This window comes from Plectropomus leopardus, chromosome 1 (assembly GCF_026936395.1).
Source record: "Plectropomus leopardus strain MGB_pleo_1.0 chromosome 1, ASM2693639v1, whole genome shotgun sequence".
NCBI classification, from domain to species: Eukaryota; Metazoa; Chordata; class Actinopteri; order Perciformes; family Serranidae; genus Plectropomus; species Plectropomus leopardus.
In genome coordinates, this window is record NC_142176.1 from 42,584,998 (window position 1) to 42,801,238 (window position 216,241).

At 39.8% G+C, this 216,241-nt stretch overlaps 3 protein-coding genes across 4 annotated transcripts; 2 read left to right on the plus strand and 1 right to left on the minus strand.

The window, feature by feature from the left end:
- Positions 1-247: 247 nt before the first annotated feature.
- On the plus strand, positions 248-61,701 carry crtc3 (CREB regulated transcription coactivator 3). Of its 2 annotated transcripts, XM_088081450.1 has the most exons (16): positions 248-596; positions 1,314-1,523; positions 14,105-14,212; positions 20,547-20,675; positions 27,418-27,479; positions 35,883-35,945; positions 38,618-38,721; positions 47,196-47,234; positions 47,329-47,417; positions 48,636-48,685; positions 49,422-49,642; positions 51,611-51,846; positions 52,294-52,467; positions 53,792-53,875; positions 54,887-55,100; positions 58,135-61,701. In XM_088081450.1, the coding sequence occupies exons 2-16, from the start codon at positions 1,392-1,394 to the stop codon at positions 58,338-58,340; spliced, it is 1,911 nt and encodes a 636-aa protein (XP_087937576.1). In that variant the 5' UTR covers positions 248-596; positions 1,314-1,391; the 3' UTR covers positions 58,341-61,701. The 2 variants fall into 2 exon arrangements, with proteins under 2 accessions (XP_087937576.1, XP_042341079.1); XM_042485145.2 differs by lacking the exons at positions 248-596; positions 35,883-35,945 and having other exon boundaries at positions 609-1,523.
- Positions 61,702-66,950: 5,249 nt separating this feature from the next.
- iqgap1 (IQ motif containing GTPase activating protein 1) lies at positions 66,951-152,216 on the minus strand. Its single transcript, XM_042485164.2, has 37 exons — positions 151,868-152,216; positions 148,379-148,481; positions 113,755-113,911; positions 112,399-112,476; positions 109,341-109,417; positions 107,465-107,532; positions 106,999-107,112; positions 105,366-105,544; positions 104,015-104,102; positions 103,063-103,220; positions 102,871-102,955; positions 102,555-102,718; positions 99,287-99,447; positions 99,011-99,135; positions 97,609-97,772; positions 89,013-89,103; positions 87,871-88,038; positions 85,418-85,560; positions 85,164-85,334; positions 85,000-85,083; positions 83,793-83,864; positions 83,381-83,450; positions 82,924-83,288; positions 82,637-82,800; positions 80,803-81,027; positions 79,936-80,076; positions 79,733-79,817; positions 77,548-77,780; positions 77,318-77,450; positions 75,351-75,453; positions 72,905-73,040; positions 72,663-72,750; positions 72,342-72,551; positions 72,091-72,257; positions 70,620-70,742; positions 69,494-69,602; positions 66,951-69,377 (listed from the first exon to the last, which is right to left on the minus strand). The coding sequence occupies exons 1-37, from the start codon at positions 151,911-151,913 to the stop codon at positions 69,264-69,266; spliced, it is 4,962 nt and encodes a 1,653-aa protein (XP_042341098.2). The 5' UTR covers positions 151,914-152,216; the 3' UTR covers positions 66,951-69,263.
- Positions 152,217-160,433: 8,217 nt separating this feature from the next.
- On the plus strand, positions 160,434-163,929 carry cartl (cocaine- and amphetamine-regulated transcript-like). Its single transcript, XM_042485530.2, has 3 exons — positions 160,434-160,671; positions 162,407-162,484; positions 163,566-163,929. Exons 1-3 carry the CDS (start codon positions 160,534-160,536, stop codon positions 163,671-163,673), a joined length of 324 nt encoding a protein of 107 aa, XP_042341464.1. The 5' UTR covers positions 160,434-160,533; the 3' UTR covers positions 163,674-163,929.
- Positions 163,930-216,241: the final 52,312 nt, after the last annotated feature.

Sequence of the window (216,241 nt, forward strand, 5' to 3'; positions counted from 1 at the left end):
TAAGGATTAACATGCCACATGGCTTTCCTGGCAAGTTCTGGGACTGGTGGGTTTTTGTATATTTGCCCTGCCCATCCCAGTTATCTCAGACCAATCAAACAATCAATCAGACTTGATTTGTGTAGAACTTTTCATACAAACAGACTGTTACTCAAAATACTTTAAACAGTTAAACCAGAAAACAAACCACAACGTATAACAGGGATGATATAGTAACTCTGTCGCCGCCGTGTGGACATGAAAGGTAATGACTGCGTTAAGCGAGGTAATGTTTTTCTCGCAGTAGTGTAACGAGCCAGCCGACCGGAGTTGCTGATAATAGCCCTGTCAACAAACAGATAATGAACTGGAAACATTCGCGGTTCTTTTTCAGAGGACTTGTGATTTAGCACCGAAGAAGAAGACGTGCTTTTCTGCCGCCGTTGTTTGTTCGTGTCCACCGAAGTCGTCGGTCTTGAGTTTGTCTGAAATCTCTCCGCTGTCCGAGGATTAACACAAGACTGGACTCCGGAGAAGCGCTGCGATATCAACCCAAGTGTCAAAGTGTGGATTATGTCCCCGCATCACATGCGAACATTTGTGTTTTGGAGCTTTCGGTGATTGCGGGGGGAGGGTGGGGGGACAGAAACACGAGATTTAGTTTGAAGTCCGGACAGGAGCGGGGGACACTTGTTGAAAGGCATTTTACCGAGCAAACCTTTGCCTAACTGCTCGGGAGCTTTGCTAACGATAGTAGCAAGCTTTGCCAATCGAGGTTTACAACTTTCTTCTACACCGGCGCTTAATCTGAAACAGACTGCGTCTTGTACATGCCTGTTAGGCTTTGACCTATGTCGAGTGTCGATAAATTGGCAAAGTACGTTAGTGACAAACGTTGATATGGCACTGACAGCAGCTTAGCTAACTTGGCTAGCTGCAGCTGTTACTCGGCTCCAGCGTTGTTAGCAATGACGGCTAACGTTATGTTAAGATTCAAACAAGTGGTTCGCTGGAAATTTGTCAACATGAAGTTCTGTCGTGCCTTTAACCTATTTTAATCGATAGGCCATTCTTGTCAAAAGTTATTAGAGCAAACGTGCAAACACAATTCGCGAAGGCTTGCTGTAGTCCTCTCTTTAGTCACAAGAAGGCAACTTTTATAAACAAGAGCTTTAACGTTAGCTTAGCTCCGTTAGCTCCTAGCTCGGCTTACAACTACACTCTCAGCTGTGACACTGCAGCCAGCAGAGTTCACTCTGAATTCACTTTGCCCCAATAGTATGTGTGTTGTGTTTTTAAAACAATGATGGGTTCATCGCAGTGTTCACTGACAGGGTTTGGACAATAGACCACCAGCACCGTGTATCACTTTCACCCCGAGAAGCTGAAGTTGTAAACCTGCGGCCCGCACGATGTCCGGCTCCCCGGGCACAGGTGGCTCCAACCCCAGGAAGTTTAGCGAGAAGATAGCGCTGCACAACCAGAAGCAGGCAGAGGAGACGCGGGCCTTTGAACAGCTGATGACAGACCTCACTGTATCAAGGGTAAATACACTTAACTTCAGCTAACTTTCAGCCAATTGTCATTTAATAGTGACCTTCTTTGCACGGATGCGGTCATTGTTATTAAGTTTAGGTTTAGTTAATTTCAAAAGGGACAGTGCAAATTAAGAAACACACAAAGTATAAAAATGCCAGACTTACCTAGGGGGCTTTAAAAAAACTGAAGTCCTTTGCCCAAGGCTCCCTAAAAAACAACAAAGCAAAAGAACAAAGAAATAGGGCATACACTTTAGAAAACTTATTTAAACACACCCACTAGAGAAGAAAAACAAATCAACAAACAATCAGACAAAAAAATAACAAAACATACAATTTCAAAACTGTAAAGAATATACAAATTTTACATATAGAACGACATTGCAAGGCAAGTAGGACATAAATAAGCGCATCAAAAAGAGTTAAGTGCTGACAAGTGTACGTATTAATCATCATTCTTTTTAACTGATTACTGAGAGATCTTTAAGTGCTGAGTTCTCTGATAGGATTTTTTCTCTGATATGATATGAATTATGAAAAGGGGAGAGAGAGATGGGGTGACATGCAGCAAAGGGCCGTGGCTGGAATCGAACCTGTGGCCGCTGCAGTGAGGACACAGCCTCTATAGATAGGGTGCCCGCTCTATCCACTGAGCCACCAGGTGCCCTAGTTCTCTGATATGATTTGGAATTAGCTTCCACTCTCCTGAGCCTCTGACAGACCAAGCTGGCTGTGTAAAAGCACTTTTCCACAATGGGATGATACCCTCTCCTCTTATGGACCCCTGAGCAATACGGTTGTTAGTTCTTCGCGGTGACTTTGTATGCCAAGCACAAGTCACTCATTTTATAAGGTCATCCCAACTCAAAATCTGATTTTTCTTTTTGAATTTAACAGTGATGGGGACAAAGATCCCTCTTTGACACAGCCCAGGCTGGAATGAGCTGCCTGTTGATTGTCTCACAGATTTCATCTGCTGACTGACCTCTGTTCAACCAGCTCTTATTGTTTCTCTTCTTACATTCATTCAGGTAGCAATCATATTTGATGCAAACTTATCGATGGTCATTTGTAACTGAAAAAGAAAATGCAAACTTTGAAAACCCCAAATTTAAGATATTAACCCTTTGTAACCTGGATAGACATCGCCTTCTTTGTGCTTTGCTCAGAAACCTTTCACAGGTATTTAAACATTGGAACCCTGAGCAGGGTGGGAGCAGCTCAAGAGGATGGGTCATAATTTGGCATTTCAGTATCATATACACTCAAATTTGTATAAAAGGTGAAATGTGTGAAATTTAGGGGGGATTAATGCCGTCTAGCGGTGAATTACAGATGCAGCCGTCTAAAACTTCTCCCCGCTACAATTTAGGAGGTTTTCATCAGGAGCTGAAATATCCACAGAGGTCTCTTCCTCTCCAAAGCAAACAAACCAGATGATTAAAACAGCTATAAACACAGAATAAAGCAGTTTTATGTTACAAATCAGTGAATTTCCGCCGTGGCTTGGTATCTTGGGGACGGGCTACTTGCCCACAGCATGCTCACACCTCTTCTCTTAGATAGATAAAAAACACAGAATACCTAAGTTTTATCTTGAAAATCCACATATATCTGAAGCACTTTGGCATGTTGCTGTGTCCAACACATACCAGTGTTAAGTCACCTTTTTTCTCTAATAACTTAAGTATCCCAAAACTACATAAATACATCAAATATAACCACAGAAATGCTCAGCTTGCCTCAGTCTTGTTACGACTAAGATATCCACTGAAAAAATAATTCTCCATGTACAGACTTAGTTATTACATTCGCAAACTGTACCTGTATTTTTAAGCTAGTAGCTCTGTGTCACAGCACAGTGGATGGAGAATGCCAGAGGATGCCAAACATTTTCAATAACTCAAGTGCAAGGCAAAGTTCAAAAGTCAAAATTAATGGAAAAAAAACATGGGTATCATCATTTCCAAAACTCACGTTGTTATCTAACGAAATATTCTGCTTCATTCTGCTTCTTGATGGCATTTAGCATTTTACAAACAACATTTTACTGTGGTCCCAATCACTTATATTTCCCATCATGCCTAGTGTTGGACTGAGTGGTTTTTAGTTTGCAGTTAAGTTTGCTGTTTTATATTCAGAAACGCAAATGTCAGTTTTTGTTAGTGTTAATTATGTGTCTGTTCAGAACATAGTGGTTTATGCTGGTTATTGTCATCTTTGTGTTTGTAGTTTACACCATTAGTGAGATGATTATTACTTTTCTTTTGATCAGCTGTATTTTTTCTAGCATTTTGCCTCTTTGTAAAGCAGTGTAATTGATGTTGAACCATATTATTCTGAAGTCTTCCTGACCCTACTTGTGGTAGTACATGATATATCTAAAAGCAGTGCTCAAAGAATACTCTTTCCAGTGCTTGAGATGCCCTGTTGAAAGAGTTTTTTCCCCAATCAATTGTTTTTCATTAGATTACAACACAATTCCCACACATATATACATTTGTAGAATAGCAGCCCAAGTAAGAACGGCAAAAACGGACAAGAAAACGAGACAACATGGGGAAGAGGTGTGTAAATGATAACAAAACACCTCATTTCTTTTTTGATCCCTTCCATACCTCCCACCACCATCAGACCCACCCCCTCCATCTCAATTGACACACACAGTGTACACACACATATACCTACTCTTAAACACACATACTTAAATAATCAAATAAAAACAAGAATAATAAATATGTCTGAGGCAGCTCTATTCAGTGTGGCTGAAGACTGCTCCATTGCTGGATATTCAGTACAGTAGCTATCCACTGATGCATTGGGAGAGCATGAGGATGTTTTCATCTCAAAGCGAGCATATTTTTGCTGCAGTAGTGTTGAAGTAGTGTACAGAGGGAGAGAGAGAGAGATTATCTATTAAAGTGCTCTTCATTTACTTACATTCATCATTTATTTATTCATGCTTTTGTCCTCTACTATTGGTCTTGCAAACAGCAACACAGAGCTGCATCTGATTGCTGATTGAAGAGTTGTGCAAAAGAGTTTCACACAGGTGCTTTATAGATTTATAATCACTAGGTAATTTCTATCAACTGTAAATAAATGTTTTCATTTTGTTTAACACAGTTAATCTAAAAGAGTTTGGGATCTTTCTACAAGACTTGTGTTAACTGCTCTGAAAAAGGCTGTGAAAATGTGTGAAACTAATGAAGTGACAACACATTTGCAAGATGTAGTTTTTAGAGAAGACTTGTGCCATGCAGATAAAGATCAGATGGATCCCAGTTTCTTTAAGTCTTAGCAGTCAGGAAAAACTGTAGTTGATTTTTTAAAAAAAAAAAAACATCACTTGCTTCCCTAAAGTCGAGAGGGACTGACTGTCAGACAGATTATTATTAGAAAAAATAACATGAGCTGTTGTCTTTCAAAGGTTTTCAATAGCCCCTAACCGTACTCATCCTGCATGTTTTTCCCCAACAGTCTTTATAGCAATAAGTACATACACATATCAGTGCATTTATATTTGTGTGCACAAATTTACAGCAGACAGCAAAGAAAAACAAAACATGAAGGGACCCCAGATGTTGTGAAAGAGTGATTGATTAGCCCCAATAGCATATGTAATTTTTCCTAAGGACAGAGTTGTAGTTAATTCAGAAATCCATTTACCTGTACTCAGCTTACCAACCTTTTTACAGGAGGGAGCAATGACCCTTTTGTACAATAATCGTTGACCTCAAATCAGCATTATTATTAATTTAACATTTTACCTCGATTATGATTAAAGGAGCTATTTGTAATTTCCAGCTACCCAGTCCAACCGAATGGGGGGCCGTATTTCACCCTTCAAATGCCTGTCTACTATTGTGTCCATGCAACCACAATTTACAGTCATAAATTAAGGCAGCTCATAACTGACAGCAGAGCCAGAATACAGCCAGTCAAAATCAGGCTGCTGTCTGATGACCTTCACGTGTGACCTTTAGTGTGTAGTTTACTTTATAGCTTACTTAGCTCAGTTTTAGAAACGCCACAGTAACAAGAAAACAGTCCCATCACACTATTTGAAAAGTTAATCATGAACTGTAAGCCTCCAGTTTGTGTTGTCATTAGTTACGCTAAAGATACATTTTTGTAAATGGTCAATGTTAGACATTACTGACCAGTCTTAAAATAACGTTGCGAGTTCAGCATCAAACTGTAACTTTTTACCCTCCACTGTCTTCAGAGTTGGAAATATTTACTCTAGTTTTGCTGCTTGTGATGGGGATAACAATTGTTTTCCTGGAGCTTCTGCCATTGCTGTGTTTCTTTCACAATAACTCATTCACTGAGACTAACTTCTACACTGTATCCATTGACTCCGGTGTTGTGTTTAGGACTGTTTCCCCGTCGGTGTTTTCTCTTCTCCTAAACCTGACCCAAACCCTTAGCCCAAAACGTGACCACCAAGGGGGACGCATTAACATGGGGAAGGCTCTATTTGACAGGAGAATACGTTTTGACACAATTCCGGAGAGCTCAACTTCTTCCTTCTCTCCTGCTGCTCACTAGAGGCTACAGTGACTCACCATCGCCTCTCAGGCCAGGATGTATTATTACAGAGGGGTCAGGCCGTCCCTGGCTGCTTAGCAGTAGATATCTCTGCAATACAATACAAAGGCATCTTGGACATACAGTAACATCAAAGGTGTTACTTCTTCACATTCTGTTGATTGGGTTAGTTCAAACTAAAACTGAACTAAAATTATCCACATCTTATATATAGCTCCTCTAGTGAACAATTTTTTTGGATGTTTGTTTCTTTTTTTGCCCTCATAGTTCACTGAAAAGGTATTTACTTTAAATATGCTTAAAGGTGGGATATTTTTTCTACTGAAAGAGTGTATATTTTATCTTTGTGATTTTAAAATAATCAAAGAAATAGTTCCAACAATTGAAATCAAAGCACACATTGCTTGGAATTAAAAACGTTTTATGAAAAAGGTCACATTTTAGTTTTAATGTAAAAAGCAAGTTCCCTAACAAAGTATCTTCTTGAATCCTTTTCATATTGTGAAGCATTCGCAAATGCTTGTGTTATCGACAGCTGCTTTTAGAAGGCACTTGTTGCTGGGCGCTCGTCAGTCTCTCTCTTTTTTCAAACCATGCACTAATTATATTCGATTTTGTGATTGTGCTCCAAGTGTTGAAACAGATTGTTGATATTACCTTTGGTCGGTGAAACCGTTTTTCTGCAGTGTTTACATTTGACTTATTTCTGTGCGGTGTTGCCTTCACTAAAGCCAAAATGTGTCCAAACGAGGGACATGGCATTTTTCTTTGGTACAAGCTGCTCAAGTTGCTCAGTTGGCTCAGTATTTGAGTTCTTATCCATGTTGCAGGCTGGACAGGGCAGAGTCACATGACTACACACGCCGTAGTTTGTTTTTAAGGGGACAGGAAATGAACACACACAGTGGGGAAAGTATTATGAGAATTTTAAAAAATAACCAAATAAAAATAACAAACATGGGCAAGATGACGTCGGTTAGAGATTCTGAATGATGGTTTCTATTCATTTTTGATTAATTGCCCAGCCCCGTTAGACTGTGTAAAATAATAACAGGCACATGCCTTTTTTAGAAGACCCATTAATTGTTAGATTTTTTTATTTCTTCATCTCAGGATGGTTTCAGACATACACGCTTCACATTTCAAGTAATAGAAGTAGTGGTCCCTGCCGGGAGGATGTAAGAGCCCTTTTCATGTTCTTCTCATGCCACTGGTTTACAATGTGCTCTTTCTATGAGAGGGACAGTCCATGAATGGCCAGCCAAAGAGGATGTGGGTTTGAGGCGACATTGAATGAATGTTGCCACAAGGTATGAACTGTCAGTGACCCTGTGAGACAGAAAAGCCCAGTCAGCGAGGCTGCGGCCGGCCGTGGCACAGCACACACTGCCAGCAAACAGCTGGAATTAGAAGTAGCTGCTTCAACATTTACACCGCTGACCAAAGGACTGAATATAAACCCTGAGGGGCTCTGACTAACTGTACATGGTACCTGAATGACAAATTCAGCCCTCCTCCTCTCAGCTCCTGTGCTGCAGGGACTTGGCATCCTTGTGAACCAGAAGTGTGTGAAGTCTACATGTTTGATGTTGTGTAATATCTATCGCCAGCACTGGAGTAAGAGGTTTAAATGGGGATTTGTTTTTTAAATATTTTTTTCCCCATTTGTCCTACATGGAAAATTGAATGTTACTGAAGGGGCATCCAAATGAATCTTAATCATAATGTCCAAATATGTCTGCCTGTATGTCCCTCTGTTCAGGACAGTGGGGACAGTTGGGATTGTACATTCATTGGCCATCAGAGAATTATATTAACATTTTGGGTCCCTGTTACAATTTGTAATTAAAGCTGCAAGCAGCGAACAGGCCCTCGCACCCCCAACCATATAGGGGTTTCTTACAGAACTCCGTTTGACACAGTCACTTATCTCTGTGAAAGTAAGATAATGCACGCAGAGTTTTCTCCCTGGAGTGAGAAATGTCACATGGCGTAGTATTTCCAGTGGCTACAAGGTGGCAGTGGAGGGTACATAATTTCCATGTCATCTTGGTGAACATCATTTATAGAACAAACCATGTAAATTTCATGTAAATCAAAGGATTATTGTGTTACAAGGTATACATCCTGTTGCCAGAAGGTGGCACATTGAGTATCATGGTTAACTTATATGTTGATGTGTTCACAGCTGCCACCTGATCACACACATAAAATTTGGGGAAAATGGTTCAATACAAAGTAAAGTTATATTAGCTTCCTGTTTGGTGGAGAAAACAGCATTGCCACGGCAACAGCATTCATTGAAAACATATGATCTTCACAAAGGTCTTAAAGCAGATTTTGTTACCAAGTTTGAGCCGAATGTGGTAAACCTGTAAGGGGATGCACCTAAAAATATAAATCATGTAACTAACTGTTTCCAGTAGGTGGCGGTATGCCGATAAGTGAAATGAGCAATGCAGATGTGTTCAGGTCAGGACTCTCATCAAGCATGAGAAATTTGTGGCAGATTGGTCAGTATCTGGCTGAATTACAACTTCCTGTTTCATGGCGAAACATCGAAGTTAAAAACCTAGCCATGCCCACATGGTGTGACGAAAACTCAGAAACTGAATAAGTTGGGATGTCCCAGAATTTGGAACAAGGAGGCACAGAGTTTTGATCCTTCAGTTAGATATTTCATATATGGTAGTACATCCCTTGGCCACTAGGTGGCGCTAGAGACCACACAATCCATGTCATCTTGGTCTACATCATTTGTAGACCAAACCATATAAATGTCATGTAAATCAAAGTATGGTTGTATTAAGAGGCTTACTTGCTTTTGCCAGTTGGTGGCGCTGTGATTATCAGACTTAATTGACATGTTGATGCGGTCAGGGCTGCACCTTGATCACACTTGTAAAATTTGGGGCCAATCGGTTGATGCAAAGTGAGGTTACAACAACTTCCTGTTTGGCGGCAAAGACCATGTTGCCATGGCAACAATGTTCATGAAAAAGCTCTGAAATCACAAGCAGGCATCATCAAGGTCTCAACACCTTTCTAAGTAAGTTTGAGCTGAATATTGTCAACCTGTAAGGAGGTGCACATCAAAATATAAAACATGTAACTCCCTGTCTCCAGAAGGTGGCGCTATGATGATAACTCAATTGAGCCATGCAGATGTGTTCAGGCCGGGACTCTCATTAAGCATGAGAAGTTTTAGGCAGCTCGGATGATGTTTGGCTGTGTTACAACAACTTCCTGTGTCATGGTGAAACATCAAAGTTGGAAACCAAGCCACGCCCACATAGTGTGACGAAAACTCAGTTTTTTTTAAATCAGTTGTTGTGTTACAGGTCTTAAGGTCTGAGAAACCACATATCAAGTCAATTGGCTGAAATCTGTAGTAGATATATATCAAAGAAGAACACGTGATTTCCATTACATTTCATGTTGCTAGTAGGGGGCGCTATAAGTAATGATAATAGTAATCATGTAGATGTGTTCAGGGCAAGACTGTCATCAAATGTGAAGTTTGGACCATGTCCCTACGAGTTATAAACTACTTCCTGGTTAATGGCGTGACATGGAAATGTGTGGCCCAGTAACGGCCACACGGTGTGACGAAAACTCACAAATGTCCTGCCTCCCAAGTTGTATAGCTCTAGGTGAAATGTACCACAGGGGCTGCTTAGTCTAAATCTGTAGGGGGCGCTACAGAGCCATTTGAGCACATCAGTGCAAAAAAAAAAAAATTATATCAGTTAACACATTTTAGGACTTCTGCTGTGTGTGCCACGTTTGGTGAGTTTTGGTGCATGCTTTGCCCCTCATAAAGTGCTTCCATTTTTATGGCGATTAATGCGTAACTTTGGCAACCGCGTTTGATGAAAAGTCAAAAATGTAATTTCTGTGCATCATGAAGGTCTTTACAATTCTAGTTGAATATGAGGTTAATTGAGTTAACCTGCTACAGGGGAAAAATCAAGCAGTAAATAAAGTAACTTCCTGCTACCAAAAGGGAGCGCTATGACTATGACCCCAAATTGCACTGCAGATGTCTTCAGGCGTACATTCTTATCAAATCTGTGAAATTTTGTAAAGATCTGACCATCTTGGGCAAAGTTACAACAGTTTTTGATGTCAAAATTGTCCACCCGACTTCGGTAACGCCTTTCAATGAAAACTCACAATATTCTATTTCAAGCATCATCAACGTTATAAGGATTGTTTGAGACCATTTTGAGATCAATTGAGTCAACCTGCTAGGAGCTGGACATCTCACTGTAAAACTTTGCCTTTCTTGTGCCAGTAGGTGGCGCTCTCATTATCGCTTAAAACTGTCATAGATGTGTTCAGGGCGGGACTCCTATCAAACCTGTGAAGTTTGGGTCATATTGGACCCTTTACAGCAGAGTTACATACCACTTCCTGTTTACTTCCTGGTTCATGGCAGAACATGCAAATTAGATGCCTCATGCAGATCACACAGTGTGATGAAAACTCATGATTTCAATAACTTTTGCTGTCAAAGGCCTTATAAAGGTAGCCATAACATTTGAAGTCAATCTGATAAAAGCTCTAGGACAAGTTCTCAAGATTACGACCCCTGAAAATGGCCAAAAATACACCAAAATTACAACTTCAAATCAAAATGGCTGACTTCCTGTTGGTTTTACAGTATGGCCCCAGAGACTTTTTTGTAGGTACTGGGGTGTTGCACAGGCCTCCAAAGTTTCACAGCTCTAGGTAAAACGTGCTGCGGGGGCTGCTTCGTTGAAAATCAGTAGGGGGCGCAACATTTCCTCCCACCCACGCACGAGACCATTAAAATATCACATTTTTTACCAGATCTAATAAGTCTGCAAAGTTTCATGACTTTTTGAATATGTTAAAGCCCTTAAAAAGGCAATTCATTTGAGAGAAAAAAATAAAAATAATAATAATAAAAAAAAAAAAATAAATAATTCCTTCACTTTCGAGAGGGTCCTTGCACCGTTCGGTTCTAGGGCCCTAATTTAAGTTGTGAAATGTGCCTCCTCTGAATCATCTGTCAGGTTTTGGTGCAGCGTTTAAGGTTGAAGTATTTTCTCATAATTAAAGACATAGGCCTCATGCAAGAAATTATATACAAATAAATTTTCTCTTATTTTTGCTTGTATCCAGGATTTGTTCTTATTTTGTAAGTACCCATTAATTTTTGGGATTCACCAATTTTACAAGGGGCTGAGAGCACTCGAGAAAAACATCTCGCTTTCACAGCCCACAAATTGTTGTCCTACACAAGGAAATGTTAAGTTTTATATATGAGGAACATTATCAAAAATGCATGACTATCATTTAAGCAAATTTAAATGAGGTTTTAGAGTAATTATAATGACTGCATTATAAAATTTCATGGCTAAAGAAATATACTATACCTGATGCACTGATCCCAATAACTGTAATTTCAGTAACTGTGTGTCTCTCTGCTGACCAGAGCTGGAATGTAACTGAGTACATTTACTCAAGTACTCTACTTAAGTACATATGTGAGGTTACTTTTCTATTACTGGAGTTTTTTAATCTCATGCCACTTTCTATTTCTACTCTAAAACACCTCAGAGGCAAATACTGTACTTTTTACTCCACTACTGTTATTAGTTAACTACTTTACAAATTAAGATTTTTGTACACAAACCAAAAATTAAAAAATATGCAAGTGCAGCTGAAGCATTTAGTCAGTTAAATATAAAATGAATTTTCAACAATTTCTTTCATTGTGTAAGTCATTTTTCATGAAAAAAACTCATTTTTTAAAAAGATAGTTTTAGGGTGGTTTTGCTTTTAATTGATAGGAGTGTGAAAGGGGGAGAGATAGGGGGTGAAATGCAGCAAAAGGCTGGGCTGGAATCAAACCCGTGGCCGTTGCACCGAGGACACAGCCTCTATACATGGGGAGCCCGCTCCAACTACTGAGCCACCAGGCTCCCCAAATTGAATTAAAGAAAGAAAAGAAAAAAACCTTTTATAGATTCAACTTCTCATACAAACAGTATGCATGCATCTTTTTCTTCTAATTATATGAATAATTTTGATTTATTAAATTCTTTTAAACCTTTGCGCATGTTTACTTTTACTTTACTCTTAATATTCAATACATTCCCCTGAAATCGCATTTACTTTGCTGAAGTTTATTTCACAGTAGGCCAACGTCAGTTTCACTACTGTACAAGTTCTTCTTTAAGCCTTTTGTGGTGTCATGTCTCTTGTCTTGTTTATGTGTCAGAGTCTTTGCACACGGCACAAAACTTGTCCTAAAGTGTTTAGGGAGCGTTATAGGTGACTTATGATTAGTGGGATTCATCATAGAGCACACCTGGTCAGAGCAGATTTGGATGGAGTGTTGTATCTGGAGTTGACTTCTCTTATATTTTCTCTTACCAAAAAATGAAGAGAAGATATTAGAGAGAAATGTCGCTGCATGAGGCCCATTGTACATGGGAAGTTTTTATTTAGACTCTAAGATTTCTAAGACTAAGAGATTTTTATTAGTATCTCATAAAGCCTCTAAAAGAGATACTTGGCCAATTTTCCACCAGATTTGTAGCAAAACAATGTGGGTATTATGTGTTAATGAACTGTGTTAAACTCAATTGAACCAGTGCCTAGATGACGCAAACTGATGCAAACACGTCATTCAGTGGGGTTTTGCTGATTTCGGGGCTGTTGCCTAAATTACATGCTGTGTTTATGCACTTTCATGTTACCCACCACCCATGCTGCCACTGTAGACACAAAGACTATAGAGGTAGATCAAGAGACAGACCCTGCCCCTCTCTCTTACTCAAACTTGGACCAAAATCCAGTCAAGTGGTAAAACTTGGCAGTGGCAGTCAAAAATAAACCAAGATTCTGTCACTGTTACTTTTTTCTTGACTCAAATGTTTTCAGAAACATGTTTTAGCTTACCGTTTAACTGTAATATGAGATTGTTTCTTGCCTGTCTACTGCCATTATTTCAAAAAGATGGGGACCCATCACGTCACCCACCAGCAGGATTGTTATTGGTCTGGTGTGGCGCTGTGCATTCTGGTAGCTGTAGGCTTTCTACCTCTTAAACAAAAGCAAATGCCACAGTCCTCCTTTTTTTCTGGTTTTGTACCATTTTCAAAAGTATTTGTGTCTTTCTGTTGCATCAACAGCCTAGTTTTAAGTAAGGACATTGTTTATATATAGAGAGAGAAATAGGAAGGTACCCAACATGACAGTTAGGGTTACTTTTGCTCCCTCAGGGCAAGAACTGTATTGTTTTGTTGTTGTAAATATTGCTGCCTTTTGTTTCTGTCTGCTGGCCATCGATGCCATTGAATTCTGATGAACTGAATTGATTGTGTAAATTAGCACAATGTGTCAATGGTTAACGCTTGACTGTAGCTGCTTCAAATACATTTACAAGTGTTGCACCACAGGATAAGATTTTATATTTTTCAAGCCCATCACTATTATCTTGTCATAGGCACAATCTCTTTGAGCAAGCTCTGTCTTTTGATAAAATCAAACAAGGTCAGTCTTTGAGATTCAGATTCTGTGCTTTGAGCAGTCTTAGAGAGAAATGCCCTTCTGATTTGCCTTTTCATGCTAACAGCTCATGATTGGCTGTTTTCCTCACCTTGGCAGAACAATCCACCTTCTGTTTTCTGACAGATAGTCATCGTGGCATCTCCTGGTAGAGTGCCAGTTTGGAGGCCAAGCTGACATTTACTACAATGTTTCCCCTTAACTTGTGTCTCTTATATTGAAAATATCGCTGCATTTTTAACAATTATGTCAGATGTGGTTGTATGTTACTTTCTGTGCTCTATTAAGGAGGGAAGGAAAAGGAAGTAGACATATGTGTGTTTATTTCTGGTATTTGAAATACAATGGCAGTTATTGGAAAGAAAAGCCGTGATTGGCATCTATTGTAATTTTCATCTTGAATCTATATGTCCATTACACATGAACACTCCATGTCCACCATTCATATCGCCTTACAGAGTGTGTTTTTGACTTCCTATGAATGACAGGTGCAGTTTCAGAAGGTCCAGCAGCTTCGTTTGACTCAGTCACGGGCGCAGTACTATGGTTCTCTGCCCAACGTCAATCAGATTGGCAACACCAGCACCGAATTCCAGGTGAGATCTCATCACAGTCAAATATAAAGCACCAGCACATGCTATTCATTAGTGGTGTAAATCACTGGTTTCATCACGATAAGATAATATTATATCGATACTTTTGACAACCATATGATATTTGCCGATAGCACAAAGTCTGCCACAATATTATTTAGATTCGATTCGATTTAGGGGCCTGCGATTGATATCAGACAATATTATCTGCTCATTTAACACAGTCGGTTACAGAAGACGCTGCCACCACTTTCTTTGCTTTTGGCCAGAAAAGATAAAAACAACATGTAAATAATTGTAAATAATTATAGCTCGTTCATTCTTTTGAAAATGCCTTCTGGAAAAAAAAATTCATTTTAACTCTGCCTTTAACTGATCTTTTTTCTAAAACTTCAGGATTATCTGACTTGAAGACAAACTTCTCCCAACATCCTCAAAACCTGGATTAACAACAAGATCTTTTCACAGAAATATAAAACACAGCTCAGTAATCAGTGTCAAGGATCATAGACAAAACAACAGTCTTTTGTAGGTCATGTTTCCCCCACATGGACAACATGCTAACTTTATTAGTATGAACCTATGGCATTTCACATTGCATAAATTAGCTTAGAGGCTAGCAGGCCTCTCCTCTACTCATAACTTTACCAATTTAAATGTATGAGTTATGCTTTCTCTTATTCACTGCTGGTTTAAGCAGCTAATGTAACATTAGCAAGAAGTGTTACTGGATTATGGCTGTTGTTAACATATGACATGCTCTTACTGACACTGACTTTCTCCAAAAACAAAATATTTCCACACTGATAATTTATTCCCAGGTAAATGATGTTTTCCTCATCGTCTTTCTCTCAGCTGCTCGCCATCATCTGCCTGATACTGTGTGACGGTGACACAGAATTTCAAAATGAAAGCACATCTGAAAGAGGATGACATAGATCAATGCTTACACTTTGCATCAATGTTATGTGATCATTGCTCATTTAATCACATATCGTTGCAGATAGATGGATCGTTACACCCCTACTATTCATACATTCAATATACACTAACACTTCTGAGTTAAGTTAATATTATGGACTGCTGTATTGTTTTTGAAGCCTAGTCTGAGACAGTTTACAATTTTAGGAAATACTAAATTCTAAAATCACTTGAATAGAATTTAATTTTAGCATGGTCTGTCTGGGAAAGCAGCCCTTTAGCTTTATTATAAGAGCTTCCTCCAGGGTTTCTGGCAGTGACTCTGCAATGATCAGTGATTCTGCAATACCGGCATGCTGTCTCTAATAACTCATACTGGAGGGGATTGATGCCGCTGTTGTTTGGCTTTGTGTTAAAATGCAAAGGAGGCATGAAGAAGGGACTTCACCGGCTCTATATCACAACCTCTTCAACTAGTTTTTGCATCAGTCTGCACCATCCTGGATGAATTTCTTTCTTTCCACCCACAATCACGCCACGATCACAGGTTGCTTGATGTTCTGTTTGACAACACAATTAATATTGTGTTGACTTTGTTAGTAGATTATTGCAGCAAAAACTGCACTTTTTTTGCTGTAAAGGGGATGCACAGGAATATGTGTTTTGCGCCCATGATGTCTCATTGCGTTACATGAAAGTTAAACCAGGTTTCACTTTTTCACAGGGCGGCCTTACTATTATTTTTAAAAAAAATTTTGTATTTTAAGTTTTGACTGAGATCCTTACATCAGCATCCAGCTTGGCCAACATAGCACTGCAATTAAAATAATTAAGGAGGCGGCATCTTTTTGACAAAGTGAAAGTCTGAGCACATTAGAGCCTTATAGATGTGCTGATGCTGTAAATCTCAGTGTATTTTGACAATGCATTCAAAAGCTTTTCTCAAGATAAAGGATGTTTGATGTAAAACTAAGTGAATATCTCTGTAAAACCATGCTTCAGTCCACCAAATTCAAGATCATGTTCTCATTCAGGGGTTTACAAGGTCTGACCACAAAAACCTTTGGTTCTTGATGGCTAGTTCAGTGGTTTCCAAATCTTTTAGACCACCACATCACTTCACAGGAGATTTTTGTCAATATTGTTACATTTATTTACATTAATTATTCTTTTTAATTATTCTTTATTCTTTTTTTTATTTTTTCTTCTATTTTGGTTTATTTGAATATACAATATAAAACATAACTGGGGTATTAAAAACACATATGAACGATATGATAAATAACTGATCTCACAGCAGAAACAGCAGAAAGCTGTACTGGACCTTCAGAAGTGCAAACAATCTTTTCCTGAGAGTGTTAAATAATTCAGCTGCTGAGTTGAAAAAACATGGTCTAAAACATCAGTGCTTCCAGTTCTCCTTCAAGCAGTGCAGTGCTGTATGTGATCCATCAGCCCTGGGCCTGTAAATGTGTCAGCTCTCTAAGGAGTGGACTATGCTGGGATACAGAGGGTCCAGGTGAAAGTGTCCTTGTTTTTTCAGAAGAATGTCCTTTTTAGGCAGTATTCGCAGCACTGTGCTCAGGTCCAGATAATAGTCCCCACACGGAGGCAAAACAACTCTCACTCACAGAGTCCATTCACCTTCTCTGAATGGCATCTAGATTCCTCTTGATGATAACCATTTGTTAAGGGTTAATTCAATTAAATGAATGCAGGGTACTTCATCTAGCCAACTGTCAGCTACAGAAGTCACATAAATAATACTATTTAAATCTGTCAGCAATTACTGTGCAGTTTGATCTATATTAAAATATAGATCATGTATTCAAATTCAGATGTTTGTATTAGGAGCATTTAAGGAGTGAACTGTGTTGGTCTGAACAGGGCTGTAATAAATGATGGGGCTGTACACTTTTATTAAAAGTGAGTCAGGTTTTTATTTTAATGTACATCTTTTTAACAACCAAAGGCAGCTCAGTTTTTTCTTGAGTATTTTTTTATTTTCATTTGTCTCACTGCTATAATGCACTAAAGATGAAATTCCATCAAAAGTGTTTGGGCTAAGAGGAGACATCAGCAGAGACTGGAGAGAGACCTCAACGGAAACAGCACTTAAGATATGTGGCAGGCTACAAAAGCAGGAGCGCCCCCATCATATGTGAGGCCACGCTGCCGGACGAGCTGAACACATTTTATGCTCGCTTTGACCTCCTCAATAAGGACTCAGCTGTGAAGTCTACTCTACCTCCAGAGGACAGATATGAGAAAACTCCCGCTGCAAGTGAATATTAACAAGTCTGCAGGCCCAGACAACGTTCCTGGATGTGTACTAAAAATTTGTGCTAATCAGCTAGTTAATGTTGACATTTTTAACATCTCACTCTCACAAGAGACTGTTCCCTCCTGCCCCAAGACAGTCATCAGTGTTTTGAGAAAGTGGTTTTCTAGCACATCAAAGACAACATCCCTGCCAGCCTGGACCCTCACCAGTATGCTTTCAGAACCAACAAATCCATAGAGGATGCCATATCTACTGCTCTTTACTCACTTGGAGAATAAGAACAGCTACATCAGGATGCTGTTTGTTGACTTCAGCTCAGCATTCAACACAATCTCTATCATGAAGCTGATTGGAAAATTTAACACTCTGGGCTTCAGTACAATGCTCTGCAACTGGATACTTGACTTCCTCACATGCAGACCCCAGAGAGTTTAAATCGGCAGTCACACCTCCTCCACATTAATGTTCAACACCGAAGTCCCCCAGGGCTGTGTGCTCAGCCCCCTTCTGTTCACACTGTACACTTATGACTGCACTCCCAGGCATAAGGAGAACTCTATTGTGAAGTATGCGAATGACACCACCATTATTGGCCGTATTACAAACAATGATGAGAGTGCTCCACCTCAGCTCCCCTGTCTACACCAGGGGAGCTGAGGTGGAGCAGGTGAACAGCTATAGGTTCCTTGGCTGTTATTATCACTGAGAACCTGTCTTGGTCATCACACATCACCACCCAGGTTAAAAAAGCGCAGAAAAGGCTCCACTTCCTACGGAAACTTAGGAAAGCTACGGAGCAATAGAAAACGTCACAAACTGGCATGGTTTGTGCACGGCCCAGGACAGAAAGGCTCTAAAGCAGGACATTAAAACTGCCCAGAACATCACTGGTTCCCATCTACAGAGCATCAGTGACCTCAGTGAAGTGAGGTGTCTGCACAGAGCCTAAAGGATACTGAAAGACAGCAGCCGCCACAGCCACAGTCTGTTCACACTGCTGCCATCTGGAAAAAGATACAGAAGTATCTGCTGCAGAACCACCAGACTACAGAGCAGCTTCTTTCCCCAGGCTGTGAGACTCCTCAACTCCTCTTTTGATGCCAAAAAGATGTAGCAGGATTTAGGGTCAACTTTAATTTTGTTTTTTCTTAAACCATGTTTAACCATGTTTTTTAGTCTCTGTTATTGTTGTGCTGCTGGACACAATATTTATTCATGTTCATCCCATTAATGTGGCCTTATGGATTTTTTGTTAGTCCCAGTGCTGCCGTCATTGCACTGCTATTCGAGTACAGCCAGCATCTTCTCCGAGAGCGCATCTTTAATGTGGTCTCCATGTAGCTGTCCCTGTATCTTGAGCTGTCACTGTATCTTGAGTCAACGACTGAGGCCCTTCCTAAAAGGTTCTGTGTTGCAGGTGCGCTGTATTTGTCTTCTAAAACTTTGGTCATTTTTCTTCTCTGGTTGCGATTCAACTCTGTGTCTTTAGAGCTGCATTAATTGATTCAAGGACTTGTGCAGCTGTGTCGGCCTCTCTCAGTGGTTAGAGATAGGGACTGTTCATTATTTATAAGGGGAGAAGATGCGCTGAAAAACAGGAAAGGCATTTTTAAAAACATTAAGCACCGAGGAAGGACTTATGTTTTTAATTTATGCTCAGGTGAGGGACATGAAACACGAAAAGGTAGTATTTCATATTTATTTTGTGTAAATGGACTGTACTTGTATAGCGCTTTTCTAGTCTTATTGACCACTCAAAGCGTTTTAACACTACATGTCACATTCCCCCATTCACACACACATTCACACACTGGTGGCTGAAGCTACCGTACAAAGTGCCACCTGCTACTCAGAAATCATTCACACACACTCACACTCCGATGACGCAGCATCGGGAGCAATTTGGAGTTCAGTATCTTGCCCAAGGATACTTCGACATGTTGCCCAGAAGAGCTGGGGATCGCATTGCTGAACTTCCGATTAGAGGATGACCCGCGCTACCTCTGAGCCACAGCTGCCTCGAAAAGTAGAAAAGTCTAACCCCAGCCACCCCCCACCTCTGAAAAATGAAGCACAGTCTCCTAGCACCGACACGGAAGCTAAGCACTGCCTGGTGTGGATGGGGCCGCAATGAAACATATTTTTTTAAGAGAAGATAACGCGGTGATGACGGTAATGAGCTCAATGCTGTGGTCGGCATGTCTTTACGGTTATGATTTCAATCCTGTGGTAGGCATGTCATTACCGTGGTACTGTGGTACCTTGGTATGGTGTTAATGTCGTAATGTGGTCAAACTGTCAAAGTGAACAAAACATGTACATCGGCTAAATGATACAGCATAGGTAACAAAACAAAATAGCTGAAAGATAAACAAGTATGTATGAAGAATAGAAATGATAACAATTAAATAGATAAACAGGTTATTAAAAAATAAATAAATAACAACACCTATTAAAAAAAAAGAAACTGGGGTACAGGCATACAGATAAAGAGGTATATTCAGTCAAAGGATTTGTAGAAGAAAGCTGCATTATTTTACAAAAAATTGATATATATTGATATTGATATCAGTTATCAGCCAAATGAGTTGTTATATATTGGCATATCCTATAAGGGCAAAAAATCCAATCCAATTCAGTCTATCAATCTATTAATCTATCAATCTATCTATCTATCTATCTATCTATCTATCTATCTATCTATCTATCTATCTATCTATCTATCTATCTATCTATCTATCTATCTATCTATTTAGTGCATCCCTACTCTAGTGATTGGTCAAGAAAAAGGTAATACTTCTCCCCATGGAAATTGGTTAAAGTGGAGCCAATGTCAGTCTGAGGATGGAAATGAAAATCGACATTGTTAATAATTCTATTTGATATTAGGCACGACTATTACCGTACAATGAACTCAAATTTTGCATCACTTTATGAAAGACTGAGGCTTTAGACTTTATAGTTTGTGAAGTTCTGTCTCTGTCTCTAAATTAGTCTGTTAAATGTCATGCATCTGAAATGATAACTGTCCTCATTATGAGAGATATTAAAATTCCCCTGCTCTGTGCTGCAGTCACATTTGCCAACCTGTTGCAAACTGCAGTGTTTTGTGTCTGACGTCTCTTTTTTTAGGGTGGCTTCCAATCTGGATTGGATTCGGTCAGAGGGACGCGCCACCATGGGCTGGTCGAGAGGGTCCACAGGGACCGTAACCGCATCAACTCTCCTCATCGCCGACCCATCGACAAGCACGGACGGCAGATATCCTTTAAGCCTAAATCACTGACAGCAGGAGATGTGAAAGGATAATCAGCCATGTGGAAGTGGGTGTTGTGTCTTCCAGGTGGTTGGTCTTCATTGTTGTTTTCCTTTATTTTTCCTTTGGCGGCTTGTGTTTGCGATGTGGTTTCAAGTGTGACAACACCTACCAGTGTAGGCAGCTGTTTTGTACCCTCAGTTATAGACTTAGTCATTATGCTAATTTGAAATGTGACACAGAGGCAGTGCACTTTACTTCTGCCTAATGGACATTGACATTAGGAGATTCTCAGCATAGTCTGAATGCACACTCAGGAAATCTATGCTTGTGTATATATTTTGCAAATAAGTCTAGCTGCAGATGTGAGTTTTGTGAGGAAGCTGCAGATGTGTCCAGTTGTTGTAATTGTGATAAACCAGAGTGTAAAACATTGGTGTGACTACCTTTTAAATCCATTTTCCCCGAGTCTCCTCAACATCAGAGTCAGTAAGAGCAGACAAATCTGTTTCCCTCATGCACTGTTGGTCACAATTTGTATGGTTTATATTATAGAAGCTTTGTAAAGGCCCAAATGCTCTGAAAGTGAAAATAGATCCACCTCGTTTGACGTGCAGTAGATGCTCCTGTGGTGCACTGCAGGCATTAGATTTGAAATACTAACACCACAAAAGATCGCTCTTTGGGTAAAGATTTTGTATATTCTAGATACCCACATTAACTCGCTATATGTTTTCTATTTTAGTAAAATGATAGTAGCAGTAGTAGTAGTAGTAATAGTAATAATTTACTTCTTTGACAAAATATTGCCCTCTGAGGAGATATCCTTACCTTTTATTCCTCTCGCTCTCCAAACAGCTTCTGAAGCTGAAAAAAATCAGCTCTGGTCACTGCATTGCATTTGACACTCCAAATGAGAAACATTGCAAACGGTGTGAAAGCAGCTTCACATGCCCCATAATGCTTTTGGTACGTGTTCGGCCATTTAAAACATTTAGCGTACTTCAGAACGCCCTGCTTATCATTATGTATGCTGACACCACAATAAAAATAAGAAATAAAAAAAAAGAAATAAAAATTCAGAACTGAATCTCGGCCCAGAATGACTAGTGGTGATTGAAAGTTCTTAAATAATGTATCTTCTTGTGGAACTTGGAAATACTGTCCTGAAAATTAAAATGAAAGCACGATCTCAGGATTTGTCTTGTAGTTTGAGCTGCACTTAAGAAGTTGATTGAAGCACTTAAGGAATCATTATGGATTTGATTTGAAGTGCAAAAAGAAATTGCAGGTCCCTGATGTCTTAGCAACAACTCAAGTGTCTGTAATTATTCTGAATGAGACCACTATTAACCCTCTGTACATGATCGCACAAAAACACTTCCTCCTCATCAGTCATCACAACAGCTGTCAGTGGAAACACTCATCTGAACACACTGCAGTCCCTCCTCTCCTGCATCAATATTATTTCTTAGTATTTTTATACTTTATTGTTTTTTATTGTTTAACCCTTTGAAACCTTTCCTTGTGCTGCTTTCAGATGTCTTCACAAGTATCTAAACTGTTGAACCCTAAACACATTGGTGCCATTTCTTTTACAATCATTGGGAAAAAGGCAACGAGCAACTTGGGAAAAATGATTTTGATGCTGTGATGACAGAGTGAACACAGAAAAACAGCCTGTTTCTATGTCCAGGCTGTGTCTACTCAGTCTGTACACTTTCAGCGTTTTTCTTTGTTTTATATCTGTCACAGTGGTCAGGTATTCTGCCAGCACGTATTCTCTGTTTAGGGTCAAATAAAATTCTACTTAACTTCATGACTTAGTGATTTCGTTGCAATATCTGATATAATTTTCGTTTTGTTTTGAGATGATTTGATTGGACCAGATTGTTAAGTGTCTGTTTTGAAGCTCCGGTGTGTTAGGGCAGAGATTCAGGTTCAGTCGGTAGAAGCTGGTCTCTCTCTTTCTCTCTCTCTTTCTCTGTTCTAATAATTTTCATGTCATTTTCTTGTACTTTTAACTAATTTCTAGCTTATTTTTATGCCATTTCTTCTTTTGTTGCGCATGGCCTTCTTCACATATTTTTGAAAGAAATCAAGCCAATTTACTCAGGTTTCAAAAGGTTAAAAAAGGTTATTTATAAATGATAGTTATTTTTTCTTTGATTGATGGCTATGTATGGATACATAAGAAACCAAAATTAAGAAAACATTGCTGAATCCAAATAATCAATGGATACTATCAAAATAAGGACAAATCCTGGATATGAGCAAATATAAGAGAAAATTTGTTTGTAAATCGTTTCTTGCATGAGGCCCAATGATGCGCATTTGCATGAAACCCTTGTTAGCCCACTGATCCATCAGCACGCGCCCACCTCAGAGAGAGCGTTTTAGTAAGCGGATGTGTTTATTCCCTGCCTTGATACAGAGATGATTCAGCGGCCTGTCACAGTGGTGTTTTAGAGCTGGAGAGGAGTTTGACACGCCAGCGTATATTTCTGTGGTAACAGATGCAGAATGTAATGGTTATTAGCATGTATGTGGTGTGTTGAAGAAAACCTTCCACAGAGCCACATTAGGTTTTCTTTCATTGTCAATATGGCATGACATCATTGATGAACCTCGCTTGTTTGTACAGTTTGTATCGAATCATGCATGTTTGTCATGTGTGGGCTGGGGTGATGTGTATAATAGATGAAGTGACCTACATTGAGGTGGATGCTTAACTGTATGAGTTGTAAGTATAGCTCAGCTTTAAACATACTTCACTGTTTCAAAGGGTTCTTGATTGTTTAACAATGCCACTTAAACAAATTTAGGCGATAAAAGCAAGCACCATGGTTTGTCTAAAATGTTCTGGTTCTCTCGTGACTGTGAGCTGTAATCTAGAACACTCTGTAATGTACACAGCGTAGGTGGAGAGACTTTTATAAAAGTCTGCTCTTGTTCTTATTAAAAAGAAGCAGTTGGAGTGGGTGGGTGGTGGTTCCACATATGAGCGGACTGTACATGCATGCGTCTGGACACATATAGATGGTATGGCCAGGATTGTCTAGTCAGCCTTTGGTCACAAGGTGTATGTCTGAGCGGACATCTGGGCTTCTCCTTCACAAGGGTATTCAGTGTGTCAGTCTTCAAATTTTAGCAGAGGGAATGATGAGCACTCAAGTCAAACCTTAATTCAGCTCATGTGTTTGTATCCTTTGAGAAAACAGTGCATTTGTGTGAGCAGCATGTGTCTTACAGAGGAGGTCAGAGGTCATAGTAGTAAAGTAACGTGCAAAATTGACATAAAAAACTAGGTCCACAAAAGACACAAAGAGGTCTAATCTGCAGGTCATGTGGAATGGTGGTTAATTTGTCACTTTCTCTGTTTCATACAGTTAATCCTGACACTCACGTTCCTGTATTTCCTGCATGGAATATGTATTTGCCTACAACTTTTTTGATTTGATTTGTCCTATTTTCTTTAATTTAATTTTAACTGATAATATTTAAGACAAATTACAGACAAAGATCTTGGATGAAGTCTGATAAAGGAGAATTCAAAATCACATTTGAAAAAGGGCTGTAAAATTAGTTAATATTAATTACAATTTGGGCTTTCCACAATTAAATAAACAATGTGTTCAGTGTGTTAATGCTCAGTACGCCAAAGCATTGTGACCACTTTAAAAAATACAGCAATAGATTGTATCCATTCAGCTCTCAAAGACGCACTGAAATAACCAATGCAGTCGCATTCCATTAGACCAAAGATATGTGTCCAACAAACACCGTTTTCACCTGGTTGCATTCTGTAATGGCATATTTATAATTATATATATAATTATATTATAATTATAATTATATATTTAGTAAGTTTATATTTGGTCACAATTTTGCTAATATATTTTGCTTATAAGAGATGCAGTGTATTCAGGTGACGAAGAAAATTTACATAAGTTTTATTTTGATGCAAAGATTTGTTCATTAGCAGCATTGTAGCGCTTGGAAGTGAAAGCATTGCTCTGTTCTTTAATTAATTAATTATTATTACTATTTCTTTAAAGATTATTTTCTGGGGACAAATAAATATTTTGTCACTTAAATCAATGAATAATTATGATCTCATGATAAAAACAATTGTGATTATCATTTTGCCATTGTTGTGCCGCCCTAATGCTACACTATAAATGCTAATTTTTAAGTCTGCCCAGTAAAAATAAAGTGATCGTATATTGATTCATTGATGCCTGTAGGGATTTTTTTGCAGACAATAGCATACTGTAAATGTTAGTGAGCTATGTTTTTGCTGTAAGATTTAAAAAAAAAATCATTAACTTGGGGCCTGCCACAGCTTTTTTGGTGCCCTGGTTAATATTAAAGAAGTATTTCACCAATATATGTCATCTCTGCAGTAGAATAAGCGAATACTTTTGAAATCGGTGCTGTATGCTGTATGTGTAGTAAAAGGGTGCTTTTGCTCAATGTGTAGAAAAATGACAATCATCAGAATGCTACATGCCTCATCAGAACTATAAACGCTCCCACCGGTGAGTGACGTAATGTGGAATGGTCAACAAAAGCGGCTGGCTGGATCTCATAATACAGTCAAACAATAAGCTAAAACATGTTTCTGAAAACATTTTAGGTGAGAAATATGCAACTCAGTGTCTAAATCTTGATTTATATTCCATCAGCACTGCTTAGTTTAACTGCTTGATCAGATTTTGTTCCAAGTTGGAGAGACAGAGAAAGTCCTCTGAAATGTATCTGTAGCACAGACTAATGTGTAGTTTTTGTGGGAAAACACAGAGTAAAGAAGAAAATGGAAAAAAACTGAACAGATCCACTGAGGATCAATTTAGTCTGAGCACTGCAAACTACACTATCATCTGCAATGCTGAGGGGTTTAAACTATGATGATGATGATGATGATGATGATGATGATGATGATGATGACAACGGCGATGATGAGGGGGAGCAGAGCAGCATCTTTAATATGAAAATTCGTAGTTTGGTGTATGGCTTTGACTTCACAGTGCCATATTTTGTAAATGAAGGAGTGGTGTGTGTCTCCGATTGGATAAAATAACAAAGGGCGATTTTTGAGTCATTTCAATCATTTTTTTCCACTGCTTGTGTGAAAGTGTGTAGTTTCTACATACTGGACATACTTAAGCGTGTCATCTGCAGTTTAGAGCTGTAGTTGCTGAAAGGTGTTAAGTAAGATCATGTGAACCAGTGAGATAACCTGTTTGACAGGATTGTTCCCATTACTTTGCGCTGGGAGAAACCACAATAGTGTCCTCTCCACTTGGTTGTGTTTGTGTTTGTATTTGAAAATCGACTTATTCCATGTTTGGTGTGAGGGGTGATAGCAGGGTGATATATGTCTCACTCATGATTATTATTTGTCCAAGGCCTAAAAAGATGCTGTGTAGGACAGCATTTAGCCTTCTGTGTCACCCAGTCTCTGCTTTCATTTGTTTTTGTTGATGGTTAAACTTTTCAAAACATAACCCAGAGAGGAGATGGTGTTCAGAGCAGAGGAGCTCCTCATGCTAAGACTAAAAGAGGGACTGTTAGTGAGACCAAACACCGCGCTTGTGAAGTCCTGCCCTTCAGCAGACAATGCCAGGAACTCTGCCTCTGCCTTTAGTAGTAAATCAGATGATGCTGTCATGTTTTCATTAAGTATTTGAAAAAGGCAGCTCCATTGTTCACACTTATTCGCGCTATAGAGCTTTGATGAGAATGTACTTCCAGTGTGAATACTGTCTTTTTTCTCACATGAATTCTGTTTTAGAACCCTGATTTTATTGGCCATTATTGGCCTTTCACAATTTTTTTTTTACAGAACATAATCCACAAAAAAATGCTACGAGTCATTTCTAATATGAAGTGTAAAATACCTGACTCCAGTACATATCAGATAAGTGTTTGCTAACCATATTTGAAAGATAATTAGATGGATAGATAGATGGATGGTGGAAAAGAGTGGTCTCGCTTTTAAACCGCCACAGGAGGTAATAACTGTGCCGAAACAATGCCTGTATTATCAGGACAGCCGACAGGAAGTGACCATGGGTGGGATGGGTGTGATGTGCTATGACATCTTTTGTGTGCGACTCACCTTGGGAGATTCAAAAAGCAGCAGTAGCAGTAAGCGGCTAAATCAAAAGAAGAACTTCAGCAGTAAATGTTTGCAAACTGGGAAAACAATGACATTTGGGAGCCCCTTACTCTCTGAGCAGAGGAAGCTATCAGTCGCCACCTAACATTGATGGCAAATGATTGTTATTGCGATGTTATGCTTTGATATTGTTAAGTAAGTGCTGCTGACACTTTTGTTTTATGTAACACTAGAAGTGGATACTGTTGTGTTGAACGTCACGCCTCTCACTCAGCGATGCCGGCATGCTATTTAAAATCACAAACCGGAGTGGGATGATGCTGTTGTTCTTTGTAAAAATGCAAAGAACGCAAAAACAAGGGACTTCATAGTGGCTATATAGCTCCATCCTGTGTAGAAAGGGCTATAGATGAATAAAATATTAGCCGATATGTCAATATCTGGATTTTTTACTCCTTAAATAGGTATTGGCATCGGCCCTAAAAATCCAGTTACAGGCTCTGTCGTGTGCTTCTGACATCTCATAACATTGTAATATGTGAATGTAATTTTTATAGAAATGAACTCAGTATCACAGCAATGTTTCTGATTTTGTGCCAATAATTCCCTTAACTAAGACCTACATCGAGAGCTCTCCGTATGGAGCCGTGTACCTGTCCCCACCTCTGGACAACAACTGGAGAAGGTGAGTAGTGTACCTGTTAATCTGCTGTCAGAATGCTTATCGTCCTCTCTTCTTCCTCTAACTGGATCACTGTACAACAGGGACTGTTTCCTGTCACCACCCTGTTTCCTGTTTCAAGCCTCTCTGTACCTACTGGTATTGTCTTTGTATATCTAGGCTGCAGCTGTCTCCATCAAACACTAATCAGAGATGTATAGAATCAGTGGATGTCCAGGGAGAGCTGAGGGAGGCTTAAGGGTAGAGTCGCTGACCTTCTTTGTTTGTGCACAAATGCTCCATGTGCTGTGTTAGCCCTAGGAACACTGCATCTACCTAAAGGTGTTTGACAGTTAGCCTTTTGCTTTAAAGGTCATGCCCAGCAGCAGTCATCCTACTGTTGAGGGATTTGATGTTGTAACAGCACAACTGCCCCTGTGGTACAGAATCTCCAGCTTAGCAGAAATTAAAAATCAGTATCTGCTGGAATAAAATGCAACACTTGCTGGCCTTGATGTGAGCTGCATGATCTATTTTCTCCAGCTTTGCTTGTGCCTATGTAGAGCAGTCAGTGTATTGGTAGACAGCTTTTCCTCAGTGTTTACAAGAGAGTGAATTATTGCCCTGTGTTAAAAAGCTCAGCCAAGTCCTCCCCACTCACTCTCTTTCACTCTTGCTCTCCACACTTGTGTTTTGTATGCGGGCTTGGCTGGCTGCCAATCACCGAGCCTCGTCTTCCTCCACAGTGCAGACACACACATTCGCCAGGCTCCATGTTGAGCGTACTATAACAGCTTGTACTGTAGAGGTGAATAAGGCCCACGCCCTCTCATCATTGTTGACACCACAAACAAGTTGGCTGACAAACGTCCTGGCGGAGCAACTAGACATCAGTGTTCTCAGAGTGGGTGTTTTTCTCAGAGAGCCATGTGGCACAAAGCAATGAATGCAGACTCCCATGTTTATTTCAGGCAGCACTGCTTTGTTCCACACTGTGTTCCTCAATAATAGATTGAGCTTCATGTCATGTAAACTTCAGTTAGAGTATTTCAAAATGTGACAACCCTCTCACTTTATTAAATAATAAATTATCTGTGATGAAGACACCATTATTATTATTATTATTATTATTATTATAATTATTATTATTATTGAGAATGAATAATGATCTTCATGGAGAGTTGATACTTTTTCTTGACAGTCACAGCTATAGACTGCGGGACAGCTAGTCCTGTTCATATGGCCAATAGACAATTTTTTACGGAAACTTTGATTGTAATGGGGATAGTAGACCTGATCCCTATAAGCCTCACTGACTATGCAATTCTGTCTGCCACTGAGCAATAGTGTCACTCAGTTGAGCTAATCAAATCAATTATTTACCCTACCTAGGCAGTTTGCTAGAGAGAACAACAATGTGAGAGAGATGACAGCATAAAAGCAACAGACCTGCTGCTTTCTCTCTACAGACTGTCTAAGCCCAGTAAAAACTGCGATTTTTGTGGCTCTGAAATGGTGGTCATGTGTCACACAGTGAGAGAGGTTCAAGGATGGCCGTTTGCTTGGTCTTGCCCCCAGTGACAGCCTGGGATGCACTAAACTTATAAGACTCTCACAGTCTGCAGGAAGCTTTACTAAAGTAGCACTACACACCTTGACCATGTTTGGATTGACTTACAGCAGAGAGTGAGCTTTCTCCGCCATGAACATGAGAAAAACCGAGCATAGATCCAGGCGCACCATTGATCCCCTCCTCATGTGAATGACAGTGACACTAACTCCATTTTTCAAGATTCATTATTCAAGATTCAAGATTCAAACTCCTGGCAGGGCAGTCACCGGTCCATTCCTCTGTCTAGAACAGGAAGTAGAAAAAAGTATAAAAACAAAATGCAGACAAAAGGGGCCTCTGACAGCTTTTAGCAAATTTGGGGGGGCATGTTTGTTTATTCAGGAGATTCTGTCTGTTTTTTTTGTTTGTTTGTTTTTTGATTGTTTGTATGGTTTTTACTAAAATATAGGTGTTAAGTTGACTGTGCTAGGACAAATTTTATTCATGGTAAACATAACTATTTCTTTGCCATACAAGTAAAATGTGTTTTGGATCCTACTTTGAAAATTGACTGCAAGTGTTGAAATATTAGAGAAATGTAAGTTGTTGATTTAATTTGATAGACGTAGGGGATGCAATTCAGAGATCATGGGATTTGACCTTTGCTACAGGGAAATGTCAGTACCCCTGCTGTAAAGTGATAAACCACAGCAGTGTTTTTTTTTGTTTGTTTTTTTTAATAGCACAGCATTTATTTCAATTCAGTCTCCTCCTGTGACTGTGCTCCTCCACCAGTCCATACACGGAACACTGTGTATGTGATTGGCATCAGCTCTGTCAAGTCTCTGCAGTCCAAGCCCAGCCTCCTGCTCCAACCTGCAACAGATTGTTGTCGCAGTGTGTAACAGGGATAAACTTCCCTCTCAGCAGTCAATTTTGGCCCACTTCACTGACACAGGCAGAGATATACAGGTTTATCCTTTAGTGTTGGCTTACACTGGTTGTTTTTTAGTAGTGCACTGTAGTATTACATATTACAAATATTCCTGTAAACCCTCCTTAAGTGTAAATGAAATGTAAAATGGGATATGGTAGGATGATTTGTGTGATTTAGACTTTATGATTCATGGTTGATTTACAGACTGCGTAAAAGAGAAGAATGGATGAAGGTTGAAATTAATGTTACACAGAAGTAGGAGGATCCAGCTTGTGTTAATGGAGGTGTAACTTGAGATGCAGACACTATCTCCTGAAATCACCTCAAATCACAACAGAGAGCCCTCAGAGACGGGACAAGAGTTCCCCATTTTTCAGCAACTTTCTAGAAACCATTCTAAAACATTTAAAGTGAAGGGTCACATAGAAAAACAATCCAGGATTTCTCTTTAGGAATTGGACAGTGTTATACTATATCATAGTCGCACCATTATTCTACTTACAAAATAAGATGTGCTCACATTCTCATGCAAGTTTTGCATACAGAGTATGTTTATATTCACTTTTTGAGGTATGATACAGCAGCTGTGTAATTCCCAGATGTCGGGTCAATAAATAGCTAAATATCAGTTGCACATACTGTGGGAGTTGCCATTAGGCTTGGGGGAAAAACTGATACAGCGCAGAATCATGACATTTGCGTGGTAGTATTGTATCAATACACTGACCCCGAGTATCAGTTTATTTGTTTTATAAATTATTGATATTGCAAATATAAATTACACTTTTGTAGCCTACTAGAATGATAACATTGATTGGTTATCACATCCATCAGATTGATCTGGGATCTGACATCAGCTTGTCAGAATCAGTGACACCCCTTGGGATCTGAGAGGGTCATTGATTCTGAAAAGCTGATATTGATTTGTTAAAAAGGAAAAGTACCACTTTGTTAATCCTTTTTAAATAAAGTGGTATTTTTCCTTTTTAACCTATTAACATCAGCTTGTCAGAATCAACACCCTCTCAGATCCTAAATCAATCAGCACAGGTGCCTCACAGGGTTGTGTATGCTCTCCAGTTCTTTTCACATTATACACAAATGACTGTATAAGCAGCCACCCCGAGAACTTTGTTTTTAAATTTTCTGCCAACACTGCTTTCCTCAGCTAGCTGCACAAAGATAGAAGTCCATCAGCATATCTATCTGAAATTGAAAACTTTGTGCAATGATGTGACACCAACCATCTCATTTTAAATCTAAACAAAACTAAGGAGATGATCATGGATCCTAGATAAGTGGGGGGCCATACTCCTTGATCCGATACAGGCTGTCAGCATGGTATGGCAACCTTACTGTACAGCTTAAAAGTAAGCTTGCTCGTCTTGTGCATACAGCCATAAAGGTGATGGGTAAGATTGAATACCAGCCCCTCCAGTCCATATATACAAGGAGTCTGTTGTCAGGCCCATTATCTGTGCAGCAATGAGTCCAAGACAAATTTCCCCTGTAAGGACAATAAAGTGTATCGTGCTGCAATAGCAATGATTATAGTGAGATGAACAGACCAGAAGCTCTACCATATTAAATAATAACAGATATTGAAGTTTTCTTTTGGGGACAGAATTTTATATATATATATATATATATATGTGTGTGTGTGTGTGTGTGTGTGTGTGTGTGTGTGTGTGTGTATATATTCATCATATTGCAAAACATTTAGAATCACAATCAATCACAATCACATTGTATTCTGGCTTAGATATTGTGATTATATCATATCCTGGGGCCTCTGATTGATCCAACCTATGGTTATCATGTAAAAGTTTATTCAATTTTTGCAATATTCTTTCAAGTTTTATTGTTTTTTACAAGTATAGTTGACAGACAGCACAACAACACTTATGCAACCCATTAAGCTCTTTCAAAAAGCCAGCATGCAAATTAACAAGACACAAACAAACAAACAAAAAACAGAACAAGCAGACAAAAAAAAGCAAAAATAGCAAGAACAGTGTCTACTAAAAACAAACAAACCAACAACAAACAAATAGATAGTTACAAATTTGAATTAAAACTTAAGATATTTAACTTCTTGGAATTAAAATTTCATCTAATATCAGGTACATGTTTCCATTGCAATTTAAACATTTCTCAGATTTGATCAAGATTAATCTAATTTCAACAGAAATATTTTCCTTGGCCTATAAACTGGACATGTGGGCAAAATCAATGAACAGCGCATAAACTTGCTTTTGTGAAATCGGTGTTGTGTTTTTACTTTTGGACTGCTGATGAAATTTGCAGCTTAAATAAAGACACACTGTAACACTGTTGGAGTAGAAATGGGAAATCAGAGTCTGGACTTAAGTCTTACTAGTTTAGGGAGGCTCTTTATCCAGTGGCCTGTTGGGAAATGCTTTAAGGAAATTATCTTTTGTTAAACTTCTTTACAACAGGCTTTACAAGAGAAAAACATGTTCCTTTTGCCCAAAGTCCACATCAGTGGCCCAGCTTAATAACCATCGATGGAAATAGTCTTTGGGCTCTTGTGTTGCTGCAGTGAGAGACAGATTCTCTGCATGTCTGTCTCAGGGGAGAATGGGGCGGTAAGTGTTTACAACGCCAACTACATCTGCACTGCATTACCGCAGCACAGCTCTGGAGGAGAGCCACAGAGCTCGTTAACTGTTTCAGTGCTTTAATTACCACAACAGCCATCACTAATCTGCTGTCCACCCAGCCTCTCGAGCTCTGATGATTTGCATAATGCAAACATCTGACAACGATGGCACCAAGAGAGTTGTGCACTAAGCATGTGCATTTTGAAAGGCACCAATTGCATATATATTTTTACTGCTGTGTGTTTGTATTAAGATGAGTCATGCCAAAATTCCCAGCCTCTGATAGACCAGAACACAAAGGGAGTGAGCCAGTGCTCGGGGATTGGCAGGCATGACAGAAATGCAGGGGAACAGAGCTGTTCACATAGCCTTTAACCGATCCACGACTGACCAGCAGATTTTATCATCTGGCTGGTTTTTGCAAGGACTTTTTTTTTTTATTTCAGGAAAAGAATAAGTGATTTCCCAACTTTGTCCATCTGTAGTGTGTCAAGCCATGACCATCTGTCCTCTACAGTTTACTCAAAGTACAGTGCTTGTTTAGAAATGTGGTGCATCAAAGAATATTAGTGTACGCTGGGAAGAGAATTTCTTCTTGGGGATTGGTTCCTCAGGCATCAGACCTGAGTACAGCCCTGTATGTGTCCCTTCGGAGACCATCTGTCCAAGGGTCAGAGCTTCAATCCAGTCCCACGCTCTCCTCCCCTTTCATTCACCCATCTTTGGCCTGCTATTCCCGTACCAGCCTCTCTCGGGATGAAATCACAGACCGCGCTCCCTGGAGATGGCTGTGTAGAAAGGCCCTCCAGAAGAGAGATCTTTCGTGTCCTCTTTGGGAGATGTGGTGTGTTGATTCTTCGGGGGCTTTTATCCTCCTGATTGCTGCCCTCCTGTAGAGAGACAATGTGACTACTTGTAGACATCAGTCACGTGACAAACTTTGTACACGACCATTTTTTCACAGTATAAGCCTGGTTTACCCAGTAGTATGATCATTAGTCTGTCTGTTTGTGTTTCATTGTATCCTTTCACCATTTGGGCTAATTTGTAGCTGAGTGTTGCTCCTAAAATCCATTTCCCACTGCACAAAAATCCCCGCTAACACACGCTAACATCTGGCTTTTTAATATAATGCGAAAGGCTACAATTGGCATTCACAACTGGGTGCAATGACTCTGCAGTAGTCACAGACATTTATCCCCCCCAGCTCTGATTGGCAGAGATGGAAACACAAAATCTGTGTGAACATGCTCATTTTAACAAATTACCATTCATTTCCACCATAGACTGTATATAAAGATGGACAACATGACAAACTTCCCCAAAGTGTAGCTTTTCAATCGGGATCCCCCCGTGGTGTCTGTCTGCAGTGTAGGTCATAAAGCCTGCCCGTCCACGTTAGCGAATGACACATAGGCCAAACTAAAAACTCAAAGTAAATTCCAAATGAATTTTTCCCAAAGATGGTTTCTGTCACTGAAGGTAGTTCCCATCACCCTGATGTTTGTTCAAGTGATCGTTTTTTATGATCAAGTTTTGATGAGGTATTAAATTATACAAAAAGGAAATTTCCCACCATGATTGACAGGTGTTCTTTTTGTTTATTTATTTATTTAAATAGTTTCTTTGGTAGGGACAGTGCACATTAACATACTTCAGCCTGTTACAAAAAAGCTGTAGTAAGTGATGTTTCACATACAGAGATTACAGCTATAGCTACTCTCCAGCTCCTGTTTCTAGTCAGGCTTTTAGTGAAGAAAAGGAGAAAAAAGGAAGATATCAAAGTTACATGCATTAATGTGCATATGTTACGTACGATAACATTAATACATACACAAAGAAGAGGAAAAGGTAAACATTTACTTCAAGATTACATAGAATAACAACACAAAACAGACACAAATATTAAGGTTACATGCACTTACAACACTCAACTATAAGACATTCTAAAATAGTTAAAAATGCTCACATCTATGATTTTGCACTTTGGTTAAAAATCTTAGTATGTTGAGTTGATTTCATTTTGGTTGGTGGTGTGTTCCACATTTTAGAGCCTTTTATGGAAAAACTGACTGCCCTTAGGAAGTCTTACAAAAGTTCACAAATGCTTGCTGTGCCCCTGGTGCTCCTACCACTGTTTTACCTGTTGATAAATTTACATAAATTATTTGGTGCTAAGTTCTGAAGGTAATCAAAAACAGTTTAAGGAATGAGAATTTTAGAAAATAATCAAAACTGACTAAATTGTACTGCTTCAGCATTTGACAGTGATGTTATCTCGTGGGTTTTTATCCATTATTTTAAGGCTTGGCTGTACAAAGATGCAGCAGGCTTATGTGTATTCAGAGGTGCTTCACACTCTAGCACAATAAGAAATATATATATAAAAAACATGACCTGCATGTAAAGTTGTGCTGCTTTGATTGGTATGTAATGTCTAATTCATTTGAAGCAATTTAAATAGCTTTTAGTGTCTTAGTAATCTTTATGATATTCGTCAAATTGCAGTTTGGAATCTAGCACTACACCTAAAGATTTAGATTCCTTTACCATCTCACTTTCTTCTTTCTTTCTCCCTGTACCGTTATGCTATGTTTCTATGATTGATTCTACGGTGACTGTCTTTTGTTTTTGTTTTTTTTTAATTTATTAAAAAACACATAGAGACTGTCTATTTCCTGTTCAAGGTGAGCTTATTTTGATAACGCTGCTTACATACCACGTTCATATATGATGATAGTATCTCAGTTGCCTCATTTGGTGTCTTTGCTGAATACAACTAGCACTAATGCAACTAAATCCATTTGAATAAAGTTGTGAACCAAATGTATTTTTCGACGACTAGTTATGCCAGTTTTAAAGAAAAAAATCAAATATCGATTTGTCTGAGGAAGAGTCAATATCCCTTTTTGCCGAATGAGTCACTGCTCCTGCTCCGTGGTTTAAGGCTTTGACAGTGAGCCATCACATCAAGCGTTACATGTTGTTACTGTCTCCGGGCTGCCCATTTCCATAGACTTTCAGCACTTCTCTCTCCCCAGTGGGTCCCCTGCAGTTGCAGGTGTATAGACCAGGCTGGGAGCCTTCACTCTGCTTTCAGTTTATTCGCTCTTGCCATTTTCCTCAAATGTATATCAGTATTGATCTGGATCTGAATATTTTCCAGGGTCTTCCTTTCTTCCACACGTGCCATCACAGGCTCATCATGCCTTTCACAAAGATATTTTCTTTTCTTCACAAACTCAAAGGCAGGAGCCAGGGGTCTTTACTTTCATCCAGTAAATCTGTCATCTTTTTCCTCTGTCTCTCTGAAGGGAACAGCAGCCATGGACCGAGGAAAAACGGCCTGGGTTTAGATTAATATCACAACTCAACAGGTGACCCTTGACCCCCCCTACCCCCCATCTCTCTCTCCTTCCCTCTGTCTATCTTTACAGCTTTATCCCTTGCTCACACAGAGGCCAAATATTCTGTTCTTTGTCTTTTTGCAATCTCTTCGCTACACTGTGTCCTGGTTTCTATCCTTTGTAAATCTGCAGCTGATTTGTAACATCTCAATAATCCCCTCCTTTCTTCCTTTGAAGCACTGCAATAGAAGGGCACAGATCTCAGCTAAGCACTCATGGATGATTTATTAATCTTTTTTTCTGTTTTCCACTCATCTTTCCAGATGGTTCATTTCTGAAACATTAATCAATAGTTGCTCTCTTACTAACCCAGACTTTCAGCATTTGTTTGTCCTTCCCCATGTGTTGTCTTTGTAAAGAACTGTTTTTGAAACTGATTGAGTTGAAGTTTTCTGATTTTGTCCACTTTGAGTTGAGCACTGAGAGCTCATTGGCAGTGCAACAGGATCACTGCAGAGAGGAGCTCTGAGCCCCAAACTTATCTGTTCAAAATTGCCATTAACAGAGTTTATATGGTCATAAACTACCTGGAAAACATATGTAATTTGCAAATAGCAATTTTCAGGCCTGAAAAGTTTTGGAAAATGAAATAAACCATGAAAGCTTTGGAAAAGTCATGGAATTTTGCTTCGCAGGTCTGTGTAATAACATATGATATGTTCAAGGACTGTCAGAAATGTGAAAATCCAATGGTAATTTCTATTTTTACATTTATTTTTTTTGGCTGTGGTAAATGGTGTCAATTTTGGTCATTTAAAGAAAACAGACATGTTTTCTTTAAAAATCACCAGAATTTTTTGAAGAAAACATAAAAATTGCTCAAATCTTTTCTGTCTAAATTGACCAAAACCGTAAAATGGAAAACATAAACATATATTTAAAAAAATGTATTATATAGTTATGAAAAAGAACTGACAAGGTGTATCAGTGGTAGTTTCAGAGAATGTATGGTCTTTAAAGTTTGCCTCAAAGTCATGGAAATGTATTGGTGAACATTTCCATGTATGGGTATGAACCCTGCATAAACATTGTCATTGATTGAAAAGTTTAAAATTGCAACTGTACTTATTGTAAGTGTGTCACTAAGGGTACTTTGTTGTTTCTTTTGTAAACATTCACATAAAATTTTAGGAAATGTGCATATTTGCTGTCTTAAAAGTAGTCAGATGAGAAAAACATTCAAATTTTTACCTGTCTGGTTTCAATACAGCGTTAGCCCTGTGAAATGTTCGTCTTGCGTAAAAACTCTGCTGGCAGGCATTAGTGCATCCAAGAGTCAGCTGGGGTTTTTGGGCTTATGAGCACATGTGTATGAAGTCAGAGGCTTCAATCTGTCAGGACAGCAGAAGTCTCATGCAGCATGTGGTCATGGTGCCCAGCTGTAAGGAAATTGCTTTGTTAGATATATTTTGATAGATTTTAAAGTGAGTAATTTTAAATGTCCTGATTCCAGTGACAATATGATACACGAGTTTCAGCACAGACACTGACACTTTTTTTTAAAGCCTATCTTCTCAACTTTAAATATAGTCAAAACTCAAACAGCTGTTTGATTAAAAAGAAAACAAACTGACACAAACAGACTGTTGGGCTGTTTTTCAAAGTAGCATTTGCTGATTAAGTTATGTTGGATATGTCGGAGTTATTCAGGTTTTAATAGCATTATTTGGACATATAGCACATTCAGAATGTGTGTTTTAACTGGGGTTGTTAACTGGGCAGTTTGCAACGCACATCCTGTCGTCTGTTTACAGTCAGCTCTGTGCGTTGTCCTGGATGCATTGCGCACAAACCAACTTGCCAACAGTTTTTAAGGCTGTGAAGTAGAGATGCATGTAAAATAAAATCCCACATTTCTAAATGGAGGGAGAAATACAGCTGATTTAAAACTTGGAAATCAACAGGTTTTTGAATATGTGCCAATATCGCGCCACCGACCTTTTCAAGAAGGTGAAAGAGAGAGTCCAAGTCCGCCACCTTTAGGAAACTGGAAAATCCTATTTTGATGCAAAGAAGCTAAAATGACAAGCTTCTCCAGCTGTTCTACTTTTCCGTATTTTGATGTTATAAACAACGTGTACTTTAATCATTGTATGCATGGCTGCATGTTAACAGGAGTATTAGTGGAACATTCATTTTCAACATGTAAACAGCTCAGTAGGATTATTGTCTTTTTCGGGATAATGGTAAAAACCTAATTATTTTGTGCATGTTAATGAACTCACTAAAACAACAAGATTCCAAGTAAAAGCTGCCAGAAATGGCTTTCCTTCACCTTAATAAAGGAAATGTTTTTTTGAAGTAAAGTTTTACAAATATTGCATTGAGTCAGGTTCCCTGTATCAATATAATAGGGACTAATAAACAGCAGTGTTTTTTTTTTTATATGGGCGTTAGGGTGAAAATGATTTCATGACAGAGCCAAACTGTTTTCCTCTCAGACTTATGGCCAGTTGGTCCGGTGAGGACTTGAGTGAGTAAGGTCAGTGTGAGGTTGCAGATGAATGCAGTTTGTGTGGAGGCAGAGCAGGAGGCAGAGTGACTCACTGACGTTATGGCCCTGAGAAATCCTCTGCCTCTGTCCAAGGTGCTGGAACACTTTGCATCATTTTCCTCTTCTTCCTCCTCTTCGTTCCTCACAGAACCAACTCAGACTCTGCTCTCCATACAAGCGCCATGAACCCAAACCCCCAGGACCCCTTTGGCATGAACCAGCAGATGGGCAGAGGTCCCCCCCAGCGCAACGGTGAGAGTAACACACACACACACACACACACACAAACACACAAAACCAGGACACAAGATACTCACCTTTAAAGGGAGCATTTTCTTTATTTGTGTGTAGGGCTGGAGCGACGTGTCGATGTAATCGACGTAATTAACATAATCAATTCCGTACATACGTCGATTCACGTGCATCGACACCTCCCACCGTTTCACACAACGCACGCCATGAGCGCGTGAGCAGCACCAATTGTGTTGTTTTTGTTTCAGTGCTCATGTTATCATGTTAGAGAGCGTGCACACTGCTCGCCTGAGCAGCACTTGTCAGGTGCGTCTCAGCTGCGTGTCAGCTGCAGCACATCTAGAGAAACGGTTGCTCGCCGTTTTTTTATGCGACGCTCGCATTTGTCAGCAGGAATAGTCTGCTGAAAAACTGATGATTATGTTGACTGTATACCACTTTATACTGCAGTTTTAAGTCTCTCTCTGTCACAGAGATGCGGAAATACAAAGATGTTAGTTTTACCTCAACTTCCTTGCTTCCCTTTCAAAACAAAAGCTATCTGACTGTGTCTCTGAGGACTGAATGTCATCAGTTGCTAATACAATGCAACTGCACAATGCAAATGCAATGTGGTTGTCAGCTGTGCAGGAGCTTGTATAACTTCATAAATGAGAGGAATATGTGCTTCTAAATATGAAAATACAGCACTCATATCAGCAGGCAGCGATATGCCTTTAAAGCCCAGTTAAGGCTGGTCTATTTTGATGCAGAAAGAATGGACTAGTTATAATTAATTATGTTACAGGAAAGTTATAGTGTTATTTAAATTACTGTAACAAAGAGTACCTTTATTATTACTCCTTCTAAAAGTGACTTGAATTTTACATTGTTTTATTTATTTTGCTGTTGTATTGCTAAATGTGGATTACACCACATTCCTTTTACTTGAGTGGAGAAAGCTCTTGCATTAATTTTATTTTGGAGAGACTTTATATCAGACTGTAAAACACAGATTACCAGTTAAGACTGGGCTATTTTTTGGAGGGAATAATGCCCTGCAGCATTTTAAAATGTTATTTTCAGTATATTTGTTGTTATATTAATTCATTAATAAAAAAAATAATTGTTAGATCAATAAAAAAATAAACGATAGATCAATCAATTAATCGAAAAAATAATCGATAGATTTATCGATAAAAAAATAATTATGTGCAGCCCCATTTGTGTGTCTGCTCATATGTGTTAATATTGTTGTCATCTGTGTTTTGTTTTAATGAGTCTTTCACAACGTGATTGTTTAACCCTTTAAAGTTCATACTTAAAAGAGCCTTTTAAAATAAAATGTTGCTTTTTTTTTTTTTTTTTTTAAAAAGCAACATTTTAGACTGTAGAATATATTAACAACATGCATAAATTTATGAAGTAAAACATTTTTTTAAGTAAAATGCATTGTAATAAAACATAAAATTTAGTGTAATATGATAGAAATATTAAAATAAAAAATAACTTTATATAATAAACATCAGAAAATAAATAAACAAAAATAAAGAGATAAATAAAAATGAATCCACCAAAAAAAATCTATATAAACTATATGGTAAAAAAATGTCACTGTTATATAATAAAAATCTGAAAATAAAAGCATTTTAGTAAAATGAATATGAAAAATAAACAAATTCAAATTACAAATCTAGTTACAAAATCTGTTTAAAATGTATGGTAGAAAAAAAAAGTCGATTTAATATAATCACAATAGAATTGAACAATGTACAATCAGAATACCAAAGTGCACTGTAAATTAAAAAAAAATAAATAAAAAAATCTGTATAAAATGAAATTTGGTTTTGCCAAGCTGCCGAGTGATTTGATTACAAAAATGTCAACTGTGTGGTTACAATGTCTGTTAAAGGGTTAATGACAGTGTGAACTGCACAAAGCACACTGAATCTGATCATTTTAAATCAGATTTGGGCCACTTTCATATGTGGTTCGAAATCAGATACAGATCTAATTTTTTGAATTACAACCTCAGTCTGAACAGTCATACGACCAGTATCGTAATTCAGTGTGACTTTTACATCACTCTTGATCGACATCCTTCTGTAAAATGAAGAAAACTCCGTCCCACTGTCTTTATCCATTTTTTGTGATGGGTTGCCTAATCAATCTGAAATTGCACGTAAGGCCTTTTTCTCATTCACCCTCGGTCCGTGCCTTTTTTTGACATAAAAATACTTCAGCAACTTCTTTTTCTCTCCGCTCCTTTCCTACTCATCATCTGCTTTCACATTCGCCTGTTTCCACTGCAAAATTACTTCAAAATGAAACCGTAAACGGTCACATCACTTGCCTCCATGTTTTTCAAGGGCTTCTTCTCCTTGTTTACTTCCATATAAACAGCTATATTTGACATCCTGTTGTTCTTCTAGGCATGTGGGCCACATCAGGGCCTTGACCAGTTCACACAAGGGTTCCATATTGGCCACATGTCAACTGATAATATGAACAGCTACATTAAAAATTTAGATCTAGAAAAATGTCTGAGTCGAGCACTAAGGCTTGCAGTGTGAACGTAGTGTTGAAGTTAGTACCAGTTTATGTGAGGCTGTACCTTAGCTTCATCATGTGGACATCACTTGACCCCTTTTATCTTTTTTAAAACTTCATCTGGTTTATTTTTATGTTCTTTCATTTTACTCGCTGCTATAGCTGCACATTTTGAAACTTCTTTTGTGGAACTTAAGCTCATTGTATACCAAATAAATATTAGTTTCCAACTGGTCTCAATTATTCAAGTCACTGTCATTGGCAGTCACTTCATCATGACCAAACCTCCATCTTAACAAGCTGACAGAAGCCTGAAAAAAAACAGAAAAAACAAACAACAGAATTGAAAAATTAAATTCCCACTTTACTTAAAATGTGTTTTGTCTGTTGTTACTTCACTTTGATGTTTTTTGCCTCAGTGTGCAGATTTTGACACTAGAAGGCTCCATGACATCTACAAGCATGATATGTGACATCAGAATGATTATGTAAGTTAATCTTGGTCCAATATGCAGCTTCCATGACTCCGGTGTGGAAATCTTTGGTGCATTTTCAGAGAAAAATGGATTTTTTTAGAGTTAAGTATAAAACATCTTGTGTGTGAATTCTAACAGTCATGGATTTTTTTGGTGTAAACCTAAAGTAGAGCAAGTTTGTTCTTAACTGTGTTTTCTCCAGCAAGTTATTATTTCATAAGCAAAACTTTTGACCTGAAATAATGACAATAAAAACTGTAAGGCATGTCTCAAGCCATTGGTTATGATGGTTGCCTGGTAACAGAGCTGCTCCCTCTGACAGTTTCTCACAATATTTATGGGAAGAAAAAAAGAAGCTTTATTTATGAAGCACTTTTCACATAAGATATGCAGCACAAAGTGCCTTAAAACGATGGCATTATAAGTGTCTCTTATGAAAACAGACAGAATTAACATAAAACAGGCCAACAAGGCAGTTCAATATCAAAGGACATTTTTAAAAAGTTTTAAACAAAAAATCAGTGATAAAGCCATAAATCATAACATCCAGTAAGATCCAACATTTTAAAAGAACTGCAGTGTGAAGTTTAGAAAGAAAGAGTTTCAGAAAGTCAGAGTGAGTTTAAAGCTAGAGTGAAAGCTTTTAAAACTAGTTCGTGAGCTGGCTTTTCTGTTTTCTGTGACTGTAGGTTATGTGGTCCATAGATTTGGGACCTATTTGACAAAGGCTGCATCCCCGATTCTCTTTCGGCTGTTGGTGGGAACCTCCAATACACCAGCAGCAGATGATCGCAGTGTTCTTGAAGGCAAATAGTTAACAAGGCAGTTAGCAATGTAGCTTGGTTCGAGGCCATTTAGGGCTGTTAGGAGGAGGACCTTGAAAACAAATCTAGATGTAACAGGAAGCCAGTACAGAGCAGCTAAAACTGGCCTGATGTGCTCTCTCCTCTTGCCCTTATGTTAGTGGAGCTGCAGAGTTCTGAATTAGCTGAAGTCTCTCAGTGGTGTATTTACAGAGGTTTGTAAAAAAATGCATTACAGTAGTAGTCAGCTTGAAATGAAGGCAGAATCAGCTCCTCAGAATCTGTGCAATCTCATCTGGAAAAATTATGATTTCTGATGTTTACTATTTTCCATTTACAGTCAGCCATTATCATTAGCTATTGAATGCATTAAGCTTTTTTTGTAATTACATGCCTATCGCAGCTTTATGGTCTCTCTTTTTTTTTTAGATAATACATATATATATGTGTGTGTGTGTGTATATATATATATATATATATATATATATATATATATAATGGAAATGTGAAGATAGTAGGCATTATGTCCATGTCCATCCCCAAGTATGGAGTGAAGCAAAAGTCGATAGCTTGTGGTATCTTTTGAAAAGATAACTTGCCTACATAAAAAATATGTCTTTGAATTTCTGAATGGACTTGATTTGTGTTAATAGCAGCATATGCTGCTGCCCTCATGCTGCTTCATGGAGTGATTGTGAAAGATCACGAGGAGCGGAGCTGACAACAGCTATTAACAAATGAAAGGCAGGTGGAATATTCAGTGTGACGTGTATACCTCCACCAGGGGCAGGAGACAGCTCAATAGAGTGTCAGATTAAATCCACTCATGTATTTAAACATCACCTCAACGCTCATATATTGTAGGAGAGGTGGCAGACGTGCAGCTTTACAGGAGCAGAGGTCTATGTCATTGTGGCACAGAGTCAACATGTTTTTAAACTGGACCCCCTCTCGGTCCCACACAGTGTGCAGGCTGCTCCTCTGCCGGGCTCCTGTTGTAGTCATCATGCTCGTGCAAGCTGTTTGTGTTTCTGTTCTGCTGGTCATTTATTAACAGAGAACACAGTCCATCCAGCCAGATGCTTCTCACTCTCACTCTGGGCTCAGTTACACAAATCACCATCAGGCTTTTGTTGGTTTGAAATGTTCTGTTTATGCAATGGAGTTGACTTGTTATTCGTCCAAAGAAAAAGATCCAAGTGGAAGAACTGATCCTCCTTCCTCACTCTGCCTCTCCTGAGCTGTTTCCATCTGATTGGTCAGTGTGTTTTTGACAGCGTTGGTCTGATCTGCGGGCTGACGAAGTGTGGAGTGGATGAGAGAAGTGCTCCTGCAGTCAAGTACTTCTCTCTGTTTAGCCAATAAGTTTGAACGGGATATTGCCTCAGGATCTGGGCCAAGTATGAGTCTCCCATACAAACAGAATCAGCACACTGTAGATGAATGACTTACAGCACGCTAACTGTTGGGCTTTAAATGGCTCACATTCTCACCCAGTTGAGAATGGTGTGTGTGTGTGTGTGTGTGTGTGTGTGTGTGTGTGTGTGTGTGTGTGTGTGTGTGTGTGTGTGTGTGTGTGTGTGTGTGTGTGTGTGTGTGTGTGTGTGTGTGTGTGTTGTTTACAAGAATAACTGATATCATGTATTTAGTGTTTATGATTGCTCCATGTTTGTTATACCCATCATGTTCTGTGGAACTCTTGTGTTGGAAAGCCAACGATTATTCTGCCTCTGCACCAGAGACAGCCGCAGCTTGAGGCATAACAATCGTTAGATGTAAAGAAATCATACACTAATTATCAGATCAAAAATTTCACACAAATGCCTAGCAGGATAAAATGATGGGGTGAAGATGTTTCTATCCAAAAGGTCAAAGGTCAAATGTATTGTGACATCATGTTGTTCTGCAAAAACACTTTTCTGGCCATTATTCAACCCCATAACTTAGGAGCAGAAGGAGAAACATTTGGTCAGATACTGAACTGGTGACGCTCATCTTGAAACTGTGCTAAATGTATAAATACTCTGTCTGCTGGTAGGGTTGGGCCGGTGTTCAAATTTTCAAACCGGTTTAGTATTTAGCCAAACACTGGACCAGACCTCTTTGCTGAAATTTTACCAGGTGCCTCCCTCGGCTCAGCAGTAAATCCTCAGTGGGACATAATGACACTGTGTCCTGACAGAAAGCAAATGTCTAACTCAATGTCTAAATCATGTAACACTGCATAACACCCGGAGCTCTGTGTCCACTCTGACTCTATAAACTGTCTGTTACTGTGATGACAGCAGCGCATGTAGATGCAGCAGCCTGTAGCTCATTAAATCCTTGCTACTTTTTTGCTCTATTTTGCTCAGTTTTTCTATTTTTTTAACACTATGGCCCCTTCTGCTGAAGCACAACTTTTCTATGACAGAGAAGCACTTATCAACATCAGGAAAAGTTGTGTGGAGTTTGGACTGAATGCAGCAGACTGTGAGCAGATCTCCACAAACGGCATACGCTTAGCGGCCAGTCAGACCAGAGGCTGATCAACAGTCCATATCAAAATATTTACCATCACAAAAGGCTGTTCAGTATTCTAATTAAACGTCATGGAACCGGTGAATATTTGCTGTAAAAATGAGTTGAATGATTAATCAGTGATCACAGTAATGTCCATCAAGCCACAGCAAATGTATAATTTCTTTGTTTTAGCCGTCTTCAGTTCAGAGCTATATTTCCCCAGAGGTAAAGTGAGCTGTCTGTGGAGGATCATGTAGTATATATGGTACGGTACAGTCTTCTTGTATAGACTGCTGTATATGGTTAACTTGCACATACTATACATGGCTGTACAGGCTGCATATCATTTCCTGTGAAAGAGGCAACAAACTTGTTGATGTAAGGAACAAGCAGCGCACCCTCATCACAGGAGCGCAGAAAACTGTGAAGCCCCAGGGCCTCGTTGACACCTCTAAAGGTTTCATTGGGTTTTGAGTGGTGTTAAGCCCTGGCTGATTAAAGCTGCATCTAACCAGGAATTACAGCTCTGAGTCACTGTGCCGGGGTGGAAACACTTAAAGCAGACCAGTTCAGCTGCAGTCTTTGCCAACGGAAAATGAGCAGCATCACTGAAGAAATCTAATGTGACCTCCGCAGCTGAAAGGCCTCTGATTACTGTGATGCTCGAGCAATAAACACAGACTTTTTTCTTCTTCCGCAACATCCATATTGAGTGCATCGCACAGTGTAAGTCAGGGAAACTCAACTTGCTTTACTTGGGGCCCACTTTTGCTAAGTGACAGGAGGACAAGGGCCTAGGATATTAGGACATTTCTGTGATTTTAGAACATTTCTAGGATCTTAGGAAGTTTTGCGGGTTTTAAGACGTTCATAGAATTTTTGAATATTTCTTCGATTTTAGGACATTCACAGGATTTTGCAACATTTCTATGATTGTAGGAGATTCATAAGATTTAAGAACATTTCTAGGATTTTAGGACATTTCTGTGATTTTAGAACATTTCTAGGATTTTAGGATGTTCATAGTATTTAAAGACATTTCTAGGATTTAAGGACATGTCTAGTATTGTTGGACATTCATAAGATTTTAGAGCATTTCTAGGATTTTAGGACCTTCATAGGATTTAAGGACATTTCTAGGATTTTAGGACATTAGGGATCCTCCACTGTTTTGTTTTGTTTTTTTTATCAACAAGCTCTATTGTGATGCTGTTTCATGCAGTCTGGCACCTTATGTATACTAAAAGTACAAAACAATTCCCAGTGTGAATCACTTAATTTTATTGTGGATTAGAAAATGGTTGGGGACCACCCAGCTGCTATTGGGGGCCAGATTTGGCCCACGGATCTTTAGTTGAGTATCACTGGTGTAAGTTGTCCAGCCAGGGACAGGAGCCAGACATTTTCTATCCCAGTTGTCCTGTTTCCATCCCAGTTGCGTCTCTACGAGCAACAGCGAGCGGGAATGTAATAATGGCAGCCTGTTGTATCGCCTCATTGTCCCGTCTGCTCCAGCAGCCCAAAAGCTGCCTCTCAAAATGAATGAGCCTCAGAGAGAATGAGAGCATGGAAGGAGGAGGAATGGGTGAGCAGCGGTTCAAAGGCTAATGCAGGAGAAGCTGAGTGGAAGTCTGAGCCATGAGGAGACTTGAAGGAGACATCAAGAGAAACAAAATATTTTCCTAATAAGTAACAGAGCGCACTGGAAGTGTTGTTGCTAAACACCAGAGAGTGCAACACGGAAAAGAGAAAAGTTAAAAGGAGGGCAAGGACAAAGTCATGTGTATCTAGCACTGGGTCGACAGTTAGAAGGAAGAGAAAGAGGCTCTTTCTGGCCCCAGAAAAACAATGGCCCTCTCTTTTTTCCTCATCAGTGTATGAAGCTCTCCCATCTCTGTGACTGATAACATGATGCCAGATGCCCAGCATTTGTATTTATGAAACCACACAGTAATTGCAGTGTGTATTCTGAAGGGCCTGTTCCTGTCACAGCGACTGATTATTGTGCCAGACATGCCAGGATCAGTCAAACAGCTGGTTAATACTGAATATCCTCCAATGGTCCTCTGCTTTTTTTGTGTGTCTTTTCTTAATTTCTCCATCAATCACCCTTCTCCCTCTCTCTCTCCTTTATTTGTTTGTTTCTCTGGAGGCTGGCATGCAGCTAGTGTCAATGAGGCAGAGGTGGACGGCTCTGGAAATGGTGAGTTGCACATAAGCTCAGTAATTGAGGGGTACTTTACATAAGTTTGTCTGTGGAACACGTGTTTAATTGAAGTGTACATTCTCCTCTGCAGTCTTCTCCTTCCCCACCCTGCCTACTAATGAGGAGAATCTAATGGGGGTCAGTAAGCCCCTTCCCAAGCAGCTGTGGGAGGCCAAGAAGGTGAGACTGTTGCCCACTTAGTACATGTTACATCAGTGCCTGGTTGATACTTGCTGTGTTGTTTGAGAGATTATTATGTGCCTATCCTCACACTGACAGATGTCATATCTGGGTGATGAGAAGTCCAAAACGATGACTGAGTCATTGCAAAACATTTCTGTCTTTGGAGAATGGTCACTGTGTCAGATCATGTGATGGTGACACCTTAAAGTGAGATGTGTCAGACTACAAGTTTAACCGGTCTTTCATGCATGACCTTAAACAGGTTATTAGGCATGACGGGCCAAAGACACATTTCTGGGATCAGGAATGTCAACAGTCAGGACATTCAGAGCATCACAGAGAAAACCATAGCTGATGTCGAGCTAGACAAGAAAGGCAAAAAGCTCTCATACGTATTAGTCTGTCTGTCCACTGAAGCAACAAATTGTCTTGGTAGATGCTGATTTTAACCCTTTAACACCTGCTGCCTTTAACGCTTGTTGCTGCTGCATTCAGTCCTTCCCCAATCATTTTTACCTCAAAGAAAATTGGTTTGATTCTTACAAAATCACGAGAAATTCATTATGAGCAACTAGGCAAGCAATGGCCTGCTATGCAAAAAATGTGAATGGTTAGAAGAGAATTATCTAAAAAATAGCTGGGATTAATTATTTAAAAAAACATAGAATATTAATAAAAAATAAATGATAAAAATATGTGTGTGTGTGTATGTGTGTGTGATGCATCGTCAATCTATATTTGCAGTCTGTGGTACATATTAACAGCTTCTAAAGTAACAAAAACACAACAATTCCTATTTTGCGGTGATTATAAACTAATTAAAACATAGTTAAGAATAGATATAGATGCTCCATAAGAAGAACTCTTCTTCAGATCCCACACACTGGACCTTTAGGGTGTGATAATATGGATCAAATGTAGCACTATGTACATGTATGAAAATGAGACAAAAGTTTGTAAAAGTGAAAAGCTTATCATAGAGTATTTCTCAAATGTAACGATACAAAGGAATGAGATATCGGATATGCGAGAAAGGAATGAGCACTCTAAAACTCACTCTAAAACCTAAATATGTAGGTACATGAGAAAGAGGATTTGTCTGTGTGTGTGCAACCACCAAGCTGTCTTCGTTTTTGCAACATTCTTTTCTTCCTATTTTGCCATTTTCGTCCTAATGCCATAAAACCTGAAAGCTGAAAAGTGTTTGTGTTCCAGGTCCAGTCTCTGGCATCAAGGCCTAAATCGTGTGAAGTGCCTGGAATCAAGTAAGTCAGAGAGCAGGAGCACAAGGACAATGTGTTTTTTTTCTTTCTTTCCTTTTGACTCTAATTGTACTCAGATGATCATTGGTGGGATGTTAGACAAAGCTGCTGTAGCTGGTCAGCAGAAACAATGGATTTCATGAGATGAAATGCCACACATTCCCACCTGGTCAAACAGGATGTCTGTGTTCCTCTTTACACCTCTGAGCCCCCCCCCTTTGGTTTAATCTTTACTAGCAGCTCATTGGCTGCAGTTATCTGTTCCAATAAGCCAGTAGATGGTCAGGTGTAATATAGAGTTAAAAGCATCACAGAACAAAGACTACATTTTAGGTGTATTCCTGTTTAAGCAGCACCAAGCTGCTTTAGCCTTTTTATTTCATACTGTCTCTGTTTCGGACACTATTTGTATGTTTGTGGAAGCAAGCATTTGTTCATTGTTTTGTGTTATGCCAGTTTGTGTGTGTATTTGTGTGGGGACAGACAACAATGAGTCACTGTTGCTGCTCATATGCTGTTCATGCAGCATATGAGCAGAGATGGAAATGAGAGAAATAATGGAGGAAATGGAGAGTGGATGGATACAAGAAGCGGCTAGAACAAGTGGATTGGAGTCAAAGAAACATCTTGTCAGTTTAAAATGACAAAGGCAGCACATTTAATGACCCTGTAATTAATTATGCACAGTCCTGACATTAATTCACATAGATTCTGAGCATCACTTTTGTTTTCTCTGCAGTATATTCCCCTCACAAGAGCAGAACCTCGGACTGTCCCAGTACCAGGGCTTGTTAAATACCGGAGGTTCCCTGCCCGACCTCAGCAACCTGCACTTCACCTCACCACTCTCAACTCCGCTGGACCCCGAGGACAACGGAGGGTACCCCAACCTCAGCGGGGGCAGCAGCACCGGAAACCTACCGGCTGCCATGATGCACTTGGGCATCGGCAACTCACAGGGTGGGTTGAGCACAGCTTTGTGTTTGTGTGTATGTGATGTCTGCACGGTTCACACCGTATTTGACCTGCTATTGTCCAGTCAGACATCACTCAGTGAGCTCAGCGTCAAGATTAAAATCCGCCAACCCCCCCATGTCCATGTCCCAAATTAACACCAGGATGTGGCTTTGCAGTAGAGCTAATGGCATTCTTTGCATGTTGAAAATGAACCATTCTGATTTATCTACTAGATTAAGTATTGGCTGCCAAATGGGAAAAGTGATAACTTTTATAGCAAAGTTAGTTTCTGCCATCTGGAAGATTTTGCCACAGTCACTGATCTATATCTGCTCACATTTGCTTGGCTAAGTGCTGTTTTCGTTTTTGTTTTTTTTTTTAATTTTTATTCACTGGTGTATAAATATCATACGTGCTGGCAAATGGGTCAGAGTAAGTTATTAATTACTTAAAATAACAGCTAAACTTAGCATGCAATAGTCCACCTTCTCCTCCCCTCTCTCACCTTCTGTCTCAAACACCCTGTGAGTCTGTCCTGAGTCCTAACAAATGTGTTATTAAAATGCATGAAGCTGGTTTAGGCTGGGGACATTCATTGATGCCACTGATTATGTTTACCTTTGTCCCCATCCAAACATGATGAATTAGGATTATCAACATGTGGAATGCCTGTCTTTTAGTACTAGTCACTTAAATTGCATCTCTGCTAATGTTTACTGTGCATCACCCAACATTATTATTTGGACGTTTTATATTTTCTGGTTAGTTCTACATCCATGTACAAGTGAGAAAAAGATAAAGCTCTAGTCTGTTTTTAAAATGTGTGGCTGCTGTTACAGTCTGTGAATTGTTTCAGATGTTTTCCTTGCCCCAAATGATGACATAAGTCCATTTCATAGCTATTTTAAGTTTATAAGTACATAAGAAAAAATATTGATTCTTCAGTTCAGGAAAATGTCTGCCGTTGTTTTTCTTTCTTTGGCATTTTAAGACATCCTCTGCACAGTTGCTACTGGAGAAGAATGAGTGCCATAATTTTTTCGGAATTTTGGCATTACCTTAGGACTAAAGTATCAGTTTCAGTGTGCCTGATGCTCACCTCTCTCATATGAAGTTTCACTCTCCTCCATTACAAAGCTGTTTTTTGGCATTTTTGTGATATGCTAGAAATTAATAAAACTTTGAGTTTGATCACTTGCAAGAATATGTCCCCAGGATTTGGGTTGTTACCTAGCAAAACAACTCTAATCGTAGTCTACCTGTCGTTCAGATTGTTATCTGATTTTACTCAGTTGCTTAACATGTGCCCCCTCTGACTGTCAAGAGGAAGGAATGTGTGTGCGTCAGTGGGACTGAGTCATCATCTGTGTGGTTGTAGTCTTTGTAGGTTTAATAGTGTGAGATGTGTTCCAGGAGGTTCCAGGTTTCATGCTCTGCCAGCCGATCATACATTATGGATCACTTACTGAAAGATCTCTCTGTCTCCAACTTCCTTGCTATTAACTCTGCTGCCTGATCTGATCACACCCACCGCTGCTTCCGCTCACTCTTTCCTCTCTGTGTTTTGGGAGTGTATGTGTGTCTGGGCTCCCATGTCCAGCACAGCTCAACTTGGCTGAGCACCAGAGTGAAAGAGGAACTTTGACCCTTTTTTGGCTTGCTACAATCCGCTCTTTTCTTTTCCCTCACATTCCCTCTGTCTTCTCATTTTCCTTTCCTCTGCTCTCCTTCGTTCTCTCCATCCCGAGTCACACAATAAAGTGTAGTGTTTTGGGTCAGGGACTGGAGAGCATGCTGGAAAATTAACCTCATTCCGCATTATAACTTCCTCATGTTCATCTTGGTTTCTATATCTGCTACGGATTCACAGCTGCCTCATTAGTTTCATTCTAATGAACATTTACACTCTCATGCATTTTCAGTCTGACTGATCAATGTGCCCATGTTTTATTGTTATTCCTGTACCTGCAGGTCTCTCCTCCTCTCTGAGCAATCCCTCAATTCAGGCGTCCCTCAACAACTGCCAGCTGCAGTCATCGCTCAGCAATCCCTCCATCAACTCATCCCTGCGTCTGTCCAGCAACTCCCCCCGGCGGCGGCCCGCTCCCATCAGCCCCCTCACCCTGTCCCCTGGCACTGAGCAGCGCAGGGGTCTGGCCAAGCAACTGTCCCCCACCATGTCCCCCTCGCTGTCCCCCATCACACAGGTACACAAATGGGATTGTTTATTTGTAGTGCACTTGAAAAACAATGTAGACTGGAACTCATGTTGCCATAAAACTGAATAAATAGCACAAGAAACAATAGTAGTTTTTGTGCAGACCAAGAAAAAGGAATCTCCGGTGTCATATCAGTTTGTCAACTAAGAACCACTGCTGTCAAAAATACTCAAACTACAGTGAAAACTAAAATCTCCAAAAACTGACAACTGACAATCTGAAATATGTATAACGCTAGAAAAAAATCTGACATCCAAGTAAAACTTCCTACCATTGCAAAAAGTACAGTGGTGCAGTTGTTTCTGCCCTGCTTAATGGGGAATGTGCCTTTGAGTAATGACGTTACAACACAATAAATAAAGCTCAGTCCCAACTCTTCATTAACCCTGCAGTCAGCCTCCAGTGACTCCTGCTGGCTCTCTCTGTCCTGTGTAGGGAGTTGCTTTGGATACCAGCAACATGCCAAGGGAGCCGCCCCCACCCTATCCACTCTACCAACAACCCCAGCATGCAGTGGACCAGGGCCGGCAACGGCAACACCAGCAACAGCAGCAGCAGCAGCCTGTGTCCCCCCACCAGAGCATCCCACTGGACTTCAACACGAGCCAGGTTATTGCCATGTGTCTTTGTCAGTGTGTGTGTGTGTGTGCGTGCGTGCGTGTGTGTGTGTGCATGCATGGACACATCCTGTGCACCAGACTTTGTAGTGTTGGTGTTGATGTGCATGTGCATTTTTTAATGTTCTTAATTTGCTTCAGTCTTCCTGCAGGACAGAAAAGAAATGAGTGAGGCAGATTAGACAGTCCCTTAGACAGTCCTTATTTGTTTGTTGATTTATTTTGTTTGTTTTTTTGTTGTGTTTTGTTTGTGTGTGTGTGTGTATAGGTGCTAATTTTCTGGTAATTTTCTTGTGCTTTTTACTACTTTCTTGCTAATTTCCAGGTCATTTCTTCTTTTCTCGGTCGCTGCCTTCTTCCCATGTTTTTAAAAGAAATCAAGCCAAATTGCCCAGGTTTTAAAGGGTTAATAGACAAATTAAAAATAGCAAAATCCTTACACTCACCTTTGGCACCTGGATCAGACCCATAATATCTCCAATTACAAGATGTTAGGTTTTTGTGTGACACTCTGAATTTCCGTGCACAGTTCAGGGGAAATACAATTAGTTCAATTAGGTCATTTAATTGGACTACTATCCTTGTCCCGGTATATAAGCACTGGGGGAGAATCCATTTATTGATGAAATATGTCTGACTTTTTTATTTAAAATAAATATAAAATACTACCTTTTCAAGTTGAATATCCCTCACCTTAAATGAAAAGTACATGTCCCTCCTCAGTGCTTACATTTTTTGAAAAAGGCCTGACCTGTTTTACAGCACCCCTTCCCCCCTCATAAGTGATGAACAGTCCCTATCCCTAACAACTGAGGGAGGCTGGAGCGGCAAATAGGAGCATGCGCAGAGCACCGCGTCTAGTTTAAGTCTCACTGTCTACATGACGGAATAGCTCGACTTCCAATGGGTGTGTTATCAGGGTGTGTTAGTCCAATTTCAGTAAAATTAACATGTTTGCATGTATTTTGAATGTTCATGTTCACATACACATTCAAAATACACATTTTGAATGTGTATTTTGAAAAATTCAACATCATTTAAAACATACTGACTAAGATTACATCATCCATGCTGGCATTTCTCTAAGGTGCTGTGATGTAACTCCCTTCTCCTCCTCCCACCTATCAGTGATGTCGAGTTGCCACAATGGGACAATATGAAATAGAAATGATCGCCCAGCTCTAATTTGCATCACGGACGTCAGAGTTGATCTTAGAAACACAAAAACCAATTTGCTTGTGCTAATGAAAACCATTTGCTTTCTTCCCGTTTTTGGCAACATTGTGATATTTTGGGACTCTTTACTTCCCTTTCAGCACAACAACATGGCGACACTCTTCAACGACCCCTTCATGGAGCCGCAGTTCTCCAATCGTCAGACCAAGACACACCCCTATCAGGTACAGGTTCACACACACACACACAGATAACAGTAAACACTAATCCCAAATGAGTGTTTCTACTGTCAGAATGAGTCTTTGAAGAGACATTTTCACCAATGAGGTTGGTAATAGCATCGCAAGAGCATTTCCTTCTTGGCACACACAGTAAGTGATGGCCTACAGATGCAGGATATGAAATGGGAAACAGATTTAAAAATAACCATGATGGGAAACTCACTGCTGCAGATTGAACCTTTACAGAGTTATTGAGAACCTTGACTCAAAACAGAGCCTACTTCTCACATGAATGTTCATCTTTCACACAAAGAAGTTAAAGCAATGAAATTTCTTTAGTAAAGCAGTGGTGAGGATTTTTTGCAGCTTTACAGGAGAAATGACTTCTTGCCTAAGTTCATCACTGCACTGATGTTTTTGCCCTGTAAAGTCAGGTCATCAGCAGGATGGATCCAAATCTTTAGAATGGATTTTCATGAAATTTGGCCAACATGACTACCAGTAGTTGAGTTATTGTTAGACCACAGAGCTGAACAGAGGTTGTGGTGTTTTTTTAAGGTTTTCTATGCACTAGGGGTGTAAATCAATTGTTATATCACGATACGATATTATAATGATTCTTTAAACAACAACATGATATTTGCCAATATCACAAAGTCTGCCACAATACAATTTTAATTGGATTCTATTCAGGGGCCTGCGATTGATATGAGTCGATATTATCTGCTCATTTAACACAGTCGGTTACAGAAGAAGCTGCCACCAATTTCTTTACTTTTGGCCAGAAAAGATAAAAACATCTAAATAAAACTAAAACTAGTTAAAACTGGTTTCAATTCAGGGCTATAGACTTGAAGACCTCTCCCAACATCCCCAAAACCTGGAATAACAACAAGATCTTTACACAAAAGTATGAAACTCAGCTCAGTAATCAGTGTGGACTGGACATCTCTGCTCACTGATCGTTTGCATTTTCTTCTGTCTGCCATTTTCTGTCCACCATGTGCCATCTAGTTGGACCAGTTCAGTCTGTTGGAAAACGCCATGAGCTCCACAGCTGGGGGTTCTTGCTTCGACCCCACCTCCACTTCCTCCTTGCTCTACTACTCCCAGGCTGCCCTCTCGGGGCTGGGTGGCAGCCATGGCAGCCTGCAGGACCCAGTGCACACAAGGTCCAACATGCTGTACTCCAACTGTAGCGGAGGACTGCCCAACATCATCCTCACGGGTAAGTCATGACAGCTGGGTTTATTGTTTACGTGACATCCTGCACTCAGCCCCTCCTTGCTCAGGTGTGGCTCTCTGTCTGTTGAGCATGAGACAGTAGGAGACTACTGCTGTGAGAGTGTGTGTCCACCCACACAAAAACATAAAAGAGGCTAACTGTTAGCTTCACACAGCCAACCAAACCCAAAGGTCATTAATGGGTTTAATGTCAGGGTCGAGCAACTTCCATGTTGGTCTGGGTTTGTTTGGACCATTCCACAGCCGGGTGTCAGGTGGGGATCAGTTGTTGCTGCCAGGCCTTTGTTTTTTGTTTGTTTGTTGTTGTTTTTGCTGTTGTTGTCTTTTTTTTTTTTTTTAATTGTTTTTTGTTGTTTTTTGTTTTGGTTTGTGTCTTAAAGTTTTTTCAAGATTTGGTTGAGTAAAAGTCTGGGCCTTTGGATTTTCTGTTAAAAAATGTGCAGAACATGTTAGCCTTAGAACAAAAAAAAACCCAAAACAAACTGTAGACATTATTGTTTTTTTTTCAGTCATCAGATTATACTGAACATTTCTAGTTGAGCCAAAACCAACAATTTCGGTATTTTAGCCAAAGGTATTAAGGATTAAGAACGCAGCTTTGCAGAAAGTGTCTTGTTTAGTGCTCTGATGGAGGAGACTAATTTAAGAAACACATCCAGACATGAAATATTTTCAGATATACATATGACATGTATTTTGAACCCGCAGGATTTAACAGTGGGCCCAAATGTTCCCTTCATTTTTCCCCCCAAGGTCTGCTGTTGTCATTGTTAACTTTAGCTTAAGTAAGTTACTGTGAGTCCTCCTGACTGCACATTGTGCTGCAGATGGTGTCCGGATGCAGCACACAGGAAACAGAAAAAGAAACAGTCTATAATATGTCATCTCTTTTTATTATGTTTTCAGGCTGTATGTCCCATTCCCTGAACACGATATCTCAGGAACACCTTAAGGGAACTGTTTCAAATTTAGGACAAATGCCTACTTGAACTCAAGGATGAACATATTCGAATTTGGTGGTCAAATGTCACTGTGACCTTATCTGTCACGTTCATGTAAACACGGTATCTCAAGAACACATTGAGGGAATTTCTTCCCTCTGAGCCAAGGTTTGACGTCAGTGCTGTTTTGTCATCATCTCGTCTTCGTTTAGGAACATATTTAGTTCTTGTTGTCATGAACAAACTTAACACTGCTTGGCAGGTAGAGGTAAGACTGTGGGTGTATCAGTTCTGCTGCTGAAAACAACCATTAACCCTTTCTAACCTGAGCAGATTGGCTTGGTTTTCCTTTTTCCAGAACATTGGAACAAGGTAGTAAACAAGTAAAGAAATTAAAAAAGTAAAAAACTAGGAAATGACCTAAAAAAAAGTTTTCCCTAGCTTTTTTCCCCCCAGGACAATTCTATTGTCTATTGTCCTGGGGAATAATTCAAATAATTTTCTAAATCTACTAATTTCTCGCAATTTGTGGGACGTTTCTCACCAGGACACTCATTGCTTTTTTCCCCCCATATTTTTTAAGAAATTGCACCCATTTGCTCGAGGTTGAAGGTTTAAATACTTGTGAAAGGCATCTGAAAGCAGCACAAGAAAAGTGATGTTACTCCAGGTTTCAAAGGGTTAATGAGTGCTGAGACTGAACTTAAGGTAAGTAGCAGGCTAAGACATTTTTAATATTCAATTTATGGTTATGATGAGAGAGAAACAAGGGAAAATAGCCTCAGTACAGTTTGTAGTTCTTTGCCATAAAGCAGTAACTGTCTCCAAGCAGATTGTTGTCATTGTTGACACAGAGTGTCAGCAGGAGCGTCTCGCCATGTTGGTGATTCTCTCCTGAGCCTCAAATCAAAGAGGGGCCAGAGCAGCCTCAGTAGTAGTATGTTGGTATTTCTCACATGCCACCAAGAAGACTTGGCTCGGTGCTTCCTCGCGCTTTAGCTTTATTTCAGCTGCAAGTGCTTATATTTGGGTCCAATCATGTCTGATCACAAAGTTACTGTCCAGTGTCCAACCCGTTGAAAACCAAGAACATTAGCTTGATTTCTTTCAAAAACATGTGAAGAGGGCAACCAACAACTTAACAAGAAATGGCCCAAAAATGAGCAACTAATAAATAAAAAGTTACAAGAAAACTACCTGAAAGTAAGCAACAAAAAAAGAAAGAAAACTAATAACAAACCAGAAAATGACCCCAAGAAAGTGCTCAAGTCGCTCTTCATGTTTTTTCCCGTGTTTCTGAAAGAAATCGATTCAGTTTTCTCAGACTTCTGAGGCTTAACCCTTTGAAACCTGAGCAAATTGGCTTGATTTTTTTAAAAAAAAAAAAAAAAAAAACGAGGGAAAAGAGATTAAATAACTTAGCGAGAAAAGGCCCATTTGCAAGAAATAAGTAGAAAAACAAGAAAACTACCTGAGAATAACCAACAACAACAAAAGAAAAACAAACAAAAAAAACCAAGAAAATGACCCCAAGAAAGTGAAAGGACATTTCTCGACTAGTTGATCGTTATGTTTTTTCCTGCGTTTCTGAAAGAAATCGAACGTTTTCTCAGGCTTCTGTTCAGCTCTGTGGTCTGACAAATCTAAACTACTGGCTTAACCCTTTGAAACCTGAGCAAAATTGGCTTGATTTCTTCACAAAAAACATGGGAAGAAGGGAATGAGCAATTTGGTAAGAAATGACCCAGTTTGACCCAAAATTTGCAAGAAATTTGTAAACTGTCACAAGAAAATGATTTGAACAAAAAGTGCCCAAAAAGATATTAATTCTGTAAAATACTTTATAATATATAAATATGGTAATTATGCACTTGACATTTTCCCTAGCTTATCTATAATGTGGATTCAGGAGTTAAAGGGTTAAATACAGTGTCAAAGGCTGTGGAGTGTCATGTGTTTGCAAAGAGGAGCTGTTGTGATTGATGAGGAGGGCAGGGACTATGTGGTTCTAGCAGAGGGAAGTGTTTGCAGACTTGAGGAAACATTCAGCCACCATCATCTGTGTCTCTCTCTCAGATGACTCCAACCCCAGTCTGTCAAAGGACATCAGCAGTGGGCTCTCCACGGTGCCCGAGTGTTTTGACTCAGAGGGAGGCTTCCCATTGGAGGACGAGCTGCGCATCGAGCCACTCAGCCTGGATGGTCTGAGCATGCTCAGTGATCCTGACATGGTGCTGCCGGACCCATCTGTGGAGGATACTTTCCGCAGTGACAGACTCTGAACATAAGGAACGTCACAGGTCCCAAGAAAGACCACACGCACGCAGGCACACACACACACACACACAGATGGACTTGCAGTGTATAGAGTGTACAAATCTAAATATGCATGTAGACAATCTACAGGGCCACTGTGCATGCAGCCACTGCCACTAAGATTCAGTCAATGTGAAAGACACAATCATGCACACCATGTACACATTAATGCGCGCACACACACACATTAACGCGCCCAAGCCCCCCCAAACCAAAAACACTCGCACAGACATGTGACACGATCCAGCGAGAAGCCAAAGCCCTCCCGCTTCCCTCTCTCTCATCTCCAGCTCACAGCCCCCCTGAAGCCATGGCAACCTCATCACCATGGTTACACACCATAGCAACCCCATCGCCATGCTGAAGGGGAATGCCAATGCACACGATTGACTTTCACCACTGCAGTGCAGGAGGCAACGGGTTCCCGCAGCGCCGCGTGTCGCTGGTGAAACATCTGGCTGCCCAATGTCCTTCAGGTGAAGTGAAAAACAGCCGCGTTGTGGCCACTTGAGGCTCCTCAATCATTGAAGAATGAAGACTAGAAAGATTAGAGTGTTAGTTTGAGATGTATTTCTTTACATATACTTTCCAATTATTTTTTAAATGTTTGCCACAGATCTATAAAGAATATATAGGTACATATAAATATATGTAGCCTTAGTTTGATTAGAATGTATTTTCAAACTAGAAACAAAAAGGGCAAACTGTTTACAAAATATGAGATTTTCATAAGTAAATATTACATAAGACTTTTGAATTTCTAATAAAGGGGTAGAATTCTAAGATGTATTGAATAAATGCTCTATTTTTACGTGTGATCTGGTTGGATATTCCCCTGTCCGCAGTCACAGATGAGACGGCTGTGTTTTCCTTTGGCAGAACTTTTACAGCACTGGGACAGCATCCAAATCCATCGTAAAAAAAGGAACTTTTTTTGACTTGTTTTTTGCAAATACTTCTATGTACATTCATTGCATATGTTTTATTTGATATTTTGTACTGACCTGCAATGGCGCTTTTCCTGTACTTTAAATCTTGTTGTGAATAGGGGCATGCGCTGTGCTACTGTGGATCGACTATGTTCTAAATATCTGCATCTGACTTTCTGTCCTGGTGTTATGGCAGAACAATGACCCCCCCGACCCCCTTGTAGACTGTAATCGTGTGGACATCGGATATCATGTAACATTGCACTGAACCTTTTTTGCACTAATTGCTTCACATTGTGTAAACTGATATTCGAACACCTGATAAGAATGGTATTGTCTTTTTGCTTTTTTTTAATTTGATAACCCAAAGAAGTTGAATGAAGCCATTAATCAGTCATGGGAGACTTTATGTGACTAAGTATGTGTTGTCACTGTACATATACACATTTAACCCTTTGAAACCTAAGCAAATCAGTTTGATTTCCTTCAAAAACATGGGAAGAAGGCAATGAGTGACTTAACAGTCCAGGGCCCAAAAAATAGCAAGAAACTGGCAAAAAAATGTTACAAGAAAAGAAAAGTAAAAAACAAACAAACAGGAAAATGACCCCAAAATTTGTGAAAATTGTCAACCCTTTTTTTAAAAAGTAATTTTCTCATGAGTTTCTTCTTTACTTATTTCTTGCAATTTGTGGGACATTTCTTGCCAAATTGGTCACTGGATTTTTTGCTTGTCTTTGAAAGATATCAAAGCAGTGTGGCCAGGTTTTAAAGGGTTTAAATAGCTTGTGAGAGGTGTCTTAAGGCACCACACAAAAACTGATGTCTAACCAGGTTTTAAACACATTACATTTTCATTTTCATTTGAAAAAATGAGATTCAGGTTCTCAGCTACAGTTGATTATGTAATAACTGCCATAGAGAGCAGTGACTGTCCCCTGCTGTCTGTCTGAATCAAGTCAAAGAGCTGTTTTAGTGTTTCTGAAAATGATTTTGGAGCAAATGTCTTACTTTGCTCCTTGAGCTATGCAACTTTTTTTTTCTTCAATGACCAGGTGAACTGTCTCCATCATGCAGTGCAACATGACTTATGGATTGATTTTATGTACACAGTGTGGGGGGATCAAATTTGATACAAATCACAATATTACATGTGTCCAGTGTCCACAGTGTGTTGACTGTCAGTCAGTTAAAGAGCATCTGTAGAGAATGAATGAAAGTTATGCATGCAACATTTTAACCCTTTGACACCTGAGCAAATTTAATTGATTTCTTTCAAAAAAAATGAGAAGAAGGCAATTAGCAACAAGAGAAGATGTGATGTAGAAAAATCTGCAATTAATAAAAAATGCAAGAAAATTACCTGCCAATGAGATTTAAAAAGATTTAAAAAAAAAAAAAAAAGGTAAAGAATGGAAAAAAGGAAGAAAGTTAAAAAAAATAAATAAATAAAAAAAGGAATTGACTTGGAAGAAGAAAAAATGCTTAAAAATTATTATAATTTTGTAGCATCATTTTGAATAATATGACGATTTAAAAAAGTATTTTTTTCTGAGCTTTTTTTTCCTGGACATTTTTCCCTAGCTTTTTAAAAATAAAATGTTTAAATCTACTAAGTTCTTGCAGTTTGTAGAACATTTCTTACTAAGGTGATTATTGCATTTTTTACTGTCAATTTGTTTAAAAAAAGGCAGCAATTTGCTCAGGGTTCAAAGTTTTAATACTTGTGGGGGGCATCTTAAGTAAGAAAAATGAAGTTGCTCCAGATTTCAAAGGGTTAAACAGCAGGCAAAATGGTGCCTGGCAATGATCGTTTTTAGATTTTCTGTACTTTTGAGTCAGAAGGTGTCATACCTGCACTGTGTAGCCTGTGGCTTCTCTCTGAGCGTGTGGAAGATTCAGTTTTTCTATGTGGAATACACGATGATGAGGGGGGGCTTATCATGAGGTTGATTTCTCAGAGTTAGTGTTCAGCTTCAGCTTAGCTCTATAGCTCCACTCTGCAGTTTCTGTTTGTGTGTCCCAGCCTGTCCCCTGCTGTCTCAACGCCTTCTGCTGCCTTACTTTGACTTTTTATATTCCAGCAGTAATTTGTATCCACCAGTAATCCCCTCCTGTTAGCTTTAGCTTTGTTTGGTACTAACTGCTCATTGTCCTCTCTGTCTCCTAGGCTCACTCTTTTTTTTCTCAGTGTCTTACTTTTTTCAGTTACATATTAAAGATGTACAGTTCTGTTATTTAAAGAATGTTTTGTCCACTAGTGTTACTACTTTTTTTTTGTAATGTCATTTGAGTTTGTTTTCGCCCAGGATATAAATGGTCTTGGTTTGTAATGTATGTTATAGTGCTTATCTTTCTGATTTAATATAGACAATAAAACTCTATACTGTGTATCAAAGGTCTGCTGTGTCGAGTGTCACAGGATGTGGTTGTTGCTCCTGCCAGTAGATGGCAGTAGCGTGGCGCAGTCCAGGTGTACACATCCCACAAACATAGCATCCCTGAAGAATGCATCGTTTTGGGGGCTTTTTGCACTCTTTGTATGCTGACAGTTTACTTCAACAAGCAATCTTTGCTCTGTAGTTTTTCACCAACTTGAAAACTGATCAGACAGAAAAGGGCTTTATTTTTTAAACAAGCAAACACACCATGAGTGTAGGAAGAGATGGTGACCTGGTTGGTGATTTTCAATCTAAGATCATTACATGGAATAATCTTAGAGAAAGAGAAAGATGAGTGGTTGCTCTGTAGACTAAAATATAACGTAGGTAAAAAAAATCTTGTCTCAAGTTCTTATGGACAATGGGAGCCAACAGGATGGACAGCAAAGAAAATCTAGGCACTCCAAAAATATGAAAAACAAGGAGGAATTACATTAGAAAGTCTTTATTATAGTGGCTAAATCATTAAGAAAAGCCAACATGTTTCGACCACTACCGGTCTTTGTCAGGGCTTTAAAATCGTGATTTGTTATTCACTCTGTTTTTAGATTTCATCATCTGGGTTACGTGATGACTTCCTATCGTTCCTGTCGCTACAGAAGTGGGGCCATACCTATAATGCATATGTCTGTAACCCTAACCCTAACCCTGAGCCCTGATGAAGAGCGGTAGCTTTCACATTTTTGGATTTCCCTCCTGTTTAACATGAAATGATCTTTTCATACAACTTGATTCCAAAAATACTGGACTCTGTAAAACGTGAAGGATACCCAAATGCAATGTTTTGCGGACCTTTTGTTTTACCTACTGTTTTGACCTATATTCAGTTGAATACACTGCAAAGACAAGATATTTAATATTACAACTGATGAACTTTATTCAGGGTTCCCACGGCCATGGAAAACTGATCTGTCATGGAATTCATATAGAAAAAATCATTAGAAAAGCCATGGAATATTGTTGTAATTGTTAGAGTGGCATGACATCATCATCATTAAAACATCATACTATAGTTACTATAGTATGTTGTATTTCATCCAACATGACATAAAAATGTAATACAATAGTATGTTGTCAGACATGGAATGAAAATGTCATAGTATAGTTTGTTGTCCAAATACCATAAAAACATCACGCTATAGTATGTTGTTTAAAATGTCATAAAAACGTCATGCTGTGGTACGTTGTCCAAAATGTCATAAAAACATCATACTATAATATGTTGTCCATAATGGCCTTAAAACATCGTACTATGTTATGTAGTCCAAAGCTGCATGAAAACGTCATACTATGATATGCGGCCCAAAATGACATAAAAACATCATACTACACTATGTATTCCAAAATGGCATAAAAACTTCATATTGTAGTATGTTGTCAAATAGGGCATAAAAACGTTTTACTAATAGTACATAGTCCAAATACCATAAATATGTCATACAATAGTGTGTCGTCAGAAATGACATAAAAACGTCATACTATAGTATGTAGTCTAAATACCATGACAATGTCATTCTATGTTGTTAGAAATGGCATAAAAAGGTCATACTATAGTACCTTTTTATGATGATTTAGACAATTTTTGGTATCATAGTATGATGTTTTTAATGCCATTTTGGACGACATACTATACTAGTATGATGTTTTTATGTAGTCTTGGAAGACATACTTCAGTGTGGTAATTCTAGGTAATAGACTGGGCTGTAACTTCAGAATCATGTGACCCTGTAGGCATTTTTGAGGAAAAGTGGGCAACCAGCATTTTTTGAAAGTTCAAGGTGTCCCAAACAAGAATCCACCAGTTGCCCTTCAAATAAGGCCCCTGATTTTCTATATTTCCTCCTCCAAGTTATCCCCCTTCCATGGTAATTTGGATGTTAGACACTGTTGCCTATCCTGGTTTAGGCTCATAGTTAGGGCACTTCCCAATGTTCAATAATGTTGTGTTTGGTGTCATTTTAAAGGGGACATTTGTAGCTTTCATTCAAATCCAATTATATTATAATTATAACCTTCCTGACACACATGGAGGTCACTAGAGCTCCTCAAACCACAAAGAACATATTTTTTTTCACAAATTCCGCCTAAGTTATTTTCTTTGTTTTAGCCCTGTGGTACCTAGGAATACCAGAGACACAAAAAACAGATACTGAAATACTGACTTGCCTATGGAGTTTCATAAAATGTATAACATCACCATATTATTACAATCTGGGGGATTACTGTGAGCCTGGAACCCGACTAGGGAGTTACTGCAGACAAGAGGCCAACACGCATGCTGACAGCTTTCATTACTTTGTTGGTATCCACCTAAGGTAACTAACACTTGTTTTTTATTTGATGAATGTGTTTATGTAAATCAATGAAGTTATTTGAAATCAGTGAATTCCATAGATTAAAGGTAGCTAGCTAGATTATCCATAGATTTAAGCTAGTTTCTATTTACGAGCTAGCTATTGTTAATTCTTGGAATTCATTGATTTCATTGCTAGTCTATAGCTTACTTATCGCCCAACCCAAGTTCATTCATCTTTGTTCTTTATGTAACTAATATTTAATATTTATCTTTATTAAATTACCTTTGTGTTTATTGTTTACAAGTCAATGATGTAATACTGTAATACATTTTTTACATCATACTATGGTATGACATTTTTATGACTTTCGAAAAAAGAGACTATAGTATGCTGTTTTTTGCCTTTTTGGACAAAATATTGAGACTATTGAATATAGACTGTTTTTTTTATGCCACTTTGAATGAAAAATCATATTATTACTTTTTTATTCTATTTTGGATGACATACAATTTCTTTTTATGCCATTATGGATGACATGGTATACTATGATGATTTTATGCTATTTGGAATGACATACACAAGTTTAACATTTTTATGCCACTTTTGACAACATACTATACTGTGACTCTTTCATGCCACTTTAAAGACATACTTTATTATGTTTGTTTTTATTCCATTTTGGACGACATACTATAATATGTCTTTTTATGCATTTTGGGACAATATTATATACTTTAATGTTTTGTCTAATTCGGATTACATAGTATACATTTTTATGCCATTGTGGAAGACATACTATATAATGATTTTTTTATGTGATTTTGGATGAGACAGTTCACTGACGTTTTTATGCCATTTGGGATGACATACTATAAGATGATTTTTTTGTTCCTTTTTTCTTTTGCGATTTTGGACAACAAATTATACTATGACTTTTTTTAATGCTATTTTGGTTGTCATGCTGTACTATGGCCTTTTAATGCTGATTGGACAACATACTAAACTTTGACGTTTTTCTGCCATTTTTGATGACAGGTTTTTATGCTTTTTTGGACGACATACTATACAATAACTTTTTATGCCATTTTGGATGACACATTATGATTTATATTTATATACCCCCCCCCCCCTTACAGGTTTTTTAGGGGGGAGTTTTTCCTTAGTAGATGTGAGGGTCTAAGGACAGAGGGATGTCATATGCTGTAAAGTAGTGATGGCCAAATGAAGCCTTGTGAGACGTTTTCTTTCTTTTCTGAGCCAACTGGATGGCGATATTGTTAAAAAAAAAGAAAAGAAAAAAGGTCAAGCAAAGGCAATTTTTTATGCTTTCAGCTCTTTGTTGAACAGAGAGTGCCACCTAGTAGACTCAGAAAAGAAAGAAAATGGTTCATGAGGCTTCATTTGACCATCAGTACTGTAAAGCCCTCTGAGGCAAATTGTGATTTGTGATAATGGGCTTTATAAATAAAACTGACTTGACTTGACTATTGGCCTATCCAGTGACAAAAAAATATATCAGTTTCTCCTAAAATGGTTCTTGGGGAATAAATGTTAAGAATGCAGCAATTCAGATAAATGTCACAATTCACTCGTGCAGTTATACTCTACTTAGGGCCTGCAGCTAAATCTTTCCCCCGATAGGGTGCCAGGTGGCCCCCCGACCACTGTCTAGTTCACAATAAAATAAAGTGATTCACACTGACAATTGTTTCCTTACTTTTAGAGGCCTAGGCTTACACATTTTATTTTTAATATTGATGAATTAACAAGTAAGCGCTATTTTTATGCTGTAGCTTGGAGGGACCTGATTTTAACTGGTATATAGCAGAAACATGCTTTAATAAGTAATTATGTTTTTTATGTAAATCTTCTATAACTATTGCAGTCAAATAAATGTAGTGAAATAATACAATATTCCCTTCTACAATGCAATGGAGTTTAAGTATAAAGTAACACAATTGATCAAGTTAAAGGGTAAGTTATGATTTTTTTTTTTTTCAGTGGGGTTTTATGGGGTACTTATCCATAATCGGTGCATTACCTATAATAGGTGTCAGTCAGTATGTGCCCAGGCTGGAGTTTGACATTGAAGCTAAGCAATATACTGCTGTGAACTGATCAGAAATATAATGTATTTTAGCCACCTGAAGAAAATCCTGCCTAAAAAATAAAATAAAAAAATAGAATCACTAACAGTTTAAGTGTACATTATATATTGAGAGTATTTTCCATGCTTTAGCTTTCCATCACACAGCCCGTTTCGAAAGGAAATCTGTTAATTGTTTCAGTTCCCCATCTATGCTCCTGTCAAAGCCACCAGACTCCATTGAGAGAAACAGTAATATTAGCTCGCCTGCTGCTGCTTTGATCTGTTAGTTTGTGTTACTGTGTGACTTTGGTGAATCCAAACTTACTTTTGTCAGCACCAAAGTCACAAAATAACACAAACAAAACAACCGATGGAGGCAGACCAGCAGTTAATGTGTACAGCAATGTTAAATCACTGTTTTTCCTAACAGATTCTGGCTTTAAAGAGAGCGATATAATGGTTTTATTTTACCGTTGGAAATCACAGTCTGACATTAAGGTAAAGGAGTGAGAATACTCTGAATATAGCATACTCTTAAACTGATACTGAGTTTTTTAGGTGTCTAAAATATGTTTTTTGGTGGCCTCTCCACAGCAGCACATCACTGAGCCTCCATGTCAAACTCCAGCCTGCTTCTCCAAACTGGGGGCGTGCCGACTGATTCTGCTTCTAATATACTGTCTATGCGCAAGTACACCATACAACCCCACTTCAAAGTCTGAATTATCCCTTTAAGTACAAGTACCTCATAAATATACTTGAGTACAGCGTGCTTAATACCAGCAGTGGCTGCAGAACAACTGACCGCTGAGTAGACACATTGCATCTGTAGAGCTTTATTCTAGAACAGGTCAAATACATGGAATGGACTGTGAATGAGAGAGCTCGGCCTCCTTCACCTCTTAACAACAGAGTCAACCTCTGCTCATGGCAACTTTACAGAAGACAGAAAATCAACATCTAGTTCAATGGAATCTTGACTCAAGGGTTTCTGAAATCAATCAAACTGTGTCACAATAAACAGATTGGATGGTGTAGAGTGACATCTACTGGACCCGCATGTTTACTTCCTGAAATACTGCACATCCTAAAGCTCACTTACATAATCTGTCGTAGGTTTTGCAAAAATCAACTACAGCATAATGTGGACTGACAACATATAAAAATATAAATAAGGGCAACTTTTTCAAATTATTTTCAACAAGACATGAAAATCTCTGTGTTCAATGTCCATTTACCACTTCTAGATAGCATCCTGTTTTACAGACATGATGTCATGTTTCCTAAACTGATTTTGTGATGCAACAGTAATCTGTGTTTCACTTATACAAGATAAAGAGCCCATGAGAGAGATCACAAACATATCATTTCCTGTAAGTCGTGTAAGAAAGCCAATGATTGAGCACATCTGCACAGCTTTGTGTGCCACGTCCTGTCTTGCTGATGGAGCTAAAAGCAGAGATGCAGTGCAGCTCAGCTGTGAGCAGCAGGGCTGTAGTCACGCTCAGTTTAGTCCAGTCCAAAATAAACCGACATCCTGACTCATCAGGAAAGACTCTAGAGCCAGATAAGAGCTGGCACAGAATGGACTTGAGTGGTGGAATATGAATTTGTCGTGCTTATTTATCAAATTAGATTATAAAAGTATTTATATTTATAAGACATAAAAACTAAATTTCTGATTTCAAAAGCTCCATATGAGTTTGCTATTTTTTGCAATTCTTGTCAAATACCATCTCTGATGCCACTTCAGCTTTGCATAGATATCAGAACATTTCAGAATATTTATATTATGAGTCGTGTTGAGATTTAGGTCAAATCATATTCAAAGAAACACTAAACTACAGAGCTTTCTAGGGATGTCCCAATCAAAACCGATCAATACTATCAATGCATTTTTTAAATGATTGCGTTTGCTCTGCCCGATCCTTGTTTTATGTCTGCCGTCAAACAGGGAGCACAATTTTTAACCATTTTTTTTCTCAACTGAAGCTGCCACACCACTTTAAGTGAATTTTTGTTCATATTTAGCGAACTAGTTTTACTATGATGCTGTAATAAGTGGCATTGTGATCAATTTTTATTTGCTGTGACTGGAAATATTAAAGTTCAGCTATAACACCACTTTGAAGTGGAATTGTAATTATATTACTCTTATATAGTGTTCTTTACTTTTATTACACTGCCACACTAAGAGGATTTGAGAGACACATTCTAGTTTGTTTACTTTGTTATTTTGTTGAAAAAACAAATCTGCACTAAGAGCCATATAAAAATATTTTTAGATTTACTTATTTACAAATTTTATTGTCAAGCATAATCAATGGATTGATTTTAATTTTAAATTAAATGTTAAACTTTAAACTACTTGAAGTGTGTATTGTGCATTTGCTATATTATTGCTATATTAGCCAGGTAAATACAAGTATTGAATTGGGAATCAGATAAGAAGATGCTCAATATCACATGACTCGTATACGGATCGGGGGCAAAACAACTTGAGCAGGACATCCCTAATGCTTTCAAAATAAAATATGATGAAAAGGGAGGAGTGCATCTTGTTTTTCCACTCACAACTCTTAGTTTTTCTTTCCAATTCGTCTAAAGCAACAACACAAAATCACACAGAGGGGACAAAGACTCATGGACTACAGCCTTGCTAAAAAGCAAGCAAGCACTTTGGTATTGGCGGAGATGTTTATCACACTTTTATCAGTCAGGTGATCAGGTAAACTAACAGCTAAGAAAGACACAAAATGTGATCTCTTTACATAAAACATTTTTTTTTTATAATTAATTAAGGCCCATGCACAAGATATTCATAAGATTTAAAGCAAAACATACACATGTTAACCTTTGACCTAGCTGCAGATACAGACAGGAAAGAAAAACTCCAGCAAGCATCTGTGGAGTGCTGTCTGGAGTTGCACAATGGAGTGTTCCATTAAGAATAAAGCACATATGGTGATCCACATAATAAAAAATAATAATGCAGATAAATTTGCATAGGCACATAGAGAAGTGCAGAATGAGTAGGAATGCCAGGCTGGTGCAGGTCAGGGCTTTCTGCAACCCTCACAGTGGGTTTTGTGGTTTACATCAGTGTCTGTAGCCCTTTAAAACCTCTGATTTTCTATTTCCCATAAAACTTTTTGTTGAGCAGGAAAATGAGCAGGTTGACATTGATGGTGGCTCTGTCGAAGAGCTTCATCACGGCCACACCTTCATACTGCAGCTGCAGGAGATCCTGAGAGACAAAGACAGAAAACACCAGCCACAATAAATCAATCACAGCTAACGGCTCAATAACATGTACTAGAGTTCACTGTCTGTCAACTTTACTGCAGGACAAAGAAACTGTACCTGATATTCTAACTGTAGCGTCTCCAGGTGCACGCCCATGAACTTGGCCTTCACCTCAAAAACTCCGACAGTCTCGGATGGAGAAATCTCAAATATTGCATTCTTGAACCTGTGAGGAGAAAACAGCAGGGAAGAGTTTTACTGAGGAGAGAGGAGGAACTATGTGACAAGAAACTGATCAACGAAAGCCTCAAACTCTTTCAAACCTGAGCAAATTGGCCTGATTTCTTTTTTAATTTTTTTTAATGAAGGCAAGACAGCAACTTAAAAAGAAAAGGCCAAAAAATTTGTAAGAAATTTTCAAAAGTTACAAGAAAATTACCTGAAAATAAGCAACAACAAAAGAAAAGTAATAAACAAAACAAACAAGAAAATGATTATAAGCAAATAATTTATAATACAAATTATACAAATTTCTTATACAAATTATAAGATTTATTGATATTATTTACTGGATTTCCTGCTTTTTGGTAGTATTATATAATTATTATTTTTTCATCTAAAACATAGTGGCATCATAACAAGAAATGGCATTTAAAGGGTCAGAATTCTGAATATTAATGAATATTTGATATTTATGGTTCTGACTGATGTTGGTTAAAAAAACAAACTCAATGAAAGTGAAATCATATTAATGTATTATCATTTCTTTTTGCCTAATTTTGAAAAAGTACATTTTGTGTGCAGAGCGGTATGAGTGTGAGTATTTGACACTGCACAAAAATAACGTAGAAAAATCAGTGTAGCTGCTAATTATTGACAAATCCTTGTCTGCAGTAATGATAAAAAAAATCTACTTTGCACGTAGTGTATTAAAAATAATTAATTTTTTTACCCCATCTAAAAAGAAAGAAGCATCATGACAAAAACCTGGCATATAAAGGGTTAAAATTCTGAAAAATATATGAATGTTTGATATTTATTTTCAGGACTGGTGTTAGTTAAAAAATTAACTCAATGAAAGTAGAAAATAATATTGATGTATAATATTTTTTAAAGCTTGATTGTGAAAAGCGCACTTCGGTGTGTGTAATATACTAAGGGTTAATCTGTATATATCGGCCCAACCCTACTGACAGGTGTGAATGTTGAACCTCGGCTTTGTGTTAGAGGGAGCAAAACTCACTGGTTGGGCTGCAGATCCTCGATGGAGATCAGCACGCCCTTCTCATGGAGGCGAGCAGCCGTGTATTTCTGCGAAACCTGTTTACTCTTCTTGGCCTTGTTGTCGCCTGGTTTCTTTGACAACCTAGCAAAAAGGAAACAAGTGTTCAGACCATGGATGTACCATCCCTGAGTGCAAAGGAAGAGAGGTCCTTCAAGTCTGCTCAGAGTGTTTAGAAAATGATCCTCAGAGCACAAGTATGTCTTCTGGCCTTTCTCTAATATTTAAGTTTGCTGTTTGTTGGGTAAACACTGTAGCTGTGAGAAATATATTGTCAACTTGATGCTGATGTGTTTCATGTGTATGTGAGTTGGTGGTTTGGACTCTGGTCCTTGGTGGCCACAGTGCTGATGTTCTGTGTGGCCAAGCAGCAGCAGCTGTGCTGACCTGCGTTCTGCCCTAAATGAAAACCAGTAGCACTCTGAGAGTCACTGCAGTGACTGATGGCCTCAAGTGACCCAGTTTTGATTTTTGGCACCACTCAAAAATGTGTGCGAAAATCAGGGGTAAAGTTGGGAGCAGGCCAGCTATTAGGAATTTTGGGCAGGGTGACAAAGTTTTCCAAAGTGGGCCCCTCATCGCCCCTCATCCCCACCCATCTGTGTGTGTGTGTGTGTGTGTGTGTGTGTGTGTGTGTGTGTGTGTGTGTGTGTGTGTGTGTGTGTGTGTGTGTGTGTGTGTGTGTGTGTGTGTGTGTGTGTGTTTGGGGGTAGGGGGCTTAAATTTACAAATACCACTGAGAAAAATTCAATTAAACAATACCCCCTGTACACAGAAGTATTAAATACACTGTTTTTACACACTTATTTATCAGAGTCGAGGGGGGGCTGGGGCAAAATGTGTGACCCTCCTGCACCATAAATTACCACATTTTACAGTTTCTGGCTGTGATAAATGGTGTGATTTGGGGAGTTTTGAAGTTTTGAGTTTTGAATATGAATACAACCATTTAAAGTTAACTGTCCCTCCACTAAGGCCCATAAAAGAAAAGGCTCCTTTCCCAGTGTTCAAAAAATGATTTAAGGTGCCTCACCTGTTTACACCACCTTCACCTCTCATAAATAATGGTCAGTCCCTGATGGTGCTCTCTCCTTTGCCAAAATTTAGCCCAACTTTGGAGCGCATGAAAAGTTTGGTACCAACGGATGCCTTAGGTCATCTAATTTAATATGATGTCTATATCTTCACTGTAGCTTTAAATCTGAGCCGCTACAGCAGGATGTGTTTGCTGACGCTAGTCTGCCTCATATGCAGCTCCGCCTGTCACACCTGCTGCCCCTCCACACTTTTTGTCTGGACATTTGACATGCATAAAATCTGACATGTAATTAGTAGCACATGTCTCAGTGGTGATGGCTGTGAGAGTAAAACAGCTGGGATTGAACTATAAACAAAAAATGCGAAGTGTTGAAAAAGATGGAAGGTGACTCACTTGCCCTTCGTGGCCAGGTTGTCCATGCACGTCTTGATATACTGATTGTAAGAATCAATCTGAACGTTGTAGAAGTTGGTCTTTGAGTTGAGGGCAGAGTTGGTCTGCTGGAGTCTCACCAGCTCAGCTTTCCTCCGCTGACGATACCGTCTCTGGTTTCTGATGTCCTGGAACACGCACAAATCACCATGAAGTAAAACACTAATTGCTTGAATTGTTTCCTTCCAGAGATAATGCGTTTGTTTTTGTACCTTGGCAATGTCGTTGATGAGGTCCTGATAGCGGTTCTCGGGGTGGACCTTCCCCAGCTCGGCCAGCCGCTGCAGGTTGCTCTTGATCTTGTCCTTCTTGCCCTGCAGCGTCAGGCTGTCGTCCACCACTGGCTTGACCTGCTTCATCTTCTCTGGAGTCTTGGCATCTCTGATGGCCCTCCTCTGCATGGCACGCTGGTACTCTGCTTCCTGTCAGCCAGGAAACAACATGGATTATAGACAGAGCTACAGGCTGGCTGTGTGGTGACTGTCTGCTTTGTTTTCAACACAACAACTGTACGTGGCTTTCACATGTCTGACCTGTTCTGGGCCTGCTGTCGAGTCCAGGATCTCAGTGAGAGTCTCTCCAGGCTGGAACCTGATCACGTCCACAATCAGCCTCTTGGTGCTGAAAACAAACAAACAAAGACATTTCAGGAACCACTGAATAAAGTCTCCGGAGAGAAATGAGTGTTTGCAACATTGGGCTATATTAATAACACTGATCTGACTTTTCCAAAACAACCATATCAATCTGGTTTGAATCGGCAGTGTGAACGTACTTGAGAAGCAAAGTGCGGGCGTCCATCTCAGCGTTGGCCTCACCAGGGAGGTCAAATTTGTTAGTGAGTGTGAGTGAAACCTCGGTCTTCCCCATCTGCTCTTTGTTGGGGTCGTCAGGAGGAAGAGGATTCTCCCCTGAAGGAAAGAGAGAGGCAATCAGACCGAGCTGCATCACATGACAACACGCCGGGAGCTTCACGGTTATCATTTGTTCTCATCTTCATCTGTGACCTGCTGACTTAAGATCAACAGTCAAATGACCACATTACTCATGAGTAAAAAAAAAAAAAATCATTCAGCATTTCAGAGTTTAAAACCTTTAAAACCTGGAGTAACATAAGTTTTCTTTGTGCTGCTTTCAAGTCACCTTTCACAATGTTTCAATATAAACTAAAAAATAATTTCTATCAAAACTAGGGAAAATGTCTTATGGGAAAATAAAAGATAAAAGCTAAGGGAAAACTATATTTATAATTACCACAAGTACATATTTAAAATGATGTTACAGAATTATTGAAGATTTCTGAACGTTTTCCATGTCATTGTTTATCTTTCTTTCTTTTTTTTGAACAAATTTTCAGTTTTGTTTTTTTCTTGTACTTCTACTAATTTCTTGCTAATTTTTGGGTAATTTCGTCTTTCATTGTTCATCCCCTTCCTCTCATGTTTTTTAAAGTGAACATGAAAGCCTGCACAGGTTTCAAAGGGTTAAGGTGCAGGACTTTTTTAAAGAACAATGCATAGACTCATAGAAATAATCGATCATCAGTGATGAGCCACTCTCAGGGTGAGGCTCTGCCCTCTGCCTGGAGTTTACCGTTTTCTTCTTCTTTTGTCGTGTTCTCAGAGAGTACCAACATGCCTCTACATCAAAATTGCTTCTTTTCCATTTTGTGAATTGCTTTAATAGAATAGAAATACTTTATTAATCCCACGTGGGAAATAGTTTTGTTGCAGCAGCAAATAAGAGAGCAGCAACTGAATGAAATATTCGTTAAAGAGGCAAAATAATATATATATATATATATATATATATATATATATATATATATATATATATGTATAAACACACACATACACACACACACACACACACACAAAGGAAGGCACATAACATGTAACATAAAATAAAATAAAATAACAATAACAATATTAATAGTAACAAAGATATGTACAACTCTTGTACAGCTAAGTTTTTGCTGGACAGAAACCAATCTGACTAAAGCTATAGCCTCACTGACACCTGCTAAGATCTGGCTTTTTTCTACAGAAAAGGTTACAATCGGTATTAACACCTGAGATAAATGACTCTGCAGTAGTATTTCATTTAATTCCACAATTTATTATTACACTTCAAATGTGCAAGAGGGTTTTTAAGTTGCAATAATTCTTTATATCACTGTCTTAACTGCAATATTTGGTGCAATATTTCAACTATCCTCTGTGCAATTATTCAAATGTGCAACATTCCTCTAACTCTTAAATGTAGGCTAGGCTAACATGTGATACATACTGTATATATTCTTATTGTTATTCTTACTTATGTATAACTCTGTTGTTCACTGTAGCATTGCAAACATATTTATATTTTTATATTTTGAACGAAGTTTTATACACTGCATTTTAGCAAAAGGCACAGTTTTATATTTTACATACTCAGCTCATTATATTTATTATTATTTAAATGTTCACATATTAGTGCTAATTGTCTATTACTGTACTTCTTTACATTTATATTTTAACACACTTACATACTCAGCATACTATACATACTTTATTTTAAAAAAATATTTAAATATTTACAAAACAACAAAAAAAGGAGTATTGATGCAATGCTGGTTTTAAACAGTTTCAATCATATAAAGTATTTTAGTATGACAATAATCAATAACAAAAAACTGACAATGTCATGATTGTATGCAATAAAATTATTATTTTTTAAATATATTTACATAATGTGCTAACTGTTTACTATCACTATATTTCTTTTTATATATTTGTGCTGGTACTTATTTCTACTTGCGATAATTCTCTATGCTGGCATCAAAACAAGTGTAATCAACCACAATTAATTTCAACAATTCCCCCCAGGGATCAATAAACTATTTCTAATTCTGATTATAGCTTTACCGGCAAGACGCAATGACTGGCTGCCAGAAAATACCGACTCTTCATCCAAGCTGCAATCAGACATCAATCTAAATTATATGCACCAAGTTTGAAAGAGAGACTGAATATGTAACAGATATGAAAGAGGTAACCACGGTAACATGGTGGTAACATGGTGCCCCCCCTCCCCAAAGAGCCTAACACAAAGGCATGCTTGTTTGCTGCAGAGCTGTGTGCACAGCTTTGGTCTTCTGGCAATGGGAGAGCAGTCTAGTGCCTGTTTGTGACAGGTTTTCCCACATTAAAAACCTGCATACAAGTGCACGCTCCACTCACCGATGAGGGACTCTATGGTGGGAACCTCGCCCAGATCCTCCAGCAGCTCATGGATGGGGTCATTGTGCTCCGGAGCAATGGCGTCCTGATGGTCCAGCAGCAGCTAACAGGAGAGAGGAACCCAGTTGGTGTGTTAGTCATACTGCTGAAGAGAGGACCTTTCAAAAACATCTTAAAGGAGCAGCGTGAGGGATTAATGGTGGGAATATGATATTCATTCATTTGTTTTTAATTGTGTATAATCAAATGAAACCAAGAATTGTTTTGGTTAACTTTGAACAGGCTTCCCATACATTTTCATGGACAAAATTTCTAAACTTTTCCATGACTTCCTGGACCCTTCATAATTTTTTTCTTGCCCCACTTGCCTGGCATTTTTCAGACATATCACATTTTGTTAAAACATAATTTTGTGCTAGCTGGCATACATGGAGGAGAGACAATTACGGGATTGTACACAAAACATCGCACATCAGCACATACTATGGCAACGATACATCGACAGCTACCAAAAAGTAAATTTGCCGTTACGTAATAACACGTAAAAGGTTACTTAGGTCGGATTATTGTGACAATTTCATTACATAACAAAATTCCTTTTTTCAAAACTTTCAGTGATTTTTTCAAAATCTATGACTTTTCCAGGCCTGGTAAAGATGATCTTTCATCAAACCATGTGGCCTGCCATGTTTCTACAGTAGCCTCGATTGGTTAAGTACATTTACATGATGTGAGGACTTTAAACTACTAAATGTCAATATGTTAGTCTGACTGAAATCACTCTAAGTTGAATGTATTGAAGTCGGACTAACATGCATAGATAATGTAGCTAGGGGTCAATTTAGTCTCTCATGTATAATCCTCAATTGGACAAAACAAAATTGATAGAAGAAAGCCATGGCAACAAAAGAAGCAGAAGAAGGTTAGAAAACAAAACAAGATGATGGTGATGGAGAATTTTTGGTGAAGCAGAAGTTAGGTCAGTACCAGGTCTACAAGAAGACTTGAGGTCAGATACTTGACCCCCACAGCTGCCTTTCTTTATGCTTTGTCTAAGTAGATTTAGTGTCTCTCTTTAGGGATGTTGCATAGTTGGGGAGACAGGCAAGGAGATTTAGGGTAAACAGGGTGAGCACACTTGTTTGTTTAAGTTTAGGGACCAACAGAATCTTCTCTCACTCACAGATGTATGCACAATAACATTATTTGGGAGCATGTAGTGTCTTCCTTTAGAATCTCTGGACGGCATACACTGTGCCACACTCTGTATGTTCAACTGTGATTCTCCTCCATCGAGTCTTTACTAAATACTGGGTGAATTCATCGAAGTCTCCTGAGTTCTTTTTTAGTCATTGAATCACCAGCTCAAACCGTTTTTTCTTCATCAGAAGGTACCAAGTAAGGCGTAGAGTGTGTATGAAATGTACAGCGCCTAAAAGTCACCCATGTTTTCACCGTTTGACATGCAACCCGTTTACTTCTTGCTAACTTGTTTAGTTTGTGACGTAATAGGTCAACCAGAGGAAGGCCCAATAGCAATTAGCTGAAAGGGGGCATATCGCTACCTACCGTGGTGAAATCCGACACACTCCCTCAATAACTGGATTCTCCCTCGGTGCTTGTATACTGGGACAAGGACAGCAGTCCAATCAAATGGCCTAATGGAAATGCTACTGTAGCTCCACTTAACTGTGCATAGAAATGTACTGACTGACTCATAAAAGGACCTTTCATGTTTTAACATCTATGTTGTGAATACACCTGAAGGCCACGGTAGTTTCTCCTACATGCAGAGACAGAGACGGGTAGGCTGAGGGGCATTCAGTTGGTTTTAATCTGCACCCTCATCCCTATATGCAACTAAATCTACACACTGTTGCTTTAACAATGAACAATACAGATAGAGACTGACAGAAACACAGGTGTCAGTGAGACAGAGACAGACAGAGCAGGAGTACCAGACTTACTGTGTGAGTGTTGATGATCTCTCCAATGGAAATGTAGATGACAGGCTTGGTGACGGTGACAAGGTCAGAGTACTGATCCACATTGAACTTCTCTTCGAGTGAGGGAACGTCACACGCTGCCAGGAAGAAACGCCTGCGAGGGAAGAATGAAGGATAAAGCCAGATCTCAAAACGGTAAAGACAAGAACAACAGGTATGCTTCATCATTCTGAAAACTATTAACATCAGACCTGAACTTCTGATAGGAGGTACTGAGATATTCGTTGATGGGATTGAGATGGGCGTTGTCTCCCAGGAACATCTTATTGGAGGCGGCGTGCTGCAGCATCTTGGCGACAGAGCCCAGGTTTCGCCGCTGCTCGGTGGTGAGCTGGCCACCTGCCGACACCTCAATGATGTCGAAGGCGTCGGGAGCTACGATGGCAGGGTTCATGTAGCGGTAATACAAGAGGTTCCCCACAATCTAAGGAACCAAAATCAAATGAGTCGTTAATAGTAAGATCAGAAAACGTGACATATTTTTGATGTATGATGAGCCCTATTTTTTTAAATATATTTTATCTATATCTATATTTTTTAATATAGCCAGAAGTCATACTAGCATACAAAGTTGTTAAAATAGGAAAACTGAGCAAACATGTATGACTTAAACCAGTGGTCAAATTGCTCAGGAAGAAATGTACTGAAGTTATATTCAAAGGTGCTGAGTGATACAGCCATCAACAGAAATACAAGTATCAAACCAACAAACAGAAATATAAGAAGCACGCATTAACCTAAGATGATTTTCATTCCACTTAAGACATTAAGGGACTGCATTTATTGTAATACATCAGTGATACTAAACTTATGTCCCCTGGGCCAAATCTGGCTCCGAATAGGGTGCAAGGTGGCTCCCTAAGTGATTCACACTGGCAATTGATTCTGTCCTTTAAGTATACAGAGTGCAAAAAACAACATCAAGATAGAGCTTGTTTATCAACAAAAGTGCCAGTGGAGGATCTCCCACATCCCTGACAGAGGTCTTGCTAAGACCCTAATGTCCTAAAATCCCAGAAATTTCCTAAAACCTGAGAAACCTCTATACGCCTTTGAAATGTCCTAAAATCATAGAAACATCCTAAAATCCTGACAATGTCCTAAAACCACAGAAACCTCCTAAAGTACTCGAAATGTCCTTAAGTCCTAGAAATGTCCTACAATTCTAGAAACATCCTAAAATCTAGAAATGTCCTAAAATCCCAGAAACATCCTAAAATCTAGAAATGTCAGAAAATCCTGGAAATATCTGAAAATCCTGGAAATGTCTTAAAATCCGAGAAACCTCCTCTAGTCCTTGAAATGTCCTAAAGTTAAAATCCTAGAAATGTCCTAGAATCGTAGATGGTAGTATGGGGCTGCTGCGACTGGCCTGGCCTCGGAAAAAATGACATCTTTGTTGGCATCTTTCTGTTTTATTGGGATGAATCTTGAGTGAAATTGGTCGAGATTTGAGGGTTTGGAAGGTGCTATTGCAGAGAGAGGAGAAGCTCTGGACCGTGTCAGGACACAGCTCGTGCAGGAGCAGCAGGAGAGCCAGAGGAGAGTCACAGCTTGCCTTAATGTCAGCAGACAGAGAGAAGGAGGACACGCCCACCCCGACACAAAGGCTGCAGCTGGTCGGCGAGGTGGGAAGAGCAGAGCAACAGGAAGAAGAGACATAGAAAGGAAATGTGTTAGAAACAGGGAGAGAACAGGAGAGGCAGGCAAGAGATAAGAACTGAAGAGGCAGGAAGAGGAGCTACAGTGGGCCAACTCACAAGGATTAAAGGATCAGTTCACCCAGTTTTCAAGAGACTTTTCTGTCTCAGTGCAGAGGGATGTGGCGCTCACAGGCTGTGGCTGCCAGATCCTTCTGTACATATCAGTCTTTGTCAATGGGATCGCTCCTGAATTTACTTTTTTGATGTTTCAAGTTCCACAAATCAAATCAAATTCATGGTTATTGTATTGTATTGTATTGTATGATTCGGGTCCAGTGAAACCAGGAGTGCCATCACTTTTCTTGTGCTGCTTTCAGATGATGATAAGTATTTCAGCCTTTATTTCAATATATTGGTATGATTTCTTTCAAAGACACAGGAAAAAAACTTTGTGTTACAGTTTTGCTTATTCAGTTTTGCAGTCATTCTAAGACTTGTTAGCCTTTGTTTTACTTTTTTTCTTTTTTCATTTTAATTCTTTTTTTTCTTTACTAATTTTCAGGTGATTTTCTTGTAATTTTTACTAATTTCTTGCTCAGTTTTGGGTCGTTTATTCTTTTGTTTCTTCCCATTCTTTTGAAAGAAATCATGTTAACTTGCTCAGGTTTCACAGGGTTAACTGACCCTTTAAAGACCGTTGAGTACATTTAGCCTACAATTTTATAACGCAAACCTTGAGCAGCTCATCCTCTGTAGCATCTGGAAACTTCTCATGGAGGGTGTCCTTCAGCACCTTGGAGATGAAGCGCATCCCGTATCTGACAGAGCAAAATCAGACAGAGTGAGACAGCCATGTGAAAAAAACAAATCAAGTATTGTTGGTTTGAACCAGCTGACTCATGTGAAAAACTATGATTCTGGAAGAGAGGAACATACGGGATCTTATCCACCGAGACGATTATGGCGGACAGGAATTTATCAGTGATGGTCTTCATGTTCTTGATGGAGGCTTCCAGTCTCGTCCTCACCTCCTCGTGGGCCATCGCCTGCTCTGGAGTCACGTCATAAGGCAGCTTACTGTTGAGGACACAACAGGGAAGAAAAATACCTTCAGCGTTCTCCATAACCTGTTTCTGGCTTTGTTGCATTACTATACATGCTATATTCACAGCTAAAAGCCCTCTAAAAAAACGGAATATTGTGTCATTTGCAAGTAACATAAAAATCTGTCAGCAGGAGGACATAATGAGCTTCATGGAAGAAAATATATACAGAGAAATTTTCTCTTTGTTTTGGCTCGTATGAAATTGTTCTTATTTTGTAAGTACCCAATGATGTTTGGGATTCACTAATGTTTTCTTATTTCTTCTCTTGTCTTGGTGGTTGAGAGCACTCATAGGTTGTGTTAGTTATGTGCTCTGTTTTTACTAACTGATTGTTTGCAGTTTATTGTGCTGTATTCTGTATTTGGTGGGCCGAAGAAAAATTTCCACCCTGACGGACAATAAAGATATATTCTAACATGAATAAACACACGTGCTACCCAGCGCATTTTTCCCACCCAGGCATGATACTGATACCAGGATACTGATTTTACTTGGAAAAATGTATTTAACATTGATGGTAAAAAAATAATAATAATACTGAATCCCAAAATACGTAACAGAACTTTCTTGATGAGCAGTGATGCTGCAGTGTGTTTTTCTGTGAATGGAAAATCAGACTGCTCCCCTGGTGTCAGGTAGAAGCTTTAGAAGAAGCTTCCAGAAGGAGCTAACAGTAACAGCCTCGTCTCCAGCTCACCTGGCCTCTCCGGTCTGCGTCTCCATCTGGTTAACCCAGCTCTTGTAGATATCCACCGGGTCAGTCTTGATGTTTAACGTTTTGTCATCCATTATCTCTTTGACGACTGGTGCCAGGATCTGGCGCAGTGCGTTCTGTCCCCGGGCGCCTCGGTGGAAACTCACCACCATCTTTATGACCGTCGGGTTTCCTGTTACGATCTCCTTCATCTGGTCCACTTTTGACCTGCAGGCAGTTAATAAAACATTTCACTGCAAATTCATAAAGCACAAACTTTCAAAACTGTGGTCATTAATGATTATCCACACAAAGTTATTTTCTAATATGAAAAATTAAATTTGACTCAAGTAAAAATTTGATATTTGCATATACTGTATGTACATTATAACATAGTGTTGTTTCGGCTAATATATTACATATGGACTAAAACAAAACATTAAGGATGACAAATATTAGAATGGCACTGAGAATTATATAGCTAATTATATATTAACTAAAAAGCAAAGATCCCTGTGTGCTCAGCTGAGATCTGGTATTTTACCACTGATGGTTGAGACTGGATGATATGTAAATATAGAAGATGAAATGCAGAATTATCATATGAGTTATTTGACTGATATAGAAAATGAGTTTCATTTTGTCTTTTGCTGCCATTTCTATATGTGGAACTGTGCAATTTTTGTTTAGTGACATTGGGTACGTATACTGTAGATGATGCGCAAAGATTAAGTTGGCTTTTACATATGAGAAATGTAGATTAGATCATTATCTGGAGAAAGCCTGGGAGATGAACAAGTTGGGAACAAGTTGTTTATCAAGATTAACTGCTGATTTCTAAAATTTCTAAAATTGATTTTTCACTGTACAATTTTTTTTTTTGCAAGAACATTGGTATTTATTATTTTGTAACTTAATACATTCTGTGCATCTTTTTTTTGGCTGATATCTGTAAAACTGAAAGATGACTTATGCTTTGTATAATGATGGTGTAATCCCATATGGGATGGGCCAGAGCCTGGCATGGCACAGAAATAAAAAACTAACTCATTAACTAACTTAGGGTTTTCACAAATGTATGTGAAATATTTAGAGCTGTTAGTGTTTATGCATACATGTAAATAACACCTTGTTATTTTATTTATCTTTTTAAATTGTGTAAATAGCCGGCCAGCATTCCTGTCTTGAAAGTGATTGTGTGTCTTAAGTGTGATGTCACTGGTATCATGTGAAACGAGAAGAGCTGAGGAATCCGCCAATACCAACCATGTCATGATAGCTTCTTGGTAAAGGGGCTGAATAACGCTCCAAATTTAGGCTAAATTTTGGCCATGAAAAAACAGCATGGTCATTTCACAGGGATCTTAACCTCTGACCTTAAATATCTGAATGAAAATGGATTCTGTGTCATGAGTCTCCTCCTTACTGACATGCACTTTATGCTTGTCTCATGCAGTTCTTTGCTGTCATTTTATTTCTGATCGAGACTTATCTGGTAGGAATTGCTTCAAGTTACCTCAAAACTGCTTTTAAATGAAAAATAATGGAATTGAAAACTTGTGATTAAAAACTGTGATTAACTTTGATTTTAAAGAATTCATCATTTGACAGCCTTAGAAATATTTCCAGTTTGGAGGTACGTCATAAATGCACAGCTGGGATGAGGAGGCTTCAGCACAGGCACAACCAGATTTTCACTCATTTCTAATAGTTTCAAATATATTCAGACATATACAGTGGTTGTGCTTTCAGATTTGTGTGTAATAGAAGACTGGACTATTGGCTGTGGAGGAGATTTGTCCTAGCTGTTGACTGTGCACCAGTGTCTGCTGCTCACTTGATCTCCTCCTGCAGGGCTGTTTTGAAAAGCTTGGTGAGCAGGTACTCCTCTCTCTGGTTGGAGGCGTAGTTATAAAGGGTGAAGATCACAGAGTCCATGAACTTTGTGGATTTGTTCTGTGGCATCTGGAAGATCAGCTTGGCCAGATATGTGGGGTTGGTCTTAAAAGAAACACAAATTTGGTTTAATATAGTCAGAAAAGTATTGATCGTAAAGACAGCTGCTATGATGCTGTTGTTCTAGAGACAAAGCAGTCAAACAACAGAGGTGTGCTGTGACATTACCTGTAACAGGTAGAAGAGGTACTGGTAGGCCTCCAGTTTGAGCCTCTTCTCCTTGCTGAGGGCCTTCAGGCCCCCTTTCTGCTTGTTCATCATCATCATGTTGGACAGCTGGCCCTTGTTCTTCTTGGTCAGTTTCTTGCTGTGGGACACCACCTCCTGCAGCGTAATCTTGTTCTTCACCAGCAGGCCGATCTTGATGTCCATCAGGTTCAGGTCGTTCTCCAGCTGCTGGTTGGAACGGATGTTGGTGACCACCTCCTCGCGGAGACGCATCAGTTCCAACTCTTCCTGGAAGTCCTGGTCGCTGTGGTCCAGCAGGTGGACGAACTTCCTCACCACCGCCATCGGAGGATCGTCGGCGCTGACTGTGACGAAGCACATTTTGAGAAGTTTAGGTGACCATGGAAGCTGGAGGCCAGTTAATACAAAAAAGAACCACTTTTAGGATCCTACTCACTGAGCGTCTTGTAGTCATCTCTGGCCTTGTTGGCTCTGATGAAAGCCTGAATCTTAACCACGTCATTGATCTGCAGGATAAAACAGCAATTACTTGGCTGATCAATAGTCTTCATTATAAAGGGAACCACAGGAATCAACCGTGAGCTCAAGTGGAAATGACTTGGCTCATGTCAAGAGAGCTAAATGAGCGTCCCTGAACCCCACAGGACATGGGCTAAATGTCAGCAGATGTGTCGGGAGAAATGATGCACGGTGAGTAAAACTTTTATAAGATAACACTGCCATTTGTTTACTTTAAAACCAAATTTCTCTGACAGGAAATTTACAATCCCTTGTCTCAGTCCTTTTAAACTGTCCAAAACTCAATCTGTTAATTTTATGCAACAAGCTTTTAGGCTACAAATACTCACATGATCCTGGAAGTATTTGAGGCGATCCTTGTATTTCTTACGAGCTTGGTGCATTCGAACCATGGCCTGGATCTGAGACAGACACAAACAAATCCTTCAGTCTTAAAATATTTCATCAATATAAAGAAGGTCTTCACATAAAGATAATTTGTCTCTGCGGCAAAAAGACACTAATAGTATTGAAACTGGTGCTACATGAGCAGAGAAAACAGAGGAAAAGGACTGTGGTATTCACTTTTTCTCAAGAAATAGAAAACCTACAACCATCAGAATGTAATGTGCCTTATTTAACGTGGAATAGTCCAAATGAAACAATGGCTACAGTCAAACAATAAGCAAAAACATGTTTTTGAAAACATCTGGGGCAATTAATATGCAACTCAGTGACAGAATTAGTTTATATTTGATCAGCGCTGCTTCGTTTTACTGTTTGATCTCCTTTTTGTCGGCTTCCGTTTTTACTGCAGGAAGCAGCATGGCACCCACCTCCTGTTCACAAATTCTCGCCATTCACGAAAAGAGGCAGCAACATCAGGCAACTGGCTGGAATCTTCATTGTAGCTGCTGATTGTAATCAACTCAACTTTCAACTCAAAGATATGAAGGACCAATGAGATTTCTACCTTACCTTACCTTAAAATATGTTGACGAAAACATTTTGGGAGAGAAATAGGCATTGCAGTAACATAATCTTGATTTATATTTGACCAGCGCTGCCTAGTTTTACTGCTTGATCAGTTCTCAGTCCAAATTTTAGAGACGGTGAGAGGAGTGGGTTTGTGTCTTGATCATCTCTATACTCTTTGAGTATGTGGTGGCAGCATCAGGGTTGGTGGAAAAACAGCCTATAGTTTGACCAACATCCAGAGAGCCATCGAAACACCACTATAACTTAATAACTCAGTAAAAACAAATTTATCTGGGGGTCACCACCACCTCTGTTGGTAGATCGGACGCCCCATGTAAAGAGGCCTTGTTGCATGTAAAGTCCTTGCTGCAGAAGCTGCGGGTTCTATTCTAGCCCTAGGTGTCATCCCATCTCTCTCCCACTTTTCATACTTTAACTATCCTGTCCATTTAAGACCAAAAGTCCCCAAAAATAATCCTTGAAACAAAACAAACAAACACATCAGCCAAGTATACCTTTAACTGTATTAGCACTGCTAATGATTGTGTTCAGATTACAGACATCAAGTAACAGTCATACCTTGACAGCGTCGTCAGTGTGGTCTTTCAGATACTGTTTACGATCTTTGAACTTCTTCCTCTGCTTGTGTCCCTTCCAGTGGGCCTGAGGGAAAAACACTAAGTGTCATCAGTCCTGATAGCAGACAGAAGTCGCTCTGCTGACTGTGTACAGGTCTATCTCACCTGGATACATGTAACAGCTGGGTCTTGAGATTTCAGGAAGTTCATCCGCTCCTTTAGGGCTTTTCTCACCAGGTAGCCACGGCAACGAGCTTGCAGCTTGGTAATTAGAGACTCATTGGCCAGCCACAGCTGCTCCCGATTGTAGGCTGTGGTCACCCCGGAAACCACCGACTGACAGGGAGCATAAAACAACCAGTTTAGCACCGTGTTAAAAAGCTACAACCGTGCAGTGCGGCACAGGAGCAGTTAGCTACCTGGATGTCCTCCTTGTTGAGCTGGGTGTTGTTCTGGACGAAGCCCTCTGGCTCCACCCAGGTGCCCTCCTTGGTCTGCAGATTGTAGTAGTAGTTGTGTCCTCCCTTCACCCAGTGCTTCACCCACTCACTGCCATTATCACCTGCACAGACAGCATCACAGAATGCAAGTGAGCAACATGGAGACATTTATTCAGTAATGCAGAAAAGTTTGTAATACCATTTTAATTACAATGCTGGACAATTTTAGGTTTTCTTTTTTGTTTTAAATCACCTGTGACAAAGCACCTCAGTGCAGTTTATAGGTAGAGATGCATGTGTGTACGAGATTTCATGTCTGTCAGACCCACAGTGAAGGAACATACCAGCATTCAAAGATGAAATTCCAATAGTAAATTACGATCTCCTCTTCAGGCTCATGTATAACGTAAAAGGGACCTAATGAGCTTATTTTCAGGCTCATACCTGTGTTTTTTTTTTTTACTAGAACATGTTTACATGCTTTCATGTTCAAAACATACTTTATTTTCCTCATGCTGTCTATGCTGGAACACCTGAATTCAACCGCTGTCTGAGAAGCTCCCATCTCTTTAAGATCCAGCTCGGAAAAAAACAGTCTGCTCTGATTGGTCAGCATTCCCAGGTCTTGTGCATTTTAGGTGTCTGCACTGTCATAGTGCTTCAGTGATAACGATTTTCTGCAGGCTGACATGGAAGTGAGCGTCACCCTGGTTACCTCGTCAAAAAGTTTACAGGATTTTTTCATTGGATTTTGGATCATTGCGGAAAAAAGCTCTGTGGTATGGATGTTACGATTCACTCAACTTATGATTCGATACGAATGATGATACTGGGTTGGTGGTATGATTTTCTCATTAAATTTTTTTAAATGAGATTACAGAAAATTTATGACTGAAAAATATTCTATTAATTACTTCAAACAAAAATGATTATTTCTGAGTTAGGGTATAAATGCAAAACACAAACTATGCAATGGATACATTTCTGGACATTCACAATGTCCCCTGCTGTTAAAAAAACCCCAAACCCTTTCACTTGGGTCAGAGGTGGCTGTTGTGGAAATCATTTGTGGGTGATAAGTTGGGCTCACTCTTTGGCTCTTGAACTTGTTTGGGCAAGCAGGGTTTCAAATGCGCTTGTCAGTGTAGTTTGGCCGTGTAGTTGTCTTTATGGGGTAATGTGTGTAAGCGGGGCTGACCGGTGCTCCTTACTATGATGCCAGCTCACATGCTGCATCATGTTAGTTGTACTATTTGTGTAGTTCAACACCCTCTTGCAATATTTGCACAGTTTTTTTCTTCTCTTTCAATATCGCCCGTCACTGAGCCTCTACTTGGTCTTATTTATGTTGGTGAGCTGTCTCTAGTCACAGACACGATGTAGCACATCAAGCGGGCAAAGTCAAAAGAAGATTACGCCCTCTGCTGTTCAAAAAGAGTATAGTGGTTCATTTTTTAACTCATCAATTTGAATCTCACATACTATTTATTGATTTTTAACTGCCTTGCAATGCATTAATACATCCCTACTCTGTAAATACAATCTCCAGAACAAGAAAACAAGAAGAAAGAAAAGAGCAAAAAAAGAAAGAAAAGAAAAAAGCTAATGTCAGGTTATAATGAACTACACTACGGTCACCACAACGAGGCTGTTAAGTCATGTTCGACATGATGATGTTCTGTAATCTCATTTAACCACGTGTTAGCAACAGTTTTTTTTAGGACATGTCAAAGCTTCAAAGTTCACAGTGAGGTATTTAATGGTGCATTTTATGTTGTAGAAGAAAACATGAAAGTCTCTTCAGCTTGTGTTAACCACAGACCTCATTTTCAGTCTCCCACTGACTTGGAGACGAGGAAACCAGAGGTACTGAAATACTGATTCAGTTCTGGGTTTTAGGACTCTGTACTGGGGAACTTTACTGAAGTGGAGGCAGTGTCTAAAACATCACCAATAAAAGTTTCAAAACCAAAATCTTCACATCCAAACATCATAGTTATGGAATATGACCTGAAATCTAGGAGAAATTAACATCTCCAACCAAAATTACAGGTTTCCCTGATGCTAGCATGTAGCTAAATGTAGCAGCGGTGCACTTAAATCTTGCAGCAGTGCACTTGGAGCAGATGACCAAATAAAGAAATCCAACATGAGCTGATGTAAGCTTGTCTCTTTGTAATCAGAGTATTCAGATGGGTGTTAAGTCTGAGGTTTTTGCTCACAGAGATTACTGTCTCATACGTCATTATTTGAAACTTTTAGCCATGGTTAATATAAACATCCAACACTTAAACATTGAACATATATGACAGAAGATAATGAAAAGCATAATAGATCCCCTTTGAACAATACTGGACATTACATTCATCAGAATGGCAGATTACTGACAGGCAGAGTGACTCTCACTTTTTTGCCCTACATTTTCTCCTCACCTTTCTCCTTTTTGTTATCTTTGATCTTGGAAAGGTCATCCTGGTAGGTCTGGGCACACTCAGAGGTGACTCCGTACAGTCCTGTGCTGGGGTTCCGCAGAGCAGCCAGGGTCTGAGCTGGATCGCCACTGTCCACTGCCTCGTTGATGGCCTGAATGGACTGTGAGACTGCAGATACAAACACAGAACATCAGCCTTTGCTGCTCTTCACACTGGCCTACAGTGATGCAACACTATGAGTTTAAAAAAATTCAATATCAGTTTATGCGTACACCACATTTAGGGTATTTTCACTGTTTAACCTTCATGTCAGACAGTGATTTTCATCGGTAAAATGAAGCTGTTATACATCTGTCTTTGAAGCTAGAATCCATTGAGAAAAACAGTAGGCAGGTTTCCATTAACCCTCAAATTGTGCAAATGGAATTGCAAATATAAAATAGACCCAATGGAAACACATCATTTAAAAAAAAATCACATGACATAGTATTTTAGGCAATTCGGAAAAGACATATTTGGCAAAACTGCAATGGAAAGACCTTTTTGGCTTTTCTGGGTCACATGATGCTATGGCTCTGTGCTTGTTGGTAGGAACTTGCTTCCTCGAGCATTTTGGAGCAGGTGCTACAAGAGCTGTTATTGCATTGCATAACTCATCAAAACTTGAGTGGATCATCAGAAGTTTGAATCCACAATTCCTCTGTGAAATCGTGGACTATCACCTCCCAGAAATCCCTCATATGTGGCCGCTCCCACGTTAAAGGGGCTTGCCTTTCCATTATAAGAATATAAAGGAGTTCAAATGAGCTCAACCTTAAAGATCTACAGCAGGAAACTGCGACATCCACATTAATGCAACAGTAATATTCATCCAAACATAAAACAGAAAAACCATGATATGGATTTTGCTGCATGATGGGTACTTTTATATTAAGTACCTGAAGTAGACTGCATTTTACATACTGTACAAAGTGTGACCTGGTACCGTATTGTTTTTGTTCTGTTTGTTTTGTTTTTAGATATTCACAATTTGGGGCATGGCATCTTGCCCAAGGATACATCCACGTGGACTGAAGGAGCCAGAGACAGAACCACTATGTCCTGATCTATTGTCCTAACATTGTATGTGTGTATGCTCTTACAGTGTAAAGCTTCATTTGTGTCCTGGTTGGCCCTCAGAATGGCATCCTGGATCTCATCCAGCCACAGCACAGCAGAGGGGTCCTGGGTCTCCTGAAAGGACACATGAAAACATGTTCAGAAACTAACAGTACACAAGCAAAGCGCGCTCACACACACACACACACACACACACACACACACACACACACACACACACACACACACACACACACACACACACACACACACACACACAAACACACACACACACACACACACACAAACACACACACACGCCTGTGATATGGGTTATGGTTGTGCTGATGCCGTGATCCCACTCAACGCCAACATCTACTACCATTATCATTAGTCATGCCTCCACTTTTAATACACACGTGACTGTTATTGCCATTTACATAAACCACAATACTTGCATATAACATTACATGCTATCATAAATTACATTTATTATTTTTATGTCTATTACAATTGTTGTATTTTATGTTGTTGTTATCATTATTGTTGCTGTGCATCTCTCCCCCTCTCCACCTCTCTTTCCTATGTATCATTTTGTCATCTACTGTAATTTAATTGTTTTTTATGACATCTATTGCACGTCTGTCCATCATGGAAGAGGGATCCGTCCTCAGTTGCTGTTCCTGAGGTTTCTACCAATATTTTCCCTGGTTCTAGGTTTTTTTTTATTTTTTATTATTTTTGGGGGGCTTTTATTGCCTTTAATTGACAGGACAGTGTGAGCATGAAAGGGGGAGAGAGAAGGGGAGACATGCAGCAAAGGGCTGAGGCCAGAGTCAAACCTGCGGCCGCTGCGGCGAGGACACACAGCCTTTGTACATGGGGTGCCGCTCAATCCACTGAGCCACCAGGCGCCCCCTGCTCTAGGTTTTTGTTTTTTAGGGAGTTTTTCCTTTGAGTCAATGTGAGGGTCTAAAGACAGAGGGATGTTGTATGCTGTAAAGCCCTCTGAGGCAAACTGTGATTTGTGATAATGGGCTTTATAAATAAAACTGCCTTGACTTTACACACACACCCTCTCCTCTATGTGACTCTACTAGTCTTCGTTTTCTCCTCCAAATGATGGAACTTTCTGCTGAAGCTGGATTTTTTTTTATTGCAAAAAAATGGCGAACAGAGGAAGCCTATAACTCAAACATTTTTAAGTCCTGGACTTATTTACATTGTTATCCCTAATGTTTTCACATTCACCAGCCTTCATTAGGATGAAGACTTTCCCTGCCGCTGGCTGCAATAGAAATATTCAAATATTTAGCATGAATAGCGCATGAGAGGGCTGAGGTAATTAGCTAATTACTAGCCTTTTAGTTAATATAGCCGATTAAAAAGGACATACACCCTTCATCCTCTTCTGTCTCACGTCGACACATTTTTATTCTATGTAAAAAAAAAAATCAAAAGGAGTGGGTTGCCTGACGGCCTCCTTCACCGCTGGTGTCTACCAGCGGGTCCTTCGGTTGCCGCCATGACAGGCACCGACGACCCTCTGACCACAGCTTCTAGCAGCCACCTCCACAATGGAGGTTTTGAACAAGAACCACTCAGATTCCAGATGCACGAAAAGTTCCTGCGGAGGTGTGAGTTGAAGATCTCACGGACAGGGGCCTCCGTCAGACGTTCCCAGTTCACCCTCACTACACGCCTGGGTTTACCAGGTCTGTCCAGCAGCCTTTCCCGCCACCTGATCCAACTCACCACCAGGCGGTGATCAGTTGACAGCTCCGCTCTTCACCCAAGTGTTCAAGACATACGGCCGCAGATCAGATGATACGACTACAAAATTGATCATCGATCTTTGGCCTTGAGAGCTCTGGTACCAAGTACACTTATAAAGATCCCTATGCTTGAACATGGTGTTTGTTATGGACAGTCCATGACTGGCACAGATGTCCAATAACAAAACACCACTCGGATTCAGATCGGGCAGGCCATTCCTCCCAATCACGCCCCTCCAGGTTTCTCCGTCATTGCCCACGTAAGTGTTGAAGGCCCCAGAATAACTATGGAGCCCCCAGTCGGCACTCTTTCCAGGGCACCGCCCAGAGACTCAAAGAATGCCCAGTGCTCTGAACTGACATTGGGTGTATATGCACACAAGACAGTCAGCGTGGAGGTGAGCCCAACTATATCTTGTTGGTACTGCTTAATCTCCCGCATCAGCTCCAGCTCTTCCCCACCTGAGCGGTAACGTTCCACGTCCGTAGAACCAGTTTGTGACGCTGAGGCCTGCGTACCAGACCACGATCCCTTTCCCTATGGGTGGTGCGCCCACAGGGTGATGGCTTCATGTGTTTTCTTTGGGCTGAGCCCGACCAGGCCTGATGGGCAAAGGCCCGGCCACCAGAGCCTTGCCAGCTCCCTCCCTCCCCAGGTCTGGCTCCAAGGGGGGGGGGGCCCTGGTGAGCCCATACCGGGCGAGGTACCCACATCCCAAGAACGCCGTTTCATCATGGTATTCTCTGAGCCGCTCTTAGTCTGGCCCCTCCCCTGGGATCACTTTGCCTTGGGAGACCCTGTCAAGGGCTAGTAGCCCTGGACAACACAGCTCCCGGGAGGGGCAGAGGCATGAAAACCAGTAAGGTGGCGATTTACGGAGGGGTTTTTCAGGAGTGGAACAATAAAAGGTCAAACTGTGTTAACTCAGCTTTGTTAACTTCCACAGCCAGTATTAAGATTACAACTCATCTTACAGTTGTGTTGTGTTCTGGTGTGTTTTCCTGCTACAGCTGGTTCCCTCTATGAGGGATTTCTGTTGTTGTGACTGAGAGACCTTTGCTCCTGTAGCAGCTGGAAATATGTAGACATGCTACCACAGCCACTACATTTGGGCAGTTGTCCATAAGGACAGAAAGATACAACATACCTAGAGGTGGAAAGCCACTAAGTACATTAACTTAAGTACTGTAGTACTATTTAAAGAATTATTTCACTGCTAAAAAGATGATCTTTAAACAGAACTTGGATGTTTAAGCAGTAGAAAGCTACAAACACTTTTGAAATTACTGCTATATGACCATTGCTGCATTTGCTTTTTCTCAAGAGGTAGAAAACCTACAACTCCCAGAATGCACTGTGCAGCAGTGAACCAATAAAAGCTCTTGATGGTGGCTGATGTAATACAAACTCGTCTGTTTGATGAAATAGCAGATGGCTGGTAATAAGCAATCTCGTTTTAGAGTTAAATAATGAGATAAAGCATGTTTCTGAAAACATTTGAGATGAGAAATATGCAACTCAGTAATAGAATCTTGGATTACCATTACCTGTTCACAAACACTCGCTATTACAGCTAAACAGGGCACTAAAATATGATTTTAAAAAATATTTGAGGAGAGAATTTACCAGTGCAGTAACATTATCTTGCTTTATATTTAATCAGCACTACCTGGTTTACAGCTTTATCTGATTTCGGTCTAAGATCGAGGGTGTGAGAGAGAAAGAGAGAGAGAGAGAGAGAGAGAGAGAGAGAGAGAGAGAGAGAGAGAGAAGAGGGGTGGGTCTGCCTCTTGGTCCACTTCCATAATCTTTGTGTCCGCAGTGGCGGGCAATATGAAAATAAAAAAAAATAAAACAAATCCCCTAAATTAACATTTTTACATATATTAAAATGATCAGAATGAGTCTAAAACCTGGAAATTAAAAAAAAAAAAAAAGGGATAAAATGTCCAGAAAACTATGTATATAGAAATTATAACCATATATTTATAATTGTGTTACAGAAAGAAATGTATACATATATTTTTTCATATTTTTTTGCAAAAAAAATCACAGATAGATGTCTGAGTACAAATGAAGTTTAGAACAATGAAGTTTAGTTTTTCCTTTATGTCACTTATTTCTATTCTCCCAACATACTGACCACACCAAGACGTCCCCACTAAGTTCAGCTCTGTATCATTCTTGCTGTAGTTCTACCTGACTGCATCCAGATGGCGCACTCTGTCTCTGTATAAGGTGTGAGGCAGCTGTTTCTGCTGCTGCTTCTTTCTAGAGCTAAAACAGGCAACTCACTGGTTACAGCCTCCCCCACCACAAGTCCCACCCCTTTATATTGTGCCTCAGGGTAGAGGAGAGGAGGCGTGTCTGTGTGTGTGTGTGTGCGTGTGCGTGTGTGTGTATGTGTGTGTGATAGGTGATACCTGATCTTGAAGAGTTCTTATGCAAGGGAAGGGGAGCTGGCAGCTAACATCTGCAGCAGCTTGCAGCTGAACTCAGATGAGCTCCATCGTTATAGTAAACAGAGCCATAGCTGGCCCAGCACTGATGACTGTTTGTATGTTCGCACTTGGCAGCTGTAATTGCTATTTATTTGTGTGAGGGTGAGGAGTCCCTGCAGCTGGCAGGAGGCGCGAGGTGGGGTGTGGTGGCAGAGTGGGCGGGGGGGGCTGGGCGTACACGTTAAGAGCACATCATGGAAATAGAGGAAGTAAATGCTGAGGGGGTTGGGAAACTTCCTAAACTCTTCTACTGTGTATCTTTTTATTTTACATTTTGGAAACCATGACCTCATTCCTATGTCTATAAGAACATGAACATGGGAAGCTTAAGGACACACATGAAGGGGCATTTCTAGAATTTGAGATCATTGGGGGCTCTGTAGAAAGATTTTTTTAAAAAGGGAAAATAATTTGTAAACCCTCTAAATTTGATTTTTGAAAAACTTTTGGCAATTTTTATTTCCTTTCAAACTTTTTTTCTTTAAACATTTGTGGTGACTTTTGAAAACTTTTGGTGATTTTATTATTATTATTATTATTATTTATTTTTATTTTTTTCATTTTTTGGCAATTTCTTTTTCTTTAAAAGTTTTTCTTTTAAAGATTTTTTTCGTGATTTTTAAAGGGAACATACCTTCCAAACCCATGGCCAAACATAAAAACTACCAAAATTACCACATCCAGAAACTAAAAACAGAAATTATCATTGGATTTTCATATTTCTAACAGTCTTCAAATACATCACCTGGAACGAATCCTTCATGTATTTTCCCCAAGTCACTCAGAGAGGCTCAAGGAAAAATATTTGTAGCTTTGGGGTGGGACAAAACAAAACAAAACAAAACAAAAAAACAGCCACCCCCTTCACTGATAAATAAAGACCCTTAGAACCTTTTTTAATTTTTGAAACTATATATGTTTAGATCCAGAGCTATTTATAAAACAGTCAGGGCCAAAGCCTCGGACACCCAGGCTTAATGATGCCATTACACACGTATATATAGATATAGAACAAAGCATGACTAGACTGTGGTGAACAGCTCTGATTGTCACAGTTACAGAGAGTGGTGATAACAATCTAAAGAGGCATACTGCAGCAGACTACCCTGGGCTCATTAGTCAGTAGAATCTGGGCAGGACATCCTGCTGTTAAGCTCAGGCATAGGTTGTCTTTGGCTGTGGGCTGAGGGCTGTCTGACTGTCTCACTCTGACTAACTGCTCTAACAGAGTTAATGAGGTGGCACCAAGAAGCCAGACACAAAGTGAACTGCAGGCCAAAAAAACTAGCTTTGGTGTCTACGTCTTCTCCAAAAAACAGCCCTCTGCAGCCTGACTACACCTCAGCCATGCGGCCCTTTCTCCTCAGTCCATCCCTCCTCCCATGATGCTTCACTCTCAGCTGGGGAACATCTCGTCGGCACTTTGAAACCCAACAGGAAGCTCACACTGCTCTGACTACTTCCTCAGCCTTTAGCTAATCGCCTCAAATGGCCACATCCTCCAATCACCAACCAGAGGATGGTGTGTGTGTGTGTGCGCCTGTTGGTCTGGCCCATTTAATATGGTGGTCAGCTTTCTGTCCTTTTATGGAAGCAAATGACTGAGGCCCGCCTTGTTATTTCCTATGCCTGTTAAATCTGCAGGAAAATAGTGTGCTTTCTTTTCCTCTCCTGTTTTTTTTTTTTTTTTTGCTTGTTAGTTTTTTTCTGAAAGTGTGACGAGTTCCCACATGATGTATTCAAAGGTCTGGATGGAACTGATGGCTGTTCACTATTGAAACAGCGTGGGCAGAGGCCTGAGTATTTTAGAGATCAGCTTGATACCAGACTTCTTTTATCTGTATTTACATAGGATAAAAACAAACTCAGTACCAGACCTTGTTCTTAAAGTGACAGTTCACTCCAAAATCCAAGGAGGAACTATTTTCTTTCAATCTAACTACACCCACTAACATGTCATTGTGCAGAAGGAAATATGCATCTACTGCTAGTTCAACTAGCACCTCTGAGCTCGCTATTGTTACAGCCCAGCTCCCCAGGACGCCATTAATAGGTGGGTTTCCATTAACCCTAAAATTGCACAAAGTGAAACTGCAAATATAAAATACTCCTAATGAAAAGCCATATTTTGGAAAACTTCAATGAAAACACTTTTTTAAATCTTTTCTAGGTCACATGATGCTATGGCTCTTCAAAAGTTGAGCAGATCATCCGGAAGTTTTTAATTCACAATTACTCTGTGAAATAGTGGAGTATCACCTCCCAGAAATCCCTCAGATGTGGCTGCTCCCACGTATAAGGGGCTCGCCTTTCCATTATGGCTCCATAAATGACGGGTAGTGCGGTGGCTGCAATGAAAATAAAGTTGCCAATATTTTGAACATCCATCACTATGCTTCTTGGAATGTTTTTGCCAACGCAGCATTGGGTTTTATTGACATTTTGAAAATAACGCTTAAGTTTGGCGCAAATCTGTAATGGAAACCTGCACAATGTTAATATCTTACACTGTCAGGAGCGTGAGCCTCTTGTCCATGAGTAGTAGTAATAGTAAGTAATAACAGTAATAGTTCCTACATAAAACATGCCCGCAACAAGGTCTATGGATTATCTTGAGTAAACGGATCGTCTGAGAGACACACTGCTGTTGAGTTTTCCAAATGTATTTCTTTGGTGCTTTTAGCACCGCAAGCCGAGTGCCATCTAGTTCGATGATATTGGAGAGAAGGCAGACATCTCTATGGCTGATATCTCCAATACCTGACTCACACCAAATCTATTTAGACTGATAAATGCACTACTTGTGAGAGGAAAATTATAAATATTTTTATGTTTATTTTGGGGTGAACTGTCTCTTTAAGAAATCAAAAACAAAAAATTAATTTTTGAGTAATAACAGTTCCTTTGCACCTTTGCACTTTCAGTAATAAAAGCCATGCACAGCTTAAGCAGTCTGACCTTACCTAGACTCTCCTACCACAGGAAACCACCCCAAATGTGGTTGTCTTCCCATGACATCATATGCAAATGTGCTTCACACGCACGCACACACACACGCACGCACGCACGCACGCACGCACGCACGCACGCACGCACGCACGCACGCACGCACGCACGCACGCACGCACGCACACACACACACACACACACACACACACACACACACACACACACACACACACACACACACACACACACACACACCAGCTGGCCTCTCTTGAGCAAAGATAACACAGGCAAATGAGTCAGACAGAGCAGGATACTGATGATCTGCTTTCCAGAGACAAAGCTTGTGTTTGATGTGTGTCCTGTCCTCAGAGCTGCACAAGTGAAACCAAAGAGTGGTGATGAAAACAAAAAAGACAGCTGAAGAGACAGAGAGAGCAAGGATCTATAGAGAGAGAGAGGTCAGACATAGACAAACGACAGGAAGTGAGCAGGGGAAAGAAATGACTCCTACATGACATCAGCTGTCTGATGGTGTGGGGTTCTGATCCCTGAGTCACATGGAGACATCTGCACCCACACACCACAGTAATACATCTGTACAGCATTTGGGTTTTACAGTGGCTTAACATTTTACTTTTAAACTTTTTGGACTCTCAGGGTGATGGACGTCCAGATCTCTTAAACTTGTACATTTGAGAAGCAACCTGCCATACATCCATCCATACATACCACACAACTGCTCCTTGTAAACTGAACAGAGAGCATAAACATGACATTATAAAGTTTGTGGTTAGAGTAGGAGTGGCTGTTCACATGGTTCAAATCTTGACCCGGGTGTAAATGCTGATTGTATTCATTCCAATTGCATTATATTAGCAGGTGTTAACAGCTTTTTTGTACAGTAGGAATGAGACTTTAGAGAGGGAACAATCAGTGCATCCAGTGCTCCCCCTGCAGCTCATTTCAGCAAGAAACGGGCCTCTTTTCATCCTTACAGTGACTACATTTATTATTCCCCTTTCCCACCAAAATTAGCATGTGCACACAGGTTTTTCACACACGGGTAAACTTGCTAAATAAAGGCGATCACCTGCATTCCCATTGCCAGTGAACACACTGGTGCAGCACATGAGTCTGCCTTTCTGTCAGCTTTTATGTGTGTATCCCTGACAGTCTTCAACAGGATGTAACTGTAGCCCGCGTCTCTTTGCATAAGGCATTTGCATAATGCTCCCCTGAATACAAGTCATATACAGAGCAAATCAGAGAGGGCAAGACAGGGACACTGACAGCCAGCCAAAGTCAACCTTACATATGATCACCCAAATATTCTACATGCACATCTGCTGCTGTCAGAGAGGTGGCATCTGTGTGTGTATGTATGTCTGTTTGTGTGTTTGTGTGTGTGTCTTACGTGAGCCTTCTCTCTGCGGGCCTCCAGCAGTTTGTCATGGTAGTGCTGAGCCACAGATGGGTCCACGTCTGTGAGCTTGGCCGAGGGGTTCTGCAACATGGCCAGGGTCTTCATGGGATCCCCTTCATCCAGGGCCTCGTTGATCAGTCCGATGGCAGCTATGCCTGCACGCATATACACACAAACACACAGATAGGGTTGGGTACTTTACATCTGAACTGATTCTGGTACCTGTGATCGCTATCAGCAATAGCTTTTCTTTCAGTACTTTCTGAACACTATGCAGGGAAACACAATGTTCCTCTGCACTTTCCTAATAACACTGAGCTTATTTTTTGTCTGTCTGTTTGTGTGTGTGTGTGTGTGTGTGTGCATGTGCGTGTGTCTGCTCTTCTAGCAGTGATACTTGGCTATTACTAAAATAATAAAGAATAGAATACTAAATGTCAAAACTATTGTGGCAAAGCAGCACTGCAGCAATAGTTTTGGCTCAATGTGAAGCAGCTACAGTTCTGTTGCCAGCCTCTGAGCTTCATGGCTGGCTTCTCGGCTTCAGGGTGCTTACTCTCCCATATGAAGTTGAACCTGGCAGCTCTGCATAGCTCCATTATTTGCCTCAGAACACCACAGTTAGCTTCCAGACTTCAGACATCTGCATCTTGTCCAAACCCGGTGTTCTCAACCATACAGGCTCTCAGGTACCAAAATTTGGCACTGATATATTAAACATAAATCGGTACTCCATAGTACCGATGTAATGCAGTCGCTGCCTGTAAAAGTACCCTTAAAAGGAGCGGGATTGACAACCAGCGATTGGCTGAGTACAATTGTTGGGGTATCTGTTGTCATTATATTTTCACTAATTTAACAGTCTGCCTTCAAAAATGAGTGCGAGCTGCTGCACAGCGGGCAGAGAGATGACGGAGGAAAACAATGTGTCAGACTGGCATTGTTTTACAACTCTGGATTAAGGGTTTATATCAACCAAACAGGTTTGGCTATTGTTGGAACAGTGGAAGAACAAACAAATGCGGTTTTCGTGAATTACATTTTGTTTCTGACAAGTTTAAATGAAGTGTGTTTTCTGACATGTTAATGCACATACATGCATGAATATATCTGCAATCACCAGTAGTTGGGCTGATGGTGGTCGGTTGGAAAATTTCTACAAGTTGCCCAACTCTAATTCACTGTATACTATTTATACTATTTTTTTTATATTTCCCATCTGTTGCTAGGCAGAATACCTGTTATCTGGTAACTATTTATAAACATTTTGTCTCTAAGATGTCATTTCGATCTGTGGTTGTCTGTTTAAACCCATGTGATGTTTGGAGTCAGTGTGTATGTGTCTCATTTCTCTCTCATGTGACTCATGTGAATGTAATTGAAAGTCAGTTACGTTCATGTTCCTCCTGCACGGACAGGTTGACTTGGTCGATGCAGGCTTGGATGTCGTTCCAGGTGAGATAGTCACAGCCCTCGTCCCTGGCTGCTGCCTTCAGACGCATCAGTTCATCCATGTACCTGAGGAGCACACGGGCACACATCAACAGCTGTTTAACAAACCCACTCCGACCATGTGCCACTGACCACTGCTGTGTGTGTGTGTGTGTGTGTGTGTGTGTGTGTGTGTGTGTGTGTGTGTGTGTGTGTGTGTGTGTGTGCGCACGCTCACCTCTGTGCATATTCATCCTCCACATTACTGAGTCCAGTGACAGAGCTGGACAATTGTTTCCAGAGGGCGGCTCTGTCTCCGACATCCATTGCCTCGTTCATCAGCACCACTGATGACAGCATCTCCACGGCAACCAGCAGCTCAGGGTGGGACAGCGAGCCCTGCAGTACACAGGACAATAAATTTACCCCATCTGTCAAAGTGCCAATAAAGACTACCTCAGGCGAGCATTATGTTGATGGTGTCTCCATTTGTTGTTCCACATTCAAACTGGAGGAAACATGCCAGAGTCAGAACATCAGAAACAGAGTCTGAAGCAACCGTGTCAGTGATGAAGCTGCTGGGTATGAGAAATGCATGGTTTGAAAACAAGTTGTAAATGTTATGTACTGTATGCCTTACAGGCAGACTTTGTACGTTCTTTCTACAACTCAAGACTGAAAATTTTGGACACTTTGAGAAACATTAAAAAAAAACAGAGGCAACTTAGACAGCAACTGTTAAAGTTTTGAAGGTGAAATTCTTTCCCATTCGGCGCTTCATAATGCACCACACATGTTCCATGGGAGACAGGTCTGGACTACAAGCAGGTCAGTCTAGTAGCTGCACTCTTTTACTGCAAACTCACACTGCTGGAGCATGTGCAGAATGTGTCTCATTGTCTTGCTGGAATAAGCAGGCCTCCCTGAAAAAAACATTGTCTGGATGGCAGCATATGTTGCCCCAAAACATGTATGTTCCTTTCAGTATTCATGGTGCCTTCAAAGGTGTGAAGTTACCCATTATGCCATGGGCACTAACACCCCCCCCCCCATACAATCATAGATGGTGGCTTTGAACTATGAGCTGGTAACAATCTGGATGGTCCTTTTCCTCTTAAGCCCGTCTCTTCCAACAATAATTCTAAATGTGGACTCGTCAGACCACAGCATACTTTTCCACTTTGTCTGAACTTGAGTTTGGAGTATTCTTTATATATTCACGTCAGTGTTTAATGCACTGCACACTGAGGGGTCAAAGTTCATGGGCATTTAATGTTGGTTCTCAGCCTTGCCCCTTACGTAGGGGTGTGAATCTTTCAGTATTTCATGATTCGATTCAATTTCGATTCTTGGGGGTCACGATTCAATTCAGAATGGATTTTCGATTCAAAACGATTTCCGATTCAAAATCAATTCCCGATTCAAAATATAAGAGGTGTAATTTCAGGATCTACTCCAGTCTGTAATCTGAAGCCTGAAATTATGGAGGTTTTATTATGTACAAGCTTTTTTGTTGAAGAAAACCTTTCTACCAAGTGTTAGGAATCAGAAAGTGAAAAAATAAACATTGTAATTATTATAGTTTAAAAAATGGACACACTTTTCCAAGAAAAGTCCCATCGTTTTCCTCTCTGTGCTGCTGCAGAGGGCCACATCACACTCCTGACACTTCAGAGAGGGGCCTGATTCTCCTGCCTGCTCTGCCTGCAGTCAACACAGAGTTTACATCCATACGAGGCCCTGCTGCTTGTTAGACTGTCTCCTGATTTACCCTTGTCTCATTATTATTATTATTATAGGGGCTACCAGAGTTTATTCTAATGCACGAGGCGCTACCAATAACACAGAGCAATAGATACAGCAGGATTAGACCAATCACAGTGCAGTTTGCTCCAGATGACATGTGGCATAAGTAAGCGGATACAAAGTGCCGGATCGTCTTCCGATTGGACGACAAGACCAAAACAAACCTCTGACCTCTCTCCAAAGGAAACATTGAAAACCTATATGGCGTTAAGCATCGATGCTAATGTACTTTTATCATTGAAATATTGATAAAATATGGATGGAAGACACCCAATATTGGATCTTTAATTACGGATTTATTGAACAAGGTCCCATAAAAACACTCAAATTCACAGGCTGAATACTGAGGCTTCTAAAAGAGCTACAATGAATCGGAGTCATCCCTCTGCGCGGCACAGCCGTCAGCTTTCACTGGTGAAAAAAGCAAGGCAATCTGACAAATGGTCTCAAAATTATTAAGACTTTTCTGAATGATAAAAATTTTAGAAGGTTAAGAATAATAACCGAGTCTATAATCAATGTTTAGGATTTTTTAAACAATTCTGAATCATTAAAAACGAAAATAGAGATTCTTATGTGAATAAATTTTTCCCCGACCCCTACCCTTACATGCAGAGATTTCTCAGAATCTTTTGATGACATTATGGATTGCAGATGCTGAAATTCTAAATTCCTCGCAACTGTGCTTTGAGAAAACTTGTTTTGTGGGTTTTTAACAATTGAGCTTTCTCAGTCTTTCATCGCCCTGATCCCGACTTTTTGGGAATGTGCTGCAGGCATCAAATTTAGAATGTATATATATGAGTGTGTATTTCACAAAAAAAACAAGATTGTTTATCAGTTGTAACATTAAAGATCTTGTCTTTTCACTGTATTCAACCGAATGAAGGTAAAAAAAGATTTGCAAATCATTGCATTCAGTTTTTATCAATGTTTAACAGTGTCCAAACCTATTTAGGATTGGGGCTGTACTAATAATGCACTTGTCATGGGGAGTAAAGTGATACCCATTATTACCCATTATTTCAATTACTAATTAGTCTGTAAAATGTCATAAAACGATTATTAAAATCCCCATAAATAGTTACTAGAGCCAAGATGATGCCTTTACACTGCTTGTTTTGTTTTCTTCCAGTTAACAATCCAGATCCCAAATACATTCAATTTACTAAAAGATAAATAACAAATACAAACACACTCACACACACCCACCCACACACACACATTTTAAAAAGCTGGATTGCAGCAAATGTTTGGCATGTGTTGGACTCAGTTCCTGTTGAATGTCTTATTAATAAAATTAATAATTATTTCAGCATTATGATGTGAGGAAGGAGAAAGTGAAGTGCATTTAACACAGTATGTGCATTATTGTTTGAAAAATTAGACCAGAAGTTGGTAAATTAGTATTTAAAATGGATGGGCCTCACCATTCACACATGTTAAACTCAAGAAAGAGGCGATATTTTCATATCACACCTGTAGCAGTGCAAACTGTACAAAGTGTATAAACTGTGCAAATGTCAGTGTGGTAAAGACTGATGATGAGGTTAGCAGTTTTCATTTTCACGTCAACTCGTTCTGTGATCATGTGACCTTAAAAAAACACGTTTTTTGTAAATGTTGATGTGATGGTGCAGGTGAGGGTTCTGCATCTGTCTGTGGATTTCACTTTGTTTCGTGGTTTCTTTGTCGGGTACCTCGGGGCTCTGCTGCTGCAGGCTGCTGAGCTCTCTCTGGTAGAGGTCTGCAGCACTGGGGTAGACCTCAGGCAGCTGAGCGTCGGGGTTCATTAGCTCCTCCACCGTCGTCTCCGGCACGCCCGCCCTGATGGCAGCGTTGATGCGTTCCACTGCCTTCAACACTGCACACACACACACACACACACACACACACACACACACACACACACACACACACACACACACACACACAAGGGTAAACTATAAGAACAGATTCAGATGTAGAGGATCGGCAGAAAATGTGACATTATTTTTGGTAGAATGTATCTGTTACTTTTTAGGTAGCCTTCAGCAAACTCATTGGCCGCGTCCACTCCATTCTGCAGCTCATCTTTGGTCAGCGGCTCTCCTGGAGAGGCCTGATAAGGGAGAGATCAAGTTGAGACTCTACTGAGGAGACAGAGAAGCAGACTTTTCCCCTTTTTTTTAAATTAACGTACAGCTTTGTTTACACACTGATCCCTACCTGGTCCTTATTCTCTCGGTCAGCCTGCAGCTGTTTAAGGTACCAGCCTTTGTTCTGGGCCTGCAGGTTCTGGATGCCCATGGCTTTCAGGGCCTCATATAACTTGTCCTCGTCGCCACACAGCAGCGCCTGCTCAGCTGCACTCAGGGCGTTGCTCACTGTGGCAGAAAGGTTGACATTTCACTACTGCACCATGGGAACCGAGCCAATAATAAATGTGTGTGTGACTTAAGAGTTCGGATTCTCTGCCCATGCCCGATGCCACTCGACTTGAATCTGGTCAGGTTTCCGCCATTTTAGTGGTGTTTCTTAATTTCTTTTTTTTTTTTTTTATCTGGCAGTTCTCTTGAGTAAATGGCAGAATTTATTGAATCAAAACAGAATTAGAGGGATAGAGGGGTGGACTGTGACTGTCTGAGAGGAAAAATGAGAGCAATATAGTGAAGAACCTGGGGATAGAGAGAGGGATGGAAAACAAGTGAAAGAGAGAGACAGAGGGGTTGCAGGGTGACTTGATTGGCAGTGTTCACTTCTCCCTTCCCAGCAGTGGGAGAGACGTGCATAACATGCAGTGAAGAACGGTGATTATCATTTGCATATTGCATCATCATGGATCGCCGTGCGCAGTAGATGCACTGAGGGTTGAAGCCCTATCTGCTAAACCTGTCTTGCACAAGAAAACAGATCACTGGAATAAGGAAAAGAAGTAGGAGAAGTGGTCCCAGGAAACATATCAGCCCTTAGCTTGTCACAAATACTATAATATTTTAAAAACTACATAATATAGGCAAAAAAAAATCTTTAAGAGGAGAAATTTGGGTTTTTAATTGGGCTCGGGCCCAAATCTGCTGCCGTGGGTTGGGCTCAGGGTGCGCTTGGACGGACACTTTGTGGGTTAATGTAGGGCCTGGTCTGATTTTTTGGGCCTGATGAGAGCTCTAATGTGACTTACCGTTGACCTTGTTGACATTGCCCTGGATTTCAGCCTGCGTGAGAAGCTCATCATAGATATCTCTCTCTGCGTCAGCATTCTCCATTTGCTGTTGTGGTAGAGTGAAAAAAAAAATGTGGCCAACAGCAAGAAAAATATAATAGTACTGAAAATGAGCACTATTTATCATCACAAAACCATCTCATCATCACCATGTCATCACCCTATTATCATCATATCATTATGTTATCACCCTATTATCATCATATCATCACCCTGTCATCACCCTTTTTTCATCATATCATCACCCTGTCATCACCCTATTTTCATCATATCACCACCCTGTCATCACCATATCATCATATCATTATGTCATTACCCATTCATCACCCTGTCATCATGCTATCATCACCATATCATAACTCTATCATCATCATATCATAACTATATCATCATCATATTATCACTATATCATCATCATCATCATCCTATCACCATCACCATCATCATATTATCACTATATCATCATCATCATCATCCTATCACCATCATCATCATCATTATATCATCAACCTATAACACTATCATCATCATATCATCACCCTATCATCATTATTTAATTGTCATTACTTTTTCATCACCCTGTCATCATGCTATTATCATCATCATCATCATCATCATCATCATCATCATCATTATATCATCACCCTATTATCACTCCAATTATAACTCCAATTATAACTCCATCATCATTATAATATCATCACCCTATCATCACCCTATCATCATCATATTATCACTCATTCATCACCTTATCGTCACCCTTTCATCATCATATCGTCACCCTATCATCATATCACCCTATTATTACCGTATCATAATCATGTCCTTCCTGCAGGATGCCACAGTAGATGGATTTCTTTCCAGCGGGGACTGCTGTTCTTGTTTTGATTTTTGGGAACATGTAAATTATTTATTACCTTAGCTTTTAGCAAAACAAACTTGTCACATGTTAATGCATTATGTATCACCCTTCTACATTTATTTCTCACAGTGAGACATTGCCGGCAGGTCTGTCAACAAGATGATTTGTGTGATTTGACTGGTGTCTCTGTCCCCAGCAGTTCCTCACTGGTTTGTTTGGCGTCAGCTTTTCATTCTGTCTCATGCTAAAATTTTCTTCTGCTTCAGGCTATATACTTGATTACTTCCTAATCAAAAAGTGGACGATGGCTTGGCCCATTTCTAATTATAAGGCCATTTTATGGTCTCTCAGGAATATTGTGCCCCAGGCAACCATTAATCTCTCTGAAACCCGTGCACAGCACACTGCACACAACATCTGTGATCGCTAAGGTTAGGAACTCCATACCCGTTTGCGTGAGTTGGCCACCTTCTCTCCCTTGGCCTGGTACAGTGTGTCATGGTACTGGCGAGCAGAACTGGGGTCCAGGTTGACCAGCATGGCATTGGGGTTCTGCATGGCAGCCACTGTGCCCTCCGGTACACCCTGGTCGATGGCCTCGTTGATGGCGATGACAGCAGCATGTACTGAGTATGGTGGAGGAGACGGTGAGATGTATATGACTTTTTTGTGTGGTTCATCTTACATTATTGATAGATGATGTTAAACAAAAAATGTCAAGACAATTAACAAACACTTGAAGTGACCTCACACTGGCTGTGCCACCTGTTCTTTATAGACAGCAGCCTTCACTGTGATGTGTAGTCCCATTTAGAGCATTGATTATCTGGATTTGGCAATTTTGAAAAGTTTCAATCTGGATCAGGGTGATCCAATCCTTTTGCTTTGTACATTGGTACAAAAGTAAGTTGGATTATTGGATCCTGAAGCTAAATATTAGATTTCCAAATCCAGATCATTCTGATCAAGATTACATTTCTGAACACCTGGGTCCAGTTGTTCAGCTATTTCATCTGGGTTCAAATGAGACTTTTTAATATAAAAGTTAAAATGAAAGTAACCACTGTATCTTGAAGATTTTCATTTAAATTATCGTCTGTTAAGTCACTATCAGCGAATGAGTTAACACAATGGTAACTGAGCCTCAGGTCAACAGATGAAAGCCTGTGCATTTACAGTATTTGGAACTGGACTTCTGATTATACCAGTAAATAAATCCATGGCTTATTTCCATGGGAGCCACCAAAGAGAACCAAACAGAGGTTTTTGTTATTGTAACTTAAAATAATTTTTGTTTACTACCGACAGCTATTTGTGGAATTTTTTTATGGGGACAAAATACTTTATTTTATTTTTTTTAATTCATATTACTAAAAGGCTTAATAGGTAGTCTAATGTCTGCTTTATCTACGTTATCACTGACACTGTCAAACAAATCAAGTACTAGGTATAAAATATATATACTGTATATATATTTGATTAGATCGATGTGAAGTTTTATGTCATTTTGTCCCTGAAATCCACCCTGAATCCAGTCTTCTGCCGGGATCAGGATAATCCTGATTTTTTTGGATCAAAGGTATCTCAGTCCTGCTAAAAAGTTGCACACACAGTGAACAAAACAAACTGAAGGTTCAATCCAGATCAAAAACAAGACTAGATTACAGGATCTAATCTGATTTCAGAATCCTTTTTTCTCTTGAACAGCCCATTTTCTTCAATTTTTTTAAAAAAAGATTATTTTTGGGGCATTTTCCCTTTATTTACAGTGTGAGGGAGACAGGAAAGCTGGAAGAGAGAAGGAGTTATAACACACAGCACAGGGCCACAGGCCAGACTTGGACCCGGACCGCCGCAGAGGCCTCAGGCACATGGGGCACACGGGGCACACACCCAGTGAGCTAGAGGTCGCCCCACAACCTATTTTCAAAATCCGATAACTGAAATCCCATCAGATTACTTTTGGACAGCTGGGCCCTGGGCCATAAAGATCTGGAAGATTTGGGTCTACTTTAATATGAAAGCACAAATTTACATATGAGATCCTGCCCCCTCCCCGTGACATCTGAGCCCCTCTTACATGCAGCTTCATCCACTGAGAGCTCATTGGCCAGGATCCCTCCAATCTTGCTAAAGGCGGGCATCTGGATTCCATACTTCTCAAGCTCACTCTTCATGTTGTTAATCTCCTCCTCTGGGGGAGAACACAGAGCAGAGGGGACACATGAACAAACATAAGCAGACGGGAGTCTGGGTTAGAGATGGGACAGACACACTGTTGCCTGACTCATGTGATAATCCCATCCGTGACTGGAACTCTAACATCTCACAATCACTTCTTCCCTTCCAGCAGCTCTTCCACAGTGAGGCAAGCTGGGGAAAAAAAGCTTGGTAACCCAACCTTTCAGTGCTGAAGACTCATTCAACACATTTTAAACTTCTTGGTCACTTTGGAAATGTGGAAAGCTCTGGATTTAAGATGACATAACTGGGTCAACAGGGACACAATGGGGAAAACAGATGCACACACTTGTGTTAATGCTTACCAGTGAAATCCACTTTTCCATACAGATCCTGGATCTGAGGGGCCAGTCCGAGCTTGAACAGGTACAGGCTGGGACAGAGGACAGAAAAACAATGAAGAGTAGGCAGTGGCAGAGCTGAAAGGTCACACAAGAACAGAGACATCAAAGAAACAAGTTCACTTCAACAGGATTCCCACACATTTTTACCAATACATTTCCAGGACTTTTCCAGGACTTTAAGACAAATTTCAAAGACCACACATTCTCTAAAACAACCATCGACACGCCTTATCTCTTCTTTTTTATTACTATATAATTGCTTTTTTAAATATATATTATATGAAAAAAATAATGAATTCAGAGCAGGATTGGAACTGAATACTTGAATTAACTTGGGGACTGTTTGTTATTTATGAGGGGAGGGGATGGTGCAAAAAGGGGGAAGGAAGTCAAATAATCTTTTAAGCACTGGGGAGGGAACAAAAAAAGGCTGTGTGGAAGGCATGTTTTCTTTGAAATAAAATTGTTTAAAATTTTTGGTAATTTTTAAAGAAAACATGCCAAACAAGCCATGGGCCACAAGTTTGGAAGGCAAGTTTTCTTTAAAAATAATAGACAAAATACACCATTTAACACAGACAGAAAGTGGATGACTGAGGCAAAAATCTTTTCTTCTTTAATTTTTTTTCCTCTAAAAATTTTTCCACATTTTTTTTTCTTAAAATTTTTTTGGTGACCTTTCAAAGAAAACATGCTTTCCACACCTGCGGGCCCGCCAAAATAAAGATTGGCAAAATCAGAACATTTATTATAGCCAGAAACTGTAAAAACTGAAACTATCATTGGATTTTCAGATTTACGACAGTCCTTGAACACATCATCTGGGATAAACACTGCTTGGATTTTATCTGAGTCAGTCAGGGAGGCTCGAGAAAAAATATTTATAGTGTTGAGGAGAGTCAAAAAAAAAACAGCCATCCCCCTCCTCTTTGACAAATAACGACATGTCCCTTAGGCCTATTCTTAGATCTGGAGCTATTTATGAGATATTCGGGGCTGAAGCTTCGGACACCCAGGCCTAGTGATGCCACTGTACATGGATATGGACAAAAGGCAACAAAGTTCAATTCAGATTGAATAGAGTGAAGAAGAGAAAGGCAGAGGAAAAGTGATCCAGTCTAGCTTGTGATGGCAGAGTCAAACAGACCATCATGTCTTGACCCGAATACCATAACTCATGTGAAATATGCCTCTGCAGCGCTGACTGGCTTCCAGACTCCTAAGGGCCCTGCATCCATTTTACCTGAGGTGGAACGCCCTATTAAAAGTAACCTCTGTCTAGCGTTTACCACTGAATGGCTCTCTGCTGAAAAACTACTCTGTTCACCTCATAAAAACGTCACAGGCTTGAAACACGCTAACACCACAAATGTGTGCAGACCACAGGGAATACACAGCTTGTCAAGTGAGTTGTGTGATCACACACAATCCAATGAAAGAGGAATTCAGATGATTTCTGTAACACTCAGTCTTATTTTTTTTTAACAGAAGAGCATTAGGGCCAGGCATAAGAACTGCAGTACGATAATAGAGTCCAGACATGCAAAATGAAACAGATGGTTGTGGGGAGATGATGGCTGATGATGGACCTGTTTGAAATACAGTGGATATGTTGTATCACGAGACATCTGACGGAACAGAGAGGTAACTTTATTCTCATTATGCAAAATAAAATAAAATCCTCATTTTTCCCCTTATGCATGACCCCACCACCCTTCCATATTTTATTGACCCCAACAAAGTGTTTTTGTGGTTTTCTATGCTGCAGAGTGGCACAGCCCAAGGGCCTGGCTTTACACACAGACACAGACACAGAGACAAAGACAAAGACAGTTACCTGAGTGCATGTATACAGTAGATGCAGCGTGGCATGTTCTTTCTGTCATAGATGTCTGTAGTTTCAGGGTAGAAGATCTGAGACACAGACAGGGACAATGAGTCAATGTGAGCAGTACATTGAGCAGCTCCATGATAGCATGTTAGCGTGTCGCAGCATGTATGCAGCAGTGATTCAGGGAGCAGCACTAAAAGAGGATTACACAATGTAAATGTGCAATCACATGCCCTCACATTGTCTCTGTGGCAACACTGAATTGAAAGTTTTGAAGGGAGCTTCTTGCAATAGATTTTCTCCTGAAGCTGCATGTTGCTGAGTTTCCACAGAGTTAACACGGTGCGAAGTTTGCAGAGAAGCCCTTTTACTACAATAAAGTTCACTATACTTATATTATAAAGTTCACTAACAACAAAGTAATGTTCACTTCTTCTATGCTTCTTTTTCATTTAAAGGACCATTTCAACCAACTAACTGCAAAACACTGTTTGTAGATCTAGTGATGTTTCTTCTCTCCACTGAGTTCATGTCACCACAGTTTCTGCTTACATGGGCTGGACAGTATGAACAGTGCTCCCACAACTGGATTTATTTGTGGCAGCCTGCCACATCTGCCGCCACAAATAGATTTTCTATTTTTGGAGCTGGACTTTTCATGAGGAGTGCTGTTGAAATATATTTATTGTTCAGTCATTCATGCGTGTGTGTATTCTGGGCACAGACGAGTGTATTCTGGGCACAGATGGAGCAGCAGAATATCAGGTGCAATGAAAGTGAAACTGCTCCTAAAATTGCTCCACCTGTGCTTAGAGAGGGAACACACAATGATACAAATGGACACAAATGCACTTTGAAGAAAAAAAAAAGCTACTGCAACACATACACTCTCAATCTGTGGAAAACACTGGTGTTTGTGACCAAACGACCAGATGCATGATTCATTTTTACAACATCCATGTCCAGTGTTTTTGCACGTTTCAGGTTGGATTTTTCAACAACATGGTTCATAAAGCTCATAGTGAAATGCATGCTGCCAACTTAGATCTGAAATACTGAAGTTTTTTTGATTGCACTGCAACAGCAGTTTTCAAAGCATTTATTAATCACAACTACATCATCATGCGACAACCTATGAGATCCCCAGCTAAATTTCTCTAAAAGTCTCTTTTAGTAGGTTTTCACACTGTGCTGAAATGAGACATTATACAACCAGATATTATGCTTTGAATAATATTTAGCTTTAATGGGCCTCTTGCAGCAACATTCCAATAAAATTATATTATATTTATCTTAATGTATGCTCAAACACAGGTAACACCCTCTAACTACTATATAAGGGCTGGTGTGGAGCTGTGTGCAAATACATGCCCATGAATTGGAGACATGCTGTCACATGTTCTGCAGCAGGGAAACTGACTTACTATTAAACAAATTTAAACAAAGTAAACTTTATTTTCCAAAGCATCAGTACTAGTGTTACAATAAAAAATAAATGAAAAGTAAAGAAATGGCAAAACATTTGTGATGCTGTAAATGCCAAATCAGCAGCAGTGGTGGAGGAAGTATTTAGATCTTAAGGAAAAGTACTAAAACACACTGTTACTAGTAAAGTCCTGCATTGAAAATGTTACTTAAAGTGATAGTTTGGGATTTTGGAAGTGGGGCTGGATGAGATATTCATCACATATAGTAGATGGAGGTCGGCGCGCTGTGGTGTGGTGTTGTTTGTTGTTGGTAAATCAGACTTTGGCTGTGTCACTTTGATCTCTTCACTTCACAACATAGTCAGTAGTTACTTTGCAGTGTAGTCTAGTATTATTGTGGTCTTGTACTGTACTGAATGCCCCCCCCCAAAAAGTTTTAATATCAACCTCCCTCCATAGCAGGGTAATGATAAGTTTTGGGTGTGAGTCCCATCTGTTTTCGTAAAGAGAGAGCTCTTTGACATACCACTACTGTTTGTAATACACTGACTATACTTAAGAATCTCATACAGCTCCACTTCTAAAATCCCAAACTATTTCTTTAAATAAAAAAATGCAAGTACAGCCAGGAAAATATGTTTAAGTGAATGTACTCAGTGCAGAAACATTTAAATGAATTCAATCAAAATTAGCTAACTAATTCAAATAAAAAGCACAGACTCCTCATATTCCAGAAGCTGTAACCATGAAATGATTTGCATGGAAAATATTTTAAACAACCATTAAAATAGTATCCAATTAATTTCTAAACAATCATAAAATCATTTCAGCTGCAAAGTAACTAGTCACTGAAGTTATTAAAAAATGTAGTGGGGTAAAAGGAACAATACTTCTGTCTGAAGAGTGGTGGAGCAGAAGAAGAAAGTCGCATGAGACTAAATACTCAAGTAAAGTGAAAGTACCTCACATTTGTACTTTTTATAGTACTTGAGTAAATGACTTAATTACATTCTCCACTGCAGACATCCAGTCCACACACATAATAACTGAAATGTAATTGGGATCAATAGACAACATATTTCTTTAGCCCACAAATTTAATAATCCAACCATTATAATGATAAAAAAATAAAATTCATGCATTTTTTATGGTCCTCAGGTTTAAACTTATATTACCCCATGTTGGACAAACAGTTTGTGGCCTGTAAAAACGAGATGGTTTTCTCTTCTCTCGGTAAGAGTGCTCTGGACCGTTTACAAAATTTTCTCTTAAGAGAGGAGCAAAACTAAGAAAACATTTGTGAATCCCAGGAGACAACAAAACAAGAACAAATTGTGGATTCGAACAAACATCAGAGAAACATTGTTTCTTATATTGCTTCTTGCCGGAGACCTAATGCTACATAAACTTTGTATTTGCAATTAGTGACCTAAATTACCCAAATCTGTATCACACAGATTTAGACGCCAGGAGAACAGAAAACAAAATACTGAACAAACCAATAAACACAAGAACTTTAGAGGAAAATATTTCTAAAGAGGAAAGAGAATTTTCATTGGAGGTTTTACTACAGGGTGTAGGAGGAGGTCCTGGCTGAGGCTTAGTGTTGATCAGAATAAAGTCTGAGTCATGCTCACCTTTGGCAGCCCCTTCTCTGCCATGGCGTTGAGCCACTGGATGACATTGTCTGTGTGTCTGAAATGGAGACCGGTCGCCTGTAAAAGAGAAAGCAAACATCAGGACACAACAAACATGTTGTTCAGCCACAAAGACTCCAGCCTCACTCACACTGACAACAGGAGCTGTAAACTGAGGCCCCATTTGTCTCCTGCTCCAGTCAGGTCCCAGCACAAAGCAGGGGAACACACATTGTCACACTGGACTCAACACCTTACCTCGTCAGGGAAGACTCCAGTGGGATTTGTAGAGCTACAAATATCTCAGGATAGAAGATTGAGTAGTGGACTAACAACAACACACAGCTTCCAAAGCTAAGTTGCCTTTTGGCTTCAAAACACTTTTTTTATAATGTTTAAACTCTTCGGAGCAGTTGATCGATATTTCCTGCTTTTACGAAGCTATAAAAAATGACAGCATCATGAACATTCCCAGACATGAGTTGATTGAAGTAGAGCTGCAGAGGAGCACTCTGTTTGATAGGGTGAGCTATCACTTTAACCCTTTGCAACCTGAGCAAATTAGCTTGATTTCATTCAAAAACATGAACAAAGGTAATGAGCAACTTCATAAGAAATTACTCGAAATTTAGCAAGAAATATGTACAATGTTAGAAAATAACCTGGAAAAAAAGTGCAAAATAAAATTAATATTCTCTCTGTAACTTCAAATATATATAAAAATATATAGTAATCAGAACTCTAGTTTTATGGACATTTTCCTCCAATGTTGCATTTTGTTACATCATGTCTTTTTAATATTATTTATTCTTGTTGGAATTATTGTGATTTGATCTTTATTGTTTTGCAGTAACAGTTTTGGCCTGCTAATGGAAGAATCAACAGGACTGCAGGTTTTAAAACATACATCACTTGGACACAGAAACGCATAAATGAGCACAGCTCATTGGGAATGTCCTGATCCTGTTTTTTGGCCCATGACCCTGATCCAAGTGATTAAATATGGAGTCTGCCGGTACCCAGTCCTGATCTGACACTTCCATTTTACAAGATATAACAGCTGCACACTACACACTTTAAGTAGGCTGTTTTAAAGTTATTAAAATCAATCCAATGTACAGCCTCTGTTTGATAAAATGAATACATAAATAGCTCTGCAATGCATTAGCCTACTATTATTGATAATATAATATAATAATATAATAATAATAATAACAATAATAATAATAATAACAAATTATTGCTATCAATTTGCTGCTGCAGAGCAGACCTTTCCCTCAAACTACACATACACATTGCAAACATCAGTCTTATTAACAAAGAGAAACAAGACAACAGCTTTCATTAAACCGTCACCTTGTAACGCGTCTGCTCGCGGTCGTAGATCTTCTTGAGGGAGACGGTTTTCGGGGCAAAGAAGTTGCCCAGTTTGGCCAGATAGACGCCGTTCCTCAGCCCTTCCTCTAGCTCTGTGGTGGGAGGCAACTCCTCATCCAGACAGGCCTCCATCCACCTGCAATGAGAGAAATGCATCACACACATCACACATGGCAGGAAACACAAAGAGGAAATGTACATTCAGACTTTAATATACAGCCTGGGCTGTTTTTAAGAACTTCTACTATTTCCTTCTCCGCAAAGACACGAGACAATAAAGACAGCACTTCAAAGGGGTTTAATTAAGGCTGTCCTGGCACTCTGAAATAGAAAACAATTTTCAATTAAAAATGAATACCCACCCAATTAACAAATACCCATATATCCAGATATTTGGGTCCAGCCCTACTATATATATTTGATAGTATCTGCTGAAAGACACTGCAGAGACTCACATAAGTGTAGCATGCAGTCTTATAAGCTGTAGGAATGTTAAAACAGTGTATGAGACTGTAAAGATGGTTTTGATTGCATTATAATACCAATTCCATGAGGAGTACAGAGGAGCTAATGGTAGGCAACTGGACTGGCTTGAGTGTGACCTCACATTAAAGATGCAAAAAGAGCTCCAAAAGTTCAGAAGTGAAGACGCCTCTTGGATGAGAGGTGAAACATCTTCATGCACCTGAGTCACCATGACCTGGATGACTGAGAATCTTCCCCCGCACAGAGTGAGGCTGCTGAGATGAGCTCAGCTTACACATAAATGATGCTTTGCATTTGTTTAAAGAAGTTAAGAGACACTTCATCGAATCAACTGATTGCCTGTTAATTGATGCTGTTAGTCAAATGGCAACAAGATGCTTTATCTCACTGACTGCATCAGACCAGTGGTGTCTGCGATTCCACATTTAACAGAAAGAAAATAGAAATAAAGTAAACTGAAGTTTCCCCTCAAGCAAATGTTATGTTCACTTGAATCCTGTTTGCTTTGGTAATACTCTGCTTTTCACCTAGCTTCATCAAAAGGTCAAAATGTCCACTTCATGATGGAATACCTCTGAAGCCAATGCCCAAATTCCAATAAAGCCTCAGCGATAGTTTGACATGAATGTTAGCATGCCAAACATGCTACATATGCTAGTGTTAGCAGGTCAAGCTGAGGCTGGGAAATTAATTAATTTTACAGTGTCACTAGCATAAAGTACTTCAACAGTGTATTAGTGTTAGATTTATTACAATATTCCACAATAGAATTTGGGGTTTACAGTAAAATATTGGCTAAAAAAAACAAAGATTTATGGTATTTTATTGTATTTTGGGAAACTGCACATTACTGGTAGAATTTGGATATATTTTTACAGCAATTTTCACTGCAACAAATTTTTCTGTCAAATTACAGTAAACTACTGGCAGCAGTAGTAGCAGTAGCAGTAGAAGTAGTAATTTCGAAGTGTCATTACTGTAAATTACTTCAAAAGTATTTAGCATTAAATTTGTTACAGTATTCTATTGTACAATGTGAGGGTTACAGTGTATGCGTTCCAAAAAGTATCAAGATTTACAGTGTTTTACTGTACTTTTCAAAAAACTAACTTACTTAATGTGAGAATTTTACTGTATTTTTACAGCAATTTGTTAGTATATAAAGATATAAAATATTACATACTGCCCCAGCCTATAAATAATTACGATAAGATAAGTAATAACTCGTATTATTAAGGTATACATAATAGCCATACCAAAGTACCTGAGACATGTGGACTTTAACAGTGGCAGTTGAAATTGAAAGAATTTGAAATTGATGTTGAATGGGGGCAAACAAGTGCAGCTTCATTTTTATGAAGGTGTCAGTAGTAGAGATCATTAATTATAGTTAGAAGAGCTCCTCCTGCTGTTGATCAGCTGACTGATTGATCTGCAATGATAGTAAACAAAGAGCTCTAAGGGAGAATTGGTCCTTAATGTGTTTAAAATAGAAATGGTTTCACTGGGTTCAAGCTCACATTAAAAAGTGCTCGGCTGGTGAACTACAATATGTGACGCAAAACTAGACCCCACAGGTCTGGACTGCATACAAATATTACAGCTCCTGCACAATCCGCCCTGAATGATTTTGCAGCAATAAAATCTCCAACACAACACACACCTAACATGGCCTGTGGTAACCTTTCCTCCTCCTGCACGCTGAGTTCCCAGCATTCCTCATGCGTGACATTTCATTTCTTTTAGGTCATATTGTGGAGTCACATTCCTGCTGTGTGCCCGTGTCAGCTCTGGGCCAAAGAGGAGACACGCTGAGCTCCCACACTGGGACGGGCCTGGTGGACTGGATTCCACCATCTCATGTCATCACCGCCCAGTTACCACAGATAAAGCCAGTCCATGTTTGTCCCTGAAAATTAAACTGGTATTTTGCTCTGTCAGATATGTTTCATTTAAGAGGAGAAGAATCTGTTTTCTCTCAGTCACTGAGAAAAATATTTTATCAGATAAGGGGGCACAAACTTACTGCAGGTGGTTTTTGAGAGTATTCTCCAGTGTTTGTGGCTTCAGTGCAGCCTATGTCTCAGTTACCTGAATGAACTGTGCTCATCTGAGTGTTTGTTTTTTGAATACACTTCATTAACAAATTTGCCATGATGGCTTTTTGCTTGTGCGGCTTTAATTGTACTTGCAGTGGATTATGTTTGTCATAGGTTTTGCACTGCTCTCCTCTCCTCCTCTATCCTCAGGCAGGATGGAGAAACACCATGTGCTGTAGTTGAAGGTAAAATGCAAGACTCTCACACTGAGCAGAAATCAAGCAAGTGCCAGTCAGTTCTGAGTCAGTTCTCTTTAAGTCGCTCATTGCCTTCATCCCATGTTTTCAAAAGGGTTGATGCTACACATTATGAGGTACAGAGTTTCCAGTAATGAACAGTGATGTCTGCCTTGCTGAATTAAGGCCTCCAAATAATAGCGCTGATTATGAAAACCCTGAGTTTGTCATTATTGACTGTAAGGAATTTCACAAAGTGAGGTCAAACATGGCCCTTTGCAAAAGGCAAACAGTCTCTCCTTTCATCTGCAAAGAAAACGCTTCCACTCCTCTGTAACTGAGGTCTGTGTTGAGCAACAACAAGGTAAACTACATCCTGACTAACATTCAAACATTCCCTTCCTCCTATAGAGAGACACACACACACACGCACTTATATTACCAGAGCTTTCAAACCTCAATTCTCATCCAGACATTTGCTCCTCATACAAATACATGTACACACATCACAGCCACTCTTTGCAGTGCACAGGCCAGCTCACCCCCAGCTGAAACAACTTCCCTCCCAGGAAGTCGTGACATGGGGTCTCCAGACAGGCCCTCTATTGAGACCACGAGGCCCGAGCCTGCCAAACGGGAACAACCCCCTCCTTTCACTCCACACTGGAGCAGTGAAAGGCTCCATAAAGACTGCTAACTAATGGCTCTTCTATCAGGCCTACACACCCTTCCCAGGCCAGCACAAACACAGACACACCCTCCACTTCACTAGCCACATCAGCAGCTGGGATTTTTGAATGTCGCCAACTGGAATCCAACAACAGCAGAGAGATATGTGGTGTTGTGATTATGACACTAACAGGCATGTCTACAATCAAAGAACAGCCACAACTATGAAAGCATCGTCTGGAATTACTCTAAACAAAAAGCAGGTGAGGAGATAGAAAGGTGCAAGAGCATCCTCTGGGACGGGCTGAGTGAAGGCTAATGCTACGTTCATGTCATTCCAGATCGATCAGAATACAAGCAGCCAAGCGGGAAAAATTCTCAACAGCCTCACATATGAGAAACTGCAATAGATCCAACTTGTCAAAAGAACGAAATGCAACCCAGAATCACTGCCAACACACTCGGATGCATGCTCATGCAGCCTCCAGCAGCAGGTGTGGGCTCCGTGTATTTCAGAAGATTTTATTGATGTGTTATTAATGCTTTATTGTTTTTATCAGAGTTTTCTAATATTTATCAATAAGTGTCCTCCAGCAACTGCCTCATGCATTGCCCGTATGGAGTTATGGTGGACACTTATTAATCTGCTTCCGTGGAGCTTGAATGTGCACAGGTGCAAGTCACCCTGTGTACAGATTAATGTCCACTGTTGTATGTTTATGTGTCATATTGTTTGTGCTTTATGTGTTTTTACTAGGTTTTTACACTTGTTACAACACCAACTGCCCCCTGTAACAAATAAAATTGAATTGAATTGAATTGAATTGAATTGAAATAAAATCTGATACTAACATAAACAGGATCAAACTAGCCAGTAAAAGTTATCCACTGTATTTGGTTTGATTTGTGAACACACTTCAAATATCTTAAAAGATATAGTTTAATTTCCATTGATCTGGGGGACTACATGGGTACACAGGATACACCAGAGACCATTTCACAATGGGATCACTCCAGCTGGGATAAGGCAATCCGTGACTTAAAACAAATGTGGCTCAGGGGCTTAAAATTGGAGGCCCAATGGCACCTTCTATCCCTCCTACCCATCTCCCACCTAGGGCTCTGCAATATAACTATGATATTACGTTATTTAAAGGCTATCATCCATCCATCCATTTTCTTCCGCTTATCCAGGGTCGGGTCGCGGGGGCAGCAGCCTAAGCAGGGAAACCCAGACTTCCCTCTCCCCGGCCACTTCGTCCAGCTCTTCCCGGGGGACCCTGAGACGTTCCCAGGCCAGCTGTGAGACGTAGTCTCTCCAGCATGTCCTGGGTCTTCCCCGGGGCCTCCTACCGGTGGGACGTGCCCTGAACACCTCACCAGGGAGGCGTCCTGGAGGCATCCTAATTAGATGCCCGAGCCACCTCATCTGGCTCTTCTCAACGCGGAGGAGCAGCAGCTCTACTCCGAGCTCCTCCCGGATGACCGAGCTTCTCACCCTATCTCTAAGGGAGAGCCCAGCCACCCTACGGAGGAAGCTCATTTCGGCCGCGATCTTGTTCTTTCGGTCACTACCCAAAGCTTGTGACCATAGGTGAGGGTAGGAACGAAGATCGACCGGTAAATCGAGAGCTTTGCCTTTCGGCTCAGCTCCCTCTTCACCACGACAGATCGGTGCAGCGTCTGCATTACTGCAGACGCTGCACCGATCCGCCTGTCGATCTCCCGCTCCATCCTTCCCTCACTCGTGAACAAGACACAGAGGTACTTAAACTCCTCCACTTGGGGCAGGACTTCGTCCCCGATCCGGAGGGGGCACGCCACCCTTTTCCGGCCATGGTCTCGGATTTGGAGGTGCTGATTCTCATACCAGCCGCTTCACACTCGGCTGCGAACCGATCCAGTGAGAGCTGAAGGTCGCGGCCCGATGAAGTCAACAGGACCACATCATCTGCAAAGAGCAGAGACCCAATCCTGAGGTCACCAAACTGGACCCCCTCAACACCCTGACTGCACCTAGAAATTCTGTCCATAAAAGTTATGAACAGAATCGGTGACAAAGGGCAGCCCTGGCGGAGTCCAACCCTCACCGGAAACAAGTTCGACTTACTGCCGGCAATGCGGACCAAGCTCTGGCACCGGTCATACAGGGAACGGACAGCCCGTATCAGGGAGCCTGAAACCCCATATTCCCGGAGATCCCCCCACAGGACTCCCCGAGGGACACAGTCGAATGCCTTCTCCAAGTCCACAAAGCACATGTGGACTGGTTGGGCAAACTCCCACGCACCCTCAAGGATCCTGCCAAGGGTCCAGAGCTGGTCCACAGTTCCACGACCGGGGCGAAAACCGCATTGCTCCTCCTGAATCTGGGGTTCGACTATCCGGCGGACCCTCCTCTCTAGTACCCCCGAATAGACCTTACCAGGGAGGCTGAGGAGTGTGATCCCCCTGTAGTTGGAACACACCCTCCGGTCCCCCTTCTTAAAAAGAGGGACCACCACCCCAGTCTGCCAGTCCAAGGGCACTGCCCCCGATGTCCACGCAATTTTGCAGAGTCGCGTCAGTCACGACAGCCCCACAACATCCAGGGCCTTGAGGAACTCTGGGCGGACCTCGTCCACCCCCGGGGCCCTGCCACCGAGGAGCTTTTTGACCACCTCGGTAACCTCAGCCCCAGAGTAGAGAGACATTTTAAAACGTCCTTTAAACTACTGTAAACTACAAAAATACAAAATTACAGAATGAACTGCAATTACAATAAAGCTAGATAAAGTACAGTAGCTACCGTCATATAATAAAGTTGAATTCACTACTGTTACACTTAATAAAATACAGTTATTAGGAAGTAAATTAAAGAACTCTTATAATGAAATGCTTTTATTATTGCTTTTATTTATTGCCCTTTCAGGCAGGAAGTGCCGATGTTTTTGCTGTGGACCTGAGGCTTCCAGTCAATAGTTGGATGGGTTCCAGGATTGCATATCAGCCTTTTTTCACCAAGTTCCACCTCTTTTGACCTCCAGACTGCAACATAATTGGTCAACACTACTCAAACAGAAACCAGAACACCTCTGACACCAAAATCTTGTCCTGCTGCAAATTCTGCATTTCTATGCAGATATCTGTTAACAGAGATGGGGACTGAGCTGACTTAACTAACAGGCCGCATATTTCGATTCTAGCTGGAGATTTCTTTTACCTCCCATCTCTGGATCAATAACAATAATCTTTTTAATGACGGAAATTAAACAAACTACAGTACAGGAAAACATGAAAACACCACTGACCATCATCTCCTCCCTCCTGTGTGCTGGCAGGAAGCTACAGTCAGAGCTGAGTTCAGGGGTCAGTCTCATAGGAAGAGCTCTGCTACTGACCTCTGTCTCTCCAGGAAGACACACAGACACCTCGCCAGCAGTGCGTCTCAAGCTGCTGTCGAGGTGCATCCTCTGGATTCACTGGGTTTAAGGATTTTGTTTGGTTGCGAGGGATCCATTAACCCCTTGAAACTTTGGCAAATTTACTTAATTTCTTCCAAAAACATGAGAAGAAGGCAGAGAGCAATGAAAGAGGAAATGACCCACAATTACAAAAAAACATATTCAAAAAAAAAGAGAAATTGACCTGGAGAATGACTTAAAAAGTATTTTTTTTAATAATAATTTTAGACAGATAGACAGATAAACATGAGAAGAAGGTAAAAAGCAAGAAAAGAAGAAATGACCAAGCAAATAAGTTTTTTTTAAAAAACAATTAAGTTATTAAAAATAAATAAATAAAAAAAAGAGAAGACCTGGAAAAAGTGATTTTCCCAAGCTTTTTTTCCAGGTTAGGTCTAATTTTTGGCAATTTGTGGATAATTTCTTACCAAGTTGCTCATTGCCAAGTAATATCTAATACCAGCTAAGCTTACACTAATACAACACTAGCTCTGTTATTGTAATAATATGACCGATCGTTCTGTCGTCCCTCTCAGGGAGCCGTTCTCACTGCCACACTGGATCAGGACAATCAAGAAACAATGACATGCCACTAGCTGATGGCTCTTCCATAACACCACCCAGCATCTTTCAGGGATAGATAAATTAATTTAAATGTAATCAGAGTGAGTTGAGAACTAATTTAGTGATTTGGAGGTCAAACTATGTTGAGGCATCTAAAACTGGCTAAATTTGCCTGAGATGACATCGTTTCAACAGCATCTAAATTACTTCATGTCAGTATACTGCAAGTCCTACAAACATACCAGTATAATCTAGTCAAGGAAACGCTATTATGTGTAAGCTACTGTAGATGTCCAAAAAAATGAAAACCAAGCTTGCTGAGAAATTGTCGAGTCAGCATGTTTATCTTTAACATAACTGAAACTAAGCTCCTCGCGTGAAAATCCACACACTGCTCCCATTTGTCAGTTATGATTTTGTGGCAGTAAAAACAAGAACGTTGCAGGATATCACACATCCTGGTGGAATGTTACAAGAAGGAAAAAGACATTTTACTTACTGGGAAAATTAGGTTACAGAGAAACATATAAACCCATTACCAACAAAGAGTTTTTTCCTATCAAGATTAAGGGAAAAAGAACCTTAAAACAACAAATGACAGACACAATGTGCAGCTGTAAAAGACCAAATGTTATCTTTTTGTGTGTTATTGATGCAAACTCAAAACTTCAGCTGTGTTCGAAACCACCTCTTACACTAGCAGTACATACTGATTTGGTCAAAACGTAGTATGCAGTATGCGAACAAAAGTGAAATCCACAGTATGCCAGATATACCCGGATGTCATACTAATTCAGAAAAAATCCTCAGTATGCATCCGACCAGTCTGCCTCGCCTGCTGTTTCCTACAATGCATTGCGTGGAGAGTGCAACGGTTGTTGTCGTGCCAACAGTGGCTCGAGCCTGGCCATCACACAGCTGGGCAGACCTAAGCCACCAGATGGGGTCCTTAGCTTGCCCTAGAGTTACAGTTTATTAATTAGGCCTTGCTAAAATCGTATTTCTATCTTTTAAGGTCCTTTACATTACTTTTATCAGGTAAATCACATACCAATGTATGCTAATAAGTGAGTACAATTATACAGGAGACATGACGAATTTATTTTATTTTAATTTATTTTTAAAGATGATTTTTTTGGCTTTTCATGCCTTTATTATAGTGCAGTTAGAGAATGACAGTAAAGGGGGAGAGACAATGGGGATGACACACAGGACCACAAGCCGGAATTGAACCCGGGCCGCTGCTAAAAACTCAACCTGTGTGGGGCACACGCTCGACTCAGAGCTAGAGGCCACCCCGACATGAGCGAATTTTAACCAACAAAGCAGCTCCGGCTTTCACATGAACAAGATACAATCAGAAAGTTTAAAGGGGCAGCCCGTATGATTGATCCAGAATATAGAGGATAATAGTGCATGTCCCAAACAAAGCTTAATTAATACTGGGGGAACTCGGCAGTAATGCGATCATAATGGCGGTACATCTGGTCACTTCCAGTCGTTACAAAGGCGCTATTCATCTCACAGGTAAGCCTTCATCACTATCGTCCATATATATCATTTGTTTACTTTTATTTCAAACCGTAAATGGATGTTACGCGATAGCGGTTTTGCTATTGTCTGTTTCCACTTTCAAAAACCAAAAACCAGCCATGCCTGGCTCAGCATACCGCAAAATGTATCGACCAAAACAGCCATACTGTATACTACTTTGGAACGCAGTATGTAGTATGTAGAGCATACTGCATGCTGATTGCAACTGTAGTATGCAGTATACCGTTTCGAACATAGGCTTCCTGTTTAGTTTCACAGTAAAAAAACCTTCCAGCAAAGGCGATCAATTCTGTCTTTTCCTGTGATGTAGCTGCAGGAAATGTGTTAAAGTCCCTGGAAGAAGATAATCATTGCTCAGTTGTCATGCTGAAACAATTAATTGTAAGAATATATGAGGATTCACTGTAACTGTCTGTTGAATATCTCCTGGTTATAAATGGTTTGTCAGACAAACAAAGAAATCTGAAGACCTCACTTTGAGCTTTAAGTTGCTGTGATCTTTCAGCTTTCTTCTCACAAAAGCAAAATGAATAAATGAATGAATGAATGAATGAATGAATAAACAAACAAGTAAATAAATAAATAACATACTTTGATTTGGATTGATTTCAATTTAATGTCCAAAAAATGTCTGAAATTTGTCTTGCATCCGAGGACTGGGTGGGGGGGGGTGGGGGGTAAAAATAATGGACCATTTATTATTCAACAGTATGTAAATTGCAACCATTTTCAGTGAAATATTACAGTATGCAAATACTGGACACACAACACAGGCATAAATCCCACGGTGGGACTGCTGAAAATGCTGCAGCTCTGAAAGAACTCTTCTCTACCTACTGTGAGAATGTCCCATGATCCTGAACTATGGGAGAAAGGCTCAATAAACGCATTAAAAACATGACCTGGACTAACTTTGAGTTTTGCCCGAGGCTATATGTTCTCAGTGATCCAAAGATGATATCTCACTGTGGAGCCAAGGATTTCATTCAGACCAGTATAATGGTGGGAAAGCAAAGGATAATGAGAAACTGGTGGACACCAGGTGGGCCATCTTTGAAGGAGTGGTTCGCAGAGTTGGCAAAAGTTGCATCATATGAACAAATCACCATCAGCTGGATGAACAGGACTGAGAAATGTGGGGCCAAGTGGAGAGACTAGATTACATTGCTGACATGGACAGATCATAAGGTAAATTGCAATCCATGTGCATTAGACTCACTTACACACTTTATTGGTGTCTGAGAGCTCATCAGCTGCTTGTAGATCAGAGTAGATTGTGGTGCATATTCACGTAGGAAAATGGATTTGTTTTGTATGTCTTTTGTTTCTTTGTTTTTGTGTTTTTTGGTCTTGTGTTTTTTGTCTTACAATTACTTAAGAATTACTATTATTATCATTATTTTATCTCTCTCTCTGTAGATGGATAGATGGATAGATAGATAGATAGATAGACAGACAGACAAACATTTCATTTAATGACCATAGATGACATTGTTAAAGTGTAAAAAAGTTCAATAAAATATTAATGGGAAAAAAATTATATATAATAAATTACTCCACAGTGTGAAAAACTGCAGATACAATCGGACTGCCACCTTCTGGTTTGAGCTGGAAACATTTCTGAGAAGTTGAACGGAAAAGGGACCTGAACAAGAGTCATACAATTAAAAATTAATGTATCCGTCAATTTCATTATGGAACACTGGAAAAACAGTTCATTATGTTTTAAAAGTATCATACAGTCACACAGTGACAAAAATAAATCATGTACAGAAATAAACAATGTTGATGCATCCAGATGCTTTGATAATTGTGTTATAATAGAATTGTTGTTTGCTGAATCTTAAATAAATTGAATCTGGTGCCTGGAGATTTCCACTTCTACCAGGATGTACACTGTTTCACATAAATGTTAAAAAAAACAAAAACAATATTTAGCCAAACAACAAAACCACACTAGAAATACTTCATATCAAATCAGACATTAGGCAAAGTATATGCAGCGCAACATATTAATCATTCCCTTTTACATTCAGTGTTTGACTCAGGTACACTGAGGCTACTTAGAAGCTCTGATTTAATAAACTGGCAGACTGAGGAACAATAAAAAGGTTTCCCAGCCTGTTCAGTCGAGCCTGTGGGACTCTAAATTTATTGTGTGATGGCAAAAACTGAAATTCTTCATATAAATGTGAGTTACTTGGACTTTAACAGCCAGAGACAACATTCTTTTAGTGTACCCAGTTTGGAAACTTGAGTCAAGTGTTTGACCCGAAATCTTTAAACAGATACGCAGGAGTCTAGCCAGTCTGGCTTGAACTGAACAGAGACTGTACCATGCACTCATGTCATCCTGCATAACATTCTGCTGTATAGATTGGAAAAACAACAACAGGATCTGTTTTCTTGCTCCAAATCACCTCAGACTCATGAGGAAAGGAAATACATTGTGTTACCTTCCAACAAATATAATCTACATGTGCACTCCAGGATAAAGCAGTGTCCACACAGATGCCCGGATATTTAAGGGAGAAAACTTGCTCAATCTGTGTTACATTATTATTATTAATTGTTAAAGAAAAAAATTCTCAATGTCAGCCTTTTTAATTCAGTTTTCTAAAAAAGATAGCTGTTGGTCTCATCTGCATAGCACTGTGTCAGCTGTCAATTTGGTTTCAAATGACTTAGTCATAGTCTTGGATGAGAAAAAGCAATGTGCTGCTATCTTTATGGATCTCTCCAAGACATTTAACACTGTTGATCATTCCTCCCTTTTATCATTTTTTTTTGTATATTTGGTTGTAGTTTAGGTGCTTACACTTGGATCCAGAATTACCTATCTGATCAACAGCGGTCAATGAACCTGGGAGAAATTTTGAGCAATAAATAAGGGCATTCCACAAGGTTCCGTCCTTGGCCCGGTCCTTCTTACAATTTATATAAATGGTATTTTTTCGCTAACTGTCATTCACATTTATACTCAGATGACACAACACCACACTGTACTGTAGACTCTGCTCAATTAGATGTAGAGAACCTGCAACATTACTTTGACATTCCTCAAAATGCACTTGCAGCTGCTAAACTTGTGCTGAATGCACATAAAATTAATTTGTTGTTTTCTAGAGGTATAAGTTAAAAAATAATATAAATACCTTGGTATTTGGATAGATGACAGTTTCACACAAGTTTCATATAGACAATCTTGTCATCAATCTTTGGCAAAACCTTGGTTTGTTGTGGAAAAATAGAACTAACTTCACTATGTTTGCTAGGAAAAGGACTGCTGGATTATGGTGACATAATTCATATGCATGTCTGTAGCACTCATCACTGTATCCTGTACGAAAAGTTTGGGTGATCCTCTCTGTCTGATAGATTTGATAAACATATGTATGCACTTATTGGGAAGCAGCCATCTTATATCATATCTATGTTACAGTGGTCTCTTGGTCCACATAATACTATATCTAATGACCGGCTTTTACTGCAAGTTCCTAGAGTTTGTACCAACCTTGGAAGATCTTCCTTCTGTTTTTACACTCCGACTGCCTGGACCTCCTTGCAGAGCACACTAAAAATTAATAACTTGGTAACCCTTGGTTAATTTGAATCTATGATCTCTGACCATTACACTTCTGTTTGCACCTGTTGTAATTGTTTTTATTACTGATACATAAATATTGTACTTGCTTTAGTTGGTTTCCTTGAATTATTTGCATCTTGTTTATTTTATTATTATAATTTTTATTAGGGGTGGGCAATAAATCGAATATACTTGATGTATCACGGCTTGTTCCATGTGATATGTATAAAATGACTATATAAAGAACACTGAGTATAAGTTGTCTCGTTTTTGGGTTGTTTTTTTTTTTGCCACCAGCATGAGATTTGCTTCTGCGTTTTGTTTTTCCCTCTCTCTGCTACTGCTCTCTGTATAATATATTCTATACTATGTAGTATAACATATATTACATATATGAACTGTAAAGCTTATAGTTTGTTTCAAGCTTAAAAACAATCAATCATCAAGTTTAACAGCACTGCAGTAACAGCCTAACTAGTGGCAATAGTAAGAGCAGGTGGGGCGTTGCAGAGCTCTGATCGCTACTCTTCAGTCACATTGTGGGACCACGGAGCACCAGTGTGACTTTGAATTCTTTGCTATGAACTGGAGAGCTGGTAGTTTGTCTCCAGCTCGCAGTGGCTGAATCCTAACGCCATTACAGTTTAACTGTCTGCTAATGCTAACATCCAACTGCTGACCGGAAGCTTCAAGTCCACAGCAAAAACATCAACACTTCCCACACAGGTGAGCCGGGTCCTTCAAAATAAGAGCACCGTGGGTTCTGCTTTGATCCATTTAATTATAACAATACTTTATTTATCTTTACTATAACAGTACTTTATTTACTTTACGTCGTCTAAAATTATAACAGTATTTTATTAAACTTGATTATAACAGTAGTTTCTGTAACTTTATTTTATGGCAGTAGTTCCTTTTTTTGTAACTGTGGTTGATTTTTAAAAAGATTTCAAAATATTGCGATGTATATTATGTATCGCAATATAGCCTAAAAATATCCTGATGTCATTTTAAAGCCATATCACCCACCCCTGATTTCTATTTATATACTTGTTTAAATAATTGATTCTTGTTTGCATCTTGTCTATGTGTAACTGTATTTGACTGTTTTTTTATCTTTACACTTGACATCACTGTAAATGAGGGCCAGCCCTCAATGACTTTTAAAAATATATATAATAATACACAATAGAATATATTTTACTGCCTTTTTGTTAGCGATGAGCTTTCCATGGTGACCTGGCAGGTGAAGAGCTTCATACCATCAACTTGAAATCAAGGCTGAGCCAATACATGAAGCCCACCCTCCACTGGAGCCTTCAGTTACACCAAGGAAACCCCCCTGGTGTACATGTAAATGTTCTCTATAACACACATCTGAGCAGAAACACATTAAACAGGCGTTTTACTATTTTTATACAACAGCGTCTAAAAACTGTCCTGTGTGTTATAGATATATTTGTGACTGAAAAGAAAAAGCATGAAGTACTGTATGTTTGCAGAATAGCTGGAAAGGCAAATGATGTGTGTTGAGTCTTATCTGGCAGCAGCACAATGTCAAGGTAATGATACTATTAACACACACACACACACAAATACACCCTTGCTGTATATTCTCTCTGTTTCCTGCCAACCAGCCACCTCTGCTACTATGATGATGAACTGGAGTCTAATTAAAGAGCGTCTCATAATTCTCAGCCTGCAGCAGTGTGTCGTCAATGCTGTGCCGTTTGAGGACAAAGCACAGAGGAAGAAAATAAGGAGAAACTTGACCAGAGGGAGCACAAAAGAAGACAAGTGAGAGCCAAGTTGTCCATTACATGCTTTGCTGCAACGCTGGAATCTATGCACCAACTGACCTCGTCCTCTCCGCTCTCACACAGGCCCACAGCAGATGGCCTGACACACAAATCCATACTTCCTCAGTTAAAGTGGGGGAAATAATCAACTTAGTTTCTATTTTCAACAAGAAAACATAACCTGAGGTATACACTCTAACACACTTTCCAGGCTGTGACACTGACCTTTGCATGTGTGTTTGTAAAAGCTTGTGAGAAAAACTACACGTCTGTGCCACATACAGCCTCTGACAGTCCATCTGCAAATCAAAACTGACTTGATATTCTACAATTTTTGACTACAGACAGTAAGAATTAATGTCAGTTAGAGATGAAACAATTACCTAATGCCAGACAACACATCTACTTGAGTTGAAATGTTTCAGCTTGAGCAAATAAAAAATTGCATGATGCTATGATGCCAAAGCCACTCATTGCTTGAATTCTCCTGTTCAGTTGCATCATAGTAAAATGCTCTGAGTAATTCAACTTGGACTTTTATTGTGAAAGGTCAAAAACAAAAGGAGAAAAGCAGTAATGCACTGTCATGGACAATGTGTCTTGGGTGACACCACAGACTGTATATAAACATGGACAATGCATCCCCACTTACCCCCGCTATGCTTAAGTGAGACTAAATATCTCAGGTACAGACACTGCCATCTATGCGCTGGTGATGTCATTCGCAGTCGTAATCTGCGCAGTAACGATATCTGAGGTGGGGGAGTTCCTGCCAAAACACCAGTCTGACCAATCATGAGCAGCCCAATTGAATGCAAGCACGTGGATTGACTCACAGCTGTCAAACATGGCAGAAAAGTCCCCTTTTTGTAGAATTTAATAACTCATTAAAACCAAAGTTTCATAAGAACAAACACTTGAACAAACACAAGAGTGATGAGAACTATCTTCAGTGACAGAAACCATCTTTGGGAAACATTTCTTTGGTGTTTATTTTAGTTTTTAGTTTGGCCTATGTCCATTCACTAACATAGAAGGGCAGGCTTTAGGACCTATAATGCAGTCAGACACCAGGGGGCGATCCAAACTGAAAAGCTTCACTTTGGTGGAGCTGTCATGTTGTCCATCTTTATTTACAGTCTATGGGTCACATTGGTTCAGAACACAGAGCCTCTGCGTTCACTGTGGTGTCATCACTCAACTCCAGTTATCAATGTACTTTACAACCAACCAAGTAAGCACTGATGATTACCAGATAGCCCAACCATTAGCACAGCTGTTAACGGCCAATTTGCGAGTTGGGAAACAAAACTCCCATACTCCCAAACTCCTAACAAAGCACCCATATTTGCACAATTTCGAAAGGCAAAAAATTATCTTTGAGATATGAGAAATTAACTTTGAGATGAGATGATTGGGAGGACAGAAAAACATAATTCAAAATGTATTAAATTAACTTTCCTCTATTGTGTCTGTTCTGTCATGAATTACTCAATCTTGTCTGACAATGAAACAGGCTGGAACCACTGGCTACCTTTTCAGTTTTCCAGTTTCGTTTGTTCGTTTGTCAGCAGGATTACTGGCCACCTTTCCTGGAGCATGTGGGAGGCGAGAAAGCATGGTCCAAAAAAGAACCTTAAAATCTTATACCCCTTTCCCACCAAAATTAGCACGTGCATGTGAGTTTTTCAAACATGGGTAAACCTGCTAAATATAAGCGACAGACTGAGTGAATGCCAATCGTACTCTGCATTAAAAATCAGATGTTAGCTGGTGTTAACCTACACAAAAAATGCAAATATTTGTCACATCGTGTGTCATGTTTTATGGTAAAACTTGCTTTTGTTGTATTTAATATGATGAGTATTCTGTTGCATGAGCCGGCCTCTTCAGGTTTAACCCTATCCTAACTTGAATGAGAATAAAATTATTTACTATTATTTACAGAAATTATCAGGCTGAATTGATAAAATCTTGATAACAAAACAAGTCATTTTGCACTGGTTATTACATTCAAAATAACTTATTCACTGATTTACAGCTGCAACAGAAGCCATGGCGTGGGCTGAGGAGGAGCCTATGATGATAAATGCAAGTTTAACTTACTTAATTATGATTGGCCAGTGAGCTCCCATGCTCTCATGCACATGCTGAACGGCAAGTACAGGCCAGTAAAGACAGACTTGATAGCACTGATCAGGTAAAGTGCTTATAGTTTTGTTGTATTCCAATGACCTTCACAGGACCTGCTGATTATCTTTAGTTCTTTAGCTCTAGTTTCTTAGATCTGGGGATCTGCTGATTTTATAACTGAAACCTTGAAACTGAATATCTTGTACTAAATTATGGACTGTTGGTAGAACAAAAAAAAGAAAAACAAAAAACAAAAAACCTCCTGGGCTCTGGGAAACTTTATTTTTCTAACAAATGAACTCTGACTTTTTGAATATACAAGCAATTACTTCATATAGTGCTTCAGTAAATATGGTGCATAAATAAGTAAATCAAATGCCAAAATGAAAACTACATCTATTATCGGAGAAACTGTCAAGAAGTTTAATTAGTTGAAATATAACCACGTTATTGAATCTACATATTTATAGAGTGGCAAGCACTCATTTATATAAAAATGAAAAAGATATGGGATATTCATTTCCCATAAGTGACATTTAACTAATGGCTGACAAAGTATTTATGAAAGAATGTTTTAATTATTCACAAAAACTATCAAACATCAGATTTTGGTATTTGAACTCACTCTAGTTTCCACGAGGTTCAGTTTTAGAGCCCCTCTATCCTCTGCTGAGGATATCTGAGTGCAAATACCAGCTGAGCTCTGACAGGAAACGCTGGAAGGATAGAAGCAGGTCTGAGAAGGGGGGCTGAAAGTGCTCTGTCAGCTGACAGCTTTCAGATTCAAAGATTGCTCCTGGGCTGTGACGGATTTCCAGAACGGAAGAGTAAGTTGTGGTTTCAGGTTTCACAGAAGGCCAGGTGAGAGGCTGTGGAGGAGGGGCGGGACCGGGACTGTTCCTGCATGGCCGATCCCTCTCTCTTTCTCTGTGATTCCCACATTGTGCCGGCTGTGTAGCTCAGGCTGTTCTCTGAGAGGCCTACACAGCAGGTAACATTTACACTGCAACCAAATATACAGCCTACAGCAGTGTAGACACGGAACTCAGATGCAATTTCAACATCATGTTGATTCAAACAGGCAGTCAACAAGATATCAGTTTCTCGAAAGCCTCTTTCACACAAATTACTGGAATAACCTTTTCACTGATTACACATGCACAACATTCAGGAACATTTCCATCTTGTGCCTTTTCACACATGACACAGCAATGCCCGAATAGAGGACAAGCAGATGATAGTAATGCAAGACTTCTTCTTAAATCTTCTTAAACCTTCTTAAAAGTGTGCGTAACTAATGATTTAACACTTGAAAATCTGGATGGACATTCGTTTTCTAGTTTGGCATTCAGACACCTTTTACAAGTATTTAAAACCTTGAAATGGTATTTCCTCAAAAAAAAAACAAAAAACAAAAAAACATGGAACTTGGTATGAAAAGTCCTGCAAATACACAAAAAAAAATTTTTGTAAATTAAAATGTGACAAGAAAATGCCTTGAGGGGCAGGGGAGGGGCTACATGAGTGTCTGATATATAATCTTTTCATTCTGTTAATCTTTTAATCTGGGAGACATTTTATGCTTTAACTTGAAAAGTTCTATATATATAAGGATTATTCTTATTACTATTTTTATTATTACTATTATAAGCAGTATTATTATTACTGTTACAAACTGTATGCCCCGGTGAAAATTCATAAAGTTATGAAATATTACATGTCCACCTAAGCCTTGTGTGGTTCTCTGCCAGTGTGGACGTGAACCAGACAGTTATTCCACTTCATGGCACAATGGCTCTTCAATGATACCCTGATGTTTCATCTCATGCCAACAATAAGTCAGATTTCCCTGTTGATGAGGATCAGTCGACTGAGGAGAGATCAGTCTGAGGAGGTCTGAACACATCACTCTTGAGCCATTGTTCTCCTTACAGTAACACATTATCAGGGCCTGACATTACATAATATTTATTGCAGCAGCCACTCGACACAAGAGTGTTTGGAAACTGTTCGAAAACAGGAAATTACAGACAAATGGCCGGAGCTGTAGGAGGAACTGGGCTGGTCCTGCAAAGAACGGTGAGAAGATGGAGTTTCAAGCTGATGTAGCAAGAAAATCAGGATGTCTTACACCACAAAAAATGTGCTGTCACACAACTTTAACATTTTATTTTAAAACGACAACACCGATTTAGAATTGTAAGCCTTTTACAACATCCTCTGACTTCATCCCCTCACCCATGTCATTATACAATGCATAAAGCAAGTAATCCTTTTTTTCTCTTTTCTTTTCATTTTTTAGGACAAACTTCTGCTGCCTGGCTGACAACACAGCACAAAACCAGACATGGATGTGACAGTGAAGTTTGTAAAGCAACAAGGATTATCTCTGAGGGATGGTTTGTTATGGTAGGTTTTAGAGAACAGAGCAGTGATGAAACAGGCTGACAACACTCGACACTGCAGGAGGGATTAAAAATAAAACAGAGATGATCGCTCTGTTAACTGTGATGGATGATCTCGATCTGTCACAGGCCTCTTTTCATACACACAGCTTCTCTTTAGGAAAGATTCAAATATAGAAATTCTGCACAGTCCAGCATACTCATCTGATTATAAAAAAAAGTGATGTAAGAGGAGACAGTGTTTTTGTTAACATTTTTTTTTTTTTTTGATAACATTAGATCCTGACGTTCAGGAGGTTTTCACCAGAAGCCAAATTATCCACAAAGGTTGCTTCCTCTCCAAAACAGATCCACTAAACTGCTAGAAACACTTGAATAAAACATGTTGCAAATTAGTGTAACTCTGGTGCAATTGAGCTCCTTACAACAATGGCCAACACAAAAATGTGAAAATAGCCATATCTGGAGCCAGTATTTGATTTTTCCATTGTGGGCTACAGTAGAAACTTGGTGATAAATGAGATAAATGATGATAAATGATAAATGAGAACCTGCTCGCAGATATAAACGGCTTATTCTAAGGTAAGGAGAAGACAATGATTCTTATTTTCAGCTGATTATACACTAAAGAAAACAGCCTTATTATATAATACTCAATTTCTGCCAGTATATCCCCCCCAAATCCTACACACTGGAGTTTAAATACATGGGATCTTCTCAAGGCCAACAGATTTCATGACTCTACTTTTAGAGCTGCTCGGTGTAAAAAGTGCATAAAATCTTCCTTAGCTCAATTTTTTCCTTTCTCCTATTTATTTACATCACATTTTAACACACTCACATTTTATGACAAAGAAAAGATCAGAAATGCCTTTTCATCTCACGTAACCCACCTGAGTCCACTGCAAAAGGTAACCTACAGCTGTATTACAGTAGCTGACTTTTCCATCTACAGATTAACCCTTGAAACTTAGAGAGACTAAACTTTTATGTGCTACATTCAGATGCTTTTCAAAAGTATTTTAATGTTTGAGTCCTATGCAAACTGGTTTGATTTTGTTCAAAAACATGGGGGGAAAAAGGAAATAAGCAACTTAGCAAGAAAAGTCGTGCAAATTGCAAGAAATTAGCAGATGTAAAAGATTGTTTTTACAAAAGCTGGGGAAAATGTACCAAAATTTTGATTATAATTATCATGAGTATATATTATTTTGTTAAAGAATTATAATGATTTTCAAGCACTATTTTCAGCCATTTCCTCGTTTGTTTCCTGTTTCTGACTTTCCTTCCTTTCTTCTTATTTATATTATTAATATTATTATTATCATCATCATCATCATCATCATCATCATCATCATCAATTATATTATTCTTCTTTTTTTCTGGGTAATTTCTTTTAAGTTTTCATTTATTTGTAATGTTTTGTTTTATTTACCTTTAACACGTCACAACTTAAACACAAATTTCAAAGCTTGAAAGATGTGTTTTGTATTATAAAACTAGGCTGTATGCAGAAAAAAGACAAATAAGGTCAGTCAACATTAACTCATTGGAGTGGGCGGATTCTAAGGTCTGGACCCAGACAAGGATATTTTTATAAACATTCCTGCAATCAGCCATCGTAACATCAGCTGTGACAGCAGATACTGTAGTCAGTCATGACATCGCGTCACCTTCAGGGGACACGCCCTGTTTTCCTTCCCTGAAAATGCTACATCACAATCATGAAATTGAGAAACTGTATTCACTCCTATCAAGGATGAACCACCCAATGATGTTTTACTGTCAAGGAAAAATACGGAAAAATACATTTTCACTGGCAGCTGCCATTCTGCCGGTATGTATATATAATATTGTACAAAAGACAAGATTCCATTTTTTTGGGAAAGGAAAAAAAACGTCAGCTCAGAAAGACAGAGGATAAGCATATTTTTCAAATTGTTGAAGCATTTAATTTATACAATATCATTTTTAATAGATTATGCATTGAAATTCAGTTTCTATCAGATTATCACATATTATAATCATTTATCACATTTGATTTACTTGATAGTGGGCAGATGATTTGGCGCTCAAGTTTTTACAATTTGTCATAAACAAAAGTTATTGGGGACCTACACATTGAAAACCTATCAGCATAACTCGAACCCAATAAAAATGCCACCCTGGTATTTGAGTTGTTTGTCCCGACAGCGAAAGTCTGGTCTGGTCAAAATGCTGAGCATTCTTTGGTGTCAGTTACTTGGACTTTTACAAATCATCCATTAGTCAACTTTCAACGTGCATTTTTTAGAGGCGGCATGTCACAGCTGTCAGACCTGGCTGTCATACAAACACACACACACACACACACACACACACACACACACACACACACACACACACACACACACACACACACACACACACACTGCCAACAACAGGTAAACTCTGTAGCTGGGCAACACTCACAACCATCACTAGTACATGACTGCTATCCTGACAAACCTTCAGACTGTCACATTGTTCTGTTCACTTTATCCCAAATGAGGTCAGAGTCAGCAAAATCACTGTATTCCCCTTATGTGACATCAATGAGGTGTGTTTTAAAAATGCTCACACCACCCGCTGCCCCACTGACCCCATCAGCCTGTGTGAGTACCCGTTCCATGCTGTGGAGGCCCTCTGCCACCTGGACACACCGTTATACTGTGTCATCGTTCTGTATTAACACAGATCACAGAAACAGCCCGGAAACTCTGTCTATGTAAAATGACGTGATCTTGGACAACACCAGTGTAACATTTTGATGACATGTTTATGTGTGTGACCCACTGCAGGAGATGAAAAAAGCAGCTGTTAGCATAGTGGGTAATACAAAGACGAAGAATAGCAGATGTGAATGTCTGCAAACTGAAAACAATGACATTCAGGAACTCATTACCCTCCGAGCAGATGAGATCAGCTGCCATGTCACAGAGAAGGTAAATTATTGTGACAGGCATGTTATGCCTTTGTTATTGTTTATAAAGCGCTGCCAATGCATATGTTATACACGCCAGAGGCAGACGCTCATGTGTTCAACGTCAGGCCCGTCATGGCTCTTTTGATCGCGGGATGCCACGATGCAGTGATCATCACATACTGGAGCGGAATGATGCCGCCATCATTTGGTCCTGTGTAAAAGTGCCGGGGCAGTAGAGAGGGGGGACTTTGTTGCGGCCCTAAAGTGCGATCTTTGTGTAAAAGCGGCTACTGCATCTTCACCTCCTCCATCTTTGTTTAGTACGATGCTATTTTTGTTTCTTCCAGACTGCAGATGACCTTATAAACAAGCCGGGACCCCCCACTGACACTGATTGCTTCCACTGTTTCCAAAAAGCTACTGAGCAATGGACTGCATTCAGGTTCTTAACAATCATACTGCAGCTGTGCTTGAGTATTTTTCAAGACATGAAGAAGCCTGTGAGTTTTACAATGCAGGTTTGATGTATTTGGGTGCACAGATGTGAATACACCAAGTCAAAGCATTTCTGAAACCAAACTGGTCCACAGGAGCCCACAAAGACTTCACAGTTACAGCATGACCCAGGGAGCAGGTCTGAGGTCAAATACTGGAAGGAAACAGGCATTGTAACAGGAGTGTTTCCAGGTATCTATCAGTTTGCACTGTAGCTTACAAATAAAAATTTGAATTACGAATTCTGTAAAGGATAAATGTAAACTGTAAAACTCACACCTCACCTGTTGCCTATTTTTGAGTGTGTGAAGTGACAGAAAGTTCAAAGTTCCGCCTCCATGCACCACTGTATGTCATTATTAAACACTGTGTATCTAGCTGATTTCCTCTGTGCAATAACTATGTAGTAAGACCAAGAAATAGTCCCGCATATAACTCACTCACTCACTATAACATATATTAACATGTCACATTTGTGAGCTTTGGAGCAAGTTGTAGGCAATTTCTGTTTCTGTTGTTTCTAGAGCAGCAACAGCCATTTTTTATATCTGCAAAGTCATAATACATTCAATAATATCTCACTGGAAACATAAAAAAATAGGTCAAAATAAATCTTAATCCACACATCAGAATAGAGAGTGAGGTTTAGAAAGATTAAAACACAGACATCAGTCTCTAAGTGGATTTCCATTACAGATTTGCTCAAAACTTAAGCGACATTTTCGAAATGTCATAAAACACAGTTGCAAGATGACTGTGTTTTCACTGAGTGATGTTCTGCATCTTCTCCTCTGGCGATAACATTCCAAGCAGCATGCCATGAATGTTCAAAACATTAGCAGCTTTATTTCTATTGCAGCCACCGCACTACACCATCATTATTTACAATCCAAGGAAATGTATGCGTGTTATGGAGCCAAAATGGAAAGGCAAGTCCCTTATATGTCTTATCGACCACGTATGAGGGATTTCTGGGAGGTGATAGTCCACAATTTCACAAAGAATTGTGGATTCAAAACTTCTGGATGATCCACTCAACTTTTGAAGAGTTATGTGATGCAATAACAGCTCTTGTAGCTCCTGCTGCATCATGAGGGAGCCAGGTCCTACTGACAAGCACGTAGCCATAACATCAGGTGACCTAGAAAAGCCAATAAAGTGTTTCCATTGCAGTTTTGCAAAACATGACTCTTTAAAAATACCTGAAATACCACCTCATGCAAGCGTAAAAACTTTTTTGCAATAACTGGGAGTTTTTTTTCAAAGTTTATGTATGTATGTATGTTTGTATGGTTCCATTAGGCGTATCTTATATTCGCAATTTCAATTTGCAAATTTTGCAGGTTATTGGAAACGCGCCTACAGTCAGTCGTTCCTCCTGTCCTCTGTGCTCCTTTCGCTGCTGCTGCAGTAACTGACTGTCTGCACCACTGGTACAAGATATGTGGCCATCTCAGCTCAACAGTTTGTTCTAGCACAATTCACTATGAGCCTTGCTAGCATGCTGTGCTTTTGTAAAACATAATGTAAGGTATAAGGTACAAGGTAGATTTACTTGTTATTTTTTATACATAGTTAAGTAGCAGTAGCAGTAGTTTAAAATATAATTGAATTGTTTGTCCTTGATCCTGATGAGTTGATTAAATTAACCAGCTACGATGAAAATTTCATCTGGTTGCTTGGGCACATTGCTGCTGATGGCATAGTGTATCATTTTCTCCGTGTATATTCTTATTCCTCTTAATTAATCTTTACTTTTGATGAACTTTCTGATAGATAAGTTTTGACTTTATACTCACTAAGTTTTTATTGAACTTGCAGCAATGACCTTGGTTGTTGTCAGCTCCAGTAATCTTCATTATACATGGTTCACTTCACTGTCTCCACCCCTGTGTGTGTGTGTGTGTGTGTGTGTGTGTGTGTGTGTGTGTGTGTGTGTGTGTGTGTGTGTGTGTGTGTGTGTGTGTGTGTGTGTGTGTACATTTGTGCTAAATCAACATAAGTTCTACCAAGAGTCATGATGTCAGGTTTTTAAAAATCCTTAAACTTTTGTGAAATTGCATGTTTAAAGGGAGCCCTGTCATCCAAAGAAATTACACAAAACACTAATTAGAAGCTGCTTTAACTCCAGACCTGAATGTGAACCACCCTCTCAGAAAATAAGTAACTGTTGTGTGTTTCTCCTCAGCACAGTGACAGAGGAAGGATAAGGACGGCAGCTCAGGGCCATCACTGATAACTGAGAACTGGGAGAGAGGATCATATCGAAGCTCCCAGAGACAGAATCTGACACATAGAGTGACTGCTGTTGGTTTACTACCTTAAGCTGTCATTACATGATTACTTTACATTGTTCAGCTCTGTCTGAACAAGATCTGCTACAGAGTGACTGCAGTTGGTGGCACAAAGGAGAGAAGCCTAAACATAGAATTTGAGTTTTGCATATATTTTATTTATTTTTTTTTTACTGGAGGGTGTCAAATAATTACTATGCAAGTATTTTATTTGTATTTTTACTTAATTATTTCATGTCCTTTACATTTAAGTATGTTTTTTTAATATCTATGTTTAGGCCAATTTTAGTGAGTAAATTTGATTAAATTTTGATAGATCAAACAAACATTTTATATTAAAATGATTGAAATTGTTATAAATGTCCTGTTTGTTGTCACTTGGGTCTAATTTTAAAAGTTGTGGTCATCCTTCCAGTCACTTTTGTCAAAATCGCAATTAATTCAGCAGTTAATCAACCAGTAAATGCTGAAACAAGTAGGTCCAGTAAGGCAACAACTCCCCCCAGCCCACCCACTTTAACCCTATTAGCACATGAAACTGAGAGTGGGCACACCCAAAATAACTGTTCCAATTCTCCACGGCAGAGAATGTAAGCAAAGTCAAACCAAGTCAGACCATTTGTCGCCTTCTTCCCACATAGGTCTATAACCTGTCTGACCAAACTATGAAAAGAACAACTAACTTGCACAAAACACCAAAGTACACAAGCTTTCCCAAACTTTTATTTATTTGTGGCGAGCTGCCATATACATCTGCCGTGACATACCCCTTTCCCACTTAAATTAGCGTGTGCATGCTGGTTTGTCAAACCTGCTAATTATAGGCGATTGACTGCATTCCCACTGCCTATGAACACACCATCAAGCACACGAATCTGCCTCTCCTGTGTGTGTGTGTGTGTGTGTGTGTGTGTGTGTGTGTGTGTGTGTGCAGTGTGTGTGTGCAGTGTGTCTGTGTTGTTTCGTTGGTGTGTCTCTCTTTCAAACTCAGTGCAGACTAATGTGGTTCAATGTTTTAGCTGCTTAGGAGGAGAAAGAGGGTAATAAGAGGTGGCCCATCATTGCACCCCCCCAGTTAAAATGGTGAAGTTACTAAAATTGTTCATCCGGGTGTTGATGACTGCAGAGTGATTTGATCCGGGTGTGAATGCCAATTGTATGTATTCTCATTGCATTAAAAAGCCTGATGTTAGCAATTTTTTGTGCAGTTGGAATGAGGCTACAAATTTTTGGAGCTGGACTGTTTATTATGAGTGCTACTGGAATATTTTTATGTATCGTAGGGCAGGGCGATAAATTGATTTTATCAATTAATTCCAATTTGTGGTTCAGGGCTATTTTTAAAAATGAAAATCTTGATTTTCGCCTCCGCCATATGTTCCCAAAAGACAGCCTGGTCACTCATTTGGATCATTTTGGAGCATCAGATCTGGAACAAACCACAGTCCGGCAAAGTTTATTTAAAGGCTGTTGCAACTAAAGGCAGCAACACAACCACTTGGGTTTCAACATGTTAAACAGAGGCAGCAGCCAAAGGGGACAGTGTGTCTCACTCTGAGATGCACAAGACCGCGTTATCCCACAAACAGCCAGTAAAAAGCAGCCGACATTAGTGGAAGCATTTTCCTGCTGTGTCCCTTATGACAGGACAGCGACCTGCTGCAAATCTGCAGTGTTTCCCTACAATGTTAACGAGACTAGAGACCCCCCGCCAGGCTGAAACGTTAGTGAGGTTTGTGTAGGACGGTAAAGTACACTTTATCTTTCCCCTTAGGAGGTAGAAGCAAACTTGCCAACCCTCCCGACTTTCCAGGGACCCCCCCGTTTTTCCCTGCCCTCTCCTAGTGTCTTCCCGGCGTCCCATCTCTCCCGTATTTCTCACGATTTAAATACTAAAATGCACAAAAATAGTTATTGTTTTATTTTTATGAAACATGTCTGAATACAGACTGTCCGCCAGGTGTGTGTGCGTATTTGGATACCAGAAGGCAGCTCGTGCCACACATTCCTGTCTGAACCAAAGTAACTGAGCCCAAGTGATTAATTTTACTATTTTAAAAAACTGACAAAAAGTGGGCCTAACAAAAACAAACATCACACCTGGCTGATGGATAGATCCATCAGAGCAGACTGAGAGCAGCACAGTAACAGACCTCTCATCAAGCTGTTCTACGCTGCTCTCCTTGTTATCAGGGGCAGATTTAGTGATCTGGGGGCCTGGTGCCCCAGCACAGCTGCCTTGCTTTGATTTCCCCCATTCTCTAACTTGGAGCGATGGTGGGCTGTTCTCTAAACCCTTAATGTAACTAATATAGAGGAGTGCAGGTGATATAAAAACACTAAAAGCTGTTACTGATACAGTTGTGCTGCTTGTTAAAGATAGGATACAAATTAATTCATGTAAATATGTTTTGTGAAATTACTGCAGCCGTCAGTGTTAAAGACAAGTTTGCAGCTTGGACTTTAACCCCAAAAGGGAAATTCAGTTTACTAAATTATTGGAGATTTCATTTTTAGGCCATATTGTCCAGACCTAATATATCATTCAGTTATTTATAGCGCACTTCGGGCAGTGACAGCTCTCCAAAGCATCAGGCGCACTGAAAGTGAAACATAACCGGTCATTCTGCTGGGTCTAAAAGTTTGCTTCTACTTACAAACAGCTGCTCCTGTCATTCATCCATGCGAAATGATCAGCTGTGAACGGATCGACAGATCAATTATCCATAAAGCAAGTGACAAACTGCTGCGGAGGACAAAAACAAGTCATGGAGAGCTCTGCATGCGCTGCATTCAAGGACCCTCACAAAAACTCCTAATTTTGAAAGAGGACACAGAATGAAAAAAAAGAGACAACCCCTTTGTCACCTACTGCCACACATACACTGCCATTCTATGGGAAACACTGGTACAGATAAACAAACAAAAAAAATGTCAAAGAAAAACAGTAATTGCAGGTTTGAAGAATCTGCTCAGATTTAGAATAACAGTTCAATACCAAACTAAATCAGTTTAACTTCACTGCACCATCATGGACACTCCCTCCTCTCCCGCCCTTCACTTTCACCCTGCAGTCAAACCTGAGAGGAATCCGATTCACCAATGGAATCAAAACCACTTTGCTCCCCATTAAAAGATCTACGTCACCTGCTGAAAGCATGTGCTGAGTGAGTGATTTACAGCCAGCTTTACTTGACTGCATCTGGCACAGGGTGACAGGAAATGAGGAAGAGACGAATGTGGAGGACATGTAAAAGGGTTGCTGCAGCAGATTATGACACCCTGACTTCAAATGCTGTTGTAATGTGTCATTCATCATCAGCAAATCTACAGTGAACCTACCTGAAAGTGTTTGTGGTGCACTGTGATTTGATGAGGAGTGAATGTGCACAGATCAATAAACAGGAGTATCATTTGGAAAACATGTCCAACTGCATTCCCAGAGAGACTGGAGCAGCCAGCAAACAAGTGAGAGACAGAAGAAAAGATAGCTGAATGTATAGAGAAAGAAATGCAGAGAAGAAACAGCAACTCATCAGCAAGAAACAGTAATGTTGACATGATCAGTTGGTTGACAATTCCTGATAATAGATGAGTCATTGATCAAGAAAGAAAAATGCTGATTTCTGTGTTATTCATGTGAGAATTTGCCACTTATTCTGTTTCATATCTTTGTGTATTAGACAAAACCTGCAATCTGAAGACACAGGATAAACAAAATGATAGAGCAATCCAAAAAAATAATCAAAGATGAATCGCTAAAGGAAACAGCCATAGTTATCGCCCTAGAACAGGGATAGTCAACTTTCTTTGCTTGAGGGCCATTTCTGCAAAATGACAGGAGGCCAGATGCCAGTCACACAGCCTCATACATGTGTCTGGATTTAAGGACATTTCTAGGATTTTAGGATGTTTCTCTAGTTTTTAGCCTGTTGCCAGGATTTTAGCATTTTTCTAGTATTTCAGCATGTTTCTAGGATTTAAGGACTTTCAAGGGTTTGAAGACGTTTCTCCAATTAGAAGGTAGAAGGTAGATTTATTAGGATATTTCTAGGATTTCAGGACATTCTTGAGATTTTAGCACATTTCTAGGATTTCAAGACGTTTCTCTGATTTCAGGACATTTCTAGGATTTCAGCATGCTTCCAGGATTTTAGGACGTTTCTAGAATTTTAGGACGTTTCTAGAATTTTAGGACATTTCCAGGATTTTAGTACGTTTCTTTGATTTTAGGACCTTTTTAAGGAATTCAGCACATCTCTCTGATTATAGGATGTTTCAAGGCTTTTAGGACATATTTAGTATTTTAGCACATTTCTAGGATTTTAGGATGTTTCTGGGATTTTAGGATGTTTCTAGCATTTTAGGACATTAGAGTCTTAGCAAGGACCTCTGTAGGGTTGCAACGGTATGAGATTTTCACAGTATAATAACCGTCTCAGAAAATGTCATGATATCATGGTATCACAAAATTATTATAATTATTATAATCAGTTACAATTAGGAATCAAAAACAGGAATTTGTTGTTTGAACACATTTAAATAATGAATATGTGATACTTGAGATTATTTTTGTAATGTAAGTATATATAAAAAGACAGTCGAGATGGAAAGGAGAGAATCACTGTCTGAGTGCATTTTTTTTCAGTACTGTAGAAAAGTACATGTACACGGTATGATAACAGTCAACTTTCAAACCATTATATTTTTTGAAACTGATATATGGCTGCAATCATCCTCCACTGGCACTATTTGCAAAAAAAACAAGCTCTATTGTGATGCTGTTTTATGTTGTTTTGGTACTTTTATATGCACTAAAAGTACCAAAATAATTCCCAGTGTGAATCACTTTATTTTTGTTGTGAAAATGGGGTGCCACCCAGCACCCTACTGGGTGCAAGATTTGGCCCACTGGCCATAAGTTGAGTGCCACTGCCCTAAAGCCAAGCTTAGCATGCAGCAACAAGCACACTACATCCATTTAAACATCTAAAAGAGACAGGCAAGTGACTGAGCATTCAAATATGGCATGATCCTGTGCACAGCGGACGGTGTCAGCCTAACACTGCTCCTCTCTGTTTGATAGGAACATGAAAATAAGAGTGATAACACATAGTTTGCATCTCTGCTGACAGATCTGATGTTTAGACTGTGTCCAAATCCATAAACTGGCCGTGTACGCTCAAACACACACCTGACAGTAGTAGTGTCAGAGGAGTGACATAGCCACAAAGCAGCCGTCGCACACCCTGCTCTGTGCACCTGTCACAGGCATTCCCATCATACCACTCAGCAGCAGCATACACTCCCAGCATTCCTCCCCCCAGCGATCCCCTGCAGGCTCAGTCTTCCCTCCATGGAGCTCAGTCTACCTGAAACTCTGCCCCACAGAGACAACATGCAGCTCCAGGACCTCAGCCAATCAGCCAATCAGGAGGCTCACAGCAGCAAATAATGAACAGGACTGACTTGACGTACTTGGCTGTTCAATGTTTCTGTATTTGGCAACACCTTCGCTGACTGATTGAGTGTGTTGAATAACACATCCATCAGTTCGCTTCAAATGTTCGAAACAAATCAAGGATCAGTGTTAGCAGCACTACCGTGCTGGAAATTCATTCAAAGACTAAAAACTAGCGATGTAAACCACTAATATTCTTCCATTGAGAGCACACAGAGGGTATAGTTAACAACGTATTCAAGCAAAGGCAGATTTCTGAGGAGGGAGATGCAGTGGCTCATCTTCTGTCTCAAACACACACTATCACGCACCTACTTATTAGTCAACAGAAGCTAACACAGCCATAAGCCCGTGAAAACATAGTGACATTAGTCGTGTTTGTGCACAGGGATGAAATTATATCATATGTGTGACCAAATGCAAAACTTAAGTATGGCTGGCTGGTGGGAAAGCCCGTCATATTGCAGTGTGACAGTAGGGATTTTGTGGCTTTAGGAGGGAAATGCAGAGCCATGAACATGGAAGTGAGTGTGCTTTACATGCTTTACACACAATAAATTCCCAGGACTCTTCCATGACTTTAAAGCAAATTTTAAAGACCATACATTCTCTGAAACAACCATCCATACTCCTGTCGGATCTTTTTTTGTGACAATATTATAGCTTTTCTAAATATAAATTATTTAAAAAAAATAATGAATTCAGAACAGGATTAGAACTCAAAATTAAATAGAAGTTAGGGACTATTCATGATTTTTAAGAGGGGAGAGTGTGGTGCAAAAAAGGGGAGGCATGTCAAATATTTGCCCTGCGATAGTCTGGTGACCTGTCCAGGGTGCACCCCGCCTCTTGCTCAAAGACAGCTGGACAAGCTCCAGCTCCCCCGCGACCCTTACGAGGACAAGCGGTTACGGACAATGAATGAATTTAAAATATTTTTTTAAGCGATTATCATTGATTTTCAAATTTCTGATGGTCTTTGAATACATCACATGTTATTATACAGGTTTGTGAAACAAAATTCCACGACTTTTCCCTAAACTTTCAGGCTATATTTAGTTTACAAAGACTTTTTTTTTTTTTTTAGTTTCAAATTCCATGACTCTTCCAGGTTTTTCATGACCGTACGCACCCTGTGAATTTCTCTTCATTAGTTTAGTTTTTAAACAGATACAGAGAGTGACAACAAGACATGTCAATCAAGTTTTGACTAAGGTCATCTTTTGTTGGCTGGAAAGAATAAATAGATATTTTTGTTCTTGTTTTGGTGTGAACTCTACCAATTTACACACACAGTGTAAATGAAAAGCTGTGGGACATTTTGGGAACAAAGAAAAGCTCAAGCTGAAGTAGAAATGTCAGATGAAGGAAAACTGGAAACAGACAAGTGAAATAATTTCAGTAATTTCCTGAAGATCCCACACAGAGGGACGATGACAACACAGGTGAAACGTAGGAATACAAAAAAGCCCAAAACTAGGACTTGAAGATATGAAGAAAATGAAATATCACAATATTTTTGACCAAATACCTCAATATTGATACTACATTGATACTGTAGGAATGACTATTGGGGCTTTTACTAAATATTAACACAAAGCCAATTTTGATTAAAAAATCAGCAGTAATGTGCATACCATGACGAAGTGGTTAAAGGCAAAAAATACAACAGCTAAAAGAGTCTGGTTAATTCAGAACGTGACATCACTTTACTGTATTGCGGCCTTTAAAACCAGGAAAAGACATCATCATATCACCATCTTGAAAAATCTAACAGCATATGTTGTCTCATATCACAATATCACTATAATATCGATACAGTGCCAAGTCATGCATACGAGCACTAAGAGCACTCATAATTGTGGCAGTCATACCGGAACCTGTTGCTATGACAACTGTGGGTTTCTGTGGCAACAGTGGGAAATACTAAAATCAACAGAGAATGAGTCACTTCCTGTCTCGCACAATCGTTCCTCTTTTGAACCTGCAGGCCCACAGCGGGGTCGACTCCAGAATCACTGTAAGCAAACATACACCTGCTGTGACACGCTCGGGCAGACGCAGACACCAACACACACACACACACACACACACACACACACACACACACACACACACACACACACACACACACACACACAGACACACAGACACACACACACACACACACACGTGTGTACTGAGTAACAGACCTCAACTACTTCTTCTTGAATTCTCTGTCTGAAATGTCAGATGAGAAGTGGCCAAAGTGTGTTCAATATATACTTATGTTGCATAATAATTCTCTAAACCTGAACATCTACTGTTACATGTCTCACCGATGTCTACTTACTTACTAACTTTTTCATGTTTGCCTTATTATATTCTGTTGTCTAGAAAATTTCAGAAACTTTTTTATTTTATCTTCACATCTATGAACTGCATTATTTCAGTTTTTTGCAAACACCCTGACTTAATTTACAAAATGCCTCCTGTGACTAGATGGATGGAAGTGATAATGGAAACACAGAAAGAAATCATATTTGATGTGGATCAGTCACATCATGACTTTAATATGATCAGTGTTTGGTTGTGGTGGGAATCACTAGGCGCCCCACGACTCAGTATTATCATAACACTTTAGTCATTATACAAAATTACTGCAATTTTAAACATTTGGCAACATGCTGAGTATTGCAATAATGCGTAATGACATTTTTTGCAATTTATAACCTTTTTTTAACTGTTATGTACCCAAAGGAAAAGAAAACGACAGTTTCTATTTTATCTTTTAAGTTTTAAAAGTAAAGTTTCTCACTTCAGTCATTTTTATTGCAGCAAAATGTATCTTATGGACTGAAAAATTAATCTATTTTGTAGGTTACCAAATGTTTATTTTTTATTTGCAATACTGAAAAGTTTATTGAAAAAAAAATCAATCCTTGGGGTTTTAAATTAGTTTTATCCTCAGTCAAAGCTCACAGCTACATTTTGCATATATTCGGACAGCCTTTAATAGCCTATGAGTTGATCTATTAAATTTCACATATTTGATTAAATTCTTAATGATCAATTAATCAAACATCAGTTATTTGTTGTCATCCCTTATACTGATGTGAGTGAGTGGAGATCAAACAGACCAAATAATGTCCACTGGACTGAATGAAGTAATCAGTCGATTAAACAGCTGGTGGAGCAACGGATGAAGATGTAAACCTGGAGTTGATACATCTCTGAGACTGTCTGTGCTTGACGAATTTATTTTCTTTGCTTTTTTTCAAATAATAAAACTGATTTTACTCGGGTTTGAGATTCTGAGCTATTTGAAGACTTCTCTTCAGAAGGTTTTTCACTTTTTTCTGACATTTTACGGACACTAATGACAGAAACCAAGCAGCAGATTGATTGAGCATTAAATAATTGATTTGATGCAGCCCTAAAGAAGCTCCATATCTTTCTGTGGCATTTCCACACATTTTCAACTTTTGCTTGACTTTTTAAAGACCTACAATAAAGATTTCTGTTTTTCTCTCCTCACTTGCCAAATATATCAGATTCAAACTGATTGAAACTATTTTCAAACATCATTTCAGCTGACTGACCTACAAGATGAACCCATGGAGAAAATAACCAAACATATGTGACAGCAAACAAAACACTGTCACACATCATATTAGAGCTATGTTACATCCACAGCTACAGAAAATTAATTTACTGTTATGTGACATCACATAGAAGATTATCCAAGGAAGACTACTGTAACAATGTCATTATACACAAAAATTTGGAGGACACACATCAACAAGACCTGCTCCATCAACATTGATGGGTCTATAAATTAGACTGTAATTACATTTTTTTTGCCAGTATCTTGTTCATATTGCAAAGAATCTTTGATATCAAACTGATGCTCAACAAGCTGTCTAGCTACATTTAAAATGTCATTTATCATAGAGGAGATTTAAATATCTCAATTAGCCCATTTATGGGCGTTTTTTTGTCAGTTTATTTCAGTAACATTGATATAATAGTCTGCAACTGAGGAACGACATTCTCGTTAACCCAGTAATGAATCACAAAGAGGCAGCATCAGCAGAGGGAGGCAGCAGTAAAACAGAGCATTAGCCTACTGGAATATTTTCACATTTAGCCCTGTGGCTGACACAGAAATATGGTGCGTTTCATTTTTACAATAATAAACAAACAAACAGTGAAAACAAACAGTTTGGATACTGTAATATAACAGTGTACTGCTGGTGTGTGAGCTGCCAGTATTTTACTGTATACTGTAGAAATACAGATGTATAATGTATCTCTGTTTTTGCAGCAATAGGTTGTAGATTCATTTCACATTATGAGGACTGTAAAATGACTGTATATTGCTGGTGTCTGTGCTGCCAGCTCTTTGTTTTACGGTGAAATTATTTACAGTGCAGGGTGAGAGACAGTGTGTGACAAGAATCAGAGGTGGCGTCATTGCAGACAGCTCGCAGGTAAACCGTCATCCAGCTCTTACCTTTTGGCTTCCTCCAGGTGACACAGGTACTCATAGGCCATGTTCTGCTGCCGCCGCTCGTCCATCTCCTCCGCTGTGAGCCGCTCCACGCCATCCAGGACGGCTGAAGCCCAAAACAGACACAAAACCACTGTCAAACAGCAGGTTCCCTGCTAGCAATTTTTTGTTCTAAAAACATTCTGAGAATGGTACAATGCAACCAATGCAATGTTTTAGTAACATATGCAGCTGCAAATTTTCTTTCAGTTCCCAGCATGTTCTCCTTAAAGTTAGGGTAACATTCTCTATAAACATCAAAAATTGTGTTTTTATTGTTAACACATCACATTCCGTTTTCATTTTAAAAGATGTGTAATTGCAGGCCTCAATGACATGTTCTGAACTTTGCTTTGAAAATGTTCTTTCTTTGTTCACATGTAACATTGTGGGACCGTTTTATAAATTAAAATACATTAAATACATTTTATAACATCCTCAGAATGTTGCAGTTAAAACATTATGTCTATTAGTCAGCATTTAACCTTACAGGAACATTATTTAAAATGATGAACGTCCTTAAAATGTTTTTTTTAACATTAGTTTAAAATGTTTCCTTTAAAACATTATTGCAACTTGTAGGTAATGTTAGCCTATGTTGTGGGAATGTTCCCCATGAGCTGGGACGGAATGTAATGACTTGTTGAGCAATATGACAGGATATCTTGCTGACTATACACCTAAGGAGCAGAAAGAATTTTAAAGAAAGTTGTTTTATTCTTTACATTTTATGGACAAATGGCTGTTTTGAACTTGTTCCTGGCTGCATATCCAGGACAATGTTTCCATCCAGCTCCCTGGCTCTTCAAACACTGAGGTGTTGTGCAGAGGAAAGCAGCCTCAGCCATACGTCATCTGTGCAGCCAGTTAACACATGAGCTCAATGTGGCTCGGGGCTGTCGGACTGTATGATGAGGGCATGCCTTTGTCTGTAAATGGCATGCTTATTCATACACCAAAAACAAACAACAATGCTCGGGAGGTTAAATGGGGCGATTCCCGTGAGATTTCACTGAGTGGAGCCGAGATTCTGCCTGCAGAGAAATGTTCCCGGCACAAACGTCTGCAGAGGGGGGAGGGGGGTGAGCAGCAGTACAAAGAGGCCCCAGTGAGCCTCCTGTCACCTCTGAGGAGGGACAGACCGGGATCACAGGAAACCCCAACAACAGGTAAATCCTGATTACAACAAAAAACAGAGTGTACGATGTAAAAACACCATCCAGGTCCTCCTCAGCTAGTTGCACCACTGATATGAATCCAAAATTAAATACTAGAACATGCCAGCCAAGCAAAGTACTTCTTGTTGGCCATATTTGCTCGATAAAGCGGTAGAAAGTTGTGCAATCACATGAAGGACAAACTCACAACTAATTCACACTTGCTTTCAACTGATTTAGCAATTCATTTTTGAAGAAACCCATGGGCAGGGATTTTCAGGTAACTGTATATCTATGAAACACAAAAATTCTACAGAACTTGTACATTTGGAATATTCTGCCCTGTCTTTGATATTTGGCACAAGCAGTGGTGCAATGTTACTGTGTGCATTTACTCATTTACTGTACTTAAGCACAAACTTGACGTACTTGTACCTCAGTTGAGTCTGTTCTTTTTGTGTCACTTTATACTTCTACTCCACTCCATTTTAGAGGAAAATATTGAACTTTACTACTTTTACTACTTTACTACATTTATCTGAAAGCTTTTGTTACTTCACAAATAGGGCTGGGCAACATGGCCTAAAAATAAAATCACTGAATTTTTCACATCAAACCCGATTTACGATTTTAATCATTTTAATCATTCTTTAAAACAAACCGCAAATGACAAAGACATTACTCAAAAGTTTTGTTTTGGTTTTGATTTTAGCAGTAATAACTAAAGGCAAACTAAATTTCCCTTCTGTTAATATAGTGAATTGAATTTCCCTTTTGGGGTTAACGTGCAAGCTGCAAACTTGTCTTTAACACTGACGGCTGCAGTAATTTCACAAACATATATACATGCATTTATTTGTATCATATCTTTAGCAATATGCAACACAACTGGATCAGTAACAGCTTTCAGTGTTTCTACATCCCCAGCACAGGGGTTTCCTTGGAAAATCAGGAGGGTTGGCAAGTTTGCTTCTACCTCCTAAGGAGAAAGACACAGTGTACTTTGCCGTCCTAAGCAAACCTCACTAACGTTTCAGCCAGACGGGGGGTCTCTAGTCTTAACATTGTAGGGAAACTGCAGATTTGCAGCGGGTTGCTGTCCTGTCATACGGGACACAGCAGGAAAATGCCTTCACTAATGTCGGCTGCTTTTTACCGGCTGTTTGTGGGCTGCCGCGGTCTTGTGCATCTTAGAGTGAGACACATCGCCCCCCTCGGCTGCTGCCTCTGTTTGAGACGTTGACACAAGATGTTGCTGCGGACTGTGGTTTGTTAGAGAAATTTAAATTTTCCAATTTATGTTGAAGATTTATATCTATTTATTCATTCTATTTTTTCTGGATTGGGTACTTTCAATACTTTAACCCTTTGAAACCTGGAGTGACATTACTTTTGTGTGCTGCTTTCAGACACCTTTCACAAGTATTTAACCCTTTGAACCCTGGGCACATTGGTGGGATTTTTTTTTCCAAAATATGTGGAAAAAAAGGCAATGAGCAACTTCGTATAACTGTCCCAGAAATCCCAAGAAATAAGTACATTTAGAAGATTATTTTTTTTAAAAAACAAAACAAAATAAAACAAAAAGGCCAAGGAAAATGATGAATGGAAAAAAATATCTAATTTAAATATTTGAAACTGGGTTACAGAATTATTACAATTTAAAAAAAAAAAAACTTCCCCCTGCTCATTCCCTTGTTGTTTGTTTGCTTTTTAGTCTTTTTTTTTTAAAATATTCATTTATTTCAAGTGTCTTGCTCATTTTGGGTCATTTCTTCTTCTGTTGCTCAATTCTTTCTTTCAATGTTTTTTTTAAAGAAATCAAGCCACTTTGCTCAGGTTTTAAAGGGTTAAACTCATGTTCTTGATGATACTTAGTTTTACTTGAGTTACATTTACAGTGCGGTCTTTTACTTGTATCAGAGTATTTTACAGTGTACTTTAAGTTAACGTGTTGAATACTTGCTCCTCCATAGGACACAAGTAGGTCAGAAGTTGGAGTGTAAAAACTAATGTGTGTGTGGAAAAGTTTGGTGCAGTGGAGCAGCAGGCCTCCTCCCGCCCTGCTCTGCCCTGCGTTCTTGTAAAAACGCGGAAGTGATAGTTAAGCAGTGAGCATGCTGTCAGAAATCAGTCCGATGGGACTGTGAGCGCTTTCTAAAAGGAAATGAGACTTTGGTGAAGTTTGAGGCAGTTTGCATGAAACAGGAGCAGAGCAGGAGCAGAGCAGGAGGTGGTGCGGGGTTATAGAAGCCTTCTGCCTGCATCAAGGTGAGCACTCAGAGGGTGAACTTACAGCCATATCTCGGCCGGAGCCCGTCTGCCTCGTCAGAAGTTGACATCCTCCTCCTCTGGTGAGAAACGCGTCTCTCTGCGCTCCGCGGTTCGCTGCAGCCAAAAGTTTTACGCTCACTTCAGACAGTTTGCCTCCCAAACTCTCCGGAGCGCCAAATACAGCCGTGAAGAGCAATAGCAACCCGGGCAGGACCTGTCGGCCCTCTTGTTCCTCCTCTGCACACTGAGACTTTTTTCTCCTTCTTCAAACCTCACTGATGTCACTGGGTGTGTTCTTCCTAATCCTCAACTATTCGTTTCAGGAAACAGAAACGCGCAGAGCGCAGCGGCGGTGCAGCCTGCAGGCGGACACACTGCACCGCAGCGCCGCCTGCTGACCGCCGCGTGCACAAGGAGGAGCAGATTCCCAAACTGTGGTCTGCGGACCGTCAAGGGACGTTATAAAGTGGGATATGGAAAGTTCATAGTGAGATGAGAAATTGTTTAACCTTCTGGAACCACAAATTGGCTTGATTTTCTTCTAAAACATAGGGAGAAGGCAAAGAGCAACAAAATAAGATATGACCCAGAAAGTCATAAAGTAAGTAAGTATAAAAATCTGTTAGTGAAATAATGATGATGATGATACTAATAATAATAATAATAATAATAATAATAATAATAATAATAATAATACAAATATTATCATTATTATTATTATTAAGAAGAAGAAAAAATAGAAAATGAAAATTATATGGAAAAGTGCTTAAAAATTATAATAACATAATCCAAATTATGTAATTATGATAATTATCCATTAAATAATGCTTTACCCTAGCATTCTTTGAAAAAAAATCTAAATATAATATATTCTCACAACTTGTGGAACATTTCTTACCAAGTTAAAACACTGAAATCACCTGGAAGAAGTGCTTATAACATTAAAATAGTTTTGTAAGGTAATTTTAAATATGTAATGATTCTAATTATAAATGTAGTTTTTCCCTAGCTTTTAAAAGCCTAGCTTTATCTGGATCTCAGTTCTGCTCTCAGTTTATTTGTCCCAAAGTTCATTCTTGTCTTTAAAAAAAAACAGGTTGACAAAACAAACTAAACTTGAGGCCTGAAGCTCCACAAACAGCTTGTGAAGCTTGAGTTAAGATTAAATCATCAAAACTGTAAAGTTTGCCACAACTACTTAAGAAGAAGAACAACCCTGACTGGACAACATTAGACAACACTTCTTAGATATTTTATAGGATGATTGTATTTGAACTTGACATTTAGAAACGTTGAGACAAAAATATATAAGTAAAAATAAAAATAGAATAAATTCTAAAAGAAAAAAGGAAGGAAATGATATAATAGATATCATGAATATGAACAGAATGGTTGACAAGTTAACTGAATAAATAAGATAATTTTTAAAGATTTTTTTAAAAAACATATTTAAGCAGGAAAGGCGTCATAGAGATTAAAAAGCTCTTTTACAAGAGTGTCGTGGCCAAGACCAGCATCAGCACTTTACACAAAGTTTCAGACAAACAACATGTAACAGTTACAGGCAATAAAAAAAAAAATCAGCCTGTTCCTGCTCCCAATGTGTCAAACGATGTCGCTTTGGCAGTGTCCCCAGTGTCACCGTACAGGCGCAGCCTTTTAGCTCTGTATGAGATAAAGCAGGCTTTCATCCAACTCCGGTGTAAACCCAGCAACCTCATTATAGACACTCAGAGCAATAGATGGAGTATGGCCACTAAGTTCTTCTAGGTGGATGGGTCCAGCAAGCACAGGACTGTAACCCAGGAGTCTGGTGTGTTTGTGTCCTGTGTGAAACTAAAAATCAATGTTCAGTTATTTCGTCACATCAGTTGTTAATCATGTGATTTGACTCACTTGATAAATTAAAATTGAAGGATTGTTCTTCCACCTTTGAATGACAATATACAAATATTACACGAAAGAGCAACAGTGCTGCTTCAATTAAAGTGAGGGAGGATTGCTGGCAGAACGTTTCTAATTGTGTGAATTTTTATTTTAGAATGGGGTTTATTTCTAACGTGACAGCTGCTGAAATTTTTTATTGAATTCAGCAAATTTAACCCATTTATTCCCACAAAATTCCCAGACATCAAGAAATCTAAATCATCTCTTATTAGTAACCCTTTGAAATAATCAATCTTTATTTATCACTGATGATGTCCCTCTCATGATCTTTTTGCATTAGTTCCTCATTTAAATTCTAACAGTCTGGCTTGGAAATAACTATGCATGTGTGCAAGTACTGTATTTGTATACTTAGATGTACTGTGTTATCCTGCCAGTCTCTACAGTTGCTGTCAACATGTTCACTAATTTTATAACCACACTGAACAAAGATAAGTTATTGCAAATGCAAATACCAGTACTAGACACTAACAGGCAAAATGGCACGTTGCACAGAGCAGATCGAGTTTCACTGCTAACAGGCAATGATCAGTGTGCCTGGTGGAGTTGTCCCTTCTAGTTTCCATGCATTCAAGATGGTGGTGAAGATAGCAAAAACATTTTGGTTATGAATTAATCAGCAGATGATCTTGTTCAAAATGAAACCAACCTTTTTATGGAAATCAGTGTTTGAGCCTTGATGAAGGACAAAATGTGGCGTGCAACAGACAGTAGGCCTGTTTTAGCCCAGCTATTGGTGTAAAACTGTTTTTTCAACAATTGTCAATCACCACAACCACGAGAGGTCAGTGAGGATTTCAATATGCTTTTATTTTGGTTGTCTGTTAGTAGTAGTAGTAGTAGTAGTAGTAGTAGTAATAGTAGTAGAATTCAGTCATACATGTGCACACAAAATACAAGGCTGATTGGTCCAGTAGCGCAAAATTAGATTAGATCACACTGACACACACAATGTCTGGCAGGAATAATGAACTGACTTAACATTATCTGTGATAAATACCAATAGATTAATCTATTCACTGTAATATACCAGCAGGGTAAAACAGACTTCAGCAAATCAGGACCAAGCATAAAAACATCATTTACAGTAGCAACATTACAGTGGGGTTCTAAGGAATTGTTGCATTTCATATTCAAGTAGACGTCAAGTAAACATACAGTCCTGTTTCCTTCAGTTGTGAAATATCACACAAAATCAGATGTATGTTGTCTTCTTAAGATCTTGAGCTATTACAACAGTCCAAGGACTCAGCAGATCTGACAGACTGGGGAAGATTGTTCCAGAAGGTCGGGGCTAAAACAGCAAAACACGATCACCTTTTGTTTTGCAGTTGGAGCGGGGGATAGATAGTAGGCCAAGATTTGTGGATCGCAGTGGTTGAGAAGTAGAATACAGAAGAAGGAGATCAGAAATGTAACTGGGGGCGTGGTTGTGTAGTGCCTTGTATGTTATCAACAGGATTATTCTGGATTTTACAGGAAGCCGATGGAGGGATGCATGTGTAATGCTAACTGTGAATTTTTTTTTTAGAGTCAGCATGAGCAAATGGTCAGAGAACACTGCAAACACCTTCAGTAATTAAGTGGGAAATCCAAAACATAAGAAACATTTTAATCAATTTAATCTTTTCCTGCTAAGACAAGTCAAATGTCTGATGGGATAAAGGTCTACTGTGAACACTGTCACCACTTACACACACACACACACACACACACACACACGCTGGTTCAGCAACGTCCATCTGTAAACACTGCCCTCTGTCAATGTTCAGTTTATTACAGGACATGTCATGATAATGCTATAATGTGAAACTCAAATTCCCTCTTATGTAAATGGACCGTAATGGCAAATGGACTGTACTTTCAAAGCGCTTTCACAGGACATGTCACATTCACCCATTCACACACACATTCACATGGTGGTGGCAGAGGCTACCGTACAAAGTGCCACCTACTAGGTACTAACCATTCATATGCATGCACACGCCGATGACGCAGCATCAGGAGCATTTTGGGGTTCAGTATCTTGCCCAAGGATACATGTTGCCTGGAGAAGCCGGGGATCAAACCGCTGACCTACTGAGGATGACCAACTCTACCTCTGAGCCACGGGTAGAGTGGCTCAGACAACCGTGTGTGTGGTAGTGCTAACAACACACACTAATCATTACACAACTGTTTTGATAGAATTTATTTTGTCATGTATGTAAATGACTTACACCATTCAAGAGCAGAATGTCACAAAGTGCTCTGCCAAAGAAAAAGGCAGCTGACCAAAAAGCAAACAAAAATATATCTGTATGAATTAAACCACAATGAAGTAGAAATGAGAGTAAAACACAAACTAATACCATGGCAAGTCTAAACAGGAGGGTCTTGAGCTGCTTTTTAAAGGTGACCAAAGACCCTTAAGTCCAAAAGGAGAACGTTCCGAAGTTTTTCAGCTAAAACCAAAAGCAAGGAGCATCTTAACAGGTAGCTCCCATCCTCTCTTCAGCCAGTTTGAGTGCTATAGAGTCCCTGAGGCAACTAAAACTGTATTCAAGAAGTCCTTCATTCTTAGTGCCATCAGTATTCTTCAGACTCTACAAAACAACTGATGAGTTTTAAACCACAGACAGACAATGATATGAACTAATTGAATATGTTAAAGGTCGCCATTGGACACAAACTAAAAGTTATAGAGAGGCCAAGTCCAGGCCCGGTCTATTGTCCGACACACGGACAAAAGAATGTATTAATGAAAAGGAATCAGCTTATTATAATGTGCACAAACTTAGAGTCAAAACAATCACAGCCATCAAAGAAATCATTCAATCAATCATTCAACATCACTGGGACTTTTAACTCTTCATGTATCATTCTGCTTCACAGCTGTTCTAAACCTTTCACAAGGCCTATATTAATTGTCGGTGGTTAACTTACGTTACTGTAGATTGTTCAGTATTCCTTCTGTATTCCTTACCTACAAATCTCTGAATGGACAGGCTCCATCCCACCTGTCGCAGCTCATAGTTCCCTATCAACCCTCAAGGCCACTGCACTCTGAAAATGCAGGGTTACTTGTGGTTCCCAAAATCTCCAAATGTAGGATGGGAGCCCTCAGTTACCACACTCCTCTATATGGGAGTTTTTCCTTAGACGATATGAGGGTCTAAGGACAGAGGGATGTCCTGTAAAGCTGTAAAGCCTTCTGTGGCAAACTGTGTTTTGTGATAATGGGCTTCATAAATAAAATTGAATTGAATTGAATAGATTGTAGTAGATTGCTGTGGTTGCGCTGATGCCGTGATCCTGCTCGATGCAACCTTCTATTGACATTATTATGAGTCATGCCTCCACTATTATCATACACATGGGACTGTTATCAATGCCTCTTTCTCTCTCTCTCTTTCTCTTTCCTTTATGTCATTATTGTAATTTAATTGATATTTATGACATCTATTGGAAGTCTGTCTGTCCTGGAAGAAAGATCCCTCCTCAGTCGCTCTTCCTGAGGTTTCTACCAATTTTTGCTTAATCATTGTGAAGGTCTAAGGGCAGAAGGATGTTGTATGCTGTAAAGCCCTCTGAGGCAAACTGTGATAAAGGGGTTTATAAATAGAACTGACTTGACTTGACTGATGTAACAGACTGTTAAATACTGAAAAAAACAACAACCCTTAAATTCAAGTTTTTTAAGTGCAGTGAGCTGCAGCTACATTTATGTAAATAAATGTAAATTATGTTTGTAATACTGAATTAATTAATTATTAATAATTAATTAATAGTAGGTGCTCTGATTGATGGTCAGTACAAAATTTAAGTCTACAGCCTCCGGTGAGTTACTAAAACTAAAACTAAAAAGATTGTGTTTAGTGAAAACACAGTCTTACAAAATCTATTTAGAGATGATTAGTTTCTTATTAGTTAACTCTTGGTTCCTCACTCTCACAGTGTGACATTGCAGTAAAGTTTCTTCCCCTTTAACAAGGAACCCGGTTTCTTACTACAGGTGGTTTTCTGTATCTTAAATAATATGAAGAAAATCCACAGTGGGTGCATGTTTATATGGGTTTACTTTACAAAACAAGTTTACAGTTTAAACTCAGTGTTGCCTGACAGTAGATTGCATGACCAGGATCAGTTTGCCTGTGTGTGACCTGCTTGTATTGTTTCTGAAGCTTCATACAATTCACTATGAATCTGGGTCCTTTTTCCACTGTGAAGATTTACTAATTATGATTACAGTGTTTTGCTGGGGTTTGGGGTGAGTGATAATTAAGTTTTTGAGTGGTTTAAGATGTTAATAAAAAAAATCTCTTTGAATGAACAAGATGACATAAAAGCCATCTGCTAATTGACCTGAAAGAATATCACATGATCAGGCTGCTCCTGAGTTTCACATGCATCCTGATCCTCTTCATACATTAATTGGAGAGCTGGGACTCATGCGCTTGTAATATTTTTGGACTTTAGACTTGTGCCTTTTTATTTTTTTTTCTTAGTTCATTTTTTAAAAAAAATATTTCATTTTTTATTGTGAAATGCATATGTGTCATTTTTAAATAAAATGTTGTCTCTATTCTACATGGCACTGCGTACTGTAATCAATTTGTAAATGGCATATTTTAGAAGAAGATTTGAATGCTTCCTCATAAATACCTGAAGATAGATACTTTATTTGTCCCTGTGGGGAAATTGGTTTGCAGCAACAACACTGACACTGACATTTCCATATATCAACATAGCAAAAGTTAACACATCAGTAAATGTACTATGCACTTACATTGCACCTTAAGTGGGTATTAGATGAGAAAGTACATATGTAGACGGTTTACCAGACCAGCTGGACATACTGCTTATTATTTGTGCCTGTTTAAAAATGTAATGTCCTGTGGAATAAAGGACAGTTTGGATCTCTTTTTTTTTTTGTAAAAAAGAGGGGTATTGCCAGATGGGGGCAGGTTAAATGAGGAGGTCAGTTGATGCCTCTTGTCACTCATGATGATAGTTGCCTTGTCAACAGACTTGAAGACAAAGACTTAATTGATTTTAAAGGGTTTTTATTTTCAAAGAAAGGATGAAAAAAGAGCAGATTTGTGAATTAGGTTCAGGAGATGTCCTTCAAAATCATTGATAGCCTAATACTACCCTGCCAACCACTACATGCAGAAATATAAAAAAAACATAAACATGGACTGCTGTTTTTTGTGATGAACCCTCTGACACTGTTTTACACCTATTTTGGTGTTGTCCTTACACTAAGAAACTCTTGAAAATGTGATGTTTGGCTTTCCCAGTTACCCAAGAAAAGAAGACAGTGAAATGGTTAATGAACCTGCACTTGTACAACACTTTTCTAGTGATTTTTTGACGACTGTAAGTGCTTTCACACTAAGAGTCACATTCACCCATTCACACACACATTCACACATTGTTGGCCGAGGCTACTGTACAAGGTGCTGCCTGCTACTCAGTTTTATTCTCTCACATGCACTCACACACTGATGGACAGCCATCAAGAGCAATTTTAGGGTTCAGTATCTTGCCCCCATTTTGACTGGAGGCGCTGAGGATCAAACTACCAGCCTTTCAAAAGGAGCAAGACCTTTATCTTTAAACCACAACCATCCCTTAGCAAGAGAAAACATTTGTTATATTCAATTTGCTAATGATTTTAGGAGCTCAGTAATCTGGGTCAGCTGGAAGTAGAGCCGCTGCTCCCTCACGTCTAAAGGGGCCAGTTGAGGTGGCTCAGGCATCTGATTAGAATGCCTCCTGGGCGCCTCCCACTGGAAGTGCTCCAGGCATGTCCGACTGGTAGGAGGCCCCATGGCAGACCCAGAACACGCTGCAGGGATTATATATCTTATCTTCCCCCCCAGAGGAGCTGGAAAGTGTTTTTTTTTTAAGATTATTTTTGGGGCATTTTCCCTTTACTGGTAGGATAGTCTGAGAGTGACAGGAAAGGTGGGAGAGAGAAGGGGGAATGACACACAGCAAAGGGCCACTGGCTGGACTCCAACCTGGGCCGCTGCAGAAGCCTCAGCCATATGGGTGCACACTCTAGCACTTGAGCTAGAGGTCGCCCCAGCTGGGAAGTGTTGCTGGGGAGAGGGACATCTGGAGTGCTGTACTCAGCATGCTGCCCCTACCAGCCTCAGATATATGGATGATTTTTGCAAAGTCCTTCATATAGAGATGTAAGTTTAGCAATAAAAAATGTAATATTTTCGTTTTTCTGAGAGATATTAGACATTCTATGAAACTACTTACTGATATGACAAATGAAAATGCTATCAAGACACTTGATGTTTGTAAGTCTTCAATATTTTCATTTAATGAATATCCCCCTGACTTTCTGCTATTGATTTGTTTGTGCACCTTAAATTGTGTACTGGCTTTTTGTTGTTGTGTAAATTATAGATGAAAAAGAAAAAAAAACATGAAAATAAAACTAAACAAAAACAAAACACACAAAAAAACAACACTAAACGGAAAAAAAGACGTAGGAGTTTTAAGAAGATATATTCTACTTGCAAATACAAGTTGTTCGGTTTTTCCACCCTGACATGCCCGCAGTGTCTCGTGCAGTGGCCTCTCGGGCGGGGCCAAACGGCTCAGTATAAGAGAGGAGCAGGTCGGAGGGTGGAGGGAGAGTCTCCTGTGGACCTGCTGCGACCCTCTGCTTCTCCAGTCCTGAACTGCCGCCTCCTGTCGGGACCTCCGCCCTCCTCCTCCTGCACCGGGACCAGCACCATGGAGAGCTCCGGGCTGCTCCGCGGGCTGCTGTGCGTCGGCCTGCTGTCCGTCCTGTGTTGCGGTCAGGCGTCCCAGGAAGTCTCTGCAGAGGACTTTGGAGTGGACCAACCCGGGCCAGCCGCAGACAGAGACCTGGTGAGTACCTGAACATGCTCCGTACATGTTAGTTCATGAAGAAGTGTCAGTAAGCGCGGGTCAAAAGATTAAGATCACCGATGCTCCATCAGTCACTTTTCTTTTTAACCCTTTGACACCTGGAGCAAAATGACTTTTCTTGTGCTGCTTTCAGACGCCTTTCACAAATATCTATACCTGTGAGCCCTATAAGCAAATTTGTGCAATGTCTTTCAAAAACACGAAAAAAGGCAATCGGCAGCTTGGAAAGAAAGGTTCCACAAATTGCAAGAAATTAGTAGAGTTATAAAATAATAGGAAAAGTGTTCAGGGGACAAAAAAAAAAGAAAAAAAAGGGCAAAACCATATTTATAACTCCCATAATTGCATAATTTAAAAATACATTACAAAAGTAAAATTTTAAGATTTTTTATCTGGGCCATATGTTTGATTGATTGATTTTTTAAATTATTTTTTTTTAACTCTGTGCGTTTTTGTTTTTAATTTATGTATTCATTTATTTCTTATAATTTCCAGGTAATGTCCCTGTAGTTCTTACTAATTTCTTAATATTGTTGGGGTCATTTCTTCTTTCGTTGCTCATTGCCTTTTCCCCATGTTTTTGAAAGGAATCAAATCACTGTCGCTGTTCTTGATTATGCAGATGTTTATAACAGTCCGTATCTTGATTGTAAATCACAGTAAGTGTTGGTGTTTGTATACCCCTGTGGGTTTTTGCACAGTTGTGTGTTTATGAGTGCATACCTCTCAGTTTTTTCTCTTCTATTTTGATTTTAGAGGATAAACACATTTTGCATTTCTTTAGTTTAGGAAACATATATAACTTGCAGAAAACATTTTCGATAAATCTTAAAAGTTGTGTTTTACTACAAAATCTTTCAAAGAGATAAGCAAAGTTCTGCATAAGGCAGTCAGATCTTGTTGGAGTTTTTTTTTTTTTTGGTCTTTAAAACAATGAGAGCCTACATGTGGTCTTTTTCTAAAAATGTTCCTGATACATCATCTCTAGTGATTGTTAAAGGGAAGGTCAGAGTTTATTCCTTTTTATCTTTATATTAGCCTTTTAAACTCTGCCAGCCCTCCATGCAGGGCAACCATTCCATGTTCAGACCCACTATGTGAACTTGTACTGGAGCAGATATATCAGGCTGGATTTCAGGGGTATATGTGTGTAAAATGATGCACGAGACATCTAAAATATTTACATGTGTTTGAATAGTGCCTTTCCTTGTGCTGCATTCAGATGCTTTTGACAAGCATTTCAGCCTTTGAAATGTGAGTGTTTTGGTTTTGATTCCTTTTGAATGGGACAAAAGGCAATGAGCCACCTGACATGAAATGTCCTGCAAATTCAAAATAATTGAAAAAAAAAAAAAAATTGGTGACAAAAAATGACCTAAAAATGAACTTAAATAAAATTGGGAGAGACATCATTATCAAAAAATAGGATAAGTTATCAATAGGTTTATATTTATAATTATTATGATTGCTTATTTAAAATTAGGTTACAGGAAGAAATATCGATTATCATTATTTATAGTTATTGGTTTTATTTAATTTTTCTGTTTTGGTCCTTTTACTTTTTTTTCAAATTTCAGGTAATTTCTTGTAACTTTTTTAAAATTAATTTCACTCAGGTTTTAAAGGGTTAAGGGGATATTTTAGACTTGGACACACAGAGACAGCTCTGATCTGATGCATTCTTCTTGTGTTTGTTTTTGTCTCTGCTGGACAGATGGAGGCACTGGAGGCTGTGCTGGGCAGGATGCATCATCGGATTTCCTCCACTGAGAAAAGAGGCAGCATTCCAGTGGTGACTTTACCTTATCCACTATATTGATACGCTGCAGCTCTAAACCCACTTTTTCCTTATTCTCTGTAATGAAAAGCACACTGCTATTTGGTAACTTGTTTGACAACACTCCACTGCTGTTTAATTAAATCAGTTAGCAAGATACCTGCCAGTAATTAAAAGATAACAAGAAAATGCCAACAAGCGTCTTTTTTTTACTCAGTTCAATTGCAGATTAATCATGATCGATGCACAGCTCCAATTACAAAGAAAGGGAAAGAAGGAACCCGAAACGCTACCAAACCTTGAATCCTCCTGAGATACAACAGAAGCAGCTAATGAACTGGATTTAATTATTTCACCGAACAGTGCTGGATGGATTAACACCTCCTTCTCTTTGGTCAAATGAATCAGAAGAATTCACTGAAAATGGAAACAATCAGTCAAAGCTAATGAATCAATGGAAAAGCCTGTACTTGTATTTGCTCCATATATTGATGTTAATATTAACCCTTTAAAACCTGGAGTGACATTGCTTTTCTTGAGCTGCTTCAGACCTCTTTCACAAGCAAATTGGTGTGTCTTGTTTTGTTTTGTTTGTCAAAATATGGAAAAAGGCAGTGATGAACTCGATAAGAAATGTCTCACAAATTGCAAGAAATTAGTAGATATAGATGAAAATATTTTTTAAAAATTTAGGCAAAAATGGCTACAGTAAAAGGGAAAAAGCTAGGGAAAAAAGTTAATCATTTCTATAGTTTTAAATTTGAAATTAGGTCACAAATGCATTATTTTTTAAAGAACTTTCCCTCTGGTAATTTCCTTGTTTTTTTTAACTTTATTTTTCATTCTTTTTATAATTAATTTATTCAGTTATTGTATTGTTTTTTAGATAGTTTTCAAGACATTTTTACAATTTCTTGCTAATGTTTCTTCTTTTGTTGCTTATTGCCTTCTTCCCAAGTTTTTGAAAGAAATCAAGCCAATTTGCCAATTTAACCTTCCTGCAGTTTAAAAGTTACTTTACACTGGAATTACTTAATATTACTGCAAAATATTTGATTGTATGTGAGTGACCTCTGTATCTCTGTCCCCCCCTCAGTGTGGGATGGGTGACCGGTGTGCCATGAAATTCGGCCCTCGCATCGGGAAGCTCTGTGACTGCACCAGAGGAGCCAACTGCAACTCCTACCTGCTCAAGTGCATCTGATGTTACGAGGACTTTTATTTTTCACAAACACAGCATCACTTGTGCAGGACCAAACATTTTTTCCAACCTCAGCAGGCTTCCATACACTGACTCTCATCTTACTGTCAGCCTCTAATGTCATCATTTATATCTGTTGTGCATCGTTGTTGTTTTGGCAGCTGTTGCCTGAAGAAAAGCATGGGTTTTGTATTGCTGACAGTACTAATTATTTACTGTAGCATGTAGATGTTTCATGTTCAATAAACTTATTTATCAACAAGTCTTCATGTTGTTTTGTTTACTCAAAGTCTGAGAGTTAGGTAGATTTTCTTGTTTCAAACTGCTGCATTTGTGTTACATTTCAGGGGGTTTAACCCTTTAAAAACCTGAACAATATGCAACTTTGCAAGAAATGACCCACAAATCTGGCAAAACAATTAGTAAATTACAAAAAAATCAGCAAAAAAAGAAATGTAAATCCCCCCCCCCAAAACAAACAAGGAAATGACCTTAGAAAGTGATAAAATAATATATTAATATATTTCTGTTACATATATGTGTTATATGTATTTATGAAATATATGCAGTTCTCCTTACATTTTCCCCCATTTTTGTCAATAATTTTCTCTCTCTTTCAAGTCTTTCCTCAAATGACTTTTACTAAAGTGAGCATTGATACTGTACCCCCGATTCGCCCTGATCGTGGTCCAGGTTGTGCTGATGCCGTGATCGTGCTTGACGTGAACTTCTACTGCTATGCGTCACGCCTCCACTATAGTCAATATTCGCATGGGACTTTTATCAACACACACAATATTTGCACATAACATCACATGCTATCATAGAGTGTATTAAGTAATTTTACACCGATCACTATTGTAATATAACATGCTATTGTTACCATTATTGCTGTGCATCTCTCCCACTCTCTCCCTCTCTCTTCCCCTCTCTCTTTCCTTTTTGTCATTATTGTAATCCAATTGTTATTTACGGCATCTATTGCACGTCTGTCTGTCCTGGAAGAGGGATCTCTCATCATCCTCTGCCGCCCTTCCTGAGGTTTCTTCCTTTTTGTCAGGAGTTTTTCCTTAGGCATTGTCAGGCTCTAAGGGCAGAGGGATGTCGTATGCTGTAAAGCCCTCTAAGGATAATAATGATTTGTGACAATGGGCTTTATGGATATAATTGACTTGACTTGACTCACTTCTTGCTAATTTTGGGGGTCATTTCTTGCAAAGATGCATATTGCCTTTTTGTCATATTTTTTTAAAAAAAATAAAACTAATTTGTGAAAGGCATCTGCATGTAGTTACCGATGTCACTCCTGATTTCAAAGGGTTAAGTATATTTAACTGGAGGAAGACTTTAAGTTTGCTTGTGAACATAAATAACTACACATTAACACAGTTATGGAACACAGTGGAACTTTACTCCACTTCTTCTTTCTATCTAAAGATATAAACAATAAAAACTATATGAAGCAAATTTTAGGACACGAGCTGGTTTTAATCTGCCAATAGCTGCTGTTGTTCACAAACATTATGTGGCAGTTTTTACTGAGATATTAATTTAAAATCCACATTTCCACCTGCTATTAGCAATATTTCTCTAGTTAAAATGCATGATACAGGACAGCAGGCACGCTTTATCTTCATGCACTTACACATGTGACTTGTGCAAAGGTTGTTTGGATGATTTTTTTGTTTGCACAGCCCCACGATATTATACATAAGTGTACTCAGCTGGAGGGACATTGGTGTGTACATGAGAGCTTTTCGACAGTGACTGCAGTCTGTCACTGCTCCTGCAGGTCTGTCAGTCTGCACTAATCATTTCTCTCCTTCATGTAAAGTCAGCTGCTGTGCTCTCAAATGAATGTTAGACTGGAGATGAACAGCTACTGCTATCACATCCACAATGAGTGAAAGTTGAAGGCCTGCAAACCTGTTCTGTTTTATTCTTTTTTCTAAACTGTCATATGTGATAACAACCAGCCTGGAAACTGACAAACTGTATTTTTTTATTGTTGTGGAGGATGTTCAGTCCTAATATACATGGCTTACCCCACATCAGTGTATGCTGAATCCGAGGTCACATACATGTTTTCCTCATCCCTGTCAGACCAGAGGCTTGTATTTCTAATTCTTTCTCTCAACCAGCGGAAGAGACTGAGACAATTGTTTACTTTTTTATTCATTAAACCTTTATTTAAACAGGTTGGTCCCATTGAGATTAAGAATCTCTTTTCCAAGGGACACTTGGCCAAGACAATCAGCAGTGAGAACACAAAGTTGCAGACAGAGATGCAAAGGGAGACAAAGTACACTTCATAAGCACTAAACATTTGCCTTAAAAGAGAACTATCTATGTGTCCAAAGAGAACCTTCTGGAAGTCAGTTGTGCAAGGCAGGCTAAAAACATCCACATCCTATAGAATCTACAGGTAAAGAATGCAACTATGAACCTGGAAACACAAAAACTCGAATTGTGACAGTTTTTCTGTACAATAACACTGAGTGCCAGGATGTTTGAGGACAGCCATTACTCATTGAGAGTCAATGAGTTTTTTATGGGTTTTTAATAAGAAGTCTAAAATAAGGTCTGTGGTTAACACCAGCTGAAGAGACTTTCCTTGTTTGTTCTATGACATAAAATACATCCGTAAAACCCGACTGTGAACAGTAAAGCCTTTATGAGTCTTAAAAAAAGGCACTTGCTTACAAGTGGCTAAATGGGACTACAGAATATCATCTTGCTAAACAAGGCTTTACAGCCTCTTCGCGGTGGCGACAGGAAGTGGTGAACTTTGTTTAAGCCTAGCAATAGCTTATCACTTGTGGAAGTTGCAATCAGGCTTCAAAAATCCTGAAAGTGATGTTCATTTATAAAGATATCTTGCTGAACAAAGGTGAAAGTATCAAAAACTCTGTTTACCTCAGAGCTTATTTTCTGTAATAATACAAAATAGAAAGATCTCGTAGGAAGCAGGGCGACTGTGGTGATTTTGGTCTTGGGACTTTGTTTTTTTGTGTGCTTGTGGCAGGTCTCCCTTTTCTGTGGATGTGTTGCAGGGGTTGGGCGTGGCTTCCGGGTGTTGGGGCTCACAGCATAGTTCCTCACCTGCAGCTCATCTGCAATCAACCCCGGCATATATTCTCCAGCTCCAATCGACTTCGGTGCCAGATTGTTCAGCCTAACTCGTGGTAAGATCGGCCGCTTCACTTTTTGAAACTTCGTTTTTAGCAAACTGTGTTGTTTCTCCTGCAACCTAGAACATTTGTGTTGACTGCCTTTTTGTGTGTGTTTCTTCCAGTGCCTTCTCCAGTGAGCTCCAGCATCCCATGGCTCAGCCTCTTGCCTCAGTGTTCCACCGCTCGCTTCCCTCACCACTCAGGACTCCACCATCCACCAGCCTCACCAGCCTCACCAGCCTCTCCCCGCCAGCTCGGCTTCTGGAATCCCTCTTCCCTACATTCCCATTCCTCCCCACCAACAACCATTAAACCCTTTATTTATCCATTCACTCCTTCCGTGTGTCCGCTTCTGGGTCCTCCCATTTCCTCTGGTTTTCAAACTGTGACAGCAATATTAGCTTTTATAGAAAAACCTCATTCCTGGGGCACTCCATACAGCTAGTGCAAACCCCACCTCCCTGCCGTTGGCCGCCAGCCTGCTGTGACACCCCACGCAGGGCTAGCTCTGGCTTAAAACCAAATTTCCAGAGGTGCAGGCTGCTCTCTTCAAGGCAAAAGTGGTCTCATACGGCACGAAAGGGTCAGAGATGAACTAAAAGGTAGCAGCACGCTCATAGGAGCAACTTCCAGGTCACAACAAATCAGACAAATTAACTGTTAAAATCAAGTTCAGCCCATTCGTAGTGTTTATCTAAGCATAAAATCCAAAGTACAAAAAAACTAACCGTTATTTGTTTTTTGATATCAGATTCATAAACGAATAACAAAATAACAAATTGTTTGTTTTAATTTTCTTGATTTTGGATTTCAAATTGAATATCAAAATAATAAATGACCAGAGCTGCTTGTCCAAGTGACCTATGTGGTCATATATGTTGGAAGACAGTCTCTGTGGGAAATATACAGCTGGCTGCTTAATGCTCCACTATGTTTCTCAGCCAGTCTCACTGTGTCTGTCTGCTGTTTGTTGCATATGTATTATCAGAGTTTTTTTTTATTGAAAACAACTGCCTGTCCATGGCTGGACATAAAGACTGAACAGTCACAGCTAAAAAACTGCAGAGAGCTGCAGGAACAAGGTCAGTTCTCTTTGGGTTCATCACATTACACACAGTCATTTGATTTATTGTTGATGTGAAATTATTAGAGAAGCTCATCATTTCAGTATTAGTTGCCATGGTCTCCATCTATAATTTGTGGGTTTGAATAACCTCAGTTGGAAGTCAGAGAACACAGCAGGCTATTTTCTGCAACAAAAAGGGAGGAGGAGTTACCTCACACAACCACATGCAGTGACTTCAGTACGACTTCTGCTGTACCAAAGTGATGTCAGATTAGATATTGTGCCTTTTGATAGTTGATGGAAAACACCTGCTGGGTTGTCACTGCTCAGGCTGGAGCCAAGTAAAGCATGCTCATAAAGTCCACTGCACCACAGTTTGAATTTATTTTTTAAAGGTAAAATGCATTAACAAAACTCTCAGCATGACAGCTGAACATTTCTGGATTGTGCACTTAAGAAAACCATGCACAAATTATTTTAGAAACTCTTTTAGAAACTGACCTTTTCTTAATTTTTTACTCCTGCCCCTCTCGTTGCCTGTGCACCCCACTGCTGCGCATATTAAACCACAGCTAATTCACTCACTGTGTTTTCGCTCTACTTCACCACAAACTGTGACAAATAAAAGCAAAGCACCCAGCTGTGACAAAAGCCATGCTTATTCCAAATAATTAAAAAAAGCCAAGCAGATCCAGCTCACCAGCACATGTGGCCTGCAGCCAGCTGATATGTGCTTTTTATTTTTCCTGGAAGTCTTAATCCTCAGGGCCATGAAAGGCTCAAGAGCTCATGTAAAGGTCCTTTGGCTCCTTCTGGCTTTGGGGACAAGATAGGAGACAAACAGAAGTGTACTGCATGGCTTGTTCAATGCCTGAAGCAATTTAAGTCAATAGTGAAAGAACAGTGTCTACATTGTTGAAATCTGCTTCGCTGTAACTTTTTTTACCACTTAATATAGAGAAGAAAGTAGCACAGTATTATATGCACTAAGTCCTCATCTACCATGCACTGATGAGCATGTGACATGTATAAGACAATCTTCTTGTTCCTGATAATAACTAGTGGATTATAGGACAGTTTCAGTGTTCTCATATAAAACACGGTATTTGTATGTCATTGCATGCATTTTATATATATATATATACATATATAATATACACTTGTCTAATATAAAAACATTGGTTTATGACATAATTAAATGTTTTAAAGGAACGCTCCACCAGTTTAACATTACACTCTTATAACACTGTTGGCAATGACTCATGACATCACAGGCTTTAAGATGATCAAATGCGTGTAGACAATCATCAGTCCATCGCTCTTTATGTTCCAGGATGCTGCTACTGTGATGTCGCCACAAGCACATGGTAGAATGACACTGCATGTGGTTATGTTTAGACAGTAACAGCACATGGCCACTAACACTGGGATGTCAACAAATGGATGGTTAGGACTTGGGGATAGTAAGGTTAAGTAAAAAAAGAGAAAAAACTATCAAATTCAGACAGGAGAACGATGGACTCCTGCAAGGGTTTGTTGGACCCATCCACTCTTGCGTTTCTTGTACTACGTGTTACTGGCAACGTTTTAACCTGCGGACACGGCAGGTGCCATCCAGCTGTCCGCTGGTGTATAATAACACTGATTTAGGATTAAATTTAGGACTAACTGACTGATTTTGTCTGGTGTTTCATGCAGATGTGACAGGTCGCTTTTGGTATCGCGAACTTATGCCAAAAGCACTGTCAAAGCAGTGGTATTTTATGTGTTCAGAATGAGAATAGGCTGGGCAACCATACTTTGGCATGACAGCGCATCAGTGTGGCCTTAAAATGACATTAGATTTTGGTTATAATGTGTTGGTCTGTAATGATTTACTAAAAAAAGTCAAATAACCCGCCTACACAGAAATCAGAGTAGATTCAATATCAGACTGAAATGGAAACGGAGTGTAACAAGTTGCAATTCTGTCTGATATCTAGCAAATTTTACCTTGAAGAACACGGATACAAACTCATGTGGCATTCATAGCAGTATACAGTGGGTACGGAAAGTATTCAGACCCCCTTAAATTTTTCACTCTTTGTTATATTGCAGCCATTTGCTAAAATCATTTAAGTTCATTTTTTTCCTCATTAATGTACACACAGCACCCCATATTGACAGAAAAACACAGAATTGTTGACATTTTTGCAGATTTATTAAAAAAGAAACACTGAAAAATCACATGGTCATAAGTATTCAGACCCTTTGCTGTGACACTCATATATTTAACTCAGGTGCTGTCCATTTCCTCTGATCATCCTTGAGATGGTTCTACACCTTCATTGGAGTCCAGCTGTATTTTATTATACCGACTGGACTTGATTAGGAAAGCCACACACCTGTCTATATAAGACCTCACAGTGCATGTCAGAGCAAATGAGAATCATGAGGTCAAAGGACCTGCTTGAAGAGCTCAGAGACAGAATTGTGGCAAGGCACAGATCTGGCTGAGGTTACAAAAAATTTCTGCTGCATTTAAGGTTCCTAAGAGCACAGTGGCCTCCATAATCCTTAAATGGAAGATGTTTGGGACGACCAGAACCCTTCCTAGAGCTGGCCGTCCGGCCAAACTGAGCAATCGGGGGAGAAAAGCCTTGGTGAGAGAGGTAAAGAGGAACCCAAAGATCACTGTGGCTGAGCTCCAGAGATGCAGTTGGGAGATGGGAGAAAGTTGTAGAAAGTCAACCATCACTGCAGCCCTCCACCAGTCGAAGCTTTATGGCAGAGTGGCCCGACGGAAGCCTCTCCTCAGTGCAAGACGCATGAAAGCCAGCATGGAGTTTGCTAAAAAAAACACCTGAAGGACTCCAAGAGAAATAGAGAAATAAGATTCTCTGGTCTGATGAGACCAAGATAGAACTTTTTGGCCTTAATTCTAAGCGGTATGTGTGGAGAACACCAGGCACTGCTCATCACCTGTCCAACACAGTCCCAACAGTGAAGCATGGTGGTGGCAGCATCATGCTGTGGGGGTGTTTTTCAGCTGCAGGGACAGGACGACTGGTTGCAATCGAAGGAAAGATGAATGCGGCCAAGTACAGGGATATCCTGGACGAAAACCTTCTCCAGAGTGCTCAGGACCTCAGACTCGGCCGAAGGTTCACCTTCCAACAAGACAATGACCCTAAGCACACAGCTAAAATAACGAAGGAGTGGCTTCACAACAACTCCGTGACTGTTCTTGAATGGCCCAGCCAGAGCCCTGACTTAAACCCAATTGAGCATCTCTGGAGAGACCTGAAAATGGCTGTCCACCAACGTTCACCATCCAACCTGACAGAACAGGCAGAGGATCCCCAAATCCAGGTGTGAAAAGCTTGTTGCATCATTCCCAAAAAGACTCATGGCTGTATTAGCTCAAAAGGGTGCTTCTACTAAATACTGAGCAAAGGGTCTGAATACTTATGACCATGTGATATTTCAGTTTTTCTTTTTTAATAAATCGTCAAAAAGGTCAACAATTCTGTGTTTTTCTGTCAATATGGGGTGTTGTGTGTACATTAATGAGGAAAAAAATGAACTTAAATGATTTTAGCAAATGGCTACAATATAACAAAGAGTGAAAAATTTAAGGGGGTCTGAATACTTTCCGTACCCACTGTATGCTAAGCTTCTGTGCAGCTTTGGAGGATAGAGGAATAAGTCTAATTTTGAATAACAATAGCAGACAATTCTCAAAGAAGACTTGGCTCAATCATAAAGAGGCAATTGACGTGATCTAGTGGGTCTATATGTAGCGACATCATCATGCAGAAACCTACACGGCGTGGAAAAACACGCAACAAGAGCTTAGGAGGATGACATTTTGACGCGACAACATACGTCCTCGGACCTAAATTTGAATGTCTGAATTTGCTACAGCATTTTATTTGTACCTCAAAAAAGTGAAATAAATAAAGGATCTGTTCTGCCCTTCAAACCTTTGAAATCTAAGAAAATCTGCTTGGAAAGAAGGCAATGGGTAGCAAAAGAAGAAATGTCCTAAAAATTAGAATAAAATTTGTGAAAAGTGCAAAAAAATAATCTGAAAAAAAGAAAAAATTCTTGGACATGGAAAGAATGCTTTAGAAATGTGGGAACTGTGTAACATCATTTTAATTAATTTGCCTTTAATTATAATAATTATAAATTGTTTTTCTATTGCTTTTTTCTTTTTTTCCATAGATATTTTCTCTAGCCTATTTAAAAAAAAAATCTCAATCTACTAATTTCTTGGAATTTGTGAAATATGTGTCTTTTCAAGATGCTCATTGTCTTTTCCCTATGTTTTGCTAAAGAAATCTCACCAATCTGCTCAGGGTTTAAAAGTTTAAGTACTTGTAAAAGACATCTGAAAGCAGCACAAGAAAAGTGATATCACTTTAGGTTTCAAGGGGTTAAACCATGCTGGGCTCTCACTTACTGCTAAATTTCAGTGAGGGACTCCTTTTAGATTAATATTGATCAGTGGAGGTTTCCTCTGACACAGTTCCAGACAGACAGCAGGTCTTTATGCTTCCCAGGAGCTATAGAGACACATGGAGCAATTACAGACCTTCCATTACTTTGTTCTGCCATTTAATGTGAGGACCAACAGACATTTAGTGAGCGCCCAGAGGTCAGCTGTTAACCTTTAACCCCAAGATGAAATGGAGCTGTATGAGTGATGCTTCCTGCTGTTGCCCTCCAGTCTGACTGTATTACCTCTCACACTTATTATTGATTAGAGATTTGGAAACTCCTAAATCCTGAGCTGCACACTCATTTAACTAAACCTTCTTACCTGGGGATGACAGATAAACAGTGAGCTAGCGCTGTGTACACACTGGGTTAAACAAAATCTCCACATTTGATTATCAGGAAAAGAAATCATGGTACAAATAATAAAGTTTAATATAACAGATCCAACATCAGTGGTGTGAAGGGATTAGTTTTGCACCAGTGCACGAGGGCCACAATACACTAAACTCATTATTTCACTCAACACAATACAACTTCCCCCCAGTGAGAGGAGACGTTCAATACTATGGATCTTCTTCATACTATGGATCTTCTTTGCTGGGTTGGATGGTGACTGACAGATTGTAATGAGCATTTACATGGTATGTAGAGGCAATTATCCTCTTTTATGCCTTTTATCAATCAATCAAACTTTATTTATAGAACACTTTTCATACAAAGAATGTAGCACAAAGTGCTTCACACATTAAAAACGTAAAACAACATAAACAACAAACCCCCCCAACCCTACCCAGCCCCACCACAACCCCCGCCCGAACACCATGAAACACCATAGGCGGGGGCCAGGAGAGACCCAAGAGAGCACAGCGAGATGACACAAAAAGGCACTGAACAGAACGGCCTTGGAAAAAAAAACATGGCTGAGTACAGAGGACTAAAATGAGGAAACGCCATCATGGCGGGCTGTTTGGACCAGGAGCTGATCATAGGTTACAGAGACACCACCACAGAAAGGAGTCCAGGCCAGAACCATGAAGCTGTGGACAGGACCCCCCCATCCAACTGAGACAGGGCAACCCCCACGATGGTATCCCCACAACCAGAGCCAGTCACAGCTTCCGGTTCTAAGGGCCCTCGGAGAGGAAACACCAGAGAAGAATAAATAACTAAAAACAAAATAAAAAAACAATATCTAGTTAAGAATAAAAGGTCAATATGTTGAGAATAAAATGAAATATGAAATACACCAACAGTATAACAACCTAAGAATCTAAAAAAATAGTAAATAAATAGGTAGATAAACAAATAAATAAATAAATAAATAATAAAGATGAGTTAAAAGCTAGATTAAAAAAGTGGGTCTTGAGCCCACAGTTAAAAATATCAATGCTCTAATCAGCCCTCAGGTCCTCTGGCAGGCTATTCCACATTGGAATGATGTCTCGCCATGGGTTTTTGTTCTAACTTTAGGAATTATTAAAAGGCCAGTATGTTCATATGATAAAAGCAGGTCTGATAAATGATAAGGACCAAGACCATTAAGGCTTTTATATACCAATAAAAGGACCTTAAAATCAATCCTGAAACAAAGAGGGAGCCAATGCAGAGATTTTTAAAACAGTCGTAATGTGTGTTCTCTTTCTGGTCCTCATCAGCACACGTGCTGCTGAATTTTGGACTAGAGATAAAAGCATGCATCAGCATCTCTGTGTTTGCTTGGGAGAGAAATGGATGGACTCTGGCAATATTTTTAAGATGTAAAATCCCGATTTCGTTATGTTTTTAATATGTGGAATAAAACCAAGCTTAGAGTCAAAGATGATGCCCAGATTTTTTACTTGTTGAGATGGTTTTAAAAACAGTTTCTCTCTCTGAGTTTCAGGACCAACAATTAAAACTTCAGTTTTGTCCTGGTTGAGCTCTAAGAAATGCTCTGCCATGGACTTGATGTCTAGAATACAGCTAAAAAGGGCATCGATTGGTCCTTGGTCATCAGGAGACACGGGAATATATATAGCTGTGTATCATCAGCATAATTGTGAAAATTGATGCTGTGCCTCTTGCCAAGTGGGAGCATTTAGAGATTAAAAAGTGTGGCGCCTAAAATTGAGCCTTGGAGCACACCACAGTTTATCTTATAGCTTATAGAACAAGTATCCATACTTACTAAAAATTCTCTATCTGCGAGTTAGGAAGAGAACCAGTTAAAAACAGTACCGGATAGGCAGACCAGGTTGTGGAGTCTGTTTAAAAGAATTTGGTGATCTACTGTATTGAAGGCGGCGCTTAGATCCAGTAGCACCAGGACCGAAGGTTTCTTCATGTCCATGTTACACCTGAAATCATGTACAATTTTTAACAGGGCTGTCTCTGTACTGTAGTTTGTCCTAAAACGATAAAGATATTATGTTTATTTGAAAAAAAAATGTGACTGAGTAAAATCAAGTTTTTCAAAAATTTTGCTTAAGAATAGTAAGTTGGATACTGGTCTGTAATTACTAAGAATATCAGCATCTAAGTTGCTCTCCTTCAGAAGGGGCTTGACCACTGCTGTCTTAAGATTGCTGACCGTGGCACCAGGGAAGCACAGCGTCAAGGCGGATGGTGACCTGATTATGGAGTCTCTAATGATGATCATTGTTGGATGAGGTCGGGGATCATGTATGTTGGAGCGCGGCCAGGGAAAGGTCTTGGAGGCTGAAGGTGACGCCTGACGTGTGGAGGCTTGGTGGGTGGGGGCCCCAGCTGTCGGAGTCCTGATGGCCGGGGGAGAGGCTTGGTGGGTGAAGGCTCTGGCTGTACGGAGGATGTGGGCACGGAGTGAAGGAGAGGGCCGCAGTTTTCCGGAGGATTGCGGGCCGAGAACTTGGTCTGGAGTTCCCTGGGACGGTGGAGACGGACTGTCTGTATCCTTTGTCCTGGTGCGATGAGGCGATGAGCGGAGGAAACTCCAGTTCACCCAGCGGGCGGAACTTATTTGACAACAGATCAGGAGAACTGCCACCGTGTTTCTTCCTGTGGACCTCAGTCCACAGTGGAGACTGACCTGAGAGACCGGTGTTCTTTGACTTTACACCTAGTTTGGTCCAGTGGATGACAGTCGGCGGCTCGGCTGGCATTGTTGTGTCCTGGTCTCCGGTGGCGCCCGACCAGTATCTCCTAGCTGTACCGCTCGTCCTTGTCGATACCCCGGAGCAGAGAGACCCTGTCCTCTAGCTCTGTGATCCTCTGGCTTAGTTGGAGACAGCTCTCACAGGTGTCAGGCAAAGAGGTCAGTGGTGGCATGCCGAAACGACTAGCCGGGCCAAGCTAAAAACACATTGCATTTTGCCGGTATCTGCAGTCGTCTTTTCTTTGGTTTCTTAAAATCCAACTTTGGTGATAAAATCCTTTATCCAGTTAAAACGGGTAGCTACAGACTACAAAAATTTAAAAGCATACCATACAAAACAAGTCTAAATCTGGATAAAAACAAGTTTATTACAGTCTTATATCGGAGCTTTTTTCCGGGAAGCCGCAGACGCCGGCACATGCGCAGTTCTCTCTCATGTGCAGTTCTCTCTGACTGTCACCTTTATCACCTAAACACATGATAATGAAAAAAGCAAGGACAAAAATAAACAACACTGATTTTTTTTTTTTCAGAATTAATTTTGTGTATACCATAAAATAAAAGTGTTTTCCCTTATTGCTTACCAGATCTCATATTATTATCAACCTATGCAAATTATAAAATAGCATATATTTTTATTGATAAACCCGGGAGATACCAACCTCTTAGTATAAATCAGATGCAGGCTGCTTGACATGTAAATGCTGCCCATTATTTATGATGAAGATGAGAAAATTATTTTAAGCATCTCCGGATTTTATATCTGTAAAAAAACAAACAAACAAACAAACAACAAACAAATGTCCATGTGAAGCAGCTGATAACCTACCAGAAAATGTAATCATAGTCTCAGTGGAGAGTTTTAGGGCTGACAAAATTATGTTCAACTAAAAATATATGACTAGATATACATAAGTAAATTAATTAAAAGAATGTGAATGCTATTTCTAACATTATACACATTAAGTGTAACAATTTAGTACAAAACTCTCTGTGTAGGAAGATTGAATGTTCCCTAAGGCTCATTTCTGGGGCCTAAACCTTTTATTTTTTATATGAATAACATTTGTGAAGTGTCAGATATTACAACTCATTCAGTTTGCAGATGACACAATTGTTTTCAGTTCATATAAGTTCATTAAGTTTAGACAAAACTAAGTATGTATTTTTCTAAAAAGAAACAGGATGGGAATGTTTTACTATCTATTGATGGAACTGCTTTTAGTAACGTTTTTGAGTTTAGGTTTTTGGGTGTGCTTATGGATGACAAACTGATGTGGAATTCCCATATAGTGTAAAAACTAAGGTATCCAAGAATGTTTCTGTTCTGAACAAAGCAAAGTTTGTGTTGGATTACAAAGCAATGTGAATTCTGTACTGTTCGCTTATTTTGCCTTGCCTAGGTTATTGTGTGGGGAAACGCGTACACAAACTACCAAACAGCCTTTGTTTATTTTACAGAAAAAGGTGTGAAACAGGTGTCAAACTATGGAATTTCTAGAGAACAATTTAGAGTGTAATATCAATATCTTTAAGTTCAAGAAAATGTAAAAGGAGAAAATAATTACACAATATGAAGTTACCAAGTGATGTTTTTTGATTAATGGTGAGTTGTGTATGGCTTTTTATTTTATTTTTCTCTCTCTGTCTCTCTCATGTTTCTGTAGGTATTGACTACTAGTAAATGACGGACAGACAGAAGGACTAATTGATTTTTTTTTAGAGAGAGGCTGGTAAAATAAGATTTTCTTCAAATCCAAATCTTTACTTTGGTGATCAGGGCTCATACATGTGTATGCAACAAAAGCTGAGAAATCCATTCAGGGAAAATCAAACAAGAAACAAAGTTCATAAATCCAAGCAGAGTCAAAAACCAGGAAAGCAAACAGGAGGAAAAGGCTACAGAGCATCAACAAACTATGGAGAAAATGGCCATCTGTCAACTGAACAGAGGAAACACTGGGCTTTAAATACACAAGGGCTGATTACTGACTACACACAGGTGAGTGAAACAAGACACAGGTGAAACACATGAGGGAATCAAAAAAGGCAGGACAATTCTGGAAGCAAAAGTTACACTAAAAATAATGTGAATACATTTCAAAATAAAACAAAAAGTGGACACAAACACATGAACAGAAAATTTACAGAATATAACATAAAGATATATAATTACAAAACAATTTATGCTAAGGAAATAGTGCTATTATTAGAAACACATTTTGTTTTCATTGACTGAGGCTTTAGGCATTCATAATATTTGATTGCTGTTGGACTGTAGTTAGAAAGTGAAATAAAATCCAAATATGAGTTAAATGATCAAAAAAAGAGTAGTTGGTACTAGATTTTAAGCTCCTTAAACATGTCTGCAAATTTGCTTCCCCCACAGTCTCAACCAATCAGAAGGTAGGGTAACCTGCATGTAGCCCGAGAGACTATCACATGCACAATGATTTTTATTTTTAAAGCACTTGTCAAGTCTGACATGACAATGTGCTTCACACAAAACAGCAAATTTAGATGAAATTCAATACATTCCATTCAAAAAAAGAAATCAAATAGTGAACTAACAAAAGACATTAACTGGACCAAAATAAAACAGGTAAAACCAATTAGTCATATAACGTAGATGAAAAACTGTAGAGATAATAAGGGTAGAAGTCAGTTGGGATAAAAACAATTTTACAACATCCAAGTAGTAAAAGTGAAGAACTACTGATACACTGAATCACTGTCAATTTTTTCAGTTGCTTTAAATATGGCATAAAGTATCGGCTTCTTCACTGTATCTACATTTCTTCATATGAATGTAAGAACCAGCTGAACCCTCATGAAACAGTTTCATCAAACACTAAATCTTAAAATGTGTGAAACTTCACATGGCTGTGTTTATAAATCACATTTATGCTCCAGACACTCTGAAAAACTAGCAGTAATTCCATTCAGATTCTGTGAGCTATAAAGCTTATGAAAAGGATCCATCATGCATATCTCTGGGCAGAACATGTAATTGGGTTGTGTATTCTGGATATAAATGATTCCAGTGTTGAGCTAACAAAGTGGCATACATGGAAATCCACTAGATTGGAATATAGCTCAAATCAACCTTTATTTTTTAGATCTTAACAAACATTTTCTGGCTGTGTGTGTTTATGGATGGATGCACACTACATCTGAGCGTACAACAATAATAAAGATGCTTTTACTCGGGTTCCAAGTGCACTGCTCACATTGCAAATTCTTTTAATGGGATGCTAATGACCTGCGGCACTATATAGTTCTGATCTTAATGAGATTCATCCAGACTAGGTTGTTTCACAGAATTAACTAACAGAAATGGCTGTCTGGACTCACTGAGGAGGGTAATGAAGTCTAAAGTTAATCTTTAAAAGGGTCACTTCACCAAAATTACAAAAGGACACATACTGTATTTCTAACTTAACCACAGTATTCAGTTCTGCTAAGCCACTTTGAATGTTTTCACTCAGTTAAATCGGCATTATCAGTGGTTATCAGCCTCATCGCATGCATGCTTAGTAAAGGCTGGACATCACTGTCACTTCATTTGTTAAAGATTTTCTTCTCTCTCTGTATTGTCATCAATCAACCTCTAACCTTAGCCCTGACTTTCTTACTGAGTTTTCTGAATCCTTAGCCTCTGTTGTTCCTTAGTATGATAACATTTACAATTTTGGAGACTTTATTTTTTTTTGATGGACAACACCTCAAATCATGCAACAAATAAATATTACTGAGTGCAACAATTTTATCCAATATGTCCAAAATGTTCAATATGTCCCACTCACAACTGTGGACACACACTAGACCTAGTGCTTTCACTTGGTTTGAATGAAGACAGTCACTCCATTGTAAATTGAATGGTGTTTGACCAATTGATTGATTTTCCTGCTAAAGACCCAAGGGCATGAAAGTGTTTTTTTAGGCCAATGCACCATCAGTGACATACTGGCTTGTCATGTGGATTTTTGCACTGTAAGGTGTGACAGTATTTCCAATTTACTGTCTCACTTTAAGGACACATTGGATAAGGAAGAACAGTTTCTTGTCCATTTCAAAACTGTGACAAAATAATCCTTGTGGTGTCTACATTTTTAACATATTTGTCACAAGAACTCACAAAAAACATCCTTTGAGGGAGATTTCAAGCTTTTTGACCTCAGATAGTGGCGCAGCAGTGCAGGCAGATTGTTTGGGTGATCAACAAGAAAATATTCTGAATGATGTTGATAGAGAGGAAGAGCAATCAGATGTATTTCCTGAGTGTACTGAAGAATCCCAGTTCTCAAACAGTTTGGCCTTATTCTTATTTTACCTTAAACTGCAGGCAAAACTGTTGCTGCTATCCTCTATAAGACCATTATGTAGGATTTTTGTCATTTAGTCTCATCTAGTTCATAAACTCAAAGTAAAGTTGGTGACCCCACATATTTCTGAAGGTGGTATAAATAGTATTGTGGATGCCCTAAAATCAGAGGATCTTTTCCAGGCATGCAAAACTGGTACAATAAAAAGAAGAAAATCAGTTTTTGAAAGTCAATGCAGATTGAGTGAACCAGTGCTAATACGTCTCAGACAGAATGAGTCACAAAAAGAATGCTTTGCTCAGTGTGTATACCCATTACAGAAACACGCAGGTCACTAACTCAGAGTGAATCAGTCAGGCAACAAGTGTATGCCCAAACAGCTCGTGTTTTCCTCAACTGGACCCACCAAAACTGGAAGATACTGTATATGGGATGGTTGAAATGTTGCAGAAAAATGTGTTATTTCATCTGATCCATCCTAATTTCAATCAAGATGCCTTTCGAAGTTGCTACTCCACTGGGATCAGACAAGAGGAAGCATAATGTTTTTGCTGTGTTCTCTTAGTTGGCAGATATAGCACCACACAACAAGTATTGATCAAATGCAACTGGCTTTATTATGTCGAGAGCAGGATTAGGCCTACTGGCTCTTGCCAGGCGCATTTCCTCCAAGGTGGTGCGCCAGGACCTGCTCTAGCTTGGCTTGGCTCAAGTTGAAGGTGGCTCACGGCTCCATTCGTGAGCTTTAAAGCGCCCTTCACCCAGACCTCGCTATGTTATGACCAGAAAGATAGTGAACTATGCCTGGGCAGGGTGAAGCCAGAGGAAAGAGAGGCCTGTAGCAGTCCTGGCGTTCAAGGACTTATCAAACCATCTAATAGCTCGTTTCCTCCAAAGTTTCCTTCATGACAGCTGGCACAGTCTCGCAGTTTCCTCTGAGGCATCTCATGAAGCGACATCCAATTCTGATGATGACGCAGCTGATCACATCTGGAACAGTTGTTTGTGTCTGCACACTTGTACACTGTGCTAATACTAATAAAGACACACAGTTATCAGTGGCAGAGCAGCAGTGTTTTCTCTGTTTAAGAAACATCTGCATGTAAGCAACAAACAACTTTCTATATTTGTACTGTACTGTGTATTGTGTCCTGCTCAATGCGTTTATGTGATTTATTGATTATTAGGGCCCAGCATGAACCGTGCGTGGACCTTCTTGGAATGCAAGGAATTATTATTATTTATCTCCCCAATAAATCACATTTTTGGAGGCCCAAACATGCCCAAAAACTCATGAAAAGTGGTACGCTTGTCCAGCCTGGCGAAAAATGGTGTATCTTGGTGGTTTTGGACACGGCGTGGCAAAATGACTCCATAGCACCCCTAACATGTAGCCCCAATGCCCAGTTTAACCTACATTTAAAATTGGTACACCTATGTATCATGCCCAGATGCACAAAAAGCCTCTTGGACCCACCATCCCAAAGCCAACAGGAAGTCAGACATTTTGAAGTTTGTGCTGATTTTTGATGATTTCGGGCCTTGTACTTTTGCGAACTTGTCCTACAGGATTAATCCAATCAGCTTCAAATTGGGTGTGTCCTAACCCCTTCATTATTAAAAGGTATGAAAGGTCCATGCTAATTTTTTACGGTTCTCCCGAGACGTGGCATAAAATTTTGATATCTCGCCATAAAACAGGACATTGTTGTAACTTTGGTGTACATTGTCCGATCTGCCTGAAACTTAATAGGTTTGATAAGTGTCCCACCCTGAACATAGCTGTATAACATAATAGCGCCACGTACTGGCAAGAGTAAGCCTTGAGGGACAATTATCATTGGATTTACACGATATTTACATGGTTTGGTCTACAAATTATGTACACCAAGATGACATGGAATTTGTGTCCCCTCCACTGCCACCTAATTGCCGCTGGTAGTACTGCATCCTGTGAAATAGCGCACTCCAGGGTCCAATCTCTCTGCATTCATAATCTGACTTTCACAGTCATGAACGACTGCTGTAGTTGGTGTTCCATCAGTACCCTGACATACGTGGGGTCTCGAGGGCCCTGTCATTAATGCTTGTAGCTTTAATTTGTATCTGTATTCATTGATATACTGATTGTAAATCAATTATTTAATAAACCCAGAATATAATCATGATGCTTTTTGAACACTAACATGCAAAATGTTTCAGGGAAAATTATGTAACCTATCAAACCCGGGAAAAAACAGATCATGAAAAGAAAAACTGTTCTAATAAATGAAGAGAGTTGTCTGTGCTCCTGTTGTTGTTGAAACCTACAATTAACACAGCTGATTTTTTTTAACTAGATGGTGAATCAGAAAACAAGTGAAATCCAAAACTTGGGAGTTAGACACAAGTTTAATCCATTATCTGTCTTCACTTTAGTATGAAACTCCAGTGATATTGTGATGTATCAGACCCCCCGATCAAGCAATATCCAATCGATCCAATCATGGGGAGGCACCAGACAATAAAAGACTTCTGTGGAGGCTGCTCGTGTATCCTTGACAAGTTCTCAGAGATCCTATTGAAGAATTTCTGTTTCGCTATATATACTAATTTAAGTCACTTCTTATCAATGTGATGGAAAACAAACATTTTGTAAGTCTTTTTAATGAAAAACATACTCAAAATATTGAGTTAGTATGTCATATAGTAATAAAAGTGACCTGAAATGTCAAAACAATGACTGTGTAACTCAGATGTTACATTAAGTCATATTGAGATACTAATTCATTACTTTGAATAAGTTGCTCATTATTTTAGATTAAATTCAATTTAATCCATAAAGGCCAGTATCTCAAATCACAATTTGCCTCAGAGGGCTTTAAAGCATATGGCATCTCTCTTTCCTTTCACCCTCACTTCGGATAAGGAAAAACTCCCCTTTAACTGGGGCAAACATGGTAAAAAAAATAAAATTCAAGAAGAGCAAATGAGGAGGGATGCGTGTTTATAGTACGCTGTATGCACAGATTCAAACAGCTAGTTGGTTCATGTTCATGTAGCTGTCAGTTGGTCAGGTTAAGGGAGAAGAGAGGAAGAGAGGAGAGAGAGAGGAGTGGTGGGGCGAGCAAGAAAGGATGGGAATTTTGAAGTGTGTTTTGAGCTGACTGTTCATGCATTGGAGTTACTGAAAGTTATGAGGAAGCCCAGGAGGAGGGCAGCTGTGACGGATGGGTTTTGGTAAACTGCCGTTCACTGGGAGTAAACGAGCTGTCACAGATGCTACAAGGATGTGCAGTGAGACAGGGACACACTCATCTGACACTGTCCACAGCCTGAGAGACACCGACACACACACACACACACACACACACACGCTGTCTGATACAGGACTCGAGATGACGGAGATCATGGCACTGAGCAGACACACACTACAGCAACGATCTGTCTTATGAAACTAACTCATCTGAATCACACAGGCCACTACAGTGTCTGTTAACAGACTCTGATTTCACTGAAAACATAGAGATAAATACACATGATACTAAGCAGCTGGTCTGTGCATAACATAAAGACCGAGCTAACAAAGAGCACTCAGCCAGCAGCCTTGTGCCTATGGCCGAATCACAGCCATAATGATATACAAGTACAACACTCACTCCCTATCGTGTGATATTGCTTAAATTGCACATGAATGTTTGCAAATGAAGAGAGAGGGAGAGGAGAGAGGAGCTCAGTGTATCATAAAAGGACCCCCGGCAAAGTAGGCTTGTACCAGTCAAGTCAAGTCAAGTCAATTTTATTTATAGAGCCCATTATCACAAAACATGGTTTGCCTCAGAGGGCTTTACAGTGTACAACATCCCTCTGCCCTTAGACCCTCACATCACCCAAGGAAAAACTCCCGAATAAGAACCCTTGTAACAGGGAAAAAAAAAGGAAGAAACCTCAGGAAGAGCGGTAGAGGATGATGAGGGATCCCTCTTCCAGGATGGACAGACGTGCAATAGATTTCTTAAATAACAAATGAAATACAATTGTGGCAAAAAGGAAAGAGAAAGAGAGAGGGGGGAGGGGGAGAGAGGCACAGCAATAGTGGAAACAGACGCTTGTCATATTACAATAACGATAGGTGTGAAATTATCAAATAAACTCTATGATGATATTGTGGGTGTTGACTAACTAGGGTCTGGTCCAAGGCAAACCCGAGCCGGCCCAAACTATAAGCTTTATTAAAGAGGAAAGTCTTGAAGGGATAGTTCGCCCAAAAATGAAAATTCAGTCATTATCTACTCACCTTCATGCCAATGGAAAGTTGGGTGAAGTTTTATTGTCCACAAAATACTGCCGGAGGTTCACGGGGAAAAGGCCTTACTCTCATTTACCAAACAACTGCAGCAAATGGTGAAAAGGATTCAAACGTTAAAAACATACATAATAAAACCACAAAATGTCTCCATACTGCTTGTCCAAAGTAAGCCAAGTGTCCTGAAGTCCCGACATGCCAAGTTGTTTTAAAAGACGTCACTGCTGTCATACTGCCGTCTGCCTTGCTGTAGCCTGTAGCTCCTAGTGTGGGAGCCGCTTTCATGTAGGGTGAAATTGAGCCATCAGGTAAAATGGGCCGTTTAAGGTTTGGGGGTCCCCGCCCCTCTGGAATTTAGAGCCAATGACTGCAAATGATTTCAAACTGTTGTCACAACTGTACTTGACAAGTAGCAACTGATTTGATTGCGCTATGGTTGCTATGGTGGGCGGAGCAATGCCTCAGATGAACACTGCACCAGAAAGCTGCATGGTGAGTAGCATGGCATACCAAATCTTACTCAACAATGATAAGAATGATAAAGCAATAAAAAAATGGGTGTACATACAAAATAATGATGCATAATATCTGTCTTGATGATATTCATCAGAAATAATGCTTCTAGTTTGCCATATAAACATAGTTTTTGGAAAAATTAGGCATTTGTTAGTGGCTCAATTTACCTTATCCTACTGAGGGAAGTTGGGCCACATGGTTTCAGCTAAAATGGGCCATCCTCTGTGTCACTCAGTAACACACAAACACTTACCCGTGTGTGTGCACGTGTGTACGCACACACATATGTGCACAGGCATGCACACACACACACACACACACACACACACACACACACCCTTACCATAAGGAGAGAAGCAGAGGAGGCAGGAAGCGAGAGAACAGGTGAGGAGAAATTAATGAATGAAGAGGAGAGGACACAAGGATAAAACAGGGAGGAAAAGCAAGGCCAAAAAATGACAATATTATTTTCATAATGCACACACACACCAGTAATATCAGATGACATCTTGGATTTGATATTTCGAAATGATAAATGTGTTGTTGTTGTCTTTAGATGTGTTGTTTTAACACACACACACACACACACACACACACACACACACACTCCACTTATATCAGTTCATCAATAATATATGCTATTCGATTCGATATTTTATCCATCTTACCCATTTTACCTGATCAGCTGGCCCATTTTACCTGAACACTGCTCATGAAAATAAGTTGGCACGGCTGATGTATCAAGACCTGTAGGGCCTAAACAATTGTAATTTATTACATTATTTCAACACAAAGTTATCAAAAACGTTTATACGTTTTATACGTTTTTTTGTTAGTGTCCCAAGGGGTTTACCAAAAAGTGGCCCAAATTACGCAAAATCACCCTATGCATGTTCGCATGAGACCAAAGAGAGCTTGGGGTTTCTGCACACCAGTGTTTACATGCTACCTGGAAGCCGCCCCCCCCACACAGTAGTTTTAAATCCAACAAAGGGACTTGTTCCCTGCTGCTAACTGCACAAGTCTCTTTCTCTCTTTGTGGAAGGATTGGTGTATTGATGGAAAAGGGCTTCCATATTATTATTATTATTATTATTATTCGACTATCTTTGTACTCCTTAGTTGCACATCAATCATATTTGATCATGTTTTCTCAACATATCAGAGGGCTGTAACATACATGATAAACTTTCAAGCTTTCCCTCAACACATGTTTTCTAATATCTCAGTTATCCCAAATTCTGTCCTTTCTTAATTATTCCTCCAAAAGTGACCTGCCTTCTTTCTTGATTTCATCAGTTCTCTAGCTTTGCTACCCTCAGTTAGACTTGACTGTGATGAACATTTGATTTAGGCACATTTCTTCCATTCCAATTCTGCAGACAAGCCAAACATCTTCCTGAAATTTGTCCAGGCCAGACATTAACCATGTTTATTTATTTAATGGACAGAAATCAAAATCAGAAATGCTTTGTTGCGCCCCAGGGGGAGGAATTAGGCCATGTTAAAGTTTTTAAAAATAAAATAGAGAATAGAAAAATAATAAGCATGTAAAAATATACTGTGTTAAACAGTAAAATAAGACCCAAAGACAACCACATTGCAGATGAGCTCAACTCCTCCTTTTTGCCAGCTTTCGTTGTTCAGTCAACTGAGCCAAACAAGATTCAAATAAAGCATTATTTAGAGTGAAGTGTGAAGAACAAGAATTCCTCTTGATCTACCACCCCATGCTGTGCCACTGTGTTTGCCAGCAGAAGATGGAGCTGTTTCTTCATAAATATGCAGTGCAACTGCTGTTGGCTGCTGTTGTGTGATTGCTCTAGTCCTCCTGTTTTCCCCTTGAATCATTTAATCTAAGGATGATGACCACCTGAGGTGTCAGGTGAAACTAAAGCTGGAAAGCAGCAGTATAGGCAACAAGTGTTTGAAATCATCAAGAACCAGGAGGTGTTTCCCTTCAGGTGATTTCATTAATAAGTTCATTGCAGGGTTAATGACTTTACTGCCGTATTGTACAAGGAAATACTGCCTATTTTACTAATTTTTGATGATCGTCCTCCCTCGCAGCTTATTATGACCCATACTGATGTTTACTGTCAGGTGGCAACCTCTAGTGGCTGTACTAATCATGACAGGATCAAAGGATAATGTGGGGTGATGTAGGGTGCATTGGTGAATCCAATTTGACCACAGCCTCTCTTTGAAGCTGATCTGACAAAATGACCACGACGTATAAATTTAATTTCCCAGCTGAAAAAAAACAGCTTGACCAGTTTAAAATGGTTAAACTTTTTTGACCAGCTTAACATATGTTTTTGCATAATTTTTGATGGTTTAGCTGGTCATTCCAGCTTGGGTTGGTCACTCTAACTGGTTTATGCTTTGAAGTTCCTGTAAAATTGAAACCAAATCAATGTTCTCAAGTCTGGAGAAATAAAAGTGTCATGAGGGGGAAGAATGAAAAGCAAAGGACATAAATCAGTTCAGTCTACTGTCATGGGATATGCTGGTCACACCAGCATGTCCAGCTGGTGGCCCACCCAACTAAACCATCAAAGACCAGTACGAACCAGGTCAGGAACCATCTAAGTCCATCTTCTACCAGCTGAAACCAACTAAAACCAACTACCAGCATAGGCTGGTTTTTAGCTGTTTTTTCCAGCTGGGTTCTTTGTCCACAACATGATGCCACAACACCAAAAGTTTATTTTTATTTTTTTTTACCATTGTGAAAGAGACATAATAATAATAAGTTATTAAGTGGATACATCTTTTTTTAGCATCACAACCAATGCAAAAGAATGTGATCTTTCTGGTCTAATAACATTTCAAATGTCTAGATGAGTGTCAATCATTTAATTCCCATTCAAGTTAGCAGATGGCTGAACTGTAAGCCAGGCGTCTTGGTGTTGCTCTTTACAGGTGCTACAATTTGGAAGAACTGGGTAATTGTATACCTGGGAAGTCAAATTTTTTTGACTTCATGCATCACTGAGCATCTTTGATAAGAACTAAATGCCCCCCACTTCAATGCTTTATCCATTTCTCTACATCCACGAATCTGACACTCTAGACTATGGTGATAGCACTGGTGTTGAGAGACCACTTTCCATTTTCAGTGTACAAAAGCAAAAGTAAATGGGTGCCACTGATGAAATGTACCAAGGTTTTTTGAACATAAAAAATCTTGGCCTTAAAAACCTACACTGGAATCCTGAATGTCATGGGAAACTTGTATTTGATCATAGGCACGCATATGTGTTCAGGAATGCCAATCAATCGTAAATTGACGTTCCGGTCCACCTAGTCAGCGTACATCTCTACCCATGAACAGCCAGCAAGCACCATATAAAGAGATGATACATGTTATGGATAGGTGCATTCTGCCCAGGTGCTAACGTGCTGCAAACAAAGACAGAGAGAGCGAGAGAGAAAGAGAGAAAAACTTACCTGATGCTGAAATTGAAGTTATTTTTGGCTGAAGCAGAGTTGAGAAAAAATATTTTATTTTCTTTTGTTAGTGGTGGTGTGACAGGGAAAGTTGAATGAAAGGCCTGGAAGGAGGTAATGGGTACTGTTAACTCTGTGTCCTCTGTTGAAAAAGCCATCCAAAAAGTAAAACCAAGATGGTTCAGAATGACACTTGATGAATACAAATTAGATTTAAAGACAACAACATTAAGGCATTTATGTTCGTTATACCAGAGAGGCAGGAGACATGGTTCCAATTCATCAAAATCAAAAACACTTTATTAATAAATCACAGTATTAAAATTCCGTAAAGCCAAGCACAGAGGAAAGGGGGACCTATTTCAGAGGCTGAGGGCTTACCAGTAGTGTAGTGGGTTGAGGAAAAGATGAGAGGGATCCCAGGGACGCAATCACCCCAATCACCACACAAACATGCTCACATGCACACTTTGTGAAGCAAATAAAGACCAGAGGTAGCACAGCACATCATAAGGGGAAAACACCATGCAGGACACCAAGGACAACCATCATTGGTACTCAGCACTGACAAGGGCAAAGGAAAATTAGTGGAGTTGTTTTAAAAAAAAAAAAAAAAAGCAAAATACAAACAAAACACAAAAGAATATTTACTAGATTAACATGGCTGGCAATCACCAAATCACAAGTTAACTGAATCATATAGATGCTGCCAAAACAAGTTATATCAGAGTAATTCAGCCAAAATATTAGTTACCAAGAATATGCAATAAAAAATAAGCTGATATTCAAACAATAACCAACAAAAATAAACCAATATGAAGAACAGGAATGAAGAGAAATCAAGAAACAAAAAAAATAGAAAGTAAAGAAAATCAGCCCCAGTGTTTACTCAGTCACTCATTAAAACTGTTCATAAATGAGGGACTGAAAAGGGAAAACTACAGAAGCCCTGAGGGGCAAGTCAGAATTTTTTTTTTCTGGTCCATCTTCTAAGTCCAAAAATTTTTTTTCATGTGTGAAATAGAGTGAAAAACAAAATGGCGAGAATTTTTTTTTTTTTTCACAACAGCAATTAAAATGCTATGAGAGCATCTAAAAGAAGGCAAGATGTCCGAGTCATAAGCAAATCAGAAGGATAACAATTTAGCAGCCACTGCTAACATACCTGCACCATGGATCTATTATAAATCTGGATACACCCGTGGGGGTGAAGCAGAGCAAGCTTTTTTTCCGGGTTTGGAAATGTGTAAAATATCCGGGTCTACTGGCCCATAGAGAATGCGTAGTAGAGATTAACAGCAGCCGAATGCTGCTGAGCGCGGCTGAGCGATTAACTACTGCTGGTGGAGCGACCGACTTCCGCATTAGCACCTTGGTTAGTTTGAATGGTGGTCTAAAAAATTTAATCTTACGGCTCTTTTAGACTTTCCAAATGTTATCGAACCGGATGGTTTACATCCAGACAGGGATATCAGACATTTCTCAGGGGTTTTGATGCTCACAAAAAATTATTTACTGATTTACAGACATCTCTTTCCCCATGATAGCAAATGGGGAAAAGTCCTTTTGGGCTTGTGTCATCATGTGACCGACTCAAACGGTTTAATTCCACTATTGGCCACTATGTTAATTTTGTATCAACCCATGGCGCACTTTCTGGGTGCTTGACCTGCACCGGTGACAGCGAGAGGAGCGAGGTGACCAGGAAGCGGATGGGAAAACCAGCGGGCAAGAGGGAGGGGGAGGCTGTAGCTACCCCCTTTTATAGAGTGCCCCTATGAGGTGATATGCTCACAAGAACCCCAAGAAAAGCAGGCAAACCTTTCATTTAAAGCATGGATGAGGCACATCAACCTGCTACATTAGTTTCCATGTGGACTGCTGACGCATGATTTTCCCTTCATTGTGACTGGAAGCAGTTGCTCAGGTGCATTAGTGACCTGGCAGTGGAACACCCTGTTTCATGGCCATGTTGTGCAGGACACAGCAGGCCAATATTATTTTGCACACCTTTTCGGTTGCATTGACAATTTCCAAGGTCCTATGCAGTCATGTTTGTGGGTTGGTCAGCACAGTCAAAATCCACGACTTCAGTGGGCAATTGCCATCTCCTGTGGACAGAGCCCATGCAATTGTATAGGCAGGCTATATTCTTACTGATAAGCCAACCATCTCTCACAGCTCCATCCTCCAAACAGGTGCCAACTACACCGTTGCGCAGGATGAAGCTGCTGTGCGTCACACTAGGCCACTCAGCCCCAATTTTGAGAAATACTTACTTCACATTGCATATGAGCTGCACATTTATAGAATGAAAAAAAAGACTTCTTTTCTACATTAAAGGATCAGAAAAAATGTCAGTTTGGACATCTGCAACTCTATGACAGCTCCATCTGCAGATGAAAGCCATATGAAACAATATAAAACAGGTTTTCAAAATGTACTATTTTGATAAAATGCCAAAGTTATGTTTCTCTTTAATGCCATATGATGTGTTTGTGATTATGACAGCAGCCATTACATAAAAAGAAAAGTGACAATTTCGTTTCCAAAAGTAAAGACATTGCAGTCACCACCTTGACATTTTATGAAAGCATTTCTAATATGAAAAGCAACATTCATCATCACTTCCTGCAGTCCATATAATAAAATGTCCTTTTCACTATTATCAGTTTAAATGTTAACCATTTGATTCTGCAACCACAGTATGTGTTTTACTAGTATTACATGGACTATTTGTCTTTCTGTTTGTTCTGTGTTTCTTCTTATGTTGTTCCAGGAGAAACTGTTCGACATGAAGAATGTTTTATCAGTGAACAACAGGAGATTGATCACTATTGACCTTTGGCCATGGAGTAATTTCCCTGAGCGAGACATTACTCTAGTTTGACTGTCAAACAGAAAGACATTTTGTTGGTCCACTGGCAAAGACAGAAAACCTCAGTGACTAATGTGAGTCATTACAACAACTCTAATAACAGCTGCTCTCTAGGATTAATTATTGAGAGACTCTAATTAGTTTTGGGTGCTCGCTGGACAGCAGTTTTTTCTTATTTAAGTGTCAGTGTAAAAGACAGAAGGAAAAAAAAATATCAAAACTGATGTAAGGTGACTTGCGTGGATAAAAAGGAAAACCTCATATGTTATGTGGCTGGTATGTCACGTGAAAACATCACCTGCTTGAATTGCTTTTTGTGGTGAACTAATTGACACTAATACCCCTTTCCCACCAATATTAGTAGGTCTTTAAAACACTGAAAAACCCACTAAAAAAGAGCTGTATATACTGTGCAGCAGACAAGTACGCTGTTCCATGTTGTTAAATTGTGTTCTCATCAGTAATATTAGTTATATTAACTTTAAGTTGTGTTATCTAATTTTATTCCTCATATGTTATTTCTCGTAAGTTCTTGTTTACAGTTCATCATTTATTCTGGTGAGCACTTCTATTACACAAAGATATACATTCTGTTTTATTTGATGTAATTTCCTGTATAAATGTCATAATTGTTTTACGGCAAATGTTATACTATTCATGCACTTTGTGACAAAAATTAATGTGAGCGGGAATTCCCTATATCATGACGACTGACGTGTTTTACCAGTGCTGCTGTGAAGAAAAGAGAAAATAAATGAACCGAATGGATTATACTGCGTGATTCCTGTGCATTAAGGCAAACGAAGCAGAAAGTGCAACACACAGTATGGTCGAGCCAGAACAGAACCCTAGTAAACAGCAGAAAGCAGCCTGGAGGCCAGTGAAAATGTTGTGGTGGTTACTTCTTTTTTATATTCCTTTCTTAATCAGTATCTTCTTCAAACTGGGTGCAGACTAATTTAGAAAGATTTCTGTGGGAATGAGGCTTAACTGAGGAATGAAGAACCAAAGACAAGTACTGTATGAGGATCAATGGGGCATGGACAGATACAAACACATACTGAATACACCTGCATGCTGCACTGCATTTAGCTAGCTAATATATTGTATGTTTATACACACTAGGGAAGAGCAGGTGGATTTGAGCCAGGGGGAGGTTGAGCCGCCCCTTGTTTCTAGGCAACCTTACACAAAATTAGTCATGTGATCACACCTTTTTTAAGAGAAATTCATTTTACTCACCCTGTGATGGAGACAGGCACATGACATACATGGTAAGCACAATTAAGTTGAAGTTAAAGGGACTTTTACTATTCAAAGGGATTTTTTTTCATATGCCAAATGCATCAAATTTGATACAAGCATTTCTGAGACCTATTGCATCACCATATGGTAAAAACTTTACTCAGAACCCTCTTGTGTACGATCTGATACTTGTCTTCCACCCCCTGGTGGATAGCATTTCCACGACAACAATTTGGACACAGTAGATGGGACAATCCAAGATGGCTCCCTTCAAGTAGTTCCCAAATCGCTGGATCAAGGTAAATAAAAATTGTGATTTTGAAGATTTTCCATTGAGATTTTTTTTGAAATCTTTACTCATATTTCAACATAAGTGCTTTATCTGTTAAAGCAAGTTATAATTACTTCATTTTTTGCATTCTAGTATATAATAAAATCGTGCAGACAATTTTGTTCAAATTTGATACTACAGGTAAAAAGTGGAATTTGGTGGTAAATCCCTCGGTGGACCTGATCTTGTTTTTCTTGGTGTAATATGCATCATATTGACCATAGTGCATCATAATAAAGTATTGATGAATCAATTACACATGTTACAGATTATGATGTTTAGAATAAATACTTCCATTAAAAAATTGATAAATCTATATTTCTGTACTTTAGATGGCTAAACCGTGCTACGGCACCAATATGTCCACTTCCTTGATGGCAATTCCAGAGTATGATGAAGAAAGCGCTAACAGTAGCAATGAGGAAGAAAAAAACTCCTGAGCAGAAGCTTGAAGAGGAAGAAGAGGGTCCAACAACATCACAGGCAACAAAGCAGCGTGGAAGAAGCAAAGTGAAAAATAAAGAGAAGAGGAGAAAGACACATACAGCTGCTGAGCTTGATAAAATTGGTGACCAGATGAGCACAGAAGAATGGGATTCAACAGTGACACAGGCTGAAAGAACAAAGAAATCTGCAAAGAAAAAGTGAAAATGAAGGAGTACAGGTGGAGAAAGGCAGAATTTGACCCTCCAGATGTTCCATTTTTTGAGATTGCTGATGAGGACATCGAAGAAAGGTCAGAGTTTACACCTTACCTGTATTTTAAAGAGTTTGTTACTGATGAAATGATACAGCTGGTTGCAGATCAAAAGATCATGTACTGTACATGTTCATGGGTTTGTTACAGATGCCCAATGTAAGAGCCTATTGGGAAATGGAAACAAAGTACCCCAAAGTTGCTGATGTGATGTCGCAAGATCGATTTGAGAAATTGCTGACACTCCTGCACTTTCAAGACAACCTCAGTGTGCCTAAAGACGCAAAAAAAGATAAAATGTGGCCATGTGGCCAAAACTGAGGCCATGGTTAGAAAAGCTACGAGAACAATACCTTCGTGTACCTCCTGAAGAACATCATGCAGTTGATGAAATCATGGTTCCATTCAAGGGAAGATCTTAAAGTTTACATGCCAGCAAAACCTCACAAATGGGCGTTCAAAATGTGGGGACGTGCAGGACAAAGTGGTTTCCTGTATGACTTTGATGTTTGTCAAGGGGCAGCAGATCCAGACAAGGAAAGGTCTGAAGTTGGCGTCAGTGGAGAAATTGACATCAACCCTATAACAGATTCATGGGTGGCGTGGATCTTCTCAATATGCTGTCTACCCTGTACAAATACAGCTTCAAAACCAGAAGATGGTACTTGTATATCTGGTGGCATAGTGTCACAGTGGCACTCATCAATGCTTGGTCCCTGTACCAAAGAGACATGAAGGCACTGCACCTAGAGAAAAACACCATGCCCCTGAGAAGGTTTCAGGCCTCAGTTGGCTCTTCCCTGGTAAGTGCAGGAAAAGCGAAAGTCAGGGTTGGCAGACCACTCTCCTCTCCACCACAGCGGAGGTGGCAATTGACCTCTGTGCCTCCAGATGTGAGGAGACATATGGTCAACCACTTCCCATCCTGGGAAAAGCGACAAAGGTGCAAGCACTGCACATGACACTTTTCCCATGTGTACTGTGGAAAATGCAATGTCCATCTCTGTCTGAACAAGGACAGGAACTGTTTTCATGCTTACCACATGGCATAATGAAAGAAAAAGTTACTGGAAAAGGTAGCAGTTTGAAAAAATAAGAGGCCAATGTCCTTGTTGAATAGCCTGATCTGATTTAATGCTTACCACTGTTCATAATAAAAGAGAAATTTACTGGAAAAGGTAGCAGTTTAAAAAACTAAAGAGGCTGAAGTTTTTGGTATATTGCCAGAACTGCATGTAGCCTAATGCCCAATGTATCATTTATGATACAAATGGAAAAACATATACACAAATAATTTTTTGTATTTTTTTAAAAAAAATTGTTAAAAGGCCAAATAAAGGTTTCAGATTCAAAAAATCAAAATTTTCTGTCCATTATTTCTAGGGTCAGGCATAACAGGGTTAAAGAATCATGGTTCTTGTGCTTGAACTATTACAGACAAGTATAAAAAAATTTAATTCATATTTTAGTGCTTTAGTACATTACAATATCAGACTATACTGTTAGCATGATGCTAACTCTAAACCTCTTGATCACACAAGTTTGTTAAAATGACTGGGATGGGGTAATTTGAGCCAGAAGGCCTGGGACAAGTTGAGCCACTGACTCGAGGGACAACAAGGGACAATCCTGGCAGAGGCCAACACCAACTGGGAACATGTTTGACTTTACACCGAGTATGCAGACACAGCTCTCACTTTGGTTATACAGAAGTTTACAGAAGCAACCCCGGCACCTTGTAATTCTGCAGTACCCCCCACAGGACTCCCCATGGAACTTCCACAAGTCCAGAAAGTACATGTAGACCGGAGGAGCAAACTCCCACGGTCCCTGCAGCAGCCTTGCAAGGGTAAAGAGCTTATTCACTGTTCCAGGACAGGACGGAACCTACATTTTTCCTCCTGAATCCGAGGTTTGAAAATCTGTCGGAGCCTCCTTTCCAGCACCCTTTAGCAGCATTAGGCATGAATATCGACCAGTAAATTAAGAGCTTTGCCTTTCGTCTCAGCTCCCTCTTCACCAGGACAGATCGGTACAGAGTCCGCATTGCTGCAGAAGCTTCACCGATCAATCTCCTGTCAATCTCCCGCTCCGTCCTTCCCTCACTCGTCAACAAGACCCCAAGGTACTTAAACTCCTCTACTTAAGGCAGGATCTCTTCCCCAATCTGGAGAGGGCACTCCACCCTTTTCCGGCTGAGAACCATGGCCTCAGATTTGGAGGTGCTGATTCTCACCCTGGCTGCTTCACACTCGGTTGCAAACTGACTCAATCCAGAGGTCACCAAACCAGACCCCCTCAACGCCCTGGCTGAGCCTAGAAATTCTATCCATAAAAGTTATGAACAGAATTGGTGACAAAGGGCAGCCATGGCGCAGTCCAACCTTCACTGGAAACAAGTCCGACTTACTGCAATGCGGACCAAGCTCTGGCACCGGTCGTACAGGGAACGGATGGCCTGTATCGGGGGTCCAACACGCCATACTCCCGGAAAACCCCCCACAAGGAGGGACATGGTCGAATGCCTTCTCCAAGTCCACAAAGCACATGTGGACTGGTTGGGCAAGCTCCCATGCACCCTAAAGGATCCTGCCAAGGGTCCAGAGCTGGTCTACAGTTCCACAACCAGGACGAAAACTGCATTGCTCCGGCTTTTGTGGGGTCTCTTTCAGTTCATACCAGGGTGTTAAAGACATCCAAATGAACTCCTGAGGTCATTCAGACCTCCAAGAACAATGGTTTGTCACCTATCTTTGACACAAGGACTGAAGTTTGGTGTAGAGGACTGGAGACACATTCCTACCAAGAATTTGAGAAGGGCCCACAAGATTAAATGATGATCCTCATTCTGAAATTTAATCTTCTGTCTCTCTCTCTCTCTCTTTCTTTGTCGTCTGAGTTCACACATACACTGACAAACAAACACATGTTCTCCCCTCTCATGTCCTTTTCCCCCCTGCTGAGATGACAGAGGCAAGACATGTTGTAAACTCATTCTACATTCTTTTGTTAAGACCAGCATTTAACATGACCACTTGGACAAAATTGTGAATTAAGGTAAACCTAGTTCCCTAATCTTTCTCCTAGTAGGTCAGAGTTCATCTCTGTGTTTTAATGAGTAAGTAGAACCAACTCCCATGTCTTTATTATTTAATTTGAGGGAGTTAGGTAAAATCATATTTTATTCCTTTTCTGTGATGGAGCCATACTGCCATTTGGTGGCCTTAGTTATGCGTAATTTCGTAATCAACTTTATAGTTCTATCCTGTTTTGCATTTATTGTATAATGTTAAATGGTAATCCCATATCTAAGTAATTACTAAGTTCTTTATGGTCCATTGGATAATGTTATGTTATGTGTGATTACTTAATAAGGTCAAACTAAGGATCTTCAAAGTTGTGTGTTACATTCATAGTTGCCTTTAGGTCTCCTAGCATGTGTTTGTAATTACTGCAATAGGACCATAGTGGTGATGAGATACATGACTTTATATGTAACAGGTCAAATTGAGTAATTCAACACAAAGTACGAGAAATAAATGTCTCCTAAATCATGTTAGGTCCTCTAAAACTAAACACCAGATGTGCGGTCGCTTGGCGCAAAGGTTCCCTACTCTGCCTCCCATTCACACCCCAAAATTCATAGATTAAAACTTAGTGAGCTCTCAGCTCAGGGCTTCTTTCTATTTTCCCTTTCACTGCGGTGCTTCTCGTGTATCCTCGCTTGCACCTTTTTCTTTTCTTCAGTTTTACAAGAGGAGCCGCAACTGCTCATCAGAGCTTTGCTGAGCTTTTCTTTATACCAGTTTTTGGTCCGTAAAGACACTGTTGCATTTCGTTTTAAGTAATTTAAAGTGACTTTGTCAGACCAACCGGACTACTTTTGATTATTTCTGCGAGTTTTAATTGAGAAGGACACTCCGCGATCCGCCGTCAACTCTGCCACGGATCTAGAAACAACACCTGCTGCACAAACTATCAGCATCCGTTGCCTGCCCTTAAAGACTTTGTTTAAAGACTTTTACAGGTTCGCCGAGACGGACACCGAGGCCAGTTAAAGTCCGCTGCACACTGACTCCACCTGCCCGGCCACCGCCTTTCAGTGGGTCACCTCGTCTGGAAGTCGCACAGCAGGAGAAGTCTAATCAAGCCGGCAAAAGTAGGCTGAATAACATCTTCTAGTGATTACAGTTGATGTCGTATAGCGAGGCTTTAATGCCAAATTTCTAAATTCTAATTTAATCCGCTTTCAACGGTCACATATTTCTACCTACTATCATCCATAATTAATCATTTACATCACCTGAACATACATCACTTAGGTTCCCTTTCATTTGTTCACTGTCCTTTATATGTCATACTACTTCTCTATTTACTCATCATTTTATTAGCCTAAATGAAATATTTCATTTATCGCCAAGTCATTCTCTGTGGATATTATCTCATGAGAGAAACAAGACCAGTATATACAGGATAAACGGTACAGATACAGAGATACAGAGATTGATTTAAGTGATGACATGTTTTGAAACTGTCATAATATAAAATTTAATTTTCTCCTAAATGGAGAATGGTGCCCCTTTTACTTTAACGAGTGCAAAATCCAAATTCTAACGTAATTATTGATAACCTCTACACCTCCTTCCAAAACAGGTCGCTATCTGCAAATGTGAAGCACACACAAATAATAATGATTTTGTTTCTCGGGGAAATGCCAGACTAGATACAACGGCAAAAGCATATGCTAAACAGAATCACACTGTACAATGTCTTGCTGTCATTGACTCACCATTGACACCCAGAGCTGATTTACAGGAACTACAGATGAGAGTCACTCAGGAAGAGAGACTTGCTTGGAAGAAAGCAGGCTGTTCTTTTTCTAACAAAGTGTGGTATGGTCCAAATGGAAGACCATGCTTGCCCAAATACTAATTTCCTCATTATGCTTAGTTGTCAAACGGGAGAGGCCATGTGTTAAAAGGGGGGATGATGAGTGAAATTCAAAGGTATTGGTTCACAAAGGGTTTCTCTAACTTCTCCCAAAAATTTTGTCAAAGTTGTGTGATCTGAGCCACTACCAATGCAGGAAGACGTATCCAAACACCGCAAAGTACTCATCCACCACAACAAAAACCATTTGACCACTTACAAATGGATTTCATTGAGCTGACACCTAGCAAAGGAAAGAAATACTGTTTGGTTCTTGTTGACATGTTTTCAAAGTGGATGGAGGCTTTCCCCACCTCTAAACAAGATGCAGCGGCAGTAGCAAAAGCTTTAATCAGAGAAATAATTATCAGATGGGGAATTCCAGGTAAGATCTCATCTGACAACGGTTTATCTTTTGTAAGCACAGCCTTGAAGAACGTGGGTGAGTATTTTGGCATTGAAATGAGACAACATTGTGCCTACCACCCAGCCAATGGGGGGCGGTTGAAAGGGAAAATGGTACACTGAAAAGCAAGTTGGCTAAATGTTGTGAGAAAACTGGTTTGACTTGGACAAAAGCACTGCCGATTGTTTTGATGCACATGAGAGCTAGGGTCAGAAGCAGAAACGGCCTTAGCCCATTCGGGAACTGGACCTATTAAAAGGCAACTCCCCTATACCAGCCAGTGTGAAGATGAAATGTTGCGTTATTGTGCAAACCTGTCGTCTGTGCTTTTTGATATCCACAAACAGGCAAAAGACGTCCTGCCAAAAGCCGCAGAGTGAAAACTGCACGACCTGGATTCAGGCGATTGGGTCGTGGTAAAGGATCTAAGGAGGAAGAATTGGAAAGCACGCAGGTCGAACAGACCCTTCCAGATCCTTCTCACCACAGAGACAGCAGTGAAGATTGCAGAAATGGCAACATGGATACATGCCAGTCACTGAAAACGAGTTCCTGAGCCCACCAAGGACATCCCATCAAGCATGCATTTTGCTTTTTGCTGCTGCTGCTGCTGCTCTCCCTGCCTCAGGAATGTGTGCAGTTCCTGTTTAATGCTTTCCATGTAAGCACGTGGAAGGGCAGGGGATCCCCAGAACAGAGCCATACCACCAAATACTAATAACTATTAAGTACTAGTAACTAATAAGCTAAATCTAAAAGCTGCTAAGAAGTGTTTTTCTTGACTAAGTGGTCCTGACTGAACCGACGTTAAGCAGTAGGTTGTTCTCTGTGCACCACTCTGCAAGTTTATTAATTTCCTCCCAGTATGAACTCTCATCGTTGTTTGCAATACAGCTGATAATGGTGGTGTTGTCTGCATACTTCACAATAGACTTCTGCTGATGTCTGGGAGTGCAGTCGTGGGTGTACAGTGTGAACAGAAGGGAGCTGAGCACACAGCCCTGGGGGGCTCTGGTGTTGAGCACTAATGTGGAGGAGGTGTGACTGCCAATCCGAACTCCCCAGGGATCTGCTTCTAAGACCAGTATCAAGTTGCAGAGTGTTGTACTGAAGACCAGAGTGTTAAGTTTTCCAAACAGCTTCATGGGAGAGATTGTGTTGAATGCTGAGCTGAAGTCAACAAACAGCATCCTGATGTAGCTGTTCTCATTCTCCAGGTGAGTGAAAACTGAGTGAAAAGCAATAGATATGCCGTTCTCTGTGGATCTGTTGGTTCTGAAAGCATACTGGTGAGAGTCCAGGCTGGCAGGGATGTTGTCTTTGATGTGCTGGTGAACCAGTATTTCAAAGCACTTCATCAGGATTGGGGTAAGAGCCACAGGGTGGTAGTCATTAAGACTAGACATAGCAGCCTTTTTAGGCACAGGGACAATGATGGCTGTCTTGACGCAAGAGAATTTTTTTTTTTAAAAATGCCACAAGGACCATTCGCTCTCAGCTCATATGGTCATATAATTACATGCACTTGCATTTAGGCACACAAGTATACCCCACAAAGATGCACAAACACACTCACACACACACACACACACACACACACTCACACACACAAACAAACAAACACTCCCCATTGTCCTCTATGTTAAAATGGCCAATTTGTCTGTTTTGGAATTTTTTTTTTTTTTTTTAGGAATTTAACACAGCAGAGTATTTATTTGAGAAATGTTTGAAAATGACAATCTCTTTATAAAAATGCAGCCTGGTGAAGACACAGTCCATACAATTATTTCCAGCCTGTTTGGATTTTTTCTTCCATGTGACCTCCCTTGTCACTTCAAGTTGCTTAGTCATGGTTTTGAAAAGCCTGAAATAGTTCAGACATTATTGATTTTTTTTCTTCTCCATCTTGAGTGGCAGGCAGTGACTTCATATCTCCCTCTGACAAAGCCAGAAACTTCAGATTACAATTGATTGAAGTCCCAGTAGAGCCCAGGAAATGCAAATGGATCATTTAATTAGTTATTTTGTCTTTGATCACTCCAGCACAACTTGGATAACTGTGGCAATGCTAGAGCCTAGAACATGCCAATAAGCACAAACCTCTGGGAATGTGTGCATGTAATATGCATCCCTGCCATGATAATCAAGTCTTATTAATGGCATTGAGTTCCAGTCAAGCTGAATTGATGCTTTTCAGCCTTTCATTCCTTCGCCATTATTTTGCACTCTAGCACTGTACACATTCAGAATTGCTGCACAACTCACTTCTGCTAACAGTTGTCCTTATCAGTCAGTTTAGTCCTCAAGTTTAGCATTCTGTAGGCATCTTGCATTTTTGGAAGTCACCAAATTCGGACAACAGGGTGGAGCTCTGGAGGCATGAAGGGTGAATCACTGAAGCCAAAGGACACTATCAGAAGACTTAAAGTTGTCTCCAATGTTGAAGTTAGCTGTAGAGACCAAAAATTCTACAATTCTACAATTCTACAATTTCATTTAGCAGACGCTTTTATCCAAAGCGACGTACAACACAAGCAAGAATTTAGACTTAAGGAAAAAACCCTTAGTAAGTGCAAAAAGTGCTTCAGGTGTGATTGGTCACAGGTATTGCCGTCTAGTGGCAGAAGAAGTGCCGCACCCCCCCCCCCCCCCTTTTTTTTTTTTTTTGGAAACCAAAGTAATAACCAGTAGCGATCTCAGCATCTGAGATTCAATAATCTCAGTATCACTACTTACGATGACAGTCACATACAACATCACACAACTTTGTCAGTGCTAGATAATCATTAGGTGCTGGGTTTTGGACCTTCTGACTTAATTTACCCCAAAGGGCAAAGCGGAGAAGAGTCAGGTTAAGTGCCTAGGTGTTCTCGGAACAAATGAGTTTTCAATTGTCTCTTAAAAGTAGAAAGAGACTCAGCAGAATGCACAGAGTTTGGAAGTTTGTTCCACCATTTGGGAACAACAGAAGAGAAGAGTCTGGCTAGAGATTTAGAGCCGTGCTGGGCTGGAAGCACCAGGCGTCTTTCGCATGCAGAGTGTAGTGGGCGAGAAGGAGAGTAGACCTGGATCAGGGATTCCAGGTAGGCTGGAGCAGTTCTTGTGATTGTTTTGTAAGCCAAGAGAAGTGCTTTGAATTTGATTCTGGCTGCCACTGGAAGCCAGTGAAGAGAAATTAGCAGTGGGGTGACATGTGCTCTTTTGGGCTGGTTGAAGATGTAGTTGTTTCTCTTCAAGTAGCAATGATGTGTGGAAGATGAAGAAACCTCCGCGGACACCGACTCGGTTGCATAATAATCAATTTATTGCAGCAAAGTTCAGCATCCACCAGGCCCCATGGTCTGCCTGGGAGAGGATTCAGGACCAATACGAATCTCTCCCTTTCAGCTCATGCAAGTCTCTTATATACGTACAGGCATCAATACATTTGTCCGTATAGCAACTCTTCCCCTGCTATGATCAATCACAAAACCCCACAAGTATCTCCTTATTTGGAAGGAGCCTTATTCCATATTACTTCTAGCCTGGCGCCAGTATTCTACACATTTGTCTTCCAGGCCTAAACATCCCGAGGCCACTAACTTCGAGGCCTCCTTGCCTGACCAAATTAGGAACTTTAAGAAACTGAGCATAATACACTACAAAGACCAGACGTGCTGCTGCATTCTGGATCATCTGAAGAGGTTTGAATGAGCATGCAGGCCCTGGCCCTGCCAGAAGAGAGTTGCAGTAGTCAATGCGTGAGATCACAAGAGCCTGAACCAGAAGCTGTGTGGCCTGTTGGGTCAGGAAGGGTCTGATCTTCCTGATGTTGTAGAGGGCATAACGGCAAGACCGAGAAACTGAGGCCACATGAACCTTAAAGGTCAGCTGGTCATCAATCATGACACCCAGGTTTCTGGCTGAGTTTGTGGGCACAAGTAGGCTCGAGTCAAGTTGGACACTGATCCGAGGCTGAACAGATGGACAAGCTGGAAAGACCATGAGTTCGGTCTTAGACAGATTTAGCTGAAGGTGGCGTTCCTTCATCCATGTGCAGATATCAGCCAGACACGCTGATATCCGAGCTGAGACCGTTCTGTCATCAGGTGGAAAGGAGAGGAAGAGCTGAGTGTCATCAGCATAGCAGTGGTAGGAGAAACCATGGGAGCGGATCACTGCACCGAGTGAGGTGGTGTACAGAGAGAAGAGTAGGGGACCAAGCACCGACCCCTGAGGAACCCCTGTCGATAGGCCATGTGACCTAGACACCTCTCCTCGCCATGACACTCTGAAGGATCTGCCTGTGAGGTAGGACTTGAACCACCATAGGACAGAACCTGAGATGCCGAGCTCAGAGAGTGTGGAGAGGAGGATTTGATGGTTCACCATGTCAAAGGCAGCAGACAGGTCCAGCAGCAGTAGGACAGAGGATTGACCAGCCGCTCGAGCCAGTCTCAGTGACTCAGTGACTGACAGGAGTGCAGTCTCAGTGGAGTGGTCACACCTGAAGCCAGACTGAAAGGAGTCGAGTAGGTTGTTGTTCCGCAAGTGTTCAGAGACCTGGTTAAATACTGCGCGCTCCAGTATTTTCGAGAGAAATGGTAGAAGTGAGACTGGCCTGTAGTTTTCAACCTGGGCGGGGTTGAGATTAGGCTTTTTGAGCAGTGGGGTGACATGGGCTTGCTTAAAAGTAGCAGGAAAAGTGCCAGTTTTTAGGGAGGAATTGACAATGTGTGTGACTGCAGGTTTGATAGTGGGCAGGATGGTCTGCAGGATGCGGGTGGGTATTGGATCGAGAGGACATGTTGTAGGTTTTGAGCTCAGAAGAAGTCTGGAGACCTCATCCTCGGTCAGAGGAGTGAAAGAGCAGAGTGAAGCAGCAGTAGTGGATTTGAGCTGACAGGGCCGGTCAGGCTCAGAGAACTGGTTGCTGATTGCAGCCACCTTTTCAGTGAAAAAGGAGGAAAACATGTCTGGAGTCAGTGTAGGGGAAGGCTGAGCAGCTGGAGGAGAAAGCAAGGAGTTAAACACCATAAACAGTTTTCTGGAGTCAGTAGCAGCACAGATCTTGTTCTGATAGAAGGCTTTCTTAGCGGACTGCAAGGAAGAGGTAAAGGAAGCAAGTTTCTGTTTGTATGAGGACAAATCAGTGGGTTCTTGGGATTTACGCCACTTTCTTTCTGCTGCCCTGAGTCCAGTTCTTTGTTCTCTCAGGACTTCAGAGAGCCATGGACTTGGTTGTTTTTTCTTGGCTGGTTTGGACACCAGGGGGCAGAGTTTGTCCAGAGAGGATGCCAGAGAGGAACAGAGTGTTTCTGTAGCCTCATTAACAGAAAGTGAGGAGAAGTGTGAGTGGTCAGGCATGGCAGAGCTCACCTCATCAGACAGCTGGACTTTACCAGCTTTGTGGGTAGGAGGAGAAGGAGCTAGTACAAGTGCAAAGGAGGGGAGTAGTGCCAGAAAGTTGTTTGCCAGAGTACTGTCAATGTGAATGTTCATGTTTCCCATGACAATCAGTGGTGTGCCATCATCAGGGATGTCAGAGAGTAACATGTCCATTTCAGAGAAAAGCCATCCAGATTACCCCCTGGTGGGCGGTACACAACCAGAATATATGCTTTGATGGGAGCAGTGACATTTAGAGCATGATATTCAAATGTTGTGTTGCTGCTCAACGGGCGCAGTGTGGAAAAAGAAAAGTTGTCAGGAATGAGCACGCCAGCACGAGGAGGCGGTGCTGGCGTGCTCATTCCTGACAACTGGTCTTCGAGTTTGAGCTGAGTTTTCTGGGCGGATCCATGTCTCAGTCAGGGCTAGGACCTGAATGTCTGAGAGTTTATTTTGTATTCTCAATTTGAATTTGCACAAACTGTATGAGGAGAGGAAGAAAATGGAAGAGAGGGTGGGTTTCCATTAACCCTCACAAAAAAATGGAAGAGAGGGTGGGTTTCCATTAACCCTCACATTGTGCAAATTCAAATTGAGAAAAAAAAACCGTTTAGTTTTTTTTAGTACTGGGCCATGATCCCAAGGGTAGTGCCAAAATATGTGTGAGTCAGTACTGTCTGAACAATGCACGATGCACAAGTCAGTTGGACATCGGAGGACCTTTTACACCACATCAGCCTCAAAGTCATTAGAATATACAGAATGTACCCATCTACATGGTAAAACACCTACCTCATCAACCACCACTACACCCCTGTGAGGACTGTATGAGGAGAGGAAGAAAATGGAAGAGAGGGTGGGTTTCCATTAACCCTCACATTGTGCAAATTCAAATTGAGAATACAAAATAAGCCTAATAGAAACACATCAGTTTAGAAAAAAATCCTGTTTTTTGCAAAAAATTTTTTGCACTTTTATCGTTTTTATATGATGTGCAACACCGGGTGGAGGAAATGCGACTATGGATGCCAACCGCCATTTAACCCAAAGAGGAAGAAGAAGGAGGAGGAGAAGTATAACAAGTCACATGACATTCTACAAAACATGGCGCAGTATGTATGGATGGACTCTTATACGAGACAAAGAAATTGTCGCTGTATTGAATGACTGCAATAGAAATTAACCTCCCAATGTTTTGAACATCCATCGCTGTGCTTCATGAAATGTTATCGTGAGAGGGAAGTTGTGTAACATCGCGAGAGCAGTTGCAGAACATCACTCTTTGGAAAGGCAGTCATCTCGCAATTGTGTTTTATCAAAATTTCAAAATAATCGCTTAAGTTTTGTGCAAATCTGTTATGCAAACCCACCAAGAGAGAATGAGAGAGAGAGAGAGGCAGCAGTAGCGCTTCTGGAGCCCTCAAGCTATGGTGCCAACAGAAGGGAATACTTCAAAAAAGGGGGAACTTATGGCCAAAGACAGTGGTATAAACTTCCATGTCCAGACACTCAGGATGGTTTGAAAGCATAAAAGGCCTTCAATTCATAGAGCTACATTAAAAATACGCCAGTGCCAATCAACTTACGCCTTTTCTTTGCCAGTTACAACACAGAGTTGCAGTTGGCAGGAAGGAGCGAATTAATGTTACCTTTAAGCAACCATAGGCTGCAACAGCTCACAGAGGGCTCATAGAGTTACATTATGACACATTCAAGCTCAATTCAGTAAACATGACCACCACACGGAGGTCAACTATACAGTTTTCATGATGTGTTCAATGTAATCTTGTAAAATGAAGCTTTTGAATAAGAGAACTTTGAATAAGTCGAGCTGTTTCAAGGAGAAATTTTTTGATGCTGTCACAGCAATATATTAGAGAGGGAATTGTGATATAAGTCGCAAAAAGGCTTTTCACTTATTTTTAAAAGATATTTTTCATACAAAAGAAGGTTATTTTAAAGGTTGTTTCATAAATGTGGATCACTGAATTTATGCTTATTGAAAGGTAGTATAATGAAGGGCTTAATTACTTTAGAACAGTTAAGTTATTTTTTGCAGTGTAGATTTCTGTGTTTCCCTGGCACAAAAAACGAATGAATGATAACAAATAAACAACATAAAGCAGTAACACAAAAACATCAGCTATCGGCCAAGTTTTACATTGGTTTAAACATTGGTATTAGTATCAGCCCAGATTTTCAAACTTGGTGCATCCATAGTTCAATTAGAAAGTGAAATTGTAATTTTTATTATTATTTAACATGATCACATATTGTTTTATTTTTTATTCATCTGATGAAGTTAACTTGTAATTTTTGTTTCGTTTCTGATTATTGATTTGAACAACATGTTACAGAAAACAAATTAGCATATCTGCTTATCTTCTACTTACTGTTAGCTGGGTTGTTTATTTGCTGCAGAGCTGCAGCAAACCATTTGGATTTTTTATAGGTGTGGGTTAAAAGAATTATGTAACTATTGAACCTAAAACTGTATTGTAGCTTATGAACCAACAAAACAAGTATCAATATCATCTTGTTTATTTAAAATAAACATAAACTTTCTAATGCCACTGTGCTCTCTCTGTGTGTGTGTGTGTGTGTGTGTGTGTGTGTGAGTGTGTTTGTGTGTGCGTGCGCATTATAGCGTGTACAGCATGTGTTTTTCTGTGTGTTTTCATCCTAGAAAACACACACGTGCAGAGATAGGATTCTTATAACTGCTGCAAAAACCTGTCAACAGACTGCTTCTCCACACTGCAATTACGGAACACAGAGCAGTGTGCTTTATTTAATGACAAATGTAAGCCGTGTAGGCAGACAGAAGCAAAAAGGTCCCGAACCCACAACCCTTAATTACCTCACAGTGACGCACAAGAGTGCGTCTGAAGGATGCTGGGCTGACAGAGTAAACCTGTCCAAGTGTATGTTATTTAGGGATCCAGTGAACTCGGAGCTGTGCCTTTGTCCTGAGGGTTCAAAAGGAAAGGGCAGAGAGCGGTACTTTTCCTCATGAATAGTTTATTATTCAGAGCAGTGCCATTATCGTTTCTCTTCTTTGATATTCTGCTGTTGAAATATTTATTTCTCAGTTCATAAAAGTATTAATCTTAGTGAGGAAAGATCAAAGCTGCTTCATCATCCCTTTATCACGCTTGAAATGTTGTGCGATATGACAAACAGTTTTAAACTGACTTCTCCTGCCCACGCTGGAGACATCTTGTGTCTTCAGTGTACCAAGCAGCCTTCAAGTGGCTTAGCATTATGATTTAATGGTAAGATATGACAGGATTTTGCATTAATCATCTCCTTCGACCCCCCCCCCCCCAGAGAGTGAAGGGATTCATTGTGACAGGAGGCAATCAGCAACTGCTTGAGCGCCTAAATTGTGCTGGGGGGGAGGTGGGTTCTTCTTTTAAAGCTGGTTAAGAGCAAACAGGCTAAAGAAAGTGAGGGGAAAAAGAAGAGAGAAAGTGTGCTGGGGCATGTCATGAAGTCTGAAAATAGGATTGCATTTGAGACTGACCTGCAATGAGCCTGATGCGTTTCTTCAGTCAGGTCTAATTTGACGGGTGTTGCTACTGTTCAAGGTCACTGAGACAGAAAATCTCTGCTCTACGTGGGCTGTCTGTCAGTCAGATAATTATGAGCATGGTGTGAACGGAGGAGCTGCCTCCTGCTGTGTTAAACACATCTTGTTTCACCTGGACGAGCTGCTGATTGACTCTTGGAGGCATCTCTAAGATGCTCTGATTTATCTGCAAACACACCCGACCCCACAGGCTGCGCAGAGCTCTACACTAAGCCAAGATTTTTTATATGATCCTATTTATCATTTCTTTTATAAACCTTCTTAGCTGCAATTGTATCATATGTTTATGCTTTTTCATGCTTTATGTAAATCACTTTGCCGTTGTGTATGAAATGCACTTTAATGAGTAAACTTGCCCATCTTAATTCAAAAGATAAGATTAACTTTCTAAAGGGAAACCTTGATGAAAGGTTTATAAATTGCAGATAATGATTTTGTTCATAAATAAGTTAGAAATTTGTTCTAGATCAGATGAAAGCTGTTAAAAACAGCCTTTGGGCTGCACAACTGTGAAAAAAGTTCCTTTATTGAACTATATCCTATAGTTTTTCCCTCTGGAAAATGGCTGTAGCGCCTCTGGACCAAAATAAACTTTTTTAAAAGCTTATTAATCAGCATGTATTACTTCAATATGTGCTATTGCACTGTTACCAAATAAAAAGGAAATACAAGACAAAGGGATTCTCACACCCCTTCTAAAATGTGCTCTTATGAATGGCGTTCTGATCTACAAAGCATTAGTTAAAAAGCCATGAGTTTATAAAAAATGCAGGTAACCAATCCCTCCAGAATTTCAGTGGCTGGTTTTGTGATTTTAATGTTGTGACATTCCTGATTTTGTGGCAGCTTTTTTTTTTAAAAATGTGATGCAAGTTGCAATATTTTAAGACAATTACAATTATGTAGGATCACATAATGATATGATGCATTCTTAGAGCCAATGCTGGCATAAATAAAATGAAATAAAAATATTTAAAACATTTTTTAGCCAGTCTGAAGTTTTGTTTGTCATATAAGTCAGGAAAGTTGACCCAGTCATATGAATCAGTCAGAAAGATTTAAAACCAGTGTGGTTGATCGTAAAGACAGTAATTGGCAGAAAGAATAGGTTACATTACAGATGAGGTGGACAAAGATGACTCAATACAGCAATCTCTTTCCAGTGTTCTAAATCAGTCTGTGAAATGTTGTGTGTTTGAAATTATTAGTGTCCTCACTATGAAATGTGTGAAAAGTTGCCTGCTCTGGGTGGGCCTCAGGCTCAGGTGTGCGCCCCATATGGCTGGGGCTTCTGAAGTGATCCGGGTTCAATTCCAACTTGTGGCTCTTTGCTGCATGCATAGACTGTATTTAAAGATGGACAACATGCCCCCACTTACCCCCACTATGCTGAAGTGAGGTTAAAATATCCGAGATACAGGAGTTGCCATCTTAGGAGGGTGACATCATTGAGGGCCGGAGTCTGCACTGTAGTAATATCTGCGATGGGTGAAACAAACACTTTAACAAACATCAGGGTGATGAGAACTACCTACAGTGACAGGGTGGACTTTATGACCTGTACCGCAGACAGACACCAGGGGGCGATCCAGACTGAAAAGCCAAACTTTGGGGAAATTTGTCATGTTTTCCATCTTCATATACAGTCTTTGGCCATGTGTCAATCCCCCCCTCTTTGCCCTATAATGAAGTCAAATAAAATACCATTTAGTTACCACTCTGTGACCTTGTCTGTGTCAATATAGCACAGCCTCCCCCTCTCCTGTCCTTTGTCAGCAGCACAGTTAATGTAATCCACGATGCTAACTCCTTTGTATTCTTCTTCTTCATTATTGATGCTAACTTGCAAACGGCAGCTACATCTGCCTCATTTTTACCGAATGATGATTCCAACAATGACAAAACAACACTCCACAAAACCCCCAAAACTCAAATACCCTTTCTACTTTCTACCACGACTTCTGCCAGACTCTCAAACTTCCGCTAACATGTGATTTCTTGTCAACCGCGACTCTTTGACATGGTGCCTCTCTTCTCTGCTGCACCTCATTACGATATACTGAAGGCCTTTCTTTTGCACAGGTGACTCTGTACTGCCATCTGAAGGCAGCACGTATCTGTCCCATCTGCACTTTCTCACTGGAGTGTTGTTGAGCACTGTCAAAGTGCAATCACACACAGTAAATCCACTCATTACATTTTGTGCGACCAGCATCAGACTGTTGTAAGATAACCACAGACCCCACTGCTTATGTGGGCATCAAACATGTTTAAATTAATAATTCTACAGCTTTTTTTTCACATCAAACATGTTGGAAACAGTACACATTGAAAAATTGTTTACACAGCTCCACAATAAACTGTGACTCTCTAAATTCTGAACATTCCTTCCGCTCATAACTCTCTGAGGCCTGTCTTTTCCTGTCAGTCTTTCACCTGGTGAATAAACACCGATCAAGTGAGGTAATGGTTGTGCCTCATCTTTTTTTCAAGTGAGGCTGGCCAAAATGTATAAATTATAACACAGGCAGATGTGAGGCTGTGATGAATAACACGATGTGATAGAGATTGTTCAGGTTCCAAACAAAAGTTGAAACATTTCCGTCACAAGTTCAAGACAAGGAGAAGTTTCCTCTGAAGAAATCTCTGCAGGTTTTCCAAACTGTCCCTGCATCATGATGAGGAGAGCTGAAGAAAGCAGTGATTGTGAAAAGTTTGCGCTCACCTGTAATGTGTTCTCTCTGATACAGCCATTTCCATGTGAGGGAGGAGAATCGGCATTAAGGCGAGGCTGACCTGACTTTGACCGAGAGCTGTTCCTCCACCAAGCCTTCTTCTGGCTAATGCAAGAGAATAAAGTGGATGAGATGTGAGTGATACTCATTTTGCAATGGAAAATCAGAGACTGGCCTGTGCACATCTTCACAGAGACATGGTTGACCCCAAAATCCTGGATCAAGCTGTTGCACTGGATAGACAGACCTTGTTGGGAGCCGTAAGGACTGAAGACTGATGCAAATTCAAAAAAAGCACTGCAGGAATTGTATGATGCCACCAGCAGCAACATGCCGAAAGAACCAGATGGAATTTTTGTAGTAGCTGCTGATTTTAATCAAGTCATCCTGAGATAAGGCAGGATCAAGGACTGTGTTTTTTAAACTTTGTTTAAATGAGTAATAAATCTTGCTTCTAACTTCTTCTACCTTCTGTACACAAAGCAAGCCTGGCCAAGAAATTAAGTGTGTTTTGCATGCTCCCAAGCATAGCAAGTCGTACCTGACTATGAGTCCATGGTGTCCTCTTGTGTGTTTCAGGTGAGGACAATGAGGACACGGTGCATCTTGTCTCCTTCCAGATTGCTTCAGATTGGTTCTTTTATTAAATAACTCAAAATCATACAAACACATTTTCAGCTTACGCATTTTCAGATCTGCAACCTATGTTTTACAGTTAAATTCAATACTGTCCTTAACTATTCTCACAGTTTCAGTAAACACACCCCCACTCTCTCTAGTTACTTTTTCAGTGAAAAACATAGTGAAATTCACTTTCCCATTCAATAAACATACTTTTTCATTCATTTGCATTTTTTCCCACAGTATGCAACTGGTTTAAATACTACTGTTCACATCTGGTGTGACATATGCCAACTTGACTTCCACTTCTGTAATAAATACAGGCTACTGAAATGTCTTTACTAGAAATTGCTTTTGTTGCATGTTTCAGAACTACAAAATGTGTGAATTGGAAGCATCAAAGGAGAAGGTGTACACTACCCTCTGTGTGTGCTACAGATGGCAGATGTAGTTCAGCAGAGAGGAAGTAGTTCCTCCATGAAACTTCTCACAACAAATTCTTTTTAGAGCAAGACTGAAGTCAGCCTCTCCACAGAGCCTTTTTACATACTGTAGCTGTCACAGAAAAATATGTTTCTTTTGTACAGAGTTACATGTTACTGCAGAGAAAATGTCTTGTTTAAATGTCTACAAGTTCTTTGGCGTGTTACTACCTCCTACTGGTCACATTGTGTATTGCGCTTAATAGTCAGCATGCAGCGTCACATGATCAAAAAAAAAGGGAAACGTGCTGCCAGGATACAGACGCTGGTCGGTGAAAATAAGAAAATGGACACTAAAGGACTGTAACAACTCCTAAATTTTGGTCAGAAGGCGCACACGGTATGTTTTATAATTTATTTTGAACAGATGGTTTATTTAAGTTGAGGATTTATTTGTGCTGACAAAATGCTTGTGTTTGTATTGTTTATTTTACACAGTTTTTCACGGTGTTTGCTGTGCAAAGGTCAAACATCAGTTGGAGCGTGGCTTATCTGTACCAGAAGAAAACTTTTGGAGCAGTTATAGTGAAAAACGTCGCCATTCCAAGAGTGAGAAGCAAGATTCCTGCACGGCCATGCTTCAAGGACTTCACTGCAGCCCGCATGAAAGATCTGCCTGCATATTCCTGCATCAGCTGGACATCCGAGCTGCAGTGGCCCATTCCAGTTGAGGTTCATGAGGGACAAAGGCAACATTAAAGGACAGCGCAGATTTGCAATAAGTCACAACGCCTTTGGGATAGCAGGTCAGATTGTATCTTTAGAGTCTGGAAACAGTTAATTTCCAAATTTAAAGCTACAAAAAAAAATATATATACAGCAACAAAGGGGAAGAAAGTGAAAATTGTGTTTTGAAAATGTAAATTTATTGGAAGTGTGCAACTTGTGTGATATTGTTTGGTAATTGAGATAGTGTATTCTCCTGGTTGTTTTATAAGTTTCCATTCATTTCATTGTTTAATATTTCAGAGTTTGCAGTTCAGTATTTAAGTATTTTTGAAAATGGAGCAGAGTACATTAGAAACTCGTGTGTTAGATCAAGTCCTTGCAGCCCTAGAAGATGAGAAAGCACAGTTGGAAGAGAATTAGAAACTGAACTTGAAGATTCAGAAAGAGAGGAAATCGAGACACGCATAGGAGAAATTTGGGCAGATCTTGAAATACAAAAGATAGGGCTGCAGCAGCCACTGGCTCAAGTTGAAACAGAGGTGAGATGCTCAGAAAGGGAAAGACACCTAACAGGAAAAATGCTTGAGTTTAAAAGGAATGAAATAACAAGCAAGGAAAGAAAGTTTATGTCGACATATGTAAACTTTAAAGCAGAGGTTCAACTGATAAGGTCTAAACTTAAGGAAGAATGCTCTAAAGCTGAGTTAGGTGAAATGGTCAAATCAGTATAAAAATGTGAGTCAGAACTAAAGCAGGAGTATGAGAGTTTACGTGCACTGACCGCACCCTCTCAAGACATAAGAAGGAAGATGGATAGCTGCACTTCAGTTACTACTGAAATAATTCTGCTCCTGAAAAGGCGCTATGCAGATGTTGATACCCAGGAGTTTGATGCAGTAGCTGTGAAAGAATCACTCCTTCAGTTACTCCAAAGAGAAGATGCAAAGTCAGTTTATGGATCAACTGTATCGAGAGCTGAACGGAGTAGTCAGCGAACTCATAGTCAGCAAGGAAGTCATGTATCTGCAAAGAAGGCAGATGCAGCTGCACGTTTGGCATCGAAACGGGCTGAAATAAACAGAGAAATGGAAATCTCTGTCCAGAGAAAGGCAATTCTAGCTCAGCAAGAGAGGTTAAAAATGTTGGAAGATCAAAGGGATCTTGAGGCCATAGAGGCTGAATACAATGTGTATGCTGAAGAGGAATCAAAATTGAATGCTGAAATAAGAGATAATGAAGTAAATGGCACTTTGCCTCTGAGTCAGCTTCCAATGCAGCATAACAGCGCTCCATGCACCCAAGTTCCCCTAAACATTTCAGCTCCCCCTTTCTCTGAAGGTAAATGCAATAAGACCCCCCACAGTGATCCAGTCTCTTGCTGTGACAAGAAAGTAGTGTCAAAGGAAAGTGAAGCCTCACTAGTCCAAGCATTGAAAGAATCCCTGGCAATGACCAGACTTCCAGCACCAGAGCCGTTCATATTTACAGGAGACCCACTCAAATTCACTGAGTGGCGCACCTGCTTTAAAGCTCTAATTGAGACAAGCTGTACAGATTCGGCACATAAGCTGTTCTATTTGAAAAAATACATAGGTGGAGAAGCACTTCGTGTGTTAGAAGGAACATTTTATCGAAGTGATGAGGAAGCTTACCTACAGGCTTGGGATGCCTTAAACAAACGATATGGCCACTCCTTTGTAGTTCAAAGAGCTTTCCGTGAAAAACTGAGCAGCTGGCCAAAGATTGGATCAAAAGAGTCTCTTAAATTAAGAGAGTTCAGTGATTTCCTCATTTCCTGTAAGAATGCTATGCCCCATGTGCAAGGTCTCAGGGTTTTGGATGATTGGGGCAACAACCCGCTGGAACCGGCATGTCACTAAAGCACTGGATGAAGGGAAGACGTATCCGGGTTTCACAGAATTTGCAGACTTTGTGGCCGAAGAAGCACGCATAGCATGCAATCCAGTATCCTCCCTGTATGCATTAAGGCACACATGCGAAAAACCTGAGAAGGAACAGAAACGTCTGAAGGCAAGTGTCCTGGTGACATCAACAAAGGTGTCTAAAAATTCAAAGGCCACAGGTACATCACAGGGTGACAAGAGTTCCAAACCTAGCCCTTCTGCAACTCAGAACAAAAGGCAAATTGAATGTATCTGCTGTCAACAAAATCATTTTATCTATAAATGTGAAAAATTTGCTGCAATGTCTCTTGACGAAAGGAAACAGTTCATTATGGACAACAAAATGTGCTTTGGTTGCCTTAGAGTTGGCCATATCTCCAAAAATTGTCGACAGAGAGTCACTTGTAATATTTGCAGGCGAAGCCACCCCTCTCCGCTCCATGAAGAACGTCCTCAAGCAGACAAGCCTGAAACACCATCACACGAGGAAAGTAATTCAACCGTTTCATGCAGTGTGAGAGTGGGCAACAGTGATTGCACTTCAATGATTGTTCCAGTGTGGCTCTCTTGTGCAGCAAAGAAAGGCCAAGAAATTTTGGTGTACGCACTGTTGGACACACAAAGCAGTAATACATTCATTGACCAAGACATTTGTGAAAAAATTCAGGCAACCACAGAACCTGTTAAGTTAAAACTAACAACAATGACTGACAGGGGTTCAATCGTGCCTTGCCAAAAGGTGGAAGGACTAAGAGTAAGAGGGTACCATTCCCAAGAGTACATTGAGCTGCCACCTACGTACACTAGAGAATACATTCCACTGGAGCAAGACAGCATTCCAACTCGTGAGACAGCGAAAAGGTGGACCCACCTTCTCTGTATTGCAGAGGAGATGCCAGATCTGTTGGACTGTCCTGCAGCACTCCTGATTGGTTATGACTGTGCAAGGGCTCTGAAACCAAGGGAAGTCATACCAGGAAATGATTATGATCCGTATGCAGTCAAAACAGACTTAGGCTGGAGTATTGTGGGATCCATTAAACCTTGGACCAGTTCAATGGATGTAACAGGGGTCTGCCATCGCATCTCTGTTAAAGAGCTCCCATCCATCACCCCTGCCTCTGTGATCAAGGCATTGGAAAAGGATTTTCTAGACACAAACCCTAAAGAAGGGAGTGTATTTCAAGAGGACATTCAGTTCCTACAGCTCTTGAATGGAAACATTCACCACAACAAGGAAGGTCATCTGGAAATGCCCCTACCCTTCAGAGAGCGTCCACAGCTTCCAAATAACAAGCAGCTGGCTACAGCTCGCCTGAAGCATTTAAAAAGAAAAATGGAGAAAAATCCCAAGTACAAAGAGGACTATATGAAATTCATGGACAGTGTGTTTAAAGATGGTGATGCAGAAGAAGCAGATGACACACCGAACACACCAAATCGCAGTCATGTGCGACGTGGAAAAAATGTTCCACCGCTTCCATGTCAGCCAAGAAGATCGGGACTTCTTAAGGTTCCTGTGGTGGAAAGATGGGAACACAGATACTGAGCCTAAGGAATATCGCATGCGAGTGCATATTTTTGGAGCAGCATCATCTCCAGGATGTGCTAACTATGGCATGAAGCGCCTTGCCAGTGAACATGAAAAGGACTACCCCTTGGCAGCCAGCTTCATTCACAAAAATTTCTATGTGGATGACGGGCTCATCAGTGTTGATTCAGTCAACAAAGCGAAACAGCTGGTCAATGAAGCACAAGAAATCTGTGCTAAAGGGAAGTTGCGCTTACACAAATTTGTGTGCAATAACAAGGAGGTCCTGGATGCAATTCCAGAGACAGAATGTGCCAGTGACAGGAAAAATGTGAATATGAACTACACTGAGATTTCAATGCAGCGTGTATTGGGAGTAAAATGGGACGTAGAGGCCGATGTATTCTCATTCAATGTGGTCCTCAAAGAAAAACCAGCCACACGATGAGGAATCCTAGCAACAGTTGCAAGCGTGTACGATCCATTAGGATTTCTCTCTCCCTACATCTTGTCTGGAAAACAAGTGCTGCAAGAGATGTGCAAACGTGGTGTTGGATGGGATGAGCCTGTCCCCCCTGCACTTGAGACCAAGTGGAAAATATGGCTCTGTGACTTGGAAAATCTTCAAAAAATTCAAATACCAAGATGTCTCGTTCCTGAGAACCTCGGCACAATCCAAAAAATTGAGCTGCATCATTTTTCAGATGCCAGCAGCATTGGCTATGGGCAATGTTCATATATCAGGATTGTTGCTGATGAACAAGTG

What these genes read in the sequence shown, in the direction of transcription:
- iqgap1 (XM_042485164.2), bottom strand. Translation starts at nt 151,913, where the DNA reads ATGTCAACTTCTGACGAGGCAGACGGGCTCCGGCCGAGATATGGCT. An exon ending in TGGAAAAGTGGATTTCACTG is followed by an intron (nt 107,113 to 107,464) that starts GTAAGCATTAAC and finishes GTTCTCCCCCAG; the next exon opens with AGGAGGAGATTAACAACATG. An exon ending in TCAACAAGGAGGACATCCAG is followed by an intron (nt 85,335 to 85,417) that starts GTAGCTAACTGC and finishes GCTCCCTGTCAG; the next exon opens with TCGGTGGTTTCCGGGGTGAC.
- crtc3 (XM_088081450.1), top strand. Translation starts at nt 1,392, where the DNA reads ATGTCCGGCTCCCCGGGCACAGGTGGCTCCAACCCCAGGAAGTTTAGC. An exon ending in GGTGGACGGCTCTGGAAATG is followed by an intron (nt 47,235 to 47,328) that starts GTGAGTTGCACA and finishes TCTCCTCTGCAG; the next exon opens with TCTTCTCCTTCCCCACCCTG. An exon ending in TGGACTTCAACACGAGCCAG is followed by an intron (nt 52,468 to 53,791) that starts GTTATTGCCATG and finishes CTTCCCTTTCAG; the next exon opens with CACAACAACATGGCGACACT.
- cartl (XM_042485530.2), top strand. Translation starts at nt 160,534, where the DNA reads ATGGAGAGCTCCGGGCTGCTCCGCGGGCTGCTGTGCGTCGGCCTGCTG. An exon ending in CAGCCGCAGACAGAGACCTG is followed by an intron (nt 160,672 to 162,406) that starts GTGAGTACCTGA and finishes TCTGCTGGACAG; the next exon opens with ATGGAGGCACTGGAGGCTGT. An exon ending in AAAGAGGCAGCATTCCAGTG is followed by an intron (nt 162,485 to 163,565) that starts GTGACTTTACCT and finishes TCCCCCCCTCAG; the next exon opens with TGTGGGATGGGTGACCGGTG.